The sequence below is a fragment of the Ammospiza caudacuta genome, chromosome 1, assembly GCF_027887145.1.
Source record: "Ammospiza caudacuta isolate bAmmCau1 chromosome 1, bAmmCau1.pri, whole genome shotgun sequence".
In the NCBI taxonomy this organism is placed as follows: Eukaryota; Metazoa; Chordata; class Aves; order Passeriformes; family Passerellidae; genus Ammospiza; species Ammospiza caudacuta.
In genome coordinates this window covers 101832606-102088597 of record NC_080593.1, presented here as the reverse complement: position 1 = coordinate 102088597, position 255992 = coordinate 101832606, and the positions used below count along the sequence as shown (strand labels likewise).

The 255992-nt window shown below is 40.3% G+C and overlaps 7 protein-coding genes across 12 annotated transcripts; 3 read left to right on the top strand and 4 right to left on the bottom strand.

Moving 5' to 3' along the window:
• The first annotated feature begins 433 nt into the window (after nucleotides 1-433).
• Nucleotides 434-8366, top strand: TUBB6 (tubulin beta 6 class V). Its single transcript, XM_058806108.1, has 4 exons — nucleotides 434-552; nucleotides 1083-1191; nucleotides 2280-2390; nucleotides 6751-8366. The coding sequence occupies exons 1-4, from the start codon at nucleotides 496-498 to the stop codon at nucleotides 7812-7814; spliced, it is 1341 nt and encodes a 446-aa protein (XP_058662091.1). The 5' UTR covers nucleotides 434-495; the 3' UTR covers nucleotides 7815-8366.
• A 4441-nt stretch (nucleotides 8367-12807) lies between these two features.
• Nucleotides 12808-36967, bottom strand: AFG3L2 (AFG3 like matrix AAA peptidase subunit 2). 2 transcript variants are annotated; one of them, XM_058800136.1, is made up of 17 exons: nucleotides 36760-36967; nucleotides 31688-31787; nucleotides 31152-31220; nucleotides 30576-30694; nucleotides 29511-29663; nucleotides 27286-27360; nucleotides 25722-25843; nucleotides 23152-23425; nucleotides 22462-22599; nucleotides 20556-20709; nucleotides 19872-19979; nucleotides 19625-19750; nucleotides 18479-18589; nucleotides 17785-17900; nucleotides 16702-16902; nucleotides 14915-15109; nucleotides 12808-13795 (listed from the first exon to the last, which is right to left on the bottom strand). In XM_058800136.1, exons 1-17 carry the CDS (start codon nucleotides 36883-36885, stop codon nucleotides 13553-13555), a joined length of 2430 nt encoding a protein of 809 aa, XP_058656119.1. In that variant the 5' UTR covers nucleotides 36886-36967; the 3' UTR covers nucleotides 12808-13552. The 2 variants fall into 2 exon arrangements, with proteins under 2 accessions (XP_058656119.1, XP_058656127.1); XM_058800144.1 differs by having other exon boundaries at nucleotides 27286-27385; nucleotides 36760-36894.
• A 2781-nt stretch (nucleotides 36968-39748) lies between these two features.
• On the top strand, nucleotides 39749-50594 carry PRELID3A (PRELI domain containing 3A). 2 transcript variants are annotated; one of them, XM_058805086.1, is made up of 6 exons: nucleotides 39749-39887; nucleotides 42152-42320; nucleotides 42623-42712; nucleotides 43473-43543; nucleotides 43638-43740; nucleotides 48965-50594. In XM_058805086.1, exons 1-6 carry the CDS (start codon nucleotides 39856-39858, stop codon nucleotides 49076-49078), a joined length of 579 nt encoding a protein of 192 aa, XP_058661069.1. In that variant the 5' UTR covers nucleotides 39749-39855; the 3' UTR covers nucleotides 49079-50594. The 2 variants fall into 2 exon arrangements, with proteins under 2 accessions (XP_058661069.1, XP_058661077.1); XM_058805094.1 differs by lacking the exon at nucleotides 39749-39887 and adding an exon at nucleotides 40385-40595.
• A 5796-nt stretch (nucleotides 50595-56390) lies between these two features.
• Nucleotides 56391-182855, bottom strand: SPIRE1 (spire type actin nucleation factor 1). Its single transcript, XM_058803094.1, has 16 exons — nucleotides 182663-182855; nucleotides 170824-170858; nucleotides 127724-127957; nucleotides 104958-105083; nucleotides 94921-95004; nucleotides 93263-93427; nucleotides 86131-86217; nucleotides 85627-85756; nucleotides 74980-75143; nucleotides 70772-70862; nucleotides 69889-70031; nucleotides 63634-63771; nucleotides 62517-62587; nucleotides 61745-61772; nucleotides 61526-61656; nucleotides 56391-60684 (listed from the first exon to the last, which is right to left on the bottom strand). The coding sequence occupies exons 2-16, from the start codon at nucleotides 170827-170829 to the stop codon at nucleotides 60432-60434; spliced, it is 1851 nt and encodes a 616-aa protein (XP_058659077.1). The 5' UTR covers nucleotides 170830-170858; nucleotides 182663-182855; the 3' UTR covers nucleotides 56391-60431.
• A 2959-nt stretch (nucleotides 182856-185814) lies between these two features.
• On the bottom strand, nucleotides 185815-200392 carry CEP76 (centrosomal protein 76). Its single transcript, XM_058809304.1, has 12 exons — nucleotides 200289-200392; nucleotides 198822-198977; nucleotides 198419-198500; nucleotides 197832-198056; nucleotides 197134-197319; nucleotides 195325-195422; nucleotides 194106-194234; nucleotides 191227-191418; nucleotides 189118-189284; nucleotides 187916-188249; nucleotides 186499-186716; nucleotides 185815-186061 (listed from the first exon to the last, which is right to left on the bottom strand). Exons 1-12 carry the CDS (start codon nucleotides 200349-200351, stop codon nucleotides 185923-185925), a joined length of 1989 nt encoding a protein of 662 aa, XP_058665287.1. The 5' UTR covers nucleotides 200352-200392; the 3' UTR covers nucleotides 185815-185922.
• Nucleotides 200393-200506: 114 nt separating this feature from the next.
• PSMG2 (proteasome assembly chaperone 2) lies at nucleotides 200507-207581 on the top strand. The gene is made up of 7 exons (XM_058809316.1): nucleotides 200507-200608; nucleotides 202220-202391; nucleotides 203173-203231; nucleotides 204025-204143; nucleotides 205488-205661; nucleotides 206816-206936; nucleotides 207295-207581. Exons 1-7 carry the CDS (start codon nucleotides 200540-200542, stop codon nucleotides 207385-207387), a joined length of 807 nt encoding a protein of 268 aa, XP_058665299.1. The 5' UTR covers nucleotides 200507-200539; the 3' UTR covers nucleotides 207388-207581.
• A 3375-nt stretch (nucleotides 207582-210956) lies between these two features.
• PTPN2 (protein tyrosine phosphatase non-receptor type 2) lies at nucleotides 210957-240898 on the bottom strand. Of its 4 annotated transcripts, none has more exons than XM_058806677.1 (10): nucleotides 240674-240898; nucleotides 238076-238166; nucleotides 230449-230549; nucleotides 229733-229831; nucleotides 228458-228595; nucleotides 221657-221866; nucleotides 220172-220330; nucleotides 217542-217732; nucleotides 215865-215966; nucleotides 210957-211320 (listed from the first exon to the last, which is right to left on the bottom strand). In XM_058806677.1, exons 1-10 carry the CDS (start codon nucleotides 240740-240742, stop codon nucleotides 211299-211301), a joined length of 1182 nt encoding a protein of 393 aa, XP_058662660.1. In that variant the 5' UTR covers nucleotides 240743-240898; the 3' UTR covers nucleotides 210957-211298. The 4 variants fall into 4 exon arrangements, with proteins under 4 accessions (XP_058662660.1, XP_058662651.1, XP_058662635.1 ...); XM_058806668.1 differs by lacking the exon at nucleotides 240674-240898 and adding an exon at nucleotides 238475-238533; XM_058806652.1 differs by lacking the exon at nucleotides 210957-211320 and having other exon boundaries at nucleotides 214877-215966.
• Between the last annotated feature and the right edge of the window lie 15094 nt (nucleotides 240899-255992).

Sequence of the window (255992 nt, the reverse complement as noted above, 5' to 3'; positions counted from 1 at the left end):
GGTGTCACACAGCGGGCCGGTGTCCCACAGCAGGCCGGTGTCACACAGGGGCCGGTGTCACACAGCGGGGCCGGTGTCACATAGGGGCCGGTGTCACCCAGCGCCGGTGTCACACAGGGGCCGGTGTCACACAGGGGCCGGTGTCACCCAGCGGGGCCGGTGTCACACAGGGGCCGGTGTCACACAGGGGCCGGTGTCACCCAGCGGGGCCGGTGTCACACAGGGGCCGGTGTCACACAGGGGCCCGGTGTCACCCAGAGGGGCCGGTGTTACCCAGCGGGGCTGGTGTCCCACAGCAGGGCCGGTGTCACACCGCGGACCCGGTGTCCCACAGCGGCGGTATCGCGCCCCGGTGCCGAGGGCGGTGCCGGGCGGGGGCGGCCGCGGGCGGGCGGGGGTGCGGAGCCCATAAAGCACCGCCCGGTGGGACGGCGTCTCGCACAGCCGGGCTGGGCGGCGGGACAGCGGGTGCACGGCGGGACAGCGGCTGCAGCCATGAGGGAGATCGTGCACATCCAGGCGGGACAGTGCGGCAACCAGATCGGGACCAAGGTGAGATTGAATGGGAGCCGCCGCCTGCCCACCGCTTGCGGAGCCTCTGAGCGCCCGGGGGACGCGCCCGGTGGTCCCCCGGGGCTGTTGGAACCTCGGGGCTGCTGCACACCGGGGCCTGTGCCGGGCCGTGCCGGTCCAGCCGCCCCCGCTCCCATCGCCCGCGCTTGGATGCCGCTGCCGAGCGGCGCCGCGCATCGCTCCGCGCCCCGTGACCATAAAAGGCCTTGGGAAGCACCGAAACCAAACGGGACAGCTTTTAAAAAACTGTTTTTAAAACTACTTTTCTGTTTGAGCCGGCCCGGCCGCGGTTGAAGGCGGGGGGAGGGCGGCAGAGCCCGGGCGGGCCCTGGGGCGCGGAGCCGGCGCCGCCCGCGGGGTTCGGATCCCGGTGCCCGCCCGGCTCCCGCTGCTGCTCGCGGGCCGGGAGGGGCGGCGGGCACGCCTGGAATCCGGCAGCTGCCGCCGCCCGCCCCGGCCCGGGCTCGGCAGGGAAGTTCCCAACCCACTTCTCGCTTTTCCTCCCTCAGTTTTGGGAAGTGATAAGTGATGAGCATGGCATTGACCCAGCCGGAGGCTATGTCGGTGACTCAGCGCTGCAGCTGGAAAGGATCAATGTCTACTACAACGAATCATCTTGTAAGTGTGGGATGGGGACCGGGAGGGGTGCGGGACAGGGGGCTCCCTGGGAAGGGGCACAGGAATCAGAAGACGACGGGCCCATAAAGCCATATTGCACATCTGGCCACGCTCCTCACATGCCACCAGCCCCTCCAGCTGCGCCCAGCTCAACAGAAAATGTTATCTACTTTCTTACAAAGCATTAAGATGCCTGGGTGCTATCTCCCGAGACACAGAGAAGTGGCACAAGAGGCTGTCCTTGGGGCCTGGAGGTGGAGGTTTGTTTATTATTTAACATTACAGTAGGAGTTTGTTCTTCAAATGTGTGATTACTTCACCAAATGCATTTCTTCAATTACTCCAAATTAAACTCTTGGTTACACAAGCCCACACCAGTAGTACTCTCTCTTTAATTTTCATGAATGAGAGGGTTGGGCCACAGGTAATAGATAACTGTTTCATTAATGAGATGGCAAAAGGCATCCAAGTCCTCAGAGTCCTCTGCTGTTGAAAGGTGTTAACAGTGTAAAATGGGGATCTGGAATCATGAACCTGCAAGTGTAAATGTTTCATCTTTTGCCCACTGGGGTTAATTCATATTATTTACCTGAGTTTTCTTGAACAAATTCAACTGGACACAGATTGTTTTGTGCTTTGTGGTAGATGTGCTGACTACTACTGTTTGCCATGTACACCAAGCAGCTCTTTCAGTGGAAGAGAATTCTTCAAACACAAAAGCTTGTGGATAACTTGAACATAAGCACTTCCTCACCCTGATTTTATAGAAAAGATTACCTACTTTCTTAAAAAGAACAAGTAAACCATTTTTTTCTAATCAGAAACTCCCTAATATCTCTTGCTAATTAAGAGTTTACAAAATGTAAAATCTGTAGAGTCCAAATTATGTCAGGCCTGTTTTCCAATCTGAATTGATTCCTATGGAGGTGGGTTTTTCACCTCCATGACTTTCTGTATAGGAAGTACTTACATATGTATGAACTATGTGTTAGACTAACAATATGAGATGTAATAGATTTGTGTATTAAAAGCTATAACTCTGCTAGCTTATTTCTGAGCACTAAGGGCATGCTTACTTTGTGTTGTAGCCCACAAGTTTGTACCAAGAGCAGTCTTGCTGGACTTGGAGCCGGGAACCATGGATAGTGTGCGCTCTGGTCTTTTTGGTCAGCTCTTCCGGCCCGATAATTTCATCTTTGGTATGTGGATGTTTCTCTGTAAAAAACAGACTTCTACAACAACTGTTTGATTACCAGCGAATGGTCAAAATGTGAATGGTCAAAAAGCATTCAATCTCCCTGTTCCAAAGGGATCCTACTGAGAAATCTTAATAGCTAACAATGGAATTGCAATTATTATGTAAGCCAGTGAAAACATCCTGTTAAGTGAAAAAGTAATTCTTTTGTTGATTATTCCTTCGGTTAGCAAACTGCTGGAAGTTTCCTATAGTATTCAGAAAAAGTACATTTGCTTTCCACACATATGAACTCCAGAGAAATCCTGAGGCCAATTCTTTACAACAAAATGCACAGAAATTCTGCAGAAAATGGAGGGGGGAGGGAAAACCTCAACCACAAACCAACCAGACTACCCTTCACTTAAATTCACATTAAATGCTTGAGTACAGAATTGTTTTTAGGCTGTGTAATTAAACTTTTTCAGTATATCGTTGCAGTGTAGTAACAGTGGAAGAGGATAATCTGTAATATAGAAAACACAGATGTAGCCACAGTTACTGGGTTAGTTTCTAGGATAATGAGGAACAGTCTGAAAGTATGTGGGGATGTTCTGGTTTTGCAGTGTTCTTGCAGAGGGTTGTTGTTACTTCTACTGCTTTACTTTGGACTGCTGTAGTACTTTGCACATTACCCTTTCAGAGCATCTTTATGGAGCACAGAAGCTTTGTCAGTCCCTTTGCACTAAAGGAGGAACAGCATGTGGAAGTTAAGTGAGCCACTTGCTGAAACGGGAAGTCTGAATGAAAGCTACCATGAGAACTTTCATGTCCTTTTGGTTTCCAAGCCTGCACTAGCCACAAACACAATTGCCCCCTGACAAGGCAAGCTTAGGTTGGAACTCAGTTTGGTACGTTGTGTTAACATAAGGAAGGAACAATGCCAGGGACAGACAGAGGAAAGATAAACATAGTTTGAGCAGTATAAAACAGATGTGGGTTGTTGGGTTGGACAGGGGAGTGAAAAAGCCATACAGAGCTCCTTTAAGAGGAACTTAAAACTTTTATGCCATCCATGCTGTTCTCCTGTAAACTCCATGACAGTGATGTCAAGGGTCTCTTCCAAAGGAGCTGTAAAGTACAACATGTAGCTTAAGGAGTAAGCCTAGGGAGAAAAGCCACAGACATAGGCAGCTTTATGAAGTCTGTTTCTGTGTTCAGGTTTTTCCTTTCATTCCCTTTCACCTGCACGAACCACACAAGCCCTCTGAAAGTGAATTTTCCTGACCTATGGAAATACCTGAACTGGAGCTTTACAGTTTGGCACAACACCAGTAAAACCAGAGCAAAATCAATTCAGAATGTCTTCAACAATAGCCCAGTTTGCTGTACTCCCTTCCTGCCAAGATAACAATGAACACACAGCATGTGATCGACTTGTATCTGTCAGAGGCCCCTGCCAGCATCAGGCACTGTCCTCCCAACCTGCTGAATAATGTAGAATGGCTGAGCGCTGAAGTAATGAACTTCTGTGTCAAAAGCCAACAAAGCATTTTGTTTTCTCTTTTAAAAATCTGGCCTGGGCCCACAAAGGATTTTGTGGCAGGAGCTGGCAGTTCCATACTTGCTGTAGCCCAGGCTGTAAGGGCTCATTCTGATGAGGGTGTTTTCCACCTCTGCTTGTATGAACCTGCATGTGCCCACATCTCCACAGCAAGTAGCCATGGATCATCAATCAGGATTTCATGCAGGTGTATTGAGTACATGGTCACACTCCCCAGATACAGGAGTTTTATATCAAACCAGCAAGAAATTTGAGATGGACACAAAATAATCCTTCTACTTTAATGTCTGTGCTGACAAGGCAGTGATTTAAAAGGTGAAGAACTGCAGGTGGAACAATCTTGCTGTATGAGAGCAATAGGCCTTCTGGCCTTCTGACTGGACACAATTGCCCACCAGGAGCTGCTGTGAACTCTGATGTGCCTCCTCCAGTTAACCAGTTTTCATTTGTACATTTTTGCATTTGTCATTCTTTTCTTGTGTACACCCTTGGTAGATTTGCTACAGAGATACCACTCAAATTTAATTTGTATGAACTGATGGAGGCAACCAAAAAATAACTGTCCAGCAGCTAAAGGCAAGTTCTGCAGCAGGGCTGTTCACATCAGGCTCCTAAGTGTTAATGTGCTACTGAGCTCTTTTACCAAGTTTGTCTTATATTTTGAGCAGTGAAGAGAGTAGAGGAGTGAAAGAAGATTGAAACAAGTGCCATTTTAGGGAACAAAAATAAATTGACTGTTAGACAAATGGTTTCTCTGCATGTGCAGCTCAACCTGAACATGTGTGATAACCCTACAGTGTGTTGGAGGAAGAAATATTCATAGAAGGACCTGGAGGTGCCAGGAGTGCAGATAAGTTGTGGGATTGCTTCATACAGGCTTCTTTAAATCCTGGCAGATGACAGATGGAGGATGCTGGAGCTGGGCTTCCAGGATGGGCAGAAAATTTGCCAGATCCTGAGTTTTGTGGGCACAGGCTCATTTTCCACCCAGAGAGTTTAGCCCCAGTGAAATTTGATAATTTCTATGTGTTTGCATTAGATTTTCAGAGATCAGGTAGGTAGGCACATGAAAACTGGAGGGCATCCAGCAGAGTTTCACAGGATTGTGATCAGGATTTCCAGATTTGTGGCAGCCTTGTCAGGGCCATGGCACCTCAAGACTATATTGTCATGGGGCTGGAGCTTCCAGGGCATATTTACATGCTCTGTTGTGGTAGCCTTACAGTGCTGTAGAGCCAGTGGTTCTGGAAGTATTAGATAACTGGGTGTAGAAGCAGGAAATCACCAGTGAAAATTCTGGAGACCCCAGGCACATGGCTGGCCATGACTAGTGGATGGAGTGTAGATTTGCCACAGGAGTAGCTGATAGTTGTCCTAAAATCAGAATTTATGTCCATTAGGAGATAAATACCTTCTGCTTTTTGGAGAGATGTCTGCTTGTTTGTGTGCATCCTGGTGTGCTTCCCTATCCATAGTAGGGGATCTGCTGAAGCAGACTGCAGGTGTCACAAACATATTTAATTCTGGAAGGATATTACTTTGTGCTTTGCCCAGCTGGACAGGAAGTGCTGAGGTCCCTAGGCTCAAAGAGAGAAAAATATAGCAATATACAGAACAATGCATTAGGTAACCAAATACACCATGAGGAAACCAAGCATTTATGCAGTGCAAAAAAGTACAGAGGATTTCAGAAGTGTCCCAGCCAGCAGTTTCCCTGGTTCCTATGTTTGGCACCAACATGGTGCTGTGGGAATTGAAATGAGAAATGGTAATAGGAAGGGAGGGAAAGGTCTTGGAGAACAGCACAGAATTTGCCAGCTCTATAATTAATTCTGAAAGCATTGCTCAGTCTGAATACCACTCCCAGGAGTACCCTAAGTGAATTCAGTGGCACAATGTGTGTGTGTAGTAGACACTGAGGAACAGGAGTAGGAAAAAATTGATTACCCAATTTAATCCTCCTCATGATCTAACCAATAACAAAACAGTGACAATAGCAAATGATCCACACTGTTTATCTTAATAAACTGAGCGGCACATAAAACGAGAAGGGAAGCCTTGGGAAGAAAAGAATGGACTCATCACTTTTCTGAAATATCAGTAATCCAATTTTTCAAGTCATTTTGCATATCCTGAAGGATAGTGAGTTTGTAAGGAAATCAGTAAAACCTAAAAGGCACTTAACTTCTAAGTTTTGGAAATAATGTCCCTGAAGTTTCTGTTGATCACTATTTTCATTCAGGCTAGGTAACCATGAATTTAAAAAGCTATTTTTCCTGATATAACAAGTTAAATAGGATTTTGAAGCCCAGCTTTATTCTTGAATGACAATTTTTCTCTTTGACTCGCAGGAACAATCCAAGAACCTCTCACTTTCATTGAGACACATCTATCTGTGATTTAGCTTTGCATGCATGATAGTCCTTACAGACAGAAAGCATTTAAATATCAAACAGTCATCTTGTGTTTACAGAATATCAGGACTGGGAGTGTGAAAGTTTGCAAAGCAAGGGGTTAAGGCTATCTTTGCATTTATGGAAGGAAAAATGACAAAAAGAAAAAAAACTAAACAAACAAAAAATCCCAAAAAAAACCCAACAAAAAAACTGCACACACCCAAAGGCATTGATGAAAATTGCCAGAGACTATATAAAAAGTTTATGTTGATACTTAGAGATATTTATAGGCAAAACTGAAGAGCACAGTTATCTATCTGACAGATGTGTAGCAGCTTTTGTTACAGATGTGAGTCAATGTAGAGTGCAAATATCAAACCTTGCCAATAATTTTGTGTATTTTCTTTCCTTGTATCTCACTTTAGGACAAACTGGTGCAGGAAACAACTGGGCTAAAGGACACTATACAGAAGGGGCAGAGCTGGTTGACTCTGTTCTTGACGTAGTGAGAAAAGAGAGTGAGCACTGCGACTGCTTGCAAGGATTCCAGCTCACTCACTCCCTGGGAGGAGGGACAGGGTCTGGCATGGGAACCCTGCTCATCAGCAAGATCCGAGAGGAGTTTCCGGACAGGATAATGAATACCTTCAGTGTCATGCCTTCTCCTAAGGTTTCTGACACCGTGGTGGAGCCGTACAACGCCACGCTTTCGGTCCACCAGCTGGTGGAGAACACGGATGAAACCTACTGCATCGACAACGAAGCTCTTTATGACATTTGCTTCCGTACCCTGAAGCTCACCACCCCCACCTACGGAGATTTAAACCACCTGGTCTCTGCCACCATGAGCGGGGTGACCACATCCCTGCGTTTTCCGGGCCAGCTCAATGCCGACCTCCGGAAGCTGGCAGTGAACATGGTCCCCTTCCCGCGCCTTCACTTTTTCATGCCGGGCTTTGCCCCTTTGACGGCGCGGGGCAGCCAGCAATACCGGGCACTCACGGTGCCAGAGCTGACCCAGCAGATGTTCGATGCCAAAAACATGATGGCAGCCTGCGACCCGAGGCACGGCCGGTACCTGACAGTGGCCACCGTCTTCCGCGGCCCCATGTCCATGAAGGAGGTGGATGAGCAGATGTTGGCCATCCAGAACAAGAACAGCAGCTACTTCGTGGAGTGGATCCCCAACAATGTCAAGGTGGCGGTGTGTGACATCCCTCCCCGTGGCCTCAAGATGGCCTCCACCTTCATTGGCAACAGCACTGCTATCCAGGAGCTCTTCAAAAGGATCTCGGAGCAGTTTTCCGCCATGTTCCGGAGGAAGGCCTTCCTCCACTGGTTCACAGGAGAGGGGATGGATGAAATGGAATTTACGGAAGCAGAAAGCAACATGAATGACCTGGTTTCAGAATATCAGCAATACCAAGAAGCAACAGCAAATGATGGAGAGGAAGCGTTTGAAGATGATGAAGAAGAGATCAATGAATAAAAAAGTTAGGTGCAAGATTTTTTCCAGGCCAAGTTCTCAAATCTGGATTTCTGATAATTAGGCTTATAAATCCATACTTACATTTAAAAAGCAATAAAAAAGAGAGCATGAATTTCAAGTGTTAGAAGGGCTCTTCAGAGTCTGTTTGGATCACTGAGGACACTCAGCATTGCTGGAAATTGGGCCATTTCTATTCACGAGACAAATGTAAGGCATTCAGTTAACACTTTGGCCTAAGAGTCTGAATGTGGAGATTGCTGGTTTGGGATCTTTTTTCTTTAGGGCTGTCATCCCTAAAGCTGCAGAAGAGAAGATGTAAAATAGGCATGAAAATCTACAAATTAGAGCTGCACTATTTTCATCCAATTATGAGTAAGAAAATCTTGTGAGCTTGAAGTATTTTGTACCAAATGTACAATGCTAAACTGCCAGAAACAAAATTTATTCATAATAAAAGAAAAAGTTTTTAGATATTCTGTGCAGTAACTGTTAACAGTGATATTTGATTCCAGTCCTCTAAAAATAAAATAAAAATTAATAGTACCCTCTCAAGCAGAAGTGTTCTGGGCAGTCAATGCTACATAAATACCCAATGAGCTGCAGGCTAGAGGCTGGATTTGTTTGATGTGACTTCATCACTTACTGCTGCTGAATAATCACAGATGATATCTGTGATATATAGATGAATCTGATAGATGTATCTGATATATAAATTAAATCCCTCAGTTTATGATGTGTTCATCATAAATCCCTGCGGTTTAAAGTGGTACCCCAATATCTTACTGGTCTTCCTGGATATCACCAGCTGCTAATGCTATTCCTAACTCTATTTGACCCAGACCATGTAGCTGAAATCCAGATATTCCACAGATCATGGTGGGACAGGGGACATAGGCTATGTGCCAACAGATCTCACTACCTGGGTTTGTAAGTTCACCACACCGACAGATGCTGTGCATGTCTTGCTACCAAGATAGATTAAAACAACTGGGCAGGTAAAGGTTAAAGTACAAGAGCATTTATCCACAATACTCAAAGCAGTTGGCAAAACGAAAGATGAACAACAGGTTTATCTGCCCCAACTAAAGCCAAGTCAGAAAGGTCTCTGCCTAAGCCAGCTGACAAAGTGACTGCTGGGCATTTGCCCTCTGTGCATGCTTTATGTTTCTGCTCATATCAATTAAACAGCCCTTCTCCATTAGAGAGCCTCCACCAGAGAACACTCTGTCTACTTGGAGTCTCTTATTTAGGCCAGTTCCTAGGCAACAAAGCAAGCAAACAAAGGAGAAAACCTCTGGAAATCCAAACTTTAAATGTTTCAAGAACTCTTGCTTTTTCTTCTTGCTTTCAGAAGCACTACCCAAGCAAAACTGTTGCTCAATACTTAAAAAGGCACTTTACAAACATAGTGAAATTTCCAAAGGTCTGCTTCTCCTGACAAGATGATGCTTTGTTAGTTTGGGATCCAGGGAATGAGACGTATTTTAGGAAGTATATAAACCAGGCAACTGTTAATCACATAACCTGAAGCTGTCTGCCTAATGCTATTCCACACAGAAATGGAACTAATCTAGCTTTAATCAATACAAGTTTTTCACAGAAAGTGACTTCAGAGGTTGAGATAGTTGCTGGAACTTGGAACAGAGGCAGAGCTTGGGAGGGCCCAACTGATTGTCTTTAGAAGGATCACAGAGGAGACAGCAAAGTCACAGGGCCATGTTCTTTGCTATGTCTAGTGATGTCTAAAAGATTTATGAATAGCCATAGAGCACCTTTAAATACATATTTTATAAATGTGAGGTGTGGCTATATATTAATTACAGCATGAGATGAAGTTATAACACAACATACATTGAAGAGAATTAACTGTGCAGAACAATACAAAGCAAAATCCATTGGAAGTAAAGCCACTAAACAAAGTGAAGTTGATTCTTTGTAAATGGTTGACTATTTGCTTTGAAAGGGAGGAGGATGCCTTACAGGGTCAGAGCCTGCCATCACACAGCTGTGGCATAGGCTTTCCAATTAAAGTACTCGCATAGTTTCTGCTGAATTAAATAGCATTAACCATCTTATTGTGTGTGAAACTGCTTTTTGTTGTAACACAGATTTCATAACTAAGTCCAAGTCATAAATTCTGGTATTTCTGTGAAAAAAAGAAAAAAGGTAATACTTTAAAAATGCCAGAAATCTTGGCATTGCTAAATAATGGAGTTGTTAACTTGGTGAACCAGCCTGTTCCTTATTGCATTTCATACACTTGACTCAAAATGCAGAATGCAGACTCTGAGGCTGTGGAATTCAGCCCTCACAATGATCCTGCTTTGACTCACCCATTCTTGCACATGTGTTTACTTGCAACTGTTTGATGTGAATTTCTAGAATGTGTGGAGGTGGGAGAGGCAAACTAATGCTCTCTTTAGAAAAAAGAGACAGCTCTTCCATCTGATCCTAGGGGGAAAAGCCCCTCCCACCATAATGAACCCAGGACCCTGGAGCAGGAGGATCATCAGAGGACCAGCTTGTGCACAAGCAGTAACAGAGCCATGGGAAGCACAAACACTTCCTGTTTCTCTTCAGTCAACCAACTCTAATCACCTTCCTTTCCTGAGAAACAACTGAAAATTGTTTTAGTAGCAAATTTAGTGAGCAATTCCTTCAGTTGCTCTTCCTTTCAAATAACTTCCCACCTTTTCCTTGGAAGCTTCTCTCTTATTTTGCAATCTCCATGGTGAGTCCCACCTGGCTTTGTTACTCTTCTTCGCAAAGTCCTCACCTGTCTGTTTTTCATTTCCCCTTTAGTTTTTCAGCCTGGTCTCTGGCTGACACCTTTTATTTATGTGCCTGGCCCATCATATTTTTCTCTTTTTTAACTGGCCTCAGAGCAGTTTCTATTTTTCTCTTTTTTGCACCTGGCCACAGAGCAGTATCTAGCAGCAGGCTGCCAGGACAAGCCAGACCCCAGGAGTCCTAGAAGTGCAGCTGCCACTGCTCAGACACAAACACATGTGTCAAGGCTAGGCTGGGGAGAAAAGATGGCAACCTACATCACTGACACCACTTGGAAGCTGTTGCCTGGGAAGAGGGTGTGGCATCAGAACAGAAATTGGAATCTAACTCCACAGGGCAGCAACTTTGCAAAGCCATCTGGACAAAGCCAGCAAGGAATGGAGCAGGGCCTCAGCTCATAGTCAGGAGAGTCCTTGTACGTGCTGCCTTAACCATGTCAGGCTCTTGCTTTCTCTGCATCCCATGATTACTGCTCAGATTATGCTCTCCATTCCTTCTCTTGCACTTGTATCCCTCAGGAAAATGTGGTGAGCTCTTGGGAACAGAGTCAGGTTGGGAAAGAGGGTCTAGACTTGCTCCTTCTCCCAGCCTTGGGAGGAGCAGGGAACTCAACTCCTCCCTTGGTGCTGCACAAGCCCCTAGTAGCTGAAGCAGCACTGCTCACTGTGCTTGCAAAAATTCACTTGGCATTATTGGCAGCCACAGCACAGACTAAACTTGATTTTCTTGATTCATGTTCAAGCACCTGACATCCTAAATTTGGGAGCTGAAGGAGGCTAGCAATCCTCTTCAAAGAAGCAGGTTGGGTAAACAGCTCTTTTTGGTTGTTTTTCCCTATCTTTGATTCTAAAATCCCAACACTGTCAAATTCTGCCATTTTTGGCACAAAAGATTAAGACCTGCTAACGTAAGGCTAAGCAAGCAAGTTAAAACAGAGCTCTAAAACAGAGGCAAAGGTAAAGAAGAGGTAAGGCCATTTTCATACATCCACTAATTACATGCTGCAACTGAACAGGAGTGGAATTTATTAATAGACACCAACAGGGAGTAAGAGAAACCATCTCCTGCAGATGATTTTTTTTCAGAGTCTGGTAGCGCCATTGTGAAGAATCAGGTTAAGGGTTTGGGGGTTGGGTGGTTGATTGCTGAGTTTTCTGTTGGTTTTATTTAGCAAGGAATGAAGAAATGCAGAACTCTGACCTTTACTGTATAAGCCCAGCTACTCCTCAGCACGGGCTACAAACTGAATATCCCAGACAAGAAGTGTTCAGCTAAACTGGAGGATGAGAAAAGAACAAGGCATTAATGCAGAATACATAATAAACTACAACACTGGAGCATAAGCACAGAAATCAAGCACTGCTTTATCATGTGTGCAGCATTTGAGTATTAATGAAGAATTTCACTATTGCAATAAATCATTCTAAACTTGACTCAAAAAATTAGGGAAATTAAGTTTAGTTTTTTCAGGCTGCTTTCCTGTTTATCATCAATTCTTTAACAAATGCAGTAGAGAGAAATAGAAGTGTTTAACAACTAAAAATACCCAATAAATATGCCCAAAATAGCCATATTTGCTCTGTTTTCCTCATTCCTCTTCACTGTAAAGCCAGGTAACATCACAGATGGAAAAAGTTCTGTCATGAAGAAAAAGAAAATCCGAAAGAATAATTTCCATAAATAATTTAACTCAAATACATGTAGAACCAAGGGTCTAAACTTTCAGATAAACTTTTTCCTTTGTCATCCTACTGGTTTCCAGTATGTTGCAACATACAGATGGAATCAGTCACTAGTTATCCTTTTAACCTGCCCTCTGACTCATCACCCTTAAAGGATTTTTGGTCCAGCAGAGAACATTGGTTCATTTTTCTCCCCACCCTTAACCACCAATCCACCCATGCTTCCCTGTCTTCTGCTGGGATGAGGAGAAAGGCCATTAATTTTTGAACAGCCAAATTCTCCAACTAATGAATTGTTAGCAGAAGACAACTGCTAACATAGCTTTTCCCCCATAGCTTTTTGTTAAGCAAATGAGTATGAAACTAACAATCTGCTTTATCACCTTTGGCTTTGGTTGCTGCTTGTATTTGTGAACACAATCCTTTTACCCTATATTAACAGAGTTTTGCATTGTTCTGAATTCTATACCCAGAAACCAGCAAGAGAAAAAAAAAAAAAAGGAACAGCTTTGTTCAGAAAAGTACTGTTTTTATTGACTCAAACTGTATTTACACATCACATTCATATGTTCAATAGTTTACAGAACTCTGTAAAAAACCGACTGGTAAAACTGCAGGAGCCAAACAGTTTCAGACTTAATTTAAGACACTGAACCATGAGTACATTTGAAGATATTTAAGCAAGTGTTCAGTTTTCACGGTCAACTTACATGGCAGTTCTCTGTAGACAAACTCTAAAATCAAAATGAGGTGAAGGGGAAAGGGTCAGATGAAAGAGTTGATAGTTTTGCAAAGCTAGTACTTTGTACAACCACATTTGACAATGCATTTTGTATGATTCTTTTTCTTTTTGGAAACAGGTCACATTCAGGTATAGTTTAGATAAATAATCAAAAAAACCCTTTGATTTTTGTAAGCTTACAGATGTTTGAAAAAAAAAATCAAAACAATCAGTGCCACAAAATTTGTGCATGAATCTGAACTGTTCCAAGGCTTGAGAGGCTCAGTTCTGGCATTCCACTGCAGCTCCAATTCCTTGTATGCTTCTCCAGCTGGCAAACAAAAGATGATCACCTTTTACCAGTGCACTGATGATCTCACACACGTACATCAGAAGCAGAACATCCTTATCTCGTCCCATGAGATCACTCTTCCACCCATCACTAATACAGTTTGGCTGAATAAATATTTTTTCTTTTGAAGTACAAACTAGGTGAGTTTGTTTCTCTTCCAGAGTGCAAGTCACCATGGGCACACACTTCACAGTTAAAATGGCATCCCTCCTCTGATCTGCCTAGCGACCTGTTCATCTGTTGTCTCCTCTTTTTCTTTTTCACGCTCTTTGTTCCAGTCTTTAAGGCCTTCTGGTAGTGAAGTATCCTCATCCAAACTTCCTGTGCCTTCCACAAATTCTTCATAAGTAGACTTTTCTGCAAATGGTCTTGGGCCAAGCAACTCTAGCATGTCGCTTTTATCAAGCACTTCCTTCTCCAGCAGCCGCAGGGCAACCTGGAAAAGCATAACAAGTTGTGTCACACATATCAAACACCTGAGATGGCTGTCCTAGTTGGAGTGGTTTCTTAAGGCATTTAGCTTGGCATTGATTAATTTTGATAGAAAAAAAAGGCTGTTCAGAGTTCATCAGATACAAGATTCTTCTCCCCCTTGAGCACTTTTAGGGAGCACAAATACAATTTTATTTTTAATCCTGCTTTTAAGACTAAGCAAAGTGCCCTCACTGTGGGTCACTGTTGCTTTTATTGTTGCTTCAGAACAGCAGCTTTTTGCTTCTGCCAAAAGGCTCTGGATGCAAGACATTAAGTGGTACATGAAAACAAGTGTTCCCTTCCAGTCAGTGGGGATGGTTCAATTGGGCTGCTGCTGTGTTACAAGCTCAAGAGCACCATAAAATACCAAAATACCAATATGTGAACACTGCACCAGGGGAGTTTGCAGCCTTGGGTCAGTGAGCTCATTGTTCAGCACAAACCACATTCAGCAATCTCTTCTGGGATGCTGACCTGCTACAACAGGATTTATGGAGCCCATACAAAATTGTCTCCTTGTCACTAAGCCTACTGGATGCCTGTCCTAGAAAATGATCCTTTTGCTGTATCAGGTTTTGTGGCATGAAGAAAGAGAATATGCACAAGCTGAATCTTGGCTGCAGTGAGGCAGATCATAAGCAGCCAAGGGACAGAACAGAAGAAGACAAACATATTTTTATTAACACTAAAAAGGAATTCAGAGAAAGGAAGTTATATGAATTTCCCTGGTTACAAGAGCTTCTTCTGCCCAAAAAAATTGGGAGCCTGGTATTTAATCTTTAAGTTTGCCTATCACATCTACTAAACCCTATGTTAGCAGGCAGTCTCTTCCCTCCCACTTTCCAAATGAGTATTGACCACATAAGCAGGGAGGGATGTTAAATCATGCTTGTGAGATGCTCAGAGGTGTTCCAACACAAAAGAAGGTTTCTCTTAAGTCTTGTGACACATTCTTAAGATTACATCAAATGGGTTTTGAGCAAACTTCCTCATATACAATCTATTTTAAATCTAATTCAGTTAAATTCAGATTTTGGCTTACCAGCTGGAACTTAATGGCTAAAAACACTGTAATGCTCACCTTCTCCACTTCTGCTTTCTTCTCAGTCAGCAGATTTAATGTCCTTTCATAGGCAATGTTAATTAGTGACCGCACCTCTTCGTCTATCAACCTGGCAGTTGCCTCGCTGTAAGGTTTCTCCAAGACCATGTCTCCTTGGCGAGGGAGATCAAAGGAAATCTGCCCCACTTTTTCATTCATACCAAACTGAACAATCTGAAAGGAACAAAAATTAAATAAATAAAGGAGAGATAGCAAGAATTTAGGGTATGTTGAAGTAAATACGGCCAACAAAAGGGAGAGGAAGAATTTTGCTATAACCTAATCTTTTCCTGTAACATCAACCTTTCCCTGAAAATGCAAGTCTACTGAAGTTAACACACATGCATTGATTTTCACTTATTTCTTTTTACTGATTAAAGTGAAGGACACAAATAACACCATTTAAAAGTGGTTGCTAGTGGTATGCATAGTGCTTTGCTGTTTAAATTCGAAGATATTACACAAAAACCACTTCAGCCTTCCTTAAGCAGTAAAGCCCTTCTTTACCAGAAATAGAAGTGTTTTGCCAATTCAAAATACTTCTGAAGTTTAGCATAATCTACTCACCTATAAAGATAAGCTGACTTAAGTACTAAAGTAGAGGGTCTTGAAGGTTTTTTCTATCAAGTCCAAAAATCATATGCTATTCCTCATCCCAAGACACTCCTCTACAAATGTCAAACAATTCTTATCTTGCTTCACTCAGTACTGAATACTGACTTGTCTGGTTGCCAAATAGGGATGTTTTAAGCTGCATTTTCCTCCAGCAGCGGCAGAAGCAAGTTCAAACTGCTATTTATTTATTCACTCCATGGCTACTATCAATTTGATGGTTACTAAAGTAGCACTTCTCAGTCTAGCAAAATCCACACAGGTATGACAATGAATATTTAGAATTCAAAGAGATCTCACCATTAGAACCAAGTCTCTTAACCTGCTTTCTTAATTTTGGTTGACATGTATAGAAGTCTGTAAGTAGACTTATTTTATAAATTTAAAATTGAGCAAGAGTCACTGAAGATCTCATAGAATTAACAAGATAACATTACACATTGCCTTCCAGAACTGAGGCAACAAAAAGCACGCTTGAGAAGAGGAAGTAGGTGGGGTTTGGGGATAAGCATGCAGGGGAAGATAAGTGTACTCCAAAATGTCTCTTGCTCCTTGTGAGTGTCTTATGAGATGACACCCTTTGTCCTGACGCAGGAAACATAGCAACACACCTGTGTGTAGCCCATAGCTACACTTAGGTGAGTCATTGCATTGATAAGATTTTAAATTACTCATCTACATTAGTTAATATGATACACACACAAACCAATGTCTCAATTCCCATAGACTTAACTGACATCAAATAGTGCTTTCAAACAAGGTAGTCTGGATTTCAAGTGTGAATCCAAATTGAATCTTCACACTGGGCAATTGTAAATGTAGGATGATATGATCAAATCTGAGCACTAAATTCCATTTTAAAATAAGTGTAACAACTCCCACATGTGATCCAATGGGATCAATGTGTATGTTCCTGTGGGCAGATGTAGGGCAGTAATTGAAGACTAATGCACGGACTCCTGTTGTGAGACGGAAATGAAATAATTGGTCATCAGCATCTCTAAACAACACCATGATGCTTATTCATACAGTGTTTTCTGAAACAAGGCTTCTGAGGGATGCACCTGATGAAATTGCACCATACCAGAATATTAGTTAGGTCAGAGATAAAGAAAACAGTAAAGGAAAAAAAGAAGTCTTAGTCAAGCCCATACCTGAGCATATGCACTCTGGGTCACCTTCTTCAAGTCATCTTGGGCACCAGTTGTAATTCTTCCAAAGAAGATTTGCTCAGACACACGTCCTCCCAGAGTCATGCACATTCTGTCCAGTAGCTGCTCTTTGGTATACAGATACTGTTCTTTGGGCAAGTACTGAGCATAACCCAGTCCTTTACCACGTGGAATAATAGATACCTACAAAAAAAAGTAACAGCGCTACAACTAAACAGCGTTAAAAACCATAAAGTACTCTTCAGTTTGACTTATTTTTAATACAGCCTACACCATACTCACCCTTGAGGTTTAATTCTGACATTATTTCCATTTACAGTTTTGCCCCCATTGTGTTCTATCCTTAAAAGCCCTGGCTAGCTCTAAACTGGGATAACAACTACTAGAATATCTGGAAAAGAAATCTTCATATCTTCTCTAAAAACTGTATCATATTTTAAAAACACCATTTTAATTAAAATCCACAATTTCTTTAATGTTATTGGGCATTATGTACTCTGTAACAGATACAGCATTAATGAATTTCCACATTTACTAATGACCTTTTTTCCAGAAGTAAACCATACAATATTTTTAAGCCTGAGATGAGATGAGATGAAAAACACAGCTATGCAAAACTATGAATGTTAAAGCAAGTTTGGGAGATTGGGGTGCTTTTCCTTCTACGTTCAACTTGTCATGCTGTGAAGCCAAAAGAAAGCAAATTGAAAGTAAAATATAGCTTTCTTATTCTTGAAGTATACCTGTGTAACCTGGTAAGAGTAACTTAAACCACTAATCAGTACTGAAAGCCTCAGAGAGAAAGCAGCCATCAAGGCTGACAGACTCATGAGAAGAACAGGTCTCTCACTTTCAAAGGGCATTTATACTACGAACTATGTAACAGCTAATTCAGAAAACAGTTTAGAAAGTAACAAGAAAAGAACAAAAATGTACTCTAAAATTGACACACATTGCTTTTTATTATATTTTAATATCTTCTTAACATTGGTGGAGGGGAACCCCAAAGAAAAACGTGTTGTCCATGCTACCATTAAAATTAAAAGTCCAAATTAGCATTCTTACCTTTAACAGGGGGTCAGCATGTTCCAAAAACCACCCTGCAACTGCATGCCCTGCCTCGTGATATGCTACTGTCTTTTTCTCCTCTGGCTGGAGTACTTGAGTTTTCTTTTCCAAACCTTTATAAAATAAATAAATTTGATTAATAGTTTCAGACAAAACTTTCTCCTCTGACATCCTTTACCTCATTTGCAAGGACGGTGAGCAATACTTAGAGGCCATACATGTGATCCATTGAAAAAATTTAAACAACCTCCCCAAAACTTTCAAGTTTTAGAAATTCACATCTTACAGGTTTCACTGTAACCTTGTCCTTCCTTAGACTTTCCAGTTTCAATGCAAGTTCTTAAGAATATTCAAATACTTAAATAAAACATTTGAACTTTAAAAATATTTTCTAGATTATTTCAGGCTAGCAGCAGTTAAAAGCATCCCTAAATCCAGTTTTTCTTCTTGCTGTTTTGAAGAAGAAATAAGAGACGTGTCTTGATGAAATCTGTCTTTGTACCCCTTCCTCTATTACAGAAGTCAGCAATATAGACAGGATACTTCTTTTCCAAACATCAAGTGTGTTTAGGAGAGAAAGAAAACAACCTTGAAGAGCAGCACTAATATTCAAAAGCATGGCTTCCTACACATCTAAAAAAGGAAGCTGTCTATTACAATTTTTGAGAAACAATTGGTGCTATTCACCTACCTCCAATAACTCTTTCAATTGCTTGCTCAAAATGCTTTTGGTTTATAGCATCTGAGAGATGCCTTGCAGCAATTAAAGCAGCTTCATTACAAACATTAGCAATATCAGCACCTAAAAGAGAAGGCAAGAATTACTGATCCTTTTCAAAACTTTTCTCTGAGTTTAGCATAAGCATAATCTTATCTACAACTGGTTTGCTATAAACTCTCACTGAGCTTGAAAATTAAAGGTAATGCGTTCTGAAATAGCTTAATTACTTAAGATATATTTAAATGCATCTACTATAGTTATAGGCTTTAGGATTTTTTGCATAGGTAGACAGCCAGCAAATAAAGTTTATTACCAGTGAAGTAGTTGTTTGATACATCCCACCTTCCTTTTCTGTCTGCAACAGATTATACTTAAACTAGTATATATTTAGCTGCACGCATTTCCTACATGTGACTTCTGTATAGCTCAGATGTTGGCTTTTCTTTAGAAGATATCCTTTCACATTACTGATTTCAAGCCCTCCACTTTCTGTTAAAACTATTTGCAGTAGTGCTATTGAGGTAACTTAAACATCATCACTGTAGTTATCAGAGACATCGATCATCAAATCACAGAAAAATAGTTTTATATAGACCAAAAACCAGTGAAGAATTCACAAGTGTTGAATTTGGAATAGATGTGAGAAGTCTCATTACTGGCTTATAATCTAATTCATTTCAAATCTGTATTGACCAGTAGTTGAATTCTGCACTGGTATTTGGTTTTTACATCCAGAAACATAAATTCTCCTACAGAAGATGCATACAAACTTCACAAAACCCAGGTCTTCTCCAGAAGTGCTCAAGAATGAAACAAAGGAAAGGACAAACAAAGGAAGAACACACAGAGGAGTGACAACAATCAGAAACCTCTGAATTGTTTGTACTGAAGACAGAAGAAACTCCCTCTTCGTGTCACCCTGACTAAAGCTGACAAAACTTGAGACCCTCAGAAATCTCCTACTTGCTCTAACAGGCAAAGAGAATTTCAGGCTGTGCCAGTAAACACAATTAAATCAAATGCCATCCAGAAGTTTAGGTGCAAGAAAACCAGAATTAGTAGGGAAATCAAATATCTAAAGCTTGGAGAATAATAGTGGCATTAGAAGTCACTTACCAGAAAACCCAGGTGTTAGTGATGCAAGCTTTCTTGCCAGGTTGTCTTTATTTAGGACAGTGTCTAATTTCAGAGGTCTAAGGTGAACTTTGAAAATGGATGCTCTTCCTTTTATATCTGGGGGTCCTTTAAAATAGAAGACATATGGTTTTACTTTTCACACACATATATATTCAAATTGAGTGTGTGCAAGGAAATTACATGTATAAATAGCTGCAGTGACTGCAGGCACCCAGGTAAAACTTACCAATGTAAATCTGCCTGTCAAAGCGTCCTGGTCTCATCAGAGCAGGGTCTAAAATATCTGGCCTGTTAGTACCTGCCAAAATGACTACATTTGTGGTTGTATTAAATCCTGTTAAAGAAAAGTGATAGAGAAAAGCTGTGTAAATATAATTTCTGTGGAAAAAACCTCCAAAACCAGAAATAAAGACTGCCCATCTTATAGGGTCATGTAAGAACTGCCAGTTCAAACAAATTATCTTAAAGCTGAAAATATTTCTATTTATTGCTGCATTGTCCAGTTTTTCATAACAAGCAAGAAAATGGCCTTGGGCTCTGCTTTGTGAACTACTATATCAAATCCTGCTTTATCTTCAAAATACAATAATAGATTAACTGCTCTGGAAAGCATAGAACTAGTATGGCTAGCTGTATTTTTTTACAGGCAGACTGGTCTCATTGTGAAGAATTTTTCTGACTATTCAACTATGACAAAGAGTTAGGAGATACAGAATTAGGGTTCTTTTTCTCTGAATGAATTCTAGTAAAACATTAGGCTGCAGGTAAGTGAGTCACCATGCTTTATTTTAGGAAACAAGGACAATTTGTATTTAAGCTAGAATCCAAATCTTGGTTAGCAGGTCTGAACAAGCATATTCTTTCTAATATCCTTGTTATTATGACATAGTATTAGGCATTAAATACTCACCATCCATTTCTACTAAAAGCTGATTGAGTGTGTTCTCTTGCTCACTTTGTCCTCCAAAGTTGCCCCTTCCTCTCTTCCTCCCTACTGCATCTATTTCATCAATGAAGAGAATGCACGGGGCATTCTTACGAGCCAGAGCAAACAAGTCTCTAACCTTAACAAAAGAACAGAGACTGTATCAGACTGGTTTGTAACTCTTTTGAGTTGGGGGGTGGGCAGGGCTGGGAAGAGGCACATCAGTAACAGTATCCCTACAACTAGGTATGCCTCTGAACAAGCATTCATTCCAAAGCCTTCAGCCAGCCCTCAAGGCAATGATAAGTTACTTAATTCCCCTCCAAATATTCATTTGGAAGTTAAATTAACTTCTAGATGTCTGGAAAAAACACTCAGAACGTGAGTAGATAGCTGAAATTGTTTTTTAGACTTTCATATTTTAAGCAAGGTATTACCTAACTACTGTGGTAGATGCAGCACAATCTGATTTGAATTTTAGATGCAACATTGCAATGTTGCTCTGCTTGCAAACCTATCAGAAGGGTCTCATTAAAACCAGTTCAGTGAGTTAACAGATCTACAACCAGGAATCCAACTGGAGCAAACAGGAAATGAAAAATTAATGGAAGAATTTTGACCTGAGTGAGAATAGATGCAGCTCAGAGCTTTACTACTTTATACATTAAGTGATGCAATCGCAGAACACTTCTCTGATGACAAAAAAATGTACGGTACACACGAAGAGATGCAAATTTTGGACAGTAGGCTGTACAACAGAAAGTCACCCAATTTTTTTGAAAAAAGTACTATGAAGGAACAAGATAAACACGTGTCATATGCTTGAAGTGAATTATCTTTTCACTGGAAGAAGCCAAAATTCAGAATCACACAACTATTTTTAGTGTATATGCACTATGAGAATTAAAGGTTTCCATAAGCATATACACTACAAAGTCACCAAAGAAACCAAGGCTTGTAAGTAGTTTTAGTTCTAGTACATTCAATTTACAAATGATCAATTTAGCACCACTAACAACTGCCTATTAAATAAACTAATAGGAACTGAAAATAAAACTCTCTGATGTTGTTTTCCATAGGCATCAGAAATTATCAACTGTGTTGAAACCTTGATTCCCAGCCAAAGTTAAATCAACAGATTTCACTGGATAGTAAAATTATTTTTATAGACCAGTACAGAAAAGTTAAGTAATTTTGCTTTGGGGCATTTGAGGTATCTATTGACAACAGAAGTCTGAGTATCACTATTATTTTAGGATGCCTAATACTTTCTCAAATTTTTATTTCCATAAAATGCCATCAGTAACTTGTTTATACCACTTCACATGTTTTTAGTAGCTTTCTTAAGACAGTTAAGGCAGAAAAGCAAAAAAAAATATTAGACATATATTTGGTTATTTAAAACACCTGATCTCCAGAAATCAGTGACTGGATTCATATTTCAATCAGAAGCTTATCTGTGTGTCCTCTTTACAACTAAAAGTTTCAAACTACAAAGACAATAAAGTTCTCCAAAGATGCAGGATTTAGAGCTGGAGGAGGCATTCCCATAGCAGTAGTCGAATCAGCTACAGATTTCTGATCCAGCTAGTAAATTTACTTCAGATCAGAGCTTAAAGAGTGTTGTTCTGTGTTCTCAAGCACCTGAAAAGAGACACATCTTTAACAGTGAACTGTTGCAGGCTAGTGAAACTAGCTAATGAACTGCCTTAGTAACTTTTATTAAAGGTACACTGGTGATTTTTGTGTTTTGACATGCATCTGGCATCACTTGTAAGAAATCTGCATAGAAGAAACAACTTCAGCTGTAACCAAACCATTTGTCTCCCAAACCTGACAACATCCTTTCAACAGCCAATACTGAAAGAACAGAGCAAGGCCAAGGACTTACTCGTGCTGGACCCACACCAACAAACATCTCTAAGAACTCTGAGCCATTTACGGTGATAAATGGCACATTGGCTTCTCCAGCTGTAGCTTTAGCCAGAAGTGTTTTCCCAGTACCTGGAGGACCTGTCAGAATTGCCCCCTGCAAGACAAACACGTATATTTTCTTCAGGAAGAAAACAATATTAAGCCTATGAAATAACATGTCAATGATATTGAGCCCTCTGGCTTTTCTTGCACCACAGTCAAAAATCATGTAAGGAAATAATTGAAGATTAACCCCTCCTTTAAAGGAGCAAAAGGGAAAACAAATTAGATCCAACACTCCATGCTGTCTTAGAGTTTCAGGAACAGTGTTTTGTTTGACTGACATATTAAGTAAGAAAAAGAAAGGTATGTCATCAGGTGGGCTCCCCTGCCAGCACAGCCAAAAGGCAATTCTGTAATAACCACTTGCAAGACTGCTGTTATACCTATGGTGTGTATCACTTCTGGCCCATGTGAAAAGACAATGTATTCCATAAAGCAAGTCTGCTGGCACCACAGTTACACTGCTGGCACTCAATGCTTGCTTATTTTTTTTTTCTGATTGGAAGACAGAAGCTGGAAAGCATTGCATATGTAAACAATCCTAGTACAGTTTAGAATACTGAGGACTAGTAGAAGAATAAAGTCTAAGTCATCGATCCCTTACCTTTGGAATTTTTGCTCCCAGATCCTCATACTGTTTGGGATTTTTCAGGAAGTTAACAAACTCCATTATCTCTAATTTGGCCTCCTCACAGCCAGCTACATCTTTGAATTTAACATCTATTTCATCCTTAAGTACTTTGGCAGTAGTTTCACCAACACTGAAAAGTCCACCCATTCCACGCCCTGCCCGACCCAAGCCTGCAGGTCCTCTTCTTAATGTGTACAGCAATGAACCAATAATCAGAATTGTAGGCAGCAAACTGAGGAGAAATGATCTGTGGAGAAAAACAAACAAAAAAAGAGAAACCTATCACAATAATCCATTACTGCAAATAACACATATAAGATGTTGGTTCCATTATAAGCAAATTCAGGACTAATAGTCTATTAACTTGCAATGTTTGTACTTCTGCAGGTTGTTCACACTTGGAAACCATCAAAATAAATTTGAGAACAAATTGTTATAGTTGCTTGTTTTTAAACCGAGCACATCAAGTAACATTGTTGAGTTTTGCAGAGGAAAAACTGCATTACCTAATAAACAGAAGTAGCTTGTTTTTCAAAGGCAAATTTACAGGACTAGTTATGTAAATGGTTATATTCTCAAAGTAAGTTGCATTAGGTAGCATATAGACAGTGTGTCCTATTACTTCAAGCAGAAATTTCTCTCCAAAATACACGCCCTTCTTCCCTTAGGTCTTTCAGCTTTTTACATTTTTTTTTCTCTTTCAATGTTTCCATTTTCATTTTCAAGGATACAGATTTGCAGGGGGGAGGGCGTGGTTTCATGGGGTGGGGTTTTCTGTTTCTGCTTTGTGGTTTTGGTTTTTTTAAATTATTATTCATTGTTCATTGTCCTCCAGCTTTCTAGCACAGCTCTGTAAAAGCCCAAAACCCTAACACAGTCCTCTTTATCATAGTATCTGAGCACTGTACAGATTTTTCTGTGAAAAGGAACAGTTCAACAAACAGCTCACAAGATGTTCTACCCACACTCAGCAAAAACAAAATGCAGAAAAGAAGGACAATCATAAAGCACAGGATTTCCAGGCTTTACAGATAACCCACATTCCTGGGATAAAGAGGAAAACAAGGATTTTTCTCTCTACTGTGGTATTCAGCAGACTCTGATCCAACAGGGAACAGCGGTACTTTGATTATATATAGCTGCTCTCTCCTGCTTTCTGTGGCATTCCTGGGGCAGAGCAATATATATAAATATCTATATGCAGAACAGACACTGAGGAAAGAATCAGAGCTGTGGTAAGGAAGAGGGATTCAGGAAGTAAAGGTCTGTACAAGGCTGAAAAAGGTATAGGAACTGATCTACCTTTCCCAGTCTGTGGTGAGAAGCCTCAGGCCAACATGCAGCCTTCTTGCACAAGTCCTGCATTGCCCTGACCATTACTTTCCCCAGGTTTGTTTAAATAAGGGCTCAACAGGTTTATTTATGGACCATCCTTAAGATCATGTTCCATTATAAAGAAACACAGAAATGAGGCAGGCAGTGTGTAGAACAGGGAAATAAAAACCTCTGTCTGAAGTTGCAGGATTGCCCAGAGTAAGGCCACCATTTTTCTTGCTGCCACCAAGACCAACAGGCAGCAGCAGCTTGGTAACACACACTGCAGTAAAATGAAGACATTCCCCTCCATCCCCCCAAATCAAAACAAATACCCACAAGTATGTAAACACAAGAGAGGCAGTAAATGAGCCATTCTCATTAGTCACATGAGCTAGTACACACAAAGTACAACTTCCTGATGATAAAAAACCTATTTGACAGACATCAGCAGGAGTAACTTCTAAACTGCTCACTTAGAACCAAAAAGAAACTAGTCCTTGAGTTACAAGATTATGTTTGTCTTCTAAGCCATTTGGAAAAATACATCAGAGAAGCACTTTAACTGTCTTCTAAATAAGGTCAATAAAATTCAGCCACATAAGGCTAATACAAAGAACACAAATCTAGTATCAGAGCCCTTATTCCCTAATGGGAAGCAACAATGCTGTAAATCTAACATCAGTACTATTTTTCTTAACAATTAAGAGCATGATCCATCTTCCAGTTTCTGTTAATGGGCAGATCAATGTGATTTACTTAATCACCTATTTCTTGCTTTTTTCCAAGGCCCCAGATTTTGATTATGCTTATTTTTTGGCCAAAAATTGATGCCCAGAATAGCTCAGCCAATATACTATGGTTCTATGATATAATCTGTCTGTTCAAAATCTACATGAGCGTCATCTCTGGAGCTCTGCTGCTGTTCCCGGCTAACTCTTGCTCTAGTAAAAGTCACGGGGAGGAAGGGCTTAAATGAAGAAAGGAGTTACAGTAAAACGTTTATATAATGAGAAGTTATATTTAGAGTAAGAGGATATGGATTTCTTCATAGACAAAGTACTGAACAGCTTCTCTTACACATAATACTCAGAAACAAACCCAAGCAGATTGTTATTCTGGTAATACTGCCACCTAGTGAAGCACAAGCTATGCGTACTACAAACCTACTTCTCTGCAGTAAACACAACCTTTTTTTTTACCAGAGACTTTTTAAAACAACTTCTTACCCATCACTCTCTGTTGAGTAGACTACAGGCAATCTGTTCTCCACTTCTATTCCCAGATCTTGCTGCACAGTCTCCAGATTCCGTTCAAAAGTGTCCACACTGCCGATATTAAACCAGACGTACTGCGAGGAAAAAAGCAGAGATGACCAAGTATCCTCTCTTATTTCACCTTCACTACAAGCCAGCTTCTTCTAGTCTGGTAATTCCTTGTGTATGTGTTAGATTTGGACCAAGTTTAAGTTGCCCTGTCAAGTGTGTAAGTGGTATAAGAGGCACACAACAAATCTGCAGCCTCCCAGCCTGAATATACTTGTACCTATCACTGCTTCTGCAGAGATGATGAATCTCAATAGTTTTAGGGCACTTTAAACAGATGGAAATCCTGGCATTTTCACCAGAAAAAAAAATGGAAGGGAGTAATAAACAGATCTTTATAAGGGACCTATATAGTCAGAATAATACAGAGCACTGAACCTGGAAACACAGGAGTCATACAACTTACTGTTTCATTTGAAGGTCTCAGCCCTTCTGATTAAGAAAGGTTTTTGCTTTTCTTAAGAAAAGCTTCTGCAGCTTATACTAGTCAGCTGTGTTCACAAAAAAAAAAAAAAACCAGCACCAAAAAAACCCAAACCAACCAACCAACCAAAAAAAAAAAAAACCCAGCACAAATTTCTCACAGACCAGAAAGAAAAATCCAGCCATTACTTTCAAAATGTGTTGAGATCTGGTCAAGAAAATCTCCCCTTTTGCACCATGACCTGCCTGACTTGTCCCTCCTCACCCTAACATTGAAAAAGAAAAACCAGAGCAGTTAAGTGATTGGGAAACAAAGGCAACTAGTTGTATGTGGGCTAAAGAGTAGGTGTATAAATAAGCCATAATGAAACCCACTGATTAAGTAATTGCTGCAGATTTCACTTTACCCAGGAGGGACTTGCAGACCTTGTTTCAGAAAGACACTTAAGAAAAGCTCCACCACCTAAGAAGAGGTAACCTGATAAAGCTTTTCTAATGCTTCTTTGAATTTTCTATGAACATTTTATATATTTTTAATAGGTCTCTGCCACTGGGTATCATTCTTTGGAAAACTTTCACCTGTATCAGCCTATTCCTCACTGTGCTACTAGAAGAGCAACTCCATGAAATAAATACTTTGGAAACAAACACTTCTCTTTGTTTTTTCCAGTAACTGGCTAAAAGCAGTCTGGAACAGAAAAGATTCCTAGGTATGTGGACTTAAGTCTGGGATTTTCTTGAGCAGATGGAAAACAGCAGTTAAAAACAGAGAACCTTCAGCAATTTGTTACTCTTCTCGTTTATGTATCTGTATTAAAGAGCACAGTGCTGGAAAGGAACTACTTGTCCCAGTTTAAATATATCCATGGCAAAACAACTGATACAGTAAAGTGAAAAACACACAATGTAGGATAATGTAACAAGAAAAAATGTTTTCGATCAAGAAATTATTAATGATCCAGACCAAGTTTCTGCCTCAAACTTTACATAAAAAGACTGTTTTGCTGCTTCTAATATCCCATGTACATGTATTAAAATTATTTACCCATTCATGAGGAGACTTTCCAGGAACAAAGATGACTCTAACAAAGCGCTTGTTCACCACTTCAAGTCTGTCCACCTGTAGGAGGAGAAAAGAACAAAACCTGAGTGAAGAGTGTACAGTCACTGTGCTTCCACCACAGCTTCAGATAACAAATGTGAATCTTTCTGTCTTCCACTTAGAATGTACAATTAATCAGGTACATCAGGACAGCTCCATAGTCCACAGTCTACAGTTTGCCATTATGTAATCAGGAAAAAAGGAATACTGGCACATAGGAATTTAAATTGAAAGACGGACATCATATCCTCTTCTCAAGGAAAAACTCAAGGCATGCATCAGCAAAAATCAGTTACAGTAAAATAGTTAAACAGTAGTTAATTGTCTCAGTGGTCAAAACACCTAAATCAGTAAGTTACATGATTCCAAACTCTTAGAGCAGCTTCCAAAACAAACCAAACTGAGCAAAATGAGGAAAATCTGAACTTTGTTCTTACAACTGTTTTCCCTACTAGAAAGGGCTTCCTGTGCTACAATATTAAATACAGTAACATCAATTACATAAAGTATTTACCTGGGGTAATAGATACTATATAAACCTGGGAACTGTGCTACAGCTTTAGCAGATATATACCATTAAGACTTTTTTTACAGGTCTCCTCCAATGGTTAGATTGTTGGATTTGACAGGGCCTTTTTAGAAGTCAAGTACAAATTTTTCCATGTTTTCTTCCCTTTTCCATAAAATAACTGGTTTTAACATTTTAAAGCATTTAAAACTAGGCAATCTAGCTTTAGAAGTTGGGCCTGAATCGCACACAGGTGAGTAAGGTTGTTCCCTGAACTCACTACATGTGGTCATTTCTGGTAGAATTGAAGGAAAACATGAGCTAAGAAGTCACTGTAGAACTAACCTGATTTCACACAACACTACCTGAACACCTGTGTTTTGAAAAGCACATGACTCCAGTATTGCTGTCTTCTCCCCACCACTTAGGCAGCCAACAGCTCTTAATAGCCACACATTTAGTCTGTCTGAATATCCACACTACATCTTTCAAAGTCACAAGAAACTTGGTTTTGTGCAACAGCCTCCTTTCACAATGCTTTTCTGCAAGGAGGCTTCAGGCTTTGTTCACTGTAACAGCTAAATGAATATTTTTACAGATTTAAGCGTCTTACTGCTTCAGAAATTTAATCAGTATGAGTTTTTTCACAAGATGTGCAAAACCACCAATTTAGAACAGGACTGACTGTAAGACAGTCCAGGCAGAAGCACACAGAGGAACTCTGCATGGATCAGTTAGAAAAGAAAGGTAAGAGACACCCTTTTCAGCAGCTTACCAAAGGGAGGTAATGGAAGGTTAATTTTGTGTTAACAGAAAATCCCTCCAGGTGTGAAACCTAGAGGACAAAGCAAACCAATGCTTTCCTAATCTGTAAGATGAAGCTACAAGCAGGGAGGGAGCAAAGCAAAGAACTCATGGCTCTTGAAGTGGAAATAGCCTGTGCAAGACAATCTCCTGAACTTCAGGGCATCACCAACCTATTACTCCAAGCATGGAAAGCTGCCAAGTTCTACAGAGAGATAGGATACTGATGATAAAATTGATTGCTCCAGTAGTGGCTCCAGGTAAGAAAAAATGAGAGGAGAAAAATAAAGAAGGCTACTTTACAACACAGTCAGGCTGGTGAAGGGATGCCAATGTACTGTCCTTGAAAGGATTCTTCCATTCCCCACCCATCCCTTTCTGTTCTCACTGCTGCTTCTCAGATTCCCCAAGGAACTGATTTCAGACATGTAACAAGCAGAAAACCTTTTCTTTTCAGAGGAATGGGCTCATGCAAGTGATAAGGTTAGGAGCAAACTTCTTCCAAAGGCAGCTGGCATGTCTCTTTAAGCCATTATGTCAGCTTACCTGTACTGCAAAGCCACACCCAGAGGGAGTGTAGCTACACTGCCCCAGCACCCATAGGAGTTATCCAACCAAAGCTTTGTCCTGAGCTGCTATTCCCTCTCCTCTCTTGAAATGACATAAATCTTCCCACATCCATCCAAAATATCAGATCTAGGAACTGATTTAAATGAAAGCTAATTCCTTTCTCCCTTGAAACCTACACAGAGCCAGTTCTCACTCTGCAGACACACAAACATAAGCCCAGCTGGGGAGGCAGCAATGAGCATCTTCAGCACTCTGATGTTTCACACTGATTCCCCTCCCCACTCACCAATCCTTTAGAAAGGTAGTTGTTGACAAAGTCTTTCCAGGTGATTTCTCTCCCAGGGACCCTGAAGAAGAAGTAGTACACAACCATTGTCCAGAAAAAAGAACTTCCCACCACATACATCCGAAATTCCCTGACATCCCATGGAATGTCACCCTAGGAAATAGAGAAAGCAAAAAACAAAAATTAGAGTCTGTAATACAGTAGGCACATAGGAAACAGGTTCTGATATTTCTTTGTAGCTTCTATTCCCTGCCCTCAAGGTTGCCACAGAGAATGTTAAACAAAAGTCTGCTTTGTTGTATGAACACACTTGAGAAATTTCACATAGAACTGAGGAATTACAGCAATAGAAATTCTTTAAGTGTTTTACAAACAGTAATTGAAGAGTTTTGATCCATGAACTACTGTTTTTAGAAAGGGAAAAAAAAAAAATCACATGACCTTTCTGCCTCCATTCTAAAACAATTATCCTTGGTCTCCGGGAGTGCATGCAAGACCAACAAAAAATAAAGGAAAAACTAACAGAAGGAAGAAAAACTTCCACCAAAAACATTCTTTATATACATACAGGAATATTTTACATATTTCTGTACTGTCAGGTGCCATCATCTTTGTGTTACAGCTGGCAATAAATGGCAATAAATTTCAAAGGGAAACTCACATAAGTATTCCATCAAGGTCAGAACATGTAAGAGCAAACTACATTTAATGACCATTGTGTGGTCAGAAAATTCTCCAAATTGCCACTGAAACAAAACACAAGGCCTTTAAAGGTCTGAGGCTCCCCTCTAAGAATACTGACTACTAGCAACCACATTCACACAGCTTAAACTTCATTAACATTCCTGAACAGAGGTAGATGCCTCTGGAGTTATGCACAAAACAGTTATTCATGAAAGGCACTGAGTGGGCAGCCATCTAGAGCCAGTTGCCATGGAAGGTCTGGTACAGGAGGCTTGAGCAAGATTTGGGCAATCAGAATATGGCCTTAAAAAGCAAAATCATGCAAGGTTATTTCATGAAGACAAGATAGTGACATAAAGAAAGATATTTTAAAGTCAAAACCTTCTGTAATCTGGTCCACCAGTTAGTTTCTTCTTTCTTGCCTCCTTTTTTTCCACCACTCCCACCCCCTCCACTACTAGTTCCACTGGGTTGTCTGGAAGTAGTAGCTTGCTTTGTTTCTAAAAAAAAAAAAAAATTACATCTTATGCTAATCTCACATTACCTTTTATTAGTTATATTAACGAGATGTTCTGGAAAATAAAGTATACTGCAATACTACAATAATTAGATGATGTAAAAAACAGCATTTCCCATTAAAAAAACAGATATATAGTCCATTAAATAGCAGAGAGACAGTTATGACCAGAAGAGATGTCTGTTAACTTATAATTGAGGGACAGCACTCCAACAGAAGCATAAAAATAAATACTATTCCAGAAGATGAATGTTATTTTCCTTTCATATCACATATAATAAAAACATACCAATTTACACTTCTAAACTAATCTGGTACAAATATATCTTCCCTGAAAAATAAAGAAAAAACCTAAAACCCAAACTCACAATTGTTATGCCAAAATCGAATTTAATGAATATACATTCCACAAAGAACTGAAGTCAAGCAGCTTTTTCTACCTTTTGTTTCTCCAGGTGTACCTTTAGTTCCATTAGACTTCTTCCCATTGGGAAAATACTTTTCAAATCCTATGGAGAAAGAGGAAAGGAGCTCACAGTTGGTTTTTATTTTACAATTCTTTCATCACATGATGAATGTATACACCAGCAAAAAAGCTAGGAACATACAGACTGCAAAACCAGCTTTGCTCTTGTTTTTTTGTGGAAAAGCTCTACCTGGTCTCCATAAATATATCTGCTGTGTTGACAAGAGAATATCACTTCTATTTAATAGCCTGAAGTAAAGCTATGTTTTAACCAGACATAGAGAAATTTAGGTCAACAGAAAGCTCCACTGCACAGTGTTGAGCAAAGTACATTATTCTTTAATAGCTCCTAAAAATCCCATAAACCAAATGTTTCATCTCAAGATTATAGGCTGGTTAGTACAAGAACTGACTTCCCCACAGACAATAAAGCTAAATAGCACATAAGTGCGGTCCTCAGCAAGGTATGCAAGCAGTCTGCTTTGTTTCACAAATCAAAGTTAGAGTCACCTTTGGGAGGTTGAGAGAAAAGCCTTCTGCAAGCAGCGATTACACTTGCCAAAAAAGTGCTTCTATCAGCAGGAACTCCAGGGGTAACTTGGTCACAGAGCTGAAAGATGAAAAAGAAATATAAAGCAACAAGAACACTTTACAAAAATCTTCAAGCTCTCTGGTAGAGCCTTGCAGCTAGTCAGACAATACTTTACAACAGATATTGTAGTAACTGCTGTGTGCCAGAAAGTAAGACAACAAATGGAAAAAGAAAAGTTCATCAAATGAGTAATTTCTACAGCAAGGAGATTTTTATTCTCATTGTTAAGAACAGAGTTTAATCTTACAAACAAAACATTGTTCATTAAAAAAGAAAAATCAAGCAGAAAACACTACAAGCTATGAACATTAAATACACATTGATTTCTATAGGACATGTTTAATCACATCAGCCAAATGACATTGAAGTGCAACATTAACTGTGACTGTACAAGCATGATCTACACAGCACTGAATCATGTTTTGTCTGCAACCTTTTTACAAATAGTTAAGAAGTTGTAGTTTCTGAATATGAGAGATCTACTTGAATCCAAAAGAAAGGGATGTGGCAGACAATGCTTACATCCAGCTAAGAAACTAAAACAGACAAGGAATCTCAGTTCAAAAAGAAGATCCAAAGCCCTATGAGGGTAAACATCCAGTTATAAAACCACAACAAACCTAAGCTTTAACATGGCTTGTTCCTGTCCTTGCTCCTTGTCCTAAGGCTGTTTACTGTTATTCATCATTTAAGTGCAATGAAAGAAAACTAAATCTTTAAACTCACAAGTTCTTAATAAAATTTTGCTACTACAGCTGGATACTTCAAAAAAGTATAAACTGCAATTTTATTCAAGAGAAATCCTACCTGATTTCTTCAAGAAGGACATATTTTAGATAAAATGCCCTTCATAAGCTTTTCCAACGCTTCTGAGAAACAAAATATGATCCATGCCAAGATTTCCCCACAGACTGACTTTCCTGCTGCCTCCACTTCCTTCCGCCACAAAAAGGCACTCAGCCTCCTGTTCCTTTTGATTAGAAGCTATTTACCTCAAGAGCTACAGAAATAGTAAAATGCAAAAACCAACACTAACTGAAAAGCAACAGGTATGACTCCAAGTATCCTTGGAAGAAAGCAAACATCTATCTGGGACTAACACCTCTGTGACTATTCTGTGAGAGGAAGCTCAGTGCTATAGTCAAGGTACAGTGGCTGTAAATAAAACCCATTTTTACATATAAAGAAACTTTTGATTACTTGGTTGCACACTAGAACTACCCTAGGCATGCTGTCATTCATTAACTGAATGCTGTAACTCTGCTGAAATTTTCTGTCTGGAGCTTCCCCTTCCACCCCTTATTAAATGATGAAATACATCAGGCTTATTTCAAGCATCCCTATAGTTCCACCTGCTGGAACAAAGAAGAACACCAAAATGTTCTCATTTTGCTGTGGACTGAGCTAAGAATTCTTGGGCTGCTTGGTCAGGATTAGTTTTGTGCCTCTGCATGTCTGAATAAAATCTGATACTGAAAATCCAAGAGGGAATTTCACTGATTCTCAGAAGCACGTGCAGTGCAGATAGTCTGGAGAGAAGCTAATGTAGAGAACAGCTACTAAATCCAATACATCATGACCTCCAACATGAGCAATTCCATCTGTGCTCCTAGAAGAAGTTTTAGGACAAGTGGGATGCAGCCATGTGGGCAATAAAATAAAAAGAGCTTGCCACAGATCATGTATATTCCAAATACAGACAGGGAGTGAATGTTGCAACAACTAATGAAACTCAAAGAAACAGTAGGGTTTTCTCCTGTCAGTGGTCCCCTACAAAACACAAAATTAGAGACTTAGTTCTTCTGCAAACTCAGATTACTTTTTATTTGCAAAGAGACTGAAATATTCTGAAAGCTTTACTCCAACTAAGAAGAAACAACTGCTCATGTTTAAAAGAAAAGCTTAAAGTAAGCCAAATCTAGTTGTCTGGCCCAGACTAGCACAGGTTTACTACAGAATAAGTTATAGTTTAAGTGAAGGAGAGAGAAGGGTAAGCAGACAAGAGCTTTGGGGCAGACCTGAATAATGGGATTGCTTCTGTTGGATTGTCCCTACAGATCCTAAATTCCATGAACAAACACAGTCCCCTGTCAAGTTAATACGCAGAGAGCTGAGTGCTTTGAAGCTGCTTTGTGAGAAAAAGGAACAAGTGACTTCATGGCACCTTCAGTGTCACCTGAGTGCCTCGAGAAGAGATGGCTGAGAGGGGACCTCATTATTGTCTTTAAGTATCTGAAGGGAGGGTGCCAGGAAGGTTGATCCAGGCTCTTCTCAGTGGTGCTGAGCACAGGACAAGAGGCAATGGGCAGAAACTGATGCACAGGAAGCTCCACCTGAACGGGAGGAAGAATGTCTTTACTGTGTGGGTGACTAAGCACTGGAGCAGGCTGTCCAGAGAGGTTGTAGAGTCTCCTTCACAGGAGATATTCAAGAATTCTCTAAAACAGCAGCACAAAAACTGATCATCCTGATACAGGTCTGTCTGGCAATGGGAATGCCACAGCAAGCTTAGCTGATATAAGCACACCCACTGCCTGAACACAGAGAAAGCAAACAGAGCACATTTTGACTGGATGCTGTGTCAGGCTGTATACCAGGAAACTCTTGCCAAGTATCTCCCAGTCAGAGGCAAAAAAAAACCAAAGCAAAACCCCCAAAAAAGCCAAACCAAACCAAAAATCTGATTTTTTTTTCTTTTGGGCAGACCTTGTGACACCATCCTAAAAATCAAGACTTTTAAAAATGTAAGTTCTAGATAAGCAAAACAAACAAAGGTCAGTTTTAGAGTTAAAATAACCCATAAAATGTTACTAATCCAGAGTGCTACATAAACCCAAGAGCACAAGCAGAACTCCTTAAAAAGTTTACAAAATTGAGGCTACACAAAGCAGGAACAGAAAATCCATTTGCTTAGCTGTACATACAGGATAGAGAATCTGTTCATTCTAAGAAGCTGGAAATTACAGCTTTACCCATTATCAAGTTACAAATAAAAGCAAAATTAAACCAGAAGTCTTAATTATCTATCAGCCACCAAAATATTACATAATAACATAATGGGAAGAGGGGACAACACACAACAAAAAGCTGGTAAAGAAATCTACCTTAATGCAAGTTATTTTCTACATGGGCAAATAGTGATAGGACAAGGGGAAATGTTTTTAAACTAAGAGCAGAGATTTGGATGAGAAATTAGGAAAATGTCTTTACTCCCAGAGGGTGGTGAGCAACTGGAACAGGTTGCTCAGAGAAGTTGTGGATGCCTGGAAGTATTCAGGGTCAGACTGAATGGTGCCCAGAACAACCTGGTCTGGTGGGAGATGTCCCTGCCCATGGAAAGGGGGGCTGTAACTGGAGGATCTTTAAGGTCCCTTCCAACCCAAGCCTTTCTAAGGTTCTGTGACTCCAAACTGCTCACTTTTTCTTACAGAAAAATCAATTTTAAAAAAGAAATGGCTTTTATGGAACAAAGATCCTCAATTTTCTGCCTGCACACAAAGCCAGACGCTACAATGAATACAAAGTCCCCTTCCTAAGATTGATTCCAAATAGGAACTCCTTACATTTTCTTGAAAGTAACAAGAGTTAGCTTTCTGAGAGATCAGCAGCACTGCTGATAATGTTTTATTTATTGAAATAATGTTCAGCTCAACAAAACCAAATTCACCATGAAAAACAAGCCCCATATTCATGCTGAGAACTAAGCTACAACACACCTTCGGTGTGTATTCCTCTCACAGTCATCACTATCCTAGAGATAACCTTCACAGCTATAAAGGTGTGGCTGTTCAGCACTCTGTGCTACAGGAAAACAAAGAAAAGCAAGATGCCCATGAAAGGGAGAGCACTCAAGCATCTTCCTTTCCCACAGGCCTGTCATTCCCGCACTATGTTAGAGCTGTCAGCAAGGGTAGTGCACATCTTGTAACAGCTGACAGCAAAGGCCATTTTACTAAGAATGAACACACAAACATCATGCTTTACCAGCTAGTACCACAACTGCTGCAGGTGCAGGTTTATGGCATCATTGCACTGTGCAATCCCAGGATGCAAACAACCACGCTCCTCTTTTCCAGAACACTGACACCCAAAACAAGGTGCTAAGTCAGTAATTTTTAACATTTCAGTCTCTCACCCAGCCTCAAACCCACCTGACACAACTCATCACTCTGAGAAAGCAATGGAAGAACTTTGGAATCAGGTGGGACACAGCACCTGGAAAACCACTGGGAACATGGGAACCCTCCTCTATGAGGAGAAGCTGAGAAACCTGGGGGTGCTCATGCTGGAGGAAAGTTGCATGGAGAGCTCACAGTTACCATACAGTATCTGAAGTGGGTCTACAGAGAAGCCAGAGAGGGACCCTTTATCAGGAACTGTATTGATAAGACAGGAAGGAAAGGATACAAATTCAAAGAGGAGAAATTAAGTTAGATATTAGGAAGAAATTATTTACTGTGAGGGTGGTGAGACACTGGAACATGCTGCTCAGAGAAGCTGCAGATGTAGTGTTCAAGGCCAGGCAACCTGGCGTAATGGGAGGTGTCCCTGTGTCAGAGGAGTTGGGAAGAGAAAATCCTTAAGGTCCCTTCAACCTCCTAACACTCTAAGTTTCTACGAATAGCGGCGGGATGCAGCACAGCAGCAGCTCTGGGGTGTCGCCTCCCTCTGCAGGAGGACTCTGCTGCTGCTGCCGCAGGAGCCCGAGGTTCTCCCGCACGGAGCCGGCTGCCCCTTCCAGGCCGGGAGGCGCGGCACTCCGGCCCGCCCGCCCGCTCACCCACCCGCGGGCCTCGTTCCCCGCCGCCCGGAAGGGCCGGTACCGAGCAGGCCGTGGCTGCCTCCTCCGGCCGGGGTGAGGACGAGCCGGGGAAGGCCGCGGACAGCAGAGACGCGCCCGGCTCCGAGCAGCGGGGCGCCTTTCCCCGCCCCGGGGCCGCCCCACCGCCAGCACGGCCCTCCCTCGAGCCCCGGCCCGCTCGCCGCTCACCTGCGCCAGGCAGGGCCTGGCCCCGCCGAGCAGGCCCCTCCCGCAGAGCAGCTGCTGCAGCGGGGCCCCGGGCAGCCCCCGGCGGCCGCCGCCGCCCCGCGCCAGCAGCAGGTACCGGTGCGCCATGGCCGCCCGGACCCGCCGTCACCGCCGGCCCGCGCCGCCTGACGTCACCGCGCCGCCGCGTGCATTTCCCCTACGGCCGAAGGGCACACCTGGCTCCGCCCCCTGAGGAGGCCACGCCCACATGAGGGTCACGCACAGCCTTCTGGCCCCGCCCACCGCCGTCACCAGCGGAGCCCCGCCCGCCCTGGGTTTCTCGGGATGCCGGAATCCATCGGGTCGGGAAAGATCTCCGGGATCGTCGAGGGCAGCCTGTGATCCAGCACCACCATGTCAGCTAGACCATGGCACCAAGTGCCACGTCCCAGCTCTCCTTGAACACCTCCAGGGACAGGGGCAGCACCGCCTCCCTGAGCAGTCCGTTCCCATATTTGATCACACTTTCCTGAGGAATTTCTCCCTAATGTCCAAGCTGAACCTCCCCTGGTGCAGTTTGAAGTTATGCGCTCTCGTCCTGCTTGCTCGGGAGGAGAGACCGACCCTAGCCTGGCCAAAACCTCCTTTCAGGCACTTGTAGAGGGCAATAAGTTCATCCCCGAGCCGCCTCTTCTCCAGGCTAAACACCTCCAGCTCCCTCAGCTGCTCCTGAGTTGTGCTCCAGACCCTTCGCCAGCGTCATTGCCCTGCTCTGGGCACACTCCAGCACCCCAATGTCCTTCTGAACCGAGGGGCCCAGAACTGAACCCAATATTTAAGGTGTGGCCTCACCAGTGCTGGATACAGGGGGACAATCCCTGCCCTGCTCCTGCTGGCCATGCTGTGTCTGATACAGGCCAGGGTTCCACTGACTTCCTTGGCCACCTGGGCACAGCTGGCTCACGTTCAGCTCTGGCTGACTAGCACCCCCAGGTCCTTTTCCACTGGGCCACTTTCTCAGCACTCCGACTGCAGCCTGTAGTGCTGCATGGGGTTATTGTGGCCAAAGTGCAGGACCCAGCATTTGTTTTTCATGCCATTGGTCCCAGCCCATCTTTCCAGCTTGTCCCGATCCCTTTGCTGACTCAAGGGTGCGGGTGAGTCAGCAGGGCAGGCTCAGCCCAGCCCAGCCCAGCCTAGGCTGGCCAGCCTCACTGAGAAGGGCGGGTCTCCCTGCTGCCAGGGCTGGTTTATTCTGCAGCAATGTTCTACAAAGCCTGCAGGTAGGAAATAAGGAAACCTGTCTCCTGGTTTTGCCCCATTATGTAAGGCATTCTACATCAATGTGTTTGCTGTAGAATGAGTCTGTGCAAAGTCCTCTAGGTGAACTCAAGCATTTGGTGTTATCACTGTTAAGGAAACATCCCAGTCTGACCATTCACAAGACTCTCTGTCACTCACATTCTCTCAAATTCCCAAGGCCAGAGACTTTCACTGCTGGGAGCAGAGCCCCTTTCCAGCGGGCAGCTCTAGTGCATCCACCGGTGCCCACTTGACCCCCCCTCACACAGTCAGGCCAGGTTTCCTTACTGGATCCACCCCACATTCCTCTTTACAGAGTCTCAAATGTCTCGTTCCATAAAGCAATCTATTCATGGTACAGTAACACAGAAACAGCCCCAGCTCGTGCCTCTGAGATGGGACCCCGAGAAAGGAACCCCTAGCTTTTATACCCCCACAGTCCAAGCCACATGCAAACATCACTGTTACTCATGAGTCTTCGCTCCTGCTGTATCCCCCAGTGTCCATTCACCTGGCTGGCACCACCAAAGGGTTGGCAGTTCATGGCCTCTTGTCTCAGGCTCCCACCGACAACTCCACCTACATCTCCATCTGCAGCTTGCAAACCAAGCTACTGCCCCACAAATATCCTCAACAATCCCTTCATCCCTGGGCACAGCCCTGCACATAATGTCCCTGCTGTGTGTCACTCCCAAGGCTGTTATTAGGGTATTTAATCAAAACTCCTGGTTTGATTAAACCAAAACGCTGGTAGCTCACAGAGCCCCAGAATCACAAAATGGGAAAGGAAGGGACCACAGTGGCTCATCAGGTCCAACCTCCCTACTCAATCAGGGTCATCCCAGAGTACATGGCACAGAGCTGCATCCATGATTCTTGAATATCTCCAGTAAGAGAGACTCCACAGCCTCTCTGGGCACTCTGTTCCAGTGCTCAGTCACCCACACAGTAAACAAGTTCTTCCTTATATTCAGTTGGACAGAGCTTCCTGTGCATCAGTTTCTGCCTGTTGCCTCTTGTCCTAATGCTTGGCACCACCGAGCAGAGCCTGGATCCATCCTCTGGGCACCCCCCACTCTAAATACATATAAACATTGATGGGGTCCTCTCTCAGCCATCTCTTCTAAGGCTGAACAGCCCTAGGTCCCTCAGCCCTTCCTCCCTCATGAGAGAGATGCTCCAACTCCATCATATTTGCACCTCTCCACCAGAGCTGCTCCGGGAGCTCCACGTCTCCTTTGCACTGAGCAGTTGGTGCTGAGGGTTGGTTTGTGAGCACCTGAGGAACACCAGTCAATGGTAATACAGAATTGCTTTCCCAGGATGCGCCTTTCCAGCACGAACTGTATCAGGGGAGGCTTAGGCTGGATATCAGGAAAAGGTGCTTTAAATAGAGGCTGGGTGAGCACTGCAACAGTCCCCAGGAAAATGGTGACAGCACCAAGCCTGACAGAGTTCGAGAAGCGTTTGGATAACGCTGTGGGGCACACGGTGTGATTCCTGGGGCTGTCCAGTGCAGGGCTGCGAACCGGACTTGGACAATCCCCTGTGTCGCGTCCAGCCCGGGACAGCGACACCGGGCCCGGCCGGCGCGCGCTCCTGCGCATGCGCGCTGCGTCGCCTCTTCCGCGGGCGCGGGAGGGGCGGGGCGGTGACGCAGGCGCGTGACGCGCGCGCCGGCCCGGGCACGCCCCCCGCGCCCCTCCCGGCGGCCGCTGGCGCTCGCCGGGCCGGCGCGAGGCTGTCAGGCGGCCGGGTTCCGCCGCCGCGCGCTCTCCCTGGCGTCGGGCTCTGCGGGACGCACCGGGAGCGGCCATGAAGATCTGGAGCTCGGAGCACGTGTTCGGGTGAGGGGTCGGGCGGGGAGGGCTCGGAGCGACCCCGCCGCTTCACCGAGCCGTGCGGGGCGAGCCGGGTCCCGCCGGGGTGACGGCGGAAATGGCAATGCTGCGGCGCGGCCGCGGGAGGAGGAGGGAGGCCGGGAACGGGCTCCGGTGGTGCCGGTCCTGCGTCGTCTCGAGCGCGGGCGGACCCCGCTCCTGGGCTTCTCCTGTCTCGGGAGCGGCATTCCGACAGGATGGAGTGGTAGAGCTGGCCCCACAGCGTGGTGGCTTGGTGAAGGGCTGGATGCTTAGGAAAAATAACTTTCACACCGTAACTAAAAATAAATCCCAAACTGCCTATGATATATGTTCCAAGAGGTGTGGACAGAGTGACGGTGTCCCGTAGCCTCAGGTGTGCCGCTGTGTGCCCAACAGCCGGCTCTCAGTAAATGTTCTTTCCATCAGTGCTTTTCTGCATGGAACGCGGTCTGGCCTAACGAGGAAGCAGCAGGGAGAAGTATCGGGAGCTTGTAGCGAGCTGTCCCGGGAGCTGGCTCCCCAGGCCCGTGGCATTCCCGCTCTGGGAATGCCACCGCCGGTGATTCCTCTGCTACAGGTGTTCCCAAGTCTTGAGGCCCGAAGAGCACTAACGTATTTACAAAATATCCCAGATGTGTTGCTCTGAATTTCCTTAATTAGCTCAACGCAGCCGAATTCCTTGCACTGATGCAGGTACTCGGTGCTCCGCTTCAGCACTGGTCTGGTGTAAGCGAACTGTGGTTTCTAGCAGGAAATATCAGGCAGAGGCTGCTCCAGCATGACACAACTCCCGAGTCTGAGTATCTGTCACCTAGGGAATGCAAAAGCTATTTTTATTTGACATTTTCTCATCAAGTTCTGTATTAGAACATCCACGTCTTATGGCGTAATGTGTGTAGGTGTAGGTAGTTAATTTGAATGGTTAATAAAATGTTGTTGTGCCTTATCAGCTCTCTGACTCAGTCCCTTAGGGACATTTAACAGAATTTTGTCATTTTCAGTTTGTGTATCTTCTGTTGATGGAGGTGTAAAGTCACCAAAGATGGAACAAGGAGCAATCCTCCAGCTCTCCTTCTGCTGCAGGAATTGAGGGCTCTTATTTCTCCTGCTTGCACCAGTAAAGCTTTCTGACACTTTTCTTGTTAGAAAAATAACTTATTTTTCCAACTTTCTGTTTGTTCTTGTAGTGCTGTACTGTCAGTGCCTTTCTGTACCAGTCTATTTTAAGACTAAAATAAAATCCATTTAGGGCCCCAAGTGCAACGCCTAAGTACACGTTGGTACCCCTAAGCTTTCTTAAGTTAGATGCCAATTGTTGAATTTTTAAACATACCTTTAAAGGCTTTAAGGATATTATGTCAGGACCGTCAGTAATTCTGAATATAGAAATAATTAGGGACAGAATTTCTCTGTTGGATCAAGTCCATGGTTTCTGTAGCCTCCTCTGTTTCAGAAGGAAATATCTGAAGTACCTGAGAGCTGTGTGGACAGTCTGGCCTTGAGTAGCAGGACTGCTCCAATCTCAGGAATTGGAGGTTATCAAAATTTGTTTTGTAAAAACAGTTCTGAGACAAGCATCCATAAGTGGAATTCATGCTAACAAACTGCTGGAAGCAGTAGTGTAGGTGCAGACATTAGGCTGTGAGCTGGTGGGCTTTCTAAAAATCTGTTTCTTTATTTTGAACTTCCCAATCATCCTTTTTTTAATGGAATTTAATTTCACTTTCCTTTTTTTTTTCTTTTTCTTTGCTATAAGAAGGAGGAGAAGCTAGTGATTCCCTCTTTAGTTTATTTGGTATGCTTAGAATTACAGAAAAACTTGTGGTGGAGTGGAACTCCTGGAGATCATGTAGTCTAGCTCTCTTCTGCAAGCAGGGCAAGCTTAAGTGTTAGGTAAGGTTGCTTTCCTGGTGGAGTTCTGGAATGAGCTGAGATTCCCACATCTCTGGGGGCACCACTTGGAATGTCACTTGTAGCAGTGAGTGACTGTTGCCCCTTGCCCTCATTTTTCTTAGTCTTGCATTAATAATTCCTTGCTTCAGTCTGGAGAGAATAATTTTTTTTTTTCTTCGGTTTTTGTATCAATATTGCCTTTCCAAGCATAACTGTATTCCAAAGAGACTTCTGGGAGCTGTGAAGCTGCACAGCCTGTCCCATATTGCACAACCTATATCCTGATTTAGTATCATGGGATTACTTGCAATTCAATACAAAATACTTACAGATACTCTCCCCTCTTCCTTCCTCAGGCATCCCTGGGATACAGTGATCAAAGCTGCTATGAGGAAGTACCCCAACCCCATGAATCCCTGTGTGGTGGGAGTGGATGTCCTGGACAGGAGCCTGGATAACCAGGGGAGGCTGCACAGTCACCGCCTGCTCAGCACGGAGTGGGGACTGCCCAGCATTGTCAAAGCCGTACGTTTTTGCACCCTTCGTTCTTTAGTTAGGGTGGGATCCCTTTTATGTCACCCTGTGAGTTGGAGCTGACTTTGAAGTAAAAGCTGAAATTTGTGTGTGTCTGTCAATGCCTTCCAGGATGGTCTGTGCCATGCTCTGTGACTGATACAATCTAGACAATGAAGTCTTGCCACTGATCACAATCCTCTAATATCCATGGATTTGTGTTTATTTGGGGTCACTGAGAACTTGGCACTTTTGTGTTTTAAGGTTCAGTTTGTTTGTTGGATGTTGGTACTTAACATTTTTTTCCCCTTCAGATATTAGGAACAAGTAGAACTCTGACTTACATAGAGGAGCATTCTGTGGTAGATCCAGTGGAAAAGAAGATGGAGCTTTGCTCAACTAATGTGAGTGGTGGCTTAAGAAGTTTCTGATAATTAGTTCTTGAAGTTGGGTGTTTTGCTCTTAACATTTAGATTACAAGTGTAGCTGTGTCTTTCATTGGAAGCAACAATTTACTGGTCTCAATCAGTGTTTTAGATGACTCTTTTTCCCCTCCCTTTTTCTTCTTCTAATTTAGATACTTCATCATCCAACATTTGTGATTCTGCTTTTGATGTAAGATTATTTCTCAGAGTGCATGTAAAATAGTTTGACTTTTAGATGAATGAGTTCTGTCATTTCCAACAAAAGTTTTAATGTGAAATGCCTTTTTTCATAGAATGTGAATGAGGCATTGTGCTATGTTTTGGTATCCTGGTAACTCACAGATCTCAGATTTAACGTGGGCTTGTCTGTGGGGGAGCCTTGTCTCTGTACAAGAGGCCTTGTCCTTCCTGAGTATTAATTTTCTGTCTAATCCAGGTGGTGCTATGGGGGTCTGGAAGAGCCTCTCTTAACCCCTGTCCATAAATCAAACTCAACATGCAGGGAAAACTGTTGGTGCTCTGTCCTGTGAATGGGAACTTTTGATATAATTAGATCAAGGATAGGAGAAGATGTGTCACCCTTTATAGGTCTTTTTATTGACTGTGTTGTGGGTTTTATAGTCTGTGTACAGTATTCTGACGTTGGATTGAGTGCTCTGCTATTGAGTATTGAGTGCTGCTGATAACAGAAAAATGAAAGGTGAGAAGTGAGGATTTCAGCTCTGTTTTTGTTCTTAAGATTACACTCACAAACTTGGTGTCTGTTGACGAGAGACTGGTTTACACACCTCATCCAGAAAACCCAGAAAAGTAAGTAGGGAAATTTATGTGTGTCTTTGTATCTAGGAGACAATTTGTTAGTTTGGTTCAGCTTAGGTGTTAACCTTTCCTTATTGCCTTACAGGACTGTGCTAACCCAAGAAGCAATTATTACTGTTAAAGGCATTAGCTTGAGCAGTTATCTGGAAAGCTTGATGGCAAATACAATATCTTCTAATGCCAGAAAGGTACATCTTTATTCTGTTTTCTCCTCTCTTCCCCACCCAATCACTCTTTCTTTTGAAATAGTAATTGTCAATGGTGTGTGTTGAATGTTAAATTTAATATCTCCAGATTTTGTGTGCAGTGTTTCAGTAGGTTTTTTTATAGAACCTCAGCAACCTGTTTCTAGGAGCCAGCTAGTAGAAAATGTAACTTCACATTCAGCCTTTATAATGTGGATTTTTCAGTTAATACCAGCATATTTTCTGTGCTGCTTTTGTAAGTTGTTCCTGTTCATATCCATCATTGGACTGTCTCCTTGCCTTTGGCTAAAAGTAATTTAGTGTAAGCAGAAGCATATTCTTTGAGGAGGTGAGACTGTGCTGGCTCACCTGGGTAACGCTGCCCTGACTGCTCTGTCCTGTGCTTTTTCTATTTTGCCTGCAGCCCTGGAGCTGCTCTTCAGCACAGGCAGAGCTATGGGAGTGTTTATTCTTGAGCACTTTGTCCTACAGTTTCTTGGGGAAGAAATGGAATTGCTAGAGAAGCATAGGCTGTGCTGCCTAACAGCAGGATGGGTGCTATTGGAGTTTGAGATTTTGTTCTGCTTTGCTGGAGGGGTTCAGCACAGTGGGAATCTGGCCCAGGTAACTCCTGCTATGCCAGAAATCTTGTGCTTTGGCCACCCCTTCATCCTTGTGAGGGATGCTCCTTGACCAGTGTAAGCCAACTTGGTAGGACCAACTAGATGAGAGAGGAGAAAGCCTCCTTTGCCACCCTTCTGTGTGCTTCTCCTAAGGTGAGAGGAAAATTTGTTAAAATCACGGCATGGGGAAGGAGTGATGGATCATTTCTAGACACTGAAGAGTACCTTTACCTAGCTGGGTGCTCTCTGTTTTATGGAAGGTATTTCAGTTAAATTCCAGTTCTGTTCTGATCCGGTTTCCATTTAAAAGTCTGTGTGGAGTGTATATTCTTGAAAGAGGAACAAACCCTGGCTCACAACCAAATTTCAGGCTGGCCCAGAGGTAGCAAAGCATTGTCTAGTTGGCTCATGTGCCAGATCAAGTTAGGCACACTTAAAAATGCTGGCAAAATTCCTCTGGAGGCATTGGCTACATTTACATATCTCTTTTGAAATCAGAGAAACTGTAAATATTTCTTGGTACCTGCTGAGGTGTTGCCTGTGAGAGAGCTTAATTTCTTTTGAAGATTGTTCCGTTCTGCCATTTTCAGGGAAGGCACTGGCTTACAAGCTTCTTGCAAATCAGAAAGATCTTCTTGTCCTGTGTATTTCACAAATACAAAGTCTCTACAGAGTTTGAACTTGGCAGGAATTTGTAATTGCTGTTACCAGCCCTCTCCTTGCTAACCAGTACCTACTGTGCTACTACTGGCTCTTCTTGCATGCTGTGCTTTGCCTCTGAACACCCCTCTTAAACTTCATGACAGTTACTGAAAAATGTTTTGTTGTTCTGAAGAAATAGGAATTTCTTTGCTCTGAGGTAGCAGTGGCAGGTGATGCATTATTATTTTTAATGACGATGAAAAAATCATTTGCTGTTTGTTGTAAATCTTTTTGTGTTACTCTAGGGGTGGGATGCTATTGAGTGGATAATTCAAAATTCTGAGAGCGCTCTAAGCTAGCAGTTCTCCACACCTGCAGTTTGTATTAACTAGTGGTAATGCCAGCATTCTCCTTCTTGGTACAGCATTTCAGCTTTCTAGCCAATATCTGCATGGACTGTTGTCACGTGGATTCCATAAATGACCCTGCATGTCTGTTTCACACACCTTGCATACAGGAATGGCAGAGCTGCTCCTTGCCCTGCAGTTGTGGAGGGTGAGCACAGGCCCAGGCTGGATCCATGAACCAGTGCTTGTGCCACTGGGCAGCCAAGGTGCTGCAGCCATGTGGCACACAGCCTTGCTTATGGCTTGAGGACTGCAGACAGCTAGGGCTGTGAGGAGTCCCTCCACTGAGTGTTTAATCTGGTCTGAGTTTCTGTGATTTCAATATATAAAGCTGGTACCTAGAGAAATTAATAAATTGGCTAGTGAGTGGAATTGGCTTTATAAAAATAAAACAGAACTGTGTTCTTAGGATATAAAATTGATTTATTGAAACAGGTTGCCTAGCAGGGGTAATGTTTTGTTTAGCGGATTTGTATTTGCTTTTCTTCTGCCTGAGGAGTAGTGTTGCCCTTCTGAGGAAATCTGTGCAAAGCTTGAAGCTGTCAGGATGCCAGACTGTTCCTGTTTTTCATTTGTCTTGTAGTTATGTTCATTTCGGTAGTGACTTGTCCCAGCAGTTATAGAGCTATGAACAAATCTGAGTTCAGGGTTGAGAGAACGGAGTGTATTTGCCTCTATGAGACCTCTGTGCAGATTATTTTTCTTCCACTAGTCAGTGTAGCCTGTCCCTGTCATTCCTGTATTGGCTTCTGCTTCAACCAATAAAATTTCCTAAAAAGAAAAATATTCATTTTGCTGCTTCTCCTAGTTAAGAAAGTTGGGCTTTTTACACTGCTTACTTTGAGATTCATATATGCCATGAGTGCTTGCTTTTACGTTCTCATTCCACTAAGCTTTTATGGCTGTTTTTTCTGAAAAACATCAAGTACAAAGGCTCAGCACTTACCAGTCATTAAGCTCTACCAACAAATCTTCATCTGCAGCGCTTGTCCTGCCAGCCACGTCATGCTGCTGACACCTGCAATAATGAATAACACACCGTGCATGCCTGGGGATGAGTGTGCCTGCTTAATGACTGACTGCAGAACTTGTTGTACAGTATGACACTTTATAGACGGTCCTCTGTCAGATTTTTTCTCATAACTGGGTAGTTTTGTGGCACTTGGAGGCTTTGGATCTAGTTGAGATTTCTAACTTAATTTCCTGTGCAGAATGTTCCTGAAGTCTTCCTTGCCAAAATCATGAGTTTATTCTTAGCTGCCAAATATGGCATATAGTGTAGGCAAGTCTAAGGAGATATACACAGACCTATGTACTCCCAAAAATTGGAGGAAATATCTTGGTGCTCTAGTTGAATGTCATGGATTTTTAAAATTAATTTATCTCATCCACAAAGATATCAAGTAAGACACAATGATGTGATAGTTTCAAGTCAGGGCCTGAAAAGAATCTCAGTGTTTTTCTACTGATTGTTTTCTATGGCCAGGGTGTTTTACCTTCTGACAAGTCTTCTTTGAGCAATATAACAAATGTAACATCCAAGCTGTTGCTGTCTCAGTTCTGTGTGCCTGTGTCACCTCAGAGAGGATATTTAAACCTGACTTTTAAAGGTCCAAATGCCTGCTTTCTGAAAGATGATTCCCCCTCCCTGCCCCCCACTTCTCCCTCACTGAGCACTCATCTCAGTTAATTCACAGCTGGTTACAACTTGTTGCTGTGGAGTAGCTTGCCCAGGTCTGGGTGCTTTTATTTGTGCTTTGCTGGCATTCCCAGGTCTTGCACAGCCTGTGGAGAGGTTGGAAATTACTCCCTTCTGAAGAACAGTCACTTTGGTGCTCAAATGGAAGGAGCTCAGAAGTTGAATCATCCCTTCTAAGGTCTTCTATCAGCAACCTGTACTTAAAGTGGACAATTTCAATCGAGCTTTCTTGAACATTATTAGTATCTTTTAAAGACATCTCTGGAACTAGTTAACTTAGACATCCTAGTTCTTGAGGTAATTTGGGGTTGAGCCTAATCTCCCTTTCTGAGCCTTGACCAAGAGCTGAACAATTTATTGTGATAACTGGATGACTTTTCTCAGTTTAAGGACTGCCTGCCAGTGCAGAAGTAGGAATTAGTGTTTATTCTGTGAGTCCTTGGAATATGGAAAACCCAAAGAGAAACAGAGTCAGCCCTTCACTGACCTTTGTGAGTCATCTCAAGAGAGTCTTGAGATAACTGTGCTCCTATTCACAGTAAAACTTTATTTCTTTTAATAGGTTACACTTTGCACTCTGGATCTGGACTTTTCATATTATTCTAGGCTGATGTTTCTAGCCTGGCAAAAAATTCTTGAGGAGTGTGTGGGCTTTCTTCTGACATTCTTTTTTTCTTAGGTTTTCAAAGCTGTTTATGCAGATTCTTGTTCATACTTACTAGTCTATAAAGGACAGCAGCAGGTTCTGGACACTGTGGTGTTTCTGTACACCTTTAATGAACACAACAAAATTAGCACATCACAATTTGGCACACAACTCTGTGCAGAGGAGGCTGTGCTTGTCCTTTCTGTCGATGTCTGCAGAAGGCTTGAGCACTGACAGTGGCTTTCCTGAACATTTATGACTTTTTGGGCTCAAACCTTTATCTCCAGAATTCTGAACTTGGCCAGAGCCATGTGGCTCCCACTTACTGCTCTCCACTCCTTGTATTTCTTATTCTTAGTGGAGTAATAGAGGTGAATCTCTCTAAGTGAAAAAAGACCAAGTCTTCTCCTGGTCTGATCCCATCTGCTTGCTTTGACAAAAGCTGCTATTCTGAGCTTGCAGAGTTCTAAAATCTTGACTTTTGTTTAGTTAAAATATTTCTCTTTCTTGGCTTCATTGTGCTGCTGGCTGCACCTTGTGGTCATTGGGGTGCAGCTGCTACAGAGTCTTCTTCAGGTTAAAGGTTTTTGCCAGGCTTATTGCCCTGGGTTCTCCAGCTGTTACTGAATCACTGGCTGTCAGTTCTGAGCTTGAGACATTCCCATGCATTGATATAAAATGTGCAGCTCTCAATTAGTCTGATTTAGCTGCTGAAAAGTTGCTGTGTACAAATGTAGAATTCAGTGTGAGTCCGCTTCTGAACTCTAGATAGGTATCAGATCACTTAGCTGCTACTTCAAAGAGCACTGGAAGACTTTCATTGTCCTGGATCTTCTCAGAAGCTTTCTCTGTAACTTGGCTAATAAAGCTGAGATTTTGCCATAGTATTATTTGGGTGGTGGGAGCAGCAAAGAGCAAAACCAGCAATTCTCTTAGGTAAGGAAACTTGACTGCTGAATTAGGCCTTGTGCTACTGGCAGCTCACACCAGCACTGCGTTTGCTTCTGGCTTAGGGGTGAAGCAAATGCCTCTGTAGTGAAGTTTCCATAAGAAGATGCTAAGAAATTATCAATATAATCTGGTATCAGACTATGCAGAGCATGGCACTGATTTTGAAACAAGTTTCATGTCTGACAGAGGAAGAACTATAGAAGCATGAGCAGTGGTGGTGTGTCTGTTGTGATCCTAAATCCTGGTGTTTTTCTGGCAGGGCCGGGATGCCCTGGAGTGGGTGATCAGCAAACTAAACACAGAACTGGAAGAGCTGAAGTCCACGCGCGAGGGGATCAAACCAGCCATGGCAGCAGCGTCCACGGAAAAATAAAGCCAAATCTTTGGGTTCACCAAATAAAACCAAGTAACTGACAGAAAAGTCTTATTCTGCAGACTGCTCTGTAGAGCTCCCTCCCAAGGCTGATCTGAAGAGGATTTGTCCATTTGTAAGAATACTGGATCAGCGGAAAAGTAACCTCATCCATCATCTCCACGCAGCTCTTGTTGCCTACTGAAGTTTAAACTGACCTCCTGCAGATGCTCTTTTCATTTAAACAGTTTATGTTTAACACTGGAAATAAAATGTTTAGCACATTCAAAGCAGCCTAAATGTACCTTTTCAAATAAAGGTAGAGGGCATGTTATATTTACACCACCTCAAACTGAAAAGCTTGAAAAAAATGCATGTGTGGGATTAAGGGTTTTCTGTGTGAACTTTTGTTCTGTAAAGGGCTGATAGGTCCTAGAGCACTGAATTTTGTCTGGTTTGTAATCTGATAATGTCTTATGGCCAGTTAAAGGGAACTACATGAGTCAGAACATGATACTGTAGAATCTGATATTTATCTAGAGGATCATCTTGAAAGGCTACATCTTGTGTGGAACTAACTCTTCTTAGGTGCTGCCTGAACATGACACACAGATACTTTACCTCTTAGATGTTTGTATCCAAACAAAGATAAAGTTTCTATTGATGTTAATAGCCTAAAATAGTTTTTCTGGTGGGAAGAATGGTATAATTTATTTTCTTATTTATTAATTTTTCCTCTTTCCTCCCCTCCCTGTGGGGGACAGGGATTACTTGAAGGTGCTGGAAAATACTTACTTATCTCTAAGAAGAGTATTTGTAGGCTGCTGGAATGAAGAGACCGTGCTGTTCCACTGTTCCTTGCTCTTCACATCACTTCTTAACTGAGGGAGAAATTGATGCAATAACCAGAAGAGTTGAAATGAGAAATGAGCAGCAAATTTTAAATCTAAATGATAAGGTTTCGTAAAGAGAAACTTAATTTCCTGAGTGGAGAAAACAAGAGTACAAGAACCACAAATGGACTCTCATTTCTAAATGCTTTCTGTTAACTACTGACTACCAGTGTAACTGAACCTTTTCAACTCTTTTCCTTGTGGGTACAAAATGGTTTTAAAATCGTTTGAAATGCTTCTCATTATCTGGAAAAATACTCCAATAACTGCAGAAACTTTCCTATTAAATATGCATAAATATATATTGGTGATGACTCTAGCCTTGTCTGATGTTTACAGAATTGTCATGTTTGGTCCAGATGTGTTTCTCTGACAGAACCCTCTGTTAGGGCATTTTAACTTATTTCTTGGTATGCACACAAAGTGAAACAAGTGTTGCAAGGATGTTTACTTGTTCAAGTGGCAAGCATGTGCTCAGGAAGCTGTTAAAGAGCATGAGTAACTTCTGAAAAAATTGAAGAGTAAAATGTTGGTCACTGTTTTGATCTGATAATTTTAAAGTGTTTGTAGCCTAAGGGAGTTTTCAGCATTCATATTCTGGTTGGTTTGAAAGTAAACTTTAATGTGGGTGTAACGAAATTATATGATCCTAATGAATAAACCTACTTTAAAAAATATGTCTATTAGTTGAAAGCAATTAAATTAATAGCAGATATTTACATTGGTTTTTTTTATGTGGACTAAAGCCCTTCCTATTTTGGAACAGAAACTTAGAGCTTGAAGCAGCCCATGTCTGGAAAATAAGGTGGATGGCTTTGGTGCAGGTCAGTTGTTGTCCCCTTTCCAGGAGTGATGTCACTTCCTGGGTGAGGAACGCAGAATATGTTCTAACTCCTGGTGTTGTTCTGCTAGGCTGGGGGGGTGCAGCTATGGCAGAGCTCTGCACAAAAAGAGGGAAAAGTTGGGTGGGGTGTGTCCATTTGGAAACCTGTGCTGCAGCATTTCCGTGAATGCGTGCTGGAGGGTTGGAAACATGACTGTCAGCAAGGGTGGGAAAGCCTTTGGAGAGGCTCCTGTGTTGCTTTGGTATGGGAGAAGAGTTGTCTAAAGCTGCTCCTTGCATCAGAAATGAAATATTTACTTAGTGTTGTCTTAGGCTGGCTGACTTGTGCATGGCACTTCCACAAAGCCACCACAGGCTCTCTGGAGCCGAGCTCCTCTGCCACACCCTCGGGTCGGTGCCAATTACACATCAGGTTCCCGGATTACTTTCTTGACACTTTGTTTCCTTCTTGCAGGAACTAATCCCTATTTGCTTCTTTCCCTAGCTCCTTTCTGTTTTGTTCCTCCCTGGTTTTGGGCTGCTTTCACTCCACCATTTCCTCCCACTTAAGGAAGTATATGAGTAAATGCTTGGTTTTCCAATCTGTCTGCTGCTCCACCTGCCAGGCATCAGCAGCTTTCCTACTTGTGCTCAGTCCTCTCCTGCTTTTCTCTAGGAGAGTGGGGACACTTTGGGTAGGAAAAAGACAAATTTCTTCTGGAGGCCTGTTCCTTCATTTAGCTCCCTCTCATCTTAGGGGTAGGTTCCGATTGTGCATCCATGGGATTGTTGATCTTCCTGTGGCTGCTCATTTTGCCAGTGTGTACAAAGGACCTTGCAGTGGGTCACACTGGAGCCAGGTAGGTGTGACGGTGTTTGCAGGGGTCTTAGGATGAGGGAAGAGAGGAGGATCTGACTCCATGTTTCAGAAGGCTTGATTTATTATTTTATGATCTATATTATATCAAAACTGTACTAAAAGAACAGAAGAAAGGATTTCATCAGAAGGCTAGCTAAGAATAGAAAAGAAATTATAACAAAGGTTTGTGACTGACTGAGACAGTCCATACAGCTGGGCTGTGATTGGCCATTAATTAGAAACAACCACATGAGACCAGTCACAGATCCACCTGTTGCATTCCACAGCAGCAGATAACCATTGTTTACATTTTGTTCCTGAGGCCTCTCAGATTCTCAGGAGAAAAAATCCTAAGTAAAAGATTTTTCAGAAAACATCATGGCTACAGGTAGGCTCCAGTGTTCAGGAGATGAAGTGGTTCTTAATTTCCCACAAGCTTTCCTGGGCAGTTTTTACCCTGCTCTCTGTCCTTATTGTTGGCATATGGGGCTTCAATCCTTCTCCCTTGGCTATGTGGCTGGTCAGATCGATGGGATCTGGTGGCATCTCTAGCTGTCTGTGCTGTGCTGATTTTGAAGCATCTCAATTCCCATTCCAGTTCTTAGACTGTTACAGACTGAGCTGGCCCTTGAGGCAAAAAAACTTCCTGCCTTTGGAATTGTTTATTTTCATTGCTCCCTAGAGAAATTTCTCCATCTTTCTTTACTGGAAATGGCTAAAAAATATTTCTGAAGTTGGTTTTATGTCACATGCATTGGCTGAGGCTTCTCAAAGACAGAAAGCTGCATGTGAGGGAAAGTGTTAGGCTGCTTGTGGGAGCAGCAGAGCGCAGCTTTTTGGATTGCAGCAGGAGGAGGAAAAGGGATATGTAGGAGGAAAAAATGTGTAAAGCAGAAATGCTGTAAAGTCAGTGCTGATTTACTTGGAGGGATCTTGAAGTGCTGGGGCCAAGCAGAAAAAGCTCGGAGCTTGTAACTATGTTGATTAATAGGCAGCAAGTGCCATCGTGAGTAAGAATTCTGCGCTTTGAAAGTTGAAAGTGGAACCGAAGTTGGGTTTTGTGAGCTGTGAGAGGGAGGTTGTGTACAGCAGTTGTTCAAGCTGCAGTTCAATGTTTCTCAGCTGCTGGGTTGCAGTTCAAGGGTGTGATGTGGGGAAGTGGTTGGATTTTAGGAATTTGATGCCAGCACATCAGATCTCCACGCTGGATAGAAGTGTGGCTGCTCTCTCTGTCCCTACAGCTGTGTCACACATGCCTGCTGTGGAGGGCAGGAGCTGGGAAGAGCTGGTTCCTGACTGCAGGGGGAGCAGCGAGGGCAGACAGCAGCGGTGGTTCCCCGAGCGGGGCAAACTGGGCACGGTGGTTCTTGGCCCTGAAGGACTTTAAGATGTTGAAGATCCCACACTCAAAATAGACTGGCTTCTGGTTGATGTGTAGTTGTTGTGCTGCTGCAGGCTCATGTTAGCAACAAAAGTATCGACTAAAAACATCATAATCAAATGGTCTGGTGTGTAATTAATTTGGTTTGTTTAGACTTAATTTGGCCTTGTGCCAGTGTGAGTCTTCCATGCTCGCCCATGCTTCTTATTTCTTTTCCCCCATCAGGTCAGCAGGCATGCTGGAGGAAGGGTTGTATTTGTTGGGACAACAGGCAATCCTAGTGAAAGCTCCCATATTTTTTGAAACTTTGCTTAAAGTAAGCAAAGGCATTGAGCTGCAGGGGGTGGTGTCAGAAACTGCTGCAGAGCACAAACTGGGCACTGATGTACTGACAATGTAACAACCTAGCACTGGGAAAATGACCAGCCATGTTCCTTGATGAGACACTTCCCATTCAAATCCTCAGGGGGAGCAGTGGTGGGTAGGCAACACCATTCCGGCTGCTGCGCCTCCCTAGACTGAGCCGCGTAGTGTCCATGTACCCTGTGGTGCTATCCAAAATAAATGCCATGTGCGGTTTAAAAAAATCACTTCTGGGTGTGACTGTGGTAATATCTAACACACTGTTGGTTTTCTGAGAAAGCTGCAGAAAAGCAATTTCCATTAGTCTGTGCTGGGTAGGCAGCAGGATGCAGTACCAGTCTCCCTGGAGCTTGCTGTAAGCCACACACTGCTCAAAAGCTCTGCTGGGGTCCTCTGGGCCTGGGCTGGTAACTGCATTTGGGACTGGCAGCTGCTCCATTTTGCATTAGAACAGGAAAGATTCATCTAAAATCACTAGCCTTGACTTGTAAATAAGACTTTATTTATCTAATAAATTACCTTCTCACCCCACCAACACTACCTGCCACCTTTGAGTATCATGCAGGTTATGCACTAAGCCTTTTAATCACAGCTCCAGGGAGCAGGTCATGCTTTCACTATGGATTTGTTCAGTGAGAAGGCATTTCTGTGAAACACAAGTTCTGTCCTTTTAATTTTTCCATAACTGAGGTGACTGAGGTATGATTCTCATTTCACTGGAAGGCACCTGCAAGTGAAATGATCAGTAAGGGCTCCTAATGTGGTGCCCTGCTGGTACAATACCTTCTCTTTTACTTTGCTATAATTTTGTTTCTGACCTTGCTAAGATCTGCAGCAGCTAAAGCTCAGAGCTCTGCCTGGCCAAACAAATGTGGAACACAGCCTTGCCACATGTGCTCTGTAGGAAAGGGTGCCCGTGGTCTTTACAGTTCCCTCAAGAAAGTGAGAGCAATGCAGTAATTTTAAAGAGTTTTAATTAGTAATGCATGGACAAGAAATTGCATTTCAGTACCACATAACATGGAAACAAGCAGGAGACAGTTCTGTGGCCCTTGTGGGCCTCTTGCTGTTAGAGCTGATGCCCCTGGTGTCCCTGAAGATGCGCAGACAGTACATGCACAGTGACAGCACAGAAGCAGGGGGAGCTCAGAAGGGAAGGGTTTGTGCTTTAGGCCTGTTCATGTCCAAAAAGTGCACCTCCTGTTTGAGATATTTTTTTTCTTTATTAAAGAAGGGGGTGAGGGAGATGGAACCAGCTTTAACAGAAATACAATTCAAAAACCCTTCTCATGATCTTATTTTGCTTTTGAGTCACAGGTAGTGTAACCACCAGCCCTTCAAAAGGAACATGCCCACCTTAAATGTCTCAGCTGAAAATGGGCCTTGAGAGTGCTGCCTCTCTATAATCTGTGCCAGCTGAACTGGTGCTTATTTCCACTAAACTTTGGGAGCCCACCTCCTGCAGGGCTTACATCAACTCATGCCCGTGTCCTTTAATTCTAAATTTAGCAGATTTCTGAAATCCAGTTTAAAAAATCCCACACTGTCTGGCCCAGGGCCTGTCCTGCAAAAGCCAAAGCATTGCTGGCTCCCATTTCTAAGCACTGGTGTCACTGGTTAGAGAAATGCAGAGAGGACCTGAAGCCTAGTGGAAACACCTTCAGCTGCATCAGAGGTACCAAGAATATGGTTTTTTCATACTGAGCCTCTTATGGGTTGTTTTTTTTAAAAATCAAATATATAAATAATCAAACAGTATATCAATAATCCTTTTTAGCTGTGAGTCTACAGTAGCAGTCTGGCACCTTGAAAAATTATGTTTACAAGTGTATTTTTTAATTAGCTATAGTAAGGCATGTTCCGAAGGGGCTGTTCCAAAGGGCTGTTCCAAAGATGTAGAAATGTTCTACAGAACCCATCTCGCTGCCCTGTGCAGACAGCAGCAGCTCCTGATACCTCAGGACACAGAGCCTGGACTGCCTCACATCTGACACTCAGTTCAGGCAGGCACTGCCACTGCAGAACAGCCTGACCAGGGAAGAAACTGGAATGTTACTGAATTGATTTATTGCAAATAAACAAACTAAGCTACTACTGCATACAATTTGATGCCTGTTTAGCTCCTTCTCCTGATTACACCCCATGACATTTGTTGAGCGCAGACCTACCATAGAAAAATTCATTCACAAGTCTTTGCTTGTCAGAGTATTGTCAAGTTTCATCTCTCTGGAATTTGTTTCACCTGGAAGTAGGGCTAATTGTTTTCCAGTACTGAAAGCAGATGGAAACTTGCACTGCAGGATCCTTTCAGCTCTGACACTGAGCACTCAGCTCTTCAATAGCAGCTCTCAAAATTCTTTAAACAGTTTGTAACCACTTTGAAGTGTCATTTTGCAGCTGGGGACTCTGGGACACAAAGCAGCTCACAACATGTGCCAGGGCAGCTGGGCAACATGGGCAGCTCTGGGATTTTTCAATGTCAAGGTGAGGGAACAGGGAAGGCCCAGGCTGCAGGAGCTCACAGGTGCTGCTCAGCACGGGGGTTCTGTGCTTTGTGTGTCACATCAGGCTGAGCTAATGCCCCTCTGTCATGGCTCTCTGAGAAGGAAGTTCTGGGGAACAGTAATTACAGGTACCCAAAAAGTCTGAAACACAATAGTAAAAATCAGACAGAAACAATGAAAGAGGTTTCTATAGCTGGAACATTCTCAGACTGGCCTTAAAATACACATATACAAAAGAAGAAATAAACCGGAGTAGCTCCAAGTTATCAACATGGCAACAGTATAAAATTTTCTGGTAACATGAACATAATCCATGTGCTGTAGCACCAGAGTGTAGAGTTGCAGCACCTTTCTCTCATGCCTGTGTGCTGTCACTGTTTCACAGATGAGACTGAGCTGTAAGACAGTAATTACAGTGTAAGCTGTAATTCCTAAGAGTTGTGCAGAGCTGCTGGATGAAGTAAAGCAGGAAGGCAGCAACCAGGAGTTTAAAGTTGGAGGTTCTAAATAAGTTTTAACCTATAGAGCATGCAGCCAGTAACGAACCAGGGAAGCTGATGCTGAACTTGACTGGGGAAAAAGGGATGCTCAGGAGAGAAGAGAGAACAATGTCAGAGTTGTGATAAGAATGTTCTCTCCACTTCTGGTTTAAAAATGAAACCAAATCCATCAAGAACCTCTCCAAAAGACTGTCAGCATTTCTGTCCCAATGATGAGGAAGGGATGGAGATTTCCCAAAGCCTGTATTACATGCAGGACAAATGTGCTGCCTCAGGTACAGCCTGCCAGCGTTGGAAAAAGCAGCACACTGGTAACAGAGGGAGTTGGCTGCAGATGATGACAAGGAGTTAATCACATCACTGGGGTTACACAAGCAGTTTTTATTGCTATTCTAAAGGTACTTCGACAGGTTTTCATCCCTTCATGCGGCCCAGCCAGTGTTCAGCTGTTATGCAATCATTTTTGTTAACAATTCTTTACCAAAAGAAATATCTGACTGATCTTACAAAACTATAAAAGCATGAAAAAGAGAGAGACAGAACCTTTAAATCAGCTTCCCCATGAATAATTAACACAGACAAAGGTTATAATGGAAAGACATTTTATTTTTACCAGGTAACACCCCTCCCTGTATAAAGGAAGTAATGGAGAAAGGGAAAAAAAACCCCAACAACCCCTCAAAACACTACTGTCACCATGAACACTTGAAAGGTCAGGTCTGAGAGCTGCAGCAAAAGCCTGCTCACATCTTTCATCACCACCGTGAGGCAGAGCTGGTTTTGCATTCCCCACAACCAGGTTCACATACAAAACAAGACTGATGCTGCCAGAGGCATTTTTAGTTCCTTGGGTCTCTTATGATAAACTTTAACAGACCTTGGGCATACTAATAAAGCTAAAAAAACCCAAAGAAAATAATTTTAAAATTCGTGGAACAGAGTTCTCTGTGCTAGTGCCACATTCTTTTCAGCAGTAATTTGCTCTAAGATGTGCAAACTGTATTAGGGGGCTGAAAGCGTTAACTCTAATAAAAGATAACAGCCAACACACATATAAATAAGACTCGTTTCCTTTTTAAAACATCATGGGAAATTCCATTCCCATTGCATGATTGATGGAGACTTCCTAAATATTAATAAATATATTACAGATATTTACAAGCTTCTGATTTCCCCCTCCGACGCTGACGTGAAGCTCAGCCCGTAACTAGGACATGCTGGGCAGCACCACGGGCTGCTGGGCCAATGGCTGCAGTGCATTTGGGATGCTGGTGCAGGCAGGGAGGAGATGGAAAGCTAAAAATAGCCCCCTCTGCAGAGCCAGGCAACCAGCGAGCTGAGCTCCTTCAGGCTTCCTGCGACCAGCCAAGCCGCTGCTCCTCCGCTCATGGAATGAAATGCTGGGATAATGTGGAGCAACTGTGCCAGGGAGGAAGGGATGGAGCCAAGGGAGAGGCAGCCCTCCACACTGTGTCCTCTGGAGCCTGCCACAGCACGTGTCAGCAGCTTGGAGGGTTTTCCCAGGGAAAAAGGGAGGTTGTCCGGGCCCTGGCCCATGGCAGCAACGGGGAGCCATCTGTACAACCACTGCATTGTTTTTCAGTGTTTGTGCCCTGCTCAGCACAGGAGAGCCTGTCCTGAGCCAGGGACTTGTGGGACTTCAGGGCAGGCACAGGCTGGATCACAAAGCTCTGCCACTGCCCCAGAGCCACCCCCAGACACTGTCAGAGTGGGGCAGGGCACAGGCATGAAAGACTTGTTTGCCTTCACATGCTCAGGAGCTACTTAGTCCTTCATCCTGCCTGCTCTACAACATCCCAAATACCTCTCCAAGAGGAAAATAAATGTGCTGGATGCCCTGCACCTCGGTGGCCTGAGGACACCAGGGAAGCAGACTGTGAGCAGAGGACCGTGCAACTGAAACATGGCCTGGACATCTCCATGAAAAAATCCTGACAACAACAGGGCAGATGCAAAGTGAGATTTCCTGCATTTGTTTCTGTCTGGTTCCCCTGGTGCACTGTGCAGCAAACACACAGCCTGGTTTTGGCACAGAAACAAGACAAAGTGCTGATGTGACTGAGATCAGGCAACACTTCCAGCAACAGCAGAACCTTTCCCACCAGCCAGCCTGTGCTGCTCCCCTGCAATCCTACATCCCTATCCCATGCCAGTACTCCAGGTGCCGTAACATGCAAGACACTTTTCCAGAGGCACCATGAGGAGAGGGCTGTGCCACCTGACCTTAAATGGGACAGCAAGGAGGGAGAGTTAGCACTGAGCCCTGCTTTTCCTGTTTGCATTGGTTCAGAAAAAAATAGAAACTATTTCAATAAGCCCTACATATGTGAGAATTCTCATTTTCCAAGGGGGCTTTTAAGAAAAAAATAAGGATGGCTGACTCCCTGGGAAGGTTTACAGAGACTTTTGCATGTGCTTTTCAAATCAGCCTAAAAGAGACGATATGGATGGCTGCTCCAAAGGCTGCCAAATGGGAGCCAAGCAGCCCTGGTGCCTCCCAGCCTGGGCACTGTGCCTTGCCAGGGCCAGAGGGGCAGTCTGCCTCTTGGGCTTTTTGGACAGAGGAAGCTGTTTTGCTTAATACACCTTTAAAATTATGTTATGGAAGTCCAGTCCCAGCTACTTTGGAGCAGTTCTGAGGTATCTCTCATTAACTCGAAGAATAGAAATGTTAATAAATAGATCTGAAACTTTTCTGCTATGTCATTCTATAATACACTGCTATATAGATATTAAATATGCCTCAGGGTATTAAAAAATTTATGAAAAAAGTTACAGTAGTTGATTTCAAGTATTAATAACTTGGCTATGTTAGCTTGTTTTTAAATACCAAAAAGATCTGGCCCCAGATTATTGACTAAACTCTGGCTATGACTGAATTAAAAAAAAAAAAAGTATTCTGAATGTAAAAAAAAGTGCAAAAAAGCATGAGAAGTCAGTTAACATTGTAAAATTGTTGAAACTTTTACACAATTAGTCTAGCACTCCCTTGTGAGTGAATTAAAAAGGGGGAAAGAATGAAAAAAAGATTAAAGAAAAAAAAGAGATTGCTCCCAATCTGAGAGAGCACTGTCCCAAATTTCAGCCGAACACGAATTTTTACAGCCAAGTTATAAACCCCAGAAAAAATGGGGTTACAAGTGGATATGCTGTCAGACAGAACTCTAGCAGTATCTGTGTGCTCCATTATAATACAAATTTACACCTTACTCACTGCTTTCTCTGAGTAACCACAAGAACAATTTTACAGGTATTCAGTTAAAATTAGAAGCCTCCCTTATTTCCCATCCTCCCCATAAACTGTACAACTTTGTCTACTACTAAAATTCACTGCTACTAGTAGTCATTATCATACATTCAAGATAGAAAGTGAACTACTAAAACCTGCTCAGGAGTCACTCAGAAGGACACTAAGGCTTAAGAAGTACAGCAGCTCAGGGGTACGACCGACCACACGGGCCAAGAGCTTTGTCACCTGCTTTGCCCCAGGACACTGACACTGCGGAGTCCCTTGCTGAGCCCTGATCTCAGGGCAACCAAATGGGTCAAAGGAAGATGGATCTGACTGGAGCTGCTCATGCTGGGTGCCTGCTGCGTGTGAGCATTCCGAGGGTGGGAATGCAACAGGACCTACTGTTTGCTAGTGTGCTAACGCTGACACTGTGCTAGATCTGGTTCCCCACCAGACACCTGCTCTCAGCTCATCTCCTGAAAAATGATTGAAAGCATGGTTAAAAAAAGAGTGAAAGCGAGAAAAGGCTTTCTTATTTTGATGCACACGTACAAAAGAGGCAACAATTTCCAACTGTTGATGTCTCCCAGTGCAAGCAGCTGCCCCGTCATGTATCGCCCTGCACAGATCCCAGCACAGCTCTGTGTCTCTGGGAGCTGCTGGAGCAGGAAACCCTGTGACTGAAGGCAAACCCAAGCCAGTCAGGTGGAACAAAGCAACGGGGTGACGATCCAGACCCAGTGACCTGGCTGATGGATGATGACCTGGTGGAGCTGAAGCAAAGCAGAAGGCACAGGCTCAGACCTCGTTGATCGTCCTTTCCGAGGGGCAGTACTCCGAGGTTCCTGCTGAGGACATGTAGAAGGATTGCGTTTTCCTTTTTAACCTGGCTCGCTTGTTGGCCAGGGACAGGCTGCGCCGGCTTGAGTTGATGATTTCTGAGATGAACTTCTTGCAGTCCACACAAACCTCCATTGTGCTCCAGTCCTCCATTAATTCTTTGGGAAACTCTTCATGCGACTTATCTACAGACTTGGACCTTGAGGTCAACCTGAAAGGCAAAAGAGCAGGATCTGTCACGTTATCTGTCAGCTTGGCTGCAGGCCCTAGAAAAAATCACATCAGAAAGGTCTGGATTTAAATTTTCCTTCCTTCTGTCCCAAATTGCTCCAAAAACTGGAGACAACAGCTTCTGCCTGGATTGGTAAGGTTGCAGGGTCACTGACTGAGGGTGTGTGTAACATTTACATCCTGGCAAAAACAATCTTCCTAGTAACTAAAAATAGCTGATGTTTTTGGCTAATCTACACAGCACCATAGCAATGGTGATCTATGCAGAGGGTTTATACAGCAAATTCCCTCAAAAAGGAGCATTTCTTTTATATTTGATTAGCCTTGAAAACCATCCATGTATAAATTATAAAGCCAACAGATAACTTCATAATATTAAAATGAAAAAATTACAAAAATTTGAGTAAGAAAAATTAGGGGGAAAGAAGATAAATCTGTGCACTAGATATCATTTAATTCTCAATCAGTGGGTGATTTCAGCCTGTAAGATTTATCTCCAAAGAGTCCATTCACACCAGAAAAAAAAAAGACATGTTAAGGATATTTTCTCAGAGGTCCTACAGAAATACAGTCGTCCCAGACTCATTATTTTTCAGCTGGAATGTGAAAAAGGTTTAAGACACTGTTAGGTTGCTATTTCTGTAAATCAAAGCAATGACTAGAAGAGACCTGGCTTTTCAGGTATCAGGAAAGTTACTACAGGCATTAGAAACATGGCCAGCTACAAAACAGGTGAGCAGCATGTTCATGATTGATAAGCCAGCATGAAACATTTGGGGAACATTTGCAACAGACACATGTGAGGCTGGGCTGTCTCTCACCTGCTCCGCAGGGAATGGTGGTGACTGGTAGAGGGTTTCTCTGGCCTCATGAAGCTTTCTCCCCTTTGCAAGGTTGAGGGTCCCAGGGAGAAGATGGGGAGGGTGGAGTATGGCTTCGATGGCAGCCGCATCTGTTGGGGACAGCACAAGGCACGTGCAGCATCATTACAAAGGTTGCAGCTTTTTAGAAAGGCTCAAAACAGAAGTTTGCTTACTTACTTTTTTGCAACACTGTGAGCATACAGGCCTGTGTAAAAAACAAGAGCATGAATCAGTCCATTGGGAAAAATTATGCTTAAATCAAGAATAAGGGATTTCAGGAGATAGAAACCTGCCCCCCTCCATCCTCCTCTTAAACAAACATATTTATTTTTAAAGCTTCTTCAACACAGTAACTTCAATCAGAACGTGAAGCCAGAAGCAAGGAGAAATGCTGAACAAGAATGGCACCTAAATCAAAAAACAGGGGAAAAAAAGAAAAATAAACTGGTTTTCCTCTAAAGAGACCTCTTCTGGTAAGTGAGACCAAAACTCAGTGATGACATAGATCTTCTGACTTATTGTCTCACTGTTAACTTAAAATTTATAATTTTGCCTGCAAATATTCTTCTTGCATTTCCCCTGCCTCAATACTCCAAAAAAATTGCCCAAAAATAAATTGCCTTGAAATGTTTTCCCCAAACACAGAGGTTGTAGAACTGTTGAGTGGGGAGCCTGAGTAAATTCCATGTTGCTTTCTCAAAAGCATTAAAAAAAAACAACAAATGTTTCTCTCACTTTTAGTCAAGAGTTTCAGTCCAAGGAAGCAGTTCAGTCATTTACAAATGAAATGTTTCTGCATACTTTTTTGTTTTTTTTTTTAACACAGACTGTTAGAGAAATAAACCAAACCAACATTATACAGCAAAAATTTTTGAGGGTTTCTGATGTATAAATCGATCATTTTTCCTATGAAATTGTACTAATTTATTAACAGACATAAAATATTTACCTCTTGCAGAACTGACAAGTGTAAGACCAGGTAAAGAAAGAAAACCTTCTTGTTCGACAGCAAAAGCAGAGCTGGAGGAAGAAGAACAGAGGAATGCAGAGTGTTAAGCACAGTCACACACAGTGATGACTTCACTGACCAGTTGCTGTTGGCAAGGTCACAGTGGCAGGGCTACATCCAGTTCTGGGTCTGTACTTCTAAGATGACATTGAGAACAAGGTCCAGAACTGTATCTTCATATATTTAGAATTAAGCCTTTAATTGTTTTGCCTAAATTAATACTTGCTCATTAACTAGATAACTTTGGTTAGAAATAAAAGCAAACAATTTTAATAGTGGGGTAAATTAATTAAATCCTCAACCTACTTTGAGATTTGAGAAAAGCTCATTACTAAGATTTATATGTCATGACAGCAGGCAACAGCTGAATCTAATGAATGACATTATAAGATTATTGTTCCTCTGCCTGAAATGTATTAAACCTTTAAAATAAATCTGCACATTAGACACAGGTAGGCCTGTAGATAAAATACACAGGGAAGTCAAAATAGGCTTTTTGAAGGTGTCCAAGAAGCACAGATTAAAAGTGGGAGAAAAGGATGCTGCTTCTACTGGAAGTACCAATCTCCAATCTGCAGTTTACAGAAAAATGCATTAGTGAAGGGGTCTCTAAAATTAAACCTCCTCCTGGTTGCATCACTTCTCTGAAGGCTTTAATTCCCTCTATGCTAGATAGTAAGGGTTCACATATGAAGAACTTGTAGTTTTCTGTTGCTATCTGTAATTCTATTTTCTGGAACAGAAAAGGTAACCAAACCTGCGGAAGGCATGGGGTCAGAAATCACCTCAGTCAATGAAGTTCAAACCAGACACATAAAGATACACTCTGATAATTGCAAATGTTACTGCATTTTAAAGGCAATCCTAACAAAAAAGGTGTTTCCATGAAAAGTTTTGATGTTTCTGGACATCACCCCCCTAAATGCCACACATTTAGGGGGATGTTTGGTGGATAAGTCTCTCTCCAACAGAGAGTAAGAAACAAATGTGTAAATGGGAGGTTTGTGCAACTGGTCTCTCTCAGTACCCTTCAGAGCCTCCTCAGACTGAGCCCTACCTTTCCTTTCTTGAGAGCAGTGTAGACATCTTTATATTGCTGGTACTTCTCCAGCTCGGCCTTCACAAGCACCTGACGGATGTGCATGACCTCCTCCACTGTCAGAGCCAGACATTCCACGGGGTAACAGAACTCCTCCTGGAAGCCAAAAACCCCATATTATTTCAAAGACAAATGGCTTCTTCCAGAGTTCAACTTAGACAACCAGCCACCTGGTTAGTAACTCCAGAAACAGGGGGTTTCTCCCATCAAACTGGAATAGCACTGGCTCATTCATGGGCATCACATGAGTCTCAAACCACTGGAAGCTGCATAAATGTGATGTAAATGATTTTATGTTCAGCCTTCACAATGATGACAGTTTTCTTCATCTTTCCTCCTCAAATCACTTGACTCTTCTCTCCATTTGTCTTTTATTGTGAACATTTGTTTCAAGCCAATCAACATTCAGATTTATAAATTGAAAGGGAAAATGAAATATGGTAGATGACATTATTTTATGTATACTGTTTGAGGTATACATCAAATAATTTCTCTCAGACTTCGCGATGCCCAGAGTGGCCAAGGAAAGTTGTTAGTAGCCCATTCTAGCAAAAATTTTTATTCAGTGGTACCACATCTTAGTGCTCACATGATCAGAATCACACCAAGACTACAAAAACTTATATCAGCTCAGGCAGAAAAGTTGTCCTTTCTGCCCCAGAAAGTAACAGCAGCAATTTAAGCTTTACAGAATAATGCTCCAGTATCAAGTAGGTGAACTGGTTAGCCAGTGTTGCATTATAAATGGTAGAGACTCAAACAGAGAATTAACAGCACAACTTTCCACTTACAAAATTTTGAATTTGTTCTGTGTTGCAGCATTTAGGAGAATATTGCGTGCAGAATTCCTGAATTTGGTACCAGGGAATAAAAAGCACCAACCCAATTTGTAATTCAGCCCAGTAGTTGATTATACATTTCCAAAAGAAAGACAGAAACCTCTGTGGGAACTCCCATTGCTTAATGCTTAGTGAACCTTTTCAGTCAGCCCAGAGGGGCTACTGTGCAGTAATGACAATGACAGGCACTGCTCTCTGAATAAACGAAGGAAATTTCTCCTGCATACACAAAGACGTGGCTGACAGTTTGGAGATCTCGTTTACAAATTGAAGTGATGAATCGGATTAGTACGGAAATGCTCCATTTCCATGTACTCAGAGTTCTGTCTTTCCATCAGATTAAAAAGAAAATCCTTCTACATTGCAGACCTGGCAAACATTAGCATTTAGGAACCACCACATTTTTAAAAACTGTTGTCTTACCTATCTAGAAAGGGAACACAAAGAAACTTCACTCTGTTTAGGGTACCCCACAAAAGACCAGAATTGAGTTAACTTTGTTAGATTTGCCAGCTAAACCTTTGGGATATGGAAAACTAATTTTCTGGAAAAAACAAACTGTATCAAAAGCAGCTGCAATTTGCTCTAAGGTGTAAAAGTGCACAGCCAAAACAAAGTATCTTCTGTTCCTTATGAGCAACTTTACAGCTAACCGGCAGCTCTCAGCATTTTGTTCTGGGTTCTTCCCATAGCAACTGCCTTGTTATGGGGAGGCACGGCTGAAGGCTAGGGCGGCACGGGAGAGGAAGTGGGTGGGAAAGCGGGATGCACACAATGCCAGCAAACCCCCCAGTCTGCATCCTGGGAGACTGAGGGAAACTATCCGAGGTGAATGAGCTGACTGAATGCTTGCAATCAACCAGAGCTTTAAGTCCTTTAGAAAGACATTTCTTACTTGAAGCTCTTCCTTCCCCCTCATGAACGCCCATTCCTTTAATTTACAGAACGATGACGTCGGGGAATATTGCTCCTTTGAAGAAATTCTGTGGATCTGCTATAGGTGTAGAGCACGTACTAGGGAATAGTGTGGGCCTGTTGTTGTACCAATCAAAATGAATACCATTAAAATAGAAATAGCCATCAGGCAGCAGGGGAAACATAGAAAATATTCACATGTTTAAATGCTAATGTTTTAATTCCAGTGGTTACACAAGGACAACAAAATGTTAATGCAACATTAAATGAAAGATAAATAATCAGTTTTCAGAAAACTGCTTGGGTTTTTTTTTTTCCCTTTTCAGAATATAAATAAGTACATAAGAAAATATTTTTTCTACACTACCTCTAAGGCATTGAAATTAATTAAATTTTGCTAAGCACTGGCTAAACTTCATTGAACAATGATGCTTTGGAGTTACTGCTCAAACTTCAAACCTGCACCCAAATTCAGCAGCTCCAAGTGAGAGTACTCTCTGCAATACTCGCATATGACAGAACATGGTAAAGACAAAATGTGGTTTGAATGGTCTTGATTTTCCAGAATTACACTCAATACTCATTTTAATATTAAACACAAGCCAATATGCTTATTTTTAAAGGGGAAAAAAAATATTATTTGCAAATACGATTTTGAACTTGAATTGTCCGTGATCCTCTTGGGGACTGGCTTAACTCTGACTATGCAATCATTTTATAAACACTATACCTTAAAGTGTGTATGTATAATTATTTTATGCAGGAAAAGCAGGTAGTAAGGCTTGCATACCCATAATGTGCTTTGTAGGTCATTCTCAGTGTACACACACCTAACAGTTCTGATGACTAACACATTTTTACTCTAATGTATTCCTTCTTCTCATTAAAGGATGTCACTAGACATTCAAATGAGTTGCATTGGTAAATTGCAAAATGAATGCGCGCCAGAGTGGCCTCTAAATTCTGCAATTCACAATTAGTCAGACACTCTAAACTCTTGCTCCTTTTGCAGACTAAAAGTTTCTAAAAGGTCAGCTCAGTGTATCTCAACTATAAACTCTCCTACAAGAGGGTTCACCCTTCCACTTATTGGTTGGGACAACAAAATGAAGGAAAAATTAAATAATTCATGTTCAGTTAACATAGGGGTAAATTAAATACTTTTTATTTCCAGTGGCTTTGCCTTCCCTGATAGATGGATATGAGCTATTTTGCAAGTTCTGATACACAAGTGTGCTGAGGACCAAAACAATATATAGGCTTTCAAGTAAAGCAGATTGCAAATGCCCTCCCATTCTACATAGTGTACCTTGGGAGAAACATAAAACCTCATTCTTTTAAACATAGTCCAAGGATCACAATAGTTTTGCTGGATTTTTGCTGCAGGATCTTCATGTGCTGTAATATTTAAGGTCTGTCCCATTGATAATCTGGTGATGTTGCATTTTTAGTTTGCTGTCCTTTCAGAACTGATTTCTTTTCCCCGTGAGGTGATTGAAGACACACAAATATCCTACACACATTGAAATCAAAGTCAATCAGGTGCAATGTCCCAGCCTAAGCTGTAATTCTTGCCACAGCTGAGGAAGTGCTCCCCTAGGAGGGAACATGCTGGTGAAGGTGATTTCCAAAGCCAGCAAAAAGAGGCAAACCTTTGCGGGTTTCCACCTGCTGGCAAAAGCTCTCTCACAGAGATAGTACATAGCCCCTGCCACCCCACACATGGCTGCTTCAACGGGATGAGAGCTGAGCAGAGAAGCTGTTTGCATAGTTGAAAAAAGTGGTCTGAAAGTCATCCTTGGAAATAAACTGGTTATCCTAGGAACCTGAACAATAGATAGGAAGCAGAGAAGCGAATGCTGTGTATAAATGAAACCATTAGCTTTGATCCTCTGGGTCATGAAAAAAAAAAAGATAATAAAAATAATAATTAAAAAAGCAAACAGACTGCAAAAGCACCCACAGGTAAATCTCAGGACACTGAATAGATCTCACTGATTAAGCACCAAATCAGCTCACTACAGCAACCACCAGGGCTGACCCCCCCAAAATCAGTGAGCCACCCTGCCTTTCCATGTACCACTGGCAGGGTGACATGTCAAAAGGACTGTGTTTGGCACTTTTCCAAGTTAGTTTCCCCTCTCCACCTACTTGGGCCTAACTACCTCTGTCTGATGAGATGCCAGTTCACAAAATCATCATTAGTATGCAAGACAGAGCAGTTTCCTGCTAATCCTGCTAAGAGACTGTAGCAAACCCCTGCCTGGTTGCACTGGCATTGACAGCTATTTGCTGACAAGGCCTCTTTCACCTTGGAGAGAAACCAGGGTCACAGGAGCTGGTGATAAGAAATTAAACTCCGTCAATCCTGGAGAAAGGGATAAAGAAGTGTGAGGTCAAATAAAAAAGAAATTATACTCTGCACTTATTGAGAAGCATTCAGTCTGGGAATGGCAATTTCACAGGTGCAACATCTGGAGCAGCCACTGGAAGAGGCTGGCATCCCTCTGGGAAGGAGAGGGTTGCAGAAAGCCAAAGCGTGGAACTGGGCCAGTGCCAGCATACCAGAACACATCTCCCAAAATGAAAAACAGGAGTTGAGGGAGGTGTCTGTTACACCCTAGAGGGCACTATTGCCAAGTTAAAGAATTAGCTCTCCAGGCGTCAAATAAAATAGGTTCTTATTAACAGAACATCATTTCGCTACCAGCTTCCTTCTTTTTCACTTCAAAGTCAAAACCAAGCTAGGTGGCAGTTCTCTAGAGATTAAAAAAAAACCAAAAAAACCCAAAACAAACAAACAAAAATCTCCCTAAGCACAAAAGAAACTAGTAAAACCCTTCCCATCTGTTCCCAAATTAGCCTGACTTATCTAATGGCTTTTTCTCCCTTTTCCTTTATTATTTTTCAGGGGGAATGGAATAATTGAATTAGTTTTCCTGCAATGATTTTATTTTTAATGTATTTTTCTAGGCTTATGCCAATGAACAGATTGACAGAGTGAGAGTATGTATGTGGTCAAGAAGATTCTGGTAATAACTTGGTTGACCTATTTAAAACAACAGCCTTATATAAGATTTTAAGTTGCACGATCCTCTGAAATACACAAGATTAATATTACAATGTAGCACACTCAGATACACCAGAAGTGTGATGGAGCAAATGTCTCAGTATAACACAGGATGCTTTCTGCCATCCTCCTTTTGAACTATTTGTCTGTGAATGATACTGGGCTTACCAGAAGACAAAGTCTGGGTTTCCACAGGTTTCCACCTCCTGCAGCAGGAAGTGCCAGAGCAACCCATTTTATGTGACAGTGACTTCAAACACATGCTGAAGGAGCTCTCCAGTATGGGTCTGCTGCAATACATCCTGCTCCAAGTTCACTTTGGCAGGAGATGTCCACTGGGCTGTGCATTTATAAACACGTTACTACCTGACCTGCACCTGGAATAAAAAACTACATTCTACTTGGAAGGATGTAATAAAATCCAGCAGACCTCTGAAAAGGAAAGGCCCATTATGGGAATATCTGGAGGTATTTTCCCTATAATTGATCAGCTTCATCATCTAATAGTTTGGGATCCCGGCTGTCAACTCTTGGGCTGACAAAAATGCTCTTCAAAGCCCTTTAATACCACTGCACTACAAGACAGGGCAAGTGAATATTCCCTTCCTTTCAAACTCAGATGTGTTTATTGATTTCTCTGTTCACCAGCACCTCATGGGGCACACTCTGAAACCCTGCTGGTAGGAAAAGAGACAGGGAACATGCCCTGCATGAAGTTACAATGCACTAATCAGTATGTCAGCATAAATGAACCAGGATTTCATACCCTCTGCTGTTCGTACTCTGCTGGAAAACAGTTCTCAATTAAAGCTAATTGATCAAATGCACTGTACTTTCTTTTCAAGCAGTGAAACAGGTTTTTGCCTCAGTAACTTCAACAAAGCAACACAGACAAACCTTGATTTGGATTACTGAAAGAGCTTTCATATGTATAAACATTACCAGGCAAGTTCTTAAGGTGGGAAGAAAAGAAATCACTCAATTCATCCAGTTATTATCTGCAATACTTCCAACAAGTAAAAAAATTCCCCCAAATCCCAAAATAGATCCACTGCTTTGGAATTGTCTCTATTCAAGTGGAATATCAGTAAGGTGAAGTTCATCTGTTTTGGTAACATTCTGAAACAAAAATCAAGACACGTGGTTTACCCGGAGTCCTAATCACAGTGCAAATGTTTTCTGGGGCACCTGTACCTGGGATTTTGGATAAATATGTTAGAGAGACAAAGTTCAAATCTTGATTTCAAAACACCTTTAGTAGCCAAGAGCTGTTTCTGAATTGAGGAGTTTTCTTTGGGTCATGTTCTAATCACACTGAAGCCAAGTTTTAATTTTCATTATACTCTTAGCATTCCTCTTTTTCTCTCTCCTACCACCCACTCCACTTACAAGTGACCTGGAGCTCTGTTTTGAAGGGGGTAGGAACTGTCTCACATTGGTTGGTGTTTCCTTTTCAATGGAGTGTCGTCTCTGCGGCGGCTGCCGTCTCTCGGGCTGCGGCGTGGATGATATGGGCAAGAACTTTGGAGGCACTAAGGATTCAATCAATACAAAAAAGTTAGCTCTTCTATGAGAGACTGTTGGATAACATTGCTCAGTACTTCATCCAGCCACTGATTTGCTAGAATTCCTACTACTGGTGGCTGAAGTTACATATCCATACTGAAGTGTTTCAGGATATTGTTCTCATTATTTCACCATCATACACAGGAAACACATGCACAGATTACACAGCTCATTACAAAACCTTCTCAATGAAACTGAAATGCTTCAAACAAATTAAAAATATTGTTACACAGTAAAACCTGCAATAACTGTGCCTGAAAAAAAAGAGGCCAGATCTACCCCTTTTTCCACTAAGTATTTTTGGGAAATACTGGTGATTGCTAAGTGTCTTTCAAACACTGCCACAGTGGCAGAGATGGAGGAGAATTTTACATTGGTCTTAGGCTTGGACATGCTTCAATAGCAAAAAATTATTTTAAGAGATGAGCATAGCTAAGCTTTCCCCTCCATTCACTTGTGACTTCCTCTACAGTCCTACATAAACTTCAGGGATGAAACCTGTTTCACAAAGATATCCACACAGAGTGGAGGCTAATGCCTCCCAACTGTTTATCACACTTGACCCATTCAGCAGGGTTCAGCTTTAGAAGTTTATTCCATTAACCACACTCAGCTTCAGCTTTCCATATAAGTGTGAGACAAAGTTCATAGCACAGGAGACAATAGAGGTGAGTAAAAGCAGCCACTGGGCTCTCTCATAACTCACTCTTTCTGCTGCTGGTGCCTTCTTGAGAGGGGTCTTCCACTTGTGAGGGGGAGATGCTGCTGCTACTTCCTGACTGGTGCACTGATTCCTCCTGTGTGGCAAGAAGGAAATAAACAAAAATCCTCAGGGACTGTTTTTAGTTCTTTTACTGCTTTTTAGCACACAGAAAACACAAGCTATCAAAGATATCTTGGACCATTCAGTCACTTAAAGTCCTGGAAGTCTTGAGAAAAACACTGACTCTCCACAGTACTGAGCAAACAGAATTTCAGTGCTCCGTTTTTTTAGAAAGTTAAATAAATGGTACATGATTTGAATTCAGTGTGTTTAACTACTGCATGAAAGAACAAGATCAGGAGAGAGATGCATAAATCCACTGTAAACTGTTAATTTTCCTTGTTGTATTTAAAGACCCCTAGGAATTTTCAGCTACAGCAGATATGTTAACACAGCTTTTATATCTCACGCTAACAAGGAATTAGCACTTAGATTTCTCTGGCCTCCAAAGCAAGGAGAGCCACTCACACAAGTGACTCTGGTGAAGAGAAATTAAACTGAATTTGACTGCACTGTTCCCTAATTCCCAATCCTGGTGTGTTTGTCCTTTCTTCTGTATTTAAAAGAAATCTCATTCACTGTATCTGCATGCTTCTTCTCAACAGCCAAGGGCAACTCCTGTGAGATGAAGGAAAGTGAAATGGGCTTTGACTAAACACCTCTCAGCTATCTAAACCTTTATGCCACCCAAATTATTAAATCCTTGGCTGTCACCTAAAGCCTGTCTCTAGCTACCTGCTACCAGCAAAGAAAGAGATGGTCACAGAAGCCTCCCAAATGAAGAGTGCTGGAGGACTGAGCTTGAATGCTCTTTACCTCTAACGTGAACGCTTTCCACCAAAAAGACTTAACATCATTTAGGCTGTCAAGATTTACAAGATCAAACAAATGACCTGCCCTAAAATCCAGCAAGTGGCTAAGCTTCTCTCTCACAGGTTTCCTTAGCTGAAAATCTCCACTGGCTGCAAGATTGCCTTCTTTGGTAACAGCAAGTTGGAAAGCAAAGCTGGCAGGATCACCTCAGTGAGCACCACGCATCACAGGACACAGGCCTCCACAAATTCCCATCAGGTGATCTGTCCTTTAGGCTTAGCCCAAGGGTAGCTGTTGTATTTGAGGAAGCTGTTCCCACTTATTTGCCACAACACAGTACTCTGCAAGGGGTCTTACACCAGCTCTCGTCCCAAAACAGTATATTCACTTTAACATTTCAGTTGGGACCCCACAAAACACTTGTGATGGGAAGCTTGCAAGGAAGCTTGAGCAGCACATTGAGCTACATCAGCTGTTTTACTTGTAGAAAGCAGTACAGTTCAGCTAAAGAGCTGGCTAAAACACCTCTGCATTGCTGCATGGTTGTCTTAAAAGACCAATGGAGAACCTCCATGACAATTGGATGCACTGTCCTTTAGAAGGGGTCAAGAGTGTTCACAAGCCTAGAGTAAAATATTTACATTTTGAGAAAGAGAACAGCCCTGAACAAAGGGAACTAAACTTTTCACTTTGTAGAAGTCAGATTGTTCTGAGTGGACAACAAGTTTACCATTGCTGGAGAAGCTAATGAGCTAAGATGAAGAACTAAGTAAGCTCTTCTGCTGCTCTAAAGAATGAACTGTTGGAGCCAGTGGCTAAGTATAAAAAAATAATAAGTATAAACCAGGGCATGGAAAACAGAAGCCAGGAGGAAATTAAATTTGACATAAAATCCTACTTAGACAACAGGTACTCAAGGTTAGTAATTTCAAATTACTACTTCTGTGCACAAACAGATGCACCGACAATGCTATTTCTGTCGTACAATTTCTCAAACATAGATTCCTCCATATCTATACAGCAACTGTTGATTATTATTTTAGACTATCTGACATTTTACATTTGATGTTGGATCAAACCAAACATCCAGAACTCTGCACTTCTCCAGAGTGTCAAAAAATGAGAATTTTACAGTTACTGAAAAAGCTGCAGCTTAAAACATCTAAATCTATTACAGACACAATTTTGGGCCAGATAACTGTAGCTTCACGAGGAAGAGACCATTTTAATCTGTATCAAAAGTGACTATTAGATTGTTACTTCTCTTAGCCACACAAAGCAAAATGGCACTTCCTCTCTCATGACCCCTGGAATCTGTGATTTTGGTGGTGAGGCAGAAAAACCAAGGACAGAAAGAAGGAAGAATTTATATAATATTCATCCTTGATAGAAAATGGGCATAGGGCTGTATCAGACCTTGCCTTTCACCTCTGCCTGGCTACAATGAGTATTGGGACACAGCTGCATTGCAACACTCATGAAAGAACAAAGGGGACACATGGGGAAGAAAATACATCTGCATCACAGCTCATTTGGAGGTCCACAGCTCAGCAGTGCAGGTATTTCCAGCCTGTAATTTAGGGCACAACACATTAATAATTTCACTCCCAGTGAGTAACTCCAAATAGGTTAAGCCCAACTCAAACTGCAGACAAAGAGGTGGCCGAATCATTTACAGGCAATCAGAACAACACACAGACTCTTTTCTGTGTGTTACATACAAAGTAAAAGTCAGGGAAGAAATAAAACATTTGGACAGAGCAACCTTCACTCTCTTCCAATGTTCTATGTCCTTCACCACCTTGAAAACTTCACCTAAAGTCCCTTCAGTTTATTTTCACTACCTTAGCACTCTTCCTGAGCCCAACCAGTATTCTGCTGAGCATCTTCATCATCTCAGTTGCTTCACCAGCTATTTCTATTGACCCAAACTAGTCCAGCATCTGTTCTCTGTGACAGCTCAATGTGGTTGATTTATTTTCAATTTATCTTTTGCTATATGTTCCAGAGCTTGTTCCATACCACTTTGCTTGCCTATACAGTATTCCCTAACCAATAGTCATGTTTAGACATTTTATTTTTCCCTTCTACAAGAAGCATTTCACATTTCCCACTACACAATTTTCTTTTACTGACTTCTGCCCATTTTCCTGTGTGAAATAGCATGATGCTTCAGGATACACAGAGGTACAGGCTGTAAGACCCAACTCTCACTGAGAGATCTTAGTATTCCTGCATCCTGTCCAGCTTCATTCATATTAACAAACCACATATAGCCTCCATTGTAATTTTAAAGACTGATGAGTGATCTCAGAATGCAAATCTCTTCTCCTTTCAGAACAGATGCACCAAATTATGCACCCACACAAGTCACCCACAGGATAACCCCAAAGAGGGCCAACCTTTCACAGATCAGAAACTATGCAAAGATATAAATTTCTCCCCACATATATTTCTTCCCAGCCTCCTATCTTTCAGCATAGACGCCTTTGTAACCATCCTGTCAGGAAACCCCTCCTTTCCCATTTACAAGAGAGAAAAAGAGTCAGGGAAGACTGCTTTCCCCAGGCTAAAATTATCCTCTGTGAATAAAGCCTGCCTGCATGTGCTTTCCAGACAGCTTAACTTTCAGAAAGGTCCAAACTCAATTAATAACACTACTGGTCCAGAAGACAAAGCTCATTCTTGGGGATGTAATGTTGGTGCTTCCTGAGGATCATATATAATGCAGCTTTGAAACTAAAAAGCTTTTTAAGGTTTTCTCCTTCTAATGCTTTTTAAAATCTTTAGCTCTTCATTTGGAGTGGATGAATTCAAAATTATTTCTCCATTTGAGTGGTATTTGCTTGTCCCTATCCATGAAACATTTTTGGGGCGTTCCTTCCCAATCTTATATAGCAAATTAATGCGCTGACATTTGCACCAAACTGCAACCCCTCTGGCACAGTTGCTGCACTTTATTAACAGCTTTTATGGTGAGGCTAGCCCCACATCTGAGTCCTTTAGCAGCTACTGCATGAGTGCCAGAAGGGTGCTATGTACTTTCCTAAATTCCCAAAAGCATAATTGCTACAAACACACTGTGGACAGATACTGGGTATTTAGGAAAGCAAGTAAATGTGGGTTTAATGCCAAAATTACCATTTAATCTTTCAAAAGAATATTCTCCTTTTTTGGGTCTGATTTAGTATTTTTGAAGTTCTGTGGGCTGACAAAGTAGCCATGGAAAATACGGATTATAATTTGCACAGTCACTTCTCATCTGATCATTTCAGCAAACGAAGAAGCAAGCCTCAGTTCTGAAAAATCGAGAAGCAAGTTGTGTCCTGATTTTTTACCTCTGAATCTGAGCTGTCAAGCTCAGCCAGTGTGGGAGCCTTCAGGAGTCTCTTGCGTTGCACTGTCACCTGTGTGGCCCCGTTCTGCTTTTCCTGGGGTGCCGGGCTGCCGTTCACTACAGAGGCATCCGCTACTTTTCTGCCAGCCTCTGGCGTTGGTACTTCTACCAAGAGAAACAGAACGATTGGTGTTTGCACCTGAAATGCATTTTGCCTTCTCAAATCTTACTGCTAAGGCAATACACTCAAAAGGAAAAAAAAATTATTGTGATAGTTGTACCTGTGCAATTATTTTACTTCAGTGATTCACTGCTCAGACAATTACAGGCGATGGCTTGCAGTACAGAAGCAGTATGAAAGAATGAAAGCAGTGCAAAAAGCAGCATTGCATAATGCTAAAACCCAACCTCACACCAACACCAATCAGCTTTAAAAAAATTGCCTGTGTTAAACCCGAAAATATTCTTCCTTCAAGCTACAGTCTGTAATTAACTATGTAACAAGAACCAGAAGAATGCACAACCATATCTGGGCAAGTGGGTTTCCAGCAAATCTGAAGACATCACCACACAGAACTTAGGAGGTTTAGCATGGAGTAAACCCAGTTTTTCCTGTGAGGACCAAATTGCACTTTACTCTGCAGGATACAGAGAAGGAATGAAAATGAGGTAAATACTGAGCATCAAACACATGCACAACTCTTGGGCTTGCTTGGCCTTTTGTATTAAAAACAGGTCTGAGAGGTCAGATCTTCATGGAACAGCAGAAACATGAGGCTCCAGCTCTATTTTCATCTACATAACTTTTGCAAGGATGAAACTCCACTGAGTAAATTACTCAGGATTTCTGCCAGTGTGCAATGAAGATGCATCTTGGATAATGTAAGCTTTGGGTCTGCTGTGCTTAGCCTAGCTTAGCTTTAGATATTAAGATAATGACCTAGCCTTTGATATTTTAGAAGAGCTTAGAGTTTGGTCTGATAAATCAGTTTTATCCCTGTAAAAGTACAAAGTACAGTATTCCAATCTGAAGAAAATTATGTTGGAGGGACAAGGAAGAGAAGCTTTTAATCTCCCATCTGCATGTATGTCTAAGCAGCTGGTCCTTCTACAAATGTGTTTTTCTACTCATGTAATTACAGGACTCCTTCCCCAGCCTTGTAATAACAAGGTACCTCCAGGTATTACAAGGCTAGGGTAATGCTGAGTAATTATTCCCATTTTTATACAGGGTGAAAAGAGGCACAGAGGGTCAAGTGACTTGTACCTTAGGTTACTGGGAGGACTGTGACAGGGAAATGTTATCACCCAGATATTCACAGTGCCAACAATGCAAGTACTCACACATCACTTGGAGTTACTTACACAGTTGCCCTGGTATAAACAGACAGTCACTCCTGCTACAACACCATTTGCATGGATAAAGCCATCCTTGTAGCAGGTAAATCAAAGCTACACACTACACAAAGCACAGCTACAGAAGTAGGTCTGTTTAACAACATTCTCACCACAGCACCTATTGAAATAAACTAAGAAAATGAATAAGTTAAACCAATATATTTATTTTTAAGAATTATCCAGGTTATTGTTAAATGCTGGAAACGGATCTAAAAAGGAGAGGAGGTACATTATAGTTGCTATATAAATCATATCTTCAACTGGGAGTATAAGAAAAGGCAATTATTTGGGCTAATAAAGTCACGGTGACATTCCAGCCCTATGAATCTGTGTACTACAGTGTTATTACTGTCTTCAGGTCCTTCCTACAAAGAGCTGCAATCAAAGACTTAGTCTCCCTAACCCTTACTTCCTATCTTCAAAGGCTTTGCTAATGGCTGTCCTGACTACCACAATGGCTTATAGGTCATGGGTTTTCTTCCTTCTGGATTTCTGTGGGTACAGCATGGGCGTCCCCCACATCAAATGCATTCCTGCTCTGCCAGCAGCTCAACGCAATTCCAGAAAGGGACAGCAGGAAAACAAAACCCAAACTGCCTCCCCTCTCTGCTGCCAGTGACACTTCTGGAGACCTCATAACTAGCTGGCATGTAGCTGATTGAAGAAGTTCTGAGTTTCCCAAACGATCAAGAACAACCTTTGATTTGTCTTTGGATGGCACAGGGCGGTTCCTGAAGAGACCTTCCAAGGAAGCAGCCCCAGCACCACCCGACAAGAGCCAAAGGTGGTGCCCCTTCTTCCCTAAACCTCCTGGGTGGGGACTCCCCTGCCTGGTGGTAGGGAGGGTGAAGAATGCCCTGTAAGCACTGCTGGACTCACTGGGAGATAAATGATGGAAGCCCAGCAGCACTGCTCTCCTGCCAAAAACCAAAACACACAATAGGCACAAATGGGGAAAGGAAAAAGGGGCGACACCACCAGAGACATCCCCTATGGCAGGGGATGGAATGTGTTTTCACATCAAAAACTGTTTTCTGGTGGTTTTTGTTTGCTTTTTTTTCTCCCCAAGGAATACAGGCCAAATTTCTTTAGGTTTGAGAAATGGAACTCTCTGGTCCATTTTGAAAGTAATTTATGTAGCCAATAAAGATCTAGGAAGCCCAAACCAGCTGTCATTTAAAGTCAGGCACATGTGAGTTCATACATATTGCTGAGTTGCTCATATGTTGATTCAAGCCTTCTTGAAACACCAAAGAAATTTTAGGTGAATCAAGAAGACAATCCATCATAGTACTTGTTTTCAAGGTTTCTTTAGGAAATGTGATTTATCACCATTCTTTCCTCTAGAGAAAAAAAAAAAAAAAAAACAGGGAGTTTTTGCAACTTGCAAGCACTAAAGAATAATAATAAAAAAAGAATAAAATTAGAAAACAGTCCAATCTATAAAATCCATTTGATCAATCAAGTGCAATATATCATTCTTGCACTTACAGTACTGAATCCACGTGAATAAATGGATTATCATAATTTAAGGAAAAGATCATGAAACACTGAAATGTTTCAGCTCAAATTTTGAAACATTTGAGTTTCAACAAACAGATTTCAAGCCTTGTTCTAAAATTAAAACCAGAATCTGTTAGCAGACACAGACCAAAAAATGATTAGTTTGTTTAAGCTGTTTTAGTGATCTGTTTGGACAACAGAAACATTCGCAGGTGATGAATAATCACAGAAACAAGATAAAACTATTTAGGATAATCAAGTGAGAAGCAACAAAGAGACTAGATCTTATAAATATGAACATGACAGAAGAAATAAATGGACAATTCCTTGAAACAAAACTTAGATATATTTTTTTAAAATGGATAGTATTTTACAATTTCTAGGTTCACAGAACACTTAAACATTTTTATGATTTCAATGACATTTAAAAAGGCTTGTGTGAGTTATAGCCTGGGGTTAAGGATTTATTAGAGAGTCAGACCAGACACACTGGGGGAGAGTCATTTCTCTGTGTTTTCAGGCAGCAAGTACAGTGAACAGTACCTGAAAATTGGATGATTGTGTTTGGTTTTTTTTGAGATTTTCTCTAAGCTTTCATTACAACAGGTAAATGAAAGAAGGCAAGGTCTTGATTTGATTACTTGATCTTTGTGTTGGGTTTCCCTGACCAGCCTTAGGAAGGGGGAGACAAAAAACCCCCACTGTAGGATAATATGAAATGTGCCTTTATTTACTTGTAAGATTATGTCTCGTGAAACAAGGAATTAAGCAGACCACAAATTACATGCAAACCTCAGCAGCCATATAACCATATGCTGTCTGCTTCCTAACCAGCTCTCCTCAGCCAAGAGTGATGACAGAAACCTAAATTTTCCTTTATACAGGATATGTACTCCTTGGGATTATAATTTTTTACACTGAGTTTAAAAGAAGGCTAAAATAGATTTGCAGAATTATTGTATGTTTGCTTTTTGCTGGCTATTATGTCAATAATATGGTGGGACATATTACATAATAAGTAAAAGTAACAGAGATGCGCTCATTTCACTGAACTTCGGATGTTAAATTCAAACCTGAGAACAAATAAATCAATCTTTGGCTGTGTTTGCATCCCATGTATCACTGTGCTATGTAAACTAAAGAGTTTACAAAGACCTGGTGCCTCCCACTGGTCTGAGACAGACATAATCTAAAAGTAATAATGCCCATGAAATTTGGTGTTAAATGCTTCAGTTTCCTTCTCTCTGCCTGCACATTTCCCAGTTCCCTCCTTCCCCCAAAATGTACAAATTGTTTCTGAAATAACAACTTCAAAGCAGCAATGCACACAGCTTTGAGGTAAGAACTGGAGTCTTAAGAGTGGCAATGACTGATCTTTTGAGCTGCATTCAGCACTGCACTGAAATGAAGCTGCTTTTCTGCTATTTTTCTATTAAAGGAAGTGGTAATGAGTGCCCTGGTCCCCAGTTGTTATCTGAGTACCTCTCAGGTAACTCACTACAGGTGGCTACCACTTGTTCCTTCTATTCTACCAGAAGGAAAAAGCAGTGTAAAAGGAGAGCCCAGGAGCCCCTCCTCTCCTCTTCAGGAGAACAGCAGGCAGATGTGTGGAGCTGGGCACTGTGACACACCACCTACACTGGCTTGGTGCCAGCAAAATTCTTCTCAGGATTCTGCATCCTCCCCATTGCAGGCAGCATGAATAATAGAAACCTGCACCCGTCCTTTAGCACTTAGCAGGAAACACTTCTCTTTTTCAGCTGGTTTGTGGGGTTTTTGTGACAGCAATTCCATCAAGCAGACTGCAATGAGAGCAGTGAAAAAGCAAGTGTGTGCAAGCAGTGATGGAAGCACAGTACAGCCTCTCTGCCTCTGAAAGAATGAAAAAAGTAAAAGCACGCGAAGCAACAGCATCCAAAATTACTGCTTATCTGCTTACTATCAATATCCCAACCCATCTAATTCACTTTACTGCTCATCTGGTGTCTCACATCTACCTAACTGGAATGTTTTAATCATCCTGAATTTACTTCTAAGGACACTTTATCAGATCACTCAGTCACGCCATATGATGCTACTTGCTGAGAACCACATGACTTGCAAAACCAAAACCAATCACATTTGGGAGATGGATAAAGAAAGCAGGAAGAGTTCTTCAGTGGTCAGTCAAAACCAGCAAATCCAAGTAGAGTACAGATTTTTAAAGTTACTTCTTCAAAAGAAAAATATTATGGTTATGAATGAATGGATTACAAAACATTGTTTGGATTTAAACAAATGAGGATGTCTCAGAATTCTTAGAAATGAAAGGCAAAAGAAGAAGCAGACAGACACACATAGAAGGACAGATCTGAACATTTCCCTTTAGCTGGTCACTGGCATATTCAGTTTTATATTCTTAAAACTAGAACTTTTGGCACATCTGAAAGTAGCAATACTTTTTGAAAACATAAGTTTGCCTGTTTATGCTTCTATCTGAGGCCCTGGGGGCCCTGCAGCTTTCAGGGGAGTAAAATATGATGCCATGTACATATGTAATGTGAATCCCAGCAGACAGCTGTAGTAGCTGCACCACACACCACGAGTGTAAGGTTTCACAAAAAGGCTCGAGCTGCATTAACAGCTTGTCACCACCTCTGACAGCAGAGCCTGTTCCTTCCTCCCTTCCACCCCTGCTCATCAGCTGCCCTCCTCAGCCAGCTCTCTGATCATCTGATCAGATAGTAGGCAGGTTGCAATCACTAAAAGAGCAGAAGAACAACTACAAAAATATTAGTAGTATTTGTTCCTGGGTTACAGGAGTTTAACACAATCCTCTTGTGAATAAATGAGCAGGACTGACACAGAGAAGGGGGAGAATCACATGCATAGAGGGGAGCCTGGAGAGGAAGGGAGCAGTGAGAGTCCCTCCTCCCCTCTCAACAGTGGCAAGCTGTTTCCCTGGCTCAGTCAGAACAGGGAGCCATGTTCACAGATGTGTCACTTGTGAACTGTGTTTCCATATTACATAAATGCTGTATATTTTAGGTAGAACTTCTATGTGGTCTTTCTGGTTCACAATATGCCAGCATTTCAGTCAGATGTGGAAAATAACCAGATGAGGCTAAAGGATGCATGAAAAATTGAGGATGTGAACTCTGTGAAGTCCTAGATGAGATGTTTCTATCTGTAACTCAGAGGAAGGAGGGGAGGTGGTACATGGATTTATTTGGAGACTTTTTTGAGAGTCACCTAGGGGAAATTAGATAAGAGCTAGCTATCTCCTCTGCCAACAAACCTTTGAGGCTGATGTTGAATATTTCCAACGTCAATGATGGAAATTTTGGGCCTGATCATCCTGGAAATGTTAGTGTACAATGAGGAAGGAATGAATTATTTTCTGGCTACTAGGCTATCTGACATTGCAGTATCCAAAGGGCAGCAGGTTCATACAGCTGCTGCATGTCCCAACTAATGGCTCACCAGAGGAAACCTGAAAATTTATATTAGATAGTTGATGAAGGGTCACCTTTTGGATCCTCTGTACCAGCTATTACCAGCAAACCTATTTGTTCTAACAAGTAAAGAAGGAAGGTTTAGCCTTTTTTGTTGGTGAATGTCTTTGATTTCATACCTCAGAAAGCTTTTGCCATAAAGACACTGTAGAACAGACAGTTTCTTTCTAGATCAATATACATAGGTATATTTCATTTAATCTAGAAAGGTAGATGAGTTCAAAGCTAGTTTTAGGATCCTGGTGAGAAATGAAGTACTGCAAAAGATGGTCTAGTCAAAAAGTGAGTGCAAAGACGCAGAAGTCAGATTTATCAATAAATAAATCAGACTTGAAGGCAATGCTGAACTCTGCAATCATTTTAAGAGTCTGGAATAGCTCTCAAAATAACCTTATTTTGTTTATTAATTTAAGCAGAATTGCAGCATTCTGGTGAATACACTCTGTATTTCAGGTGAAATGCAGATGTTTCCTGTTCCTAGGCATCCTTTTATGGCAAGGGAAATGTAAGTATTAATAACTAATTTATCCATTTTTTTTATTTTCACTGACCGTATCTTGGAAGAATCCCTTCAAGTTTCTTTCTTAGATGGGAATTCAACAAACAGATGGAACAAATTTCACAATAAGCACAACAACCACATCAGGTGGTGCAGCACATTTTACCTGACAAGTCAAAACTGTAAGACATGCTAAGTGGCCGTATTGCTGTAAAAAAAGAAACAAACACAACAAAAAAAGAAAATGATTCAGCTCTTAGAAAAGCAGAAGGATAACAAAAACAAAATATTAACTCCACTTGAGACATTTTGGACTCTCTTGCTTAAATCCAAAATGTGTCAGACATACAACTGCTTCACTGTAGTAATGCTCAAAATCTGAAAACTACAGTAGCATAAACAGGACTTGCAAACAGAGCAATTACATTACTAGTAAATTAAGATTTTTGGAATTCAATAAATCAAATATCAAAACAAGAGACAAATATCTAAAAAATCTAATACTCTAAAATAAAATCACCACGAAAGAGCAACAGGAAAAAGGGAAAGAGAGAGAGAGAGAGGAGAGAAAGAGCTGGAAAAAAAATTGAAAGCACAAAACCAAATTTCACACAAGTTTCAGTGACCTGAAATAAAGATATTTCTAATTTTTTTAAGCATAATCTCCAATGATTACAATTAAACTAATAAGGAGAGACACCCAAGCTAAACTTGCGCAGTAGAGCAATCCTCCTTGAAGAGGATGGAAAAAAAGGCCAAACAAAATCTGATTTGTACTGATTCCCATTCTTTTTAAAAACCTTAGGTGCACTTAGCCTTTAAAATGCATCCATAATATTATTCTCTTCTTCCTGAGCCTCTGATGATTTTATTGTCAGATAAGAAAGTGGTCAGATGTTCTTCATTTCTGGAAAGACCTATCCATATTTCCAATTAAACACTGTATTCAGGGGGCAGATCCTCAAAATATTCTTCAACTGAAAACAAAATTTCAGTGCACTAATCCAGATAAGTAGGCCAAGCCCAATGACAAGAATGTGCAAAAATGCATCAAAATTGAAATCAGCTTATGTGTTTTACTTGACAGGTGATCAATCTGCAAGCCGGTAGAAAAGGCCTGACACACATACCACCATTGCCCTAAAAGATGTTTATAAAAAGGTTGTACTGGGACAAGTTTTGCTCATGAGAATAATTTAAAGTGCTGCATGCAGTAGGTGGCTGACTCAGAGCTAAATTTGGGAGTCAGGGAGTTTTTTTCTGTATTCATTAACTAGAAATTATGCATAGGTAATAGCTACAGTAACAGTACCAAAATTTCTGTCCATACTTAGCATAAAGGCACATACTTAAAGCAGGTGTTTATCACCTGATGCTGAGACATTGATAAAACCTGCACATGAAACAAAGTTTTCTGCAAGCTCCATTAGCTCCACTTGCCATGGAGTCACAAACCCATGGTTTTAATTAAAAGCACATGTACCTCAAGGCTGTGCTTGTCTCCATGGCTTACAATGATGATTTTATGGGGTCATTTGAAAGCTCACTCCAACTCCTGTACTCAAACCTCTCCCTTTGTGAGCACAGTTCAACCCCATTTCCAGAGCAGGTTTAGATTGAGACTGGCCAGGGTAGAGAAGATCTTACCTGTACCATGTGTGGTGCAGAGAGAGGGAGACAGAGCCTGTGGCTGCTGGGGAACACATGCCATAGGTACAGCCTTATCAGACATGAGCAACTGCAAGAGTACAGCCCCCACTCACCCCAACAGCCAAGTGCAGTTGGGCTTTTGACTGTATAAACTGAGCAAAAAGGAGTTTGGGACATGTGAAACACACCTTATGCTTCTGAATACATCACTGTAATGTGCTATTTTTTTCCTCCTTTTTGATAGCAACAAATATTTCTGTCCAGATGGTGCAAGTGTCCCACATGGTGTTTCTACTTAGATTTATAATCCTTAAACCTCATTACCTTACATGTTGTTACACTAAATTACATCCAGTGGTCATTTAAACTGTATGGCAGATCTATTTGTGCCATACTGAATGCCTCTAATGTTACTCTGTTCCCAAACTGCACAAGCACATTCTTTTTTAAAAGGAACTTAAGGTGTAACAATCATTCCACTTATGAGAAAGAATGAAACCTCATATGTCAACATAAGGAAAATTATCTTAAGGCCTTTGGTCTTTTTAGTTCTTCATGCTAGCAACTAATATATACTTGCACAAAAAACTTGCATGCATCTACTTTTACCTTCCATTAATGTGGCATTTAATCCAGTCAATTCACTGGACTTGACAGGAATTACCCCAGTTCCAAAACACAAACATTTAATGCTCTAACAAAAAGGGAAGAATAAGTGGAAGACAGGTATCCTTCATTGGAGGTAATGCCTTGAAATCAGTCCAGAAGTCCTAAGCAGTAGTAGTTCAAAATTAAACATCAGTTTTAGAAACTGTTTGCTAACAGGGTTTGATGCCATTTATATCAGTTAGAAATGGTAAAGATTTATTAGATCATATTTTCTGCCCCTGAGACAACACGGTAGTTCCCAGATGCACAACATATAAAACACTGAAACTGAATGTCTGAAAGAAAAGTAAGGAATCATTCCACATTCCTACAAGCTTCCTACATTTGGAAAAAAAGTCTAGGCCTGTGAGAAATGTTAATTGATACAGCAAACATAAACTGAATCCAAACCAGAAACTGGAAGGCCCAAAAACCCAATATTTGAAGCATTGTTCTTTTACAAACACAGGCAAGCATCCCCCAAACTCCATCAAGCACTTCAAAAACAATGCAACAAAGCAAGACTGATGGAATTGGTTTTCTCCAGAAACAACGGGTTGTCACAATCCACTTGAATCTGGACCAGTGCCTTTGGGCACATGTGGCAAGAACAAATATCTTTCAAAAAGCAGTGACAGAGAGTACGTGCGTGGATTTTTGACAGTTGTCAGCCATAAGATTCTACATTTGCTCTTTAAAAATTTAGCTACTTCAATTTTTCTGATACAGATAAATGCAGTACACCTAAAGCAATCTAAGTCACTATGTAAGCCTGTATTTGTCATGCTTTTGCCATCAGAACCACTGAACTAATAATGCAAACGGGTGACTGCTGCATCACATAGTATTTGCATCATTTCATAGTGGTTTGCTGAAAATACATCGCAGGAATGAAATGCTTTGCAGGGCAAGTCTGAATTATTTTCCCATGAAAAGACCTACAAACATGTTTTCCATAACTTGGAAAAGGAAGCAAAGATTTAGATACAAAATAAATGCAACAGATTCAGTAAACAAAATCAAAGCCAATTTTAAATTAAAATAAACAAGTTGATGATGCTAACAACAGGAAACAAAGAGAATAAATTAATTAAAAATCAACATGTAAAGAATACTTGCAGATAGTCAGGGTATACTGCACTAGAGACAAGCAATACCTGCTCCATTCTCAGCAAATCTAACATAAACTGTCACGTGCAACAAGCAATACAATACCATTCAATTCATCTAATACACTAAAAACTTGAATGGAATTAAGGTAAACCATTCAGTTTCATGTTTTAAAATATAACTAAGCATAAAGATTGCACAGCCTTAGAAAAGCCTGTAGGCTATTTCTTTTTCTGAAAGAGTAATTTATCTTTGGTGACATCTGCACAGATGTGGCTAAAATTGCTGCTTCCTGTGTGGGAAGTTTTCTGTGGATGCTGCAGGTAAAAACTGGCCATGAGCTTACCCAGCCTGCTCCGCCTTATCTCGTCAGGGGAGACTGGACGTAACTTCCTCTCTGCCTTGATCTCCTCCAGGATCCTCTCGTGGAGGCTGCGGGGCCGCGGCGGGGTTGGTTTCAGTTTCCTTGCTGAGGCCTTGGGATACAGAGATAATCATATTGACATTAAAAAGTGCATCCTTGAAAGTAGATTTCACACTTTTTTGGAAAAAAAATGTGGAATGCTGTGATATGATTTTACATATACTCAATTTCAAACCTCAGCATAAATTGAAAGAGGGTTTTATGCATTGTGGTTCCCTAGGGATAAAGGGCTGCTGGCAATAACATCTGTTAATTGGGATGTGCAACATACTACACACCGTTCTTTTAAGGGATCCTGTTCTATGTACAAAAGACAATATTTTTGAAAGCCCTGGCAGAAAATATGATGTTTAGGTGTTTGCTGGAACCAAACATGCTTTGAAAAGCCACTGTTTTGTATGGAATGAAGGCCACTGGATTACATACAGGATTTAGTGGAGGTCGCGATCGGATGAAATCCAGGATTATTTCGTGGGCACTCTTTTTTAATCGAGGTGGGATGTCACCGTTGACCTGGAAAGGAGAAAGTGAAATATATATTGCTGTGTTTCACATTTATATTCATGCAGATGAGATCAACTGGAAACTCACAACAACCCTGACAGAGCTGCAGTGTTCTGACACCTGCACCAGACATAAAACCCCACCAGTCCTGAGAGGAGCAACAATCCACATGCAGAGCACAGGCAAGCAGAAAAAAAGGTACTTAGCAGCTTTTCAGTTTTGCTGATGGCTGCAAAATAACTCCAACTGCAGCAGCTTTAAGCAGCAATATTGAGGATTTTGAAGTAATGAAATCAAACATCAAGGCTGCAAATGTGTCTATGTCTATGTCACTGTAAATCACATATTTCTGCAGCAGAGGGGCTGGGTGAGGGTTGTTTGCTTTTTTGTTTTGTTTTCTCCAGAGACACCTAGACATTTAGATGTAAGACCATATACAAGACATCACAGGGAAGAGTCATCAATTGACTATAAGTACAGGATTTAAAGAAGGCAATGGAAGCTTTTATATCATATGAAGAATGTATAAATTGTAAACTGGGAATTAGTGTATGCTTAAAGAAACCCCACCTGTCAGGTTCAGTTGTCACAGAGCACAGTGCCCAAGCATGCTGTCAGGGACAAGATATCATCCTATGTCATATATATACTTCTGCTACCTCCTCTTACTGCACAGTAGCTAGCCATCAGTCCTGCCCTCCAATTTGACACAAATTTCAATGACACTGTATTGCTTAGACCCAGTATTCCATATTTCAGACTTCTTTTTTCTTTTTTAAGGGTCAGTTGCCTCTTTTTGTTTTTTGTGGGACTGTATTCATCCAAACTCTGTAGCCAGAAAACCTATGTAAAGACACATGTCTGGTTTTGGCAAATAACACGTCCTTCTGCTAACCAGAAGGATTGCTGCTATCACAAAAAGGGGTTTAAATGCCCATAAGGTCACCTGAATATGATCCCTAATTGAACTTCACCAATGCCATGCAGCTTCCATACAAGCTCTGCTCACCTCAGGCATGCCCTGTGTCCAGGCTGAGGCTGAGTGACAGCCTCCTTGAGAAGATTCATCCCTTGTCCTCTAAGAAATCAGATGCAGAATCCCTCCTGGGGAACATTTAATTGCTTTCCTGAGGACTCTATCTGGAGATATCCTACCCCAGACACACTCCAAACTCTATTTGTTCCACCCTCCTTAGTTTCCTTAGAGTGAATTTCATGTTGCTTGGCAAAGAATTCCAAGCTGCTAAACTCTGCAACATGCATCATTTTCTTAAAAATAGTGCAGAAAAATTAAAATGGAAAAGGTTTATACTAAAGCATGATTTGACATTTCCTGATGAGGAGAATACTATTTTAAGGGATATGATTGATTTCTTCTGTTCAAAGACTGAGCAGTTTTTTGAGGCCAGCATGCCCTGGAAGATGGTTAATGAAATGAGAAGTGTCTCTTCCCTGAGCTACTGTTCATCAGATGTCAAAGTTGATGGCTGAAGTTGAGAATTATTACCATCAGAACAGCCGTTTTGTAAACTGATAATCTCTGCTGGAGCCTTGGGGAACAACCCTCTGTGTGACAATAGTCAATAAATAATACATGGCTCTGAGCCTTTCACCTCAGGGCACTCTAGGCCCTGACTTAATGCCACCAGGGTATAATTAGTATCAGTATTACCATCTGATTGGAAAAAGAGAAATGTAGGATTTGCTTAAGTGATTTTCCACAGGATACATGGGGAGCTGGTGGCCAAGCAAGTGGATGCTTTGCAGCCAAGAAGCCAAGAGCAGGAGCATCAGTGGCAGAATCCACCTTTTCATACTTGGCACCCAAACAAGATACTGACATGAAAGATACTGCAGGGAAACTTTTATCCTCTCTGTGCAGACTAGATTTATTTACTCAAACTAACTCTCTCTGTAGTGAGCAACTTCAAATGCATCCTTTACTTTTACTTAATTAAAATTCATGGCTCTTGATTAAAGTCTCAATCAAAGACATTGCACAGATGCAGCCATGATACCCAGGCTGCAGGGGGAAAAAACCCCACCAAAATACCAAGGAAAAAGTTTGTTTGTTTTTTTTTCCTCTCCATATAACAGGCTGGCCCCAACTACAAATCAGTATTTGAATAAAGTAGAACTACCCTAAGCCTTCATGCGTGTAAAACAGTTTTTGTACAACAGTATGCATTAAAACAGTGTGAAGAAAGCTTAACCAATTATTATAAAAACCAAACATAAATGTAGAGATCTAAACAGCTAATGCGCAGAAAAATTAGTATGTTATAATCTACCAACAACCTGCTACCATCACATGTTAATATATAAATATGGATTTGCAATTTTAAAAAAATGGCAAATGATACTTAGTTATCTCTGGTTGAAGCTCAAAGCTTTAAAAATGGTGATCCCAAGCAAGAAGTTCATTGCTGATAACTTTCACAAAAGGTAACATTACCTATCATTGACACTCAATTATCTTAACCATTTATCTCTTCAGCTATAAAAGGTGTCAGCAATAAGTAGGAGAGTGCTATCTTTAAATAACAGTCAATGGGAAACTGATATTGTTGTACTATCTAGAAATTTTCATTTAAAAGGAAATTGCATGGGCACTGAAACAGAGGGGACGCACTACATCATTTCCAGAACAACTCACAATAAAGTTCAGTGGTGAATTAAATTATTTTAAGTAGATCTCTATTTACCAGCTTACATTATGCAAACACTATAGTGTTTTAGTCAACACAGTTGTTACACAGTATTTTGACACCCCACAGCAAGCTGAAGCAGCAATGTCCAAAAATGAAGTGCTCTGGTATTTCCCATCATGAGGCACTGTACTCACACTGCTGTTCCTGCACATCTATTGCAGAACAAGTTTTTGATACCACAGGGTAACCACAGAGTCCCTCCTCTGAATATCCCTAAAGCATGACTAGGAACTGCAAAGCTCCCTGCTCTGCCTAGGATGACTCCTACACTTGTCATGTGATGAAGGTGTAAAATAAAAAGCACAGTTCCCCTGCTGAAAGCAACTCACCACAACCAAGTCAGACTTGTGTGTATGGGAACAACAAACTCTAAAATGTCCAGCTGGATAAAGTGGTCAAAGTCCTGTGCACAGCAAAGCTCACATTCTCTATGTTCTGCTTGAAGTATATGAACTCATGCTTATGAAAATACTGTCTGTGCACAGCTGTTACTGCAATTAACCTAAGTACTCTAAGATGATATATACTGCAAAGAAGTAAATGAAAAAAACCCCAAACAACAAAAAACCAACTGAACAAAAAAAAACCACCACCCCATGTCACAGGATTCTCAGGTTAGATATTCAAATTACTGAATATTTTTGATAATAATGGCTTCAACCTGTATGTTTAAATTCCCTTTCTGCAACATGGCCACTGCATTACAGGTACTTGTGAAGAGCTTGAATATGATGACAAGAGTGCTCTTACCTACAAAGAGTGTAACTGTGATGTAACATAATGCTGAGTTTGGATAGGGCATAAATTTGGACAGACACAAATTGAGCAGGTAACACAAGAGGCATCAGCTACTGTTCGGTAAGCACTGCTCAAGAAATACAGTGAATGGTGCATAGCTTGGAGGGAGGTGGAGACAGGCAGAAAGCAGAGCTAATTGTGAAGCATTCTGAAATTAAAAACTGCAGCTCAACACATACAAATAATAAAGAAAAATTAAACCTAAAAGAGTAATTTAATTCTTACATTTCTTAATTTCCAGGTGTTGACTCTACCAATGACCACAGCTTTTAGCTTTTGTGCAAGTGGGTGCTCCATAGGTGAGGAAAGCTATTAAATCTCTCTAAGGTAGATACTTAAAGTTTACAAAATTCCAGATTGAAACCTATCTTGCTCCCACAACAATTGCAGCAATGAGGACACTTGCCTCAGGACAGAAAGATGACAAATCTGAAATTATTTTCAGATGTACTGAAATAGAAATGCCAACGTCACCGAAACAAATGAAAGCAGTTATTTACCAAAAGCCCAGAATTTGACATTTTACATCTTCAAAACATTTTGAATATTTGCACTATAACAATGGGTGAGAACAGGAAGCTCCTGTTACTGCTGTCTGCTAGCACAACAGTCTGATACACTGATACTAAAATATGGCCTAACAGGAACATCTGTTCCTTCCTTAATTTCTATGCAGAACACTGAGCAGTCAGCGACAGATCAAGCTACTCTTTTAAACACAGCATCACATTAACAAAAAGAACAGTAAAGATTTCATGTTGCATTTCATTTATTTAAAGAAATTACTTATTACTTTGGAAATTTACTTAACCTCTTGGTATCATTAGTAGGATACATGTCCTCACAAGCTACCAAGTCTAAAACTACCACCCATAAATTTAAAGCAAAATTACTTTTAATACAAATTTTGCTGAACTATTTTGAATGATAGAAAGAAACATAATCCATCTTTCCTAGACATCCTTAAAATTCAGATTTGGGATCCTTTTCTCCTCTTCTCAAGAACAACAAGGCTTTCTGCTGATGGGAATCCATACAATCAACTTCAACCTGTGGTAGCCAGTTAGAAGATGCATCTATGCAATGTAACTAAACTTGTAATTCTGTGTGAATCCTTCAGGCTCCACACATTCCATGTCAAGCTGCACTCTCATTGTTGAACATGCTTTGCACAATCTTCAAGCAGACCCTGCAGCAGAATCCAAGTTACTGAGTTTAAGGTTTCCAGTAAGAAAGAAGTGATTTTTCTAACACAGTGTCATCAGCACTTGTCAGACTAAGCTGGCAGTTGCATCACAGACAGCCCTACAGGTACTGTACCTGCAGCTGATTGCAATCATATTTATTCCCAGAGTTCACGGTGGACACTCTATCTAGAAGACAAGATAGCAGGCCAAAAATAGCTGCTTCCGGGGATTTTGTACAGAGCCAGAGTCTGGATAAGCAGAGCAGCAGCTGTGCCCCCAAGATGTACCACATAATGAAGGAAATCTCTTCTGAAGAGGCAGGAGCTTGCTTAGCAGCAGCTGAATTAAAAGCTGGTCTGACAAAAGCAAAATTAGATGACCCAGGGCTTCCCATTCAAACAAAACTACTGTTCTGATTGCAAACAGAAATTGAGGTCCTGAGGGGCCTGGTCCTCTTTTGCAGAGGGTAGTAGGAACACTTAGCTCAGTTCCCTGCATTGTTAGGGGAAAGACAGACAACATCATTACCTGGGTATGCATTTTACCCTATTGATTTAACATTTAAGCAACATCTGCAGCAGAAAATAAATACAATCAGATAGGCTAAATCCAGATCTCGATTAGGAAAGTATTTTCAGCTCAAACATAAAAAGCATTTATACTACACACTTTCTGCCTCTCTCATCTGTCTCCCTCACCCCCATCCTCCCCTCTGATATTTTTTTGTGTGGAATCACAGCTCCCTCACTGTGGGAAGATTTGTCAGGAAAGAAATACATCTGAATACTGAATATTCTAAGACAATGCTTCCATTGTAACTAATGCCAGGTGAAGATAAGTTAGTGTAAGGTATAAATATTGATGTTGACCAAATACACGCCGTTGACAAAGGGATTTACAATGGCCTACCAGGGATAAGACACTCTTCAGATCAGTTGCTAGATGATCAGGAAGAAGATCTTAATATTGAAAAGAATATAACCCAAAAGGACAGAAAGAACAGGGAGACACCAGTGAATGGGTTCTGATAAAAAGAGAGCCTCAAGTCAATTTTACAAGCACTTCTATGAGGATCTAGGGAGAGGAGACCCATGAACATTCTCTAGCTTGCTGTGGCATAGTCTTGATTGGAAAGCAACAAGAAAATATGCTGAAAATAACTGAGCTCAACTTCTACAAATGGAATATTTAACTTTTTTTCAACATAGACTATTCCTTGAAAATTTGTAACAGATCATAGTAAAGTAAGTTTACAAACACTGTGATACAGGCAGTTTTCAACCACTGCAGGTTTATCCTTTCCCATCACAGTATCATTCATGGTAGCACTTTACATTCTGGAACTCCAAAAATTATGTTGTAGCTCAAGATAAATGTACTGCTAATAAGAAAAGTCTAAAACAATCTCTCATTGGAAAGCATCACAGGACTTCTGAGATGACTCTTAAAGTGATCATAAACCCAACACAAGTGATTTGTTCAAGCTTATGATAGGCAGGTATGTCTTTCAGAATTCTAAATGGAAAACAAAGTACACTACATGTGTTGGTTTCATGTTCTCTCCCTCAATGCACTGCACAAATTTATGATGCCACATAAACCCCATGAACATTAGTTGTCCCATTCTCGGCTGTTTTTTATGGCCTGGAAAGGCTCGGGATGGCCTTGGGCAGCCCGCGCTCCAAAGGACAAAAACAGTCTTCAGATTTTTTCTCGGTCTTCAGTGTTTATTAGTTTTTTATCTACAAGATTTTCTCTCGGCCCGACAGAGGTCTGCACAGCAGCCAGCCATGAGCACACTGCGAGCCCCCGGGGCGGTAACCTATCTTTATACCCAAAACTACGTATAAGATATTTACCTATTTTCCCCAATACCTTTCACCCTTATTGACAAGTGCACCTCTAGTAAGAACCAATCCCAAAGTGCCACCACCACCACAGAAGATGGAGGCCAAGAAGAAGAAGAAGAAGGACAGGACACGCCCCAATTCCTCCATCTTACTTCTCTAGACCCCCCTGTACCGAAATTCTAAACCCTGTATTTCACACTCTAATTAACCTATCCCTTCACCATTTATCCCCGTGAGATCCTCCCATCCTCATACAGGTGTCGTCTCCTGTGTAGGATCAAAGTCCAGCCACCAGACACTTCTGGCAACATTCCAGGACCTCCGAGCCCCCCAAGGGTGGTCTCAGTGACTCAGCACATCAGTCCTGATGTGCTGAGATCCTACAATTAGTATCTATAAGAAATAATAATTTCAAGATTCTCAGAAGAAAAAAAAATGTCAGAAAGAAGACAAAAAAAGGAAAATAACATCTCAGGTTTGAAAAACTCCAGTGACTCTCTTGACTTACCATGACCTTCCTTAAGGTGTAGCGTTTGGATCTGATGTCATCCATCAGCATCTCATAGGGTGTGAGCTGATATTCTATGGGCAGTGGGTTGTACTGACGCTCCTGGACTTTCTTCAGTTTAACCCCATTCCGTAAATCTCTCATCACCTGCACCCAAAAACGGGCCTGAAGACAAAAGAGACAGAAGTTTTAATTCATACCTTACCCTTGAATACCATCTCACATTAAAACAAAATTTCCTTCCAGGACACCACCAAATATTTACAGCTGTACTATTTTATTTTTAACACATCAACCAAATCCCATTTTATTTTATATAAGCTTATTTTTAACACTCATGAACATAATAAAACTTTGTTGCAACTCAGCAGGACTGCTGGGTCCCACCTGAAGTATGGAAAGAGGATCTGAAATTCTCATACCTTACATGTAAATTCCCATTTCAAGTATACTGCAAACACATAATCAAAGTTTTTTGACCTACAGCTAATACTGTGTGAATTAAAACAGTGACTGAATCTGAAACTTTGTTACCCAGGACTCTCCGTAAAATCTCCTCAAAAGTTGTTCTTTAAATGGAAATTTTGGAATGGACTCCCAAGTCCTAAGATCTTGCACTAGAAAAACTCAACTTATTTTGCTCTGCCTGTAAGAGTACCTCACACTAACACCTCCCTCTCATTTTCTGTGAAGCAGAATGGCTGGAGAGAAGAAAGAACAGGTGGTGGATTGAAGACTGGAAAGTAAAATATAGTATATTTTAAGAACTTTGTAATATTGCTCTATGAACTGGCAAGAACAGTACCTAGAAAATAAATTAAGTTACTTCCTGCTTAAGAGTTTCCCTGCTGCCTTTTTCTTTCATCTCTAGAGAAATTCAGCTGGTGTCTCTGTCTACTGCCTGACTGCCCCTCTGAAGGGCAGTCAGCATGGTACCTGTCTAAATGTTCAGTCTGAAAACTGCAAAAGCTTCTCCATTAAAACAGCCTAAAGAAAAATATATTGCTTGGATACTTGCACTGTTTCATCTGTCTGCAAAGGGAAGCTGGGATTTAATTTAGTTCTAACTTGTAGTGGGTTACTATTAATACATATACTTAAAAAACCCTAGAGACTGATTTGAGCACAGTATCATGGAATGGTTTGGGTAGAAAATACCTTAAAGCTCATCTAGTTCCAGCCCCCCTGCACTGGGCAGGGGCACCTTTCACTAGGTTGCTGAAACTGTTCCTGTGCCTCGCCACCTCCATTATAAAGAATTTTACCTAATAGCTACTCTAAACCTCTTTCAGTGTAAAGCCATTCCATCTTGTCCTGTCACTAAATGTCCTTATAAAAAGTCCCTCTCCAGCTCCCTTGGAGGCTTCCTTTACTGGAAGGCTGCTCTGAGGTCTTCCTGGAGCCTTCTCTTCTCTGGGCTGAACAACCCCAGCTCTCTCAGCCTGTTTCCACAGAGAGGTGCTTCAGCCCTCTGAGCATCTTTTTGGTGTCCCCTGGCCTCAATCCAACAGGTCCACATGATTCTTCTGTTGGGAACTACAGACACTCTTTCAGGTGGGGTCTCATGAGGGCAGAGGTAATAATGCCTTAGTTAAGCTTTATAAAGAAAAAGAAACTGCCAGTAGTGATGCTGAATCACTATTCCATTGTTGTCTTACCCAGTCAGCATTTTTCAGTTCATCGAGATCCGTGCTGGAATCATCACTTGCCTCTTTGTCCATTTCCTGGATCTTCTTCAGGTTCTGGCAATGAAAAGGAAATGAGTGAATAAATGAACAGTGGCATTAACTCTCAAGTAAAATTGAAGCTTAATTTTTAATCTCTTGTATCATGTAGTTTGGGTATTCTGCTGAATGTTTTATTACTTGAATAGCAATACTGTAAAAGTAACTTGGAACACTATTTGAATATATTTCTCTCCCTTGGAAAGTTCATCTTAAATGCTGGGAACAAATGTTAAGTTCTGAGTATGAAAGTACTTCAGATAATAACATGCTGGAGATAAAACTACACATTAAAATGTGTAGATCCCTAAATCTTTATATGCACAGAAAAAAAATCTTAATCACCTATCAGGTCTGTTAAGCTACAACACAGAAAATATTACCAGCTTGATAAGGATCCATTCATACCAAAATTAATGCTTGTTGAATTCAAGGCAGCTCATTTTTGTAGAAGGAGAAATAAACTATGAGAAACATTGAATAGTGCCAGAATTGTGCATATATATATATATAATATATATAAAATTATTAATTAGTCTGTATAACATGAGTATAGATTCTGAAATATCCATAATAAAATCATGTGAGGAAGAGAAACTGATCTTTCAAAGATGAAAACTGCTACTTATTAACAAGATCAGATTACACAAATATGGAAAAGATGGAGTGTAAAGGGGCAAAAAAACCCTTTCATACCAACACTATGAAAAAATGAAAAACAATTAAAAGTTACAGCAGATCATAGAATAGGAAAGCTTGAACACAGAAGGCTGTGGCTTTACACAAATTTGCTTATACACATCAACACCTGTTTATTCAAAGGGGGTTTTTTTTTTGGTTTTTTTTGTTTACTTCTGTATTGAAATGTTTTGGAATCAGCAGTACAAGTAATTTTTCAGTAATGCACTTCACTTTTATGTAAAATTTTCCAGGAAATCTTTAACAATGTTCAATTAGATCAATTTTCTAAGTACTCACTAATATATCTGAAATGGATACTTAAATCCTCTACTAAAAACATTTTTTATTTTTATGAGACAAGAGCAACAGGTCAGAGATCTGAAAGATGTATCTATCAAAAGTATTCCCACCTTTAAACACTTATGTTCTTCTTTTAATGGAACTGAACAATCAGTCTCAATTCAGCTTCTGAGCTTTCCAGAAAAAATAAAAATAATAGCACTCTTAAAAACTCCTTTTCTCCTGGAGGTAGTTCCTAAACTGACAACATTTTAGTATAAGAAATGGAAGCACTGGAAGAGTGCTTAACTTGCACATTGAAGAGTGCAAGCATCCACCAAACCTGGCTGCAAAGATAGGACATGTGAGTCAGCTACCACAGAGGCTTTGGAAGGAGACCAGATGGGTTCTTTATTGTCTTATTTATGTAAGTAGCACAATTGCTTTAGTATCAAAGAAGAAATATTACCATTGCCCTATCAAAATAAAATACATCATTTACAAGGAGACTCCAGAAAAGCATAAATCACCCACACTAACAAAAGCAGATCCATCATGGGACAATGTGGGAACATTTTGGCATGACTTGCAGCGCCACAACAGGATACCCAACTGGGAAAGAATTCTTTATGGAAACTTCTGCCGGCCCTGGCACTGTGGTCAGTCTGACACAGGCAATTGCCCTTTCCAAGGGAAAAACAGAAACATGGAAAGAATGGGTAACGGAAAGGCCTTGCTTATGTGTACTCTGCTATCCAGGGTTTCTTCTTTTCTATATCATACAGTTGGAGTAATCATTTCAAATGCAGTTAAATGAACTGTAAATGACTTTATTTCTTGCAAACTGTTAACATCTACTGGTAAACTGCAAAATAAAACAGCTGATACTTTTTCCCTTATCTCTTTGTAACCAAAAAGATAACTTCATTAAATGGGCTCACAACTGTCAGATCTGCTCCTCCTTCCCATACTGCAAGGTAAACTTTAATTTTTTAAAAAATTAATGTGTTCCAGCTGCTTAACCTATACTTCAGCTATTCAACAAGACTGGTGACCCTCACCCATCTCAGCAACCAGGTTCCCTACCATACAGTTTATGGGGCTGGTTTATGCCCAAAGGCTGATGCTTTTGGCTGACATAAATATTTCATGAAGCTAGAAGAGATTACAACCTGGTTTTTTTAACAGCAGAAAATAAGAAGGGGGAAAAAACCCCACCCTGAGCAGCTGAAAGCTCTTCCAAATAAGGCAGCCATCTAATTAGTTTCTCTGGAACATAGCTAGAGGGGCAGCTCCTACCCAAAACAGCACAGGTGTAAGTGATGCTGGCTACTGTGCACCAGAGAGCTGCAGGACCAAAACCTGCCAGCCAAGAGATGAAGTCTCTCCAAGAGCACTTTTATGACATAAATGAGCTGGTACAAGCACAGGCTGCTGCCAAAGCTGGGCTTCTTTCACTGCCCATCCCTGTGCTGAGTGCTTGGCTGCAGCCCTGCAACCACAGCCACCCACTCTGTAGGGAGAGTTCATTCCCTGCCCTGGCACCTGGCTCTGGCACTTAAATGCAGCTCGCCATGCAATCAGTAGGGAAGAGTAGGAGATAAAGGAATTTCCATCATTACTGAACTAGCAAAATTTTGGAAGAAACCAGCAAGTGCTCTATGCTTGCAGGAAGTGTTTAGGAAGGCTTTTTTAGCTCTTCTACACCTGTCAGGTGCTGCTTGGGAAGGAATAAATTCACTGTGACAAATGATTATATTTAAACTTGTAGACTAAATGGAACATTAGGTTTTCCCTCCAGCATCCTCAGCCAGCATCAGTGGGTTTCTGCCTCTGTTTCAACCATAAATAATAGAAACCAACATATTTAAATATAATAGATCCTTTGTCAGAATTCAGCTGTGTTCCAAAGCCTGCAAGTAACCTCAGCTGCTGCTGCTGTAGCCACTTGCACTTACCCTTGGGACAACGGCTTAAGAAAAGCTATTACAGTACAATAAATACAGAGCCTAAATGGATTTCTATTCCAGAAAGCAGAAACATCTTAAAAGGGTTTTCTAAATGATCCCAGAACCTCAGACTCAATTCACCTATTAGAGCCTGGGCATTCATTCAGGCAATAAGGGTTGGATGTGTAGGAAATTACTGCTTCAAGAGCTTTTGCTTTTTTAAAAAACCTTTACAGCATTTGACCATTTTTTCAAAAGACTGCATTTTGTGGCAAAAGCCAGTAATAAAAATATCAAATGTCTTCAAACCTCTTGCTGTACTATTAAAAGCAGGCAGCTGATTTGCTGCTGCTGTGTGGCCCACATTTGAGATGTGCTCAGTGACAGATGGGAATTTATGTAAGACTCTTGTCAGCACAGTGTCAAAGACTCTCTTCCATAAAATGCTTTCTAAAAACATGCTGCTTTAATGAATGTGGTATTCTAGGGAATCCAGACCTGGACTTTGACTTTCACCAATTGCAGAGCACAGTCTACTGCAGTTCCCAGTTCATACTATAAATTAGGAGTCACTTTTTCACTGATTAAATTGATTTCTACACTGCTGTCTGTGAAACTAGTAACACATTCTTGCACATCTAGGTTCAATTTAAAAATACATAACATTCACATATGGGAAAAACTCCTTTTTTTTAATATACCTTCAGCTATTCAATGTGGGTCTAAATTCCAAGGGCTCAGGCAGTAGCATTACTCTAGGTCTTTGAAAAGACCCAAGCCCCATTTAATTCATACTGGGAATAGAATCAGTTAAATCAGTCCCTGCAAACCTTGAGCTGATAGCAGACAAAGTTCTTCATGTACAGAGATTTGGGCTGATGCACTTTGCTCAGCTCTGGAGGGGGCAATAGTCACCATGCTGCTCAACATAACTGTGCAAGGAGAGGCACAAAAAACCCAAACCAAGGGCATGTAACACTGTGACAGTGGCTGCATCACACAAGAAAGCCAAACCCTCCCCTGCCCAAGACAAAACAGCAGTATTTTCCTTTATTAAAGGTCCTAAATTGAAGGATCAAACTGATCAGAATGGAGCCACAAGCCTGATGAAAACACAGCTGCAAAAGTGGAGTCACTGGAGACTTGGAAGTGTAGGCAAAAGTGAAGTTATGAACTGAAAAGTTTGTGAACTGATTTATTTCTTCAGCTGTGCTCTCTGAAAATCCAAGCAGCAGATTATTTGAAAACTTGATACAGTCACAAGACTTTTGAGCACAACTTGGCTAATGACTCTATTTCCAAAATAAGTTAGCCATTAACATTTTTTAGGTACCTATTAACTACCTCCATTATCATATTTTGTACAAATAATACAGCAGTATAGCCACTTGACCTTTTTCATTAGCTCTTTTGCAACTGAACCTTCGTATGGCATGAAATTAGGAATAAAAGAAAGGAACAATTTCATTTCATGCATGTCCTTAATTAGAATTTATAGGTTTGCATTTCATACAGATTGGATTGAAATATATCCAGGCAGAGTGAAAGAATTGTGTTTTTACATCAGAAAGGACAGAAATACAAGGCAATTTCTTAAAAGAACAGTACAAAGATGACAGATTGGGAGCTTTCTCTATTTTCTACCAAAAGCCTAATTACAAGGCATGCTGTGGATAATGAAATTATGGATGAGTTTTTGATGAGCATGGATTTTCACTGCAATTAGAGATGTAGGCAATTATAAAAATATACAAAGTCTTAATTAGTTTTGGAAGGAATACTAATTTTGATGCTCTAGGGTGTACATCAATCTCTAAAACTTTTTTGAGGTATAAGTAAAACCTACTGCAACAGATCTGCCTGCTGGACCCTCATCTCCCATGCTGGCCAGCATCACATGGTGTTTTCTAGCACCACCTGTGCCAGCTGAGGAGTTTATCACCCACAGGTCTACATCCCACATGCCAGTATCACCTTTAGTGGTACCACCCGCAGAGTCCCAAAGTGTTTCAGAGTGGAAGAGTTCTCTGAAAGGCAGCTGGTCCAAGCTCCCTGCTAAAGCAGGGCCATCCAGAGCCTATTGTCCAGCATCATGTCCAGGCAGCTTTTGTATATCTCCAAGGAGAGAGAATCCACAACCTCCCCAGAAAATCTCTGTTCACCCTCACAGTAAAAACAGTATTTCTGGCTGTTCAGAGGAACCTCCTGAGTTTTAGTTTGTGTCCACTGCCCCTGGTCCTGTCACTGAGCACCAGTGAAAAGAGCCCGATGCTGTTGTCTTTGCCCTCTCCCCTCAGGTATTGAGAAACACTGATAAGATCCCCCTGAGCCTTCTCATTTCCAGACTCAGCAGCCCTGGATCTCTCTGCCTTTGATCACAGAAGAGTTGTTTTAGTTCTCCATCATATTCCTGGCCCTTCCCTGGACTCTCTCCATGGTGTCAATGTCTCCCCTGTACTGGGGAGCCCAGAACTGGAACCAGCACTGCAGCTGTGGCCTCACCAGTGCTGATCAGAGGGGGAGGATCACCTCCCTCAACCTGTTGGCAGCATTTCTCCTACTGCAGCCTGGGACACCATAAGGTTCCTTTGCAGCAAGGGCACTTTGCTGGCTCACTCAGCCATGAAGCGCACGTGGAACATTAACTCCAGGGAAGGCAAGACTGGGCAGTAACAGGGAGCCAGAGGAGGACTAGGGCAGATGTTCCTTCAAAAAGCAGGTTCACAATGTGGATACAGGCCTGGTGAATCCCCTGGCTGATCCAGAGCACCAATTTTGCATTCCTTTGCTTGCATAGTCTCTCCCTGTCTTTCTCAGTCACACTCGACGCCACTTCTGAGCAATGTGTGTGACCTTTTCAGATACTTCACAGCAGGAACATTTGCTTTATCTCAAGGACATCACTTATTTGTGCCTACAGCTCTGTCTATGGTCAGGTGCCACCAAAGGATATGTCAAAGACTTTTGGACAATTCTGAAAAAGATGGCTCTTTTCTTTTACATGGGTCAATTTTTAGCAGATATTCAAACTACCTTGCCCCCTGCCATACATGTGTGCATTTCCTTCATCTTGTGGACTATTTTCTACCAAAAGCAATTAAAAAGAAATTAAAAATTAAAAAAAAAAAGAAAGAAAAAGAAAAAGAGACAATCCCTTTCTGTGGGATTTTCTTATTGCAATTTTGAAAGCTCACTTCTTGACATGAAAAACAAGCTGTACTCTATCTTTGTTATCAGCTGTAAAAGCTTAAACAGCAGGTCACAAGTATTAAGAGGTCTTGGCCCATCAGAGGACCACTCCTGGATACCAAGCAGATGGTATCCAGGGTGAGTCTGCAGCAAGGGCACCTTTCACAGACCCAGAGCAGCATGCAGGTGCTGCCAGCAAGCTGGGAAACATCCCAGTAAACTTGCTAAAAAAAACTTCACCTTGCAAAAAGAAAACTTTTAGTTGTTTACTTTTTTAAACTATTGCAACAATGCTATCACATCTTTCTCAACTCTGCTCATCCTGTGCATCCAATACATGAAATTTTTCAAGAATACAATTACCATCTCCCTGTCTGCAAGTCAGCTTTGCTGCTGACCTTTCATACACAGGGAGTCAAACTGGAAATAATCATATGGCATCCATTATGTGACAAAGTGCCTTAAACATTCTATTTGACATCCACTGAGATGATGTGCACAGGTCACTCATCACTTCATCATCTCTGATTAACACACTCACCCAAATTCATGCAGTCCAGCCCTTTGTGAATCTATGCTCTATTTGTTATCTGACAGATGATGACTGGGGAACATGTAACTCCTCAGTATATTTATTAGTATTACAACACATTACAACCTATAAACCTACCCCTCCTACCTACCACTCAATCCCTCTTGAAATCCTGGACTTTCAAAGTCCTGCTAAGTTTTTATAGGCCTAAATTGAAAACAGCATTGCAGCAATATTATTTTTCCTTGACTCTTCTTTGACAGTTTATTTCCCATCTAAACCTGTTCTAGGCTGCAGCATAATATAGGTCAGATTTGCTTCACTCCAAGCAAGTGAATTTTTACTGATAAAATTCTCCCTCTGCCACTACAGTGAAGCTGCCTATTTAAGCATTTACTAACCAAAAAATATGAACCTCATATACCTGAGAAAGAGATACCCAGATGCCACTCAGTGGCACTAAAAAGAATCCAAATAATTTCAAAGTAATTTTTATCCACAGGAAAGTTACTCTGAATAATTCCAGAGGATTCTTTCCCTTTTTTGGTGTTTTTAATTTAATTTTGATCTCACATCCACAACTACATCTAGGTCTGAGGAAATTTAAATGATGCTCTCCAAATTAGGCTGTTATTTTTTGAAACAAATTAAAAATTTTAAGTTCCTGGCATCTTTAGTGTCAAACCCACAATATTACACAGTATATATTTTTTAAATTGGAACTGATGTATGTAACTTGGTTATTTTCCCCAGTTCTCTGTCAATGCAATTACCACAAATCCATGACAATAAAATTTCCTTACTGAAGTATTCAGTGTTTATCTCCTTTATTACCCATTACTTGTATGACAACAACAAAAGGAAAAGAAAAAAGGAATTCACTAGAAAACTATTTAACTGTACTCCTCATGACCTAAGATTCTGCTGTGTGTTTGCAAGACAGAAGAGCATGTAAACAATAGCACAACTTTTACTGGCACAAACCTAGTGTGATCATATGATCCCTGCTTGCCTCAAGTATAAACTATAAAGGTCACTTTAAAATGGTGCAACAAGATTTACAGCATTCCACCTCATATTTTCTTCATACCTATTTTTTATTTTGTACACTGTATTATTTTCAAAATTAAACACCTTCCAAATTTATAGTTAGATAAAAGCTATGACCAAGGACCAAGCACATCATAAACCCAAAAGTATTCAGATTCCAAAAGCTGCTTCCAAGATAATTTTCTAGGTAATTTCTAACATGCCTACTGAGGAAATGATCCAGAGTAAAATTAAATCAAAAGGTCAAAATTCTGGCTCTGGTTAGGGCGAGCAATAAAAGTCTTACTGATTTAGCAGGGCCAAAATTCCATCCACAAGGATTACTTCCTTTGACCTAAATGTGCTCTGAATCAATGCCTAATAGTCTGTGAGAGGCAAATGGCTTCTTTCATTTGGGATTAACTCAGAGTATTCTCTATGGTGTGTTCAGATGTTGTTGGGTTTTTATGCCCAATGATAAGGTGATTAAGTAATTTGCAAATTCAAAATGCCTTTCCACTTTTTAAAATAATATTAAAAATATTTTTGTTAAGACATGATTTTAAATGGTTATAGGCCACAATATTTTATTTTGACATTGACAACAAAGATGCCCTATTTCTGCTCACTGTGTCCAAGGTGTTTGAGAACTATTGGAAACTTAATTCCTCTCTGAGCAGAAATAAGAACTCTGAAGGGTGCTGTCCTCGAGCCTCAACATGGACTTTGCAATAGCAGTTGAGTGAGGTGTTTCCAGCACAGGTCCCTCAGTTAATATGTCCAGTAGTTAAAAGCCAAGATGTGAAATTATTGATGTCGAGATTTGGGAGACAGCTTTAGCATGGAAATCTTGTATCCTGGCTGCTTCCTGTGTTAGGGACATTGGATCCAGATGTCCCAAAACACAGGCACTTCAGAAAACAAGTGGCTCTTTAGCCATGCTGACATTGCCAAAATTATCCTTCTATGACACTGTTTTAGTTTAAAAATTGCTTTCAGTTTGAATAGGACTGGTGAAGGAATGGAGATGCAATGTGATCCTGTGCAGCAGAAAAACATCTCAGAAGGATTCTCCCTCCTGGATGATGCATCTCACTCAGGAAAGAAAGAGCAGCAGACCCTTATGCCTCTGAGTAGTTTGCATCTTCCACCATCAACATGATAAAAGCTCTCTTGTACTCATCTGAGGCTCATCTGACCCTTTAATGAGCTGATTCAGCTCACTAACCTGATAAGGAGTAACTCCTTTACTTTTTGTTTTGCTTGATATTTACTGCATTTGTTCCCTAGAACCAGAAGAAGGGAGACAGTGGGAGTATGTGTGTGTGGGTGGAACAGCTCTGCCTTTTTCAGCAGCAAAATTTTTAGGTCAGCCTGTAAAATCTTATCCTGCTTTTCAAAGGTACTGTAGATCTTGACTTACAAAAGAAAAGAAAATCCTTCAGGGATTTATTAAGGAAAAAAAAAATTATGAAAGCATTGCTACTTGAAAAGTTTGCATTGGTGAAGAAACCAGCTTTGAGAAATGAGTTTCCCTTCCTGCCCTTCCCCTCACCCACCAGTTTTCCAGTGCTACCAGCACCCAGACTGTTTTAATACAATTGTTCACAGGGCCACTCTGCAGGCCAGATCACTGAAACTATCTGCAGTAAATATCAACCTTAAAATCACTCTTCAGCCAGACCTGATAATTGCAATGGTTCACAGGATGGCCTTTCAGCCAACAATAACAGCCAAACAAGCAGTGAACATAAGCATTGTGACCTGAAGGGGAAAATTTTTCTATTTTTAAAGTTGGCTCTGCTGTGAAACCAATGAGACAGACAACAAACCAATCATACAGCAAAAGGTAAGAGAAGTGCTGACTGGGGACAAAATATGAGCAAGAAGAATCTCAGCTAATTCTCAGCAAAGAGAATTCCCTCATGGGAAGGAACTGAGGAAGAACAGGCAAAGCTCTGACACTTCATAACATCCCTAAAACACCAGAGAAGAGTTTAGACACAAAATATATTGCACACATACATGCAGGAATGGGTACATGTATCCAAGGTGTTACCCTCCAAGAAAATACTCTGCTTTACTCCCAAATAGACTCATCACAATTAATAACAAATTCTGATGGCTGTAAATTGCTACAGGCCAAAATTAAAAATAAAACATCTCAGCTGAAGGAGTGTACTCCCTGAAAAGTACAGATCATCTCCTCAAGCACCGAGACAGTCCCTACTGGCTGGGTACAGAAGTGATTTTGTAAGCCAAATTCACATGGTGATTAGCTCAAAAGCAGAAAACCTTCTCAGACTGCTTACCTCTTTTGCACTTTTAATTTTGGCCAGGAAAGTGTAGAGCTCCATTGTTTCAGCAAACAGAGCCCGACACACAGCTTGGTAGTGGTTGGGCGCCTCCGATCGCGTTGGCAGGTGGGCAGCACACAGCTAGGGAGAAAAATAAATAACAGGATCAAAACAATGCCCATGGCTTTCATTAATGCTACAGAGCTTGAAATAACATGTAAGTGAATGCAACCAAACATGAGACATTTAAGTTTAGTCAGGAATTGTGTATTTTCTATACCTTCTGTTCCCATTTGTTTTATGAGAAGAGTACTATGAGAATGGTAAGGGAACTGGTAGACCATGTTCTAGAAAACCAAGACACTGCCTTTTCATAACAAAAAAAAAAAAAAAAAAAAAAAAAAGGAGGGGGGACAATAAAATTCAACATAATTGTGAAAACAAGCCATCTTGCAGTAGCAAATTTTGGGAAAACATAATTCAAACCAGCTTTAACAGTAAGTGTTAAGTATTCCTATGAACATGGAAGAGAAATGTATCTCTGCTGGTTTATGAAAGGATGGAAGGAGAAGCAAGGAAAAAAGTACAGGGTAATCATCAAGCTGAAACTCTGATCAGATTTATTTCAAGCAGCACAAAGATTTTAAAACTCAGCAAGAGCTATGGAAGCACAGGCTTATTGCTTTACCTCACACACACATGAACGTTTTCAAACACAGGCATAGCTAATGCAAAGGAACCCTACAGGTGTTTCCATATATGCTAAACTTGTCAAACTCTGAAAGCCTATTCAAATCACTAAGAATTATTCACAGTTACTAATGAACAGTCAGTCCAGCATTGCTTCTAGAGCAAAACATGCAGCTCCCATTTCCAACAAGAGAAGTTATACTGAAACCAGCCTTTACATTTCAAACTGAGAACCTGAATTGTTTGAGTGACATCCAGCTTCACAGACATACCGTTTACATGGAAATATTGGCTGAAAACAGACAGAATAAAACAACATCTGTAATTTGTTTCCTAAACACTTTTAAATTAAAAAAATCTCAAAGCTGAAACTTGAGTATGGACAGCCATATACTGGTACATATGTAAAACCAAGGTCTTAACCAAGGCCATAAATTTGGTCTTGTTTATGTGGTTCTATTGTAACTATTTATATATATATATATAGCTACATACAGATCTCCAGAACTGAAGCTTGAGACAAAAGCCTCTTTAGCAGAAGAGCCCTTAATTAGCCTAGTGGCATACTTGTCTAAATCTCTCCTGTTATTTCAGTGAACACTGCTGTTACAAGGGGCACAATGCATGTAAAGCTCAGGCTGCTTTTCCATATTACTTTCCATTTGATTTAAATCCACACTGCCACTAAAAGGTGTGGTGCTGTGGCCTCCAGCTGTAGGGATCCACAGATACCCTCCTGCTGGCACGGGAGTTCATGCCCTAACTCAGAGGATTACTCACCCTGACAAAAATCAACAATGTGAAGGAAATGGAGCAGGAGACAATTACTCTTCATGGCATGGACACACTCCCAGAAGTGAAGGTAAAAAGGAGCAAGGAGAACATGCTGCCAGGGTGGGAGAAGGGAGGAAGGGCTGAAGAGATTTAGACTGCCTCAATCTCATTGACAAGTTGCTCTCTGAGGCCATAGGCCCCTTGCTATCTTTTATTTCTTCCCATTAGAATAACAATACAGAGCTCAGTGGTCAGATTTGGTCAACTTCTTTGATAAACCTTTACAAGCACAATTATGTACCCCTGTGTATTTATCTACTTTTTGTTGTAAAAATGAATACACATACAGAAAGTTTATATATACGTGTGTGTACATTTTTATTCCTTGCTATATATTTTTTCCTGTATATTTATTACTTCCTATATATTTTATTCCTTCCACATAGGAAATGCAAGGCAGCCATGTTCATGAAATTGCCCTTGATCCCTGCACTTCAAAATTTATGCTGTTTTACAGTGGATGGCCAAAATTTTCTTACACTCTTCAAATTAATTTCTGGATAATCACAAGGACGTAGTTGACATATGTCTCCGTTTTTCTCCCCACTCCCCAACTCCCCACTTTTTTCGCTTTTTCCTCCTTTTTTTTTCCTTTTCTTTTTTTCCTTTTTTCCTTTTTAACAAATGGGTTCATCTCCTTGGCAGATAAAGGAAGAAAAACCCAAACAGATGCACTCCTAATGCATGCAATAGTCATAGCACATACCACAAAGATAGAATCTACTAAACATTTCTCTTAATGAAAATATTAGAACATTAGACCAGTTCTGAGTATGGTTGTACTCTTTTTTCTCAATAATGAATCATGTCCTTACTTGCCTTACTATGTTTTCATTTTCTAGTAATTAATTATAGTACAGAAAAAAGAGTTTCATTCTAAAATACACTACTTACAAAAATAAAAATATTAGCAACTGCAATTTTGAAAAAGGTCATAAAATGTTGTAAGTCTTCATAGCTGAGAATAAAATTTTATTATTACACAGACTGCACACAGGTTTTTAAGAATCCTTCTTTCTTTATTCAGAGGCATGTTAATTAGAAACATTTTGCATCAAATATTGAGAAAGTTAATGAAATGCAGTGGTGAGAAGTTCAAGCAGGGAATGGTTGTAATATTGATTCTATTAGTGAACACAAAGTAAAGCAAAAAAAAAAAAAAAAAGCCTGCTGAACCAAAGTTACAAAAGCAATCACATAAAACCTGACCATTTGCTTTGCAAACCTTAGGCTGCAGGTATTAAAAGAGGGCCAGCAGCTCCTACCAACTTTCATGTTCTGAGAAATCAGTCTCTGAGTCATCTTATATTATGTGAAGATGCATTACATAATAAAACTTCTTGTGGTAATATTAAGTCAAACGACTCAACATGAGTTTTTTGGATTAGGGAAGGTAAGCCTGAAGAAAAAGGAAAATGTAAATAGGACAGGCTGATTTTTTTCCCCCTTCATTGTAATATATTGTACTTGCACATTGGTTCAGAACCCCAACAAGCTGTAACTTCTGCATGAAATACCACAAAATCTAGGCAGGCAAGGCAAATCAAGCATGAAATGTCACTTCTAGCCTGAGTTCAGGATATTTATCCACTTTAAAAAAATTAAAATCTTTATGGTAGTAGTGTTTGAAAAGCTATGTTTCTGTAACACACAACAAAAATCTCAGTCAGTATGTTTTAATAACTGAGATATGAAAGAATAACTATCTAATGAACTCCTCTTCTTACCATGTCAGGGTGGTAGTAGTGCAAGAAGGATTAAGATCATATATGCAGTCTTTTCCAGTCATTTTGAGGTTGTATGCTTATTCTGACACTTGCCTTTTCATCCCTCATGATACAACTTAAAACTACCCTAAGGGGAATGAACTCAAACAGTGCCCAGAGCTTAACACAAGGCCTGCTTGTTCTGCTTCCAAGAAGTCTCAAAAAGTATGGCTCAAAACAGATTATGTGGTATTTGCAAACTGGTGAAATAATAAAAATATTATCAACTACTAAAACATTAACTAGCTCAGTCTGTAAATATTTCCATTTGCAATCATTGTGAAGAGCTGGGATTTCTGAATATTTTTTTTCTAACTGAGCCTATCCAAAACCCCAGTTTGACCCAAAGCATTCAATCTTTGCTTAGATCACTAAGAAGATTAGAGGCTGTTTCCATCCACATTCAGGGTTCACAGGAAAAAAAGGCATTATGTAAATATCATAGCCTTGCCAGCTCCTCCAACTTCATCCTCGGTTGACTAGGAAACAGGGTGCACCAAGCCAAAGCAGTGCTAACAGGAATCACAATTTAACCATCTGAAGATATCAAACAGCATTTTTTGCATTTCTTTGAATATATTCCAGCAAGGCCTCCATAAAGTTACAAGAAATACACTAAAATGCAGCTAAGCTTTGCAAAACCATTTTGGCTAGATATATATTGGAAGCTTCATCAAAACACCTGGGCTGCTGGAATTAAGATTTCAGAAGACAAAAAGTGTTTCCACTTGTAATTATCTTGGGGAATGCACCACAAAGAAGAAAAAGATTTCTTTTTCCCATGGGCCACAAAGACAGGCCATTGATATTATGCAAAACATATTACCAGCCTGCAAATGCCAGGCTTGTTAAGTGTTTTGAAAGCCTTGGAGTATTAACAAAGACTTAAAACATGTACTTTTTCTTAAGCAACAAGAAGAAATTACTTTAACCAACAGATCACTGAACATGCAAGTGTACCAGCTATTTGCCTCATCCTTTGCAGTATGGTACTGCAACAGGTTCAGAAAATAAAACTCAGCTTGAGATGCCTTTTCAAGTCCGGACTATTTTCTGAAAGATTTTACCTCCATGAAGATAAACTAGAGTTTATGATTAGGCTTTTGTTTTCATATATATCCTTCTTAATATGAATATGAACTTCAGCAGCCACACACCTTACCAGAGAAATTTTACCAAGACACGACCTGCATATTTGTAAAATTTAACTAAGCATTTTGCTTTACTATCCAGAATAAAACTGAGGGATGGGCTCCTGACAGGAATAAGTGTGTTGTCATGAGTTTGTAAGATGTTTCTGCCTGCTAGGACCACCCCTGTACACAGTACCCACAACTTAGGCACAGTAAAAGTTTTGAGGTGGCTTTTACAACATCTGGAGCCAATTTCAGCTGCTTCCCAGCACTTCAGAGCTGCTCTCTCAAACATTCCAGGCAGCCATGTGCCCCTGGCTCTGCTGCTTGTAACTGCAATGGGCCAAGGAGTGCCCGATCCCTCTGACAAGGACTCTAGGGGAACACTGCTGAGCAAAGACTGCAATAAGATAAAAGGGATGGGAGCAGAGTTAGCTATTAATCCACAAAATAAATTAACAGAAAATACAGAAAGTATTCACAGACATTTACTCTTCACCTGCAAAAGTTTGGTAACTTTTTAATTGATATTTTAAAGGATCTTTTGCAAGTGCCATGGAATGCCCAACTGCTTGACATGGGATCTCCTAGTTAATTTTGGACACCTCAAGGAAAAGGTAGGTTTTGTGGAAACTGAAGCAAATTGCCAGTACCAAGCACATCTACCTTGGTATTTAAGTGTTCTCCAGCAGTCTGCCAAGGCCTTCCCTTGGGCTGGTATTTGTTGTTTTGATCATCGCTTTCGGGTGGACAAGGGTAGTACTACACAGTTCCCTACTTCACGATTTCCAAATTTAATGTTTTGAGTAATCCTCCCCATAAAATAATTTAATAAACACAGTCTTTCTTTACTGATTTTCCTTTTCAGTATGAACCTGCAAATGCAGCAGCAAAGTTATTGCATTTAGCAATAACAGGTATAATTGGCAGAAACAGCGGCCTTGGATGGTTCTCTCCTTCAGGACTGTGTAAAGGACACAACAAGGTAGCTGCTGAAATTGAAGCCAAAACTGCAAATGGAAATTGGATGATGCAAGGATTGAAAACACTGCTTTGCATAGGATGCTGATCCTTAAAGAAATGTCCACTTGTCTTCATCAGATAATCGTCATTGTCATCGCTAAGTACCCTCTGCTTTGCAAAGTCTAAGGATTAAAGGCTTTGAGCAAATTATTTATATTTATGCTGAAATGTCAAACAGGAATGGACTAACAAATGTTTACAAATGCCCTCCTGAGTCAAAACTGAAGTCAGCCTGCAAGTAAAATTGAAAGATGCTCCTCATTAGGGTAGACTGTGCTGGGAAATACTGCTGTGAGATTTTGGGTGCTGCCATTGTTTTAGAAACACAAAGCAAAACACACAGATTCAAAATGTTGAGGATGAAACTGGTTCACAGTTAAGGGCTCCCTTCCACTTTTTTCTCCTGAACAGAATATCTGTCCTGACATTGTTTCCTTCAGGTACCAACTGCATTGAAGTGCTCAGCACCATGACTCATTTTCTTTCTTAAAATCTTAATACTACACAACTATTTGATGAGTCTTAACTACTTTTCCATGCTATTAGACTGAATTTAGGCAGTGATGAGAATCTTGATAAAATTTTAACAGACAGCAACTGCAAGATTAACACCCCACTGAACTGTCTCACCTATAAACTTGAACCTTACCCAACAACAGACAATTAAAGGTGAAGATAATTTGTAATCTGTTACATTTATATGATACCATCTTTAGGAAAATGAGTTTTACAAATATTTAACATAATTACAAACACTTTTGAAAGTACTTAAAACTTACACTGGTGTCAGGAAGAGAAAACAAACTCCACTACACATTACTGAGTACATCTCAATTTTTAAGCCAAATCCTATATTTTTCATGCTCAGTGAACCCTATTCTCACTCTTTATTAGCTTTCTAAGAATGAAGGAAGACCATGACTATCAAAACAGACTTTAAATGAAAGTCAACCTATGTTTTTATGATACAATGATTATTTTCACTGGACATTTTGATATTAAATTTTCAATGACTGACTAACTTTATGTGCTAGTGCAGACTTCTTGACAAAGTTGCACTTGTATAAATTCTCATTTCCACTTGAAAGCCATGAGGGTAGTATTTTTACCCCTCAAATACAAGCCCCTACATACAACTGTTTCTGGACTATGTGTTAAGTGTATTGTTACACTGTCTTTACACAGTGGACTAACAACATCCTGCTTCTCAAAGAGACTTGTCTCAAAAGACCCAATTAAGTGAAAACCAATTCTGCATTCTGTCTTAGTTTCAGAGAAACTGTGCTTTGTTGTTTCTTAGCAGAATAATGGAGGAATTAATAATATAAATATGCAGTAATCTGAATTTGCTAGCTCTCCTTCTTTGACTATTCAGTGCAACATCAATGGGATTATTCATGGGCAAGTGTGAAAACCTACCATTTCTGGTTTTCCCATTTTTTTACATGAAATGTCAATTCCTGCAACATTTAGCAAAACCACTAGGTAGCCTGTCAGCAACAACTGCTTTCTAAAGCTCTCTGCTTCACAGGTAGACAAGAGCTTACTGCAACTCTCATCTGTACCACTCACACATCTGCATTTCATGCTGGAGCAGCAGAGTGAAGGATGAGACGGAGGCATCTGGGTAAGAAAACCAGCTTCAAAAGCAGAGCAGAGGCATAGATGGGAAAACACGATAAAACTGGATAATTAAAGGAGAAGGGGAGTGGCTGTGCAAATTCACAGGGCTACCTGTAGTTATTTAGCTACCAGCCCATTAAGCTGTGGAACCACCCTTCACATTATTAAATAACTTAGAGCTGAACAACTGCTAGCAAAGAGCTGCACCCTTGTAATGCTATTTTGTATGTTTGTCTGCCATGCTGCTCAGGCCCTCCTTAGGGCTGCAGGGTGCCTTCTCCTGTTCCTGAATTACTGCTTCTGTTCAGGAGAGGAGAGGAGAACTGGTTTTGTACCAGGATTCTTGGCATATGCAGTAGAGAATGAGGGCAGGATGGAAGCCCTTCTTTCTTCCCCTCTCCCCAAGAGCTCACATGAGCAGATAAAGCAGTGATTACACCCAGGCTGCTGCTTGGGAAAACAAAAAAAAAAAAAGGAGTATTTCAGGAAAAACAGTAGAAAATAGTGAAGTATTTAAAACAGTTTAAATGAGAAAACAATTTTATCAAAAGGTATCATAAAATGTTGGGGAATGACCCTCAAATCAGAAACCAAATCACAGAGACACATGTAGAAAAGGAAGGGGAGAATAGTGCAGAAGAGAGGCTGCATCTCTCAGCTTTTGAATAATGCACATCAGTCTCATCATTACACAGTTGAGATGTTGTATACATTCTAATTGAGAGACAATATATTAATGTAGGGCAGTTTATTCATGAGCCACTTAAAATCCAATTAAAATATATCAACTAAAATAAAAACATGCACTTTTCCTTGGCAGCAATTTACAGTTCACATACAAAGCTTTAAAGTGTGTGTGTGTGTGGGGGAAGCTTGTTTGTTTTTATGTACAGTGCTGAAATTTCTCTCAGTAGGCATAATAATAATAATAATAATTTGCTTTCATGTTTTGTCCTGAAGCATGACTTCTTTATTCCTATCCAAAAAACCAGTTTTCCAGCCACATAGCCAAATATACAGCATGACAAAGCATAACAAGCTTTTAAACTTCACTCCCAATGAAAAAAATCAAGTAACTTCTAACCAGTCTAATTTTGCTTCCATTAGACCTCATCTTATGGAAAGTTTTTCTACTCCTTCATGTATGCCTACTCCTTATTTGTACAACCTTTGTCAGGAAAACCAGGTCTTGGAACCCTGATTGCATAAAAAAGGCCTACACAAAAATTCTTTCTCTTCTTCTTCCAGGCAAGTGTGCTTAACATTTCTCTCTTAAAATTTATAGCCACTGAATCTTGCAATTGCCTTATCAAGCATATCAGTTACATAAATGTTAAACATGCCACTCTAAGGTAGGTATGAACAAAATTATTTAACCCACAATTTATTGATTAAATTGATTAAGTAATTTTGATTCAAATATATATCATTGTTTATTCAAACAGAATAGATATGCAATAAAGCAGAATGTTAAAAGTGGTTACAAGTGTTATTTTCTCCTCAGTTCCCTCTGTTTGTGGCCCTTTTTCTTACACACACTTCATTCCTGGAAATTGCCTCCAGTATGGTAATTACTAGAAATTGAATTACCTGGAGCCAATGGCTCTGAAATACTCCCTGCACATAGGTGGGACTCACCACCTGTAGGGACTGCAGATGGTGTTTATACTGCCCTGGATGATCAGAGACTTGAGGCAAAGACAACTCTGCTGCTTCACTCTGCCTCCACACGTGTCTTCCCATTGGCAACAATGGGAGTAAAAGCATTTTTTTAGCACTGTGTCACTGCATTTTTACCACTCTGTCAAGTATTCAAGGCCAGCTCAAGTACCCCAAACTGTGCTAAGTCTGCACTGTGGGGAGTGTAGTCGTGCTGCTGGGGCTCTGTCACAGCCTTGCAGTCCATGCCCACACGTAGTCTTTCTCCCTAGTGATATTAAGAATGACAAATTTTAGTTTTGTTAGTGCAGCTGAGGTCAACACAAAGCCCAGTGGGCTGGTCAGGAATCTTTTTTGATATGGAAAATAAAAAATTCTGGATCAAAGCCATTGCTGACCAAATCACATATGCTACAGCATATTTTTCCCTGCTCTGTTGGTCCATTTGCACTTCTATGCACTCAAAAAGTCTCTAGGTGAACATTTAGGATGGACAGCTGTAGTGAATTATTAACCATCTTGCAGCAATTGATAGTTTTTTTGAAATCTTAGGTCCTGAACTCATAGGAATATATATGAAATATAACCGTCACTATTTCTAATTAAGAGATTGTGCAGATTCTAGCACATTTTAAAGGCTGATCTCTTGATGCAATCTTAAAATGTATTAGTTTCCTCACATCATGACTTCTTGGAGGGGAGAGCAATGAGTCTCTGCTTCCAAAAGAGATGAACAACACAGACCTCAACACAAGACGGGAACCCCAAGATGGAGAACAAGAGAGATTGTCTCTTGCTAATAAACTGAACACAAGAACATTTCTTCCTCTTGCTTAAGGCTTGCCTTTTCTTTCTAACAGTTATCTTGTTTATTTCAAAATGTGCCACTTGTAGAAGTAGGGCAATCCATGCACCTGGGCCAATCTCTGACTGCACAAGCAAGTTTGTTTCATTTTCAAATCAACTTCTCTGTACTTTCAAATGCTGAGCATTCTTTTGGAAATGAATTTAGTTGCACACTCAGAAAAAGATGGATGGAAAACATATACATAGTTTAAAGTATTTGAAGAATCTTTCCAACTTTTATTACCTTGCTTTTAATTAGCATAAAATAATTTTGCACTTTAGGTTATCTCAACCATATCAGATAGGTCTTACCATTCTTATCTGAGAAGGAACCTTGTAGAAACAAGTATGTTCCTCCCTAAAAGGGATGTGGCCCTCAACAGAGAATAGTTCAGGGGGAAAAAACGAACAGCAAAAAAACCCAACAATAAAAAAGACCCATACACCACAACCCAGCTACCAGCCACTTGTTCATCAAAATCTTATTATCTGAAGGGAAAAAGAAAAAATGGAGGTAGCAAACCATTTTTCTAGTTCTCCAGTCAAGGCTGCATGATTGCTTTGTTTTCAAACACAGCCCTTAAAATAATTAAACAATTTTGTGCCAAGTACTCTAAGGACCTGCGCCATAGGTAATTATTTGCCTGTTCTCAGTTACACATCATGAAAGATATATCTCTACAAGTCAGGCAGGAACTCCCAGCTCAGTTCTTCAACTTCAAACCTACCTTTAAACCCCCTGGCACTTGCAGAGGCATATACTACATGTCCATTGAAATTGATGCTTTTACATGATAAGTCTATCAATGCCTTCTAAAGCAGAAATATAAAGGGAATTTTATCTCTGGAAGGCAATTAATACTGTAGTGACTGCAGTCCAGAGAGAGCAAGGTTATCAAAGGGGTGATCATGGTAGAGCACTCTCCTGCATGTACTCAAAGACCAATTGTTACTCTTGGACAACTCTTTTCCATACTAACATTTTTCATAATAAAACCACTTTTGAAGGCTGAAAGTCAGAGCAGTTATATTTCTAAAAACCAGGACTTAGAGCAAAGTACAGTAACTAGAAATGCAAGTATATACATCTATTTCAAATATTGCTACCTTCAGAAAGATGAAAGGCAGCTTAACATCAACTTTATACTGAACTTTATAGCCATGGATAAAGGGACATCTCTAAGACATTGGCAAAGTGCCTCAACTGGAGTTAGCCAACAGCTCTGAACCGAATTTTGGATCTACCATCACATCTACCAAAAGTCTGGTGTAAAACTGCTGAGTGTTAAAGCTCACAGATTGTTCTGTCAGCAAAGATAACTTAAAATATCATTCTTTTGTCAAAAAGCCCAAAACTGTTTCTAGAGGACTTTGTGCCAGTATCCTGAAGTACACCTCAGTGTCCCACAAGAAAGATGGCTTCAAAAGGAATCTGGGGGAGGCAGGGAACACAAGGGGGGATCAGCTCCCTCAAACTCTGCATGACACCAGCAAGGAGCTGCCAAAAAACCACTCTGCTTGCAGCACCTTCATTAAAAGGCCTAGATAGCTGCCAAATTACCTTCAAAGAGAGGTTAGCTTTATCTGCCAGAGTGGTAAAGAAAATTAATAATCCTTTTATTGTGGTAGGCATGTAAGACAAAAGAGGTTTGTGGACGGTGTCTAGTTATCTTGCTGGTTATCTCCCCTTAGCTGCCCTGCACCCAGGCACAAGCAACACCTGCCCAGAGATTACAAACCTCCTGAGTTTCACCTGCACAGCAGCAAGTGTCCTGAACACAACAGAAACACCCGTCCTGTTCTACCTGCTCACTTGACCACAGAGCCAGGCTGAGGGAGGTGGGTGCCATCCATGCCCTGGCCACCAGGAAGGCACCTGCAAGGAGCAGGGATATTCCCTCTCTCCCTCTCCAAGGCAGGAAAGCAAGCCCAACTTGTAGTGTTCTGAGGTGAGGGTTTTTTGGTTTTTAAAGGTTTCTGGTACAGACAGATTTCAGCAATTCTGCTGAAGTGACACCCTGAGGCCAAGTGTCTCTGGCAACCACACCTCACTGGAAAGTCCCCAGCAAAGTGCCTTAGCTCCAAACACAGTACGCATCATTACCAGGGCAAGAAATTGCAATAAGAGCCCTCCTTTGCTCACCAGCACACTCAAATGTGAAAGGGACTGACATCACCCTTTTAAAAGGAGCACAGTGGTTACTTTCAAAGTAAAGCTGACCACATGTTGACCTCCAGTTACACTGCCCCAGATGAAAAATCAGGACAACTGTTTAAGACAGCAAATGACATCACTTTAATTAATGAAACCTGTCTATCAACATAATTCACTTAAACACTTGTCACGTTCAAAGCTGCTTTAAAATTACTTTGAAGGGATTTATGTGAACTGTCCCCAGCTTTCTTCATCAAGCTAAGGTACAGGAATCCCTTCACTTTCTATATGGGTTTATAAGAAATTAAACACAAGGGCAAACACAAGGACAAAATAAATTAACTCACTGAGTATTTTTATTTCTAGTATGTTGCCTAGAAAACATATTCCTTTTTTTTTTTTTTTCCTCTGAGCCATTAAAAATAGCTCTAAGTGTGACATGGTGCTTCTGTCCAGACATGAAAAGACTTAATAAATCTTGCTAATACTGGTTGAACTTCAGTTTTTTTAATTTGTTTTTGTTTGTTTGTTTGTTTGTTTGTTTAATATCACATGCTACCACAGAAGATTTCTTTAAAAACAAGCCCTATAGTTCACTTTCTTCACTTAACAGTGTCATGTTTTTAAACATTGCCTTACAATTTTGCCTTTCCAAAAGGTGGATTGAGGATAGCGATATCTTACATCTACCCATGTAAGTACATGTGACTGTACAAAACACATATATGGGGGCTGATTGCATACAGTATAGAACAGACTGGTAGATGTGAATTGATTAGAAGAGTCCAGTTCATAAAGAGTTTTGGCTTCATGAAAATTTGCTGATTTAAAGCAAGTGTTGGTCTTAATGCTCACATCAAGAAACCTTGGCATGCCAAAAAGAAAAAACAAATACAATTGCACATTAGGACCTTCTTGTCCCAACTCCAAGCCTGCTTTATCCTAAAAGAAGGCAAAAAAACCCAAATCCAGCCAATTGCTCCAAAAACCCCAACCATACAACTCTCATTTGGCTTAAATCACCCAAAGTATCATGTTCTTCCCTGCCAACATGAGTGCAATAACTAGAAAACAAATGCCTGGTTTTTCTAGTGCTTAAAATTAAGTTTCCAGCCTCTTTCTCTGAGATCAATAGATCAATAATAACAAAACAAAGGGTTTTGTTCTCTCTTCAGTGCAGAGGCAATAAAATGCCTGTTTTCCATTCACCCAAGCTTCCAAAAAGAATCCTCCTAGTGCCTTCTTTCCAGCATTTACACAAAGCCAGCCGAGAGCAGCGTGTGAAGCTCTGCCACTGTGTGCAGCTGCCTGCCCTCAGCACAATCTCTGAGCACTCTGTGCTTGTCAATCCCTCAGATAAATATTCCTCCTGAGAGGGTTTAGTTTGGGTCTACAAACAACAACTACTCGTGGTTCTGCTCAGTGCTGCCAGTTTGCTTTGCCTCTTCACATAAAATCCCCGAATTCCCATGCCTGCTACCTTTCTATAGCATCCAGGCTGCCCTACACCTTCCCTTCAAGTAAAAGCTCTGCCAAGCTCAGTAGATTTGAAGAATTCATCTCTTGGGACCACTTGATTCAGTTGACAGTGAGTTATCTGAAAGGCTGCGAGGTTAAAACATTCAAATCATTCCCCACAATTCTGCATACCCAGCCCACATATGAAGAAGCTTTGGAATGTGTGCCCCAAAGTTTGCAGTGAGGCAAACCTGAAGCTACATCAGAAGTGCCCTGAAGCCATCACCCAGAAGAATATTGCTTTTCCCATTCTGTTATTTCATTAAAAATATTTACAAATCGTTCACTTAAAACACACTCAGGGCCATGCACCCTGCAGACAATAATCTTTTGAAAGCTACCTCTCAGGAGTGCTTCAGGTACAACAATACCATTCAGGGATGTTGGAAGTAAATGTTTAAACAAAAACTTACTGTAAAAAACCTTTTACTAAAAAATGCAAAACATGCTCTGTCTTCAGACCAATCTTTGGGATAAATATGATATCCTGCCTTTTAGATGTGCATCTTCAGGGGTCAGCACAATCTAGCAGACCCTGTTTATTTCTTCGTATCAAATGGCCTTATCTCACTTAAATATTTTTCTAAAATACAACATGCAACAGTACACTAAGCAAAAGGGAGCAGAAAATAGTATAATGGGAGCACAGTAGTCAAGAGTATGTTTTAAAAAAAGCATAGATAAAATAAAGTGATTATTATTTTGGACAATTAATGGTACTTTAAAATCAATTCTATGACCTTTCCTCCAAATGTTTAATTTCTTTTTATACTGTTACTGGCACTGAAATAAATGCGCCAATAGAATTTTTGCCTCAAGCCCAAGCCTCCTTCTTGAATAATTCAAAAGCAAGAAGATCACAGTGGCTTAATTAAAGGGCCCTCCCTCTGTTTCTTTATTTTTCCCATGTTGCTGTTACAGGACAATATGCCTCTGCAAGAAGTTAAGTAATTTTGTAGCATCTATGCTGCTTCTATTTTCTTTGCTAATGCAATTATACCATTATAAGTGACTCTGGACTAGCAATATTGACAACTGAAATGCTCAGTTTTTTAGATATGCAAAATGCATAGTCTTTTACATAGTTGCTATCACCAAGATAAACTGTAGCCACATTTCTCTTCAGAAAAAAGCAAGGCACAATTCTTCCCAAGAATATTTCTGGGATTCACATTCTCTGAACCTCAGAGAAAGAAAACACAATTCTTATCATTTGCTGTGTTTGTGTATGTGCAAAAGTAGAATACAACATGGAAATTGTTTACCCAAAGTCATAGTGTTTTGTTTCCTTTGCCTATCAGAGCCAGGTGTGTGTTTGTGTTGGGACTGATGGCTCACAGTCACAAAATTCAATGCAGTGTAAGCAGTTGTGTGCAAAGTTGAATACTTAGCAAATTCAGTTTTATATAGAATAATATAGTATAATACAGTAATTAATTAGCCTTCTGATATCCATGGAATCAAATACATCATTCTCTCCCCTCATCAGGGCCATCACAACATTGCAATAATAAACTTAGTACACTCATATTTGGTGATTTACTTCCTGGCAAGATCTAGAAAAAGCAAAACTTCCACAGCCACTTTTCCTCTAACCTCTCTCCCGAATAGACTGATGGATTGTGAGGCTCTAACACCTCAGAGAAGTTAGGGACTCCACAATTTCTAGAGGACCAGCACTTATAGACTCTGCCATTGGACCTTTCCTTTCAGCCTGGAAGGTGTAACATATTTTACCCCAGCTACATTAGACTAATTAAGAAATTCTCCCCCGCCCCACAAGTCCTGCTTCTCTCATGCCTGTAGAGCACTAGAGCTACAAGAACACCCACAGTGCCCATTTCAAATGAGCTGCAGATGCACTACCTAAAAAAATGCAGAAATAAGTTCATCTGCTGTTTTGAACATGGTCAGTGAGCGCAGTCACTGGGAATCTGCGGCACACAATACTACATGAGAAAACTGCCCATCAGTTTTGCATGTCACCATTAGTTTATTTCTTTACTGAAACACATATCCCACACATGATGTAAGTAATACAGGGGCTCCTGGGAAGCTACACTGGAAATTCCTCATGGGTTATCCCCTGTGAGATGCTGGCATTACATGGAATGTAAATCAAACACTTGTACCGTACAGGCAAGATAGAAGGTATCATGTGAGCCTGAAGAATGGCCTTCACATTTAAAGAAGCTAAAGGAGCCTGCAGAGATAAAAAGCTGCCAGCAACACCACAAACATCCAAGCCTACATGGGTAGAAAGGATTCTGACAAGATGAACCTTCACCAAATCCTAACGTAAGACAAGCTGCTGTCCTGGCTAATTTTTCTGAGCAGATCTACTGCCTTCACCAGGCTGACAGCAAATCTGAAAAACCCATCACAGCCTTCTGTGCACTTAGCAGTTTTAACAGCTGGAGAAGAGGGGAGGTTAAGAGATGGAAAGGGAGACTCAGGCAGATCCCTCCAGCTTTGGCCAGGTCAGGCAGCGCTGCTTTGCTGAGTGCTGCAGATAATCTGCAGGGCAGAGACGATGTGGGTCCTTTTTGTAATTGTGGCTCTGCTCTTTTCCTGCTTTGTTTTGGGTCTCTACAGCTTTACTGTGTTAATTGACCATTACCCTGATTTCCAGTCATTACTTAGAACTTCAAATTAATCTGATCAAACAGAACATACCTTGTGAGAGTAAACACTCGTTGATCTACTTCAGTCTCCAGGGTATATTTTAGGCAGCGCAGGCTCACACAGATTCTTTGATACTTCAGATGTATTCTTTCTTACAGAATGTTTTACATGTTTTCAAACTTGTATTTTTTATGGAATAACTGAAGCTCTATCATGAGAAATTCTGCCTTTTATGCATTATGGGCCACCATTACCACCAAAGAATCCTTCCACCTGCACTAAAATATGGAACTTTATTTTTACCCTTGTATAAATTACTTATTATAATTACAGCATAAAAGAGACAGAGGGGAAAAGTCCCTGCCCTACTGTGCCTCTTTTAGATGCATAAGGGCCCACACACAAATTTCAGGTGTATTCTAACCTCCCCATAAAAATAATCTGAATGCCCCATCTATGTTTCCTGTTTTTGTTGGACAACTCCTTGGATTCCTCAGACTATTTTAGACCTTAGACAGGTTATACCAGTATAATTAAGTGAATTATGGGTACTTGGTTTTTTAACCATTGTAGATGTGCTACTGTGAGCCATAAATCATTGCAGGAAAGGTCATTTGGTTTTGTCTCCCAGCCTGGAGTAAGACACTCCAATCTATCTAAGCCCATACTGATGGAAGGAATGTTTCCAAGAATAATTAAAGTAAGGAAGACAAAAAGTTCTTCTTTTTAAATGGAAAGACAAGGTCTTGAGGGACAACTTCCTTGCAAGTACATCAGATACAAGCCCTTCATATCAAAGTCCTATTATTATTGTTAAATACTTTTATTTTAATACCAGCAACATGGAGATATTGCCCATACATTACAAACACTCAAACATGCAGAGAGACACTCCTGCTTATTTTTGCTCAGCTCTGTGGGGCTGCACAGCACAGGACTTCCAACACTGGCTCTGCCCATGACTCAGCCAGGAGCACTGTTTACTCTGCACCTGCACAATGGTGTTTGTAGATGAAGGAACTGATTAAAGAACAAAGGCAAACAAATAAACTTTTGGGATGCTTTGATGACACATAGGTGACAAAGGTCCCAGCAAAGGTGACAGCACAGACATGAGAAACATACTGTGTTTTGAATGAATAGCCATGATGCACGAGGCTTGCCTGGACAAGAGAAAAGCAGCAGTTTTACTTCATTTCTAAGACAATTCCAAGTTCTCTCAAAGCACAGTGAAAGAACAAGAAAAGGCCTGTGGATGGGTCCTATTCAGCCAAGATCCATCTATTCCTTTGCTAGTCCAATCTCAGTGATTGTTTTGTAGGAGACCCAAAGGGAATGGTTGAGCACATGCTCACCTCCTGAGCACAGGAGATGAGCCCTGGTCCTTGTGGCTTCACTGCTGAACTCAGAGCTCCCACTCCTGTCAGTGCAGCAGAGAGAAAGGGTGGCCAGGAGGTGTGCTGACCCACACTGTCCACCTGGTCAGAGCACCACCACGAAACTGCACCTTCAGAGGCCCACACTGCCCAGGGGCACCCACCCAACAGTGTCCTGTCACTGCAGTGTGAGATGGGGCTGTGGTTACAAAGTCACTCTGGGACATTTTGGGGTTTCTTTCTAGCTGACAGTCCCCAACGAGTTAAACTGCAAAAAAGGAACAGCCAAAGGAGAACCTGCCTTCCTCAGAACTTAAGAGGTACAAAAACTAGATGGCTGCACTTTCAGAGAGCCAAACAGATGGGACAGGAGGTTTCCCAATATTACAAAAGGGTTCTCAGATAGCAGGTCTATGTGACTGAAGATTCCCAAGTGGAGTATGATAATTTTTTGTTCAAGTTAGCAAGTACAGTGAAGAAAAAAAGTGAAGAGAACTGAGGACTTCCAACCCACTGTCATTTCAATGCCTCTCCATGCACATGAGACAAAAATCTTGTTTTTCTAAAATGAGATCCACCAAGATAAAGACAAGCACATAAATATGCGAGTACAGGATTCAAGAGAAAGGAAAGTATCTTTTTTGAGCATTTTCAAACATGGCCAACGTTGCTGCATTCCTTTTTAATATAAAATGAATTGGCAACATCTGGGACTTTACCATCTCAGTAAGTTTCCAACTCATCAGCAGCTTCACACAGCATACACTGCAAGTTGCTTGTTTGGAAATAAAGCATAAATTTCAGGCTCATACAAAAATGCTTAAGTCAGCCCAGCCTTAAAATGAATTACACTCACAGAAAGCAGCACCTTACTAATCTTGTACTAGACAAAATTGTGGGGTTTTGAATTCCAGTAACATGAACTCTTTAACTGTCTGTCATAAACAAATACCCTGACTTGTTTTTAACTGCATTTTCTGGTTCCTCTCTGACAGGTTCCCATATTATACTCACATGGGGTCACAGCATCTATATGATAATAGTCCTCAGACCCAGAAGGGAATCTCCAAAATGCTTAGATCTAAATGTAGATCTTCTTATCCTGCCTATAATTGCAGTGAGACAGGACATACTTTTCTTTTCCCCTATAATCCTACAACATACCATAGATGGTAGATCTGTTCTACTATCAAAGTACTCAAAATAAAACAGAGGCAGATCAATATCACCACTGTAAATTTCCAGCTGAAAGGAGTCAACCATATCCTTGAACTACCAAGACTTATGAGTCACCTAGACATACAAGTTTCTCATCTCATGACCATGCCAATGATTAAAACAACTGAAATGGGAGAGGAGGAGTGTTTGAGGTTGAGAGAAACAATTTATTCTTCCTCTTTGCAAAGCACAAACATAATTTTTTACCAATAAAAATATTGCAAACTGCATCCTTATTTATATTTCTTATAGCGAGATAACACAATACTGACTATGCTGCTCTGAAAAAGAAATTTCATGCAAATTAAGTCAGCATGGAGATTTTCTGTGTATGAGTTTTGTTTGCTAGGGGACCTGGGCCACTCATTCACCTTTGTGAAGCAGCACTTGCATGACAGTTAATTTTTGGTCAGAATTAACAAACATTATTACTGAACTTCTTACAAGCAATTAGGTAAGACCTGGGACCCAAAGCCATTGAGCACCAGAGACCAACCACCTGCATTTGTGTCCTAGACAAGAAGGTGTGGCTTAGCTACAGATAAGGCTCCTGTTAAAAGCTGAGTTCACTTTTGGGATGAAAGGTAAACATAAGAAAGAGAGAGATACTGGCTCAGGAAGGGTGCTGCCTTCTTTCTGTACCTTCTACAAGACCTGCAGAAAAAGACAGCAAGGCAGTGACAAAGGTTAGTGCTGTGACTTGCAGGCACAACTGACAGCACCTCTACAATACCTCTGCTCTGCAGAAGGGCTGAGGCAAAGTCTACTACTGGCAGTGATTTGGCTACAATGATGCTCAAATCTGGAAGAAATGACAGGCTAGGATGGCAGTTAAGCCCAGCAAATACCAGCACAGAATAAAACCTGCTATCAAAGCCTCATGAGGTTACCTTTACACCCAGAATTAGAAAGGGGTGTTGACCTAGACTGAAGTAGAATACTGTAACTGGGTTTAGGGCTGGGGCTCAAGCCAGCAGATATTGATAAATCGCAGCTTAGAAAGTGCCTCAGGGTTAACAGGAAGATGCTGTTGGTTTAAACCATCTGTCTGCAGAGATCTATGGGATAAGGAGTGTGATAATGTTAAGATTAGGAGTGGAATTAGGGTTTGAGCATACTCTGGAAGAGGTTGATAAACTGTATCATCTTGTCTCAGTATCAGGGAGGGCCCCACGCTGTGATAAAGGTGCCACATGACAGGACTTCCCACACCCTTAGCAAGCCCAGCATGCCAGGCCTTCCCTGTCTATTCTCTGTTGACCAAGGCTTCCCAAGGTGTGTGTGCTGCCAACCTGTGCTCCTGATCCTGGGATTACTGTACTGTGTACATGCAGGGCCAACCTGGCACTCCCACATGTACAGATTTACAGAGCACAGTGTGTACACACAGTGGATGGGGTGGGGAGAGGGACTCAAACAAGGAGAGCATCTGTCTGGAAATATCCAGTCTTTGCTGTCTCCGTTTCTCCCTTCTTTTGCAGCAGGGCTGGCAAATCAGAAATATATCAAAGACTAAAAGCTTCTGGTCACCAATGTCTCCTCTCTTCACAGATGCCTTTTTAAAAACACTAGGTCAAGTCTGGACAGCAGGCTGGTCCTGCCAAGGAAATCAGGACCTAAATCAGCCAAATATACCAAGAAGCAGCACAAAAGCTTATCTGTCTTCCCCACTGGCTTTGCCAATGATGATCTTGGCAGTACTATTTAGCACTTACCCTTTTCTCCGTTCTTGGGAATCAGTGTTTGCCATATTACTCAGCATTTTCCAGGCTAGGGGGAGGGTGCAGGATTGACCTTGCTTACTTCACATTACAGAAAAACCTCACATATCTTAACTACCTCTGTGTTTTTTAATCACAATATATACTCACCCAAGTTAGTGATTAATGGCGAAGAGTTCAGCGGACAAAGACAGTTTTTGGAGGAGGAACCATATAGTCACTTTTCAATGACAAAATAATTTCCAGACCACAGACTACATAGTTAAAAACCTTAAAAATCAGTATTAGTAGCACACTACCAGGCCATCACTACCATTTTCCAAGCTTGTGATGCAGAGAATGCAGGGGAGGCAAGAACAACAGTTCTCAATTCAATGAGCAAACCTGCTTCAGCATTCACTACAAACTGTGGGGGAAAAGGCTTTGCACTGAGTCTTGCCAAGAGGATCTTAAAATAATTGAACCTCATGGTCACAAGACCACACATTACAGTTGTGAAACAGTCACTGGGTAAATAAGGGTGTAGCCTCTGACATTTTACCACAGCTGGTGGGAGGAAAAAATTAAGAGAAAGCCACATGCAGAAGATGGTCTGACCTCTAAAAAGCTATTAAGTCAGGAAAAAAAAAGATCTTTCAAATCTGCACACGTCAAAAATATGGCAGAACAATGCTGCCATTCTAGTCCTCTCAATGCAGTAATAACACTGAGTAGGGAATAAAGGTGATTTGCACAGTTAAGCCTGCAGCACATAATTAAGGCAAAAATAACAACAGAAATAAAAGAGAATTCCAAGGGATGTAGAAGTCAGGATGATGTACAAATGACAGCTGACCAGTTCACTAAGATGAAATCACAGAAGCAATACATGTCCAGGATGATATAAAACTATTAACAAAATATGATGAAGAAATAAAAGGTAAGATGCTGATTTTAAAACATAGAAACAGGCAAACTAGCAGAGATATTAACAAAGCCAAATGAACAGGATGTTATTCCATAGCATTAACCATTGAAACCTGTTGAATTTTCTTATTGCTTTTAATTCCAGGGATGTCTACACCAGTGTACCTAAAGGAGCTGAGCAAAGTTTTCCAAATTTATCTTTTATTGTTCACAGAAATCAAGTAAAGAACTTGCAAAATAATCACTTCCATAAAGACACTGTCTTCAGCTCTGTGTATACAAAGGTCTTGTCTGCCTCTGCACTAAGTGAAACTTTCACTTATCAATCTTATCAAAACATTTATCAAAAACTTCAGCTGTCAGCAATTCACAGCATTTTGCCAAACTGAGGGAAAAGGAATCAATCTTCTAAATTTCCACTAGACAGTCTGGAGCAGCTTGCATGAGGGCTTAGCAGGGTGCAATGCCCCCCCTCTGGGTGTTGGGCAGAGGCAGAGGAAGGAGAGAGCAAAGCACCTGCATGCAGCAACTCAGCAAGGCTAGCAGGGGCAGGGCTTGAAGGGCAGAGCACTTCAGCCAGTCAGGCCCTCCCCATCACAGGGAGCAAAGAATATTTCATTCATTTCTCCCTCTGGCCTCTGCTTCTCTGAGGGAGGGGGGAAAAACATTAAAATGCATTAAGCATTTATCATTACATCGGACACAAGGAGGATCCAAAAGCATCTTAAAGTTACTCCCACTCCAGGTTCCTAAGAGTTTCTCTCTACTCTTAACCCAGCACAACTGAAGGGTTTTAGTGGGGTCTCCTTCCTGTGTCAGTGTGTTCTGATGGGCTATTTGGGACATTCCTCTAGTCTCAGCTTCCACCATGACCAGTTCCTGGTCCTTAGATATGACTTGCATTTAGAAAGAAGCGCTATAAATGGGCTCAGTCCTCTGGTACAAGTTAGCATAAAGTTTTCCAACCTGTATTAATATCAGATTTTTTATGAGTTAAACCAATTATACTATTTTTTTCCAACCACACATTAATACCTCTGTCTGTAATAAGAGCTCACTGGGCTCTGAAACATGCACAGATTACTCTGTAGAAAACAGAAGGTAATACTTTTAAATGATTATTCACAGTCACCCAGATAACATTAAAGAACTTGTCACAATTAAAATTCATAAGCTCTATTTCTGAATTTCACAACTCAGGTCAAGAACTGCAACTATAATGATCACCAGTGAAATACTGTGCCCTGACTCACTCCATCCAAATAAGCTACTGGTACAAAACCACTGCTGTGCTTCAGGAGGGGAGGGTGCCAAGTGAAGGAACTGATAAGACATAATTACTCTAATAACCTGCTAATGAAAAGGTGAATTAATTGAAACACACCACAAAGTATCCAAGAGTATACAAAGTAATTCAACAGATGTTTACACTGGAAGGCTGACTATCCAGTGCAGGGATTAAATCAGATTCTGATGTTAATGGCATATCCAATGCTAAAGTTGATAATGGATTTTCTGTTGCCTACTGTCAAGCTTGAAATAATGCTGCACGTCATTTTCACAAACAAACCTTATAAAAGGACAAGGGAAATCAGAAAATGACACAGCCAGCATCACACAGAATAATAATGCAGAAAACAGTGTCTTCTCATTGACAGAACTATCATATAAACTGCCCACTACTGTACCTTCATGACATCTTTATAGGAGTGAATGGCCTCAACTTCTTCTTTGTCATCATCCTCATCCTCCACTCCTTCATCCAGAGCATCATATCCTTCATCCCTACTCCCATCTGTTTCTGTGGCATTAGTCATGTAGTCAATAAGCTGCTCCAGTGGAGGACTTAATTCCCTCTCTTCATTTTCCTTCAAACCATAGTCCAGGGCTTTATATATAATAATCCCTAGTGATTCAATAACCTGTAAAAACAAAAAAAAAACACGAAATATATATTAATGCCATTTACATGAACGAAGAGGTCAAGTGAGGAACAACCTTTTCTGGTGTTTATATAACAGACCCAGCAACTGAGAGGGCAATAAACATCAAAATCTAAGAGAAAAATTATCTGCTAATAACTATGGTAGCACTTGAGTAAGCACCTGGGTAGTACAGCATAGAACAAGCAAGAGCAGATCATACCACATACCTACAGTTTTCTTATTTCAATATTTGAAATAAAAAATTCATAATTTACGAACAAAGTAGGACCTTTTAAGGTTATTTTCCCTTTTTCCTTCTGATACTTCAAACCTCAAAGTAACATTACTCTACTTTTTAAGACTATATTGCACACACATAATTTTGTGGGGCAGCTAGGAAGAAATTCAAAGAAAGAATAAACTAACATGAGGTGCCTTCTTCTTCTCACATCTTAATGACACTTGGAAACTGCCCTTCAGTTTGTGCCTCTTCATTGACCTGAGAGGTGTCTGGACACAGCTGTGGATGTCCCAGCATTACCCACTGAGCTCTGGGACAGCAGCCCAAGAACTCCTTTGCCTGTTGCACAGCTGTGGAGGCACACATTTGCCACTGAAACTGCCAACAACTGTATTCCACAGTGATGAGGTTGTACCTCAATTTTTCATTGAATTGAGGATTTTTATTTGTGCCCTGTCAAGAGCAAAGCAAACCAATGACCTCTTACTCAGTGTGAGCTAGGAAAATATTGTCCTGAACATCCCACAATGATAAATGCACATTTTCTCTCTTGACATTAGTAATTTTCCTTATGAGCAATATCAAAGCCTCTGGAATGTTAAAGATGTAAATAATGGCATTACAAACAGGAGTTTGAAAATGGGTATTAATGAAGAGGGAAGGGAAAATGGGATTGCAATAGTAAACCACAAGAAGGTAATGTCACTGCTGGGAGATCCTTGTCTGACAACGGAAGTAGGACTGGAGTTATTGCATGTAATCTCTGATCTTCCTTGTGCGTTGGGATAGATAGCATGTCACACAAATTAGCAGACTCCAGTGTAGGAGTAGTTGGCACAGCAGCAACTTTAATAACAGGAGCATTTCTAAATATACCAAACCTTGTCATCAAATGACATTTTCTCTAATCAGCCTTTCGGTACGATCCTGGTCGACACACTTTTTACTGCAGAGTTTTGAAATTCTTTTTCAGGAAATAGGACAACACAAAGGGATTCTTAAAACATTAAATTTTACTCTAGCTGCTTACTTATTTCAGCACAACAAAGTATTTTTGGTCTGAGAGGCTGGAGTTTAACAAAGACTTAAAATCATTTCCCATTAGTTTATCTAGACAGACAATTTAATGATTACTGTAGTCTGACAGCTTTACACTTGTGTACTTCATTCCTCTGTTGGGATTACTTTGCAGTGCAAATTCACTTTGCAAGACAGTGGCTAATAAACAAAAAACAAATTAAAACCCCAATATATAAACCACTTTATTTTATAACTTATTTCAAATAATTTTGTTAACTTGGTTCAATATAAAAATTTTGGACATGCTAAACCCTTGAAATATGTTTATACATATTTATTTTAAAATGCAGCTAGGGAAAGTGATTAGGCAAATTAGTGAAGAAGAAAAACCTGTATGTGTTTTTTTCAGTTCAAAGAACAGCTTCTGTCTTGGGGGGTGCTATTTGGACAGGAAAGTATGTCAGGGAATGCTTTCTTGCTCAGCTCTCATACCCTTCCCCTGACTTCTGTCACGACTCATTTTGGAGACAGGACAGTGCACCATACAGACCTTAAAAAAGCTCTAAAAGATTAAACTTATATTTGTAGTATATCTTGCTCACTTCTTAAGGAAGCTGTTTTGCAGTAACTGTCTTGTAAAACTTGTTAAAAAAAATAAACTGAAAATGTGGAATCACACAAAGTAAAATATATTAATTCCAATGGTAAATGTGTTTCCTGTAACTCAGGTGCTGAGTATAATCCCAACATACACCCCTTCAGCAACTGAAAGGGAACAAAGAATAGCAGTTTGTAGGAAACTGAAATGAAAATGAAGTATAACTGAAGAAACACTTTGATACTTTGAGCTCCTAGGAATAAACACAAAGTGAGTAATTTCTAACTTTGAAAACAAGTACATTTGAAAGGGCTTAGCATACATGAAGACTGAAATGTCCAGATCAGATGCAAAGAAAATCATGTCTTGTCCCATGCAGTGATGGCTGCTGAACACAGCTTCTGGATTTTGCTACCAAAACTTCAAAAAAATAGAAGAGGGAGTGGATAAAGAAAGTTCACTCTCTCTGCCTTCTTCTGTTTGGGAAGAGGATTAAGGCATTCAAAAGCACCGTGGCTAAAGCTGGATGACAGCTGCTGCTTTCTTTGATGTCTCAGCAGAGGGATTCTGCAGCTCAGGAATATGGTTTGTGAGTTTTTATGTGCTATTGACAGATTCCATAATGCATGCAAAGCTGACACAAGAGGAAAGCCTGTAACAGCACCAAGTCAGAGCTGTAGTTCAGTCTCTCAGCTCCTTAGTTAGGAGACGTGATCAAAACCATATTTACTCATTGTCTGTATCAAAATTTCTTCTTGCTGAAAGACAAAGCAGCAAACAACTTAACTGAGTAACTTTGCTTTGACCTGCATTGAAACTGAAACGTTCAGTGCTTTCAGGAGTACTGGTTTACCAAGGATCCTGTAAACCACACAATTGCCATACAACTATCAAACTAAAGTCACAGAATTGTCAATGCTTCCTCCCATGGATAAAACTACTAATGCAACTTCATACAAATAAAACTTTTAGGTCTATATAACTAGAAGCAAAGTATACAAGTCAACTGATTGCTCTGCTTCAGTGCATGAGTGCTGTCACTTTACTTGTAATACGAATCAAATAGAAACAAAAACAAAAAAAAAAGGAAAACCTTTTCACAGTTAACTGGATGAATTGATAAATAAGAGGGATTTTTGAGTTGGATAATCAGGGATGGTCACTTTTAAATTTTTTTTAAAGCATAGATTATTTACAAAGAAATCACATGTTCTAAACTCTACTATTGGCCAATTTAGCAGAAAATAAAAACCTTTGGCACCTAGCAAGTGACAAGCACTGATACAGTCTTCAATTATATGTGAAAATAGATATATATTAAGAAAAACAAGGGTAAAAATGGACCTAGCAAAGCTTTTTTAAACCACCAATTTGCACATTTACACCCCAAAACAACAGCATAATACTGAAATAAGTGTCATTAGTAAAACTAAATAATACTGCTAAACTCAGTTATAAAAAAAAATACCTGAACCTTGAGTTTTAGAACACATTTGCTCCTGATTGATTTAAATTTCAGCAAAGACCTGACCTCTGGAAATCAATCAGTGGATAAATAAATTTTAAAAATAAACAAGGAAGCCTGTATTATTAAGCTTTACACCTCCTCATCAAGTTCTTTCAAAAGTCATGGCTTCAGATGAAAAAAAACCCGAACATACAAACATTTCCCACATACTGAACTTGTACTTTGATGTGCTGAAATCATTAGTAAAAGGGCAACTTTGTCCCACCATGAGCATTCCTGCAGTTTCTACACCAGTCTGGACTCATACAGTGTTTTTATAATAGACTGTGATAAAGTTGCTGGAACACTCTCACTTTAAAAACAATGTAAATGCAATATCCACATACTCCTTTTACACACATGGCAAAAACAAAACCCAAATTATTTTGATTCTTTCCATGCACAAACACTGCCCATATTTCCATTCCATAGACCTTCCTCCAACATCCTAAGGAAAGCCTCTTGGACAGGGGTTCACCAGTGTTTTAGGTTTTTCATATGGAACCAATTTACACTCTTCCACTGAACTCTGCCAATTTAACATCCTTGAGCTCTTCAAATATACACCCTTTGTACAGGAACCAAAGAGGTTTCACACTTGCAAAAGTGCAATTATTGCAAGTACTTAACTTTGAGAAAAAGCCTGTTTTCCCCTCAACATACACATCTCCCTGAACAGGCAGAATCCACATCTCACAGCACACACAATGGGGCACTGTCTGAGCTTTCATCCCCTCCTAGGCCTGCCTCAATTTTTAAACACACAAAGCCTAAGGATAGCTTGTACTTAGAACAGCAAAGGACTGTTTTCAGCTCAAATGCCTGTCCCTCCCCAGAGTTCTCCCTTGGTCAAAAGGCCACTCAGGTTTTGCGTCCCTAAACTTGCATTAAAGATGCTGTAAAGCTCCAGCTCCTGAGGTGAGTTACCTAACTTTGAACTTTCCCACAGGGACCTCAAATATGGCCACCAGCCACAGCAATGTTTGCATTACTACTGCACTTTTATGAATTCCAATAGTTTTTTTATTAAAAATGTGCAGTACAATAATTATTTTTAAGTGCTTCCATATTTTATCCAGATCTACAACACATTTAATGAAGGAGGATCATTCTGCCTCATGGTGAAAGTGCTCAGAATTCAGGGCTGGCACTCCTTAGGGCAGAGCTCCTCTCCACCACCAACTCTGCTATGTAAAAACTAACCTGGCCTAATGATGACTTTCAATCAGCCTGCCAGGAGCTCCACACCATGCTTCTGACACCACAACATGCCATATAAACATAGACACAGACACCCTTGAAGTCAAGAGTTAGGTATGTTAAATTATGTGTGACATATTAGAAGACAAACACACACAAGTTTTTGTGCTCAATTTCTGCAATATGGTCCAAAGAATTGGCATGTTAAAATGTCATGCAAAACCAACTTGATCCTCTCTAACTAGACAACAGAGAGTGAAAGAGCTCTGATTTCCATTTGTAACAAAGTAATTTGTTGTTTCTTCAGCATTCAATTCTGGAACTGAAAAAACCCAGGCTTTTAAGAAAGGTGAACAAATAAATGGGTTAGGATAACCCCATGCACATTTTTTGATTATTTAGCCCATCCTGACGTGCCCTACATAACTCCCAGGAGCACCTTGTGGAAAAGCATGCCTAAATAGGACACTACCAGAGATATGCTGCTGTCAGGTACATTAATGTAGTTTTCACCTGAGCATTCCAAGTGGAAATGGGGTAGCATTGCCCAGGTTTTAATGGCAGGGGACACTGCTAAATTTAAATGTGACCTCCACTAAATTAGAGCAACGTGCAATGGACTGTCAAATGAGAATAGTGAAAAAAATTCCAAGTGCTTCCAGGAAAGCAAGGATGTGGACTACTTCCAACGAATCAAATGAATCATTCATTTCCAAAGAATATAGACATAAGATACAGAATTATTTAACTTCTGGGTGATGTTGGTTTGCTACTGAAATAACAAGGTACTGCTTTCTGCAATATAATGAGCCTTGCTTTTTAAGTCAAAGCAGTAATGAAAGCAAAGAAAAAGAAAATCAGAGTATGTCAGGTCTAACAGAAAATAAATATGAGACAAAATTAAATAAATCCTTTTAATGATATTCAGTCTCGTTTAGATACATTCAGAGTTCAGAAAATTTCTTTACCATATTCAGAGCTCTTTTTCAAAATGGTTTTATATCCTGAGTCTTTGAATGCACTAAGTGGGCAGACAGACCTACTTACTGAATTCTTTGTACTATTCAGGTGTGTGTTAAAGGGATTCAGTGCAAGAGCTTTTGATCAAAGACACAGAACAAGCCCAAAACACACAAAGGGGATGCTAGGATCTTTTTGTTTTGGTTTATTTCCCTTAAAGTGAATGTGTGAAAACTGAAGCAGCTAAATGTTGTTGGACACAGTTGCCTCTAGGAGTGTAGCACTTATGTAACTGTAAATTTATTAAGGATCAAGTGTAACACAACTCTTCAACTTATTCAAAGGTTCTGATAATTATAAACGCGGGTTTTAGTTGTTATAGGAGAACTATAATTTATAAGCATAAATGAAAGCAGATTTTTTTTCTATTGTATCAGTCTCAATTTACATTTTATCTGCAGTGTTTCATTTTAAACACTGAAAGAAAACTGTCAATTTTCTCCTAGCTTTGGTTCAGACATTATAATCCTCAAGATCATGACAAATCATTACTTTGTTACTACCTACTTTATTCAACCTGAAGGAATTTCACCATAGTGACAGTTCATACCCAGAGAAAAAATAAAATAAAGTTCTCTACTTTAACTGTGGAGACTCTAGCAATGGCTGAAGCCTCAGTAAAAGAATTAGATGCAATAATTAAGTAACCAAGATGGTGAAAGTCATTTGAAAGTTCTGAAATACTCCTCTATCCATATTAGGCTTCAAATACAGGTCAAGTTGTCCTGATGCCATTTACCTAAGGAGAATACGGTTTTTATCCTAAGTTAAAGACACAAAATCCAATCATGTCACAAGCTTCTAGTTCTGTTGTCTTTTTTTAAAATTTTATTTTATAAAACATAGCTAAACATATATATATAGTTTTTTATAGAAATAGAAGGCAATCAGGTGAACATTCCAGGTGAGGAAACAGAAGGGAGAAAGATTTCAGCTGACTTCCAAAAAAAATAACCAGGCCACAGAAATGCCAGTGGGTTCAAACTGTGTAAGTGACAGAAATTGCCATATATCACATCAGCGTTTTGAACAAAGCTTTATCTAGATTACATGAGAGCACCAGATTAGCTGCAGCAAAAGATTTTGCAGTGAGGGAGAGAAGTAAGCAGCTCAAGGAGAACTGGCACAAAGGAGAGTGAGACTTGTTCAGTAGCTCTGATGCTGAGAATTCGTGTGTGACTGGTTTAAGTTTGGCTGACGTTGCACATCTGCCTATGGTCTGCCAAACAAGATATAGAAGATAGATAGTAAAGAGCTTACCAGAGCTTTGATTCAGTTCAATTCATGGTAGTCATGAAGCAATGCAAAATCAATGCCACTTTTATTCAAAACATCTACACAGTTTAACTGCTCTACTCAAAGAGTCAGTTTGCATTAATTTTTCAGCCTTCCCCATGGCTTTTATGTCAACCATTACAGCTGCCTGCTATAGGCTTGGCCCTCATTTAATTAATCCAAAAATTAAAGTGAGTAAACACCTGGTGCAATATAAACCATTTGTTCGCCTCTGAGTTAAGAACTTTCTCACACCTATTTTCACCAAAATTAATGACTACAAAAGCCAAGCAAACAAAATAGCAGGACAATGAAAGGTATTCTTTTAAATACAAATTCTCGATGAGTTAAAAGTTTTACATTTCCATGTACATGTTAGAAGCTTTCCAGCAGCAAATCACAATAGACATTATAAAAGTTAGGCTGGTTTCACCATATTTGTCAGGGCTATGCCTGCATTTCAAGTGTTTCACAGATTATGAACTTCACAGAAACAGATGAAGCACCTGAACAAGTTTACATAGAGTGGGGAACATGACAACTCTTCTGGTTTGACTGTAGCTTTCCTCAAATCCATCTTCCTCCATTCCTGAAAAAATACGTCTTTCTGACTCCTAACAGACTTCTCTTGTCAGTCAAATTGTCCTTATTCCAAGATTCCATGCATAAAATCAAATATGTCAAGAAAGAAGCCCAAATGTACCGACTCAAAGTGATGTGCCACAAAAGAAGGCTGGGAGGTGCTGCTCCTTCCTAGTGACTGCAGCATTCATTAACCCCACACAAAGCAAACCTCATTTAACACTGCTTCTCTTGGAGGTACCACATACTCATGGCAAGTCACATAACCACCCATAGCAAGGGTGTCCTTTCCATCCATGCCAAAGGAGAAACTTCAAAGATGTCTGCGGGGTGTTGCATTTATCACGTAGTCACCTAAGACAAGCTATGCCCAGCTACCTCCCCTGCCTTGTGAAAGGTCACTCAGCCATACCTGGGCTTCCTTCCTAAAGAAGCTGATGGGAATTCACACTTACAGCCTGTGACCAGAAAGGAAACAAATCTAAGACTCTCACTGAGAGTTTTTTTGCTAGTTATAAATGTAAGGAAACATCATCCTGGCATAAGGACATGCCTTGATTGTGAAGCATGTGAATTTTCACACAGACTATCATGATAGTCCAAGGAATTACTAATGAGTCAGACACATTAATTATTTAGGTCACATATGATCTCTGAGTAAGTCATGCAAAACATTACTGCAGGCTGACACAGCCTCTGCAAAGCTCCTGATTTTATGAACATTCTTCCAGGCCCTCTTCCCCAAAAAGAGAAACATTGGACCAGGCTTTTGGATCTCTCAAATATTCATCCAAAACTGAATGCCTAAGTGAACATAAAATATTTGAGTTACAAGTGAGGGGAGCTACTCCAAAATTACATTCAAGTTCTCGTAATGGCCTTATTGGAAAAACTGGTATTTGCTAAAATAGTTCAAAAAAGCACAAGTAGGCACTGCTGACAAATTACCTACCTATAAAAAGACATTAGCTTGACATTCTTTTTTTCAGGTCTGAACTTCATACAATCATAGCATGGAAGGCTGACTTACCCTACACCAAAGAGGAACAAACACGTGGCTGAAACTCAGCAAAAAGCTCAGCACCTGCTCTTAGGGCCACAAAACCCCAGAGAATCCATGTACGAAATGGCACTCACAGATTTCTATTCCTATTTCCTTCTGAGCAATGAAATCACCCCAGAAGAAATACATATTAAGACACACCTCTATCACAGATAAAAGCTATTTATGCATAAAGCACACAATTTATAACCTCAGGCATGAAGTACCTTAGCACAAGATATTCCAGCACCTGTCAGCTGTCAAAGTTGTTAGAGTGCTGAACAGTGGCAGTTTATTATCCTTAATGGAACAGCAATATTCCTGGATTACAAATTGCTAAGCATTGTTTCACTGCTCTCTGCCAGTAATGACAATATCTATGTATTGCAGTACAGTGATGATAACACAGATTTGTCTTCAGTCACAGGTCAAAAGTGTTATGCCATTTAAAAAAAATTCAGATGGATTTTATGCTTAGATTTAAAAAAACCCCAAACCAACAACAACAAAACCAACCTCCAAAAACTATAACAAAACCAAAGCATTCCGGACTCTGTCTGTCTGCAGAAACCTCCATCACACAGACAAGTTTTCTACAATGCTCAGCACCTGACCTTTGAACTGAATACAGATATTATCCAGATAACTTATTTAGCTGCTTAGGTGGCAGCCAAGTTACTAGATATCCAACAATTAGTGGAGAGGGATTAATTCCAACACTTCCATCTATGTAAGACACACAAGTACTTGAGAACAAAAACACACACCAAAAAAAGCTGTATGCATATAAATGAAATAGATTTACTGCCTCAAAAACCTATAATAACATTATCTGCTCTATTCAGTGCATTTTACAGTGCCTGGGGAACTTGAGAGTCTCATAAATGTAGGCCTAAAAGAGACAATGCTGATTTTCTCCCATGCTGAGACCTTGTTAATGGATGTGCTGAAGTTCCGGTACAAGGCACTTTCCTGTGCTCAGACCAAGAAAAAGAGAGGTAGGTAAAGGTGTGTATCTGAGGTAGCAAGGGGAAGGGAGAACAGCAGGACAGAGTGACCTTTCACATCCATAGGAGCTCTAATCACAATTGACCCCTGAATGAAGGATTCACACCAACTTCCCAAGGCCTCCTCACTGGCTTGTAAAGAACAGAGCTGAGCTCAGGTGTACATGGACTACAAATCCTGTTTGACTTCTTATGCTTTGGAAACGAAAATAATGCTGCAATATTACCCTGTCTTTCTAACCACATTATTACCCTTTAAATGACAAAAAGAGATTCCTACCCAGAAAAAGTAAGTCATGGAATTATATTCATATTGTGGCAACTTTCCTGATTTTTTGAAAATTTTGGGGTAAAATATAAACTAATGTCCAGGTAAGTGTTGTCATAGCACCTTGAAGTCAGAATACAATTGCCCCTGCAATTTTCTTCACACAAAAGAGCCAAATATTTCAAATCCTATATTTAGTCCCATCTTTACACCCCCAACCTCCCCAGCAAAACAAGCTGCACTGCCCTTCCTAAATTCATTGCAAAGCACAGGCATTACCTCTTCTGGAGTACTGGAGAGCTAGTTTCAAATGTAGGAACTGTATGGGGCTGAAGGTCTGTCCTGGTGGGTTTTCCTCATCACTCTTCCCTGTGAAACATCCCACTGGTCATTTCCCCTCTCCTATAACAATTTTACCACCTGCTATATGAGGATATTAACCCATTTTCAAAGCTTTGGATAAGAAGTGCTGTGCAAGTCTAAATTATATTTCTGCACGACATGCACACAGACTTAAACACAGCTGGAAGTGCTTCTAATCATCCAGCTTTCCATATGACTTTTGTTCCCAATAAACCAGAGGCAGGGAAAATGAAGAAAAGTACATGCCTGAGGCTAATGGTTAGGCTTATCAGCTGGGTGCAATGCAACACATAAAGCTGCTTTTCTTTAAGAATATAAAGCAAGATGTAAGAGTGGTTTATTTAAATGTAAGTAGCACAGGTAGCCAAAGAAAACAGTTACTAAGGTTAGAATATCAGATTGTTCTAAATTTCACAAGAAATAAATTCTGACAGCATCATCCCTTTGTCTTGTTGCACCAATGTAATTATACCTACCAGGCTACACTCTAGAGAATTAATGTCTTGAAGCTTAAGAAATGGGGGAAAAGCAAGGTTTTAATGATTTTTGACACTGTGGCTTTAAGTTTTGCTCCTTAATTTAATTAAGTATCCCTAATTATTCTTAATATCCTTTAAGACTTTAACATTTTACAAACTCTACCATATCCACATACCCTTTTGGGAATACCTTTCCTACAGTTCATATTACAGCCCAAACAGAAATTGTCTGGCAATTCCTACATCAATAAAAATGAAAAACTCATTTTTTCATATAGTTCTCTAACAAGTGGAAAAATTTCCTAGAGGGAATAAAAAAATGTAATTAATTAAAAACAAAATGAAACAAAAATATTCCCAACAACAAGAACAAAATAACAAAAAACCAAAACACCAGAAAAAACTCAACTACCAAACAACAATGTAACAGTCAGAAGGTCCATTAAGGATGAAACACAGAATTCCGCTGGACTTTCATAGGAACCCCAGTTTTGGAATACCAAAAACATTGCTGCCTAGCCAAGAAACAAGTTAATTAAAAGTAATATCCTTAGATCGGAGAGATATCCTTTTGATTACGAAAGAAAAGAGAGTATTTTTCTCTTGTTCTCTTATTATGTACCCTCCCAAAAGTTTAAGAAATTAAGAATAAAAGTATCAATGTATTAAAAACACATGCCTAGATTTCTCTGACTAAATGAACACAGTTATCAATACTCTTGAAGGAGTTAAAGACCTTCAATTAAATCAGATTAAAAGAGCATCTACTCAACTACCTCCAGGGACTCAAACGTTCAGTATTTCAAGTGCCACTGAACAATTTATATCTGTGAATTCTGAAACAGAGAGTCACAGCAGAATCTGCTTTTCTTTTCTTTTCATTCAGCCCTTTGCAGGGATTATTTGCACCAAACAGGCAGAGACATGTAAATGTCACTTTATGCAAAGGCAACACGTCCCAAGGGAGAGGAGCCTTTGGTGAGGATCAGCACCAGGAGACAAACTGCAATGGCACAATTGCAGAAAATGCTGCTTGTAAGGAACACCTTTTACCTGCCAAGCCAGAGGGGTGGGTGGGTGTCATCCCCCCTGCCCCGTGTACCCCCTGCTAACACCACAGGGCCCGTGCTGCACGGTGGTCTGACAGCTCACAAAGCTGATCTGGCTGGGAAAAGTCACATTTCCCTCAGCAGCTCAGGGGAAAAAAGCCCAACCACAAAGCCCAACAAACCCAAACCCCCACTCTCTGTGCTTGCACAGATGCATCCTGTGCTACCAGACATCAGTGCTGGCTTTAGGGCAAAAGAAAGCACAGCACAGCAGAAACCTCAGATCTATTCCTACCCATGAAAGAAATTAATGTCTGCTTTAACTGGAAGAGCTAAAATTAGCCTTAAAAAGGAGTGACTGCATGATTGTTTGCCATAACATATTTTGATAAAATGCTTGGTGTAATGTAATCCTCCCTCTAACAATTTTTCTATGTTTTTCCTATGTTTGCACTCTTCCCTAATCTCCATTTTTAACCCATGAACAATGATTTCTACCAAATACTGGTTATGATAGGTATAGGTAGGATGGGTAGGTTGAACTATCTAGGAAAAAAATAGGAGGGTTTGCTTTGAATAGTTAAGATTAAAAAATAAATACATTTTTAAAAAGGAAATTTAAAAAAAGAAACATTTGGTTCTTTAAAAAAACATTATATTAACATGAATCAAGTCACCCAAAAGCCAAACACAATAAAATAAAAATGTCTAACTCAAATCATAATAATATTTTAAACTAAGATTTCTTAGTAAGAGAACTCCAATAAGATTAAAGAGATTTTAAAGCAGAGTAAAACACTCCAAATACAATGTGTTCTTTTAGATTTTTCTTTGAACTGAATTAAATAAAACCCCTTAAAATCAAGCTTCTAAGGATTTTTCCATTACACTCAAAGGTGTTTTTATGGAGTAATATGTGACATTCCAGCAAAGCCCAGGTGCAAAGGAACAAGCAGACTAAAAAGATAACCTTCCCTGCTCACTGCCCTTATCTAGTTAAGCCAATAAAAGTGTTCTACCAGAAATAAAGCTTTTCTCTGTCCTAGAAAGCTCTCTATTTTTAGATGGGAATGAATAATGTTTATAATAATTTTAAACACATCTCCCAGCTAAAACACCATGAACTGACCAACCAGTGGAACTGTGTATCTGACCTAGAAACTGGTACAAAAAAAATTTTTTTTTCCCTTTATGCATAAGGTGCACCTCAAATTGTGGATTACTGCTCACTAGAAAACATGGCCTCAGGGAGAAACTTCCTCCAGTGAGCAGAGACTTCAGTGGCTGCTGCTCTTATGGGAACACTACATGAAATATGTGTTAGGCAGAATTGCCAGCAGACATCACAGATACAGACAGTAACAACTCCAGAGGAATTTTTAACTGAAGGTAAGTCTTAATATTCTTAGAGCATATGTGATATTTGCCCACATCTCTCTAGTCATTTGACTGCAGATGGTTCTTTTGGACTGATTTACAGATGCTTCCTCCAAACATACCTCATCCTGCTATGAAATTTCCAGTTAAATCCCTATTGGAATATTTTATTCTTTTCCAAAGTGTTTTTTTACAAAAGACAGTTGAATGTTAGCATTGAGCTGTTCACAACAGATCACTTGTCACTGTTTTCTAAGGAACAACAGCCATTAAACCTAGAAAGGAAACTTGTGATGATTATCAGACCTACCAGGTTGCTACCAATTCACCAATTTTGCAATATTTGCCCATTTTTATGTGTCTTGCTCAGTCACATTTTTGGGCTACAGCATTAAAAAATACACTGGATCTGTCAAAAAAAATTTCTCTTCTATAACTCAGTAACTAAGAAGCAACTGCATACAAATTGTGACTGCACAGAAATCACCCTGTTTCTGCATTCATCATTCATCTTGTGATGAATGTGCTACCCAGCCAAATGATGCTTTCAGGCTTACTGTGGGCTGCTAAAGTGAGGAGGCACATGCTTGGATAAAGTAGCCACAGTTGCTACAGGGTAATGCAGCACTTCATTTCTCAAGCAAAATGGGCTTTTGTTAACCTTAACAAAACAGATTTTTGACGGACCTTCTCCCTTGGGGATCTCACCTTAATGTTTATGCAGACTGATCAGAATAGAGCTTTTGAAGGGAACCTCCCCAGCATCCCTCTCTGAGCTTCTGGCTTGCAGAATGGAGCTCCTTTTGGATGAAGCTAAAACATCAGATGAAATCCAAAAGCTCAACTAAGGTACTCATTTTGCTGATGGCATGTTCAGCCTAAGGCTCTCAGAAGAGAGCTCAGCTGAAATAAAGCAACTGGGATATGTATTCCATGGACACAGGGTCCTTGACACAAACTTTGTTGCTCTACAGACTTGCAAAATGCTATTTGTTAATGCAGAAGACTGAGTTGGGACTGAAATGTCATAAATTGTAAAATAACCAGAAAACTATTAAGCCAGTACAGAAAGAATAACAGCAGCAGCCATTTTCTTGGGCCAAATACCGTAACAAAAAGCTGCAGTTTTAGTTGGGCAGCTCAGATAAACTTAGGGGTTTTTTCTTGCTGCTACAATATTGTGAAACTGCAAGTCATTACCATCAGTGCAGAATTACCAGGGGAATGTAATAACCACCATAATGTAACAGATCTAAAATATAATTTGGAGCTTTGGATATTAAAAAGTGAAATAATACAAGCACACCTATATACTGCAGTTCAAACATACACCTGCTACCCACTTTTCTTTATCCTTTGTGGAAAAAAATCCTACGTAGACTAGGCCATGGATATGTTAATGTAAGTTAAATAAAAGAAACTAAAAACTAATGGGTAGTCTAACACTCATGACAAATGTTGTGGGTTTTTCAAAATAACTACCAGTATATATACACTCTATTTGTCTTCTTTTAGGACATCTATGCTTCTTACTGCAAGTCCAATTTCAATGGGACTACTGATAATGAAATATGGATGTAAAAAAGCTGTAGTTAAATGCTCAATATTTACAACATCCTGGGAATAAGGTACTAAAACTATCATCTCCCAAGTCACACTATCCCCATATAACATTCTTTTCACCTATGTAGTACCCAGCTTGCCAATCAGGGATATCCTCTCTGCTTAGTCCATGTCTTGTGGGCAGGGACTGTGAGATGGGAGCGAAATAGGAGAATGGATTCACTGTGACTTGTCCATTTCTACAACCAGCAGGTGCTTACATCTTCTAGTACCTCAAAAGAGGGATTTGGGAAGGCCAGAAGGATTCTGGATTCTCTGAACTCACCAAATGTATGTAGTCCATCTTTCCACCCCAGGGATAAATTACTTAACACTTTGTAATCAGCAACTGAGAGAACGGCAGCTTCTCAAGGAAAGCCAAACAAGGACTGCAGTTAAATTCTCAAAGTTTTTCCTTTGTCCTCTGTAAAATGAAACCATGACACTCATAGCCTTATAAAGGTAAGAAAGGAGGTATATGAAATGAGCTATTAAGATGAAGTGGCATGCTTGATTAAAACACATTAGTTATTATATGATATAATATGATGTGATATAGTGGGGCAAAAATATTCAATAATAAGCACTTGCTTCATGACAACAAATATCAGACTAATCTGGACATAATATTTTTCAACGTCATCTCACAGTGTTTGATCACTCAGCTTTTCAAAAATCCTCTGCTTTATACCACAGATGTTGCAATAGGTTAAAATCTCATAGAGACAAAATGCCCACGACGTTTTTACCTGTATGACCCTCACCTGCATCCTACAGGAAATGTGTTACCTCAAAAAAACCTGCACATGTGCTAACAATTAAGGGAGCTTTGGAGGGATCAGAATCAGGGGTGGGAAAGGGGAAGGGAACTGCAAAGAGACTGGATGCTTAAGACTACCTTACACCTCATAAAACCAATCGCACCTATGTGAAACTGCTCTGTTGAGTCTCTGTGGGAAAAGAAAGGATCAAAAAGCCAAGTGAAAACTGATAACCTGTGTGAAATGCACTTGAAAATACAGCCATTAATTGTGATACATGGTCCCTAAAATAAATGGCATTGGGAACACAAGTGGATGTAGTACTTTAAGCCATCTTATCACACAGATCTTAACCAAGGAGACCCCTCTCAAATGAGGATTTATTCCAAGGGGGAGATAACTTATGATCAGATCAGCGTTTGTCCAGCATCACCTTGAACAGTTTGCCAGGCTGAATCTACATTACAAGAGACTATAAAGGCTTCTGATGAGCACAACTCACAAAGCAGCATTGATGTACAAATCTACATTACAAGTAGTTATTGTAGTTATTCCACAATGCCCAGCCTGTGAGATGCAATCTCAGGTGGTCTACACCTGTTCTGCAGGGCTTGGGGCTGTCAAGGTCAGATATCTCGAGCTGGTTGTAACTTGAACTCTGGCAGAGTTCAGATAAATGCAGTTAAAGAGAAGAGAAAGCTTTAGTGTCTCCCAAGTATCCTATTCCAACAAAGAGCAAAGAGAAACAGAAAGAAAGTTTGTGTTGGCTACACAGGCTTGTCTCTGTCTTTTTTCCTTCCCTCTCCTGTCCCTGAACCCACAGGCATTGTTAGACGTCTAATTTTAGTTTCAGATAGCAGATGTCTTTTTCATAGCTACTCCCACTAAAATGAAATAATAAAAGGGGGCTTCCTAAAATTTTAAAGGACAGAAAATAGTCTGTTGAATCTCTTGCTGTTACTGTTAAATATAGACACTGAACAGATTTAATTAGAACCAACCAAACAGAAAAACATATGTAATCTATGCCTTTGGCATAGCATGAATTAGGCAAGGGGCAATGAAGCAACCCCCTGCCAGGACACTTTAATTAATTTTATTTTTAAAAGAATACACAAATCAGAATTCAGCAAAGGTATTTCTAGTAACTGATATAATTCATTATTATGAAGGCTAAGTTTTCAGACAGCAGAATGCCTTGTCATGGCACATGAAAATCTTGTTACACAAGCAGAAGAGATTTCCTATTGTGATGGAAGGGGCAATACTAATTTTGCCATTTCCCAACTGTCACATGAGTGAGATCATAGGTTTTATTTTGGCAAAGCAAGAAGTAAGAAAGGATGGTTTAGGTGCTAACAAAAATCACCTCTGTCGAAGCATTACTATAAAGACACCTGTAAAATTGCAAGCTTCAACCCTAAAAAAAGGGTTGAAGCCCTAATCCACTATGAGGCTGCATGGACTGGTTTATCCTTAGCAGTCTCCTTGATATTTCTACCCAAGAACTGTTCTTCTGTCTTTCATCCATCCCTGTGCTTTTCAACCCATTCTTCACCCTGTTTCATCCCCTCATGGGGAGAACAAAGATGTATTGTGTTTAACTCAGGCAGCTTTTTCCTGGTAAAACTTCAGTCTTCACTGATTGGAAAACTGGCTTAAAACACATATGGGTGTCCATGGCTTTGGTTTCAGAAATTACTTCTCTTATCTTTAATAAAATCTTCTACCATTCAGTCACAGTAGGCCTTTATAAGTATCCAAAAGACCTGCTGCACATACTCAGCACAGTTCATCCCTAGATTTTATACCCCCTTTTCCAACAAACCTCAGTTTCACTGAGGTCAGAATGACAGAGGCACTAAACCCCCAGAGCTGAAATGGAAGGAAATCAGTGAAAGCTGCATGCTCAGAACTTCAAGTGCTGTATAGTGTTAAGTACTCTGAAAATTGGGTTCTAGGTATTCAAAATGGGACTTCTAAAATTAGATTATCTGTACAATAAAATGAAAGCATATTATGAAAATACATTTGTAAAACCATTTTGAATTACAGTAATTAATATAATGGCAAAGCCAATGACAGAGCCAACTCTTCTTTGAAATTTGATTTGAATGCTGCAATTATAACATAGGATGACTCTGTGAAAATCCTGGGGAAAACCTGCAGGATGATGCAAACACTGAAAGGAACCAAACTGCTCTTGCAAAGCCGTCACTGTCAATTATGGGCTTTCACAGTTTGTGAACTCCTGAACGTACATCCTTAATAAGCTTTTCCTTTCTTAAACATGTGTGTGTGAAGAAATAGTAGCACACTAAGATATTCCTTCAAAATAATGTTTAAAATACATGAGTGCATAGCCCACCTCAGTGATGTTTTTAGTGTGCCCACATAGTGTGAGAGCACATGCACACAGGCACACAAAAGTCTATACAACAACCTACAGCAGTAAACCACTTTCCTCTCTATGCCTCCTATGGCTTTGAAGCTAAGCTGCTTATTTTAAAAGACTTGAACCTATTCTATTTACTCTGGAAGCTTATTACAAGAAGCAATTTAACACCAGAACTGTTAGGGGAATAATTGCTTTAAAAAACAATCCCAGGCATAAAATAGATTTGTCTTTTTCTGAAGACCATAAGATGTTCAACCTTCCATCTAGTGCCTGGGTGTTTCACAAAGCAGAGACCAAAGGTGTACTCCAGTAGTTTTATTTCTCTGGGAGAAGCTGCTGTGGAGGAGACAGGCAGCCTTTGTGATAAGGCTGTCTGAGCCCATTTAGGGCTTTGAACCCAGGAGCCCCATTTGGAGCCGCACCCAGGATGCCACCTGCGGCCAGCGCAGCTCAGGGCGTGGGCATCCACCAAGCACTCCTTCCACAGGGGACAACTGCCATTTGTCCCCTTCACGTGGCCTCTCAGCCATGCAGCAGTGAGCTGCAGGCACCAAGCTTCAGTCCCTCTCACCAAGACCATCACCCAGAGCAGCCAGAGGAGCAGCCCAGAGGAAGGGCTTGAGAGCCCCAGCAGCACAAGGTATCAGATGTTAATCATCACCACTTGTTAGCAGCTTGCTTTAAATTAAAACTAATTCATTTAAAGAAATTATGCAAGCTTTTCTTGATTACCAGCTGCTAGTACCACCTACAAATTTCAAGCATTAGGTCAGTTGCACAGAGCTTGTGAAAATCAGCTTAAGCTTTTTTAATGCTTAATTATAGCAAGTCTTCTTTACAAGTGTTTTACGGTGTCATTACGCAAATTATAAGTTCAACCATAGTTGGAACATAAAGAAGTTCCAGTTATGAAATGTGACTTGCAAGGGTATTACATTAAATTAATTGGGAAAAAATAATCACCTAGACACAGTAATTACATTTTAGAAATGACACCCTTAGCCAACTCATAGGTCTCTAGAATTAGGGAGTTCATAGCTAATATATCTAATATACTGCTGTTCTTGGTATTTCTTTTTTTCTTTGGGTTTTTAAAAGGAACAGTCATAAGGTCTGTTAAAATATGAACCTTTAAAATTCCATTGTTCTTTCTAATTAATGATGTCATACACAGAACAAAGGAGCAATTATTTCTAAGCACTTAAGAGAAGTAAATTTTTTAAAATCAGCTCTTAGTAAGATCATGGATGAACATGAACTTTGACACCTCTCTGTAGATATATGAAGAGAAAGATATGCATTTCAGTCAATACAAGCATTACCAGCAATCTGAAATGAAATTTGTTGCAGCAGAATGGCTTCTTTTTTTGCACATGCTTTTACTGTGTACGTATTCTGCATTCTGCAAAGTGTTCCATTTCAATATCATTTCCAACACTTTTGCCAGCAATTGCTAGGAAAAAAAGGCAGGGATGATTTGGTATGTCCTTTTCCACTCAGAGCTGTTTAAAATATTTAAAATACTTCAGAATTTTGTACAACTAGAGTGCACAATAGTAGGAGAAAGTAATTTTGTGTGTGTGTGTGTATATATATATATGCAAATATTCTACCTGATAAAAATAATATCACTTGAACATGAATGTTATGAGTATACAGAACAGACAGCACCAAAGAGGATTTCTTGGAGGCTTTCAATGAGACAGTTTGTTAGTAAACACACTGAGCAGCAGCACAGGAATTTTGCTCTGTGCCTGCAAGGGCAGAAAGGTCAAGAATACAAAGCTCCATTTTTACAAGCAGGAAGAAAGAAAGTTAAAGAAAGCATCACAAAAGGATTTTTTTCTACCTCCTTGCTTTCAAAAAAATAAAGGATCAGAGAAAAGCTTCATTAACTTTTAGCCAGCACCAAGGATTTTTGGCATCATAAGTACCTCTACTATTTTTCCTCTATACTAAAAAACAGTAAATCCCAAAAACATCTTGAACATTATAAGTGTAAAGAATTCAAAACAAAGGATAAACACAATATCAGAGTAACTGCCAGCAAAATGAATTATAAAGAGCTTTCATTTTTAAAAGCACACAGATCTTCCTGCAGAATATGTTCCTTTCAAACATTCTGCTTTCACAACATGACATACTGTTTCCATGAGCATTAATTCAAAACTATTGATGTATCTCACATGTATCCACTTCTCACAGCTCATTTAAACAAAACCTTGACAAAGCAACCCAAGAAAGTCTACAGAAAAAAAATGCATGCCTGCTTACAACAGATAATCAGATAATATGGGACAGCCTATTATTCTGATGGTTCAAAAGCCTAGAACACCTCCTCATTCTGATTTCACTTTTAATCATTAAAATACCCTGTATGTGTATCATAATAAAGTTCTGTCTCTGTAAAGCCACATTTCAAAGCAGTTTGTTCTTTGGACCAGGGTTTGGCTGTGAATAGGCTGTTTCCTTTCTGTTCAACTTCACAAAGTTCTGAGGTGTTCCTTTCCAAAGCTTCTCCCACATCCTCTGCTCTAATCAGCCCCTTAGTGTTATTTGATATGCCTTAAAACACAGTTTATTGAAAAGCATGTTTAAAAAATCATAAAAACCCAAGAATTAAAAAGACAAGGAAAATAATCCCTGGATGAGACTGTCCTTATTTCCTTTATTTTAGATGGTTGGGTACCAGAGCACTTGCCACTAGAGGACAGGCAGATGGGCCTGGCCTTCTTCAAGGCTGGAAAAGAGGAAATGTTGCTGAGGGAGGGAAGCACAGCCTGCTGATACCTGCAAAGCAGTCATAGAGAAGACAGAGCCAGGTTCGTCATTGCACTGCACAGTGTGGGAACAAAAGACCATGAAAATAAAGTGAAACAGGAAACGTTCAGACTAGATATAATAAAAACATAAAAAAAACCCAAAACACAAACAAACAAAACCCAAAACAAACAAACAAACAACACACACACAAAAAAAAAAAAAAAAAAAAAAAAAAAAAAAAACCACCCAGAAAAACCCACCTGGAGGGCAACAAAGTCCTGGAACTGGCTATCCAGAGATGTTATGGAACCACTGTCCTCAGAGGGTTTCAAAACCCCCAAAAAAAGCCCTGAGTAACTTAGTCTGCACTGAGAGCTGAACAGAGGCCCCTTCCAATCTAATGGCTCTGTTTGGAAATTTTTAAGCAAACATTTCTCTTTAAATTTTCATGTTGCCATTGCAAAGGAAGCAGCAGTTTGCATAAAGCAATCATACTGATCGCCACAACCTCAACAGTAGCAAATACAGAAATGAAGAATTTCCTTATTCTGGAAATATGGTGATTAATCATCACACATTTATGATTAAAAGAAAATAAAGCCTGTCACTTAAAACTCAAGTCTTAGAGGCTTTATTTATATGACAGTATTTATTAGGTTTTAAGATGGAATCTTGCCATGGGCACAAGTTCATGCATATGCATGCAGTATTATTATCTCTTTTATGGCATTATTATCACTTTTAGATGCTATTGTTATGTGTTATTTTAATGAAAATATAAAAGTCATTACATATTTATGTATGGATATTTTGGGATAAAGGTGTTTATGGGATTGGTGTTTGGTCTGGCTACCAAAGAATAAAGAATTCTCCTGGCAAGCTGATTTAAAATTTACACATGACAATTCATAATTTCTGCAGCCTTAAAAGTACATTTTATCAAATAGTGCAAAAATAATTGCCTATAAGAAATCTCCCTCCTTTTTTTAATAACAAATATAAGCAGCTAATCCTTGTATATTTTTCTACTAGTATTTCAGTCCAGATGATAGCAATGTACAGTGCAGAATCTCTAAACACCGTGCTAAACTATAAGAAAGACCAAATATACCAAAGAACTAAAAGTCACTAAAAATCTTTAAGATCCAGAACCGACTTCTGGCACAGTAACTCTTCCTGTCCCATCTGACTCAGCTGCCTGCTGGGCAGTACCAAACACAAATGCATCCTTCTTGATCCCAAAGGGAGAAGAACAACTTGGAAACATTCAACTTCAATGGAAGATGGGATAGTACGTTATCATATCTGAAAGACAGCAACTAGAAATAAACTAGATATAAAGAGAAACAAAGCTAGGAAGACTCTGGTATATTCAGAATTCCTGACTTTAACAAAAATATTAGTATTGACTCATTTGGTAAGGTTTTCCTCATCTGAAAAATTAAAATAGTTTAATTGACTCACAGAAGTGCTGCTGTTTGACAGAGCAGACTCTCTGAAATACATACATTTATATTGTAAAATCCAGGTCACCTTCTCTTCTCAGTAATTATGGAATGCATTAAATGTTCCCACCAGATCAGCCAGACTGTACCAGCATCACAAAAATATTATTTGTTAAAAGCAGAAATTATGCCAGTATATTCTGACTTTGCCAGATGAAGATTGAGTTTCTGGATATGAACCAGATGGGGTTAATAAAAAAACCCTTGATTTCTGTTCCCGCAAGAAGATGAGGCTTCATCACAAACAAATTATTTTGCTGTACCTTAGGCCAATTTTTGTATCATAAAACAGCTACCTCTTCTCCCCCTTCTCCCCTAAAATATAATGCTTACTCATGATAATAGGGTATATTTAAGTTGTAGCAGAGGAGTATGTGTTCTAGGCATTCCATGGGGCTTCAACAAAACTTGCAAAGAAACTTGCAACTTGCAATGAAAACTTTTTAGTATAAATCTAAAGACAGACCCTTAAAATAAACTGATAGTGGTCTAAGACAAATTATGAGGACTGTAGCACAGCAGGTAGAAAACTATCTGGTCGTATTTCTACTAAAACCTGTTCTGTCTTGAGACATATTTGTAATTGCACTTGAAATACTAGCTAGCAGTTTTTATGATTTCAGCAAAGACTCATGCAATTTAGTCTGTTCCTTACAATTACAATTCTTGAGTTGTGCAACAAAGTTTAGGGATTTTTCCTTGTTGAGATTTTTTTTAGTTTTTAAATTCCAGTAAATAAAACCCAAAAACTAAACTCCAGGAATCCTAAAAGGCTTGGGGCTTCAGGGAAGAAATAAAAGAATTCAAACTCAAGAATTTCTGAGGGGGAAAAATAGTTTTCTAAAGCCTGACCCAATTTTCAATGCTTTGCTTTTATGCTACTGCTTTGCTTCATTTCAGATTTAGTATTCCCATAACAATCATTATGTAACTTCTACTTTAACAGCTGCAGATTTTCTAGGGAGGCTTAAGATACACAGGGTCTATATACATTTTACACCAGTATTATAAGTTCCAGGGAGGAAAATAAAAAGGAAGTAAAAAGCCAAACTCACACTATCCCACTATCAACATTCTCACTCCTAAAAATATTAAGCCAGTTTTAAACATCAAATCCTACCCAAAATGAGCAGATTTAGTAGCCATTACCACTATAATACTTTCCCAGTAATTAACTAAGCAAGGCCAAAACATTCAGAATTACAAAAACCAGGCTTGCTGTACCCTATGTTCTAATCACATGCAGTAATTTCACAAACTTTCAAGCAATTTGCCTAATGTAGCATACAAAATAAAGCAGAAATAGAAAGAGAAATAGACTATTGTTCCAAAACCATTAATCATTCCAGTTTTTACATTAAACCTCTCCTAAACTTAATCTTATCTAGTTTTTCACTTCATTGCTTCCTAAGATAGAGACCAGGTAGCTCTTTATAGCATCCCAAGGAATTAAAGAACTAGAAAATATTATCAACAGGATAGAATATTTACAGCTGAGGTGGTTGATCTATTGCATTACGTTTACCCAAAGGCATGAAAGGCTTATCTAGAAAGCAAAAGATAAGGATTCACATTCCTTATTAGTGCTCTTTTCTTTTTTATTTATTTTTAACTATGAGCATTAATCTTCTTCCTTGGTAGGAAGAGCAAGAACAAAGAGGAGCTGCACAGGAATAAACAAGCAAGCCAACGGGAATAAACAAGCAAATCAACACTTTTCTATAAAGAAATCATTTAGTGGGTGAAAGGTGATGGCAAAAATTACACAGATTTTTTTTCCTGCTTTTATGTAGAAGAGAGGATTATACAAGATTTTTAGAAGTCCCTTATATCTACATGTTTATGATTCTGTGCTTAGTAGAGCTTCAGGCAGTTATAATGACCAAAGTCTCCACACTGAGTATGCAAGATATCATGAGACCTAAGAAATAGAATGTTTCTATTGTTCTGATGAGACAGCAAGAGTCTAAAAAATATTTCTTCCACTCCTAAAAGGCAGACAAATTTATTTATAGCAGGACATAATTCTCTTAAAAGTTTATTTATCTTGAAGAATTTCAGGTAAGACCTGCAGTGTGGTGAGATTTCCCACTTTCACATTCTGCTGCTAAGAGAAAAAAAAGAAGCTGCATGCTTCGTGTGACAATTTTTGACTTATAAGATACACCATTAGTTTTGGGCATGTTTGTCAGCTCCAGCAGGCTGAAACAGAGAGCCAGGTATTCCCTGTGGTTACAAGCCCTAAGTTTTGTATTTTCTGTTGGAAACTGTGGCAGTTGTACTCTTTCAGCAAGACAGAACTCCTGCTCAAACACTGAAACACACTGCAAGACAGTCATTGCATTGAACCAAGAGTTAGTTATGTTCCAGACTGAGATTTCAAGCTTTTATACAACAAGATACTACTATACACAGACACATACATACATACATACATACATACACACACACATATATATATATATATACTGCTGTATAGATGCTGTATAGATGGTAGCATCAGATACATAGATTTTAATTTTTTAAAAAAAAGTATATTTGAGGCTTTTCTAAGTAGAAAGAACCTCCTTTCTGGAAAAACTGCATGCTCAAATCCAAAGCATTGCAAATCTCTGCTTCATTGCCTTGAAGGCAGCCCAGATACATCAGTCAGCTCAGGATGGAAGAATCTCAACTGCAACTCATTGGCTGGGGAACTTCTGCCCACTCCACATCAATTAGGAAATTATTCAGTTATGGTAAAGAGAGATACCCCTTGTAAAATAGCTGCTGAAAAAATATCTGTATGCCAATTCTTACCCTACCCAATCTCCCTGGTTCACAGCTTCAGTCACTTTGCAATCTGTAGATACTTTTGTTCAAAAAAAAATTTTATGTCATAAATGGATATAGTGGGTTCTTGTTTTTAAAGAAATATCTGTATTTGCAATATAGCAGCATCTAGTCAGAGGAACCAGAATGGCACAGAGATGTGAAAGAGTTGGCATCAGATGATTACGGGATGCTCACTCCAGGATTTCTTAAATATAACCACTTGACTAAGTAAGAGATTCATCATTTTTCATATTCAGTCTTCTATTCATAGAGCAGCCATAGGTCAGACAGACACTGCTATTTTCTTTGCTAGGCTTTTCTGAAATACTGCCTTAGTAATTTAGAAAAGCAAGATTTCTGATGTGCTCCGTTCCATTACCACTTTAACAACAGTGTCACAAGCAAAGCCATCTGACAAATATTCCCAACTGAAAAGCTCCACAAATACATGAAGTATGTGTTCATTCCTCTTTGGGGAGCAATGAAAATGGGCAAAGAACTACTTTGTGTGTTCTGTAGGGTTCAAAGTCAACTCTGGTGTTAAAGTACACCTAGTTTTAACTAATACATAAACACTATGGAAGTTACAAAACTGAGGTTTCTTCAAAACAGCTCCCAGTTTAGATGCTGCAAGAGGAGAAAGGACACAGGACTGACTTTGTTATCCATCCTTGGGAAGGTCAGGCTTTTACTGTTCCTCTTTAAAGCAAGTAAAGCTCCTTCTTTGCATGTAATATCTTCTCTTTGAGAGAGAGGGACACAAAATGTATTAGCTTGCTTTAAAACTGTGTTTACAGCAGTGTGTGGTAGTAACACAGCTAGGGAAAGCAAGTGGAGGGCACTTAGAGTATCAGAGATCTAGTATTTATTGTATTATTTTTTGTTGGCCTGAAAGTTTAAGCCTGCTCGTTTCTGACTCAAAAGTAAGAAGATTTATTTAAAGTAAGACATAATTTTTCTCCTCAGAAGTTACAATAAAAATATTTCTTTCTAAATATAATTTGCTATGAAACAATTGAGATGCTTGACTTTCCACAAAGGAATTTCTTTCAGTCACAGACAAATCTTTGACCTTCATGCAAACAGGCACAATGATCCCAGTAACAATCTAAATTTATACTTTGACTAGCTCACAATGGCCACATAAATCACACATCAAAGGTGGGAAGATATAAAAAATGGATAGGCCACAGCCATCCAGTTGGCTGGTTGGTGGCTCTTCTATGGATATTGGCCCTTTCATCATGGCATCTTCACTGGCCTGGTAGGGGATGCAGATGTAAAATACTGAAACAAACCTGGAATTAATTTCTCAGGCATTGGGGCATATCTCAGACACATTTTATGAAAAATCCTTTCCTTAGGATTTTTTCTCCTGAGAAGCTGAGAGGCCTCACGAACAAAACGTAGACAATGGTTATCTGCTGCTGTGGTATGCAACAGGTGGATCTGTGATTGGTGTCATGTGGTTGTTTCTAATTAATGGCCAATCACAGTGAGCTGGCTCGGACTCTTGGTCAGTCACAAGCCTTTGTTATCATTCCTTCTTTTTCTATTCTTAGCTAGCCTTCTAATGAAATCCTTTCTTCTATTATATTAGTATAGTTTTAATATAATATATATCCTAAAATAATAAATCAAGCCTTCTGAAACATGGAGTCAGATCCTCATCTCTTCCCTCATCCTAAGACCCCTGCAAACACCGTCACAGGGGCATGCTGATTCCTGCCAGCAGTTAGGGTATGGCAATCACTGGGACAAACACAGGACAGCTCCTCAGTTACTTTCTTTGATACCCCCTATGATACTCTCAAAAAAGATGAGGCAGTTGAGGTATGTGTTTTCCAGATCATTCACAACTTTACCTAAAAACATTCTGTATTCTGTGTAAACCTGTACTCGCATGTGTTGGCAGCCAGTGCTACAGGCAGAGAAAAGTGCATGCATACCCACCTTCAAAGTTCAGCATTTGTGTGCGTGTCTGTATTTTTTGTACTGGTTTTTCATGCTGTGATCAGGGGAAGGAAACACACTTCCCTGTTCCTGAATGAGTAAAGGAACTCATGTGAGGAAGCATTTAAAGGCAGCCACCTCCGCAAGAGGAAGCAAGTCAGGAGCACAGGGTGACCACAACAGAGGCAGGGGCAGTGCCCTCACTGACCAGGGATGCAGGCACACATCCTCAAACAGGAAAAGCAGAGCAGGTCTGGTCAGAGGAGCCAGGGCCAGCCACAGCCCACGATGACCAAAGTCATGCCACAGTGACAAGGCAGGAGGAGGCTTGGCCAGGACGGCAAGCCAGTGGGTCAGGTCCAGCAAGGGATGTGGCTGGGCACAGAACAAGCTGCAGCACAGCTCAAGAGACAAAATGTGAAGGCTCAGCTTAAATGTTCCTCCTAGAAAGGAGGTGGAATGCCTGCAACAAGGCCTCTTCACACCTCTGACATGGCTGTTTCCACAGTCACCTAATCCAAGGCTACTGTGCCACAGCAGAAGCAGCTTTGGGCATTGGAAACCCATCCCCATACCAGAGGTGTGTGCAGAGAATCCTGGCATGGGGCACTGTGCTTTGGTACCAGGAAATATCAAAACACAGGGCAAAAAGTGTGAATTATTCTATTAAACATTTGTGGCAACTATCAGAAAAGAAAATATTAATGAAAAATCGGATGTCTGAAGTCAAGGAAAAGTACAATCTAGTGCTCAGACATAACCTAGGATATAGGAGACAGAACTGAAATATATATGGACTTGGAAAGTTCACTTGTGAGAAGCTGCATCAGATTCTTAATTAATCTTGAGTTTTTCTGACCTATGAGACAAAATAATACTCATGTTCTTCAGGAAAAGAGAAACTTCATCCTACAGAATAAAGATTTGGCAGTTTGCTCACTACACTTGTTTCATAGCTGTCCATGAGACCACTCACAAGCCTACATTGTTCCTTTTTGTTCTGTTCATTTTTTAATTAAATGAAGTCCATTGTATTTGGGAATATCCTGGAAAATGTTTGTGATCAAGTCATTGATGGGTTTGTGGGAGCAAACAATGGCCTTTTTAATCCAATATTGGTTATGAAACTAACACCAATTAGGTCCATCAACAGTAACAAATAAACAAGACCTTCCTTTAAAAGAAATGACACCAGCTACTGCAGAAAATACTGAACATGAACATGCATGTGATTTTTACATCCACAAACCAGTCTTGGTTTCATGTGACTGTGATTCCTGCACTGGCAGACTCATTTTGGGTGGCACAATCCTCCCCAGTGCACGCAGGGGGGTTGCAGCAGCAGGATCCTCCTCCCATTTGTCCTTTGTAAGGACTCTGGCTCTCTTAGAGATACTAACCTGGTTTAGCCAACATGATGGCTCATTCCCCCTAGCCACCTGAGCATCCTACACGCCCAGTGACACTCTGTGAGTCAGCTGGCAGTCTGTGAGGCCAGGGCAGCAATTCCACCTCCTCCCTGAAACCTCCCTGTGGTGTCTCTGACACCTCATCTCCCTGTGCAAGGGCAGAGTGGGTGTTCCAAGCTATTTAAATGTTTTAGGACTCCCATGTGTTAGACTCCCTTTCTCTCCTCTCTGAACCTGGAAAACAACCAAACTTTCTTTCTATCAAACACTTGAAGAGGCTAATGCACAGTTAAAATAACCCTGATTCAGAGCATTTAAGAAGCAATAAAAAGGATTGACTTATACACAGGGATTTAGTCTTTTTTACATAAATTATTTCATTACGACAAATGAGCAAACAAACCACCAGTGTTCCAAACAGCATATGTTTAGGCTGGTTTAGCAAAATGAGCAACTAAGAAAACATTACTAATATCTGGGAAATACTTGCTTATCTTGAAGCCCTCTTATTTTAAAACTGAGTTATTTGTATAGGCATATATATGAGCAAAAGGTTTATAACATGTTACTTGTTGTTAGGCAGCTGCATTTCTATAAGAAACATTAAATAATATCAGGTATATAAAATCTATACAAATAATCCCTGTCAAAGATCTATCTAAATTTGAGACATGCAGGTGGGAAGAAAAAAAGGATGTATACACAACCAAGGCAGAAAGACCCAGGATATACAAAGAGCTCTTAGTTTATGTAGAAACTGGGCTCATATGCTTGGAAAACATTTCATCACTGGTGTCACTGCAGGTAAACAGTGATACAGTCTAAATGAGAAAATGAAATACATCCAGCTGCCTAATAACAATGACAGCCTAAGAGTCTTTTTAAGATCATTTAATAACATTTGAAAATGGCTACATTATGGTAACGTGTTGGGTATTTTAAACATCACAATCCATAAGACTCATTAAGTAACAACAAACTTTATGTAAGTAACATTAGGTTCAGTGAACTGAAGTTCTTTCTAAAACTTGTGATCAGTCACAAGGTTCTATGACTCTTGAAATCATCATTTCACTTAAAGGGGAATTGTTTCATCCCACCCCAGATATTTACATATTCAAAATGAGCACATATCTACTTACCATACCTACTTAACAAAAAGCTACCAAGCCTCACTTCATTTTTTCCTTGTGCAACCCACAGTAATTCCTGCTGTTGTTTTACATGCCTGCAAAGCAAGCAATACCATCCTGCTGCTCACAGGAAACACCAATGTGTCCACTCTGCTTTCTTTTGTGTGCTATTTCACCATGACAAATATAAATATAAATAAATACATACAACGACTCCTATGTGGTTTTGCTTGCTGTGCATGATAAAATATGAGCTTTGTCTCCAGAAAATAATAATAATAATAATAATAATGCAAAGTTTAAATAAGATCACTCATTGTCTCTGGCTTCAACACTACTCCAAGATGGAGCTCATGCCTTTGTCTTTCATGTTGTGCTGCCACATTAATGCTCTGCTCTGAGCACTAACCTCCATGCCCTTGGTATTTCTCAACACACAATTTAAAACAAGTGATGGTAGATTAAAGACAAGACAGAAAGAATGTATTCATACCCATGAATTACATTTTCAAGTAACTACAGCTACCACTAAGTTGTTTTTCTATGTTTGGGTGGGTGGCTGTCTGCATATGTGTTCTCCACAAGGAGGGTGGTGAAAGAGGAGCAGATTTCCTGAAGAAGTTGTGGGATGTCCAACCCTGAATGCAGCTAGGCAAGGTCCTTATCAACCACGTTTAACTTGAAGTTGGTATTGTCCTCAGCATGTTGGTCATCCACCCCAGATGACCAGAGGTCACTTCAAATGTCCCTTCTAAATATATTATTCTGTGATTTCATAACATTGTGGCTTTGGCTGATCTCAAGCCCTGACTCACCAACAATACACAGGCATTAAAATGCAGAGGCCTTCATGCATGCAAGGGCCCAGAGCCCTGCACAGCCCCAGGCAAACCCCACTGCTGCCAGAGTCATCAGCAATGCCACAGCTGATGAAACTGCAGAGATCCTGGTGCCCAAGCTGAAGAAGTCAGTGCTGGAAACCTTCTCAGCATCAACTCTAATGCAGCTAAGACTCATGAAATAAATGGCAATCAGCAATGCCAACACGACCACAGCTAACAGAATCTGTCTTGGCACAACACATTAGCCATGTCAAAAGGATTTGAGTAGGGATAGGCAAACCCCACAGTTACTCACTCCACAGCAAAGACAAAAAATCTGAGAGATAATATGATGGGCTCAGACCCATGAATGTTAGAAGATAATTTTTCAGCTTCAGAGCAAGTTATAAAGTTCATAAATTTTATGTATCCACAAGAAAAACACAAATTGTGTGTATAGGAACAGTTGCCATATGTCTTCATATGTCTTCAATGTCTTCTCATAAATAACATTGTGATTAACAGGAAAACCAACTTCACTGAAAGAAACACAAGTGAATATTGCCAAAGGTACAAATTCAGTAAGATGTTGCATAGTTCAGTCTCATGATACAAGAATCAGATTTTTTAGCATCTTATGACCTAGTAGTATTCTCTGCAGGCTGGAAAAGGACAATGCCTGTTTTTCTTGACCCTAGAAATTTGCAAGACATTCTTAAGTCAGCCACTGTATTAGAAGAAGCTGTGGAAATCAGAGACTTTGTGCAGTAGTTACATCTCTAAAATGGACTGTGGCAGCAGGAGTTATTCCCCCACTTCAGTGTCAAGGGGACACAGTGCCCACGAGAGTGCTGGAGGTCAGAGGCCAAGAACAAGTGACAGGCCCAGGTGGAAAGGGAGATACAGCCCCTCTAAGAGTCAGCTGTACATTCAGAATCCTGACTCTCTACAGCTGTAGGTGTTGTCAGAAGGTGCAGTGGCAGCACCTGCGAGATTTAGGACAAACAGAATTTAGCAGAACTTGTGGCTGAGGACAATTGTTTGCTGCATCCATTCATATCTGATTCTTTTGCTCAGGGTTTTTTAGCTCAGGATACCCTCATAAGATCTGCAGATGAAATCCTGCACTACGATGCTCAGCACTCCTGCCATCTGCAGCCCTGGGGCCTTGGCAGAACTGGGTTAAAACAATGGAATTAGCCTGGAACACAAACAGGGCCAGCATGGTTTAAATAGCCACCCATCCCCTTTACAAGGAAGGGTTCTGCAGATGTGGGCTTTGCTTCCTCTGACTGTGGGATTTGAATCCACTGACAGCTCTACACTTAGGAACTCTCTGGAGCAGCAGAGATACTCCATGTGTGGGTGGATGACAAGAAGAATGCTTTGAGGAGCCTGTTCTCTGGAGGCAGATTGTAGGCAATTTAAAAGATTTTTTTTTTTAAAAAGCAAAACAAAAAGGGGCAGACTGAGATCCTCATTCATGGAGGAGCTAGAGAGATCTGGCACTAAGAAAGTAATTAGAAAATAATTATTTTAAGGGAGAAAGGGATGTAAAAGAGCAGAAGTGAGTTGAGATAATTTCAACAGAATGAATCATAAAAAAGTAATATATGGTTCCTGTTGTACTGGGTAACTGAGAGGGACGGGCACGCTCCTAACAAGACGTTAGCAAATCTTAACTAGATCTTTGCTCCTGCAGCCATTAAACGGGGGAAAGCACAGCAACCAACACTTTTCTCTCTTCTATTCTCTCTTCTATTTTTGAAAACTTGCTTTCACTGTCACTTTATAAAACCTGTAATAGGCCATGTCAAACAAAAACCCCAGTGTCATACAAATCCAATCAGTGGTAAACAACCACACAACAAAAATACAAATGCAGCTGTCTGTTGATCCATGTTCAAATTTCCATGCCAGGAAATGCAAGGCACTGTATATGAGTTCCTGCAGCAGCACCCACGGTCTGCTAAAATCCATTTATCTAGATATTCACACAGACATAAGATTGAAGAAACAAGATCCCCATACAAGCCATCTTTTCCAAAAACAAAAGGACAAGCCACTGACAGGAAAATGCATGGAATCTTATTAGTCTGACACTTTGTGTTTCCATATGACATTTCAAATGCTAAAACAACACAAACACGCTGTTTTACACTATAAATTCACAGTGAGGTTCAGGCTAGATTTAATGATTGCATCTTTGCTCACGATACAAGTGCAAGAAAAAAATGATACCAGTCCTCTCAAGCATATTTTATGAAATGAAATTCTCTTTTCAGGACCCCAAGCTTGCTCACTTCTAACAGAATATTTTGTTCAAGTTCTTTGATCTACTAATTACCATTATAGTAATACCACACAGCAAAGCCAAATATTATTTAACCCACATTTAAATGACAATAGGCCTCATTTGTTTCACTGCCTTTCCAAACACTGCAGAAAAGAAGTGTCCATATTTTGTATTAGTTCTTGATGCTTCTATCCTTTATTACTGGAATAATTTCCCTTTATTCACACTTAAATATGACTCCTACTTCAAATTCCCCATGTTTGCTTTTTTCCTTCTATGAAACTGTTCATTTTTATCTTTTCCAAACATTCTATATCTCTTTTGAAATGCTTTTTCTGACTGAAATGTATACAAGAAATTTAGAGGTAAGCCTGTCTTCTGTGTAGGAACAAAGCTCACTTTATCTATTTTCAGAAGAGGAACAATAGAAAGTAAAGTCTGATTTTGTATTAGGATGGCAATATCTACATGAATAAACCTGAAAGATAAGAAATTTATTTTTAAAGAGAATAGGCTACTACTTGTATAGAATTTCAAAGTATTTAAGAAGTTGACATAAGAAATAAAGAATAGTCTAGCCTGAAAGTAAATTCCTAGTTATCTTGATGAAATGTCTCTCCAGGGAATTAGTAATTTCTTGGCAGTAAAATAATGGGCTTGTTATTTTGGGTAGTTTTTTTTTTTTTATCTAAAGGAAGATCTTGGGGTTTGTGATTAAGGCTTAAACAATCTAGATTCTATGCTGGCTCCACCATGTAGTCCAAATGTCACACCAGGCAATCTGCCTGATGTCTTCAAACTTCAGTTTCCTTTCTTTAAAATGAGAATGTTCATTTTCTCCCACCAAAATATTCATCTAGTCTGCTTTAGTGTCCATATAATTAAGTCACTGGGGCAACTCCTACAACCAAAAGTTCATCATGCACTCATCTACTCCTGGTCTGAGTTTAAAACTGTGAAGTTTGCTACAACATCTGTGTACATAACAAGAATAACAAGACACAGAAATCATCTGAAGGATCTGAGAGCTGCAGCCAGGCAACACTCCAGAAAGCTAGGAGCCCAGAGATAAGAGATCTTAACTTTTAAACAAACATTTTCTTTCTGTAAGAGAATGAGGTACTTGAAATTGAAAAATAATTTTGCTGTAATGTCTCTAAATAAGTGGCAAAACTCTCCCCATCAGAATGGGATGTTTTTCTTTCCTTGTCTCATATAACAACGTTTACATATGTTTTTCAGATTAACTTTTTATTTCTCATCCAGCAATGAGTCCAAAACATGAAAACCAAATAGTATTCCAACACATTTTCCCAGTGCCAATGGTTTAAATGTTACAGGCATAACTGTGCAGCTGATTCTCCATAAACATGCAGTGTTACTGTTCAAATGCCCTTTATGCCATGAAATGGAAGCACCAGACTCTGCATAAAGAAAGCCAGGTTCAGGTTCAGGTTCAGCACTAGCTCTCTTTATCAGATAGAAATTTTGAAATCTCTTTATCAGCTCACAAAATTTTGAAACTGGCAGAATTTTGAAGAAAAATTCACTATAAGAAAAAATGTGTGTATTTAATAAAATCAAAAGTCCTTGAGTACATTCATTTGGTCCATGAAAGCTAAAATTATTATGATAAAGTAATGCTGGGTGTCATTATTCTGGCCAACAAAGTTCATTAAGGACATTATTTCTGTCATTGTACAGACAGATAAAAAAAGAAAGACGTAAAGGAAAAATAACTATTTTTCTACATGCCTTACTAGTTGTAGATTTAAAACTGACTCCAACACCAAGCAATACAAAATTATAAAGAACAGCTCTTTGGAAAATTACAAGGTAAAAAGATGGCCAAGGATCAGAGACCACAATTACTTGACTGTTTTCATGCAGTTTCAACCGTATTTATTTTCTCCATGCCCAGTGGCATGAAACATTTCAGGAAGACTTAGGAATTGCACGGAGTTTTCACTCTGAGAATACAGGTGAAATACTCAAATATTCAAGGACAGGCAAAATGTTCAGAAAAACAAGGAAATTTGAGATGCTACAAAGTAGCATTCAAAAAGCAGTGTTGATTCACAATCACCAGCTAGTGAAGGAGTTTGAAATATGCAGTCGAAGGATACACGCATGTTTTTCTCATCTATGTTCCCTGAAGCATTTGTAAGAGCTTCCCTTCAAAGCAAACAACGCATGGCACATCTTCCTAACAAACAGACCAGATGGAGCAACTTGTTTACTATGCAGTGAGTGTTTGCTTCAGATCTGCAAGAGCAGAAAGAAGATAGCCTGAATGTGTAGGTCACAGGTGAAGCAAAAAGCAACATATGGCAATCCCAAAACCACAAGGCAGCCAGAGGAGAGTCTTTCAAAAAACTTTGAAGAAATAATTCCCATCATTGCTAAGAAAGGAGTAGGTGGCAGGCAGTTTGCATTAGCCAAGACAACCCAATACAAAAAACATAAAGCCTGCTTGGCAACAGAGAAGAGAGGGGTGCTTTTGGCAGACAGCAATTAAGGATTTGGCAAGCATCTGGAGGAAAGGAAAGGGTGCGAGTCGAAGATAACGCCAGTATCATTGGTCCAGATAACAGAGGAAGATAAAGACACAATAAGAAATACACAGCAGAAAAATAATGAATTCAGATAGCAGTACATCATCCACTGGGACCAACAGAAGAAAGCAGAAGAGCAGAGATCTGTGAAAGCACACATTTGGAGCAGAAAGGCATCTCAGCAACACTGAGAATCATAAAATATTGTGCAGAGGCAGTAACACACACCTGCAAAAGCAGATGATTAACTTTTTGGTTAAGGAGAAACAGAAAAAAGGAAGTTAATGAATGAACTATAAAAGATTTTGGAAGAAAGCAGGAGACGGACTCTTGGAACTAAAGGTACAATACAGGTGAGAAACGGTGACTTGAGACTTGGACAAGGATGTTTCAGGCTTAGGGACTAATAGGTGGAAGAGAAACACTTGTCAATTTAACAGAGTACCTCTACTTTCTTAAATGAAGCAGGAGTAAATCTACTAAGTGTGAACAGCTTGCCTTGTCCTAATTAATTATTTAACCTTTACTTCTTGCTGAGGGTGAAGTACTAAAAGCATTACAGGTGTTTCATAATTGTCACTGGTTAATAGAAGAAAGGGACGTGATGAAATACACATTTAGAATTTAGTCTAATTTTATCTGTGTGTTTAATTTACCCTCTGCATTTCCTTCTGGCAAATAAAAGTATTTTGTTTCACCTGCTACAGCTCACAGCAACACTGAAGGCTAATCCAAGAGTTCAGCATGGAACATCTTTCTTTCCTTCATGCTATTAAGAAGAAATCTTGGAGCTTGCTTTGTCTTCCCATGATTGACATTACAGACATGTAACTGGCAGACAAAATCAAACAGCTTAAATGAAAATGTTCACACTGGTAGGTCATAGGGAGCACAGAAACTTACCAGTTGCTATAAAGTTCACTCTGGAACAAAAGCTCAAATGAATTGCACTGTGTCGAATCAAACAAAAGCAAGTACAAAACTAACAAAACCCCCTTTTGCCTCAGTGAGCCCCAAGACCAAGTCAGGATCATCTGTGCCAAAGAAAGCATGCAGTGCTGCACACTCTCACAACTCCACTGCAAATCTTGCTTTGTTCAATGCTTCAACTTCTCAGGTCAAGAGATTTCAATAAAAAGCTACATGATAAATGTTCCTGTGAAGAAAAACATTTAGTCATAGAAGTGCAAAGAAAAAAATGTAGTTATTTGGGTATGTATGTACTAAAACCGAGAAACTAATAAAAAAACCCCCCATGTTACTTTCAACAGATTGTTTTCTGCTGATCTCACTGCATGCAAGAATAAGCCTTATGGTATTTGAATGCTTGAAGACAGTGTTACAGGGAATTTCTGAAGTAACCACCATGACCTCTCCTGTTATTGACCAACTGAAAATGTATATCAGAGAGAGAAAAAAACAGAAGGCAGCAAGAGAGACTGAAGACCAAATAAAGATTAGGAGCGCTGTCTATTTGTTCATTAAAAATTCCATGCGTTTATCTGCATCAGGTCAGCTAAAGCTGCATTTAAAAAAAAGCCTTTCATAAGGATTTGTTATTTTCTTAAGTATAAATTGCTAAAGGTCTAATACATGTGAAGTATAAAGTGACTAACAAGAATTTAAATGTCAAAACATTATCTACTTCATACAACAATTGTTTAGATGAACTAGATCAATATTTCTAAGTGCATTCAAAGAAGGAATGTTAGAATGACTCAATAAGTTATCACTCGAAAGAAGAGCACAGGTGTATTTAACAAAGCAGCTGAGAGTATTCTGAATTCGCCTTATTCATAAACAACTATTTTTCTCACTTTGAATCTCTTCACATTTTGAAAACAACTGTCTTTCAATCTTTACCTCAAGTTCTTAATGCCTAAATTTAAAACAACATTTGCTTTTAAATTGGGAAACCAGTGCCTCGTAACTGAACTGATGAAGTGAAATAAAGTGTTTAGGTCCATTGAGGTCCTGTCTTCTTTGACCACTGACCAAATTCAAAACTGATTAACAAGCAATTAGGCTATCTTAGCTGTGTAAAATTAGCCATGGCCAGTAACGCATGTTATTGTTGAAATAATGCTGCTTAGATTTTCAAGGAACTTTATGTTAGAGAGCCTCTAAACCCAGTCACACAGAAATGTAAAAAAATTAGACATTAGTTAGAAACACATAGACACAAAAGGTCTGCTTGAACAACCTTCTCTCTTAAGATTAAACTGTAATATTTTACAAAAACAAAAAAATCCAAATCTCTTCATGAAACACTGTGAATATCTACTTCAGTCCAAGGATGTTACTCATGTCCTACAACATCAAAAGCAGAATATGGAAGAAAAAATGTATCAAAAAATGAATGCTATATTATGTTAATATACTTAACCAGCCCACTACAGTGCTCCTTGCTCATCTGAAAAAAACCCAAAAATTCTCTAAAGACTCATTTTCTTTGGCTTTCAAAAAATCAAACACCAAACTGAACCTATTCAGTATTCCTAAAGTTATCACTGCAAGTAAGCACTGTGTGGAGTGAAGTGGTGCAGGGAAAGAAGAGATGTAAACAACAGGAAATCTTCAGAGATCGAACTGCTTTATATGCTTTTCATCTGTCATTTAACCTATGTTTTACATATTTTATTCTCATCATCTGTGTATCTCCTGCACTTCTTATATTGTGGGTGTTGAACTTCTGAGTGAACAGAGACATTCCAGAATAGGGGTTGAGTTGGAGTTTGTCCCCTGCAGATCCAAAAGCTAAAGCTATCAGGTCAAACTTATCACTGAAACTGAACTTACTGATCTCCAGGGTGTATTTTACCTCAGTTTCAGCACTGCCCTAGGCAAAGTCCTTTAAGCAATAACAAAGAACCCCCCACCATGCAACCACACTATTATCCTCTTTTATTCATCCACAGAATGCTCCTTATGTTATTGTGCTTTGACTATTAACTTTTTGGAAATTAGCAAAGAGGTAGGAAAACACAGCATCTCCAACAGAAAATTCATACACAGCAGAGTTCATAGGAAAATGTTATACAATCTCAGGCGGCTTCAAGAGATTTAGCAGAAAAAAAGATATGAGACAGCATTGCTATTTCATACTCATACTCTAAACTTGTCTTTCTTTTATATATATTATATAACAACAAAGAAGGACAACACAAAGGGCTGTTAAATTGTTGGTATGCAAACATCTAAAGCTTAATTTTTTCTTCCAGTTTGAATGAGCAATCAAATTAGTCTCTTGGTCTGAACAGACAGGCAAACATATCCACCAGCACTGGTTTACTCAAAAAATAGCACCTTAAAGCTAATTGATATGATAGCTATCAATGAGTACATATGATTGCTGCCATAGGTGTGCTAGCATGCTTCTGATTAGATGGGTATCTTCTCAAGCACAATTCAATAGAATTTATACAGGAAGGGTTCTGTAAAAATTATCTTACTCTTCCAAAACCCTGAGCCCTCTTTGAGATTCATATAATCTACAGTTACAGACTTTTCCATCTCATCCCATGAAAAAAAAGGGAATTCTGTAGTTACCAAAAGCCCAAAAAAAAAACCACAGAAAAAAAAAAAAAAACCAAACAAAAAAAAAAAAAAAAAAACAAAAAAAAAAAAAAACAAAAAAAAAAAAACAAAATCAAGAAAACCCCGAAAATCTCAAATAAACACCAATGCCATTTAACTCCATGCTTTATGCTTCATTATTTGTGTTTTTGCAGGCAAAATGTTCTCTGGAAGGGCCCAAGTTACTGTAAGACCTAGTTTTCCAACAGCCATTATCTGAAATTGTCAGAAGACCAAAGGCTGAAACTGCCTCTGGACTCTTCCCCAGTTGATTGAAAGGTTTATCAGTGGTATCTCTGGAATGGAGATTTCATCATAAATCCTGTGTGACTTCAAGGCATGTAGATTAATAAAGGCACATCATATACAGCAAAATTACAAAGCCTTTACAAGGAACAGCCACATTCTCCTCAAGAACTCTGGACAGATGGCAGGATTTGACTATCACTAAATCAGCTTAGTCAAATACATTATTAGTTCTCCAGTCCAATATTTGCTGTGTATTCCCAATGAAACTGCCGAATGAAAAACGCAATGTGTCAAGCTTATGGCAAGTAAAAATCAGAAATCCGTTTTTCTCCAAGATAAATCTCCTCCTGATGTGCTAGAAACTTATACAAATTACAAAAAGGCAAAGCTCCTCTTGAAAAAGCAGCTCATTACAAAACACTGAAGGTCAAAACCTAAACTCTATTTTTTTGTACGTTTGCTATTTAATTAAGTGTCTGTTAAGCTGCTTCTTTGCAACTATGGAGTATTTCAGGAAAATGTGGAGGTCAGACTGCTTGCCAGAGAACCCCCACATCAATGAACAAGCATAATGGGCTTTCGGGTATCTAAAATAACAGGTCCCTCAAAGGCTAGAGTGCAGCTTCTCTGCGAGATAATTCCATCAGCAAGGGATGAGTGCTTCACTTATCAGAATTGCCACATAATGCTTAAGCACAAATTAATGCTTGCAAGAAAAGATGCATGATTCTGCTTTGGCTTCTAGAAGGTAGTTCAGAGCTCTTGTTAATTTTTCCTCTTAAAAGCAAAAGGAATCAAAAGCTTTCATAGAATTACCAGATTTGTAACCAACCTTCGACAGAGAATTTTATTTTTTCAGTACGCAATGAAAACTTATTTTGATGGAAGTCACATGCATTCATATTTTACGAAAAGAAATTATTCTCAAACGTTTTTGCCTGCCCTCTTCTCCCTTGTCACTATAAGGTTAATGCCCAGGAAGGAGAACAAAGTGACTATTACTGTGCATGACAAGGATTGTTTGCTGCAGCAATTACTCTTCAATCAGAATGTTACTTTTGTTTACACTCAACAAGGATAAAAATATGAACCCTAGATATTACCATATGCTAAATACACATTTTACACTGTTTGAATTATGAGCAGGCAACACACTTTAATACAGGTGTGGCATGGCTTTTAATGCAAAATTATGACACCTCTTTTGAAATCCTAATATTCTGCGCTATTAAATACCTGTTCTCATTTTCATCTGCATGAGACAGGTGGTTAATTTTATTTGCATCAATACACTGAACTAACAGGTATATTCGCATTTGTATGACAGTGAACGCTGTATTCTTATAAGCTGTATATTTATTCCCCTGAATTATTATCTAAAATACAGTCAATCCTTCAAGTTTCTAATGAAAAGGATAAAAAAAATTAGCTCCATAGATAAGTACTGTGATTTTCAATATACATTAAGATTTTTAATAGTGATACCGAGGGCTCATGAATAGAATTTGCATAGACAGCACACAGTCTCCACAGAACACTTCTACAATTGATTCCTTCTGTGATTTGACTTGGACTGAATGGTGTTGAGTAATTTATTCACCATTGTTTGGGACAGGCTTTTTAATTCCCTTCTGACCCTTAAACAGCATGAGAGGTTGCGTGTGTCTCTGTGTTAGCGCACGTCCTGGTTAACTGCATTAATCACACACAACAGGCCTGTGCTCACTTAGGTGGGTCTTTTCAAATAGATGGCAATTAAACCCTCCTACATATGAATCACTTCACATTCACAGAATACTTTCTATGTGAGCACTAAATATTTACAAATGAGGCTGGCATATTTTATATAATTTCACCACCTCGGCTGAGATGACTAAGGAGCACTATCTTTATGTACATAACAGAGTTATAGGCAGGTGCAGATTAAACAAGGTCACCTTATTCCTTACTCCCATCCTCCTATTATGGCTATAGCACCTGGACTCTGAACTAGACACACCATTCATATTGCTGGCTTGAAATAAAAGTTGTCCCAATTCTGGATAGATTATGTTTTGTAAAAAAAATGTTATGATTGTCATTCATTAAGATTTGAAGAAGTTTCCCACATATCCTAGTATGTTCATTTAGGCCACAGGAATAAAAAAAAAGAGAGATGAGCTGTCTCTGCTGAATTCCTAGTTCTAAAAAACACAAACATCATCAACTTCAAGTCTAACGCTGCAACCCCAAAGGAATTTTGGAGGTGAAAAAAGTCACTGACTCCTTCACAGCCTCCTTCAAAATGACAAAGATAAAGAGAGGAGTCAATAGGATAATGGTCACACTGCTGCTTATTAGAGACATTCTAAAGTGAAGCCTCTGTCTCATGGGAAGCTCCAATCTGCTTTTCAACTATCAACAAATATACTTTTAGAAGATCAAAATTAGAAAACTCTTTTCCCATGGAAGATTGAATATAGCATATTGAACTGACTCTTACTAGACATTTCCATTTGAAGCAATAACACTTCTACCTTCCCAAAATGAAGGACTTTATATTTTGTTAAAAACATTTTAACAGTGGTATATTATCTGTATTTTTAATATTAGGGCCTCTGATTGTCTTCCTTTTAAAAAACACAAGCAAAATTGTAAACATATTTACTAGGTAAAGCATTCGACACACTAGATTATAATTTGTAAATAAGGCACTAGATTTGTGAACTGAGATTTTGTAAATCCTGAAACAAATGCAGGATGCATTTGTTTAAACCAAACCACACAAAGCAATAAAACATGCCTACTTCCAATTTCTGTACTTCTCTCTGTTATGAATTACTCCTTACACAGTATTCTGCAGGAAGAACATTTCTGGTTTTATTGTTATTAATAATACTTGAAAACACCTGGATAGCCTTAGCATTTTACCATCTGTAGTTGAATTAGCTGGTCTTTCATTTTTTCATTATAGCCAGCCATCATCCTGCACAGTTTATCTATGAATAAACCACTTGGTAACAGTACTTTGTCACCTTCACATTCATTATTGATGAGAACGCTGACAAGCCGCCAATTAAAGACCCTCCACCACTTGTCCCATCTCCAGGCTCAGCCTGAGGTACGGATGGAACAGTTGCAGTGAAAACTCAGTTTTACATTTCAAACAAAGTTCAAAGGCAGTGAGAAAAGGCTGCCCTGCAAAGGACACAGAAATTGTATTTATTGCTGGAAAACTTTATTTGAGTAGACTGTATTATTTACTCTGTATGATAATAAAAATTAGAGTATGAGTTCGCATCTTGTTCAAATAGATGTTCTACTTAGTTTTGCATTCAGTCCTGGATTAAATCTAATCACAGTTCAGTAACAAATATACAGATTTAAATAACAGTCAAGATATAAATCAAGCAGATTTAAGTGGATTTGTGTTTCTGTTGTTACCCCAGCAAGACATATAACATTATTTCTTGGACCCCAAAACATTGCCGAGTGATAAATTAAAGGTCATGCCAAAAGTATCTGAAATCAGGATGCTTTTAAATGAACAAGCAATCCTGAGATCACTTGTATTCTCTGCTTCCACCCAAATTCTCAGGTTGTGAAAAATCACCAAGCCATTCCATAAACACTAAGTATTCATTCCATGACTGATTAGTCCTTTCTAAAGTAAGTATAACAGAATAATGTATCCAACAGAAATTACCTACATTAAATATCCTTTAAAATACACATATGTTTTTAAGAGATTAATATCAAATGAGATTACATTGGCTGCATCACAAATCTTTAATCTTTTAAAAAACCACACAGCCTTTTTTCCTGTGTTTTTGAACATGAGACTAAATATCCCATATTAAGACACACTTATCAGCTGCCAGTGAAAGTCATAAATACAATAAACATTACAACTTTGCAATGATAACTCCACTCTGTAAGCATACTACATCTACACTACAAGTTAATGAGAAAGGGCTGAGTTAAATCACCACTAAGAGAGAACACAAAGTACTTCTCTTACCTCCATTTCTGTGCAGTGTAAACGGCCTGATTTATCTGTAAGAGAAAAAAAAAGTTTTCAGATAAAGAGACAATGGAAGAACAAAACTAAAAAGTTGAGTCACTTTTCTTTTTTGAGTAATTGCCAAATATTCCTTGTCTTACCTGAATCACACATTTCAATAATGTTTTTATTATATATGCATCCTAGTATTAACAACAAGAAGGCCCTACCCTGTAAGATTTTTCTTTGGATCCTTTACAATGCTGGCTTTTAAAAAGATGTGTCTTTAATGCCTGGTTTCATTATTTAAATCATATGATTGATGTTTAGCCATGGAGGGAACATGAAAACATGTTGGCTTAAATTAAGCAGTAGCAAATAGTTATTTCAAGAGAATAAGCAGCATTAATTCATAAACTGGGGAAAAGCCACTGTTTCATCTGATACTTCTGGGATTTCAAAGAGTTCAACAGATATATGAAGTTCAAACAAATTAAAGTTAAAACATTACTATACTATTTTTTACGTCCCACTTGTCAATTTTTGCATTTCCTCTGAGTTCAGAAACATCACTTAGGAATTTGCATAATAAAGAAAAATTGAGTTTCTGAACTGTTTAAATTGAAATCTCAGTTTTCAGAAACACAAAACAGTTTTATACCAAAGTGGCTTGACAGCTTAGCCAAAAGAAGACTGAAATTTCACAGTGCATTAGGAAAGCATCATGTCACTAAACGCAGAAGGTTTATTATTTTGTATTAATAATCCTTATCAAAGTAGGGTCATGGAACGCTGACAGGATGACTTCCTGCTGGAAAAAAATTATTCAAGGAATTTAATTGTTCCACAGAAATCTATCTATGTGAAAGGGGATCTACCCAAAACTTTCATTTCAAAACATACGGATATAAAATGATAAAATTTTTGTCTTAGCTTTTCAGCTTCATTGCATTCACACTGCTGGTTTGCAATTTGCAGCTTTGGACCCAATAGCATAGAGCCTACATAATGCATGACAGAATTCTGAGATCTCATGTACTCAAAAACCAGAATAGGATCCATTTGCTTGACTGTGCATGTGTATTTGAAGAGCACACGTTCAGGTGATGATTAGGAAGGATTTACTGCAGTAGTTTGGAAAAGCCTGTGATTTGTACCTATAACGGGAAGGACTATTTCATCAGACTGGCTGACAAGCCCAAGGAAGCTCAACCAACTGGCTGGCATAATGCTTGCACAGAGGAGTGATCCCACTGACTTCATATGACAAATGTGAATGGCATGCAAAACACTCAGCGCTGGGAAGAGTCACCTGCACAGAAAAAACTCATTTTTCATACAGAACTGGTCACCTTCCCTTTGAAACTAAAGGTTAAACACATCCTGAATTAATAGGGAACACTCACCTAACAGAGTGAAAGTTGTTTACTTTCCTTTAGAACTGTTGCCAAAGCAAGCTAATGCTTAGCACTGGTGTATGACTTCAAAACCAAGAGCAAAGAGTGACTTTAAAAGGCTTTTGGATCCTGTATTATCTTTTAAAAAGGACTGGTACCTCTGGTTCACTCACTTTCAGATCCACATAGTAAATTTTTTGGTGTTTAAAATGGTAACATTCACGTGATTGTTACAAACTACAAGCAGGGGAAATTTGCTGAGAATGTTTTTTAACTGCTAGGATTATTAGCAGATTTATTAATATTAGGTGCTACTTTTGTGAAGTCTAATTCAGAGAAATGTAGTCAAGACAGGGGAAGAAAAAAGCACATGCTGTCTTTAAAAAGACATTACTTAAAAATTACCACTTCATTAAAAAGTACAAGTTTTAAACCTATAGCAATGCAGTGGAGACACTAGGCCACCAATGTTTGCAATCACTGATAGTTTAAGATATTCAGACTTGGATCTCCTATGGTCTAAGGGAACAGGAGCCAAGCTGTGCATAGATCCTCTGAGTAGCACCAAGCACTCATTGCTGCAACTCACAGCAGAGCTGAGACCCTATGAACATCCTTTTAGCAGAAGTGCCAAACAAGTCCTGAAGCACAGGAAACAAATAAATCAGCCTGGATCAAAACAAGACAAAATTGAATTTCTGAAAGTAACAGCAAGAAGCTTATCTTGCAGCTCCTTTGATAAACTTCCAGGAAAGTTGTTCCTCAAGGAAAAGCACTCAAACTCTGGAGTGCCTTTGTTTATTATTAAATTCAACTTTTTATACCTATTTACACCAGTATTTTAAACACCAGTAGTATTGTCATGACTGCATGTGCTGGGGCAGGAAGGGGGAATAACAAGTCTTTCATGCACCCAGACAGTATCCTAGCTGGTGCAAGTGACTGACTTACAACATTTTAATATACACTGCATTATGGTAATTATTAACCATTCCATGTGCCTCTGTACCCTGAGACCAGCTATACACTTAGCAGATTTCCCAAAGCTGTTCACAGTCACTTGTGGACTCCCTCCATTGGGAATTTACTACATTTCTGTAGAGATCATTAACAATACTGTTAATGCACTCACACGCATCTATCAAGACTGAAATGAATTTGCTTTCACATGGCCTCTGCAAGCCAATTTATTTGCACTATTTATCTATAGTGGCTGGGAGTAGAAATTTCTTCTCTCTTCAGCTGACATGACTGAAAAAGCAGTAACTGGTAAATGTAGCCTAAGGGTCACACTCCCTTCATTAGCACTGGAGAAAAAAAAATTCCCCATAAATCATAGAACAGTCTCTGTCTGCAAGCAGGATGAAATGCTTCTCTAGTAAACAGGTAAAGCCTTAAAAAACTCTTCCAGCTGCTGATTCTTAATATAGAGACTTTTCCAGACTTCAGAACCATTCAACTAGATACTCATCTGTGCAGCATTTTTACCACTTTTACTGCCAAAAAATATTCACCAGTAATTTTCCATGACAGTTTTCAAATAAAAGCTAATGCATTCATTACTAGTAAACAGCACAACTTTAACTGTCAACTGCAGTTTATTAACAAACTATGGTTTGGAAAATTAGATCATTTTTCACTCTCAGTTTGTTGAAATGAAAAAACTGAAGAGTTTTTGAAAGAAGGAAAGTGACTTGGAGGTCTCCTGTATTTCTAAAAACAGTCTTCAGAGAGACACATTTGACAGAAAAAAGAAAATCAAAAAGAAACCCCAAACCTTCACATTCATTTTTTTTTTCTTCAAAATTTTTATTTGAAAAGTATTCTTCTGTCAAACTCTCAGCAAGAGGAGTCATGACAAACTTTCCTCAAGCACCAGGGAAGACTGTCTCACCCCTTCAGGCAGGAGCTCCCTGTACTCCCACCAATGGTAAGAAGCACACATTAGACTGAGTTTCAAAAGCAACAGAGATAACTGAGTGTGTTACAATGGCCTGACCCAGGGTATTTGTAGGACAGCTTGTGGGATATGCCAACCCATCTGCACTCCTCTATCTGAAGAAAAACCAAGCTAGTGAGTGGACTTTAGTGATGTGACACCACAATCACACAGAGGCACCATTTCAGCTATAACCAGCTGGTCTAAGAGACCTGCAGCTCAGAGCATCTCCCTAGCCTTCCTCTGGTGTCTCAGACTCCTCTGCTCACATCCACAGGCAGCTCCTTCAAGACAGCTTCTTCCAGAATTGAAATGATGAGCACTGATTTTTCTGGCAACATTGTGGCTGATGCACATATTGGCAACAAACCTGAAACTTATTTTGTGCTGAAGATTAACATAATTAAATGTCACAGATCACTTCTGCAGGTTTGGAGTGAAATCAAGCTGCTGCTGCTACAACAACAGAACTCAAGTTGCCCTCAGGAATGACAGACACTGCCTGTATGCACTGGAGGACAGAGTAAGAAGAGGATGAAGAAAGAACATAAGGGCTAACCCAGGGAAAGGGAGCAAGAAGAACATGAGAGTCACTGACTTCAGCTCCTTGAGTTGAACAGTCTTTAGTCATGCCCCCCAAATTAACAATAAACTGAATTTGTATTTGCTTTCTAGCTTTTATATCTTCAAGAGGCACTGTAGCTACAGTAGTGAGCTCTTCTTTGCCCTTAAGAGAATGAGGATTCTTCAAGTAAAAAAATAAAAAGAAGTTCAGACTCACATTTAAACATCCAGAAACTGGAGTTTTGGTAACTTTGGAATTACCAAAAACTGGAGATTTTGTAACTAATCTGAAACTGGTCACATTAGTTACCAAAAATGACAAGTTCATCAATACAAGAGTCAAGATGAGCACCAATAAAAGGAAAGGGAATGGAAGAAGAAAGCAAAGGCAATCACGTCACAGAAGGAAAAGAGATAAATATGCAAAGAATGGGATTTGTAATTAAATGGAGAGGAAAACATTGATGTAGGAGAAGTGAGCAAAACTGAGGAAAGACAGTGAAAACTTGTAAGATAAAAAGAAACAGGAAAAAAAGTGAAAATTATAAAGACAAATATAGGCAAAGGATATGTAGGAGTAAGACACATCAGGATGCAAGGAAGAAGGTCAAAAAGAGCAAGAACATGAGGAAGGGGAAGGAAGGAGACTGGATTAGGAGAGGTAGAGACCCCCTGTGAGCAGGAAGCACAGAGACCCAAGTGCTTAAGAAAAATACTTAGGCTTTGAGGATCAACAAATCCTTCTTTAAACTGTAATTAGAAGGCAACAAGAAATGGGATGACATTTCAGAGCTTGTGGCTTTTTGGCTATGACTCATGATTTCTGTATCAGACTACAGCTGATGACTTAGTAATTATAGGCCTCATTTTTCTGCTTAGGAAAGAGAAAACTGTAAAATTTTTAGGAGAGTACAAGGAAAAATCTTAAGAGAGGTTTCTAGACCAGTGGCAATCAGGACTTTCCTCCCCTGTGTCAATCTTTTTTTCATGCTTTCTATTTTCTCCATTTAACACTTCATGGCAGCTACTCCTCATTTTGAACAGTCATAGACACTTTTTGTCTATTGCACAACGTAAAGGTAATGACTAAGAGGTCTTCTGTATTAATAACCTGCTAGATTTTTAAATAAAAATATTTTAAATTGCAAACTAACAAATCCATGCTACCTTAGTGCTACTTCCTAAGATATAATTACATGTTCATTGTCTTGTCTCATTTCTATTCTACACAAGGCTGTGATCAACACAGGATCTTTCTGTGTTCTGTTTTTCTTGCTCTCTTCAGCAAACCTGTAAGTTTTCCTTGGGATCACATCAATTTTTGTTACTCTAAGATAAATACTGTGGCAGTTCTGCACCTCCAGGTACTGCTGGAATCCATTTATAGCTGCCAATCTCTTCTGTAGATGCATAATAAATAAATACAGAAACTGCATTCATTCTCCTCAGGCCTGTACAGGTATCAACTCTTCCCAAAAAAGAGCGTGAATTCCCAGAGTTCACGGGTCTTGATTTTTATTTTTTAAAATTTCTGTTACTCTGATCATATTCTAATTTTTCCCAGAGCTACCCAACTGCCTGCTCATTCAATACATCTGTGTGCTCCTGGCAGAACTGTGACTCCATTCAAGCCATCAGCACTTTCTCCCATCATTTTTGATGGATCCAGAGCTTCAAGCAGGTTACAGCTTTTCTACACTGATAACTCAGCACTATTGGATCTGTTAAGAACTGTCACCAGCTGTTAATAAACTCTCTCGAGTAAATGAAAAAGGAGTTCTCTTATATCTTTACCTCAGCTATGTCTTTGCACTATACAAAGCTACTCATCTCCTTTTGTTCCTCTTAAAGTGCACACTAATAAAATACAGTAATGCAATCATAGTTGCATGTGTCATGCAAGCTGTTTTAAGGTTTTATCAGGAATAAAACAACATTGTCTCCTTATTGCATCTGATGCTGTAATGTGATAAACTAATTCAGAAACAAAGAGCAAACACTCCTCAGTTTCTTTTTAACAGGTATTATGAAAAAGCTCCTCCACTTTCATGTTCATTGCCAACATGGATGCAGGATGTTACATACCTTTAATCCTCTTATAGCTGCAACATTCCTACTGCACACTTGGCAAACACAGTCAGGCTTGGGTAAGACTCATCCACAGCTCTGCTGCTGTGCAGGTCATTTGCACTGCCTGTGACTCTGATCCTGTCCTGCTCTGAATCATCCTGTTCAAGGCTCTCTCTCTTTCTCTCTCTCTCTCTCTCTCTCTTCCCCTATGTCACATACACTGCTACTTTCCTTCTCAAAGCTCTGCTTGTGCTCCCCCAGTCCCATCCATCACCTCTCACTGGGCACTGTGGGGTAAACTATCACCTCAGCCAGCCCTGGAGCTGGACCCCATTACCCATTACCTATTCCACACCTCCCGTGAAAAAGCATCTTTGTTCTTTCTCCAGCAATGCCCCACAGGGACATGATATTAAGTCTCCAAAACATCATGGCAGATGTCTCATTTTTCACTCTTCTCTTCAACTGCTGTTAACAATGACAACTAAAATTCCATTTTCCTTTTGAAAGCAACATTTTTACTGCATTAGACAAGAAAATCTCTGTGAAAGTCTTATCTTTACTCGAAGTCATTATTAATATCAGGGGCCCACAATTCCTCAAAGTTCTTCTTTTTAAGTTCAAATTTCAATGTTTTCCTTAGGAATAAATGCAATTTTTAGACAACACCAAATCAGAGTTCATTCGTTCACTGCATATTTACCATCTTCAGCATTTCTCCCTAAAAATATAGGCAAACAAGGTCATTTATCCCTGTTGACAATTTCCTTCCATTTCTTTTGTGCAGGCATTTGAAATATGCACTTTTTTTAAAAAAACAAATACATTATTGTGTTATGCTGAGATCTTTTCTTTGCTTATTTTGTCCTCCCCTACCAGAATTGCCTACAATAGGATGCCCAGCATCTGCTGATATTCACAAAGAGCCCATGTAACCCCCAGTGCATGGGATGCATCCATATGAGCCATGACTGGAAGCCTTCCAGTTTGTGCTTACGTACTGGGAACCACACTGATGACAGAAAGCCTGGCATAAATAAGGCCTAAGCTTTCTCTCTTCCACAGATCAGTAGAGCAAGAAGAGATAAAAGCATCAGCTCACTGAGCCTCCTCTCTGCTGTCTAGTAGTATTTTCTTCCTACTTGACATCCAATATTAAAATACCTATATAGGCATCTATCTTAAAACTCTCACACAAGAAAGTCAGGCTCAATACATCAAGCCTTACTATTCTTAAATGCAGATGTTTCTGAATATCCTTGAATTAGATTTAGATTCCAAACATAATTAAGTCTTCATACTAAAGGTACTATTTATTTTAGCAATATTCATAGCAACACCTCTTTCAAAACTTCAGCATCAAGAAAGGCTACTCCCACCATCATCTTTTAAAAGGGTCAACAAAATTAGAAGAAAAATGGTAGTACATCCATTTTCCACTAAAAATCATGCATATTTTTTTCAGTAATCCACCAGAGACTGACACATAAGAATGTCTTCATGCACACAAGTCAAATTGCATTTATTCATCCTGTGTCTCTATTCTTGCTTTCCAAAACCTGGGCACACAAGGATGTAAGAGGGACATGGAAGTCATTAAAACTGCCAAGACAACATAAACTATTCTTCTCCAGCATGTCTCACCCCGAGCCCTCCAAGTCCCATGAAAGCCACCACGCAGTCAACTTCTCTGTGATCTTTCTGATTCAAAGCCAGAATACTCCATGCATTATGCCCTCCTGCTGAACACCTGGCAGATTTCCAAGAGAAAAATCTGCATAGTACTTGCTTCTGGTAAGACCAGCAGTAATTTCCCTGTGTGCTTTCTCTCTTAGGGCTGGAGGACGAGGCAAAAGAAGGGGCAGTGACACTACCCACAGCTCAGGGTCTTGGAAGGGAGATGAAGGCCAAGAAGAGCCACAATTATGTCAGCCCTGAACAGCCAACAGCTGGAAGTGAGCCCAACTCAGTGTTCAAAGTATCCTTCTTTGCCACCTTCCCAGATCCCCATGGCCTGTTTCTCTTCAGGAGCTCAGTGCAATGCCCAAAGTCAGTGGCCACCTTTGCTAAGCCAGGGATCTGGCACTTACAAAACACGCAGGGAAAACCCTCATTTTACCAAACTCACTCACCCACAAAATTCTTCTGTTTCCCACCTCTGAGAAGGAGGTGGCACAGCCTATGTGCTGAAAAGCAAGAGCTCCTTATCCAGCTTGCAGCAATGACACAGCCCCAGTGAAACAGCCTCTAGCACCCTAGAGTATCCTGGTGCCCCCAGATCCTGGGCATAATGTCAGCTGCCAGCTCTTGTGTGGGTTTTCTGCTCTTCTATCAATCATTTCATTACTGCTTCAGGTTTATAAAAACATGTGTAAATGAGGTTCTGCAAGAAGAAAGCTTGGAGGAGTCAAACTACATGTTTACCCCAAACGTTTTAGCTCATTCAGAAGTTATTTTTTATTGCATCTGACACTTTACTGGATGCCACCATTAGCTCTTTTCATATAAATTGCAAGTCACAAAGACTGCTAAAGCACCCATTAGTCAAAATAAATTCTACACTGTGTCTCCAATTCCACCATGGGTATTTTGAAGCAACCCACACTTCTGTGGCATTTAGATGTCACTAAGACAACCACAGTGAGCTTTATGTTTATTTTGCATATTCATGCAAAATCTTTCTTTCTTTCTTACTTTGGTTCTGGAAAAGTAAAAAGGTTCATATCGCTCTGTAAAAACATGGCTTGATGTGCATCTGTAGAGCAAACTCTGTGACATGACTGCGTTTGCCACTGACAGGCGTGACTGATCACATCGTTCGTCTGCCACAGTCCTGGACAAAGCCCGAATGTTCACTACCCAAAGACACCATTCTTCAGGGATTCCTTTATTTGCCCACACTGGATTCTGTTGTTTACCAAAATGGAAACTAACAGCCAATATTTGTTCCTGTGAATTATCCAAACCTATGCATCAACCTACACCTATACATTTTTTATGTATTGCTGGAACAAAACAGCTTTACAACTGAGAGCATTAACCCGCAGAACCCCTATTGCTCTGACAAACCTCCTGACACAGGCATTTAAATCTAAATTGTCTGAAATACAAAGGCAGGAATCCTTCCTGATCCTCCTCTTGTCAGGGATTCAGGTGATATCAATGGTGACATGAAAAGGAACAACTGGGCAGCATTTTCATATTTTTACTTCTTTTTAACCAAAACCTTGTATTTTTTTAAAATAATGAAATATTAATAGATAAAACTGGAAAGATCTGAAAATCCGTCTGGTTTTATTTAAGGATGTGATTCAACTCCAAGGGCATTTTTCTGCCCCACTATCAGCGAAACTCATCTCTTTCCTATCTCAAGGACATTTTTCTTCAATTTCTATGTATTGTTACTTGGAATTTCAAGTATCGCGCATGAACTGGTAAACTGTTTCACAAGAAACTGCTTTGGAAAAATACCATCAGTTTCTGCATAATCAGTACTTCTTTCTAAGAGAACTTTAATTTGTATCTTGAAAGTAAAATTACTGTAACCATACAGCTTCAGGGCCTGTCATGTTGTGCTGCTCCCCAGGTCACAGAGCCAGAGCACTGGCTCTTCCTAAGCTTTCACCAGTGCAAAGAGAACACAGGAGCCTACAAACAAACATCTATTTCAGAGGCTCAAGCTGTAACTGGCTGAGGAAGCACATTAATCATCATCCAAAGAGAATGCAGTGAGCAATAAGGAAAATAATAGGAAGAGATCAAAAGATACCAACGACGAGCAAGCCTTCTGTCAGCTCCTCAATACTCAGTATAGTGAACTCCCAACATGCGATGTATCATATATATATAACAATTTCCAGTGAACACCTGCTCCAGGTTTCACAAATCAAAGAACACACAAAATCCCTTGTGAAAGCTTGGAGGCTGAGCAGCCTCTGTTTCCAAAGTCTGTTCAAAGTTAGGAAGATGAGGAAAGCCAGGGGCAGGGAGAGTATCCCAGGAGGAATCCTGCCTCTTTTCAAATCCAGGCACCTACCAGCCTGCAGCTGATGGAAAAGCGAGTTCACCAAGGATGCTTTAGGCATGGACAGCTGGCAGCAAAATCCCTGCCTCCCCTTTTCTATTACAGGCACTGGAGGGGGTACTCTCCCTGGGAGAGCTTCTGCCTCCTGCTTTCCTGGGAGGTCTTCACAGACTGCTTATCTTTGTTTAGGTACATATACACACTCTTTTAAGATTCTCAAGATATAAACACACACATGTGGTGTTATACAAAATAATACATACACTAATAAGGTGAAAAAAAAAGAAAAATGGACAGGGCTGGAATATTTAAAAAAAAAATATCTCACCCATACAAAAATTTATATGTGGTGTCAACATACACAGGTTAGCACATGTTGACTAAAACATTTTCACAATAAAGCTTTAGCATAAAATAAACATGCTGGATATAAGTGAGGGGCCTGAACTTTATATCCAAGTATATTCAACACTCTCCTACAGCCAGTAATGATATTGTGCAAGAGGAATTAGGGTAAGTCCACCAATAGCAAGAAAAAAGCCACAAAAGAAAGAAATACATAGTAAACTAATGTATTTCCTGCAATAGGAAAGAGAAAAGAAAAAGTCTTGATGTCATCTCAAAAGACTGTAAGCAAAAGCAGCACACGACATGCAACACAAAACTCTTCAATGCGCTTGTGACATGCAGATGCCTTGGTCAGGAGAGCATTTTCCTGGAATTTCTGGGTGCTGGTCTGGCATTTAATTAACATTACAAAGACCTGGTTTTTAAAACAATTTTAAAAGCACACCAGATCACATTTAAATGGAAATCATTATTAGACTCATTACAATTGCAGAACTAAATGATGTCCTTTCTTCCACTAAATATATTTTGATATTTGCATGTACCACTAGCTCCAAACTGGATTACTGCAAGTCTCTGCCAAAAGACTTTTCAGACAGGCACTGTATCAAAAGGCTTCATTAAATTGTAACACCAGGCATAATATTCGTGCTCTAAATGCTGAGGGCTCCATTAATCCCATTTTGTGAATTTACCACTGCCTTCTGATTCACGCAACTTTAAAATGCTGAAACCTCTGTCTTGTCGGAAAATTCTGTGACGTTGAATGTGGACTAGGCTGATACTGGGGAATACCATCATGTATTGGCCACATCCTTCTGCTGCCCATCTTTGATTTCTTTTCAGAAATCGAGCTTTACTTGCAACAAAAAAATACTGCTTTCCACATTTAAAATCAGAAGCGTTGAAAGGCTGAGAAATAGACATGCGCCCTCATTTTCCTTTCCAATGCAAAATACGCTTTCCTGGGCATTTTAACGAAACAGATGGTAGGTGCTAAGCCCCTGTACACGGCTTTCTCACTTACTTAGTGTCAGCACACATCTAAATGGATATATTTCTAATGGGTGCCTTTTGATGCCCAACTGCTCCGGGAGCCCCTGCGGGATGCGCGGCCCGGCCGGAGGAGCCCAAGGAGCGGGGAGCCCGCAGGAGCGGCGCTCCCTCCCGGTGTGCGGATGACACGGGATTCATTACGCACCGGGAGAGACGACGCAATTATAAAACACTGGACCCGCATTCGCCTGCCCGTGCCCGCACGCAGGCGATCGCATCCCAGGAGAGGGGTTCTACCTTTCCACGCACGACACCGAGATGCCGCAGGGACACACATACACAGACAGACACACAGACAGACACACGCACGCAGACCCCCCACAGCCCCCGGCAGGAGGGGAGCCGACCGCCCGCCCACCGCGACCCTCGGGCGGGAAGGACCGTCACGTCCCGGACAAAGGCTGATGGGGACGGGCGCCCGACCCCCGGCTGTGGCCGCCCGTGGCCCCCCGGCCTTACCTGCGGCGGGCGGGGGCGGCCGATCGGGCTCGTCCTGCTCCAGGGTGACGGCGCCGTCCCGCCAGACGCGGAGCTGCGCGGCCGCCGCCCCGAGCCTGGCGGCGGGGGTCTCTCCGCGGCGGGCGCGGGCGCGCAGCGAGGCGCAGCACTGGTAACACACGGCCCACGCCTGCTCCTCGTTGATGGGCTGGTTGTAGAGCCGGAGGATCTCCTCCAGCGACAGCGCCTCCGGCTGCCCGCCGGACCCGCCGCCGCCGTCCTCCTCCTCGTCGGCGGCCGGGCGGGAGGCGCCGGGCTGGGGCTCCATGCCCTGCGTCCGCCGCGGTGCTCCTGCCTCAGTGAGCGGCTCCGCCGCCGCGGCAGCGGCTGCTGATGCTGCTGCTTGCGCTGATGCTGCTGCCGCCGCTTGTGCTGCTGCTGCTGCCGCCCGGTCCCGCCGTGCTCATCCTCTCCGCCCCGCTAGTGCCACCAGGCCGCCGGACGGACAGCCTGGCCCGCGCGGCAGGCAGCAGGAGCCAGGAAACAGGCAGGAGTCAGGAGGAAGGCAGGCACAGGATCGGCGCCCGGTCCGCCCGCTGCCGCCGCCGCCGCAGGGGGAGCGACAGCTCATAGCAACGCAATGGCGTCCTCGTCCTCGCCCGCCCCCGCCGCGCGGCGCCGCCCGCCGTCGCAGCGCCCCCTGCCGGCACGGCCGCCATGGCGGGCGCGGACAGCATTCACTCGGGGCTGCCACGGCAACCGAGCCCGCAGCGCCGCCGAGCCCTCCGCTTCCAGCTCCGCCGGAGACACCGACAGACGTGCGGCACTCCGCCACAGCCCCCGGGCCGCTGTTTCTGCGCCGGGTGTTGGGAACCACCACCTCCAGAAACAAACAACGCCCGGCGGGACGCGGGATGACACTCCCTGTACCCCCAAGTGTTGAGCACTTGACGCCAACCCGCGCCATCACGGATACAGCGAAACATATTAGCAGGGCCCCGCTTTCATAGCGGGAAGGCGCGTGCCTTTGAATTACAGGGTCTGCACTCCCAAAGCAAACACTTCCTCCGGGAAAGCTCCATCCTCGGCAGCAGCAAGGCTGGCAGGTCCAGGGTACACAGAGAGGCTAGCAGAGTTAAAGCAGCTCAGTCTGGAAAGGGAACAACAAGGGAATCGTCTTCCAAGCAGCTGGGAACTGACGTCCCTGCCTCTCAACACACCTGGGCACCAGAAGGGCATGGTCCTTCATGCCAGCTTCACCTCAAGCAAACGAGCACTTTCACGCAGAAAAACATCAGACTGAACAAGCTGCAGCTCACACCGAACACTCTCTGTTTCTCTCTCTAGTGTTGTACCTCTCGGATGTGAAAGGAAACTCAAATTCCCCCGTTCGCGCCTGTTCCTCTGGGAGCCGGGAGAGTGTGAGGGACAGCGCCGGGGGTGCCCCCTGCCGCACAGGAGCGGTACTGCATCTGGGCAGGGCCCCGCCGCCCGCTGCAAGCAGACGGCGTCTCTCCTCCCTTTCCACTTCAGCGCCTCTCTTCCCATTCCACTTCCAGCTCCTCTCCTCCTATTCCACTTCCAGCTCCTCTCCTCCCATTCCACATCCAGCGCCTCTCTTCCCATTGCAGCTCCTCTCCTCCCATTCCACTTCCAGCTCCTCTCCTCCCATTCCACATCCAGCGCCTCTCTTCCCATTGCAGCTCCTCTCTTCCCATTGCAGCTCCTCTCCTCCCATTCCACTTCCAGCTCCCCTCTTCCCATTCCAGCTCCTCTCTCCCATTTCACTTCCAGCTGTACTCAATGCAGCTGCTTTTTTCCTCTTTTGTAACACACAGTGGTGCATAAAAGATACAACTGCTACTTAAACAATGCTGTTAAATTTGGTAATATTCACCATGCAATATGATCCAGCCTTTCAGGCTACATTTAGAAACAAGGAAACTGGGGGAGAAATTGTACTTGTGAAGCTTTTAGCAGTATCCTATATGCTGTAGAACAGGCAAATGAATGCATTTTTATCTTTCAGGTATAAAAAAAAAAACAAACAAACACAAAATCAGACTTGTAAAATTAGCAGCAGGGCCAGTAAGTATATAATGTACTATTACAGTCCTAAATTTAAAAGAGCTCAGTGCTGCCATAGGAAGTATTTAACACCTCTTGAAGAAAAAAGATACAAATGGTATCACACTGCCACGCTGCTGATTAAATGCCAAACATTCACTCCTGCTGTATGTGTTGCAAGATTCTCTAAGGTAGTTTATTTGGCAGAGTCACCTCTTAAGAGGACAGCCAAAGGAGGTGGTCATGAGGTATCACTGACACAGAATGGCTTCTACAGAAGGAACCAAACAGTTTCAGATTTTCCAGCTGCAAGAAGAGATGCCTGGAGTCCACATGGGGAAAAAACTGAGAAGTTTGGTATGGAAAAGTTTAGTAAGCCCAACAGCTTGTCATTTTGCTAGGCATAAAGACCAAAAGATACTCAGCAAAATCATCATCCACAGGTTTAAGACAGACAAAATCACAGATGGCTAATTAAGTATAGTTCTGAGCATCAGAATTAGACAAAAATCGTGAATGGGTGTCAAGCAAAACAGCCTGGCTACAACTTCTACCTCAGAAACTTCTTAAGGTAACAAGAGGCAAAAGACACGAAGTTTAACTACTCTATCTAACCTATCATAGCTATTCACATCTTCAGGTATTCAAGTCTTAACGTGTATTTTCAAAATAAATCCATATATTATTAAATTCACAGGTTAACAAGTTTACCTTTATCTGACTGAACTGTTCTCAGAAGCTGAATGTAGAAGTTACTGTTAGATCCATAAGAGAGAGAAACAAATTTTGTTGTCTGAAGGACACATGCCTAAACACCAGTATTTCTGCGTCTCACTCACTCACAAAGTACACACTGTACGCTACAAGGAAAGGTGAGGTAGAAAAGAGTCTGTTACCCTGCAGAGGTAAAGCAGCCCTAAACAAACTCTTAAACCAATTCAGAACTGCTAAAAACAAGCCAATGTTTTTTGGACACATTTTAGTTACTTGACTCACACTTCTATAAATATAAAAAGTAACTTTTATTACAAAGAATAAATTCTCTTTATAAATACAATCATTACTGTGTACACAATCCCCTTCAATACACACACTGTGGTGTTCAAAATCAGTGGCATTTATATAAAATACTATATTTGTTTTTAATGGAATCATTTTACACCCACATACATTATTTTGCAGCACTAAAAAGGTATGAACAATTTGGGATTTTTTCAAAGGACAGAGCGGTATTTACAAGCAAACATGATCCAAACAGCACACGCAGATTCAGGGTATGCAAACACTCGCACACGAACTGCAAGTCGCACTTGGTCCCCCCTACAACAGATTATTTCTTCACAAAAAGGAGACCTATATGACAAAAAGAAACACAGGAGTAACAGACAATCCTAAGATATTGTTAAAGCTTTTAATTACACAGTGCAATTTTTTTTAAGTGCGACTAGCATTTAAGTAAAAATTAGTATCATGAGTTTGTCATTACAAATAATATCATTCTATAGTGCAAGGGCTGTTGCCTTGGAGGAAAATGACACCACCACTGATCATTTTAACAGGTACAGAGAAATTAAACTAACTCCTCATTCTTCAATTTAATACACAAGAAGTCTATCACCACTGAATCACCAATGTAACCTAAAAGCTCTGTACCTCATGATCCATTACACACACCACACCACTCTTCCTCCAGCTCTTACCTAAGGAAATTCACTTTCTTTAAAATTCATTATTGAAAAAATAAACTATTTCATTTTAACATATACCTATATCTTTACACTTAGACTTACCTAAGACATGTGGCAAATACTCTCCTGGCATTCCTGTGCACAAAATGGATGGGAAACCCTTTGAAGGTGTGACCATCGGGTACCGCTCTCCTTACAGCATCCTGAAACTCCTCATTCCCTGCAGAAACACCTGTTGTGCGCTCCAGCTCATAGGCTGCTAATGCTTGTGACAACAGATAGGACAGCTGGTCATCCCAAACAGTTGAAAAGCCAAGATCCTGGGAGGCAAGTCACAGAACCATGAGAGCTGTGCAGAAGGTACATCAGGATATGCCTAAACTCGCCTATAGTATAGATTCAAATAAATCCAAGAATCTTATATTGGCAGTGAATGAAGCAGTGAGATTTGTTTATTGACTCACACACCAACTGGGAGAAGCAAACATCACCATCAAAAGCAAGTGATACCACAAATGTCAAACATTTATCAAGGAATGAAGTTAAACTATTAGACTAAAACATAAGGCCAGCAGAGTGGAAACCAGATGTTTCAGCTACAGTATCTCTGCATGAAATGTAAGATACGCACAAATACACAGCAAAAATATGGAAAAGATCAACTAAAATTCACCTTTTTTTTTTTCAAATGTCTCATGGAAAACCCTTTCTGAAAAAATGATGCACTACAGCTCCTCAAAACACAAAGGTACCTCCTTTCTACCATCTATCTTCCCACCACGTACATGCACCTTCCTCCCAGCATCCCAAACTCAAAGTAGAAAAATCTTATATGTATGTATTCAACACTGCATCAGAGTCATACTCTGAGAACTACTTTGCCACCCTAAAGGCTGAGCATTGTGTGGGGAGATAAAACAGAAACAATCAAAAAACCTCATTAAAAACAGACATAAGCTAACAGGGACTTAAAATATCATTGCCAGCACAGGAAGTATAATTTCTGGTACATTATGCCTTGTAAAAATCTTGGTAAAGGACAAAACTAACTTCTAAAAATATCTCAGATTTTTTAAAGCAGTCAGAGTAAGATCATGAAAGCTGAAAGCCTGCCTTTATCTAGGAACCAGAAACATTTGTGCTGGATTGGCAAAGCCCACTAACAACCAGATTTCATCTTCCTGGTGCTTTTAGAGATTCCTCAAGGGTGGTCTGCAGGTGCCAGTAAGCTGAAGATCACCGACCCAGAATGAGGGGCAAAGGCAGAGTGGGGAGAAAAGCCCACACACGAGGCTGTGGATCACCACTGCAAATAATAGTCTAAAACAGCTCATTACAGTCTTCCCAAGCATTTTTTTTCAGTTGTTTCACTTTTCCTGTATCACATTTCTGCAAAAGCTGATGGAAAACACATTGCAAAGATACGAGTATGTGAACTAACAAATGGCTAACCAAAACAAGCATACAATTAACACAAGAACCTCTGTTACCATGACAGATCCCTGCCAATCTGTCTCACCTTTCTGTGTTCAGAGACCAGGATCCGCAGCTGCACTTCCATCTCGTTGCTTGTTACAGCAGCATCTACTGTAGAAGCACACAGAGGAGGAAAAGGGGGAACTGAAGACGTTGCTCCAGGAGCACATACAGATTTTATTGCTTCTCCACTCATGGGTTTCCATTTGGATTCATCATGCAGGTCAAACACACACACCTCCACAGCATCAGAGGGTTGACAATTTCCAAAGAACTTCTCATGGTTGAAGATACAACCGATTGTGCGGTACGGATACAGTGGCTTGGGCTGCTCAGCCAGGGGAGGGTCATCAGGGTTGATAGGTCTGTGGATGTACCTACTCAAAAAGATTCAATTTTGCATTAATACAACTTCTTTCAAGGCAAGGAAAAAATATTTAGATGGGACAGATACAGACACTTTTCCTTTAAAAATACAAGCCAAGTTTGTCATTAACTTTTCCCCCAAAATGGCATTAATTTGTTTACAGAAATGTAATTGTATACGCTTTGGAGGCATAATATACAACCAAATAATACATAATTTTTAGTCTTTAAATGTAGAAAAATAAGCTGTTTAATCAAGCAGTTAAATTTTGCAATTATAAGAACATGCTCATACAGTTTCCCTGCTATTCATCACATTTAGAGAAATATACCTGCAAATGCTAATCACAGGATCACAAACAGTGGCAAAAGAGAACTGCTTGTTTTGAACACTGGAAACAACATGTTCCAGAAGCTTTAGTACACCTAACAGCTACATGTGCCCTTCTCTAATGACTCAAGCCAAGAGAAAATCTCAGAGAACTCAGAGAGATTTCTTCAGGGGGAAAAAAAGTAATGCAACACTGATTTCACTGATGAAATCAAGCAAAAAAATATGGGTTCCTAAACAATCATGTCAGATTTCATCTCCTTTACAAATGATGGCAGCAGTAACATAGATAGCAATCAGCTGCCATAAGACACAAAACAGTTACCATACACTATTACAGACACTAATATATTACAAACTGATGAAATACTTCCCCTCACACTGAATCAGTTATTTTCCAAGCAAAAGCACTAGACGGAAAAAAAGTTTAAACATCGCCTGGATTATATGACAGGATATGGAGATAAAAAAGAAAACCACAAGAGCAGAAATATCCTACACAAACCTCAAAATACACTGTTCTGTTTTCTTATATTCTTTTGACTCACCTATGTCCTGTTAAGCTCTCCCAAAAAGTAATTGTTCCATCAGATCCACAAGTCATTACCCAAGTATGGGGGACTCCTTTTGCTTTTGTGCCAACACACACAAAGGCTTCCAATCCAAACCCAAGAAGAAGACTGCACAGAAGATTAGCATGGTCTTCACAGTCACCCTAGACAGTAAATATTAATAAATATTATTATAAATAATAAAACCTTAAAGAAAGAAAATAGTGGTATTTCTCAAACCACCATTTAACAAGTTATGTTATTCTCCTATTTATCTAAAGCATATCTGAAAAGTCAGGATTTTACCATTTAAACTAGACAAGCTTTAGTTTTCTGTAACAGAATAAATGAGTTTAAAATGCATGTTCTGATGATAGACTGTTGATACTGTTTGTTCAAGTATAGTGTATGATTAACACTAGGAAACATTTCTTATGATTATAGAGATACCTTCAAGAAACACAAAACCAGAATCTATTGACCATAACAACAAAAACAATGTTCTAATTAAATGTAAAAATATATATAAGGCAAACACCTGAGGCAAGACTAGAAATTACACAGTATTTTCTCACAGTTTGGATTTTTTTTCACTTCATAAAATGTAATTCTACTGGTATTTCACCTTCTTGAATGTGCTGTCAATCTTCAGAAACTAGATAAAGATAAAACAAGGTTCCCCACAGAACTAACTGTAAAACAGCTGGGAATCATGTGCAGCTGTTTTTTTCCTTCAGTCAGGAAAACATTTATCTCATGAACACATTACTACCACTGATAATTCACAGAAAACAATTTCCAAATGCAATGTCTAATATCTTCTGTCTCTGCAGCTCTTTACAATTGTTAGCTGCAAAGTAACAACAAAAATTGTTCAAACAATGAAGGCTTCATAACACAAAGTACAGCATTCAGAAGCAGAACAGTAAGGCTTTTTAGTCAAATAACTATTCAGAATGCTGAAAATGTAAAATTCAGAGTTCTTGGATGTATCAAAACAACACAATCTTGTCCTACTACAGTATAAAAGGGAAATATGCAGAAAGGTAGGTTTAAATAAGTATGTAGTGAACCTCTGTTATTTTAATAATACTATACCCTTTCCACAAGAAAAATAATGGTGTCTGGTACCTCAGGGGCTAAATTCACTTATTTTCCATACAGCTTTCCATTTCTGCCTTGAAGGAACACCATTCTCTGTGCCTCCAAACACAGTGGTCCTCCAAGTCCCTACTGCCATCTCCATCTGAAAGCCACTGGGCAGCCAGAGCTGCCTTTATGGGCATCTATGCATCATCTGATACTCAGAGCAACAGCCAATGCCTGTTCTACGTGGTCTTGGAGGCAGGTCTAAAACCTGGGACACAGCTCCAGCTGCCCTGAACACATCTTTTAAATGCAAACACACCATGACATAATTTTTGAAGGCAGAAGTATCTCCATGGCAATGAAAAGCACTGACCACTCCAAAGAGGTATCAGTAGTGATCACTGGTACTTCTGCTCATAAAACAGAAGAGCTATAAAACCAGAACCAGTTACAATTTGATTTGCTTTTTGATTATGATATGAATGTCAGACCTCCAGGAAATAGGCCAAAACTTCTAGTGAAGATTCCTGTCTTGCAAAAATGGAACATAAAAACCATCAGCATATTTCAGCCCATCTATTGGAAAAAAAAAAACCCAAAACAAAACCAAAACAAAACAAAGACCAACAGAAAAACCTCCCATCAAATCAGAAAAAGAGACAAGAGACTAAAGAGATTTTTTCTACTCTTCCTGGATTAGTCCAGAATTTTAACTAGTGTCCTGCACAGTAGCAGGGATTCATTGGATGACAATAAGTGTTCTTAGAAATGCGACAGAAGAGAAGCAATTTCGGTGTCAAAGATGTGCATTGACAAATGGACCACAAGTACAGTAGTAAAGGAAGTCTGCTCCAAACCCTTCTTGTCTACTATTTACCACCTGTTTGTCTTTAAAAACACCTCAAGCGCGACTGCAACAGAACCATCCAAATCTGATTGGCAGCCTGTTTTAAATTCCCGCCTTGGGTTCGAGCAGGGCACCAGCCCCGCAGCGGCACACGGGGCAGAGTCACGCACCTTGTTCCTGCCCAGGAAGGCGAGCAGCGTGCACCACTGCTCCTGCTTGCCGCCGCCGCCGCCGATGACGGGCGCTCTCTCGTGGCCCAGGACGCTGACGAAGCGCGCTGCCTGCCGCGGCGTGTCCAGCAGCCGCCCGGCCCGCAGGGGCCGCACGAACGAGCACACCGGCCGGTTCACCCCGTTCTCGTCCTGAACATGGCAAACGGGGTTGGTTATTCGCCAGCCGCACAAGTGCAGCAAAACGTTAATCTGAGGTTTTTTCCCTCTGGGATGTATCCTACCTGGACTAAGTATCACTCAGGAACCGTAAGACAAGAAAATACCCCCAGAATTAGGACACAAGACTATTAAGACCATTCATTTAGAGACATCACAGATTTCAATCTGGCTCTGTCCACTCACTCTCACGTACAAACACACCGGCCAGTTCACCCCATTCTCATCCTGAACATGGCAAACGGGGTTGGTTATTCGCCAGCCGCACAAGTGTAACAAAATGTTAATCTGAGCTTAGACTTTTTTCCTCTGGGATGTATAAGTATCACTCAGAAACAGTAAGATACGAAAATACCCCCAGAATTAGGACACAAGACCATTAAGACCATTCATTTAGAGACATCACAGATTTCAGTGGGGCTCTGTCACTCACAGGGCACTCTGGACTAAATGTCTGAACACCAGGAACAGCACAGGCTGTTAATTTTCTCAAATGGTGAGGAACTTTTTATGGTCTACCTACTACCCACATTTCCACATTATGATCAAGTATAAAAACAAGCCAGAACAAATCTCACACACCAAATTCCGCAACAACTGCAAAAAAACCTTCCCCCCAAAAACATTAAACATTCAGCAACTGATTCTAGAATTTAAAAGGTGTCTATTTGCTTCCAAATTTGAATACTTCTTTTTGTAACAGCAAGCAATAAAAATTACTCAAAACGAACTAACTAGATCTACTAAGCAACCAGATCTGTTAGCTAGATCTAAACTAAGCAATAATACTAAGAATTTCTAAGTTCTTGTAAAAATTAAAAAATAAGATGACTTTAAAACATCTGTTTTATTACATGCTGCAGGCAAATACTATGATTATCATCTATTAAAACTATTTCTAGAAACACAGAGGTCTTCTGGTCCTCACTGGGCTAAATTGGTACTTTTATGCTCATTTATATTTTAAAAGGGATCAAAGCCTTTTGAATCTCTGCAGCTTCAGGAGATTATGGTCTCATATTTTTACTGTAGCCACATATTGTCCCCGTTAAGTTTTGTCATGCTTTTCCAGCAAGCTGGTGGAAAAAAAGCAGCATTTATTTGAATCCTGTTGAAAACTATTTCACAGCTCAAAAGCAATTAAAAAAAAACCCCACAGGCAATATTTATTTTTAAATGTTGTCTTTTATATATAGTGCCTGTTTCTGCATTACTCATCTGAAACTTGATGGTAACTACATTATCAAACTAATCTAATTAACTCGTTTCTGTTCCCAGAAAGTTTTACTAAGATTTGCTATGGCCAATGGGAAACTCAAGATAAGCTCTATGTAGGTACTAAACTAGCAGGGGCCTAGTTCCTATCCTATTTAATTATAGACTTGTTTCTCTTTCTACCCTGCCCTGAAACCCTTAAGCCTTTGTATTGGGGCTATTTGGAAGGGAGTTTGTTTTCTTCACAGCAGCCCTCACAGTGCTGTGTTTTAGATCTGTGACCCAAACAGTGCTGTGAACACATGAGGGTTTTAACTGCTGCTGCTGAGCAGGGCTTGCACAGGATCACAGCCACCTCTGCTTCTCATTCTGCCACCACACAGTTGTAGGCTCAGCTGGACAAAAAGCTGGAAGGGGACACAGCCACGACAGCTGACCTGATCTGACCAAAGAGATATTGTATGCCATACAGTGGCATGCTAGGCAATAAAAACAGTGAGGGTGGGGAAAAGACTTTTTCTAAACTTGCCCCTGCTTGGAAACTATGGGGGCATTTGTATGCTCTGGGAGAGAGGAGTGACTGTCTTTGCATCACTGTTTCCTCTCTCTCCCTTCCTTCCTTCCTTCCTTGCTTTCTATTACTAAACCACCTTTCTTCCAACCCATGAAGTTTTCCTTGCTTTTGCAGTTTTTATTCTTGCCCCCATCCCACTGATGAGGAGTGAGAGAGTGCCAGGATGGAGGCTCAGCTGCTAGCTGGGATTTGGAAGTTCTCATCACTCCTGTGCACTCAGGGAACAGCCAGAAGGGACGCTGCTGCCTCACCCAAGAGGAGGCACAGATAGCTTCAGGACACTGCTCTAAGATAAGAAGTTACTGTGGTACAAAAATTGCTACAATGCAGGGTAAATTCACAGCATGAAAAATGCAAGGATCAGAACATTCCTTTTACTGAGGAGTAACTGATACAGTAACTTATTAGACTCAAGTAATTATGACTGTAGTTGTTGTGTGACATAAACCAGAGAGATTGCATTGTAGATGACAGAGAGTTCAAATGTTTTGAGGATCTGTTCTAATACATCTAGGAAGTCAATTTTTTGTAACTGTTGTATCTGGTACAAAACTTATCTGAAATAGGTTGTACAGATCACCTAACTCTCTGACATTTGTGAGTATTCAAGGACAAGAGTAAGCAGGCTTTTTCACTTGGTACATCAGAGGTAGAGCAATTCTCCTGTCTGCATCGTTCTCTTAAGCTTCAACAGACAAACAGAACTTCAGTCCTTAAAAATTTCATTTTTTTGCAAGATACACCACATTTAGCCCTGACCCAAACATAAGCACATCATAAATCTATATAGATTCCACATATGCATGAAGTTCAAAATAAAATCAAAATATAATTTAAAGAAAGGATTGGTCTATTTGTAGAATGTACAAACCTGTGCAAAGATCTTTACCAGCCTTGCATTGTGGGTAGGCCTGATCTGTAGGTACTCTCTCCACCACTGCTTAGCATACACAAGAAATAAACGTTCTTTTTCTGCTGTCTTCTGACGTTCCAAAGTGAACTGTAGGTAGGAAAAACAAAACTAATCCTACACATACTAATTCCAAACAGGAGAAAAAAGCCCATGAATGGCTTCAAGTTTCAGCTTTCATATTTTCCATATTCTGTACTGCATTAGTGTGTAACACTGAACTTCATATAAAGCGTTAGAAAGGTCTCTTTACAGGGTAGTTAGACAAAACAATCCTTTGCCAGCCCAATATAGCCAAGGTCACTGTTGCAGTTTCAGGCCCAAAAAGTACAAAACCCAGCAAATTGAGGAGAGCAATCTGAGAGGATGGGGCTTCATAACCTGAAGCTGTAACTGGACAATTAACCCAAACATGTAAATGGACCAAAACTTATAAAAGTGTGAAAACTCCTGACCCAGTGTCCATCTTGGGTGTAGCCATGGCCAGGCTCTTGCACTGCCCAAGCTGTAACCTTTAAAGGCCTTTTAATAAATACCTACTTTATTCTTTAACATTGTCTAGCCTTTGTTCTAGGTAGCCTCTCAAGGCATCATACCCAGTAAATACATTAACACCACATCCTGGCATATGTAAAATAAAGCTTCACATTTTAAGTGTATCATGCAAATCCATAGTATTTTTTAAATGGAAATCCAATTAGGAAAAACTTCAAGCTCTATCTCTTGTTTGTAGGTTCATATATTAGGCTTGACTGAAATACTGTTCATTTTAAGTAATGCATTTCTGCACAGAAGGATTGCTTGGCTTTTAATGTGCAGAAAAATACCTGCATGCACCTTCAGGTCACCATTTACTGGCTTTCCAAACAGAACAACTAACTTCAAATTACTGTTTCACATGGGAAAGAGCAAGAAAGCATATATACTACTTGAAGAAAATTAGATATATTGCAACCTTCTTTTTTCTTCAGAGGTTTTGATACAAGTAATTAGAAAAACCTGTAACAGTAATATTTTGAGTAATCTTCAGTATAGATAAAATAGTTTAAAAAAGGTAATTATATTTAAATTCAATAGGAAAAAAAAAAAGGATTAAACATTCAAAAACCCCACAGTCCTCAACAACTGAGCTTCCCCCCACCAACAAAAGAATAAGTTAGCCCTCCCCAAAATTACTTACTTGAGTACTAGTTATTTCTGAAGAAAGTGTCTTATTAAGTGGTGGATACATTTCCAGTCTGATGTTTAAAACACCAACAGAAACCTTTGATTCTGTACCTTTGAAACAAAATTAATTTTCATCAGTTCTCTCACATTCATTTTGCTTAGATTATTTCAGCCAGGCAGGGGAAAACCATTAAAATATGTATGTTAGCCTTATATAATCACAAAAAGTAACTAAACTTCTTTCAACATAGGCAAAACGGGAATCTTTATTTAAATTTTAAACTCAAATGAGGCTGTAGAAAAGCATAATATATGAAAAAAAGCACAGGTGTCTACATCCAAAACAATTATCCAAGGCCCTATTTGTAGCTAGTACTGGGACATGTGAGATGAATTATAGAATGGTATACTAGAAATGTCTAGAATAGGCATCTAAAATCAAGTCAGAGAATCACACACTGTAAATGTGCCTATTTCTACTGATTACACAAGTAGCTCAAATTTAAATAGGTGGAAATAAGTTCATCTTCCCCCAGGACACAGGTCATTATGAAGGACTCTGGCTGTCATAGAAAGAGATTAATCAACTTAGAAAAAACTCCCCAAAACAACAAACAAATGAACAGCAACCCCCCCAAATGCTCAAAATTTGAGATTACATAAACAACAAGTATTACAAAATAGATTACAGATGAGTCCATAAGCAATACAAGCAATGGAAACCTCACATAATAGTTTATCTGTTTTTTCTGAGATGGCAGCATCCTTTGATGTTCTTGATGCATTTTGTACGATTATAGGATTTTGAAGAGGAGAAAAAGCACTGGATTTATTGGGCTGATACTTTATTACTTGGAAAAAAGCTATTGAGAATTAAATTTTATTTGCTCCATAACCAAGCCGAGAATTATACCCAACTTATTGGTTATGCATTTCCAATTCATTATAGAAAATTAAAATCAGAATGGCCTGGGTTGGATGGGATCTGAGAGATCACCTATTTCCAATCCCCCTGCCATGGGCAGGGACATCTTCCACAAAATCATGTTGTTTAGAGTTCCATCCAACGTGGCCCTGAACACTTCTCAGGATGTGGTATCCACAGCTTCCCTGGGCAACCTGTTCCAGTGCCTCACCACCCTCACAGGAAAGAATTCCTTCCTAAGATCTAATCTAAATTTACTCTCATTCAGTTTGAATCCATGCCCCCTTGTCCTGTCATTACCTGCTCCTGTAAAAAGTCTCCTAGGAAGTCATGAGAGATCTAGTCTTTATCCACTAAATCATATCCTAAAATCTTGGGTAGGAACTCCTGGGAAGAGGACTGGGGACAAGTGACACACAAAAACAGACACGTGTACTAACTGCTGAGCACCTAAACCAAGCCATTCAGAAAACGCACTTCCAGCCACTGGGATAAATGGCAGCAGAGCAGAAATCCCTTCTCCAGCAATTGTTGGTTTGCTATGAAAGGCATACAAACTCGATTTTAGTCCCCAGTGCACTGATCAGATATATTCCTGGAGATGAACTACTGGATTTTTGTTCTGTTGGTGTGATTCTGATAACTTAACCAGATTGTGAATATAATCAATAGTGGGAATTCCAAGACATGAGGACTATTTTTACATGGGATCTGGAATACTCATTTTAGCAGCTTGGTAACAGAAAAATCTGACCATTAAGTCTTCTAGGCATTTTCTAAGGATACTCTACATTGTAGAAAAAAATGAACTAGATCAAAAATACTGCTTTAAGTTTGCAAGCAAGCTCAGTAGACAATATTTTAAGTCATCATAATATGCTCATTTTTCATCCTTACCTACACCCAAGAGTTCCACAGCAACATTTGTTATGCCACTCTCTGCAGCCAAGACAGACCTCCACTCCAAGAAATAGGATGCTACCAGTGTGGTCTCACCAAATGTGTCTGTTTTGATCAGAACCATATGCACTGGGTCACATATAGATAACATAGTGGTTGCATCCACCATCTTGCTTCCGTCACCTGCCATTATTAAACCAAAAGAAGACAGCAAGAATATTATCATTTCAAGTTCCCCTCAGGATTTTAAAACAGTATGCAACAAAATGCAATGTCTGTAGTAAGTATAAAGAAAGATCCTGAGTCCAGAAGTGTAAGCAATGGTCCCATCTCCAAAACCATACTCATTTTAGGACAGAGCTACAGAGAGAGTACAGAGAAGATAAAATGATTTTTGTAGTTGAGTACTGCAATGCAACTAGTTCAGATACACAAAAAATTAAAATGGAATTAACATTTAAGAATTTATAAAGCTGGTCAATTTCAAGTTATTTTAGAATGAAAAATAAGGAAAAGAGCAAGAGCAGAGAAAGATCTACGAGTGGCATAACCTAATACAGTAATCAATTTCCTCAGGAAAACATGACAAAAAACAGGAAAGAAATCCACTAAATAATATCAAACATATTTCACAATAACTCTTAGGTCAGAAAAAATCCCAACAGCGTCAGCTTTAAACCCACAATGTTCCTTACCCAGGCTATCCTTGTGTATTTCAAGTAGAAAACCATCCTGAAAATCTGGCTCACAAGCACATGGTACAGGCTTGGAACGGAAGCGCTGGTTTCGAAAATGTAAACACAGAGTGAAGGTAGAACAGATCTGGCCAGGCAGAGGCTCTGGTTCCTGAAGATGCTCCAAAAAGGCTTTTCCACCCAAAACCTGAAGGTAAAGATACCTCCGTGTTGGGTCAATGTTAGCTGTAAAGCGTAGCAATAAAAATGAAGAGACTACAAACAGATCTTAGAAAGCTTAATTTGCTAAATATCAGCTAACAGGAGACTAGCAAAAAAACAAACTTCTTTGAAACGTGCTTAGGAGAAAGTGATTTTAAATTATATGGAAGTTATCTTAGTGTAATGTAAATGAAATAACAATAAATCATATTTAATGCAACACTGATTGCTGCTGCTTATATGAGTTTATTCTCTGTGAATAAGCAGAGGAAACATCCACCTTTATGCCAGTTCATACTGGATTACTAATTCAGAGTGCAAAAATCATAGACTTCAAATTTGTTTCAAAACTATGATCCAAACATTTAAATAAACAAGAAACATACTTTTTTTCAAAACTGGTGGCTCTCTGTCAACAAAATGTGTTGATGGTTTTGGAGCTGAAGTCCTCTCCATTTCATTCACATCCTGGAATTACAATTAAGACTTTTTAAGGACTCAAAGGATGCAACAGTGCTTTCACCACAATCTTCTAAAAATTAAAGGATCCTGCATTTCATCTGAATGCCATTCCTTAGGTACGCTCCCTTCTAAGACTGAACAAGTATTTTCAGTGCAGTATTACCACCAAAGCGATTTCAGCATATGCATTAATCTTCTCTGCTCCTATAATGCCTCACATCAGTAAGGTCCTTACAAACCTCCAGAAGCAGCACAGTTTCACTTTGTCAAAACCACGTCAGTAAGAGGAATAAGCAGAAATACTTCCCCTCTTAAAAAGATACTTACAGCTACAAATTTAAGTTCCTTCATAACATCATCAATGATTCCCCGCTGTCTCAGGGCTCTTATCAGATCTTCTGTGGACAGCTGCTGATGCTCAGGCGCCAGCTCTTCCCGTATAGTCTCAGCAAGAACTTCTCGTATCCTCCCATGGACATCCATCTGAAAGAAAAATCATTTTGTGTTACAAACACCAGCCCTCTGTATGGCAGCAGGTACAACTTACCAATTAAGTCTATAAGGCTAAGGGGGTCTTCCTAAGAACACAAAAATAACTACACCAAAATATTGATCCTTGCAGAATTAATCAAATGAGCCACCATTTTACAAAAGCAGCTCTCCCAGTAAAAAAAATTACAAGCATAAAAACCTAGGTGTTTTCACTGCTCTTTGACAGCAACTCATCTTGAACTTCCCTTCTTACAAAAAGGTCTGCAAATCCATCAATTACAAAATGGTCACTGATCCAATTTCTCGTCTCCCTCAAAATTCAAGCTTAATATAATACTTCCTTATTTTTTAAGGGGAAAAAATGCACTTTTATATAGGTTAGGCAGAAAAGTTGTAGATCTCCCTTGCAAGCTTTCCCCATGCTCAAAGGGAAGTCTGAGAATGTCTGCCCATCATCTGAGCCGTGAAAGCAGATGGATCTACAGAGCAGACTCTCACACTGGAAGTACGTTAAGGACACAGTCACCAGGACCTGAAACAGAACCTCAGAACGGCCTTGTTGGAAAACACCTTACAGATCATCTCATTCCAAAGCTCCGGCCATGGGCAGGAGCACCTTCCACTGGATCCGGTCACTCAGAACCCCACCCAGCCTGGCCTTGAACACTTCCAGGAATGAGGCATCCACAACTTCTCTGGGCAACCTGTTTCTGTCCCACAGCACCCATCAGAGTGAAAAATTCTTCCTGATGTCTGATCTAAACCTGCTGTCTCAATTTGAATCCATCTCCCCTTGTCCTGTCACTGCATGCTCTGGTAAAAAGTCTGTCTCCTTTCTGGCAGGCTCCCTCCAGGTACAGGAAGGCTGCTATGAAGTCTCCACTGAGCCTTCTCTTCTCCAGGCTGCACCATCCCAGTTCTCTCAGCCTTTCCCCGAAGCTGCCTCCCTCTAATCATCTTGCTGGCCTCCTCCGGACTGGCTCCACGCACCCCGTTCTCCCGTGTGACAGGCGGGAATATTCACCACTGCACTGACAAGCGATACAGGAGTTACAGCCTCCTTACTTATTTCCGGGCCAGTTTCAAGACCCTCGCTCAAAAAGCAGCACGAAAGCGACTAAGCGGCGCCTGGAAACCACCTGCAGCGACCCAAGTTGGGAAAACAAAGCGGGGCGCCGGACCAGGCGCGCTCCGCCACCGCCTCAGCGGGCGTTGCCGCCACCCGCGGCCGGGTGACACCGGCACGGGGGGTGGCACAGCCCCCTGAGGCCCAGGGGAAAGTGTCTCCGGCGCCGGTCCCACCTTGAGCAGCTGCTGGTGGATGATCTGCTTCAGCTCCGAGGCTTTCTCCGGCGGCAGCGACATGGCGGAGCCGCCAGCGAACGAGCCCCAACGGCCTCGCGGCGAGCGCGGGCAGCGCCGCCACCGCCCCCTGGCGGCAGCACGGGGGTGCGGCGTCCGCGCCCCCCTTCCTTCCTTCCTTCCTTCCCTCCCTCCTTCTTCCCTTCCTTCCTTTCTTCACTGCCTGCTTCCCTCTTCCCTTCACCGCCGGCATGTTCATTCCGTGCGATCGCGGCGGGTGCTCAGCCGCCCCCGACTTTAAAGGCTTCACCCTGCTCATGGTGAGTCGCGCTCCTGCTTCCCCTTTCCCCGCCCTTGGTGGGTTTGAGGGGCCGCTGCCCCCGGTCCCTGTGCTGAGGGCTCCGCTCCTGTGGGACGAGACACGGGGGGTTCTGGTGTCCCTCCCTGCCCTGTCCGAGGGTCGTCCCTGGGCACTTGGCCGCGGAATAAGCGGAGAAGGCGCAGGGCAGGCGGTGTGTCTGGAGTCTGTGGGGTGTTTTGCCGGGGAAAAGAGGGTTTGGAGGGCTCTGTCTGCAGCAGAGCTTAGCGCAGTGTTCTCCGTTTCTGTCAGCTTCTCCCTCCTCAGAACCCCGGGTTTGCCCTGTCAAGACGATCTGTGCCGAGCTCCAACAACTGTATTTTATTTTGGAGCAATAGCTATTTGCTATTTCGGAGCTATAGCTATGTGCTGTTGCTCTAAAAATTAATACGCCCTATGCGCTTTTACTGGATTTGCACCACCCCTGGGTTGTCACTGCAATAAACGATTGGGATTTTTTTCATTTAGACGCGATATATAAATGCTTCCAATGTTAAAAAAAATCATTCTGCTACATTTAAATCTCGGATTAGGATTGTTTTAGGAAGTATTTTTATCGCCTTCACACATGGTATGACATCAGTGTCAGGTCATGTGCCCGCGGTGACGATGTCGGTGTGGGACGAGGGCTCCCGCGCAGGCTGCGGACGGACAAACGCCGTCAGTTTCTCCGTCATTTTCAGGGACCCCATCGCTTCCCAGGCAGGGCTGCAGAGCCCGGCATGACTGTGCAGGCTGCGCAGGAAGGCATTCCCGGTCAGCTGACCCGCAGCAGGAAGCACATCACTGCCGGGCCCCTCGCCTGGCACGGCCGGGAGCTGGGACCAGCCAGGCCGAGGGACACTCCGTGCTGCCGCGGGCTCCCGCACCTTCTGCCAGCCTCAAACCCGCTGGCTTTCCCCAATGGGCAGCAGCAGCAGCAGCAGCAGCAGCAATTCTTAGGTTTGATTATAAATGAGAGGAAAGCAACCGAACGTTTTATGGTTGTCTTCCTGTAATAGTTTCTTTGGAAGGACACAGTCCTTGACTTTCTCCTTTCGTGCCATCATATTAGGTTAGTATGTTAGATCAGTATCTGCCCCGATTGATGATAACCCGCAGCAATTCCTGTGAAATTAATTTAAGGGCACCTTTGTCATTTTTATCTTTATAAAAATGAAAACAACCTACTTTTGTCTATGAGTCAGCCTGAGATTTAGAGGCTTAATATGTAACACCAGAGCTGTCTTTGGGCATCATGTGAGCTTTGCCAGTCGCACATCAGTTGCTTGTCTTTTACCTACTCTCAATCCAAAAATGTGGAAAAAGAGGTAAATTTCCAAGCTGTTCTTTCAGTTTACAATGAGACAGAATTATTCACAAAAGTGACCAGGATATTTTTTGTCAGACAGAGACCAAATCCTGTATTTACCAATTGTTCTAGTAGGAAATAGTCACCTTTGCCAGAGGATAAGCAGCCACTTTTAGAAATCATGTTTGACCAGATTTTAAGGAATTTAAGCTTTCACTATTTGAAGAGCACCTTATGCCATCCACAAAGCACGCCGTAATTGGGTTTATTCTGTTCCTTCAGCCAGCAGTGTCCGTGGGGAATGTCGGTCAGTTGGCAATAGATCTGGTGATTTCCACACTTGGCATGACTAAAGTTGGTTACTTCTACACCGATTGCCTGGTGCCAATGGTTGGAAATAACCCATATGCAACAGCAGAGGAAAACTCAGTGGAGCTGAGTATAAATGCTGAAGGTGGGTGTTGAATGCTGAAGGTATTTGCAAGGGGCATAAGATTCAAGAACATCACATTTACTTTTTTTGTTGTTGTTATATTCTGCTGATGTTCCTAAATTAAGGGCAGTAATAACAGCTGCAGAAACCTACAGACAGGAATGTATTTACATTTTACAGGGGAAACTGTTCCTGTTGGTTTTTTTTGGAAAACCAGTTTGGACATTTGGAACCAGTGAGAAATGTTGAATTTGAGCCATTGCAGTGCAGCCAAAACTCTCTGTGGTGTTAATCCAAAGCAATATCAAGTGTGCACATACTTAAAATAAATTATTGGAATACATGTTGAATTTCTGATTTAGAAGGATTCTTATCCACTCTTCTTCTTTCCTACATACCTTTGCCTTTTTCCCTGTGTAATGTTTTTCCCACTCTCCCCACAAATTCTTAGTTTCTTTCCGACATTGATCAATGTATCTATTTTTTTTACCCTCTTAAATCACAGAAATCTCAGAATAATCTGTCAGTCTTTGGAAAGACGCATACATTATCTGAATCATTACAGGAGGCAAATCCTCATACATCTTTCATAATTCAGTCCTTGAATTTAGTACAACTGAAAGTACAATGCACAGAAATACATGTTTTTAACACAGTGGATGCTGTCAGGCTTTCCCTTATGAATTGATAGCTGAAAGGTTTACTATCATGAAGTTTGTAAATGGGGTAATTCTTGATGTATTTAAACCCAGATCTCTTTCTCAGTTTCTGCTTATCAAGATTTAATGTTTTTTGCTTGTAGTGTACTCCTTACCTTCAAAGAAACTTGTAGTTCTGCAGATCAGATCACCTTTTATAAAGGTATGTATGTTCATTGACTATTCTTTCTTCACTCTTTGGTTTGAATAGTTCTGCTGGCAAAAGTATTTTTCTCCTTCCTGCTCTAAACACCTTCTGCAGTTGGTAAAGTTTTACTGATTTCTGCATTCACTGAGACTTTTTGCATCATTGTTTTTCCAATGTTTTTGCACCATTGTTTTCACTTGGAAAAACAGCAGCCTGTGTTGGTAGATTTTAGTGTAAATATCTCCTTAGTTATTATGAGTCATGAAAATACAAAATGGTTTGTGTTTTGTCTATTTTTTTCCTTTACATTTATTATTTTTCTGTGTTCTTTGTAATGGCTTTATTTTTGTGTGTCATGCCAGTTAAATTATTTCATAGTATTCTAGATTCATTTTAACAGCACTCATTTGGTAAAAATGAGGAATTTAGTATTACTCATTAACTGGGTAGTGGCTATAACTTAAAATAAGCAGATTGCCATGACAGAAAAAAAAAAATGTGTAGTGCAGTATTGTAGCAGTTCAAAGTGTGGAAAAATTCTTTGTAATCCTGCCATCCCATCTTGCTCTAAAGCTTTTTCCTTTGTTGTTGTTGACATGGTCTTAATGATAATTCTTGTAATTCTACGTGTAGTTTTGCTTAAGTAAACAACCAGGGCAGTTCTCTGTTTTCTAGTAATGTATGCGGGGCTGAAGACTAAGTGGATATGAAGAATAATTTACATTACTGCCAAACATTATATGTAACACCTAGTGTTGTTAAGGACACATTAAATTTTCCACTTTTTTGTGTGTGTCTTTGCATGAAGAACAAGTACAGGCCATTCTGTGAAACCCTGCTCTCTTGGGTGAAGAGCAGCAAATGTGCCAGGGTTGTCCTTCTGTCCAGCAGCCACGCGTACCAGCGCGATGATGAGCAGCTTCTGGGGTATGTTTGTGTCCTTAAAAGACCTAACTGGTGTTTCTGGCATTTTTTGACTGACATATTTCCCTCTTCTTCCATGTCCTCAGTACTTTTGGCAGGTTCTTTTGCTTGCATGTGTGCATTGGTCATAAAATGCTTAGTATATTGTTAAAACATGACATATTACAGGATAAGTCACTGAATTTTCTGGGTTACTGCTGTCAGAAGTACTGATCAAATGAAAAGCTGTAAGCAAATTGCACTTAGCCTGCATTGCCTCAGTTTTAATTTCCTGTGGTTGCAGGCAATGTCAGGGATTAACTGCTGACATACAGATCCCAGGTTGGATTTTTAATAATTGATTGCAGTAGTGGTTTGGTTTTGACCTCTTTATCATCATTTTACATTTGAAAGGTTTTCTTTGATACAGTAAGGTGTCATTCTTTTTTTTAATAGGAAGTTATAGTTATATTTGGAAGGAAGTTATAGTTTATAGGAAGTTTATAGTTTATAGGAAGTTATAGTTATTATTTGTTGGGAGGCAACTGCAAGGATGCAATTGCAGTATTTTTTTTACTAGATATTACCCATCCAAAGACCAGGCATTTCTTGATGATTGAGGGCATCATAATTGGCGATTTAATGAGAAACAAATAAAATCAATATTTCTGCAGTTGTTATCCTCAGGCTCTATACATGTATAGGGCCTCAAAGCAGTTTTAGATCTATGCATGTCCCAGATATAGGGGTAAGATCCATACAGCTGCAGGATGGCCAGCTAATGGTATGAGAGGGACTGATGGTTATTTGATGAGGTCTAAGTCATAAGTTGTGATTTAAACCCTCCCAGCTCCCTCAGCACCACAGAACAACTCCCTTACAGCAGATTTACTAAAGAGTGAGGGTAATGCATTCAGAAAATACTTTTAACTTGACTAAAGTCTAAATGTATTAGTAGTGTGAGCTTACTAAAAATACTGTACCATGGTGAAGCCCAAGTGTACCCGAACAGATTTTGAATTAATCACCTCCTATCTGAAGGAAGAAAAAGCACATTTTATTTGTAAATTATTTTAACAACCATAAGCAGTTTCCCTATTTAGGTGCTTATGTATTTGGCACTTGCCAGTAAACTGAGCCCCTGAAAGGGTACCTAAATTCTGTTTGTGGCATAAAGTTGAATAGTTTGTACAGTTTTGAGGCCACAGACTTACTTTGTAACTTTGATCTGAAGAGGGAGAGAATGTCAGAGCAGTTCTTCCCTGCAGGTGTGAGGTCCTCAGTGCTGGCACCTTCTGTCTGCCACAGGTGCTAAGTGTGGCAGTGTCCTTCCTTGGCAGACCGAGCGCATCCTTGACTTGTTTCCAGGACACCACTGCGCTACCTGCTCACACCCGATCTGGAGAAAGCAGTTGGAGCCCACGTGAAGGAGCTAAACTGGAAAGAAATGGAAAAAGTAGCAGCTTATCCTGGAATAAATGATACAGACAAAGTTCTGCATATACCTGGAGGTGGCATCACAAAACTGTTGTTTACTGAGAGGTGAGTTGCCTAAAGGTAAGCATGGAAAGATATCAGAAGTCTTGTTTTTAGTACTTGGGTAAAATTGTCTTATAAACTGCTATGTTACAGGAAAAGAAAAGTCCTTCTGTTTATAGAACAGGGCTTTATAGGAATAGAAATTCTTTCAGGTCAGGCCCATAATTAGGAGGAAGAAAAGTAGGGAGTCCTGAATCATAAACTTAGAATAAGATAAAAATATAAGGGAATAGGCTAAAGGAAAATAATAAAGTCTTTACAGTTATGATCACAATGAATCCAGTATCTGATATTATCCAAACCACTATTTGTAAATAGTAGAATTCCTGTGCCTTAACTAAAACTGTTTCCTGAGGCAAATGGTTCCAACATCAGTTATACAAAAAACCCCAAAAATCCGCAAACAATTCTGAGCACTATGAATGAGTTAAGATTTCAGGGCCAGAAAAAAAATGCGATGTGAGGGTTTTGTTGAAAGGTGCGTGCATCAGAAGTTGTGCTGAAAGCTGAGTTTTTTAATTTTAGAAACTAATAACACAATCCTGTGGTTCTGCAAAAGATGTGTTGTGTCCAGTGAAAAATTGACTTTTATTTTTTAATTATTACTTTTGACACCTGACGACACTGTTGCATTCAACAGCAGCAAAGTTACTAATGTTATGCTTACATTTATACTGACTTCAGAATGGAAACAATAAGCAATTGCAAATGAAAAAAACTGCCAGGACTTGAGGTAAAATTATTAAAAATAACCATCTTAATATCTAAATTAAAAAATTAGAATATTCTGAGTGAAGTACTGATATGCAGCCTGCAAAACTGCTGGTTTAAAATACACAGAAAGATAAGGATGTGTATAGGCACCTCACCAGCACAAAAATGCAAACTAAGTACATAAAAGGCCTGAATACTCTTGCAAGATGTAGGATTCTTGCCTTGCAAAGTAAGAAACAAATTCAAAACTAAGCAAAAAAGCATGAAGTGTGAAAATGTGATCTAGGAAATCTGGAGGAAAAAGAAATATATACATATACATTTTTCCTTTTTGGTTTTGGCTTTTCACAAGATACATGCATGTTGTTGCTGCTCTTAATACTTAAATATAATTATTATGGATCTAAAAAGGAAATATAAATGCCTGCTCATTTCTGTTGCAGCTGTTCAGAGGGAATCCAAATGGCAGTTCTTCTGAAATTTTGCTCAGAAGGAGACAACATCCCTGATGCATTTGTTCTTGTTAACTATCTTAATGAATGGCTCCAGCTAATTAAAAGTGAAGTAAGTACTGTTTGATCTAAAGTTCTTGCTGTCATATTTTATATCCCTTATTTTCATTTTCCTTCAGTCCAGATGGGTTCATTTTTGGGTCTTGTTCATCAAGAATATGCCAAATAAAATACATATTTGTATTTAAACCTCAGAGGGTGTTTCCCCACCTGAAAAAGCAAATCTGAACACCAGTTCTTTTGTTTGACAGATGTGGGCAAAAATTGTGTAAAGGTTTGATTGAGTTCTCTCTTCCAGTGCTCTTTTCTAAAGCAACGCAGTGACACTGATATTTGTACTGCTGCCTATTAGTTTAATATCCAGTTACATCATTACTATTTAAAACTTAATTATTCTGGGTTTGTTGCAGAGCAACAATTCCACAGATCCTTCTTCACAGTGGAAGATACCGAGTTCTTGGCGCCTGCTTTTTGGCAATGGTCTCCCACCTGCCCTCTTCTGATCAGCTCTGAGCTCGCTGAGAGTCACCTGTGCAGTCACAGATGTCCCCTGAGCTGGTGATTACACAGTAATTGTCTACATAAATGCTTTATTTAAGAAAAATTCCTTTTGTGTATGTGGGTAGCTAAAGAAATTAAGGTAACTTTCACAAACTCACCAAAGAAATATGTTTTGTACAGTTGTTTATTGAGTAACTTTGGTTGGAAGTTTTTTCTAATAAAATATTTTTTAAGAAACTTTTTTCCCTGGTTAAGTGTTACTGCTATGGACAAGCTTAAGGTGCTACTTTCTAATGCAGCTGAGAACTGAGAGTGATGTGTAGGCATGGATTTTCTTGGAAGATTAAACCCTCCACTTCCATGTCAACTGTGGATCTTAAGTTTTTTTCCAAGAGTCCCTGGTGAGGTAAGTGAAGGTCAGAAGTGATCTGGTTTTGCCTTCTTTTCCCAGTGCTATTGGGGTAGATTCAACTGGGGGAGACTGCAAGCAGTGTAACAGCCTGCTCTTTTTTGTCTATATAGAGTCATAGAATGGTGTGGGTTGGAAGGGATCCTGAAGATCCTCCAGTTCCAACCCCACTGCTTAAGGCAGGGACACCCTCCACCAGACCAGGCTGCTCAGAGCCCCAGCCAACCTGGTCTTAAAACACTTCCAAGGATGAGGCATCTACAACTTTTCTGGGCAACTTGAGCCTGTGCCTCACCACCCTGAAAGTAAAAAATTTCTTCCTAAACCTACTCTTAGTTTGAAGCCATTTCCCTTTATCCTTTTACTACATGCCCTTCTAAAAAGTCCCTTTCCAGCTCTCTTGCAGCGTCCCTCTGGGAACTGGGAGGCCACAATTAGGTTACCCCTAAGCCTTTTTTTTTCCAGGCATCTGGTCCATTTCCAGAAGCTGCTAAGATGCTGAAACTAAAGCATTCTAGGTCAATGAGCCTTCTTAGACTGATCATTAATACAGTGCCCTGAAATATAAAGGAATCAGGAAACCTTGTCTGCTATCAGGCAGTCTGGTATCTGTGTATTTTACAGGCTTAGTTTGAGAGAGCAGCTGAGTGATGGACAGTTCAGTGTTCCATGTTTGTCATGGTACCTGTTGCACTACAGTACCCTATGTGTTCAGTTTTGACCTTTTGGAAGTGCTTGGTCACATTAGCTGATTTAAAAACAACTTTAAATCATGGATGCAAGATGGTCAGTTCTAGAGTTGAAAAGTGAGAATTAACCAAAATCTATTTTTAGGAGCTCCCACAGGTATCCAGACTGGTAAGTCAAATTTGGTGAGTCAGAATGCAGATATAGTCAAGGAATGCAGACAAAAGGCCATGTGTAGCACAAGGCAATTCTGATAAGCCTAAAGCTATTTGGAAAAATAACCATATTTAAATTCAGCCAAGTGACTACAAGGTGTAGATAAAGCAGGAGAGCAAATGAAGTCTTGAGGAACAGACAGAAGCAATGAAAGGGGTGTTGGCTGCTTCACAGATTTTTCCTAAGTGAGCCAAAGATGTTCAGTACCTCAAGAGGCACAGCCGAGCGAAATCTCGAGAAGGGGAGAACACTGGGAGTACTTTCTGAAAGAGTGAATCCTCAGGGCTTTCCTGTTCCCTGTGAAGAAGCTAGAGGGCACTCGGATCCTTGTGGGAGGAACAAGGACGCAGCTTCTCGAAGGCCGGCAGTTTGGTGGGCGGCGCTGCTCTTGGCCCGGAGCTACTCCTGCCTCCAGTGCCCGGGAGAGGCCAGCACAGCCCTGCACGCACCAAAATCTTCCTGCAGGACTAAGGCTGCGCCTTTGCCCTGCTGTTCAGATCACCAGCAAAAACAAACACCTCTGCAACACTGCCCTTGAGCATGGAGAAAAGAAATGGCAGTCAGCAAATGACAGCTTCTTCATTTGGAAAGAAATGCCTTTCACAAGTCTGACAATTTTAAAGCCATTTCTTTAAAGGCTACAATTACACACTCACTTGGTCCTTTCTCTCCCCTTCCTTCATCTTTTTAAATACACTTTCTCAACAGTTGTCAAGAATTGGGGCCTGTGTAGAAATAATCAAACAAGTAGAGAGGTCAGAAGCAAAATTTCTCCTGTCACAAGACAGCATTCAACTAAACACAACAAAGGTTTTGGAACTACTCTATCTTGATCTCCTTTGCCCATTCATCAAGTTGGCTGACATCAACCTTATTCCACCATCTCAATAGTTGAAAACCATTTAAAAACTAAGGACAATCAGCATCTTTATTGGGATATTCAGCTGTTTATGCCCCACAAGATAAACAAGTACGTGATAGAAGCAGGTAGAATAAGGCGGCACTTGCACACTGCCAGTAGTCATGCGCTGCGTGCTTCCTCACAACTCCAAGAGGGGAAAAAGAATGAAAACCTAAAGCATAGCTAAAGGTAAAAGGCATGAACAGCTGAAAGCCTTATCCAAAGATGTCCGAAGTGGTATAAACAGGCCCTGCTCCTGTAATCAACAATAGCAGGGTTTGTTGCAGTGGTTTTGGCAGAGCCTAATTTCTTGCTATAAACTGGTTTCACAGCCGCACCAACTTGAAAATGAAAACTCAAGTCACAATGTTGTTTTCTCCTCCAGCATAGGCTCAGAACAGTGGTAATCGTGTAAAGAAAAAAAACTTTGGACAAACCAGACTGGAAATTTAGACTATTTCAGGATGGTGTCAAGTGTGTCTTTAGCTCAAGTAATAGCATTAAGTATTCCCCTGCTTCTGCTTCCCCTTCAAGTTGAACACAACTCTGAATATCACTGCTTTCATGAACAGCTCTCAAGACCAAGTTCTGGTAAGATTTCAGGCTGCTCCCATGTAAAACCCCACCACATGCCTGTTCAGACAGTCATAATAAATACATAGTTTTGTGAGTTAAGGTTTATCCAAAACCATCAGAGAACAAGAGCAGAACTGAGATCAGCTCTGTTACAGAAGGCACAGGGCTGGAAACCCTGCTGACCTCGCTGGAAAAACTCCTTTAAGCAGCACTCTGGCTTACCCACTTTCAATCCATCCTGACTATGTCAAGGAGAAGGCTGACAGAAGGTGGGAGATGTGACGAAAATACCGTCCATAGAACACACGGCAATGGCACAATCCAAAACCTGTTTAATTACAGACACCATTGACTTTTGTGCACTTTGGTTTTGTTCCTCAGCTCCCATTAACTACACAGGACTCGAGGTCAAGAAAGGTCAGGTTCAACCTCTTTCTTCCCTTTAAAGCAATCACCAACAGAACACTTTCCCATCACAAAGTTACTCTGAACATTTTGTGCATATTTTATAGCAAACAAAAAGAATTACCAAACCAACTGGTCAGATTATTAAAATAATATTCTTAGTGGTGTATTACAAAAGAAATGTACAAGAGTTCCTCCTAAATCAAACTACAATACTTAGCATTAATGAAAATACTTGCAAAAAGCACACTCTAATAATTTTGCCATTTTCCAGTTAAGACAGGTATCAGGAAACCTTAAGGCAAAACCCTTCTTTTTCCGCAACACTCACTCTTAACAGGTTCTCCCTAACATAACGCGCACACAACAGCACATCATCAATTTAAAAAAATATTTAATGCTGCCAAAAAGTATAAAAATACAGTAAGAATGGCAGTACAAAACAAAATACTTCCTAATTTAATTCTTTTACATCTTTCTACATTAATACAGGCATTATAAAAACACAAGATGGCAAATTATTTCGTTTTGCAAAGTAGCACACGCTGCTGGTGGTCTTCATCCCCTCGGTGCAGTTTACGCTGTAAACAGATAACTGAGGTCCTCTTGGTACTTAACAGACCTCACATTTTGTTCCCGAAGAGGGGGGGGTCATGTCTTGCTTTGCATGTCAATAATTTGCAGTTTATAGCTGCAGAATATTCCCAAGTCTCGAAGGCTTAGGTGTCAGTCAGTCTCGGCCTGCGACATACAACCAAAAGAAAGTCACCGATTCAGTACAGAGTACGGGGATAAAAAACAACAAGAAAAAAAAAAAAAGAGCTAAGAACTGACAGCAGGTTTGCAGCTCACTGTCAACACCAAACAGCTTCTCATGTGTTCCCTGGAGCAACTACTACCTCTGAGCAAGTACTCTTGGAAAGCCGTTGCTTTTCCAGAAGGTATTTCCATGTTACAGTGTAAGGCACATCCTTGCTGGAGAGCTTCAAGTACAGGTCTCAGTCCAGCAAACCACTTCCTCACACATGCAACCACAAGCACTGCAGAAGTCTCCTTGGGCCTCAGAGGGACTATGGCATGCTGCATCTCAAAACACATCACCTCCCACAGCTTTGGAGGCCAATCCTGCTACAGCGGCTTAAAAGAAACTGTTTCTAGGCATAGATTTCCTGTAGTGAGAAAGACACCCCAGCACTGAACATTTTGTTTTTAGGCAAGGGAAGGCTCTACTCCGAGAATCTACAGAAAGAGACTTTTCACAGCACCACACCCCCAAGCTACTGCAAGTAAAACGCATTTGAGCTCTGCAAGCACTACACTGATTCATAAAGCAGCTTTCCTCCACCAGGTAAGACACATTGAAAGAGGGCTTCCAAGTATTTATCCTTCCAATTAAATAAATAAAGACTCAGACAGAGATGCAATTTTGAACACGTTTATTTTTTGTACATAAAAATGAAAGACTGACTTAAAAGTTTGGGGGCAAACAAAAAGGCCCAGGAAGACTACTGTGTGTCACATCACCTTTGCAAATACCATCCTCTAGCTTAAGCCACTTGGCCCTGCAGAGGACTTCCTCTTTTGTCATTGTTAATTTAGTTTCTCGTGCAGTCCTCAAGTGTCTCAGGTTTTACTATAATGCCAAACAGCAAACTAAATAATTTGGTTTACATTCATTAAACATAAAGCTAACCAGGCTTTTTCATCACCTGCATGATCCAGTCACACATACATGCATACACATTTACGCCTCTTCCCTTTTCAGGGGGACATAAACTGATGTCAGTAAACCATATTACTCGAGGTTTAACAGAATAAGCCACATTTCACTGGCAACATCTCACTTCCATAACAAATCCAGAGGTTTTTTTTCCAAATTGCTATTTCACACTGAATTATATTATTTTACTTAATACATTTCAAAGAAAATACAGATGTACCGTCACTAAGTGGACTGTCCCTGCACCAAGAACACAAATAGGAAACCTAGAGGATTAATTCCCATCTTGCAAACCCCTTGCAGTGGAGGTCCAAATGTTTGCTAGGTATTTCTTTATGAAAACATGAGTGATTTGTACACAAGTGTTCATCTGAGAGCCAAATGTTTAATCAGAGATGCCCACTATGCATCAAATATTTTGACCAATGCATTTCCAGAGAAGAGGAGGAAAACCAACACCAACCAAACCAAAACCAATTTTGAATCGAGCCCAACGACATTTTAGAAGTAGCTGGAACCAGGCAGCAGTTTGCCAGAACTCAGGGATGGGGAGAGAAGAGGGGTCAGAAGGCATGCCCTTCAATTTCACCCTTTAAGCATATCCTATGATAGAGATGACTGGGATTGACAGTTCTTCATTTTGGCCCAAATTTGTTCCTATTTAACATCCAAGCTGTGCAAAAATGCTGCAAATTTAAATCCTCCAGAATAACAAAGTATCACAAGGGCTTAGTGTGCATCAAGGAAAACAATCCTCCAGATTTTGGGTTTTAAGGATTAGTGATGGACCAGAAAGAAGATTTTTATCCAAATTATTTCCTGGAATGTAAAAAGAAACCAATCATTTGATTTTTCTTACTATTCTCAGACTACCACGAACAATTCACTGTTCAAAAGTTTTGTCCAAGGCTTGCACTGGTTCATCCTCCTTAAATTATTAACATTTAAGACTCCCAAGGTACTTGCAATCACAGAACCCAACTTTTACAGAACAACTGCTGAATGTGCAAGTCCTGCTTTATTGCATCAAGAAGGTAACAGAGTATGAGGTGATCTGAATTGGCTGCCCCCTGCCCTGCCCCACCCTGAACTGAGGAATGCTTACTCAGGATCAAGAAAACTGAAAAGCCAGAATTTAGAAGATGGAATTAGGAAAAAAAAATCAAGTTACAACTTGACAAGCTGCAGTTAGAGCTCAGTGCCTGTAGGATACTGGTAGCCCAGGAAATCCTCCTCATGCCAAAAGAAGGGCAATAAATAACAGTGTGGTATCAGTCCAAGTTTTGCCTGCACTTTTTCCTTAGCTGCTTTTAAGTATCTAGAATAAAATCTGGAATATTTCTGTTACAAAATCATTTAAATTACATTCCATGTATTTTTCCATAACCAAAATATCTTTATAAGGCACATACATTTACACCTACAATCAGTTACAGCTGATACTGAAAAATCTATCCTCAATTTAAAGGAAAAAAAATCTTTTGACAGTCTTCTTGCTGGCTAAAAGTTACTGTGGTTGTAAAAACTGTGAAATGTCTTACAATACATGAGCTGCCTGCCTGTGCTATGTCCCAGCAGTTAGCTGTCCCAGCAGTCATTCTGCTACTGGAGCTGCACAGTTCGTCAGCAATGCCATGGAACAAATTGTCTTGTTCTACTGACACACAACTTCCCAAATCCAGTGCTCCACAAAACTGCATTTATTTTGCTCATCTGGACCCTTCAGCATTTGTTTACTATACAAACAGCATGGTCCAGAATAGTATTAGCTATTGCAAAATGAGAATTTTAAAGAGTAAACTGTACTTAGCTTGGGGTAGTAAATGTCAGAGAAACTGGGCCCCATGCCTTGTACGTGACTACCAAGCCTGGACGTACTGGAAAGCTTTGAAGTCAATTCCTTTGAATAAGGAGCAAATAATCATCCAGGTCTTTTGAGTATTTTTCAGCAGTAAATCCAAGTGCTTTACAAAATGGGGGAGGGGGGGTGGAAGAAAATCCCCAGGACCCCACACCCAACAGAAAACAACCAAGCTTAGAAAACAGAAGAAGAAAACATAACTTCTCTGAAGTTACCCAACAAGGCAATGCTTGAATAAATAAAATTCCCGTTTCAAAGAACAATCCAATCCTACAAATTACTAGATCCTAGCTTGAAGAACAAGCTACATTCAGCCATATACCATCTCTGTATTCAAAGGTAATTTAAAGGGCAGAAAGTGGTTTGTGTTGAATTACTATTTAGGAAGTGTTACTACTCAAGTAATGGAAAGGGAGTGCTCAATAATTTTAAAGGGGGTGTAGCACAGATACTCACAAAATATTAGTCCTAAATGTGTTTTACTAGCATGTCTAATACAGTGCTGAGGAACCTGAAAAGCAGTTCTAGACTTTGTGAAGCTACTAAAATGGCTCATACAGCTGAAAACACCGGGTATGGCAGAACACTACCAACATTTCTTTTCTATTAGAGCCACCCTTGGAAGTTCAACTACAGTTTCCTTCGATGTGTTTCCTACAACTATTACTGGTGAATTAATTTTATTTGTTCTAGCAACTAAAATCTATAGACACACAAAACATGTTTTACATTTAATGGAATGTCAGAACTTGAACAATGTTGGCCTTCAAACAGTAGCTGAAGTGTGAAAACATTAATCAACAGTATGACTATCAGTCGGGGCTAGGTTCTCAAAAGCCTTAAAAAAAAATTCCAAGTCTTAAATAATGAAAACTACAAAAAATAAATAAGGAATGCAAATTAACAGAGCAGAAATTGGCAAGTGCTTCATCAGACCCCTAGCTGCTCATTTCAAACTGGAGAGTCAAATGTGGGGAATGGTTGCACTATTCTTTTCATGCACAAATTATAATTACATTTAGTTTCAAAATGAAATTCTTTTGGTCAGAAATTTGTACAAACTGAGCTTTTAAAAGTACAGTGAACTACAAAAAGATTAAATATGCAATTATAAAATATATTTATCCTAGGTTGTAAGAATATAAAATGTTTATGTTCATGTCACTAGTACATTACACATTACACATATTTAAGGATAACTTCTTTGCATTAATAATGTAAATGATACAACACTGTTTATTGCTTATGTCAGGCATGTAAATTTAAATCCAGACAGCCTTCAGTAGCTAAACCTCCATGGTTCAGCATTTGTTCAAGATCTGGTAGAACACCATTTTAAAAAGTGTATAAACAGTTGCAGCAAGTTTGTACCTGCTCATATTAAACAAAAACCATCAATTCTGTGGGGGGCAGCGGTTCATTTTTCTAAGTACCTGCAGTGGAAAGTCCTGAGATGTCGACATGAGATCAAGTTTACATCACTTCTCTATTGTCTGTAACAGTCTGTACCCATTCCAGGAATAAGGAGTTTATGCTTAAAGTCACACCCCTACTCATTACCTTCCAGCAAAATCTGTTGGAGCAGTCACACTGTTCACTTACATGGAATGTTTTTGAAAATACATTTTCCAGCAAAAATAAGCACCAACTAAAAACAGTGTACCAAACCCCATCTTAGTTAGAATAGGTTTCCAGTATAACCACCTTTTTCTTTTTCTTTCAGTCTCATTTAGCTTCTGCTTCATCTGCTGCAGCTTCTGTGCTGTTTGCGCTCTTCTGTCCTCCCGCAGTCGTTTTCGGACAGAACTTAAAAAGAAAAAAAGGTGACTCTTACACTGAAGAACAGGAAAAAAGGCTATTATAATATTAAAACGAACCTCTTTCCAACACTCCAAATAGTTAACCCAGCAGCAGCATACAGCAGCAGTATATAAAATCCAAACCAAGCAATCTTTTATTATGTTTTAACCACCTTGTAGAGTTTCAGATAGCAAAGCCCCACAAAGAAGTAAATGACAGATGTAAAGATGTACCATGGGTACTTAATCTACAAGTTCGACAGAGAACAGAATTAGTTAAGTTATCTGAGCTGAGTCTTCCACCCCTGTCTGGGCCCCATTTGGTAGCTGAGATGTTTTGCGTGGAGGCTGCCTTTACATGCAGTGCCAGGTACCACGTGCAAGTGTCCCAGTATTTACAAGGGTGCCTCCAGTGCAGAGTTCACAGCAGCCTCAATGATACACTGACTCCAACCCCTACTCAGAGCTGCATGCAGGATTAACGGTACTCATCTCAGGATGCAAACCAGATCCTGATACAGGACACACCATAAACCAAGTTCTGTGTGCTACACTAGCAGCAAAACCTTGCAATTTATATCTCCAAAGTGCCCTCGAAATCTCTAAGACAGCATAACTGACACAACACCCAACTTCGATTGACTTCTAACACACAACCCCATAGCCTCATTCCTTCTTGTGAGGGGCTCCTTCAAACAACTACAGAATTGCTGTCATTCTCTCTCAAAACACTCATGAAGACACAGGAAGAAACTCATGGGGGCATTTATTTAGCTGTTTTTATAACAGCTGTTATATTAGCTGTTATTACAACAGCATTAACCATTATTTTGCAATTCCAGCCTATCTATACTGAACTGCTGTGTCTCATCTCAGGCTGCAGCCCTTTGGGACACACCCTGCCTCCTTCTGTGCACCACATGGCTCAGCTTGGCACAGCCCTGACCCAGTTTCTCGATCTGTGACTATGGATCAACATGTGGCAACCCACAGGTGGGAAGGCCCAAGTGACACCGTGCCTCCCAGCTGAGGCATCAACGCTCCTGAGGGAAAGGCAAATTCACCTGACACAGCTAAACCACAGGAACCTGCTCACAGCAGGCAGATTTAACATGAACAGAGGGTAATACACGGCTCCAGAGATACAATTTCGACCACGACACAGAAAGTGGTATGTGATAAAACCTTTGTGTTTCTGAGGAACCATGTAATTTTTGAAACATAGGTCAACATTGCATTTAAAAATCAGTATGAAATACTGGACAATTTCAGGACCTCATTCACACTTCACAGTGGAGTTCACTGACAATCTGTTAAGAAAATGCTTTCAAAGTGTGAGGTCTAGCTGCTCCAGTTAGAGACATTAACTTTTCTTCTCTCGACTTCTGAATAATAAAACCAAATCACAAGGAATCATTGAGGTGGTATTTTTAAAATCATTAAATAAGACAGTCAAATACCACCTGTTCTCCCTTGCTACTACAGAAAGATCTTGAATGTTTTTACAATAAGCAAAGCAGCCTAATAATTCAGTCTTTTGAGAGAGTGTATCTGCCTTTTAAAGTTTCATTATCTTGCCTACTTTTCAACGTTCCCATCTACGATATCTTGAACCTTAGTGGACAGGTCAGGGTTTATTTTCTCCATCTGATCATTGTTCTCCAGGCCTATGCTGTTCCCATTGTACTTCTCTGTGGTTATTTTGATTGGGCGTGGAGGAGACTGCTCAGAACTTGGTGCTTGGTCCTCCTTAGAAAGCTCCTTCCACCGTTCCTGAAAACAAGCAGAACACATTTCAAACATTCTCCTAATAAAGGGCTCCCTTGCCAAGATTTCTTCCAAAAGAACAGTCACAGAAGTAGATTAAATGAACTACCAGATCAAGAAAAAAATTTGCTAGATGAAGAAATAAAGTTAGGTCAAGATGTGTCTTCTCCAACAACTATCAATGATCCTTTTTTCTATATTTCCAGGATGGTGCCACTGCATAGGCATGAGGCCTCTACCTTCAGGATTGGTACTGTCCAAAGCAGCTCCACAATTAGGAAGCATTATGGCTTATAAAATCCTGCACTGTCCTGCACTTCCCATGTCCCTCTACTTGCTACAGGCCTGTGCTGTGCTCTTACCTTTTATGGCTTCAAAATACAGCAGGACCTTGTATACAAGAACTGCCTAAAAAGAGAGAACTGGGAAAATTTAACTCAGAGTTATCTATGCCAGAGTAATGGCCTAGTATTTCACTTGGTGGCCCATTAGCCCAGAGATCTGCAGCATCATAAAACAGTTATTCATCTTGTTTTGAGAAATAATCTGAAATGAGATGGAATAAAAAAGAAATTGGAAGTAAACCTGTTTTGCTAGATCTCTGTTCTAATGATAAATAGTCTGAAGAACTAATTGCTACAACAAAATTTCACGCAGAAAAGAAGGCTAGAAAGTGCACAGGAAGGAAAAGAATCAGCCCTAAAATACAATCACTTTTCTCACACAAATCAGCCAGTGCCTACAGAGACACAGAATACCTTGTAGGAAAAAAAATCAGATACTTTTAGAAGTCTAAGATAAAGTAGATGAACTGAAAATTGAATCTTCTCAAACCAAGCCATAGACTCCTGTATATTGAATGATTTCAAGACTGCTGGCCTAAACTAAATATCAAAGTCAAAGTGATATAAAAAATCAGCTACTTATAAATGGACTGCTTGCAAAATGAGTTTTAACAATGAACTGACTCCTCCATTAAAATCTAAAGTTGTGTTTGCACAGTTTCCTGCCTTCCAAAATCCAAGGAGACATCAGAGATGAACATTTGGCTAATGTTAAATAAGAGAGGCATTCAATAACTTCAGGCCCTCTCCATCACTAGCAGAGAGAAGTGAACACCTCTCACACACTGAAGAGTCAACCATTCCTCATGGAATAAAAATGACCTAGCTGATCTTGAAAGAGAAATGTGCTTTTTTGAGCACTGCCAATTGATTTTCTGCACATATTGCCAAGGCGTAAAGAGAGAAGCATCAGGAGAAATGCCTTGCACTGCAGGAAATACTGATTTAAGGAAGATCATCTGAACAATCGCAACAAGAAAAAGAGAACAAATGGGAAGTGTGCCTTCCTAGGCATTTTCTTACTATGAATAAATAACACACTTGAACATGACAAGCAGTATTCTGAGTTGACAATGCTCCCTTGTATCCAGAAGTAAGAAATCCTGTGATCTAGATGGGTAAGTATTGGAACCAGTGCTACTCACTTTGGAGCATGGCTTTTAAAAAAAGCCAAGCAGAAAAATATTACTAGACACAATACCTCATACCACCAGAAACAGCTTCCACAAAATGAAGAGACTAAACTGCTGTTACCATTAGAATGAATCATGAAGTCTTTTAGACATCTGGCACAGGTACCAGACCACCAGCACACTACCTAGGTGTTGATTAGCAGTAGTGTAAAATTATTTCTTTATTTACACAGCAAGTCAAGAAACATTTGTTAAAGGGAAGAATCAGACCACTACCAATACCACAAAGAAAGGAAATGTGTTTTAGCTTATCTGCCCTATTCATGATTTCAAGAAATCAACAAAACAAAAGAGCCCTAGCATATGAAAGCAGAATTAAATGTGTTTCAAAGCCTCTCCTCCCATTTCTCCCTCCCACCCAAGCCAGCCACTTAAGGCTGTAAGCCATTATGTCTGCAAGCTGCACTGATAAAACAGTGAGATTTGGTAATCTCTTTGCACCCAAAATCATTATACTTGGCTAGATTGTACTAACTCTAACACAAATTTTAAAGGCTATGAAGAAACAAGGCAACTTTACAAATAAATATTATCTGTAGCATCAGACAACTTATCTGCTAGGAAAATAGCAAAGAAATTCTAAAACAGATCCTTGCTATCTTCAAAGTGACACTGGGCATTACCTTCCGTTTTTGGTAATGAAAATATCAATTGAACCATTTTTTTTCTTTACACGTTTGGACAGACAAATTATTTTCATATTATATCTAAGAGGGGATGTATACACAGGGTCAAAAGTTTAGTTTGATAGAAGGCACTGAACAGATATTCTTTGATACCTCCTAGGCATCTACTGAAAAAGGTTAATCATTTAGAGCTCATTAAATTACATATTTTAAAATAATCTGGAGCTTATTTTTAACTACTGTTGCAATCTGCTGTTCAAATACATGGAGCTAAAAATTTACCTGTATAGTTGAATCCCCCATTATAAATTTTGCTCCTTCTATTACAGCCATATATGAAAACCTTAGTTGATCAGGAGTCTGAATAAGTCCCATTCGATATTTTCTCATATCCAGTAATACCTTCTTAATATCTACAGAAAATGTGTCTTTTTTCTCCATCTGTAAAGCAAGTTACATTGAAAGTGTCAATGGTATATAAAAATAATTACAAGTAAAAATTAATCATTAAATTCAATCTAAAATCTAATTTGTCCATATTATGCTTCTATTAGTTATAAGGAAGACTAACATCTCAAATTATTTCCAATTTGTTTTTGAAGGAAAAATGTAAACCATCTAATGAAAACTTATTATGAACAAATCAAGGATAGTGTATTAAACAAATAAATTGTACACCAACATTGAGTCTTAAAACTAAGACATATAGATATGCTCAATTTTATTCAGGCTTGTATTTGGACTTTGAAATAGGACAAGAATCAGAGCTGTAAAGTAATATTTCCTACTGCTTCTGAATAGAACAGAATTCAGATTGACTGATTATGGCAGAAGTTTCTTTATGTAAAGCAGAACCCCAAACCCAAGCAATGAACACGTTTGTCCCCACATTACATTCGCAGGGTGTTTCTGAAGTACATTTCCATCAAAACATACCTCTATGCTTTTCAAAATGCATAAAACCAAAGAAAAATTGAAGTAAAAAAAAAACGACAACAAAAAAAGTAAGTTAAGAGGATCTAATCACACCAGAAAATGTGTCTCTTGCAATTCAATTGAAACTCTACTTCAGTTAAACCTGTCCTTACCACTATAACCAAGCACAAAGAGAAAACTCTGTGCCTGGACTTTCAAGTCCAATAAAATTTTTGATTTATTTAAAATATTTTTTAACATTCATGGTTCACTCATGTCATGAGGAATTATAGATGATGCAGTTCACTATAAGCAAACAATCTATACATCCCTGTGGCACTGAACTGGCTGCCAAGCCCCATTACCCAGAGGGCTGCACAGCAGGGGAAATTCAGAATTAGGAGCATGCCTGAGTTCTCATCCTAGTTCAGATAACAATAACAATTTTCTGTATGCTTAAAAAAGGCCCTGGAGAAAAAGACTTACAGATTTAATCATCTCAATATATATTCACAAGCTTTTTTCATATGGAAAAAACAACCAATCCTCAACCTTTTCTAATCACATCTTACGTAAAAGGAAAAGAATGTTTACAATTTACTTTCCAGGAAGCTTTGAGAATATATAATTGTCCTGGGGTACTTCAAAAGGAATTTGTAAATTTCAAGAGCTGTGGTTTTGCCATCAAAATAGGTGAGGAAAAAAAAAAGCATGATGTCTTAATTTAAGATTCCACTGGAATGTCATTAACTTCAATGTTTTTATAGCCTTCTGACCAGAAAGCCCATATTGGGAAGGTTGGCAGGGTGTCAGGACAAGGGAAGGGGTGACAGAGAGAATGCAAACACTTACCAGAACAAGACAAGAATCTACTAATGAAAACGTGCCGGAACGTCCTATTCCCGCACTGCAGTGAACGACTGCAGGTCCGTGCTCGGGGCTCAGTGAACCAGATTCTCTGACTTTAAACAGGAAGTTCAGAAATGAAGCTGGGGATTCAGGAACTCCAAAGTCTGGCCACGTAGTATAATGAAAATGAGAGATCATCCTGGACTCACCACTCTAGAAGTGAAAACAAATAAACACTAGAACTAGAAAGGATTCCTCTTTGGCTCAGTTAGTGCACACTCTCCCAATCAACAGCTCTTGTCTATTTTAAACCTCCCATTAAGACAAACAGCCCAGTAACTTGCTTCAAGCTGGATGACAACCAACAGTGCACGCTGAAGCAGTTTCATCTGAGTTGGTAATTTTCTCCGTTGCAATTATTACCACACGTGGGTTATTTCTTTTTTTCCTTCTTCTTCTTCTCAAACTTCCAACATTATGTTTGGTTTGCTTTACTATTTACTCCCAAATGTCCTACTCCCAATAATGCAGTTCAATGTCTGACAGCAGTTACTAGACAGCTAGAATTAACATGACTGAAATAACCCATGTCAGCATTGTGCACACTCTGCACTCTTGCTTCAAGCAAGCTGTAATGCCAAGAGGTATTACATCTCCTGTACACTAACCACATTACTGAGAGCAGCAGGAAGCGTTCCTTCCTGGAAAAGGCTATAAAACCCATACAGCAGGATGTCCAGCAGGACTTCTGCTGGACATTTTCTATCTTTTTTAAGTCAAAAAGGGGGATTCCAAAATCATACAGCTGCTTTAGAACCACTCTGTTAGAGCTCCTATCCTAACTCAACCATCTAACTGCAAGTGCTGAAATGAAAACAAGAGAGTATGTATATGAAGTTTGGATCACATTTTTATGGAACTAACTTCAGACCTGATAAGTGCTGCTCCTTGCCACGGTGATTCTGATTTTAGCTCAGGAATTTTATACATGTTCAGTTACTTTTTAAAATTTATTAATTCAGTTATTTCATTTTTAATTAATTCCTCTATAATTTATTATTTCATTTCTTTAATTTTTCACATAGACTGACATCTACATAAACCTTGGCAAAGTTTGAACACAAAAGGATTTAAAATCAATGTATTCCAGAAAAGGTATTCTTCTTCAGCAACAGTAAAATATAGCCATGAAATAAAATAAATTCTACTGTTCTTCATGTGCTCAGTCTGTTTCTACTTCCTGTGAGAGACAATTTATGAAATTCCTTTGTGAAACTAAAAGAATTCACTTCATGGTTTCTGCAGTAACAAAAATAAAGTCTCCCAACTTGTCTTTTGCCTTCAATGCCCAATACTCCAAGACTGCCAATACTTTCACAGAAAACAGTGGATATTAACACAAGTCCAGTCACTCTCAGATGCACAGCTATCTTCCAGAAATATTTTGTCTTTTGGCTAGGTGCTCAACAAGGACAATAAAGTGTGATCTACAATATTGGGAAAACAAGTTTATGTTAAGATTTCATACGGGGAAAAAAGGAGTATCAGGCCCAAAAATTGTATAAATATACTGGGACTTCCCCTTGTCTGGAGCAAAGCATTAAAGAGTTTGCATTTGCTCTCCTACTGCTCTTCTGTGCCTAGTTTTTCAAGTAGCAAGTTAACTCACAAATGAACTGAATGACCTGTTTGTTTAAAAATTATGAAGCAGGCACATTTTTCGTAAGAAATCTGTAAGTAACACTTAAGCAATTTCCTCAATTTCTAAGAAAAACAATTCATCACTTTAAAAACAAAACTAAGAAAAAAACTAGAGGTGAGCTAAATGCACATGCTAAGTAAAGGCTGAAGTTGTTTCTAGATGGTCTCTGTAGGCAGCAATTGATATTCCCTACTTCAACATTCTGAAAGCATCCCTTACACCTCAAGAAGGTAAAAATGCCTTTTTCTGTCACCTCAAGAAAGGTGACCTGTGGGGTTTGTTTGTGTGGGCTTTTGTTTGGTTAGGGGGGTTCTTTTGTGTGGGTTTTTTACCCCAAACAAGCACTGGCATCTTCTTCCTGAAGAAAAAGAACAAAGTATGGTTAAGTGTCACCCTACTTATACACTAATCTGAAATACTTCTTTCTAAAAGAGAGATGAAACAGTGCTGTTGTACATGTCACTCTGCTGTAACCCACAGAACTACATTTTTCCTTCCTTTCTTGTATGGAGGCTTTATCCATCCCATGATTTTCCATCCCTTCAGCTCATTCTAGAAATACCTAGTCTCTTCATCACTCTACAAGAGCCCCACTGCAAGGCACTGGAACCAGCTGGTCATCTTTGGATTCGCAGTCTCTAATCCTACAGGCAAATCCCATTTGAGTATTTCAAACCTCCCACACTGCTCTTAAACAGAATGGCTCTTTCAAGTGGTGCTTGGCAGCCAAGCTGTACAGCTGAAACACTGCCTTTGTGAGGATCTGTACCACCCTTTCTCAAACAACTCCCAGTCACTGAGCCACACAGCACTTCCATGAAGTGACGTGGGACTGTTACGAGAAGAGATCTGGCTTTTTGATTCACAACTCTTGATGGACAAAAAGTCAAATTTAAATAACAACTAATTTAATTTGAAGTGTTACCAGGAAACTAGCTAATCTTTTCAAATAAAAACCCCTGGACTTCCAAGACTCAGGCAGTGCTATAAAATTTTATATGTAATACACAAGGGATATAACATAGAAATATTATATATTTCTGCATGGTAACTGAAAACCAGCTAGTTCTATGGTAACCACAATGCAATTTTCCAAGATTTATTCCCTAAAACTAGCTACCAAAAACAAAAAAGTCCTTGAATGACCATGGGACAAAACTATTTTGGTTAAATTACTCAAACTGTGGAAGTTTTATGAACTACTGGGATAAGCTTTCCATAAATAATCAAGATAGCTAAACCTGATGAACTTGCAAAGACAGACACCACCTGCACAGCTCTGCACTGACTACTGGAAACATCAACAGTATAATCAAAAGATGATCCAAGGACAAGCTCCAAGTTACAGAGATCCATCCACATGAGGACTCGAACAGAACAGGAATATAGATTAACTTCCAGCAAAACAAGCCTTGCCATAACCTTTTTACGGTAACTATCCAATCACTCCAAACAAAAAGGAGCAAAAATCTTCAGAGTAACTTCAGGTAGTTCAGTCACGTGAGAGTTCGAACATGAATAAAGCACTACCAAAATGCTCAAAGGTTAAGTTGGTGCCTTCAGGGTCAAGTAAAAATTAAAAAGGGAATAACAAAACAATGCTGGTCTGTTAAGTTTCACACACTGCTAATAAAAGCCATAATCAAAGTGCTGCTGACAGGGTCAAATACATGGAGACATAAAACACCTACAACCCTACAGTGGTTCCATATTTAATGAACTTGCCTTAAGTTCATTAACAACTATTTTGATCATATAAAAATGAAAAGGCATCCTCTAATGGCAATATTCTACAAACAAATTCAAAATCAAAAATCAACTTCTACCAGAGTCTCCTCTATTTGCTCATTCAAGATGGCCAAAATGTTTTCCAAAATTTAAATAAATATAGCCTTGAGGATAAAGGGGCCAAATAATTATCAGAAACATTCTGGTTCATCCACAGGATCAGCTAAGCAGCCTTGCATTACCTTAATCTGACAGTCACAGCCACACAGAAGCTTGGTACTAAGTTGAGAATCCATTTTACTAATGGGTTTTTCCAAATATTTGCTATTTGTGGAAGACCCAAGATTCCACTAGAGATTTATTAACGGTCCTCACTCTAAAGTATCACACCACCAGTGTCACATCAAATTTAGTTCATTTGTCCTAGTCCTTTCTCCACCAACCAGTATCTTCTTCGCAAACCTCTCCTTCTACTGCTGTATTCTTACTTCCAGAAACCCAGGCTGAGATACATTCAGAAAGTTGGCTTCTGCAATATCAAATTCCACTGCTCCGTTTCCTTATCCAAGCAATCCCTGTCTTCCCTGAAGATCTGATGTTCATTTGCCCTTGCATAGTTTGTTTGAATTAGTCTGTACCTGAAATTACTGAAAACAAAGGTTTCTTTCTCTAAAGACCAATACAAAAAGTTGTGACATTAAGGAATAAAAAAGCTAAAAGCAACAATAAAGAATAATACAAAAATACATATTCAACACAAGGCGGAGTCTTTCCCAAGTTAGATGTCAGTATCTAACAATTCTCCTGCAGCATTTTGCAAAGGTTATTTTATAGATTTAACAGGCTCTCATACACCTTGCTATGACTTCTCCAGTAAGCTGGGAGACTTTGCTTCAAACCACAGCCATTCAACAGCTTCACTCATAAATTATTATAAAATTTTAACATGAGCACATTATCTTTCTTCTCCTTTATTTTCCAAGGGACACTGGTTGGTGGAAGCCTTCACAGTAAGTCTCTATTAAGGGACAACTCTGATAACTGAACTATTCCAGTAGAAAGCAGTACTCAACTTTCAGAAAAGCTGACAACTGATACCACCAAACCCATGGAAGATACAGAAAAGCAGCTTCAAATACCTGCATTCTAAAATGCAGATTCGGTCAGGCAAAAAAATAAGCAAATTCAAAAATGATCACCAGCAAAACAAAGAACATTAGGCATCTTTTGCAAAGATACCAATAAACACCATCTCTCCATTTTCTCTGTGCTAGCCCTAAGAACAAAATTTTCCTAGAACAGATGTAAAAGAAAAAAAAAATCAAACCAACAAATACCTGGATACAATCCTGAGAAAGAACAGCCCCAAATCTCACTTGTATTTCTAAGTAATCTTTAACACAAGCAACAAAACCAACCAACGAACTACTCAGAGGCTGTTTCATTGGTAACAACAAACACTTGACTCTTCATATACCCATATTTTGTTTATCTCTTAAAGAGATTTGCTGCAGTAAGACAAACTTAATTGAGCTCAGAATGCTTGCATTATAAAGACAACCTTGGTTCTCTCTGTTTTCAAGGAAATGCTAAATTTTAAGTATTCTGGGCATTCTGAGTATATTTTGTTCATGAGTCATCCTAGATTCCAGGCACTGAGTGGCTAAATGTCTTACACTGTCTCCACCAAAGGCCCCTGCAGAATAACTTACATAAACACAGTTAAGCTCACATTTCAAGTTACTGTGAATAGCCAGTTCCCACAAGTTTTATGGTATAATTATCAAATTCTTACAAAAGGCTGCACATAACATTGACAGTTTTAGACTAGAAACTATGCAGCTTTTTTTGCTTGAGTAACCAAGTATGTTCTGCTTCTCCTACAAAAATTATGTGTTGGAGTTAATGTTCATGGAGCCTTACCAGAGTGTTAGAGATATAAAATAAAAATTCATTACAGAAAGATTGGTATTTGTGAAACTGATTTATATGACTGTCCTGGGTTTGCCATCTTCAATCAGGACAATGACACACAAGAAACTCTGTACTGTGCTGACAGGTCTGCACTGCTGGTCCAAAACAAACCCAGAAATTTAAGTGCTCAATATCTCCAACCCAAAAGTCTACTAAAGTATACATTGTGCTGTTCCCTGAGGCATTTCTGCATTTTCCAGTTAATGTTATGTTCAAACATAAACATGGAAAGAAAACTGCATCCTTTGAAAATAGGAAGTTTAAAAGTAAGAGCCAACATCAGCTGAACAATTCCACAAAGAAGCCTTTCTGGTAGTTAGGAAAACTTGCCTCAGCTTTCCAAAAGGCAGAATTGCTCTTTTTCAGGCACTAGCTACCCAGCATTACTCATCTTTCTTTTGCCTTTGCTGTCAATAAACAAACTACTAAAGAGAAATTATTCAGGTCAGCAGGACAATATTTCATAAAGCTCTTCTAACATGGAGAAGACCAAGCAATAACATGCCAAGTTTTATCATGTTGCTCTCATGAGGGAGGTTATGAATTAATGAATATTATCTCAGAATACCATCAATAGTTACTATAAATTCAAACATATCAATGGTTGTATAAAACAACATGCAGAACACCTTCAAGCTTTGTTTTCCCAAGTTCTCTGACAAAGATGACCTTGAAAACTTGCCATACTAGCACTTTCAATTAAAATAAGGCAAGATTTATAGGAAGACATAATATTTTACAAGACATCGCTGGAACAAACAGATGAGCTCTTCAATCCTCTTCCAATCTGAAACAGAAGCTCCAACCCAAGCTCAGGCCAGAAACAATTATTTTAAGCTTAGCTTGGTTAAATTGTCAATGTGCTTAATTTTTTAAGAGAAAAGGATGGTTGGTCCTATGGAGCAAAAGGGGAGGTGGAGCAAGAGAAGATAAAGTTACCTACCTACAGGTGGTAATCACTCCTCCCCCAAAAAACTTAAGACAGCTGGACTAAATTACATAGAAATCTCAAGTTCCAGTACAAAATCAGTAATTACTCAGTCAGGTATCTGATATTCAAAGGAAATCAGAATTTTCTACTCTTGTGTTCCTCCCTTAAGTTAATTCTTACAGCTCCTTTTAGAATCACCACTACCATCACTTAGAATGCAGCCTGTTAAGGTACCAAATGGAAAATACAAGTACACAAATGCCAAAGATGTTATCTCTCCTAATGTATAGGCTGAGGTCTAAATCACCTGCTTATTTTCACACAAACATCTTCAACATTCTCAGAAGCAAAGTGCATTAAAATTTCCAGTGTAAAAGCTCACTCAAACATGAAGTGACATCATGCTAAGTTGTTCTCATGACACACTTAAGCCCACAAATAGGAGCTGTACAGACTGAGCAATGCTTACATTGATATTTTCTAATTGCAGTAGATGCACTGTGTAATAGGATTTGACATCTTCAGACACCAGTCTCACACGGAATCCTGTTTCATTGAATGTCATAACGTCGTCTTTTTTTGTTGGCCAGTATTGTGCACACTTCACCTAATGGATTTTTTTTTTAAGAGAAAGAAAAAGGGAAAAGAAAAAAAGAAAAATCTTGTTAAATAAATATCCTAGTATCTTAAAATTTGCACATGCAAAGCCTGAGTCCACACTGTTCAATACAGAAGACTCAAGTACCTGCTCCCACTTTGAGGAATTCCTGAAGTCCACAATGTTTACAGCTAAGTTACTACAACTGTTTCAGTGGCTATTATGCATTCCAGTTTTATGTGTTTATGCTTTCTTCTATCACATGGCTAACAAGCTTTGAGATACATCTTAAGCCTTCCCCCTCCCCCCTCCAGTTCTCCACAGGGAACTGAGATCTCTGCTCAGCTATTTCAGCACTTCTTCCCTTTGTTTCTGACTTGCACATCTGCACATTTACAGAACTCATCTATCACACCTAGTTCTACCCAGGCCTGCTGAATACTGGAAGGTTCTAGTCAAACAAAAGAATGAACAAACTAATGCAAAACTATTCTTTGTCTTGTATTCCTCTTGCTCTGCACTCAAACTTTCTCTAGGAAATTTTTTGCACAAGAAAATAGGTGACTTTTTAACAGACCAGCCAATTTTTTTTCACAAATCTGCAATGAATAAAAAACATTAACCTCAAACGACATGCATTTATAACAAAAATCTGCAATGATTTTAGGCACCATAGCAGAAAAACTACATCACAACAGCAGATTTGTGTATTCTGCACATATGCCAATGGTTCTAAAGAATCAAAAATAACTAACTTAATAGATCAATTCAACAGCTCTTGGGCAGCAGTCTGCCTTCATTGTTACAGCTAACATCTCTATTTAGAAGAATCAATCTAAAGATACTTTTTCTTGCACCTTCCATTTTGTCCTGGGAACATCATGCACTGCCTCTACTCCTCATCAGTTCTATTGGTACATCCTTTCTCAGAATGCTATTTTCACCTTTCTGGATGTACGTTTGTTAGATGCTATTTTCACCAAACTGCAGGTCTTAGCTCCCACACATCACTGTCATATTAAATACACATTATACTGCACACAAGTGAGGATATTTATTAGTTCTTCTAATGCAACAATCAAACATTGCTCAACTGTATTAAAATTGTGTGGTTTATTTTACAACTTTATGCCCAATGTCACTTACCGATTCTTTTTCAACAATCCTGTTCAACATGACAACTGCTTTGGTTTGTTGTTGCCATACCATTAGCCAAAAATGACAACATGTGTTAGGTAGTGGACCCTGTGTAGTAAAAAATACAAAAATAGGCATGAGAATGTATAGGCAAAGCAGTGTTTGAGCATAGTTCACTGTGGGAAACAGGAAAGAGTCTTCCCCTTAAGTTAAAACAAATTATTAATAGAATTATAGAAATGGCAGGCAAGAAAGTAGCCACAGATCATTCCAGAACTTAAAAAGGCTGGAGGTTTTTTAAGGAAAAAAATACCAAACAAAACCAAACAACAAAACAGGAAGAACTCAGGGAATGGTTATTTTGGTTTAAGCATCGCTACTACTGTGCTGTTAAAAGAAAAGCTACTGCAGGCATGCTCAGAGGCAAGATGGCTTAAGGGGTCAAAGTATTGTTGCAACATATTTACAAACTAACTGAAGAAAAGCGCAAGAAGTATTTGAGAAGCTTCATATGCAGTAAATTACTCATACTTCAATATCCCCTTTAGCTTTTCTTATAAAATAATCTGTTAACAACTATATCACACAGATACTGTACTTCATGTAATAATGAGATACTTTTAATTCACGGAGAGATGAAACAATCCAAATATGAATTACAACTGTACAAATCCCCCTCCCTAGATTCTCAATGCCTGTAATAACCCAGTAATTGTACTGCTTACCTGTGTTAAAATATAATATCTTTGGGCTTCCTCTATGACCACTAGGCTGGCATTGATATAATCATTCTCGGTGTTCTGGAGTTTTACACGACTGTGATCATCTAAAATTCAAAGAAAATTAAGAATTAATGATGCATCCATCTCGATGAATACTCTCTAACAGGCAAGTTTAGGTTTAGGTCTAGTCTACAAGCAGCTAGAACTAAATTTTCCTGTAAGACCCAAACAGCAAACTACAAGTAAGAAAAACTAATTTCTCACATAACTTTGATAACTGTCCCATTCTCCCATTGGCATTTCATCAGAGTAATTTCAGGCAGCTATTAATAGAAGCTGCTCAGAAAACTGGAATACCTATTTTTCTTTAAAAAAACCCAAGCAAACAAATTAACACTGCCACACAAGCCTAAAGGTCCTCACAGTCATCCCTCAACAGTTACACTTCCTTAATACAACAGCACCACAACTCACACCAGACAACTGTCCTATCACACCAGATCACTCCACAGCACTATATCCTAAGTTCATTATTTCCTAAATTCTGAGACTTTTCGTGAACTGAAGTTTCAAAGGTTGGTGTAGAATCATAAAGCTAAGCTCACATAGATAAAAAAAACCCAGGAAAATCTACTTGCAGTAATTCAAGCCAGGCTTGAATTTGATTAATTTCATTTTCCCTGTAAGCTATTGTCTAATATTATACAACACAAAAATACTAAAAGGCACATGCAAAACCAAAAATAGTCAACAAATCATCCAATTAAATGAAGCCTAATCTAACAACATGGTTTCATCTCAAAATTACACAAGCAAGAGTGATGATTCCCTTTTTTATGGCAGAGACAAGCAAAGGACTCTGTTTAAAATTCTACTATTAAAATAAGAAAGATTATCATACTGTCAAACTAAAAAATTGCATAATAAAAAATCATTGTGGCTGTTTCTAGAACCTTTTAGTATGTGATTTAAGAACCTCTAGGAGGTTTATGAACTTCTAGAAGATATTTAGGTAATCAGACTTGCTGGCAGTAAGTAATCCTCCAGCCATTTATCAGTCACTGTATGAAATAAACAGTAATTTCAATTTAAAATTTGTACACAACTACAGGCCAGAAATCAAGATTCAACTGACTGTAAACCTCCTGAAGCTCAACATCTAGCAGAATAAGAAGAGTAAATAAAAAATAGCAACTAAAATTACTTTAAGAAACTTCAACATATCTCAGGAAGAGATGGAATAGATTCCATAAGGAAACTGACAGCAAAGTGAATTATGATGCAATACCAGTTTTTAAAACTGAATTCACCTAGTCTGACCCACAAAACTCAAGTAGGGCCCAGACTGCTGTTAAAATGCCAGCACACCCATCCTTGCACTCAAAGGCTCACACTTCCTTTAGACAAACACTTTGAGAAACACACAAAGACGTTAGCAACGACCAAGAATTAAATTCAGCACAACTGCAACAGATGAACTCACAGGCAGCCTGTGCAGCACCAGGCTTATATAAACCTGGATAGGCAAAAAGCTGATGGCAATCAAAAACCAGTTAAAGAATTAGATAGACTCTTGTTCTACAGACTGCCTGTATGATTTAATATGAATACTTTCCATGTGTTTGGAAACCTGGGAAAAGTACATTTACTAGGTTTTGATCCACCTTTACATTCTCCCTCTGCTATTGGCAACCACCAAAGATCATCTTGTTGGATTTGAGTAAAGAAGTCAACAGTAAAGTAGAACTGGTTTGCTGCTGCTGAAGCACTCAAATTTGGGGTTGTTGTCTCACCTCCCTTAGCTCGTAGCTTTTATATGGAGTCACATACGAACGTGCAGAGAACAGAAAAATGCTGAAAAATTATTTTTTATATAAAAGCTTGAGAAATATACTGGGTTAGTCTGTTTTCATTAGCATTCCAGCTGTAAGGCAAGACCATCTTAACTTTCAGGAGTCTTAAAAGAATTATGATACCCCTGTATGAAGAAAAAAAAATATTATCAAAGCCAAGACACAGCAAAATTAAGACGCATGTGCATTTTAAAGTAAAATATATCTCTCTGTATTATTTTGCCAGGATAGGAAAGCATTACTTTTTCCTTTCATGTATCACTTTATCTGAAATGTTTCTACTGGAAAGAAACCAAGACCTCTGTAAATATTACATGTCATTTGCCAACAGGAAAAACTTAAGATCTTGTTATAGTAAATCACACATACCGGTACCAGTGTTCTCGGAAAGGTGACGCAAGCAAGCACAGTTAACAGTTTAATCACCCGGCGGCAGCTGCTGCACTGCTGCCAGGGACAAATAACTGCAGCCCCCAAGGAGGCTTCCTACTGTAATCCTTACATTCTCAGATTCATTTTTTCCCTTCTTACACATTTTGCTTTGTAAACATAACAAATAAAGTTCTGCAAGTTGTTTTTTTTTTAAGTCCCTTTAATAAGAAATTCTATGCACAGCCAGCCTCTCTCTCCCCCCCCAACTAAAACAGAAGAGATCCTGCAAGTACTCTGGCAGACAGTCCAAAGGACAAAAAATAAAAAAATAAAAAATAAAAAAAAAACACTAGAATATATTGATTTCTCTTCTTTCAAGGGATGAGGTTCTTAAAGGACACAATGACCTAGAAACCTCATTCAAACCCTGGCTTGCTCTTCTGAATTAACTGAAGCAAGCCAGCTTTTGACAGTGAGTTAGCATTAATGTATTTCCCGTATGTATATAATTTCCAGTTACCAAGTACTTAGATTTATATGAATGATAAACCTATCTTTAAGGTAAGATTTAGCTTATGCGTTGCCATGCCCACAGCAGCTAAAACACAGTACTGCTTTTCTGAAGTGCTAATTCCCCTATTTTGACAAACTACACAGCCTGAAAAGGAAGTGGAAACCTTAAAAATTATTCTCATTCTGGCTCCTGCACTGAGAAAAAACACTCCCAGAATGACCCTATCTGAGTAAGCAAATTCTGATTACCCATTTCCAGTGGAACTCCATCCCACTGATAATACTTCCCAAAACGTCACCATGTTCATCCATCTGCTCACCTCTTGCTTAACAGAAAATGACAAATTCAGTTAAAATCAAGATAAAAAATGTCTGGCATTTTACATCACACAGTTCTTGCAGTTGGTTAATGAAAGGCTTTCATTATAAAACAAGTGTGTTTCTAGAACACTGTATAGCTTCAAAATTATTTTTTATCCAAGAGACATCTCTGGTCCCCCAAATATAGAGCTATTAACAATAGAGGAAGGAGAAATGCTACTTAGTGGATTAAAGAAAGTCATAAATAAAACATGCAGCCGCAAGCCATCCCAGTGACCCTGCCTAACCTTTCCCGCCTACCAACAAATCCCTTCCATTTCACTAATCTAAATCTAGCCTATCTGAGCTGCTAAATTATTAAAATTGCAATACTCTGTCACTAGACTTACAGTCTCAAGTTTCAGAGGCAGCCTAAGGCAAAGGAAAGGCAAAATGACTTTTCCTCACCACCCTGTGACTGGTTGTACACAATGAATGCCATCACTCATGGCCTAGCTCACCACTGAAATGTATTCACACCAAAATATACATGTCACTACTGCATAGCATCCGTACAATTACAAGCAGGATTATGGGAAAAAATCTTAGGGCACAATAAAGTTTACATCAGCATGTGCTATAAAATTCCCCTCTTCCCCAACCCCAAAGGAAGAAGTATCTCCAAACTCAACAGCAAGTTGAGTTTATTTTACAATGTTACACGTGGTAAGATGTTTTAGAGAATCACTAGATAACATCATAAAAATCACTAATGTCAGCTTCTAATGTGGGCAAGAAATGTAGCAGGCTGATTCTGGGCTGAACATCTCCCTGTTCTCAGCACATGCACTGGAAGCACAGGACAGAAAGGGAACAAACATTCCTGCAATGATAATTAATCAGCGCCATGTGTAAAAACCATTCAAATCAACTCCAACTCTGTTCCCTGTAAAGCACAATTGTCTTCATGTTCCTCTCCTGTACTCTATAAGCCTATGGTTGAAAGATCTGACACAAAATCTACTCAAGGCCACAGGAAGAAAACATGAGAGATCACTACCTTGCAAGATCTTCTAAAAGCAACATGATCTATCACAGCAAAAATGCTCAGATGACCCAAGTTCTTGAGCAACACACCATATTACAAAGGAAGGCTAAAGAGAAAATTGTGTAAACCCTCATCTACCCTCCAAAAGCAAAAGGAAAAAAAAATCCTTCCAATTTTTCTGAGGGGATTTCCTTCTTGCCTGTAAATCTGGGACCTCAGTTCTAAAGGTCTTTACAGTCAATCTGAGACACTACACTCCACTAATAAGAACTAAGGTTAAGATTTAGAAAGAAAGTTAATTACAGAAATCTTTGGAGTTTCATTAAAATTATTAATAAAGAATAACAACACCACAAGTTACTTTCCTCTGTTAACAACGTTTTCTGAGAAATGGTTTCATCTGTCCGGAAATGACTGGCTGTCAAACCAAACCTATTTCAGATTAACTTCCTGTTTCAGTACTATGAAGCCAAAATACTCCTCTGCCTATTCTAGACTAATACCAAACTATTAGACTGCTATTTTTTTTTTCATCTAGGCAGTAATTCTTGAGGGCTTTTACCAAACCAAACTTACACATGCTACAGATCTTTAGCCAATGAAAACGGACACTAACAAAAATACTTATGAAACAGGAAACACTGTGAAATTCAACCATAATGGGCAGAGATGCTTAACCTTTCCCAGCAAACAAATCAACTTTTATCTACAAAAGTATGGAACAGACACAACTTTGTTTCAGTGTACTTGTCCCAGGTATCACAGTTGAAATGGGGCAAACCAACCCAAAATATTTTTTCCTGGACTCGTCATTGACATATTTCCCGTAAAACTGAACAACCTTTGCACTTCCTCTTGCAGACACACCACCTCAGACTGTAGACAGGCCTGGCAGCTACCATGGTTAACAAACCATTTTCTCATTGCTTTTGGAGAAATAAAACTCTTTCTTAAAAGTACATCTTCCAGTATGATTAAGTAGCTAGATCTTAAAAGTCCAACAGCTGGTTCTGAAGGCATTTGACTACTTGAGAATATCAGTACCATCCGTTTTTCATCTAAACACTGTTAAAAAGCAGCGAAATTTGCAAAGTGAAGGACTGAAATGTCAAGATTGTGTGAGACGGAGTTGTCTCACATTTCTGCAATACCAAGTCCTTGCATGCATGCAACACAATTAGATGTGTTCACCACAGTGACCAAACTATGCAGCTTTTATCCCAGCTGCTTTGAAATTTAGGCACTGCTACCTTGAAATCTTATTTATCATATACTGCCCTTCCAGGCCTCTTTCTGCTCCTGACTCTCATTGTTCTTACTGAAGCAACTGAGTCATATTTAAAAATACAGAAGTAAAATTCAGGAAGAATTAGCTAGTTCAAATAGTGTTTTGTTCTGTTCTCCTGATACAACTTTGTTCCTAGTGCCCAGTTCTGCAAGCTATCTAGGTGGACCAATTCAAACCATCCTTCTTTTATAAATGCTAGAAACTGACTCATTCTCCATAAAATTCATGATCTTATTCAGTTCATTCATCATGCAATAATCTATGTCAGAGTGTAACAGAAAAGCTCTAGCCTTTTCCTAAGCCAAACCACTACTTCAATTTTAGATTTTATCTGTCTCTCTGCTTTTGCACTGGCTCCAGGAATTAATGCAATCATTCATATTTTTTTCTACTGGCTAAACATGCATTTCAGAAGCAGGTTTTGCCATGACTAAAGCAAAGGTGTTTGATGCTCCCCACTACTGTAAAAGGCATGCCATGATTAAGGAAAATATTGAGCTCCACATAGCTGCAGGAGATGAATACAAGTCACATCCATAAGGTATTACTGGAGGCATTATTGGATACTACTTAAATAATATCATGCATTTTTACTTCTTTTAGAAACACTATTTTTAAAAAGAAAAAAGCACAAACAGTTTGAAAGTAAATCTTCGCTCTCTTTACATGAATTACATCCATGTAGGGGAGAAACAGTAGATAAATGCACAGACACAGCATCTGACATGGAAATTGTATAGGATATTAGACCCAGGACTAGAACCTAGGACTTCTGGACTCAAATCTTACTTCCTGCCTTCTAATCTTACAACCCCCATTGCAACTTAGGCATGAAACAGAAATTTAATGAAATATCTCTTTCAGAGATGGTAAGATGCTAATGCTGCGCTGCAACAGGACAGCAAAGCCGGGACACCCAAGTGCCTCTGCACAGACCAACTCGTGTGCACCAGAGGCCTGGCTCCATTTCTGAGCCTGGTGACAGTCAGTAAGCCTTGGCTCATCTGGGGGATCTTCCTCAGCACGGGACACTCCTCCAATGGGATGCCGTGCAGACACAGCCAGGAGGCCATGCACTGAATTCTGAAGCTGAGTTCCGTCAGGATGTGTGGAAAATGGATTTATAGAAAATTTCAGGGAGGAGGGGGTCAGCACCACGCCAGACTGGACCCATTTGGTACAAATTCACTGTGCCAGGGGAGCATCCTGGCAGCAGCCTAAGGAGCAGCGCTGCATCTCACCAGTGTGACTCAATCCAGGACCCTTTCTGTGCCATTTTGAGAAGTGCTGTGCACACGCTGTCACCATAACTTTCAACTGGAAACAAGGAGCTCAGCACTTCTCCAAATCTTAGAATAGGTATTCAGATCAGGCTCTCAAGCAAAAAGCCCCAATATACCAGCAACCCTCCAAAAACTCTAGATTCAGTAATAAAGTGGTTTTTAGGACCCTTCAGTATTCTGGGAAACTTCACAAGGAACACATAAACATGTTATCTGTCCCAACTTTAATATACTACAAAAAAATTAAAGCTGTATAATTTTTTCCACTATCTGTAGCTCACATACTTTTTTTGCAATAATTTTGGCTTACAATTTCTGAAGTAAAATGCTGATGAAAAGAAGCCCACAGCATCTCCGTAGCAAAGAAGCTGGTCTAGAAAAATTTTTTTTCGTGTGAGACATAAGATCCTTATGTCAGAAAGACCATTTTATGGCAGTTAGTAGAAGCACAAGGCACTCCACACCTTATTTACTACACGGGCAAAACCAACAAAACTTCAAGCATTCTTGAAAGCAACAGTAGAAATTGAGTGGCATTTATCCACACCACCTTAAAAATGCATAGAATCACTCAGTCCAAAAAGAAAACATTTCTTTTAGTCAAGGTGTACTAACTTAACCTCTATACTCATTTTTACAACAGATAAAGCACTATTAAACAAATAATTTCCCTATGAGAAAAATACCTCTAAAACATTACTCTGCAGCTCACAAAAATTTACCTATACACTAATACCTGTGATTTGCAACCATCTCTCATTCACCATTCAGCACAATGAGTTTAACATGCACACTCTTCTCCGTCCTGTTATACACATTTGTATTTGTGTTACCAAAAATCCCACATTTATCACAAGACACATGCCTACAGAAATAAACAAAATGCAAAATTTACAATGACCATGATTTATCACCTCCAGTGTCAACAGGGTAAGAGAAGGCCTAGTGAAATGACTGCAGTAAAGGTACTCACATGGACTAACATCTCTGTATCTGTTTCGATTTCTGTTTTCTGGATATTTTGCAACTCTGTGAGGGTAGTCACTGGATTTGTGTCGGATTTCCTTAAAAAGACAAAATAAATAATTTACTTATAGCCAGCAACATGATTAAGATTAACATTCTACACATACTATTAATTAAGCAACATTAGTAATAACTAACATTTTTTAAACCAAGTTTTTCTGCCCCTAGCATCATTTTCACCCAGAAGATGCATTTCATTCATGGCCAAACTGCTACTATTTACATCTTCCTACATTTGGCTAAAACTACCAAATGTAAGCACCATCTGACAAGCAACTGATGCATCAGGATCAAAAGGCAAGAAAAAAAACCCTAATCCCAAAAACTTATTAAGCTCACAGTTTACCTCAGAGCTGCACATTTCCTCCCAAAGCAGTAAGGGACTCAGATGCAACAGCAGTGTTCTGCTGGCTCCTTTAAAGCGACCGGCAGCATAAACCCCCACAAACATAAGTGAACCAGTTAATGATTTTATGGCTGCTATTAAGGGCCATAGGATTATTCTTGGTGGTTTGACGGCTCATCCCATACAGCTGTAGTTAAATGTGAACCAATATGGAGAATTCTGGAGTGCAAAATATCAATGTGAATCAAAGCCTGTTCTCCCCACGCATTAACACAAACCTTCTAATGATCTTTGAGATACTCAGACTCACACACTATTTTAAGGACCCTACTGTTCACACGTTCTGAATGTTCTGCTTTATTGATTTCTTCCCTGAGTGCACCTTTTCTACAATCTCACGCAGGCATACAGAATTACCTTATGTAGAAAACTGAAAATGGCCTTCCAAGTACCCTGCTCTGTATTTATATCGCTGTACTGATGCCATCTCAGCAGAAATGTTGCTTAGTACAGAATTAACAATATTTTACTTTGAATTCTCCTTCTGTTTTTAGATTATGTTGCCACATTTGATCATTATGTCCCAAAGGGCATTTAAATTTATTACAACTGAGCATTATTTGGTCTTCTCAATGTTCCCACTATCTCTGTCTTCAAACTTCCTAAATGGTCTAGTCTACTCCCAGACAATGAACACAGCCAGAAAGGGCATCAGCAGAAATAGAACGTACAAAAGAAAGCTCTAATTTTTAGCACTGCTTGCATGACCTTTCTGTAAAATGTACTGCCAATCTGCAAAGAACATAAATCACAATGTGGAGCAGCAACACTCCACATATTTGTATAAAAACCTCTTGATCTATTAGGTTTTCCATTTTGACACAGCACACTGGAACGTCTCTTGTTTACACGGCTGACAAGCTTAGGGAACTTGCTCATGGAACGAATGGATCTGGCAGGCATGCACACCCGAGTTTCCATGAAAAGTAAATTTTGTATTACTCAGTAACAGGATGCAACATATTTTGTTTCTTAAAGCACCTGCACCGTCAGTGCACAGGAACAGACCCATGCTTTGGTAAAGAAGTATTGAAATAGCTAAAAATACTCCTAGCTATTTTGTGATGGTGTGGGAGGGTAGGCTTGCTAAAAAGAATTAAAGAAATTTAATTACTAATTCAGAAATCAATTTTCGCACATAATATCCAGCTATCACACAGAATCACAGCATATCCTGACCTGGAAGACCATCAAGTCCAGCTCCTGACTCTGCACAGAATAACCCAAAGAACCACACTATGTGCCTGAAAGCATTGTCCAAACCCTTCCTGAACCCTGGCAGGCTTGGTGCTAGATCCTACTTATTTGTAATACAAATATATCCAAAACTGCAACATCTGAAATACTGCAGTAGAGATGCTGTATTTAAGTCACATATAAATCACATAAATTACTGATTCAACAGAGAAAAAGCATAATTTGAAGACAGTAAAGAAAACTTCGGGGGTTCGGTTCTCTTTCCTAATTTGTGAAGAAGTGCTATAAAATACTGCGAGCTTAAATAACTGCTCTAGCTGATACATAATGCCTGTTTTATGGAACTGACTGTTCGCGGAAGTTCTTAATCTCGTTAAAAATAAAACTGCAAATACTGCATTTTATTTACAGCCACTCGCGCAGAGCCCCCGCAGCAGCCGCCGAGCTGGCCAAGGCAGCGGGAACGGGGGCTGAGGAGGGAGCACGGGTGCCTGAGGAGCCGCACGAACCAGCGGAGCGATGGGGGGGAGCATCCAAGCCTCAGCAGAATCCGCCCTATCGGGCACAGCTTCCCACAGCGCGCACAAGCCGCGGCAGCCCCGGGGCGGCAGTCGCGGCTCGGAGCGGTCCCGGCTCCGTTCAGCCCCGGGGGCAGCGCGGACCCGGAGCCGCCTCCGAGCCCGCGCACGCGCCTCGGCCCCGCGCCTGCGCGCCACCGAACCCGCCCCGAGTGCGCATGCGTAGCGCTTGCCCACGGCTCCGCTGCTCGCACCTGAGGGCGAGAGTCGTGTCGGCCCAGCGACTTCCGCTCTCCCCGCTGCTGAGGCGGCGGTGGAGCCGCACGCCAGGCACGGGCGTTGCCGGCCCGCGGGTCTTCCTCCCCCCGCCGTTCCTCCCTCCCTGCGGCTCTCCGGCTAGAGCCGACCACGCCGCTCGGCTCACCAGATAACGCGCCTGCCAGTCGTTCGTGGCGTCGATCTCCTGGAACTCCTGCTCGATGGCGGCGGACATGATGGCGGCGGCCGCCAGGGCGCGCGAGCCTGTCCGCAGGAGGCCGAGCGGCGAGCCCGCAACCGCTCGCACGCAGCCCCCCGCCTCACGGCAGCGGCGGGCGCGCACATACGCTCGCGACCGGGTGTCCCGCAGCCGGCGCCGAGCGCATGCGCGGCCCTCGCCCCGCCCACCGAGGGCCGCGGAGATCACGCCTCCCCGGGAGCAGGAGGCGGGAAGCACCTGGGGTGACGTCACTGTCCCGGCGGGGGGCGGGGCCGCGCCCAGGTGTCGCGGGGCCTCGGCAGGGCTGGGGGCTTCGGTCGGCAAACGGGCACCGAGCGCTTGTTGTCACAAAAATCACCGACTCGGTTCGGCTGGAAAAGATATCCGAGATCATCGAGTCCAACCTGTGGGCGAACATCACCGCATCAACTAGACTATGACACTAAGTGCCACAGCCTTCTTTAAACACCTCCAGACACGGTGACTCCATCGCCTCTCTGGGTAGTCCGTCCCAGGATTTAATCGCCCTTTCTGTAAAGAATTTCTTCCTAATGTCCAACCTGAACCTCCACTGGCGCAGCCTGAGGACGTCCTCTCATCCTGTCACTGATTGCCCGGGAGAGGAGACCGACCCCCACCTGGCCAAAACCTCCTTTCAGGCACTTGTAGAGAGCGATAAGGTCACCCCCGAGCCGCCTCTTCTTCAGGCTAAACACCCTCAGCTTCTTCAGCTGCCCCTCACAGGACATGGGCTCCAGACCCTTCCCCAGCTTCATTGCCCTGCTCTGGGCACGCTCCAGCATCTCAATGTCCTTCTAAACCGAGGGCCCCAGAACTGACCTCAGTATTCGAGGTGCAGCCTCACCAAAGTGCGTGCAGGCGGACAATCACTGCCCTGATCTTGCTGGCCACACTATTGCTGATAAAAGCCAGGATGCCATTGGCCTTCTTGGCCACCTTCACACTCTGCTGGCTCTCGTTCAGCTGCTGTTGTCCACTGGTCCTTTCCCACTGGTACTTTTCCCCTTTTCCACTTTGCAGGCACTCTGCCCTCAGCCTGTAGTGCTGCATTGCTGTGCCGATGTCACTGAGCGGACGCGGGCCACGAACGAAGGTGCATGAGCTCTTCCAGGCGCCGGCGAGTCCCCAGCCCGGCTCAGCGCCCACCCCCGGCCATGAGGCCCGCCGGCAGCCTCTGGTTCCGAAAAGCAGAAGTGCGGAGACACGGACATGTCGGACAGACAAATCTCGGCGGGGCTCGCCGTGCCGAAAGCAGAAACGCCGTGTCCCGCAGCGATTGCCTCACTGGGACAGAAAGTCCCTCAGAGGGCGGCTCCGGCAGACGCTGTGCACAGCCAAGGGTCGGGCCGGGCCGGAGAGGCCTGCGCTGCCGGGGGACATCAGCCTGGGGCCCCGGGCAGGCGGGGCCCAGCACAGATCGTGGGTCAGCGCAGAGCGCCGGGTAACGCCCAGCGCCTTAAAAATGTGTGAATTATTGCCACAAAGGGGAACTACGAACCATCAGTGTGTGTAGGTATCTGAAGGGAGGGTGCCAAGAGTCAGGCTCTTCTCGACAGTGGACAAGAGGCCACGGCAGAAACTGATGCACAGCAAGTTGCCCCTGGATACGGGGAGAAATTTCTTTATTGTGCGAGTGCCCGCGCACTGGAACAGATTGCCCAGAGAGGCTGTGGAGTTTCCCTCACTGGAGACATTCAAGAACCGTTCGGACGTAATTCTGGGCAATGTATTCTAGGATGACCCCGCTGGAGCAGGGAGGCTGATCCAGCAGGGAGGCTGGATCAGACGATCTGTCCCAATCTCCCACATTTTGTAAGAGGCGACAGCGCCTCCCGCACCCCGGTGACAGTCCTGCCCTCGGCCCCGCCGCCGCCGCCTCTCCCGCGGGCTCCTGTCCTGAACCTTAACGCCTGGCACACCCTTTCCCTGCCGCAGGCTCTCCCCCACCCCAAACTCGGCTCCTCACGGGCTGGGAGGTTTCTCTGGAAATGTTTGTATCTGCCCTCTCCCATGCCCGAGGCGCCTCTGCCCTGCAGTGCGCCCCAGGCCCTCCCCTCGGCTCCCTGCTCGGCCACCACCGCCCCGGGCCCCTCGGAGTGCCCGACACCAGGCACGTACACACCGGCAGGGGCTGGGCGTGCCAACTGTGCTGTGACTGACTGCGGAAGGGATGGCATGGATCTGGACAAGCTCGAGAAGCGGACCCATGGGAACCTCACGAGGTTTAAGAAGACTCAGTGGTCAGGTCAAACCCCAGTATCAATATAGACTGCGGTCTAAATAGATAGAGAGCAGCCCTGCCGAGAAGCACTTGGAGGTGCTGGTGGGTGAGAGGCAGGGCATGGACCAGCAGTGTGAGCTTGCAGCCCAGAAAGCCAACCTCATCCTGGGATTCTGCCCTTCTGCTCTGCTCTTGTCAGCCCCCACTTGGAGAGCTGCCTGCAGCTTTGGAGTCCCCAGCACAGGAAGGACATGAACCTGTTGGAGCAAGTCCAGAGAAGGGCCAACAAGTTGATCAGATGAATGCAGTCCCTCTTTTATGAAGAAAGGCTGAAAGAATTGTTCTGCTTGAAAAAGAGAAGGCTCAGGGGTGATCTATTCATGGCCTTCCAGTATCTGAAAGAAGCCTACAAGAAAACATGGATAGACACTTTTTAGAAGGGCATGTAGTGATAGGACATGTGTGAATGGCCTTAAATTGAGAGTAGGTTTAAATTAGGTATTAGGCGGAAGTTCTTTGCTCAGATGGAGGTGAGACACTGGAACAGGTTGTGCAGAGAAGTTGTGGATGCTCCATCCCTGGAAGTGTTCACAGCCAGGTTGGATGGAGCTTTGAGCAACCTGCTCTAGTGGAATGCAAAGGGTTTGGAACTAGAGGATCTTAAAGATCCCTTCCAGACCATATGATTCTGTGATCTACAGTGTCACTTTGCTGAGTGTGGCTGTGCCATCACTGTGGTTCCTCGTGTGCTGTCGCCACAGCCCCTGCCTCCTGTGAGCCTCTCCTGATGTTTAAGAAGCACAACAATAACAAGCTTTTTTTTTTTAAACAGACTTTTGATTTTGAATACCTGTCACTGAATACTGCTGCATTTCCTTTCTGCCACACTATGCTCCAAGTCCACTGGCTCACGTGCTCCCCCAAGTCCTGGAAGAAAAGCTGGAGTCCTGGACACCATGGGACTGTGTGATGCCTTTGAAGTACAGCAGATGGGACAGCATGGATCAGTAAGTTCCTAACAAGTTTTTCCAAGAAACTCAAGGAAATGTTGCACAAGATTTTCTTGAACTATGTGTTAAGCTTTGAAATCAATATAGAGAATGGCTTTCTTGGATTTTTCTGCCTGCACGACTGAGGCATGGGTCATATCTGTAGTTCTGCAGGTGCTCTCTAGTTAATTAGTGTTCTGTGTATGATCAGTTATGAAACAAGCAAATAAGAAAACTTTTGTGAATTATGTTTGTGATTTAAGAGTACAGAAAACAGTCCAAGTGCCCATTCTCAAGGTAATGATTGATTTTCATTTGAAATAGATTTTTTAAAATTCAATGAATAAAATTGTTCTTTACATCAGAAAACTTATGTTGCACAAGCTGGGTGCAAGAAAGAAAATAGGTACATGGAAGCTGTCTGCAAAATAATGTATTTTAATAAAGAAATTAAAATAGAAATCTTATTCACTGATTTTAGTCTTTGGTAGGCTTTTCCCTGCATATAAGCTTGCTGATTCGTCTGGATTTATAGCATTTATGACATGATGTGCTTTTCATTGTGCTTGTGATATTTGGAGATGTAGTTAATACTGGGACAGCAATGTAATTGTGTGGTTAGGAAAGGGAGTTTTATGGTAGCAGCTCCATCTAGAATCTCTAGGGCAGATCAGTGCCCAGTGACATATCATGGAAAGCTAAAAATGTTTATTAGTTGGGTTTTTGCAGCTGGCTTAGAAAAGCAATAACTTGTAAACCAGGGTTTTCTGAAGAAACTGCTATTCTCCATATTTGGGTTGCTTTATTTTTACTGCAAATATGCTGAAAATGCAGCACCAGTTCTCTGGCTTTAGTATCCGAGCCCAGGATAGGCCCAAGATTACATTTCTAATGGTCTGTGAAGGAGAACTGTATATACAACATAAACCAAGTACACTCATTAGAAAACTTATTCTGCCAATAGTAACCTCCCACTCTGTATTAGCTGAGCAGCCAAGCCCAGATGAACTACTACATGAAGTCTTATGCCCTTGAGACCATGTGAGACATGCAAAGAGGGACAACACAGTTGCTGGAAAGTCTAGTATGTTGTAGTGTTTTCTGTCTTAGTATAAACACAAGCAAGCAATGTTTTTTAATTAAAATATCTGATAATTTGAGAAGCCCATTGCTGTACTGACAAAGCAGTCACACCAAAGTAATTGGTATCTGCAGCAGTTTTGATTTCAAAATTGACTTTAGTGCCCATGAAGACCAATTGAGTTAATTTTAAATGTTTTTGTCCAGTGACCTTGGCTGAACAATTATTTTAGTACCAGTCTGGAACAGACTAAGTGTTTGTTCCTCTGTGTGTACTTTTTTGGGTCATTCACTGGAACTACTTAAGCACCATTTATTGGAAATTATCTGGTTTGTGCTGCTTTTCTGAGAACCATTTTAGATATTGGTAGATGAAGAACAAATTCTTCCCTGAGGTAGTTTTATTCACAAATACACTCCACATCAATTTTAATTGTTAAGGAAGAGAGCTGTAATGTGCTTGAGTTTGCCACAATGTGAAAGGAGGAGAACATATAATTCCTGATTTAAGTCTTATAGCCCAAGGCCTAAAGGAGAAGAGGATCCTCCTTCCCTGATGAACTGGATAGGACTTGAAACCCAGAAGGGCTGGCCACTCTTCTGGCATCTGGTAGGGAGTAGGAGAAGCTGAATGAAGAGGTCCAGTGGTCAGGATAAAACAGATTTCATTTTTTGTGTGCATTTACAGTGCACTCCTATTTCAGACTTTTGAAAGCTGTATTTCTTGCTCAAGTGAACATTAAAATTTTCATAACTGAAAGTGGGTGTTGGTGCAAATACTTTTTCTCAGCTATATTATTGCTTTCCTTCCCCTGCCCAAAATTGTATTCTAGCATACAACAAGAAGGGGGGGGGGGAAAAGAAAGAAAACACCCAGACCCCCATAGCAAACCCTTCAAAATGTATGTAGCAAAATGCAAATCATTGAAGCAGAAACAGAAGCAGAAGTGCAAGGGCCTCTAACAGATTTGCTTTCAGCTGAGGAGGTCTTTCACATCAGTCAGAAATCCACAACAGTGGGATCCTAGTGTCCAGTGTCTGATAAAAACCAGCTCTGTAGTAAAGGTGATGGGATTATGGAAGAGGAGGACAATACAGCTGTGCCCAGACTATACAATTGCCCAAACTGTTGTCTGGAGTTCTATGTAGAAGAAATTCATAGCCAACGAAGAAAGGAAATATTAAGAACTATTAAGGAAGTCTGTTTCAAGTCTGGAGATTTGTGCCAGTCTGTATGGCACTGGAGTCCTGTGGTGAAGCTGGATAATTGTGGAGGATGAAAAGAAAAGGGTAACTGGCAGAAGTGCTGTCACGAGTGAATGGACACACCAGCTGGCAGAAAAGGCAGCCAGCCAGGATGTCTGAGGAATAGAACAGCTTTAGGCTCTGCTGTGGCTTTGTGAAACAGCTCTTCCAGCAACCTAAGCTGGGCTGTGCAGTCAGCCACAAAGCCTAATGCCTATGAGTCAATGCAGGGGGTGCTGGGTACAGCTACGGGAAGAAGGAAAGAGGCAGTTGCCAAGAGAAAGATGACTCCAAGTTATTATTTTTCTTGCTTGTAGAGATAACCTTGCTTGCTGGGGATGATTTGTGTACGTTACTTGACTTTCTATCTCTCTTTCCTTTTCACCCCTAGCTACAGAGACATTTATTGAAATCATAATTTGCAAGTGAGAAACTCTTAATTCAGTGAGTGTGGTTTGGTGTCATTCCACAGTCCTTGTCAGAAGGTCAATTTTTGCTAGAAATGGCATCTTTAGTAACTGCCTGTAGCTGACATAGTTTTCATTTTGAAAGTTTGTTTGAAGATCAGGGGTTTATTAGACTTTAAAATTGCCTCACAGACTGAATAGGGCTGTTCCTTGCTTAGACCATTTCTAATCTCACAGATATTATTTCGAAGCATTACTTTGTATGATGGCATAATGGTTAATGAGCAGTTCTGGAAACAGTTCTGGAGTAGTTCTTTATGCTGGCCGGGGAGTCTCTCTCAAGTTCTCTTACAATTGTGAAGTCATAGTATCATGATCTTGTCACCTGTTTCTAGCACAGATTCTGTACTTTAGTGGTTTCCATGCTTGATTATATGTATCTTCATCTATATTCAAGCTTATCTTCCACATTACAAAATTAAGGTAATTTTCTGAATTACAGCAGGAAAGATTGTGATGTACCAGACCACTGTTGTTTGCTAGGAGAAGTTCTGGTAAGAAAATACTGTTTTAGCAGAAGACAGAAGACTTTCTCCTGAGGAGTAACAGTAAATGTTTCTATTATAAACTTGTGCTCTCAGTTTTATGTTCCGGTTTTCCTTTGGGTTTCCCAGCATCAGAACAAAGCAATTGTGACTATTTTCACAGGTCTAACAATCTCTGAATTGTTTTTGCTTTTTTTTTGCTTTTTTTTTTGGCCCCAATTGTTCAAGATAAGAGTCTTCAGATTGTAATCCATGTTTGTAATTTATGCTCCTGCATTAAACAATCTGATGGGCCAATAACAGGAAAGGATTCTCTTGCACTACTTGCTGTAATAGGGATTTAAAATATCTTATTGTTACCAACTTCATAGATACTAAAATTTACCATGCAGTGGTGAGCCTTTAGCATTTATTACAATAATTACTTCTGTCTTTCCTGTGATAGCAGAGGTAGGTCTGTACAGGATTTGTGATATCTTTGCCTGTTTTTAAGTTGACGTTAATATATTGAATTTCATACAATTTCCCGTAGAAGCTTGTCCTCTTGAGATAATGAGCAGCCCTGTAGGAGCCACATTCTCTGAGTCACTGTTTTGATGGCAGAGTTCCATGAGTGTGTGGCTCGTTTCTCCTGCTGAGATGTCCTTCGGTATGTTATAGAGAACAAGGTGTTCACACTTGTGTCACTGTGGAAACTTGGGCACTGGATCTTGTGAGGGCCATGGAACACTACAGCAAAATTCACATTGCTGCACTTACTTGGCAAGGCAGGACTGCAATAATCAATACACCTCTCTTTTTACCTCCAAAGTAAATCAAAAAGCAAGGAGGAAAATAGATTTTGCCTGTAGGTGGCAAAGAGCCATGAAAAAATTGTTAATTTTTCAGGCAGTTATGATTTCCTAACAAAAACAAATTAGCGGTCCATGTAAAATTTGATAATGTCTCTTATAAAAATGTCTTCGAAATTAATCTGCTAAAGTAAGGAGTCTTAAAAGCTGTTTTGCATAACCAGTATAATAGAGCTTTTGAATGTATGCTATGTTTCCTTTGGTCCAGACATTTCAAACCTCTAATTCATACCCTTGTGGCATACAAATGGGCTATAACTGCTAAGCCAATTTGTTTGTTTTCTCAAAGAAAAGAAAAACTGAATGTAATGTACTCAAAGAAGGATCCATAACACACGTTTTCCAATTGGAATGCTGTCAAGGTCTTTAACATCTTATTTTAGCCAGTGGAACAGTTCCAGCAGTTCAAGTCATGACATGACCACTTACTGGAATTAACAACCCAGGGAGAAAAGTGCCCTTGTACAGAACGTGTCCAGTATCAGAATGGGTATATTAAACTCTCTGGATCTTTTACATGTTATGCATTTAATTTTTTTTCTCCTGCTCTCTCACTGCATACAAAGAGACATCACTAAAAGACACTGTTTACCTTTTAAAAACCATATGATACCCCTCCTCAAGCAGACCTCTGCAAGTTCTTTAGTGGCAGACTTTCTAACACAGATTTGCAGTAAGAAAAAATGTTACAAGGAAATAAAGAAACAAAGTATGTTATTAAGATTGCATTCGTCAAGAAATATCCCACACGGTCACTTCAACATCTCAGGTAGCTTCTAGCTCTCATTCTCTTACACTGATTTTGGAAGCTCTGTTCACTTGAAATTCATTTTCATTGTCCAAGATGGCTGCTTTCTTCATACCAGCCCCCTCTGAAGCACTGAGCAGGAATGGTGAGGTGCAGAGTAAAAACAAAGATGTTTGGGTTTTTTAAATTTGTTTTCTGCTCATCAAAGACCACCTCAATTTTCCCTTTTGTTTTTCTTACTTAAGAAAGAAAATTTAATTGAATCTAGTGATTAGGTTCCTGAAAATAATACTGTGGGGAGGGGATTAGGAGATACAACTGCCATAAGCCCATATCTGCATTCCCTGATTATGACATACACGTTAATGTTACATTAGAACAGTCCTCATTTCCTATTGCTTCTCAGCACATTGGTAATACCTTATGGATACTCTTATCAGAAGTTATAAATGCACAATTTCTAGATTCAGAATATATTTTGGCTGGTAAATGCCATACAAGGAGCAATATGCCAGCAGCAATGGTGAATGAGAAGTGGGATGTGTTATTTGTGAAACTCTGCCACATCTGACCACCCTGCGGTCTTTGTCCTGCGGTTTTCTCTGGGGAACATCACAAATCAGGTGATGACAATATTTCTTTGTTTCTGAAAAAGTGGTAAGGATAACTCTCACCTAATTTCCAGAGTTCCAGCAACCTTGGAAAGCAGGATGAAGCAGACAACTGAAGGAGGTGACTGCATCAGTTATTACAGCTAATTCTGCTGTCAAATATGCATCTACAGTGCAATATTACTATTGAATTTACACAATTCTGTCACAGCAAATGGCAAAAATCCTGAATTGCTTTGGACAGGAGGTTCCAATGAAATAATGCAAGGATTACATTTCTAAAACATAAATATATATGCTTCTCAGGGTGATATTAAAACTTTCCCTTCTCTTTCTTTTGCCTCTCACTTTTCTCAGAGAGGAAGCAGTGGAGGTGCTTTTTTCACAGAGAGGAATTAGTCATTAATAGGTTTGATAATTAATCAGATTAATGAAATCTATGCTGAAAGTTGTAGCCCTCTGGTTACTCTAACTGGAAACTTATATGCACAGCATTTTATACAATTGTTTTTCTAATGTGAATTTCATAGATATATACCTTTAAATCTACCATTCTAACACAACGTGATAGAAATTAAATTCGCTAAAATTATCAAGTGCTAAATTATATTTTTCTTGATAATTTAAAAATATTTCCATAAGAAGTAAGGCAGATACTTTTGATCATCATTCAGATAGCTGCATGATTAGCTCTTGGAAGTTTACTTCTTTCATCAGAATATAGCATTATTGGGGGAAAAACTGAAATAATATTTTTGTGTTCACTAATCTGTGCAAGTCAGCAGATGGTGGTTAAGTAGTCTCTGTACACTGTTCAGTGTTCCATTTGTAGGCTTATACTTTGTGCATGATACTTGTGTATATAAATATCATCTGCTCCTACTGTCCTCCCACAGAGCGCTTCAATGTACGGGGTATTTTTTTGTATTTCAGATATCTCAAGGGCAGGGGCTCAGAAAAGATGCTCAGCACTTAGGCATGGTACATAAGCCATTCACCAATGATACATCTATCTGAAATAGTTGTATTTCATCTTGTTCAAAAGCATAATGCTGGGGGCAATATTGAAAAAGCTGCATGCATAAAAATTATGTCTTTCAGGCATACACTGTTTCCTGCACAATGTAGCAATGGGTTACCTTGGGCAGAAAGCAGTCGCTGGCAATCAGTGTCACTGACTGGACCTTGGCTGAAAGGAGCATCCCCTGTACAGCAGCTGCTGTATGCCTCCACCACAGAGCTGTGTGGGAATGTTCAGCACACCATTAATCCTGCGGCACGATGTGAACATTTCCTAAAATACTCAGTACTTTTCTCAGCATGTTCATATGGTGGATGCTCTCGCAGATTTGGGCTCTGTTTGCTTTGGCATGTGCCTTGAGTTTTCAATTTCAATTTCTGTCACAACACAAAAATCTCTTATTCCTGTAAGGCCAACTCACCATGCTAATTTGTACAAGACTGTAAAAAAGAGACTTAACAACAGGCAGACTTGATTCTTCTCTTGCAACAATGAAATTTCAAGATTTAGAAATCATTTAATTAAAAATATGTTAACGTAAACTGTGACCATATAGTTTACACAATAACATTTACAAATGATATAAATTCTTTGCTGCTTCTAATGATTCTAATGATTGAGTAATCTGTCCTCATAGCAGTTCCTGTTGGGAAGTTCTCCTTGTTATGATTCTGATCTAACAGCATTGCTGAGTTGAGACATAAGATGAATAAAGTAGCTGGTGATTAGTATGAAGTTCACAGTACATTTTCTCTTTAAAGGGAGTGTACCCTCACATCTGACAGTAAGGCAGCATTTTTGTTAATGAGAATTTCATGAGCAGAGGAGAGCAGAATTGAGTACAACAAAATATTTTCAAAACTTCCAGTGAATGGGAAATTAACTTTTGTAGTCATGTGTCTTCCAGAAATTCAGTATGCTTCCCCTGGAATCTTGTCTGGGATTTCATTACATGTCCTTAATCCAGATGTTTCAAATGCTTTGGAAACAATGAACTATTATTATTGTCAGAGTAAATTAATCACATTTCCTTTTAGAAAAGTCAGAGGGAGGAGGAGTGCTTAGCACATCTCCAGGGAGCCTTTTGGTGTTTTCTCTACTGGAGTCTGAAACTTCCCAAGACAAATATGTTTAACTTCTCCTAATGGTGGTCAAAGCAGAAAATTACTCTAACACTCCCCATTTAAAATTTGCTGATATATATTATCTGGACTATATCCCCAGACTGTTCCTTAGTCAAATTTACTCTGTCTTGTTATGCCTCATGATTATATATAAGCTATATATAGCATATGACATCCCTAAATATGTGATTCCATATCTATAGCATAGTCTCCCCATGCACCTTGCACAAATTTAATTTGAAATCTGCGATAGAGAGATGGGGTCTATTCTCCATAAGAAGAGACTGAAGAATCATCTGACAGTTTGAAAATCTTGGCTATGCCCTTTCATAAATATTCCTTAAGTCTGATGCTGTCTGTAGGTATTGCCACTTGCCTTAGCTGAGATTCCTGTTACCCCTAGAGCACATAATAGGTCCTTATTTCTTATGCATCTTCTTTTAGATACACAAAAATGGCTCCGAGAATTATTATTTTGCTGGAAGACAGAAGTATAAGGATGGTTTTGGGATGGACCTTGAGTTTGTTAAGCTCTGCTCTGCTTGTTGATGCAAAGATTTGTAAACATTCTGTATAGCTGCTTAAGTAATTTTTTTTTAGAATGGGTAATCCTGTTGTGTTTGGGGAATATGTGGTTTTCCTAAAACACTGATTTCAAAAGCTCTTTAGACTATTATAGCTAAATAGCATTTTAATGAAGCATGTTTGTTATACTTACCAACAACAAAATGTAATGAGTAATAAGCAAGTTACTTCACTATGTTGTTATCATCCTTCCAACTGCATTGTACCAGCTCTGCTGCACTATAAACTCAGATTGGTATCAGACAAACATTTGGATATTACACCCTAATATAAATATTTATTCTTCTTTTTCCAAATGAAAAAGAAATTATTAAAGAAAATTATTGGTGAGCTTTCCATTTTAAATTTAGAGTTTTTATTTTATTTGAACAGAACACAGCAGGTATAGGCAGTATATGTGGGCAGGTTGCCTGTGGATGCAGCTGTTCAGGGTGGCACAAGGGCCCCAGTAAAGAGCAGCCAAGTTCTGCTCTTTCCTCTGCCAAGGCCTTTCTCCTATTGATGGGAAGATCATGCATTTGAGCTGTTCATATCATGTGAGCAACTGATCTCTACCTTCTAACAGCAAACTCGCTCAGCCTAGGTAATGTATACTTTTATACTGTAAGGATATATGTGTTACATTGTGTGTGTTTTGTACTCACCTTAAGAGTCAGTATGCATCAGCAGCAGTAGCAAACCTGACCTTCTGAGCCAATCCTATTTCTGCCCCTTCCTTTGCCAGAGCAGCTGAGCCCTGGGAGCAGTGGAGGAGGTGTAAATGATGAGATTTTGCTGCTTGAGAGTTGAGGAGTGTGGGCAAGGAGAGGAACTATCTCCTGAAACTAGAGATTGGAGAGCTTGAATCCAGTGACTGATGAAGGAGACATCTTAATTCTACTCCTGGTCATCCCAAAACTTGCTGAATGGCCTTGACAATGGATCTCGCTACACCTCCCTCTCCTCTTTCCTCCATGCTCTTCATGCACATCCACCTTCTGCAACCTCCATGTTCTTTTCTGTAGAGTCTAGTACTGCTGCAAAATTCAAATTTTCCTGTACATGGAGAAGCCTTGAGTCAGCTCCAGGAACCAGCTACTTAAAATTTTCCAATCTATTAAGCTGATCACATTAAGTAGTACGCTCACTTCAGATATGTGAGAAAGAAAAACTCCAAACAAAAGAAAAAATAATCGAAAGAGATACCTGCAGTAAATGAAATCGTCTCATTCAGAATGGATGGCATCATGATGTGTGTCTGGCAACAAAGACTATGTGTACTGTGGTGCAGCCCTGCTTTCTGTGGCCCACCACAGCTGTGCCTCTGCCTCTGTCCCCACAGAGCAGGAGGACTGCCATCCTGCAGCTCCATCCATGGTGAGAGGCTGAAGAGGAAAGGCTGCAGCATGTGCTCCTTCCCTCAGCACTCTCTCCCTCTTCATGAGCAAACTGCTGAAGGAAACGGGAGCTGGCTCATCTCTGAGGTCACTGAGAGGCTATGGAATTTAGAAGGCAGAAGTCTTTCTTCAAACCCAGCTCACCAAACCCTGCCTGACCTCACTGTCGAAATTATTAAATATTATTGTGCTAACTGGTGGTGCTGGGAAATCTTTTTGTAAGGTAGTGAAAGATTTGTGTTAGCACCCAACAGTAAAGGGTGGGCATTAAAGGCTTCCTCTGCCCATAAACAAGCATACACAACCATTCTGTAAGCAACAGCTATAATAATGCATTTGATATCCCATCATAATTGTAGTCTGCAAAAATGATTTAACTGCTAACTTTATCAGCATTTATACCCTGTTTTCTACTTCTGATGTTTCTTTCCACACTCCAGAACAGACGGAGGAAAGCCACCGCAGCTAAGTTTAGACTTTTCTGTCTGTTCTTACTGTGAAAACTCTCAGGGCCAGCTATTTTCTACTTTTTCTCCCACAAGCTGTTTTTATTTCCCAACTTAAGATCAGTAGTTTAAAGATAGCTCTGATGTAATTATGCCATCTGAGATCAACCTTCATATTCATCTGTTATGAAGCCATCAGTATTCCCTTCCTAGCTGTCAGTTATGTTGCTTGTCAACTTGTCATTCCAATTTTCCCTCACATTTCTTTGCACATTCATATGACTCAGAATAGTTTCCCATCCTTAAGCCACTTACTTACATATAACACCACTTCTGTTTCTCTTTAACTCAACTTTATGTGCTGCCACAGCTATATTTGATCATCACTGAGTAACTGCTTTGCTTGACTGTCATTTCTAATAATTATTTTGCTTACTTTGTCTTCCTGTACTCTTTTTTACATTAAGTGGTAAAACCTAATTTTATAGAGTTGGAGCTGATATTTTTCTTCTTGCATCTTTCTATTAGTCCTTTTTTTTTAGATAAAACAGTAAGTTTTAAATCCAGTTTGGGACATTCTATTGAGTTCCTAGCAAAATAAATAACAGGTTCTAAGTGGAACTCTGCAGCAGCAACAAAGCAGGGTGATACATAAAGGTTCACTGTTCTGCTTTAGGTGCCTATTTTACTCTCAGGTTACTCACATAAAGGCTTGGGGACTTTACCCTCATTTTTACCCACAAAATAATATTTTGCTATTAATTTCTTGCCATGATAGGCCAGTCATGCTTGGTAAGTGATCCTCTTAATTTGTCTTACTCTTCATAACAGTAATTGCTGGTATTTTTTTTTTCTGAACAGGAATTCTACCCACATTTTGCACACATTGCTGTGATTATGTGTGCTTTCCTCTGAAACATCCACCTTTAGATTTCCAGTTTGTATGACACTTTTGTTACACATACAAGACCACTTGCTGACATTTTCAAATGCTTTCCAAGTTTTAAGCCTCAGATTCTTGAAGCAAAGCAAACTCCTAAATGACTGGGTTTACCAGAATTTTTTCCCCCAAATCTAATTGCTCAATAACACGAGTTTGTATTTCTACATTGCCTTAATCCAGGACATATAATAATAGATATCATTTTACTCTCTGTGAAATATTACTAATTGTTGTGAATCCAGTTTTTAAGTTAAGGAAAACATGGTACAAAAAACTGTGTCGATTTCACAGAGTCAGGCATGTCTTCCTTGCCAAAAATAACATTTTTAAAAGGTTGTCAGGAATGGAACCTTTAACTCTGCTGAAAGCTGTTGCTGTTGGCATGATAACCCATGAGTGCCTGTAACAGAGCAGCTTCGAGTGCAGACATGACTGAAGCATGTAACACTGGGAGCCATTTTAAGCAGGCTCCTCACCCTCTATCCCATGCTGATACAAATATTCTTAAATGAGTACAGTTCATTATTTACTTTCTTTTTGGTAGGACTTTGCATTTTAAAAGCATCTTTTACTTGAAGAAGGTAGTCAAAAGGGAGAAAAGGAAAGTACTAACTGTAGTTTTTAAAATTCCAAGCAATGCCAGTTAAAGTAATTTTGCATGAGAATATCTCTACCAATGCTAATACACTTACACCGGACTTTCAGCAGAAATAAATTATGTGGTTTTATAAAGTCAAATTGAGAACAAAATTGGCCTACTGTGTCAAAAGTGAAAAACTAACCTTATTATAGATGCTTTTACTTCTTCTTCTGTGCTGTGGTTCAATTTAATTTAATCAAGGTATAATACTGAATCAAAATGTTAAAAAATATGTACCGGCATTGTCATAGTTGTGTGATCTTCCTCTGCACATCATTATGCAAATAGTAATGTTAAAATACAACTGTCTTTTCCACCTCGTGCACACCATCACCACAAACAGAATGTCTTTCCTTACTGTTCAGCTGTTAAGAGGAAGTCTCCAAGGTTAGCTGGTAGCTGAATCCTGATT

Coding starts and splice junctions, on each gene's coding strand:
- TUBB6 (XM_058806108.1), top strand. CDS start 496: ATGAGGGAGATCGTGCACATCCAGGCGGGACAGTGCGGCAACCAGATC. Junction 553..1,082: donor GCAACCAGATCGGGACCAAG/GTGAGATTGAAT, acceptor TTCCTCCCTCAG/TTTTGGGAAGTGATAAGTGA. Junction 1,192..2,279: donor CTACTACAACGAATCATCTT/GTAAGTGTGGGA, acceptor TTTGTGTTGTAG/CCCACAAGTTTGTACCAAGA.
- AFG3L2 (XM_058800136.1), bottom strand. CDS start 36,885: ATGGCGCACCGGTACCTGCTGCTGGCGCGGGGCGGCGGCGGCCGCCGG. Junction 25,844..27,285: donor GAAAGTCTCCTCATGAATGG/GTAAATAATTTT, acceptor TTTTCCTCGCAG/TACGTCTGGTTTAATATCGG. Junction 19,980..20,555: donor GCTTTTAGTAGAAATGGATG/GTGAGTATTTAA, acceptor TTTCTTTAACAG/GATTTAATACAACCACAAAT.
- PRELID3A (XM_058805086.1), top strand. CDS start 39,856: ATGAAGATCTGGAGCTCGGAGCACGTGTTCGG. Junction 42,713..43,472: donor TGGAGCTTTGCTCAACTAAT/GTGAGTGGTGGC, acceptor TTTGTTCTTAAG/ATTACACTCACAAACTTGGT. Junction 43,544..43,637: donor CATCCAGAAAACCCAGAAAA/GTAAGTAGGGAA, acceptor ATTGCCTTACAG/GACTGTGCTAACCCAAGAAG.
- SPIRE1 (XM_058803094.1), bottom strand. Junction 70,032..70,771: donor AGGCACCAGCAGCAGAAAGA/GTGAGTTATGAG, acceptor TTGAATCCTTAG/TGCCTCCAAAGTTCTTGCCC. Junction 63,772..69,888: donor AACAGAGCTCCAGGTCACTT/GTAAGTGGAGTG, acceptor TTTGGCTTCCAG/GAGGAGTTCTGTTACCCCGT.
- CEP76 (XM_058809304.1), bottom strand. CDS start 200,351: ATGTCGCTGCCGCCGGAGAAAGCCTCGGAGCTGAAGCAGATCATCCAC. Junction 198,978..200,288: donor TCCACCAGCAGCTGCTCAAG/GTGGGACCGGCG, acceptor TTTTTCTTTCAG/ATGGATGTCCATGGGAGGAT. Junction 198,501..198,821: donor AGGAACTTAAATTTGTAGCT/GTAAGTATCTTT, acceptor TTGTAATTCCAG/GATGTGAATGAAATGGAGAG.
- PSMG2 (XM_058809316.1), top strand. CDS start 200,540: ATGTTCATTCCGTGCGATCGCGGCGGGTGCTCAGCCGCCCCCGACTTT. Junction 202,392..203,172: donor GCTGAGTATAAATGCTGAAG/GTGGGTGTTGAA, acceptor TTTTGCTTGTAG/TGTACTCCTTACCTTCAAAG. Junction 206,937..207,294: donor TCCAGCTAATTAAAAGTGAA/GTAAGTACTGTT, acceptor GGTTTGTTGCAG/AGCAACAATTCCACAGATCC.
- PTPN2 (XM_058806652.1), bottom strand. CDS start 240,742: ATGTCCGCCGCCATCGAGCAGGAGTTCCAGGAGATCGACGCCACGAAC. Junction 220,331..221,656: donor TAGATTCTTGTCTTGTTCTG/GTAAGTGTTTGC, acceptor CTTGCTTTACAG/ATGGAGAAAAAAGACACATT. Junction 217,733..220,171: donor TGGGGGATTCAACTATACAG/GTAAATTTTTAG, acceptor GCTTGTTTTCAG/GAACGGTGGAAGGAGCTTTC.